Source organism: Myxocyprinus asiaticus, chromosome 15 (assembly GCF_019703515.2).
Source record: "Myxocyprinus asiaticus isolate MX2 ecotype Aquarium Trade chromosome 15, UBuf_Myxa_2, whole genome shotgun sequence".
Classification (NCBI taxonomy): Eukaryota; Metazoa; Chordata; class Actinopteri; order Cypriniformes; family Catostomidae; genus Myxocyprinus; species Myxocyprinus asiaticus.
In genome coordinates, this window is record NC_059358.1 from 17170350 (window position 1) to 17458707 (window position 288358).

General features: G+C 39.9%; 8 protein-coding genes across 15 annotated transcripts; 3 read left to right on the plus strand and 5 right to left on the minus strand.

The window, feature by feature from the left end:
• Positions 1-26760: 26760 nt before the first annotated feature.
• On the minus strand, positions 26761-38409 carry LOC127453323 (ras-related GTP-binding protein C-like). Its single transcript, XM_051719652.1, has 7 exons — positions 38049-38409; positions 34868-35071; positions 33169-33368; positions 29762-29876; positions 29272-29414; positions 28469-28617; positions 26761-28370 (listed from the first exon to the last, which is right to left on the minus strand). Exons 1-7 carry the CDS (start codon positions 38226-38228, stop codon positions 28219-28221), a joined length of 1143 nt encoding a protein of 380 aa, XP_051575612.1. The 5' UTR covers positions 38229-38409; the 3' UTR covers positions 26761-28218.
• A 1087-nt stretch (positions 38410-39496) lies between these two features.
• Positions 39497-44411, minus strand: LOC127453312 (gap junction alpha-9 protein-like). The gene is made up of 2 exons (XM_051719636.1): positions 44273-44411; positions 39497-43714 (listed from the first exon to the last, which is right to left on the minus strand). Exon 2 carries the CDS (start codon positions 43690-43692, stop codon positions 42196-42198), a length of 1497 nt encoding a protein of 498 aa, XP_051575596.1. The 5' UTR covers positions 43693-43714; positions 44273-44411; the 3' UTR covers positions 39497-42195.
• Positions 44412-48481: 4070 nt separating this feature from the next.
• LOC127453331 (rhomboid-related protein 2-like) lies at positions 48482-59206 on the minus strand. Of its 2 annotated transcripts, XM_051719662.1 has the most exons (9): positions 58677-59206; positions 58196-58242; positions 57892-58115; positions 53487-53635; positions 52798-52910; positions 51491-51591; positions 51337-51397; positions 51154-51215; positions 48482-50673 (listed from the first exon to the last, which is right to left on the minus strand). In XM_051719662.1, exons 3-9 carry the CDS (start codon positions 58105-58107, stop codon positions 50491-50493), a joined length of 885 nt encoding a protein of 294 aa, XP_051575622.1. In that variant the 5' UTR covers positions 58108-58115; positions 58196-58242; positions 58677-59206; the 3' UTR covers positions 48482-50490. The 2 variants fall into 2 exon arrangements, with proteins under 2 accessions (XP_051575622.1, XP_051575623.1); XM_051719663.1 differs by lacking the exon at positions 58196-58242.
• A 147-nt stretch (positions 59207-59353) lies between these two features.
• On the minus strand, positions 59354-75984 carry LOC127453342 (akirin-1-like). The gene is made up of 5 exons (XM_051719676.1): positions 75619-75984; positions 68900-69046; positions 68343-68477; positions 59931-60002; positions 59354-59798 (listed from the first exon to the last, which is right to left on the minus strand). Exons 1-5 carry the CDS (start codon positions 75821-75823, stop codon positions 59788-59790), a joined length of 570 nt encoding a protein of 189 aa, XP_051575636.1. The 5' UTR covers positions 75824-75984; the 3' UTR covers positions 59354-59787.
• Positions 75985-80720: 4736 nt separating this feature from the next.
• Positions 80721-84747, minus strand: LOC127453322 (cannabinoid receptor 2-like). 3 transcript variants are annotated; one of them, XM_051719651.1, is made up of 5 exons: positions 84634-84747; positions 84167-84193; positions 83127-83229; positions 82540-82922; positions 80721-82383 (listed from the first exon to the last, which is right to left on the minus strand). In XM_051719651.1, exons 3-5 carry the CDS (start codon positions 83206-83208, stop codon positions 81859-81861), a joined length of 990 nt encoding a protein of 329 aa, XP_051575611.1. In that variant the 5' UTR covers positions 83209-83229; positions 84167-84193; positions 84634-84747; the 3' UTR covers positions 80721-81858. The 3 variants fall into 3 exon arrangements, with proteins under 3 accessions (XP_051575611.1, XP_051575609.1, XP_051575610.1); XM_051719649.1 differs by having other exon boundaries at positions 80721-82922; XM_051719650.1 differs by lacking the exon at positions 84167-84193 and having other exon boundaries at positions 80721-82922; positions 84634-84734.
• A 6362-nt stretch (positions 84748-91109) lies between these two features.
• pnrc2 (proline-rich nuclear receptor coactivator 2) lies at positions 91110-94983 on the plus strand. Its single transcript, XM_051719684.1, has 3 exons — positions 91110-91274; positions 91829-92046; positions 92267-94983. The coding sequence occupies exon 3, from the start codon at positions 92288-92290 to the stop codon at positions 92750-92752; it is 465 nt and encodes a 154-aa protein (XP_051575644.1). The 5' UTR covers positions 91110-91274; positions 91829-92046; positions 92267-92287; the 3' UTR covers positions 92753-94983.
• A 2396-nt stretch (positions 94984-97379) lies between these two features.
• Positions 97380-128987, plus strand: LOC127453283 (protein dopey-1-like). Of its 3 annotated transcripts, none has more exons than XM_051719532.1 (38): positions 97380-97716; positions 98674-98866; positions 98986-99167; positions 99263-99433; positions 99514-99703; positions 99838-99936; positions 100559-100658; positions 101282-101391; positions 102363-102477; positions 102616-102736; positions 102834-102953; positions 103337-103448; positions 103911-103940; positions 105756-105989; positions 107472-108021; positions 108224-108495; positions 108586-108738; positions 108845-108945; positions 109056-109321; positions 109429-111541; positions 112117-112228; positions 112452-112634; positions 113028-113153; positions 113261-113395; positions 113518-113573; positions 113676-113780; positions 113884-113950; positions 116476-116620; positions 116733-116812; positions 121479-121588; positions 121813-121962; positions 122070-122131; positions 122287-122439; positions 126370-126506; positions 126733-126788; positions 127322-127486; positions 128050-128179; positions 128407-128987. In XM_051719532.1, exons 2-38 carry the CDS (start codon positions 98729-98731, stop codon positions 128707-128709), a joined length of 7452 nt encoding a protein of 2483 aa, XP_051575492.1. In that variant the 5' UTR covers positions 97380-97716; positions 98674-98728; the 3' UTR covers positions 128710-128987. The 3 variants fall into 3 exon arrangements, with proteins under 3 accessions (XP_051575492.1, XP_051575493.1, XP_051575494.1); XM_051719533.1 differs by having other exon boundaries at positions 101309-101391; XM_051719534.1 differs by lacking the exon at positions 103911-103940.
• Positions 128988-131129: 2142 nt separating this feature from the next.
• On the plus strand, positions 131130-220172 carry LOC127453292 (clathrin coat assembly protein AP180-like). Of its 3 annotated transcripts, XM_051719565.1 has the most exons (28): positions 131130-132018; positions 152469-152611; positions 163316-163391; positions 163735-163837; positions 164877-164970; positions 165179-165290; positions 165424-165530; positions 165825-165866; positions 176577-176638; positions 177763-177775; positions 181987-182123; positions 182224-182306; positions 183168-183182; positions 184405-184593; positions 186579-186659; positions 188890-189120; positions 191577-191657; positions 191868-191936; positions 197867-197965; positions 198640-198711; positions 200724-200906; positions 212060-212293; positions 212432-212456; positions 212746-212839; positions 212925-213011; positions 214224-214337; positions 218229-218323; positions 218416-220172. In XM_051719565.1, exons 1-27 carry the CDS (start codon positions 131889-131891, stop codon positions 218313-218315), a joined length of 2763 nt encoding a protein of 920 aa, XP_051575525.1. In that variant the 5' UTR covers positions 131130-131888; the 3' UTR covers positions 218316-218323; positions 218416-220172. The 3 variants fall into 3 exon arrangements, with proteins under 3 accessions (XP_051575525.1, XP_051575527.1, XP_051575526.1); XM_051719567.1 differs by lacking the exon at positions 191577-191657; XM_051719566.1 differs by lacking the exon at positions 186579-186659.
• The last annotated feature ends 68186 nt before the right edge of the window (positions 220173-288358 follow it).

The following is a 288358-nucleotide window of genomic DNA, read 5'->3' on the forward strand; positions in this document are numbered from 1 at the left end:
GGTGGTAATTTAGTTTGTATTCAAATGGGTCAATTCCAAACCTATCATTGTACACCAGTAAGAAAAAAAAATGTAGTCACTATCATAAAAATAAGCAAAATCATTAATTCAAGTGTAAGACTTCTGGCGGAAATACATTAATGAATCAGAAATCACCAGCACACAGAATACCAAAGCATCTCTCTCAGCCTGCCACAAGCAATTTATATTTTCCATACAAGTCGTTAAACAGTGAAGAGAAGTCATAGTGTGCTCTTCTTTCCTGGGCTGGTCCTCCCCAGGAGACAAGGCTGGTCAGAAGTCAAGATCATTTTAATTCCTCTCCATTTCCACGGCAGCACCGCAAAACAACTCAGCCTTTCTCCAGTGCCATACTGGGCAAACTTTTCCTCTCTCTAAGGGAGATACTGAACTATTTTAAAAGGCAGTTACTACAGTTTTAGGGGCCTAACTGAGGAAGAGAGTGGAAATGGTGAGAGAAAAATAGTGGACTGAAAAATAGGATAAAGTAGAAAATATGTAAATGAACTTCAGGAACTTTAGCAGAGCAGGAGTGGTGTGTGAGTGTGTGTATGGGTGATCTAATGTGCTGACCTGACCTGACCTGTGAGGTGCGTGTTTTGGTGATAAGGGCTGAAGATGAGGTGGGGGGTGCAGTGACAGTTCAGTAGTTGTAATTATTTTCAGGTTAGGTCACTCTGCCTGAGAGGGCAGAGGTAGAGGATGCAAGAGAAGGAGGGAGGGAAAGGTTAGGAGGTCACGATGTGGTTAGCAGAGCAGTTCTTACTTTCTTTCTCACCCTCACACAACAGACGAAGCCCTGTCCCAGCTACATGGAAAAAGCTACATAAATTACTCACATAACATGAGTGGTTCTTAAAATTACTCTCTTCATTTAAACAACTTAAACTTTTTGTCTCCAGGCCTGTATTGTTCTGTTATTTTTGTTTACTTTCTGTGTTAAAAAAAATGAAGCATTTTAGTTATATACTGTTTTTAAACACCCAGAAATAGATAAAAAATTTGCTACTTTATTGCAGAAGCAATGTTAAAGGAACAAGACTGCCAAGCTCTAAAGGCACATAAAAGCACCATAAGTGTTATCAATATTACTTGTGCACCATATTTAATGTCTTCTGAAACCATACGATAACATTATGTGAAGAACAGACCCAACATTAACCCTGCGTCCAAAATCGCATACTGTCAGAGGGACGTGGGTATTGACCCGGGGCCCAGCAACAACTGAAAATAATCTACTCTGGTTTTGTTAAACAAGCACCATTTAAGCACAAGAAACAACTTTCTTGATATATATAGAACTTACAGCTGAAAAGAGCCATCCGACTTGTGGTTCACAGCCATTCTTTTTAAATCCAGCATTTTTAACTTGACGTCTCCTCAGCTCCCAAGGGCTTATGGGTTAGTAAAGTGTACAGTCAGTCTGCCCTTCAGAATTTCGCCAGAAAAAATAGGTCATCCGGGTATTTCTCGCTTACCATTTTATGAATACTGAGGATTCAGACAGACTACTCCATCAGCATACTGTTTTTGGCATACAGTAGTAGGTAGTATGAATATTCGGATGGAGTGCAAGTCTTAATTAACTGAAAATCTTGTCTTTCTCTCAATTTAAATCTGGCATGCACGGGACAACTTTTAAGTTTACATAAGTGCAACGATTGCGTCTGACACCATACAGTGAGAAGGCAATGGAGAAGAAGAAATTGTGCACAAATTTCAGTAGTTTTATTAATGTATTGTCACCACAGCAAATTTGATTGAAAGTGAACGAGATTTGAGGACTTGAGAAAAAAAATATGCACACCTGTTAGCGTTTTGTGACAGCTGAAGGGTCCCCATATGATCAATCAATGAACAATGAGGAAATATACGCATTATTTTAAATTAGCTGAGCGGAACAAAAAAGACTTTTCTGTAAAAAGTGTTTTTGAAAGTATCTTAGTAATTAGCAATGTGATTATTTTTTTAATAAAATAATTGTAATTGATTACAATCAGAAATCAGATTACAATTTTAGATTAGTAATTTGTACTAAATTACTTTTTTGAGTAACTTACCCAACACTGGTTGACTGATCGTGACCACTAGTTTGAATATACGGACATGCAAATTAAACATGCAACCTATGGCAAAGGAGAAGAAATTAATAGATTAATAGCTTAAATTTAGCTCCTTTCCTCACAAAGCTATTGTACAGCTTCAGAACACTTTGGAATAGTGCACAAGTGTTATGGACTACTATTATTATTGTTGTTTGTCATTTTTCTCCACAGCGTCCATCCACGTTCAGTTGAATTGTATGGAACACAGCAGTGGGAACATGCAGCCCAACATCTCCTTTTGTGTCCTACAGAAAAGAGAGTAAGTTTGGAACAACATGAGGGTGAGTAAATGGCAACATTTCATTTTTGGGTGAACTAATCATTTAAGCAAAAGTTCTGCAATGTTTCAGCAAAGACTATTTTAGTTAGAACTTCACTGACATGTGAGCAGTTCACTTTTTAAGGATTTTCATAGACCGGTTTCAAAAAAAAATATTCCAACATCATGTCTTTTCAACACAGGACAGTTTAAGCTTGCCAAACCCTCACTGCATAGTACTCAGACAACATTTCAGCATGCAAACACACTGGGCCACAAAAAGAGGTTATTTTCAATTTAGAAGATGAGCCAGGGCCATCAGCACATGATCCCCCCCTTTCACCCACTCACAACTGTGGTCTTATTCTTCTATTTTCTCTCTTCCCAAAAACACCCTACTCTTTATCTGTGCAATTATCACACAAACAGATCCATCACAGTCCCAACTGTCCTCTTGAATCGCCTCTCTTTCACCAGGCAACCTAATTAGTCCTAAAGAGATAAAACTGCTGCTGGAATAGAAAAACAGAAAGAATGGACCTATCATGTCCTTCTATTTATGTTTGCAATTGTGATCGTGTTTATCCTTTTCTCCCTCGCTTTCTTTTTTTGTTGTCCCAATCTTTCTCTTTTTATCAGTGAAGAGAAAGCCTTCAAAGGAACGATTGTGCAGGCAGCAGGCTGAAGTGGCCTGTTGGTAGCGGCAACAGTGAAGGCGGACAACACAACATAACAAACATGGTTGTATCTAATCAGGGGCCTCGGTTAATGTAAACAATGTCATTTTTTGGCCTTAATGAGCCAATTTTCCCCTGACACGAGAGGCTAACAATTGGGGCAGTGCCTTTGATGTTCTTCATTTGAAGGTTTGTTTGTGATTGCCGGCACTTTTGTTGGAAGCCCCCGTGCCGGGTTTCTTTCATCTCACTGAAAAAGAGTCAGGTCTCACTTGGATGCAAAAAAAGGAGTGAGAGAGAGAGGGAAAGAGTGAAAGAGAGATGACATACACCCTATTTACCATAAACAATCCCTCATCAGCTGATCTTCCCCATTCCTTTCCCCAAACCCTCCTCCTCTTTTTCACCTTCCCCTTCTTCAGAAAAAACACACACAGGCACATCAAGGAATAAAACAAGCACATAGGTTTGGTGTCCATAACTATCAAATGGCAGGCTCATTAAAAGGCGCCCCGGTGAGGGTGCATGTGTGTGTCTGTTTATACGTGTGTGTGTCGTTGACGGGGCTTAATTAACATGAGCCTGACAAAAGGTGACGCAGACCAAAGAGGCAGCCGGTGAGCCAGGTGTGTGTGTGTGTGCGGTGCCTTTCAACATCATACTGTGCAGACGTCCCACGCTGACCAATATCGGCTATGTTATACAGAGCGAGAGAGAGAGAGAAATAGAGTGTCAAAGCAAAGCTCAGGATAATTAAGCATCTACTTTCCATAGATAAGACATAAACAATTTATAATGTGTAATTTCCCATGTGTTGGAAAAAAGACTTAATTCTATTTTTAGGAGCATGTAAAATTTACTCCAGAGAGTTGAAACAACAAAGAGAATGGAGTAAACTTTTTTCAACAGCCCAATATTTTATTTTTTCCCTCGAGTGTTGTACAAAGTGTCATTGAGATAAACTGCAATTTAAGGGTAAAACATAAAGTGAAACATAATTAAACTCATAAAAGTTTGCATTTCAAGAAATGTATAAGACAAAATTTAGACAAAATAACAACTATTTTGTCCAGGCTTTTATGAGTCAAGTAAACCCTTGTAGAGAGTATACACAGACACACACACAAACACATACTAGCTCTGTGAGTCAGGGGCCTTTGGGGCCTTTTCACTGCACCTGCTGGGCCCTGCGGAGGCCAGCTGTCAGCTCACATGTGCACTGGGCTCTATATGTAAGTGTGTTTGTTTGTCTAGAGGTGAGGGGTGATGATGTCCAGGGGAGAGAGGGATGGAGAGAAAAGAAAACAGACAGAAAGAGAAAATGCAAATAAGAACAAAAGTTACATGACTCGGCTGTTAAAGTCGAAGAAACAAGCAGGGCAGAGGCTGAACGTGTTCTTAAAAAATTAAATGTAGTGTTATCTCAGACAGTAACGATTTTGAAGCAAAAGTCCTCAAATATAACAGAAGCGAGTGATAGCATTCTGTCAACTCTAGCATTCCATTTTTGCTGACTAACTGGATCCATAGTTTTCAGAATTCAATATTAAATATTTAATTGGAAATTTGTTAGTAGCTTACTTTTTGCAGCAGCAGCCTGTTGTGCAAACACTTTGTTTGCCAACATAATGTCAAAGAATAGCAGAATGTACATTTTTTTTAACCTTTTTAGCATTTTACTCAGTAAATGTACTGTAAACAAACACAGTTAAGACGTCCTTGGCAAACATTGAAAAATTCTAAGTTCATTAAATCCGTAAGCTCAAGTACAATCAAATAACTGGAACTGTGGCGAGTTTAGGGGGTGGCCTGTGGTGGCCTGGGCCACCCCTGAAATCTCATTGGCCACTCTGTGGCCACCCCAGAACTGATTGGTAGTTCATCATGTTCATCAACACAAGAATGAAGAACCAATAGAAACACCTGTCAATCAAAGATGACATCTCAGGTCATTTGTTGATTTAGAGCCACACTGACCCAGGGTCAGTTTTATATTTCTGACCATTATAGTAGTGGTGGGACTGAAGCTGTGTGAGCTGATCTTTGATCAGTGGGTGGAGGGGCAGGCCGCGGGTGGCCAGGCAGGTGCCGCAGGTCGCGGGCAGCGGGCGCCAGGTTTGGAGTATAATGGTTGGTCAGAAGCACGAAGCTGACACGAGCTAGCATCTACCTCCAACTTCCATTGAGTTGACGACGTCGATTTGTGGTCAAAAAGAAAGCTGTTATTTGAGAGGTATGTTCATCTAATCTAACGTTTAATTTATCCCGAATTTCCATGTGAATGTGAAAACATTTTTTCATTGTTAACAGTAGCTAGGTTAAAGAGTAAGCTAGACCCTACACCACATTCAACATGTTATCTTTATATTGACATGAAATATGAAATGCCATGTTTTCTGATTTAATGACGGAGGTGTGTAAAGCGTTTTACAGATGTATATGTTCAATAGCTAAAGTTATATATATGGCTAACCTGTGTGTGAAATGGAAGGGTTTGTGCTGTGACTGTACTTTAAATCTTTACATGAGTTATTTATGAGCTCTTTATGTGTATTATTGGTCAGTCAGACCAATTAAATCTTCAAAGTTTTTATACCTTATTTGACATTTTAAATATGCAGAGGCAGGGCAAATTGCACTTAAATGCCGCAAATGATTTGACTAACTATTTTATTTGGTAATATTCAAAGTAATTGAAGCTATCAGAACATGTGGAAAATAAACCTGAGTAGACACTGTAAATAGAGTTTTGTTTTTTACTGTATTCAGAGCTCAATCTGCAATTTTGGGGTTTCCAGACAGACACCTATAAGACCTCGTAGCCAATTTCACACACTGATTTGTAACCAATTTAACAACATTTCTGCTGGACAGTGCAGTTATAGCTAATAAATGAATGAATAATTGATTGAATGATTGATTGAATTGCGCCTCAATCAGTTATCACCTGTACTTGTATCTTTTTATGATTATACACTATACCTGATGTTATACGCAGATTAATTCTCTACAATGAGAATAGCTCTTAAAAATGTGTAACTGACTTTTCCTAAACAATTACTGATTTAAAAATGGATGTTATGTTAATTTTCATTATGTTCATTTATTCTACATGTGTAGATGTTGAAGCAAAGCAATGCGATATTTACACATTTTGATCATGTGCCATTCATAAAGTTTCTCCCGGTATCGCCACCCCACACTAGGTCTGTGCCCCATCTTGGCCACCCCAGTAAAAATGTCCTGGATACGCCACTGAACTGGAAGAAAGGAGACTATGTCCCAAAACAAATTCTACAAAATGATTTATTAAGAGGACAAAAAGTGCTGAACACTTTTGGCTCTTCTTGGCCTCTTAATAAAAAATTGAGTAGGATGTTTTCCTTGGACATGTTTTGAGAGCTCTCCTTTTCAAATTTGAATGATCTTTGAAAAAAAAACAAAAAAAAAACAACAACATTTAAGTAAAAAATGTGGTCTGTAAGCTCATGCCACTGGAGATGGGGAAGGGGTAAATACACTCAGCTACAAGAGACAGAACTGTCTCAACACACCTCAGGTCTCCTCACCCTGAACCACTTCAGTCCATTTCAGAACACAGCAGCAGTCACTTCTGATTGAGCTCTCCCAGGGACATTCTGACAGGTGAACAGAGATTAACGTTCCTAAGGAGGATCACAAGACATCATCATCTTCACAGTGCACGTGCTCAAAGACTGTTTCAATCACTTAGGGACACACCAAAGCAATTAAAAACAACTGCATTGTTAAAGTGTATAATTTTCACATGCAAAACAAATCAGTGGGTTAACTGAATCATAATTTCCCATACATGGTGTCCTGTTGCATTCATTTTTAAAGCATATTAATCAATTCATAATGTTTGCCAATTTACTACCAATCTGAAAAACATTATAAGCCAGCCTAAGATGGTTTGCTGGTCTTAGCTGCAATCCCAGTCTGGTCAAGCTGGCTCAGTTTGCTTGTTTTAGAAGGGCTTTGGGCACAAGCCAGCTAGCTGACCAAGTACACCAGTTGAACACCAGTTTAGCCAGGTTGGGAAACATGCTAAACCAGCTTAAATCAGCTAAGACCAGCAGTCCAGCTTAGAGTGATTTAATTTTTGTTTGTTTGTTTTTTGTTTGTTTTTTAATAATAGGAGGTAATTTACTCTCTGATAATATGTAATTAATCTTCATGCTTATGTAATACCATTAGGAGAAACATTCCTTCTATGACAGTTAATGTGTAAACAACAATTCAATAAATTTTACACCACTGTGAAAAATGGTGATGATCGTACAATGGACAGGTGTTCTCTACATCTGATAGCAGAAAACAACAGATGTGTAACCTGCTGTGGAAGAGAGAGAGGAAAATAGAAAGAGAGACAACAAAGGCAGAGAGGAAAAAAAATTGCCCGTTTTGGAAAAATCAATAATGTTCACTGATATGAATCATTTCCCAGCAGGACAATCTCTGCTGTGCAATCCGGTTTTGTTCCCCTGAGGTCAAGTGTGTGTGTGTGTGTGTGTGTGTGTGTGTGTGTGTGTGTGTGGTTTACGAGGACATTTGTTAAGGTTACAAACTGGTAACTATTGGTATTATGCTATTAATGTGGTTTATGAGGACATTTCTAGTGTCCCCATAATTCAAATCGCTTAAAAACATACTAAATGTGTTTTTTGGAAAATGTAAAAATGCAGGAAGTTTTTGTAAGGGTTAGGTTTAGGGGTAGGATTAGGGTTGGGGAATAGAATCTATAGTTCACACAGTATAAAAATCATTATGTCTATGGAGAGTCCTCATAAGGATAGCCGCACCAACGTGTGTGTGTGTGTGTGTGTGTGTCTAAGCCTTAGAGACCTCTTTCCAGGCTGAAGTTGTGCTGGAATGTATTGGAGCAGACCATGTCAAAGCAGGCTAAAGTGCACTTGGCATGGGATAAATTCCACTGGGCTATTCTCACTACCCTGCTGGACTTCTGTAGAACACCCTCTTTAGAGGCCAGAGATACATATGCCCCCATTAGGCTGCAACAGGTTGGATTTTGTCTTTCTGATTTTCTATTTATTTGAATTGATGTATGTATATGAAATGCTGGACGATTATGCCAGTACAGATCCATTAAAACAAAAGGCTTCAGCTCTTCAAAATGGGTATTTATAGAGTATTAAGAGGGTATTCCCATAAGGCATTATAAGATACAACATGATATTTGCTCTATGTACATTGCTGATGATTTTAATAAAAACAAACATTTAAATCTTTTAAAGTTGTAAACCATAAATAATGAAATAGCACTGCCTGATCCACTAACAAAGCTCCTTCTAATAAAGCACATGTAAATGTTCAATAAAATGGGAACATGTCTTGATTGAAGGCACTAATGGCCAACAGTAGTAATTGTAGTTAGTTAGTTAGTTAGTTAGAGAAAAAGAAAGAAAGAAAGAAAGAAAGAAAGAAAGAAACACAATAAACAAATTATGTTGAACTGCTCAGATTTATTCTTAAAACCTTATATCTAATCATGTTCATGTTAATATGAAACAGTATTAATGCCTATGAAAACTAGTTTTACCCTCTCTTGCTTTGTACAATTACTGAGATTAGAGATAAGATAGTGGCAAAATAATTGCACAATAACAGCAATAATTAGACAGGATGAACAGCGCTCTTAGAAATAAAATCAGTCAAAAGAGGGCATACAGATTAAGACAGCTGGCTAATTTTCAATGACCATTCCGTTCTGCACAAATCTTTTTCTGTTTTCTTCCCTTCTTTCTTATCTCACTTCCTCCCCTCCCTGGAGAAAGTGTGAGTGTTTTGCATAACGGCTGTGTGTTGTGTTGTTTTGTGGGCAGGGAGGTGGGTTGAGTTGGGCTGGCACTGAGATAAGGTTTGCCTTATTCCATTCTGACCAAACCGCCCTCTCTCCTCCCAGCGCACTTCCACAAGCCTCCCAAACCTTCCCTCCACTCCACCCTTCTTCATCTACATGTCACCCCTACACACTGGCTGTCCCCATCTCTCCAGGAGGCAGTTGTCAATCATCAGCGTCTCTTTGAATCCCGCTGGAGCTCATTGTGCCTGCGGTCGCCGGTGGAGGCAAGCGCTTGGAGGCAGCGGTGGGCCGCAGATGGAGAGTGCGCTGTCAATCATTGTCACTAATTATTAATTTCTGTCACTCAGCCCCATAGCAACCACGCTCTCTGGCTCCCTCTCCCTCCCCTCTTACCTCTTTTTCTCTCTTTCTCTCTCTCTCTCCCTGTGGCTTTTCTCTCCCAGGGTAAGTTGATTTGGTATGCCATCTTCGTGACGGAGAGTTCAACCTTTCATTATGTGTCACACATACACACAGTAGTCTCACCTAGGTCACTTCCCTTGACTACCTGGTTGGTTTTAATTGTATTTTACCTTCCACCCCCCACTGAACCCTTTGCACCCACTGTCCTCCATACTATACCTTAACCCCCCACCCAGACCTTCTCTGTACCATTGTCCTACCTCTATCATAGTCAAAGAAGTGTTGGTTAGAGGAGTGAGGTGGACAGTTATTTTGCGGCATCAAATAACATCTCATTCAATTAAGCCAGTGATCATTAGTTTGATTTGATGGGGAGATAGAGAAAGATTTTGACTTGCTGGGTTGCACTTTCCCCATCCTGATCTGCTCATTATCCCACACTAAGTTCTAAAAAGGAGCTTTTCGGAAGTTCATCCAGGCCATGACCAATTTCAGCTCCAATTCAGATTAATATTTGAGACTGAGATTTATACTCTGGGAAAGTGATAGAATAGCTATGTACAAAGCTCTCCCTGCACAGAGGTCACTACCAAACCAAAGCAATGCTGCGAATTTGCGTTTTAAAGTTCACTAAACTTGAACCCATCGTGAAATTCAAGATGGTACATTTCTTCATCGTTGGGAAAATTCTTTGCAATCAAGCGAAATTCTTGATTGCACGGATTCCCATTGAGATGACTGTTTTAATCTTGTGTAATTTCGCTATGCAAAGATAAATGTGACTGAGCCGTTACACCCCCTCCCCCATTCCCATTTGCATTACATCTTCTCCATCTCTGCATCTTATAATTTCTTCATGAACATGAAATGAACAGGGTGTGCAAAATTTCACTCACATATTTTTTGGAGCCCAGCTGAATGTTAATATAATAATAAAAAAAAAAAAATAACACAGCATTATTATTATTAGTAGTAGTAGTAGTAGTAGCAGTTATTATATTATATATTTATACAAAATTAATATACATATTTCCTTCACCTTCACCTGGAGCTTTTATTTTGGTGAAACAATAAAAGTGCTGTGTATAATTGTCTGTTTACACCATTTAAAATCACATATGACAATATTGGGATTTTTATGTTATTTTAATCAATTGTGCAGCCCTGAATGATCGTGAAAATAGTCTAATGGTGTGCTCTTAAGGAAATGTAGTGGCCAAATATAAAGCGCATTAAAATTATTGCAATATTCATGATATTTTGTAATTTTACATCAGCAGCAAAATCATCATGATAATATTGTAAATATTAAATACATCGCCTGGCCCTACTTCGTATCTCCATAACTTCCTTCTCCCCGCTGGTTCTCTTCCTATCCTACACTCAATACCCCCATCGCCCACCCTCTTCCTTCCTCATTCCCTATGTGTCTCTGTCCATTCGCTCAGTTCTACATCTTTTTTCATGATGCATTGCATCACTTTACATCCCTTTACACATTTCTCTCTCTCTCTCTCCTTGTGTTTTCAGCCCTGCAGAAAGAAGGTGTTTAAAACTGAGATGAGGCACTTATCAGAACCCTTCAGCACATCCTCAGATCATTCTTTATGTCTGAGAGTTACGAAAAGAGGATCCTTTCTGACATCAAGCACTCGCAGCCTCTGGATCCGGCAGCTCCAAACAAGACTCTCAGTGCGTCAGTGGGCAAATTAGACATCACTGCAAACTAAGTGACTTGATATTCCTCAAAAACAGCTGTGAGCTGCACAGAGAACAGCAAACACCATTTAACTGTCTGACTTCATAGATGAACTCTTTATAAAGCCTACACTGAGTTATACAAGCCATGACAAGATGGCTGCTGCTTTATATCTCTGAGATTGGGATGATTTCAATCCAATCTAATTGGTCTAATCTTAATTAGAAATACCATTTATGTTTGGACTTTTAATTAAGTGAAGTGACAGGGGGCCTGGGTAGCTCAGTGGTAAAAGACGCTGGCTACCACCCCTGGAGTTCGCTAGTTCGAATCCCAGGGTGTGCTGAGTGACTCCAGCCAGGTCTCCTAAGCAACCAAATTGGCCCGGTTGCTAGGGAGGGTAGAGTCACATTGGGTAACCTCCTCGTGGTCGCTATAATGTGGTTCGTTCTCAGTGGGGCACGTGGTGAGTTGAGCTTGGATGCCGCGGTGGATGGCATGAAGCCTCCACATGCACTATGTCTCCGTGGCAATGCGCTCAACAAGCCACGTGATAAGATGCATGGGTTGGCGGTCTCAGAAGCGGAGGCAGCTGGGATTCGTCCTTCGCCACCCGGATTGAGGCGAATCACTACGTGACCATGAGGACTTAAAAGTGCATTGGGAAGTGGGCATTCCAAATTGGGTGAAAAAAAAATAAATAAATAAATAAATAAGTGAAGTGACTAGGCCTCTAACATACAGGCCAGCTGGGTCTGAACTCCAACTCATCTATCAGGTACGTCATGGTATGACATTATGCCTCCTAAACATATTAAAACAATACCATCTGAAGATGATTCAGTGGTTACAATGAGTGTACTCTCTCAGTTATTGGAACAGCAAAGAGAATCATTAAAATGCTTTGTCCAGCTGATATTGGATGGAACATTAACATAGCGATTCTGGATGCTTTTGTTTCCATTGATGGCAAAAAAAACAAGTCAAAGGAAGTTTCTGTTTGGCTGAGTGTATAAAAGACAAGTGAACTATGTCTGTTTTCATACACTGAAGAAATAACAGATGCAAGGTGGCAGTGCTGTTTTTAAGTGTACACATCATGTCCCAGTCTGACTTAAAAGCCAGTTACATCCAACAATAAGCATACTGTACAATGAATTTCATTTTGTGTTCCACTTTTTTGACATTGAAGACTTGAAGAGTTATGTATGTAATTGCAAGATATACTGAAATTCAAATTGCCCACCAATTACAATTAAATCATATTTTCAGATTTAAGCTACGTCTCTGAGAGGAAGAGAGTGGAATGTTCTTGTGCATGTCTTTTGAGCCTTCTATCAGGAATATTAAGCGTACTGCTTTAAATCACTGCTATATCCCTACTAAACAAAAAGAGAAATCAGACTGAGCCACAGGTGATCAAAAAGGAAGCAAAATGTCCAGAAAGCAATGGATTACATTTCCAGTGTGAAACTTCTTCCACCTGAACACTCAAATCAGCTAAACCTGTAGTAAAGTCTATGAAAAGATGGACCAATGAAGCAGAGCTGGAACTACAAGCCTGCTTTGACTACATTGATTGGAGTGTTTTTGAAGCTGCAGACACCAATCTGGATGAGCTCACAGATACTGTATATATATATATATATATATATATATATATACACACATATATATATATATATCAGTTTCTGTGAAGATATGTGCATTCCTACTAGGACTTATTTAATGTTCAACAACGATAAACCATGGTTTACAGCAAAACTCAGGTAGCTTCATCAGACCAAAGAGGATGCTTACAGAAGTGGGGATAAAATCCTGTATAATCAGGCCAAAACACACTGACAAAGGAGATTAGAGCGGCTAAAATAAGCTACTCTGAGAAGCTAAATAAGTTTTCAGCTAATGACCCTGCATCAGTGTGGAGAGGCCTGAAAGACATTACTAACTACAAGACACCATCCCCCAACACAGTAGGGAATCAACAACTGGCTGACGACCTGAATGTGTTTTACTGTAGATTTGAAAAGCCCAGTATCACACCCCACACCCACTCTGACCTTCACTTCACACAAACCCCAATACCTCCTGCAACCATCCTCCTCCCCCCTCCTGCTACTCAACCTGCACTTAAGATCTGTAAAGAGGATGTGTGCCGGTCTTCCATAAACAAAAGACAAGGAAAGCACAGGGCCCAGATGGTGTTTCACCCACTTGTCTAAAAGCCTGGGCCAACCAGCTGGCTCCCATCTTCACACAGATCTTCAACACATCACTGGAACACTGTGAAGTTCCCAGCTGCTTCAAATGCTCCAGTATCATCCCCATACCAAAGAAACCCAAAATCACAGGACTTAATCAAATCAAATCAAATCCCTTTATTGTCACTCAACCATATACACAAGTGCAACAGTGGGTGAAAGTCTTGGGTGCGGTTCCCACCCATCAGTGTGACTACAGACCCATTGCTCTGACATCTGTGGTCATGAAGTCATTTGAGAGACTGGTGTTGGCCCACCTGAAGGACATCACTGGACCCCCATCAATTTGCTTATCGAGCAAACAGTTCTGTGGATGATGCTGTCAACATGGGATTGCATCATATCCTGCAACATCTGGACAGGCCAGGGACATATGCAAGGATCCTTTTTGTGGACTTCAGTTCGTCTTTCAACACCATCATCCCAGCTATTCTCTGGACTAAATTAACCCAACTCTCTGTCCACACCTCTATCTGTCAGTGGATCACCAGCTTTCTGACGGACAGGCAGCAGCTAGTGAGACTGGGGAAATTCACGTCCAGCACCTGTACGATCAGCACTGGTGCCTCCCAGGGATGTGTGCCCTCCCCACTACTCTTCTCCCTGTACACAAATGACTGCACTGCCAAGGACCCCTCTGTCAAGCTCCTGAAGTTTGCAGATGACACTAATGTCATCGGCCTCATCCAAGATGACGATGAGTTTGCATACAGAAGAGAGGTTGAACAGCTGGCTGTCTGGTGCAGTCAAAACAACCTGGAGCTGAATATGCTCAAAACAGTAGAAATCACTGTGGACTTCAGGAGGAACACCCTAACATTGACCTCACCGCTCACCTTTCTAAACAGCACTGTAGCAGAAATGGAGTCATTCAGGTTCCTGGGCACTACCATCTCACAGGACCTGAAGTGGGAGACCCACACTGACTCCTGTGACGAGGAGGAGGGTGTGTACCCTCACGGCCCGGCCACGCCCTCCTCCTCATCACAACTCCATTGTGAAAATGGCCCAGCAGAGGTTGTACATCCTTCGCCTTTTGAGGACGTTCAACCTGCCACAGGCGCTGCTAATCCAGTTCTACTCAGCAGTCGTTGAGTCTGTCCTCTGCACTTCAATAACTGTCTGGTTTGTTTCAGCTATGAAATCGGACATCAGAAGACTACAAAGGACAGTTCGGACTGGTGAGCGGATTATTGGATGCCCCCTGCCCTCCCTTCAAGAACTGTACACTTCCAGAGTGAGGAAAAGGGCTGGAAAAATCATTCTGGACCCCACTCACTCAAACTTTTTGAACTGTTGCCTTCTGGCCGGTGCTACAGAGCACTGAGCACCAGAACCGTCAGGCACAAGAACAGTTTTTTCCCTCAGGCTATCCTCCTCATGAACAGTTAAAACCACCCCATTGAGCAATAAATATGTGCAATACACAGCTTAGTCTATTTATATTTATCTAACATATCCTACCTCTTCTGCCGTTACATTCCCTTGCACTATTTGTATATAACAGATTTGTATTTGTACATACATGTATATATATATATATATATATATATATATATATATATATATATATATATATATATATATATAGTATATATGTATATTTCTATATATACTTATATTTTCTATTTGCTATTTATTTTTATTCTATTTTTTTGTTATCTCTGTCTTGTTGTTGTATTGTTTGTGTACTGGAAACTTCTGTCACCAAGACAAATTCCTTGTATGTGTAAGCATACTTGGCAATAAAGCTCATTCTGATTCTGAATGTTGCAATGGGACCCCAGTTTACAACTCACCTCTACAGCCAGCAATATAGCATGCCAAATGACCCCAAATGTAAACACCATCCTTTTTCCATAGGAATAAATATTGTTTACTTTTAAGTAAAGTGTTACTGCGCTACTCCAGAAAAGTAACTAATTATGCAACATTGACACTTTTTATGGAAATTACCACATACTATACATAGATACTATAGATACATAGTAGATAAATACTTCCATTGCCTTTGCATTTAATTTTAAAGCCTTGTTCAGACAGGCAGCAAAATTCTAATTTAATATGACAACTTACAGTATGTAGACATGCAAGCAAAAGCGACTACAGTCTGAAAAGAAAAAAGTCTAGCCACATATAACTTGCAGTTTGAACATTTTATATCTAAATAATCAGATTTAAGAAAAAACGAATTGGATTTTCCCTGCAGTGTGAAAAAAGAATAAGATGCGGAATAGAAGCCACATCTGAAGCAGCATATATTCCATGAAATGGTGCTATTAAACAATTTTTATGTCTGGGCTGAAATATACTGAGCAGAGTGATAGGAATCTACAGCTTGCCTAGTGGTGTTCTTTACCTGAGGGGAATTACAACTTTCTAACACAAAGAACAAAATAAACTGAATATTGTACAGCTTTCAAGAAAAACATATACATTTGTAATTCTGAAATCGTACATTCTGGTTACAAAGAATGAATAGAAGTGAGATGAAAAAAGAGAGAGAGAGAGAGAGAGAGAGAGAGGCCATTGGATTAAAAGCCAATAGCCAGAGGTGGTTGTCCTGTCTGATTTGCTCTTAGTACAAAATGTTTTCACACAGTAAAACCGCCCCATCACTACAGGTGTTTGGCACAATGCTGTGATTGCCCTTGACAAGAGAAAACAGCGGAAGGGCTCCAAAACCAGGAAACTTTGAAAAGACAAGGTCACAACTTTGCTTGACATCAAAGTTGTTGTTTTTTTTTAAATTTTTTTTATTTTTTTTTTAAGTTAAATCGTAGAAATAAAAGAAAAAAACAATAAACAGGCGAGTTTCAACGTCCTTGAGACATCATCTTCACCCAAAGGGAATAACAGCTCTTTTGTTTTTCAGATTTTTCTGTTAATGTTTCTTAGACAACGGTGAAGTTTTAAATGAATTTTCCTGTGAGGGAAACTACTGGTATGGCTCCAAACATCAAAAACGAATAGGCTACAAAACACTTCACTTTGAGAAAGAAAGATCGTGACTGTGTGATTGTGGAATAAAAATAAAAATAAATGACAACAGACTGAAACGTCTGCAAAAAACATGGAGAAATGGAAAATAGTTCAATCCCCCAATAAAGCTGGGGAACCATTTAAAGGGATTTAAAGGGATAGCTCCCTCCAAAAATGAAAATTCTATCATTTATTCAACCTAATGTTGCTCCAAACCAGTTTAACTTTCTCTCTTCTGTGAAACACAAAAGGTTACGTCTTCAAGGATTTATTTGCCAATATGTAAGTAAAAAGGGACTCTGATCTGTCAAGCTTGAAAAAAAAATAAAAACATAAAATCACAGTAAAAGTAATCGAGATTAATTATGCAGTATTTTCCAAGTCTTCTGAAGACATACGTTCACTTTGTGCTCTGAACAAAGTTAAATTAAGATGCAATTAAATCGAATCATATTAATAAAGTAAAACGCTTAAATCAAATATGGCGACAATGTCAGTAACATCAAACCTTCTGAAAAGTTTTCATTGCATCTCATGACAAACGTCATGACATTTATGGTGGGTGTTTTTGTCCTTTCTTGAGAGACAGAGTCACTATGTACTTACATTATTGCAAATATACCCAGTGAAACTTTTTTTTAAATCATCTTTTGTGTTTCACAGAAGAAAGTCGTATGGATTTGGATTGACATTAGGGTGAAAAAATAATGACAGAATTAATATTTTTGTGAACTATTCCTTTAACTCTAATGCTGTCTAGCAGTAAATGTATCCTCAGTGTTTATGTCTGTGTGCCAAATGCAGTTAGCGTCCATCAGTGAAGCAGACATAATGTACACAATCTATACAGTCTTACCCTGCCTCCTGCACCTTTCTCCATCTCTGTTTCACATTCTCTCTTGCTTTCTCACTGACAGACACTCTATACATTCCCTTCAATCCTCACAGCACATCTTGTTTGTATTGCTTGTTTCTCTGAGATACATATTCGATCTGTGCAGTCAGTCTTAGCTGTAATTTTTTCCATCTTTTTGCTCTTGCTTAGTTTTCAGCTTCACTACTACATGTAAGCACATGTACAGCGCACTAAAACACTGTGCTCACAGCAGCAGTTCTCCAACTGTCACCTCTATTCCTCCACACTTTCGTTCCGTCATCCCACGAAGGCCCTAAGCCTGACAGTTGCAACAAACACCATCTTACACACAAAAATTGAGGGAGTCATCACTTTTAAATTCAGCAGAAAGAGAAACTGAAAACGGTATGTTTGCCAGAGATCTGACACTCACTTACAGAATTGGCTGCTCAATTATAAACTTTTGTCTGAAATCTAAAATTCTGCTGATGGACTAGCAGGAGTGAAAGTGTCACATGCATTACTGTAACACCAGTGTTTCTGTCATTTGAAGCTCAAAAAAAACTGTTTAGAACAGTGTTGAGGTGCAGTGGATAGTGCATTGCTTCTGAAACATTTAACTGTGGTGCTCATGTGGGTTGTAGGTTCAGGTCTGGCTGGTGCTATGTTCCAATTCCATTCCCTTCTAGAAATTATATTTTTGTACTTTATCACTACTGTAACTGTCAAATTAAAAAGAAAACGTGTTTGGTGAATATTCTTTATTCAGTCTAGAAATGTATAATGCATATGTCAGGGGTCCCCAAACATTTTGCTGCCAGGGCCAGGTCACTCTGCTCTGTTTCCAAGGGGGGCCGGAGTGAGCCTATGGTATTTTTGTCACAGAGATTATTTTTCTGCTTTTATTACTTGCATTAATTTTATATTTAAAATCCATTTACAGAACATGATTCTGACCAGGACAGTCAAAACATTTCAGAGGGCTGTATTCAGCCCGTGGGCTGTAGTTTGGGGACATCTGGCATATGCATTAGTTCTTCTCTGGATTAATACCCTTGTTTAACAGAGGCTCAGTAATTGTGAGAAATGTTTTTATTCAGACTGATTCATTTACATTACATTTATGCATTTGGTGCAAATGACAACGTGACTTACAGAGCATTCAAGTTATACATTTTATGAGTGTGTGCATGTGTTCCCTGGGAATCAAACCCACCACCTTGGCATAACTACCACCTCTACCAGTTGAGTTACAGGAAAACCTACTGTATTCACTGTGAACACTTGCCTGCTATATGTAACTGGAAGCACAGAAACTACAAATGTAACGGTGGCTAGCTGGTACGTGACTGCTGTGCAGTTTGTAAACCCCACTCTCCTGGCCTTAAGAGACACACTAGCGACCGAGGCTAGTGGCAATGGCTTTTATAGCCTCCTTGCTATCACGTCCGACTCCTATGGTGGGGTTCGTCGATTTGAATCCCGTTCTGGGCAGGTCAAGTAGGACCGCTGACACAGATGCATTACCTGGATGGGAGTGAGGTTTAGGGGGCGAGTGTACTAATGGCCAGCTGGTATATGATAGCTGTGCAGTGTGTAAACCTCACTCTCCTGGCCTTAAACAAAGCACTAGTGACCGAGGCTAGAGGCCAAGGCTTTGATAGAGTGTCCGACTCCCATGCTGGGGAACCCCGGTTCGAATCCCGCTCGGGCGGGTCAAATAGGACAGGTGACACAAGGGCATAAATGTGAGCTGGTATTACAGGATTATTTGTGGTGCTTGTTTAGACAATCATCATTTTTGTTATTGCTCATTCTTAAAGGAACTGTCCATCCAAATGTGAAAATTCTGAAATAATTTAAATCACCCTCATTTTGTACCAAACCTACATTACTTGCTTTCTTCCATGGAACACAAAAGGAGAAGTTAGGTAGTATGTTAGTCTCAGGAAAAATAGTCATGCCTATGACATCGTAGCAGCACAGGCTCGCTCGAGCAAGTACCACCTACATCCTCTTCAGAAAATGTAAAATCTAGTTTTCAATATAATATACTGAGGCTAAATATAACAAGTTAAGCACATAATGAGGGGCCAGTGTGTAACTAAAAAGTGTGATCAGGTGGAAGGGTTTAGGTTTTTAAACAGTTTCAGGTCTTCACACTACTACAGTATATGGTTGAAAGCATTTACACTGTAGTAATTGATTCTTGGTGCATCACAAGGCAAGATGTAAAATAGCACAGGAAGAGAGCAGGGACATTAGGCTGAGCCATTCAGAGGTGCTGAAGTGGGCCACATTTTTCAGGGAATCAGCTGAGTGCTCTGACAGTGACCATGCTGTTCCTGACCAGCGGAGAGGTGTTACAGTCTGAGATGTGGTTTCAGTGGGATTTATTACCACCGTGGTGTTCTGTCCTCAACTTTCACACTGCAGCAAAATGTGATCTGCACTGTCCTCCACTATACACCCTAAGACTGTCTCAACCAATTTTAGTGGCCCATCTATCATAGTTATAAAATAATGTGAGAACTTTACAGTCTTTTTTTCAATTTGTGTGTCCATGAATTGTCACTGGTCTGTCGCTATGGATTCCAAACTCACTGGTGCAGGTGCTATGCCAGCAATGTGCAGTTGAGACACTGAAAGGAGAACAGGAAACAGGTGAAGGACTGGAAGAAGAGACTTTGATTAGTCCAGCAATGTCAGAGTAAACCTACAAAATGCCCTGTGGACCGAAAGACAAGAAAAGACAGGAGAGAGAAGGGAGACAGGCCCACCAAACAAGAGAAAGTTAGTTGGAGTGACAGGCAGAAAGAAACAGAGGACTCTGAGAAGAACACAATGGTCACTTCATCTGCCACTACTATAGAAGGTTTGGAAATAGTGGAAGAGAAAGAGCTAGAGGATCTGTGAGACATTTTAAATGTCCCCCATCTTTCTCATCCCCTCTCTGGATAGTCATGGCAACTTAACGTCTGACTTGAGACTCTAACAAATGACTTGAGAGGTGCCAACCCACTGTCAACAGCCATTGCCACGGTGCATGTCACTGTCCCACATCACTGCACCAAACTGAGCAAGGATCACATTTGTTATAACCCCAAAAACTATTGCCTAATTACTCCCTCTCTTAGCCAGAGCCCTCTATGCACACTTGCACACTCTGCCCGACTGCTGTCCACCCAATAGCCCAGCAATGCGAAAAGAGCATGTTTTAAACCCAAATCTGATGAGGATGGAAGGCCAGCAGTATGTTTTTCATGATGCCTGTGAATAGGCAATGAGTTGAGCAACGTGTCAGTGAAGAGCGCACGTATGTGTGTGTTCATGCATTCCAACAGCCTCGGACAGACAAGCAGAATAGGCTATCCTATAGTCAGTGAATACTCAATCCATCGTGTTCCATTAAGTTTAAACAAGCGTGGGGGCTGCTCTCACACACAACTTCTGCGCTGGGCTGTGCCATCCAGGACATTGTATCTACATAGTAGATAATGGCATCTGTCACTGTTCCTTTAGTCACAGTCGACCCAACGCTGCCCATTAGCCGGCTGCTGGCTGACTGCCCCAGCTCGACACGCTCTGATGGCCCAACACAAAAAATACAGGATCCGACCAGCGCTCTTGTCTCGCTCCTTACTTCCCTTTTCTCTCTCCCTCCCCCTCCCTGTCTCTCGTCTTCCTACTGTCATGACTAGAGGCTGTCTGGTGTTGGATATTGTTGGCAAAGCAGCGCTTTAATAAAAGAGGGCCCTGACAGTGCTGAGGTATGAGTATTGCTTCCCTCTGATCCATACCAGAGTAGGACAGGCCTGAGGATCAGCTTCCTAATTCACAATCAGAGTCCTGTTCCTGTAAGGCAGATCTCTCCTCACAGGACAGCTTGCTGTAAAAATGGACCGTGGACCTGCCAGACTGTGCTGTCTTGATGTAAAAAAAATAACTAGGATAAGACAGCTGGCAAAATGGCAAATGGAGTGGTTTCTTTGTTTAGAAAAAACAAGCTTTGTTTCATCTACCATAATGCTTCTGGGTTTTTATGAATGCACACCTACAGTGACAAAAGATAAAAGTGAATAGTCTCTGACAAATGTCTATCAACACTGCATGATTCAATCTTCAGTGTGTTCAAGGCACTTTCTAAATTGGCGACATCATAGCACCCTCTTAGCAGTCACAAAAGTTGAAACACTTTAGTATTAGGAAAGTAAAAAAAAATCACATGTCAGCAACGTGGGCAGAGGAGTGAAGCAGTAAGTGTTCCCAATTATTAGCCAAGTTTGGTTATTAATGTCTGCGAACGGAGGGGGCTGTGCATCACTTTTGATAAAGCAAAGCATTTTCAGCGGCTGCTATTCAGCCAAATTACAGTTGTACATCATGCTGGTTTTTCCCTTATTGCACAAGTGCATGATGTTAACATTTCATTAGCCTGTTGGTCGCCACTGGAATGTTGAGGGAGAAATACAAGACAAACAATAACTTGATATAGAGAAAGAGAGGAGTTATTCTGGTTTAATTGATTAACATTGGCGCCATCTAGTGGATTCATTACAGCAGAGCAATGCTTTGTCTTTGTGAAACAGTTATGCAGGATTTGTATGTTGTCCTAGAAGGCAAATATGGAACTGTTTCAACCAACCATTTAATAAATAAATTTTACGCAAAAAGTTGTAGTGCTTAGTTAAATGTCACCAGCTGAAATTAAGCTCAACCGACAGTGTTTCTGGCATACTGTTGATATCCTCCAAAATAATTTTGACTCAGAAAGTCAAAAATCGTGGTTAGAGTGGGGCACATACAATGGAAGTAAATGGGACCAGTACAAAAACATTAAAATACACATTATTTCAAAAGTTGGTGCTAACCAATGTCTAAACATTATACATGTTGACATGATTTTAGTGTGATAAAATTGCTTACTAACCTTCTCTGTATAAAGTTATTATAAAATATTAGAACTTCGTTGTCATGATAACGCCAATAAACCCTGTAATCAGGTAAATGCTATAGCGCTGGTAAATCCCTGATTTTATCACATTAAAATAACACGTTTAATGTTTTCAGTCAGAAGTCAGAAGTTTACATACACCTTAGCCAAATACATTTAAACTCAGTTTTTCACAATTCCTGACATTTAATTGTAGAAAACATTCTCTGACTTGGGTCAGTTAGGATCACTACTTTATTTTAAGAATGCGAAATGTCAGAATAATAGTAGAGAGAGTTATTTATTTCAGCTTTTATTTCTTTCATCACATTCCCAGTGGGTCAGATATTTACATACACTTTGTTAGTATTTGGTAGCATTGCCTTTAAATTGTTTAACTTGGGTCAAACATTTAGGGTGGCCTTCCACAAGCTTCTCACAATAATTTGCTGGAATTTTGGTCCATTCCTCCAGACAGAACTGGTGTAACTGAGTCAGGTTTGTAGGCCTCCTTGCTCGCACACGCTTTTTCAGTTCTGCCCACAAATTTTCTATCATACTGAGGTCAGGGCTTTGTGATGGCCACTCCAATACCTTGACTTTGTTGTCCAAAACCAAAAAGTAAGATCTTTGTCCCTATGTGCACTTGCAAACTGTAGTCTGGCTTTTTTATGGCGGTTTTGGAGCAGTGGCTTCTTCCTTGCTGAGCAGCCTTTCAGGTTATGTTGATATAGGACTTGTTTTACTGTGGATATAGATACTTGTCTACCTGTTTCCTCCAGCATCTTCACAAAGTCCTTTGCTGTTATTCTGGGTGTTACACCGGCAGCGCCTGCTATCTCTCCTGAACGTCACCAGAGGTCGCCACCTGCAGATTACTAACCCTTCCTTCGTGAACTACATTTCCCATAACTCTTCGCTCAGAGTGATTACTCACCCACCTGTTTCACATTTTCTCTGTCTATTTAAGTTCCCTGTTTACATGCATTCAGTGTGGTCTTGTTCTGCTAGTCTGCAATTCTGAGCGTTATTTACCATTATGGTTTTCCCTGTGTTTTGACTCCTGCCTGTTCATCATATTTCCCAGCCTGCTTGTGTGTTTTTGGACCTATTGCCTGTTTACTGGAGTACCCTCTGTCTCTCGGATTTAGTTGGTTTGCCTTTCTTGGACTGTCTTCCTGTGTACCGAACCCTTGCCTGCTTTTTTGTTTAACTTTTGATTTGCTACTTTGCTGTACTGTTTATACTTTTATTAAACTGCATATGGATCTTAACATTACTGCCCCGGCGTCTTCGCTACACTGGGATTGATTCTCACTTTTCGCACCAAACTATATTCATCTCTAGGAGACAGAATGCATCTCCTTCCTGAGCGGTATGATGGCTGCGTGGTCCCATGGTGTTTATACTTGTATACTATTGTTTTTACAGTTGAACGTGGTACCTTATGGCATTTGGAAATTGCTCCTAAGGATGAACCAGATTTGTGGAGGTCCACAATTGTTCTTGGCTGATTTCTTTTGATTTTCTCATGATGTCAAGCAAAGAGGTACTGAGTTTGAAGGTAGGCCTTTAAAAATACATCCACAGGTACACCTCCAATTGACTGACTCCAATTAGCCTATCAGAAGCTAAATTAGGCTCGACATCATTTCCTGGAATTTTACAAGCTGCTTAAAGGCACAGTTAACTTAGTGTATGTAAACTTCTGACCCACTGGAATTGTGATAGTCAATTAAAAGTGAAACAATCTGTCTGTAATCAATTGTTGGAAAAATTACTCATGTCATGCACAAAGTAGATGTCCTAAATGACTTGCCAAAACTACAGTTTGCTAATATTAAATTTGTGGAGTGGTTAAAAAAAATGTTTTAACTACTTCAACCTAAGTGTATGTAAACTTCTGACTTCAACTGTATATCTTGTACTATACTTTTGGAAAACTGTGTATTTTAACGTTTATGGACTGGCCCAATTGACTTACATTCTAAGGGCCTACTGTAAAGATCCTCTTTATTTTATAAACGAGGGATGAGGTGAAATTATGGCAATTATTCCACAGATGCAGTCGATTAATCTGAACTTCTATTGAACCTGGAACATTCCTTTTACATCAGCTACTTGATTATTAGTGGCTTTTCAAAGATTTAAAATCTTTAATTTTATGATAGAACAGTAATAACTAGATAAAGTTTGTCAAGACAAACTTTGATGTCTTGACAAAGCCTTGTCTGAAAGTTTAAAATAGTTTTAAAAGTTTGATGGCTATACAGACATTACAGTAACAAAACAGCTAACTAGAAAGTCAGACAGACAGAAGACTCCATCTATGCAAATTTATGGGATTTGTTTTTTTTTTTTTTTTTTGAAGATTTGATCATCCACCATGTTTTTAGTTTGGAATTTGATGTGATATTGCAGACACATTAACATTTTTATTTTTATTTTTTATCCCCTTTTCTCCCAATTTGGAATGCCCAATCCCCACTACTTAGTAGGTCCTCGTGGTAGCGCGGTTACTCGCCACAATCGTGGCGGAGGACAAGTCCCAGTTGCCTCTGCTTCTGAGACCGTCAATCCGCACATCTTATCACGTTGCTCGTTGTGCATGACACCACAGAGACTCTGCATGTGGACCCTTATGCTACCCTCCATGATCCACGCACAATTTACCACGCACCCCATTGAGAGCCAGAACCACTAATCCCGACTATGAGGAGGTTACCCCATGTGACTCTACCCTCCCTAGCAACCATTTGGTTGCTTAGGAGACCTGGCTGGAGTCACTCAGCACACCCTGGATTCGAATCTCGCGACTACAGTAGTGGTAGTCAGTGTCAATACTCGCTGAGCTACCCAGGCCCCACATTGTTTTTTTTATGAATGCCCAAATGATTCTATGACTCTAAATCCCTACTCTTAATTGACCAGAATTGTTTGTTTAATTACAATATTAAAGCACAAGTCAGAAGATAGAGTTGCTTGTTTTGGCACAATTTTCAACAGCATGGCAAGCCACACAATTTTCAAACACACTGGCAACTTACTATCAACCGACAGCCTGAATGTCAATACAGTACAATACAACCTACTGTACATTCTATATATACTTTTTTTATTGTATAATGTGTATCTATATTGTGTATTGTATACTGTACATTGTATGTTGTTATTTGTATATTGTGTTGTGTGTAATTGTGTATATTAGATTTTAAATTGTGTTGTAAATCTGATGTTTATTGTAAATTGGTATATGTCTCCTCACTGTCACGACCACTATGTTGCTCGGAACTGCCCCAAGAATTTCACACACTATTGCACTTGTGTATATGGTTATGTGACAATAAACGTGATGTGATTTGAAGCCAGTAGCCATTTCAAGGATTAATGCAACATCATCTACAAGAAAAAGCTTAATGAATTTGATGCTGTCAGTGTTTTATAGCCTGTAAATTGTGATGATGTGGGGGTCTCTTAATGATTCATGACAGTAGCTGTGAGGCGTTTTTTTTTAAATTATTATTATTATTGTCATCTAGCGATATAACCGTGTTATTCAAGCTCTTATTTAACAAGACAACCGAGTAATGGGTGCTACAGCCAATAGCAATTCATAAAACTGTTTTGGCCTTCGCCACAAAAACATTTACAGACCCCCGCCCCTTTAGCCAGGGTATATTATTTAATGACCATTTTTTTCCACCAAATATTCCATAAGGATTTAAAATCAAGAATTTTAATCAGAGGTAAAATGGTTTCAAATGCTTTGGGCATCCTCCTAGAAAGGGACTTACCTCAGCACCATGAGCAAGTACTTTGTTGAGAACATTTGCAGTTAAGGGTTGTTTAGAATTTTACAGTACTTTGGCACCCACAACCGTCAAATGAATCGTTTAAAAATATGGTCAGTTTAGATATTAGAACGTAGTGACCATGTCAACCAAAGCTGTCCCCTTTTTGTCCCTTCCCCTGATTTGTTGCTAATTAAATTACACAACACATATTTAATAGTCTCTAGGTGATTGGGGTTCTTAATCTGTATGGACTTAAGAATGTTGATTTGTGGATATTTTGAATATTTTCTTGCCCCTAGGTAGCCTAAATAGAAAGGTTTTAAAAAACTGTCCCAATTTAGGCTTATTAATTACAACTTTAATAATAACCTTAAAGGCAAAGTTTACCCAAAAATGTAAACTTTCATTATTTACTCAACCTCATGCCATCCCAGATGTGTATGACTGACTGACTTCTGATGAATGGGTAGCAATATTTTTAAGATCTAAAATGCACATACAGGCAGCATAAAATTAAAACATAAGACTGCAGTGGTTAAATCTATATCTCCATAAGCAATGATAGGTGTGGGAGAGAAAAATATCAATAAGTCCTTTTTTACTATACATTCTCCTCCCTGGCCAGTAGGTGGCATATCATATTGCTTCTGAAGATTTGAATTAACCACTGGAATCGAATTGATTACTTATATTCTGCTCTCTGTGTCAATTTTGGAACCCTTTCACTTGCATTGTGAGGACCAAGAGCGCTGAAATTCTTCTTTTGTGTTCCACAGAAGTCATACACATCTAGGATGGCATGAGGGTGAGAAATGAAGTTTTCATTTTTGGGTAAACTGTCCCTTTAAACAGAGGTACAAGATATCAATTTTACAATCTCTCTATCTGGGCTGCACGGACAAGCCAATGACCACACATGAACACTGTTTCCGGTGTGTGTATATGTTTATTTCTTGTGAAGGGTGACACCTTTGGCAAAAACTCAAGACATACATACTTTTTGTACTATATGTAGTCACAAGCAAGCTTGAAGATCAAGCAAGCAACAAAGATGTCTTCCGATAATCATTAAATGGCACATACGTTTGTGTTCTATCCCACTTGCCATCTCATTTAGGTAGTGCTTTTATCCACCATCCACAAAATTAGAAAGGTTCAGCTGTTTGCAGACAATATAAAGCATCTCTATAGACATGCTTGGAATGGATTTAACGGATTCAATGTCCCGTCACATCAGCTATCCTTTATTTTACAGCACATTTTCTTAAATTCAAAACAACAAGCTGATTCGTGATTTGAGGAGTAAAAGCAAAGATTAGAGTTTTAATCAGAGCAAAACTGTACTGGCACCACAGAACCGGAATGTAAGTAATTGAACTTCACCCTACAAAGTCCTCAGATTGCATGAGCTACATGCCAAATATGCCATATAACTGAACTGGAAAGCAACAGTACTGACCAGCATAGCAGTTTAAATTTCATTAGTTAGTATCCCTGACATCCTCTGAGGTAAGTGCAATCACAGTGTCCCAGAGGTCGAATGGAACGGTACAACTCTTTCTTTATCTTCAGAGTCATTAGCACTTTCTTCATGTGACATAACACCATCTAGGCCCCATTCATGAACCTGTGCATGCAAGTACAGCCACACTCACCCATTCTCTCCAATGCATATACATTTACATGCATGCACACACACAGAGTCTCCACTACCACAACCAAAAGACATACTCAAAACCACATTTCAATCCCTTTTCAATCACTTTAGTTAACTTTTCAAACACAATACAGGCGCAGTTTGGTGACTGAGTGTGCGTGTGGAGTAGGGGTTTGCATCAGGCAGGCCTCCACTGCATAAGGCTTCAGAAGTGTTGGTGTACGTTCAACCAAAGTTGTCTTCAAATTGGTGCACCACAAATTATTCCACATTCACTTGAGTAAACCACATATGCATTTTAAAGTTGGCTACTGTTAAAGTGACCAGCAGTATATCATACAGCATTCATCCAGATTCTGCCAGGCAGTTCTAGCCAGATGGGTTGAGAGGTTTCTTGCTGCGCTTTTTTTTTTTTTTTTTTTTCTCTCAGTGACTTGCACTTTGTTGCTTGTTTGCTGTCTTTTATTTTCATATTGAGGAACAGTTTGTTAATGACTTTAAGTCACAAAAAACTGTTCCATCATCTTTTGTGCCTTTTCCCTTCTGCAGCTTTGCAAGCTTACCCACATTACATTTGAGCATCAGCCTCCGCCCACTGCAGCAAGTTTACTTCAGTGACTTTCAAGTCTTTTGCTTATAAAGATTTTCGGAGCAGAAATGATGGTTGGTATACTCAGAAATCCTCTCATCCTCGACTCAATTCTTCATTTTCTTTGTCTCTATCGTTCTACACAGTGCTCCTTGGGGTGCCATTTAAGGCAACAGTCTTCATAAGAGGGGTGCCAGTTGGCCGGTTGCTTGTCCTTGGGGTGGACATGCCCACCTCAAACACCTCATGAATGGCTTTCCGGAAACAGTGGAAATTGTAGTCTATTAGTCCTGTGGCACAACGAGAGGAAAAGAGCATTAAAGAGAACCATTGCTACAAGAATTTAAAGCTCTCATTTGGAGCACATAACAGAATCATTGTGGTTTACCTTTGCGCTCAAAGCTCTCTTCTCTCAGGATGCAGACCAGGGCGAGGAACTTGGTGACCTCTTTCAGGTAGAGCACTGTGGTGTTGTTGAGTTTGATGATAGCCATAGACTCCTTATCATACGCACTGTTACTGCCATCCTCCTTTAATCTGCAGAATACAGACTCACAAATGTTACATTGACAAAACTCATGCCAAAAACCGAACATGTCAACTCGTATCTATAAAACTTAAATAGTTTTTAAGCTATTTGTTCTAATTGCTTGTAACTTGTTTCTTTGTTCTTTAATTTAAGGAGAGAGCAGGGATCAAGAGCTGAGAGCCAATCATAACAGTGGGCTGTCAAGTCTTAAAGGAGAAACAGCGACAAAACTGTATTTTATGTTTTTTGTGCAAAAAAACTGTACTAAAATTATAAGTGAACCTCAAACAACATATTAAAAATAATAAATAAAAAAAGGCATGTAATGACCCCTTTAACGTTTGCAGTGGTATTGAAATTGGTATTGAAAATCATGAAATTTTACTGATTTTGGTACAGACCATAGACATTTTTGTATCATGACCCCAGTAAATACAACATCTTCTACAAACGTATGTCCTGTTATGACCTTTTTTTACTTATTAACAGTGCAAATGAAAAGTAAAAACTTTTTCACATTGTTATAGATATAATGTACATTATTAACATAATAGAATTCACAGTTCCAACACTGGAAGACACAAAGTACAGACAGCACAGATAATACCAATATCCAAATACATGTACTCCAATACAAGTACCTATAATATACAAAGTCTCACCCATAAATACAGGAGACGTCGATGACCACATCGATCATGTCACAGCAGAGCTCGTAGGACTGCATGTCCACCGGTGAGCTGTCGGTGGCGATGTAAATCTTACTGACAACATCAAACAGGAAGGCCTTCTCGATCCCTGAATTCTATCAGCAGAGAAACGCACATACACAAATTACATAATGCCCTACAGGCTTTGATATGGGACCTTACAGCAGTGAGAACATAATAAAACATGCATGAGCATGACTGCATTTACAGAAAGCAAAAAGCCATTTCCCCCCACACAATGGAACTATTTTCTTACCATCTGTCAAAAAACACTGCATATTCTTCATAATGGCAGTCTACATAGTTTAGAAAATGCATCAGAATAATGTACCAATTGAATGACATATGAAAATATATACCAAACATAAATGTATGACCATCATTAAGGTAGCCTAGCCCACTTGGAACCAGAATAATTGAGTCTTGAGGTCAAGTCACTTACAGATATAAAAATGTTGAGAAGGTTCTCCAGCGTGGGAAGCTGAGGGATGAGCTTCTGCACCACTTTACTGAAGGCCTCGAAGATGGAGTGATCATAGATACTAGTCAAATAGAAACTGTGGAGGACATAAGAGAAACTAAATACATTAGATCAAACAGAATGTTCAAGGTGTGAAACCGCAGTTCTACACAAACATCAAATGATAGAACTATTGCTACCTAAATGGCAGTTAATGATTTATCTTAGCTTTGCACTTACAAATAGTACTGGACTGTACCACCCATCTGTTTCTATGGCCGTCAACCAATTCTGATTTATTTCAACAAAATCGTTCACAGATCGAATTTTGTTGTGTTTGTGTAAACAGCAAAAATATATATGAGATATATCCTCCCATCCGATTTGGACCTCTTTAAATGTGATTCTAAATCTGATACCATCTGATCTACACTTAAACACTTGTATCCAATTCTCCTCTCAATTCAGATTTTTTTTACCACTGTTACATGACAGATAGGTCTGTTCTGAATTAATCAGAAATGGGACACATGTCAAAATATAACATCGGATCTGTGTATTATGCCTTGCAGTGGAAATGCAGCCCATTTGTGATCAAGTTTATGCAGACAATTCTGTTGCCAAATAAACAGTCATCAAGACAAAGGACAGCAGAATCTTGCAGAACAGAAATAGCAGAAATAGCTCTGCAGTGTTTGATAGCGGCCTCTGCTTTAATAAAACATCCACATCATCCTTTGCTCAAAAAAGCTCTCTACAAACTGAATATTTCACTAACAATTGAGATTACGAATGAGAACTATAAAATAAGGTGTTCGAAATAGATGTCAATTATTACAAATACAAAATAATTAAACATTTTAGGACACCATGAAAAGAGGCAAAAAGAGCTAAATGGCTGCTCAAAAAAGGAAGTCTAATTTCTATATTTACTGGAGCCTTACATAATAAACGTTAATTCTCAATTAACAAGACAATGTTCACAAAGCAATCTTCTGCACTTAAACAATTCCCATTACCAGGCAAATGTCATGGAAGAATCTGATACTGTCACAGTATGCAGAACATCCTAGAAGAATGCTTGCAATTCACCCTTGCTTGTTATTCACGAGACATTGAAATACTTCTTCAACTGCACTAGTTTCACAAAACAGAGCTGCAGAAAAAAAGCTTCTTCTTCCCTGTTTTGGCTTCAGTATGTAATTAATACTTAAGAATTCCTGGGCAGGGCTGAAGATTCTAATCCCTGGCCTCATTGGTTCCTATTAACTATCCATCACTCCATCTTCAACCGCTTATGAGGGTTGGAACACAGACCACCTGGTAAATTGAGAACTTTGCATTCAGGCTCAGCTCCTTCACCACCACAGTCCAATACAGCAACCGCATTACTACAGCCACAGCACCGATCCACCTGTTGATCTCATGCTCCAATATTCCCCTCACTCGTGAACAAGACCAGAGATATTGAAATCCTCTGCTTGGGGAAGCTGCTTGTTCCCTACCTAACGAGGACAATCCACCCTTTTCCGGCAGAGAACCATGGCCTCAGATTTGAGGGTGCTGACCCTCATCCAAACCGATTCACACTCGGCCGCAAACCACCACATTGCACGCTGGAGGTCACAGAGTGACAATGCCATCAGGACCAAATCGTCTGCAAATCGCAGGAATGCAATCTCTAAGGCCCCGAAACTAGACACACTCGCCACCTCGGCTGCGCCTTGAGATCCTGTCCATGAATATCACGAACAGGATCAGTGACAAAGGACAGCCCTGTTGGAGTCAAATGTCTACAGGGAACAAGCTTGACTTAATGCTAAGGATGCGGACACAGCTCTCACAATGGTTATACAGGGACCGAATTGCATGCACTAGCGGCCTCGGTACCCCATACTCCCGCAGTGTCCCCCACAGGATACACCAGGGGACACAGTTTTATGCCTTCTCCAAGACCACAAAACACATGTAAACTGGATGGGCAAACTCCCACGCCCCCTCTTGAACCCACGCCAAAGTGAAAGGCTGATCCACTGTTCCACGATCGGGACGGAATCCGCATTGTTTCTCCTCAATCCGAGGTTTAACAAATCAACCGGATTCTCCTTTCCAGGACCCTGGCATAAGCTTTCCCAGATAGGCTGAGAAGTGCGATCCCTCGATAGTTGGAACACACCTTCCGATCCCCTTTTTAAAAATGGGAACCACCACACCTGTCTGCCAATCCTCAGGTACTGCCCCCAGCCTCCAAGCAGTGCTGAAAAGAAAGTGTCAGCCACGACAGCACAATAACATTCAAGGCCTTCAGCATCTAAGGGTGAATCTCATTCACCCCTGGTGGCTTGCCACTTCGGAGCTCTTTGACCACCTCGGTGACCTCTGCCACGGAAGTGGGCGTTGACACCCCCTCCCCCCAAAAACAAAAGAACACATCCAAACACTACTCTAATAGCACTTGATACAACTGTATCTGTACTGCATTATTGCTGGCACGTCATGCATTTGTCTTAATACTAGATTTCAATTTCTTGAAAAACAACCGTTTTAGCATTGAGAAATTTGGTTCCTTATCCAAAAAAAAAAAAAAACCTGGATTTTCTTGTTAAACGCTTTAGTAAAACATGCCTGCAAAGACAACAATGTAAATGAAAAAAATCCTCTGAAAATGCTGTAAACATACATTTATCAGACTCTTATTCAGAATAACTTACAAATGTGTTTTAGCTACAGATTCAGTGGAGTACCATGAGATACTCTCGCTTAAGTGAAGATGGCAGTAAGACCATGTAATCTTGATCTGATCCAGCCATAAGAGGCACTCTTTAAGCCCTTTTAAATTTTAATAAGCCAATTAATATTGCAAATGTCTATAATCACTGAGATTTAACTTGGCTCATGAAATACTAACATGGTGGTTTCCTTAGAGAACAATTTTTCGACACAAAGTCCATTATACCCATCATAATGTCAACACTAGAGTGGCTCTGACTAAAAATGATTTCTCCGCTTTCAGTGACACAAAATAAACCAGTTTAAAGGAAAAGCCTTGTTGGATATAGATAACCGTGGAAGAGAGTTTTCCATGTAACATTTTCAAGCATAAATCAAATTTTTAAAACCAAATAAACAGTTTTCAGTTCAGAAACATCTTTTAAGACAGTAACTAGATGTTCAGCTAAATGAAACCATTGAGAATGTCACATTTTAAAATATAATAATAAAAAATAAATTCATTATTCATCTATACACCAGTGTTAGCTTTCTGTACTTGTTTTTCAGATCCCAAAAATAGTGGGCCATATATAGAGTGGATCTTTTAATATCCATTAACTCCATGTAAGTCAATAAACAGTATCAGAGATAAAGATGCAAATATAACACATGTTTACCTGAGATGTAGTTTCTCTAAACTGGCATCGGCCAGGTCATCATTAGCCCTCTGGTGTATGTCCCTTTGGGTCTCAATCTTGTGGTCGTCAGACAGACCGTCCACTTTATGGATGTACACTTCGAAATTAATCTCAGGGTTGACCCTGTAGGCCCGTGACACTGTTAAGTGGAGTCGACTGAGGGCCTCTACATAGTCATCCTGTGACACAAAGGAAATATGCAGCATGCCGTGAGTTGCCATAGGTCTGTGACTCACAAATTCAGATCTGTGCAATTTTGACTCCTGTAGTAAACAGTATAGTTATAACCAACATACATGACAGTGGTTGGCCAGGTTAAACAAATTGTACATTTAAAGTTACATTTAATACATATTTTTTTTATAAAAAGCAACACCGAATTACAAATACAATTGATGTTAGAAAATACCTTTGCTTTCCCAAACTGAAGTCAAGAACCTAAACTGCTCTTCTTGATATAAAAACATAACTTCATACAAATTCCTATATCACAGACTGCTACAATTCCACAAATACTGCAGCAGTTCTACAGAAACTGTGGTCTAATCAAACACATCCTTTTTTTTTTCTCCTTCTCCCCAATTTGGAATGCCCAATTCCCAATGCGCTCTAAGTCCTCGTGGTGGCGTAGTGACTCGCCTCAATCCGGGTGGCGGAGGATGAATCTCAGTTGCCTCAGCGTCTGAGACCATCAATCCACGCATCTTATCACTCAGCTTGTTGAGCGCGTTATCACGGAGACACAGCGTGTGTAGAGGCTTCACGCTATTCTCTGCAGCATCCACGTACAACTCACCACGTGTCCCACCGAGAGCGAGAACCACATTATAGCGACCACGAGGAGGTTACCCCATGTGACTCTACCCTTCCTAGCAACCGGGCCAATTTGGCTGCTTAGGAAACCTGGCTGGAGTCACTCAGCATGCCCTGGATTCAAACTCGCGACTCCAGGGGTGGTAGTCAGCGTCTTTACTCGCAGAGCTACCCAGGCCTCCACAACCACATCCTTTATAATACACTTTCAGCTAAAAGTGATGCTGAACAGCTGACAAAAAAATTCTGATATATTCCATTTATGCAGTAAACATTGCCTCCGTTTCAGCAATTGGGTGTCTAGCAATCTTGTACCTGTTGTTACCTAAAGCCAATAAGAGACAGTAAGCTAAGCCTCAATACCAAACAATACTTAATTAAAACCAGAAAGTCTGGACTCTATGCCAAGACCAAAACAAGCTAACCATTTATAACAATTAAGCCATTCAAATTAACAGAAAACATCTTATAAAAAAAAAAAAAAAAAAAACTGCTTCTCTATAGGCTCAATGAAGAGGAATTCTACAGAAAAAAGCTTAAAACATTTTCTTTGACATTATGATGATAGAAACCAAAGATGACAACTGAATGTTTTGTATCAAATCAACTTTCATTTTGAAACAAACATTTTATTGTCACCAGAATTTTCATTTTACATGAAAAAATTTTTCCCCTACAAATATGAAATAAACAAAACCAACCAAAAAAAAAACAAATAAAAAAAAAAATACATTACATCAAAGCTGATCAGTACTTGCAATTTCACTCTTTCATGAAAAGGATTACTCAAATTATTGACCAAACTACTATGTCATTTGGGTGCAAACGGCAATTAGAGTCAAGGGTTTGAATTTCCCCGTTTCACCTGTGCATCGATGACAAATATCAAGGCCCCGGTTCCTCTAAAAATCATCTCATAGTCAAAGGTGGGATCGAAAAAGTCCACTTGTCCAGGGAAGTCCCAGATCTGGAAGTTGACAAAGGAGCTGCTGGAGATGTCATCTTTATAGATCTTGTTGGTGCTCTCTAGAAAGAGGGTCTCATTGGGGGACATCTTATGAAACACCACCTAATCAAAGATATTGCATTCCAAACATTAAATAATTTTAAAAGTGGCTCATTTCAACTCCAGTGCATGGGAGCATAATAAAGTCAAACAGTAGTGAAACATAACTATAAGCCCAGTCACATGCTTCACAGCCTATGAAGAGCTTGCAAGGTTTAATTCTAAGAGGGCTCAAATGACTGCTGTATTGCCAGATTCTTAAACCAAACAGTCACGAAATCTGTGAAGAAAATGTCTTGGGCAAATTAATAAAAAAAAAAAAAAAAAAAATATATATATATATATATATATATATATATATATATATATATATATATATATATATATATATGAAATTAGGACCATTAGGATATTTTGCATTGTAACATTATTTTCAGGACACTTAATTACATTTTACCCCCAACTCTCATTACCATAAACAGCAAAATGTCCAGATATTTTTACTTTAAAAGATTATTCCAGGCATTTGTGACAATGTATGGAATCTGTTATCTCTGATCCAGTTCATTTGCTGGCTTCCATGGTTGCAGCACGCAGTGTTGTTTGCCTGCAAACTTGTTCATATCTGGCAACCTGGCGGTGTCGAAATACTATTGGTGAGTGGGCAGTGGGCAGGATCACACAGGCCAAAACATAACACAAATTCAGCCCGGAATGGAAACTTAAAAGTAGAATATACTGGCTGTAGCATTGTTATCGGAGAAGCCAGTATTTCAACAGCATGTTTCCTAACTCTCTAATGACATACTATGTTCATTTTATGATTTAGTACAGTAAACATATTACATATAGCACCTTTAAAGGCAAAAATGTGAAGCTTATAAATTTATTAAAGCACTTACATTAATTCTTCTTTTAAAACTGGGGTATTATTTGAGCTGTTAAGTTGTTTAATAGTTTTTACAGTTGTTTTAGGGTTACGACGTAACATTGTGGTGGCAACTAAATTGTAAAACTGGATTAACTTAACACAGAAAAGCTTAGTAAGCGATTTTATCACACTAAAATTGTGTTAATGTGTATATTGTTTACGTATTGTGGCTATACCTTTGAAACTGTTTTTAACGTTTTTTGGCCCAATTGTAATTTGTACAGTTGTAAGTGCCTCACTGTGACCTCGATTTTTGCTTTTTTTTTTTTAAAAGAAAAGGAGGGGCAAGTCAAAATGTATTTTTGTGGTATGAAATGAAAGGCAGTACCAAGGGAGAACTACTATGGTCTAAATAAATGTACAATTAAAATAATAATAATAATAATAATAATAATTCACACTGCGGTAATGAGAATATTATAATGGCCATCTTTTTTTTAGCATTGCTGTAATAATTGGAGGTAAAATGTGCCTAACTGTCATTCATATAAAATTTTGTCAATGTGAAAAAAATAAATCTTAATGGCCCTCAAAGTTTTAATTGATACATTGAAGAGATAGGAGGGAATATCTGGGGAGGCTTTAGATTGGTTTGTTTCCTACTTGTTGAACAGGAAATTTGTAGTGAGATGTCCTCCTCTTCAACAATAAATTGTGGTGTTTCACGGGGATCCCTGTTAGGGCCCACTTTGTTTTCTCTATATATACACACGTGTTACCGCTTGGTTCTCTGATTCAAAAATACAACATACATTTTCATTGCTATGCAGATGACCTACAGTTGTATTTGTCATTGAGTCCCAATGATCAGACTAATTTAAATGTTCTTCAAGCTTGTATAGCAGCAGATTTAAAAAAAAAACTGGATGGCATGTAATTTTCTTCATTTAAATACTGATAAAAAAAATAAAAAAAGAGGTTGTTGTAAAGTCAGATTGAGTCAGCACTTAATCAGGTGGTTTCAAATATTCAGCAGGTTGTGAATAATTTGGGCGCCTATTTTGATACAAATGTAAATTTTGAATATCATGTCAGAAAGTTCGTTTAGTTCTGTTTTTTATAAGTTAAGGAACATTTCCAAGGTGAGACATGTTTTGAGTTTTATGGGTACAGAAAAGCTTATATATGCTTTTATTTTGTCCTAGATTATTGTAATGCCCTGTTTTTAACTGCAAAAATGCTGCAGCTAGACTTTTGACAAGAATTAGGTCTTCTAATCATATTACTCCTGTTTTAGCTTCCTTGCATTGGCTACCAATTCATTTTATTTATTATTATTTTTATTTTAAGATTTTATTAATTACATATAAAGCATTACATGGTTTGGCGCCAAAATAGCATTTTTTATATTTATTTTTTTTACCTCACAAAATAGTTAGACCTCGTAGATCTTGTCAAGATCCAGATCCACAAAACTAAAGGTGATATAACTTTTGTAGTGAAGGCCCCGCGATTATCAAACAGCCTGCCCTGGGATACTAGATCTGCTGAATCTGTCTGTTTTTAAGTCTCGTTTAAAAACTCATTTGTATAGACTTGCTTTTACTACTTTGTGAATTTTTTATTTTTTCACCTTGTGTTATGGTTTTATGTTTTGAGAATCACTGTGTTAAATTGCAAAAAAAAAAGAAAAGGTGCTTATAAAAAATAAAGTTATTATTATTATTTTAAAAGAAGGCTTTATTTTCTTGACAAATTTCGTGAGAACCAACCGTGAACACGCATTTCAGGATTTGATATGAAGAGATCACGTGCCACATCAATGCCGGTTATCACATGAATAGGCTATATGTATGGGATGTACATACATTATGTACTTCTAAACCAAAAGATGTATGTAAAGCCTGTATTTTGTCCAAGTCTCATTTTTATTTAAACGTATCCCTGGATAAGAATTGGGTAGCTAGCTATTATGGTTGCTGTTTTAGTGGCTATCTTGTCCATGGCCAGTGAGAGGCTGGCAACCTGGGAAGGCTCTGACCGCCTGAATAGCCTGATGGTGTCCCGTTGTACATAAAGCCACTGCGTGATTCTGTGCCGGTTTTAACTTGCTCAGCTAAGTAAGTCAGCAGAGAGAGGCGAGTCTAGTACACCATCTTTTCCTCCTACCTTCTGGATAGACGACTTTCCGCTCCTCCGCAAACCCATGAGCAGCATTCTCGGTTTGCTATCGGAGGGTGTAGGGCTGTCCTCGATGTCGCCATCCTCTTCTCCATAGCCGAAATCTTTGGGAAACGAGTCCGCCACCCCGTAGCTGTCCGCCAGCGTTGTCTCGTACTGGATCGACATGTTAAAAAAACAAAACTCCCCAACTACTTTAAACCTGGCCGATTTTAGCGCACATCTGTCGCGCTATAATCAGCACGAAATAACTTTTCAGTGAACACATATAAAATCCCTTTATAATATTAATGGAGAAGAACAAACTTGTTTTAGGTTCTATGGGTTTCGGTGTCTTGCGTTTCTCTTCTCGATGAAACGCCCACTAATTATCGACACTCAATTATGACTGGGCGGCCGTCAGGTGACTCGTATGCTGATTGGCTAAAAAAAGTGTCGCTCAAGTGGGCTAATTAAAAAAAAAAAAAAAAAATATGGGCGGATCGTTCCAAGTCATGTGCTTTAGTGGTCACCTGACTTGCGTGAACTGGTTGTGTCTTGTTGCAATCTTTCACCTGAAACTGCGTATATTATCTGGAGATGCTGACTAAGATTATTGGTAAACGTAAATTTTGTTTAAGACAAAGGTTACAGTTCTAACAAAACTACTTTTTAACACTGTTGTTCACATGAAAATTATGGCACACACAGGTCCTATGTGTGTCATATTTTCAAGTGAACAACAGGCTGTGTACAAGTTGGGCTTTTAGACAATAACATCACTGACAGACCATTGTGTCACAAGATAGACCAGAGCCAACGTTGTGCCGTTTCATTAATCTATAAGCCTAGTCCTTGTTGTTTTAGCAATTTCAGCAACATAGAGGGTTGTCTGAAATGTAATTTATAATGTATTTGAATTTAGTTATATATGTAATATTGATATTAAACTGTTTGGGGGGGGGGGGGGGGGGGTAGACATGTTGGTGGTTAGAACCAAAGATGAGATCTGATCTTAAGAGATCTTGAAATAGTAAAAGTTTACCGTTTTCGAGTAAAATGGGAATTAAAAATTGTCTGACAAAGCAGGTTCCGCTCAGCAACCCTCCTCTCAGTTTGTAGTTCAGAGGACATTTGATGTGTTCTGTTGTTCACACAAATCTTCATCTTTAAAACAGTGAGACAAATAGATCCAGTTCTTAAAACTCAAATTTTTTTTTTTTTAAACTCAAATTTGAGCACTTTAAGTAGCTAATATCTTATGTCATACATATTTTCAGTGTGAGGATTCCAAATATATCCTACAGTCCAGTAGATGGTGCTATGAGAACTTCAAATAGAAATTGTTTGAGCTCCCAAAACTAGAGCAGAACTGTTGTTAAAATTGAGAGAAACATGAGACTGGTAAATAATAAGAATTTACGAAGTAACATTTATTTTTTTCATCAAAATTGTTCTACAAATTTATGAAAAATAGTTTAAAGCCATAGTGTGACATGTAACAAGAGATGACAACATTTTAAAGCTGACATTAATGGCATCAGACTTAGATGTACAGACAAAAAAACAGTAATACACAAGTAGTATGCATATTTGGATTTAGTGATGTAATAGAAAGTTCCGTTCAGGCCTAAACTTTCTATTAGCCGTCTTCCACTGTAGGATCTGGAACATTTCACAAACGTATAAATTGGACTAGCAGTGGTAGTTACTAAGCCAACTTCATCCTGCTGGTAAAAAGTGCATGATCATTAAAGATTGCCCAGTTGCCCATTCATATCTTGCTAGCAAAAAGCAAAAATGTTTTCTACTTTTTTATATCTTTCTGAGACTTTACATATTCCCACTGTTGAAACCTTGTTTAGACATGATGATTGTCCTTAAATGGGTTCCTATAGCTCATGTAGAGCATGGCGCTTACAAAAACAAGATTATCGGTTTGATTCCCAGGGAACATACAAACTGATCAAATGTATACATTGAATGCACAGTAAGTTGCTTTGGATTTTCAGAGAAGTATCTAAAATTTGGCATGACTGCACTGTAATTGTTGTGACCAGTTTATGTACCTGTAACAAATACAGGACAAATCACTTTTGAAAGTGTTTGTTCAAATTTAGTAAATAATCAAACTGACGATCCATTGAACAGGTTGTTCTCTATTTTAGTCACTACTCTTTATTGAAATATATTGCTAATCATTCTTAAATTGATATGTAAAGAAAACAACTACAATATATTTAAATATTTATATTAAGTGTAAACACTTTAACACATTAAAAGAGTCAACTGGTGTAATATGGAAAATACAGCTCATGCACTTTTGAATTTTCTGTCTTTCTGTCCTGATTTATAAACTGGGAAAACTTTAATGTCTGAGCTTTTTAGACATTAACAACCAGTGGCAGGCCGTACATTTAAAGTCTAGGCCTTCAGTGTAATTCATGCCATTAAGAAAACACAGCTTCACAATGAATAAGACATCCTATGCCTTTGGGCATCACACATTATGTCGCAGCTAACTAATAATACCAACTGACATTTTAAAAACACGTCCACTCACGAAAGCCAGAACTTGAAACAACACTTAATGCTCAAGCAAGCCTAATTTTAACTGCAGCATGACTGTTTTGTGAAATTAACGTCTCCCGAACAGACATTCAAAAATCATAATTTTTCATATGAATCTACCAAAGAGGTCTATAATACCTGGGAAAATCTATCTAATAATATTTGAGATTTAAATGTTGCTTGCAATAAATTTCGTTTCATCAGGGTACATGGTTATGCTGCATTCCATTCAAGTTGGATTTGGGATATTCCTACTTGATATCTCTGACCATAAATGCATTCCAATCCCCCGATATTTGGAAGATGACATTTAAGGGAACAAAACTGCAATGTTCCCGTTAGCTTAGCAGAGGTTTGACTCTCATTAGAGATGTCTCCTAGCAACCCAACCGATAAACAATGCTGCAGGCTAGCAATTGTGCTTCAGGTGTACGATTATCAAAAGAGATTATAAAGTTTTATACACCTGTTTCTGCAGGCGCTTGTTAAACAAGCTTTAATATCATGTAATGTGGAAACGAACTAATTTATCGATATTACTTAAAGTGAATGTTTATCACTTCTCCCTGAGTGTCCACATGTTTGTGTGACATCATGCCCCTGCATCTCGGCGAAATCAGAGTTGAGAATTTCTGCAGGAGCCTACAGGTTGTAATTCTGACTTCAAGATGCATTCCATTGCACTTTTCCAAGTAGGAAGTTGTAAAATCCGACTTTCCGAGTTGAATGGAATGCAGCACTACTTTTCAAAACTTGATCCGACACTGAATGCTCAAGCAGCCTAATTTACACTTAGAAAACTCCTGATGTTGCTATAACAATGCAAAAAGCACTTACCAATTTACTTGAAGTGAAAATCAGTCCTCCTTTCCTGTTTAATAAATTAAGCAATCACACGGTCATGCAGAACATCTCGTGTTTTTAAATCCATAAGGATCTCTTTCTCAGTGGTGATGTGGAAGTGACAGCCAACTTGTCAGCTAGATCTCCTGCTTTTCGCTCTTGAATTACGTAACTTAAAGCGTGACTGCGTCTCTCAAGGCCAGCTAGAAGGCCGCGAACGGGACATATCCTAAAGATCACACCCACCAGGAACAAATAAATAAATCTGATTGGCTGATGAATCTGACAATCTGACTTTAGTTGCCCATTCATTTGCACTGTTGAGGGATTTCTGTAGAAATTCTGAAGGCTTGAGGGGTGGAGCTCAAACTCACGCGCTGCTTCGAGCATTCGATTTGCTTGTAAGCAACAAGGAATAAATTCTGACTGGATACACTTTTCGATTTTCTCTGTTTGTAGATTAATTGAGAGTGGAAAGCAATTAAAAATACATAGGCAAGAAGGTGATTGAGAATGAAAGGATGAAAAATATTGATTTATTTGGCATGTTAGGCCAGCAGAGTAGGCTTTGCTGGCCCTGAGAATTCGCCACTGTAAATAACAACATTATTAAAAATATGAATTATTTAAAGGAAATGTCCAGAAATATATAAAAAACTTGCCAAAAATGTAATGTGAATATCCTGAAATGTAGGTAATTTAATAACTAATCTTTAATAGTGAATAGACTTAAAAGTTGTTGTCATATCTGTAAGTCTGTGGGAGCTGCCCGTCTGCTACTGGCACTGCTGGCCAATGAGGTGCGACGACTTGGGGACAATCGTTGTGGACTATGCCGGGACTCTGAGCTGGATTCTTCGATTGAATCAGGAGTGGTGGGCCTACTTCTTTTGGGGTCAGACCTGGATGAAGTACGTGCCCGCACAGTGGCATACGGACAGCTGGCTTTTGCGCCTTCCAAAGAATCAGAGTCTGAGACGTTACCTTCAACAACTGTCGAGCAATTCCAGGGTGCACTGACTTTCCATGGCTTCTTTCCCACACCAGATGATGTGTGAGAAGAATCCCTGGGGTGGCTTGAGGAGTTTGAAGTCTTGGACTCCAGCTCTTTATTATGTGGAGGTATGTGGGCAGAATCGTCACCCTCCTCTTGCTTTGGTGGTGTAATGGAGTCACAAGGTGGCGAGCGTGTGTCACTGCTAGTATTGTTAGAATTGCTGTTGTGCTCAGTGGGACTGTGCTGTGAGTACTTTGGGGCATCAGAGCAATTTTTAGTTGGCATATCACCCTGAACAGGCAAGAAACTGGAGGATGGGTTAATCAAAGGAGGGTAGGCAGATCCATCAGTTGGTTTCTCCAGCAATAGGTTGTAGCCACTGGGTGCTGATGCAATCGTGGCTTTGCGGCCAGTGGAGGTCCCGATGCATGTCTGATGCACCACAGAATCTTTCTTCAATTTGTTGGGATAGTAGCTGTCATCGATATCGTCCCTCAACTGTGGGTAAAAGTTTAAGATGGCCTTCTTCAGCTTCTTGTAGCCAAGGTGCATGATCTCCAAAATATTGAGAAACAATGAGATGGCAGCTATGCATTGCATAAACACCATGAAGACACTCTTCTCAGTGGGTCGAGACACAAAGCAATCCACCGCATTTGGACAGGGCTCCCGCTCACATTTGTATAGCGGATTTAGTTGGAAGCCATAGAGAAGATATTGTCCAGTCATGAATCCCACCTCTACTGCGGAGCGGGTGACTATGTGAGCCACATAGGTGCGCAACAGGGACCCTCGCAGTGGAGCTTTGTTTAGCTTCCCCTGGTCAATCTGCCGAAGCTCACGTTCAATCTTGCGCCGTACCTCTGCCATCTCCAAGTCCACTGCCTCAAGTTCACGTCTCAATGCCATTTTTTTGCGCTGACGTTCTTTCTCGAGGGCTCTGAGGCGGTAGAGGGCATGGCCCATGTACACCAGTGAGGGTGAAGACACAAAAATTACCTGCAGCACCCAGTAGCGGATAAGGGAAATGGGAAATGCTTTGTCATAGCACACGTTGCGGCAACCAGGCTGCTCTGTATTGCAGATAAAATCAGCCTGTTCATCATTCCATACATCCTCCGCCGCCACTCCTAGCACTAGCATGCGGAAGATGAAGAGGATGGTCAGCCATATCTTCCCCACCATGGTGGAGTGGATATGCACCTCCTCCAAAATCCCACCGAGAAAGTTCCAGTCCCCCATCTTCACTCTTGCATCTTTGTGTCTGTTCAGAGGAGATAAACACAATGACTCATGAAAATTAAATGCGCAATTCCATTAATGAAAGAAATTAAATACTGACATGTATTGAAGTAAAACATGGTGAAATTAAGTACCAATAAAGCACCAAACAATAAGATTGTACAGCATGTCCCTTTCATGATTATTTACAATTCTTTCGCTTATTAATTTTCAGTTGACATTTTCCAAGAGAAACTTAAAGTAACCCAGTAGATTTATATAAATGCACAAACCAAAAAAATGGGTTGAATAGCATGCATTGTTTTAATCAAATATATGAATAAGGTGTAATAGACACAAAATGATTATGCCATACTGAAGCGTGATCACAAAGTCTCCATCTCAAGTGTAAAAGCATCTCAGTCATATCGGGTGTAATTACAGAAGGCTTTTAACTAACATCACTGAACAACTAACTAAATCGTAAACAGCAAAACTACTTGTGCAGTTCTGCAAAATATTATCAAAATGCATCGCTATTTCTAGCATCTTTTTGGTGAGACTAAATATAGATAAGTATAATTGTGAAACACAAACATACCTTTACCAAACAAGCAGAAAATGAAGTAAATAAGAATCTTCATTGTAAATCAAAACCTACTCCAACACCCTCACATTGTTAAAGTACAGAAAGCTGATAAAGTGAATCTAAACTCATGTCATCCTGGTCATTGTTAAAGGTCTTGACTAAACACAAAACATGCAGGTCTTCTTGGTTCCAACTTATAGTCATGCAGGAGAAATCAATGTGCCAGCCGATGCCATTTACCTTACAGCAGAATGGACAGACTGCCGGTGATTTAAACCCCCGCGGGTCATGCAGGCACGACGAGGCCACCAAAATATTTAAAAATCGTTGGTGCACTGCACATCTGACGCAAAACATCACCTAAACTTTTGTGACCCCCACTTTCCTCTCTGCTGGCAGTGAACAAAGGTTTCCGAATGTGCCGGGGTCTGCTGGCAAGCACACTGCTTCTGTATGTCAGCAGCATACAGTGCGTCAATAACCAGTACTCCTCTATAAACATGAAAGTAACACTGAATTGATTCAGCATGCCAACGCTGCCAATGCTTAAATAAAAGATTGCGGAATGATAAAGTCCCCTTCCCTATGAATTTGATGCTCGGCTACACTTATGTACACTTCATGCTCCTGTGCTCTTCATCACAGAAGACGCTATTCATGTGTGTTTGATTGCTAATTGACACCCGTTATGGAATGATGTTTCAGCAGAATTGCAAAAATAACTCAAGCTATATGCACCCTCAAATCCATGCCAACTGGAGCCAAACTCGCACATAACCTCAACTCGTGCACATTTTTATACAGAGAAATTAAGGCCTGTTGTCTTTTTTAAAAACAGAAATAATGGGTGACATTATTAGTGAAATATGGAAGAATATAGCAAAAAAGCTGAGGGGGAATGTGTTTATTGTTATCCATGACAGTGATCACTGCTACAACACCACTCTTTCTAATGGCACTCATCCACATAGCCTACATTGGCACTACTTTTATTAAGTCAATACTTAGCAACACAATCAATCGGTCATGTCCGATTTCATACTCTGCTTGGTCCAGCCCAATGTAATTAAGTTGTCTCTGCTAGTTGTGGTGATATTTTATTCCATTTAAAAAAAAATCAATGGTGCAGCCCCATTAGACTCACTAACTATGCTGTTGGTTGGTTTTATCAGAGGTATCTATTTAAGGGCATGTCAGGCAAGTCCTATTTAACATAGTCTCTTCATTACACAATCTGATTCAGACTAGGCATATTTTTAATGAAGAGCTGAACTATGACAGTGTTCCACAAATTTGGTATCTTAAGCTTATATGAGTATGTTGAATGCATATTTGATGTTATGTCCTTATATTCAAGATGCATGTCCATATTAATTCATAAATATGATCTTATTTATACCTCATCCTGTTCCTCATAACACAAGTTGAGAATTCTCTGTGGCTGAGCCATCAAGGTGCATTAACAATAAAAATAATTGGTTTTACGTTACATAATTATCAATAATGTACAAGCATTACATGAGTAACTTAATCAAGCTTCATACAGTTTCCCTAATGGGGGAGTTCACAGCTCACTTTAATGTTTAAACTACTTTACATTACTTTAGGGTACAGTAGATGTGACAGACAATGACTAAAATCCCACATCTAACAATATATGTTGATTTGCACAAGTATCTGGTTGTAGGTAGCAGGGGGTAGCAGGGAAATGCCCCTGGAGGAGGCCAGTTGATCATTCTGTATGCAAGTCAGGGCCAAATAATTGAACTTTTGATAAACATTTAGTTGAAAACACTGTCCCAGACATAATCAGTTATTTTCTAAGAATAGCCTAGAATTAGATTAATACACATTATTCTTGGAGTGAGTTACCCAAATATTTTAATTAATTCTAGAATTCTGGTGTCTACTGGTATGAAGGTTTCACTAGTCATAAAGTTACCTAATTTGTCTGGTTGGTCATCATAGTGGGAAATGGCTGATTCAAGACATTTGGCCTCTTAACAAAAACCCATTTCTCATTCTCAAAGGTTAAACCAGGTATGGGCAATTTCTGTAAATTTAGAAACATGCATTGAATGCTCAATGGCAGTAGAAAATCTATAACAGCTATTCAGACCTTTGTTAGTACAAGGGTCAGGGCTTTATGGACATAATCACTTAATGAAAACATGCTTAAACAACCAGTGAACAATTACAGTGCATCCGGAAAGTATTCACAGCGCTTCACTTTTTCCACATTTTGTTATGTTACAGCCTTATTCCAAAATGGACTAAATTCATTATTTTCCTCAATTCTACAAACAATACCCCATAATGACAACGTGAAAGAAGTTTGTTTGAAATCTTTGCAAATTTATAAAAAAATAAATAAAAATAAATCACATGTACATAAGTATTCACAGCCTTTACTCAATACTTCGTTGAAGCACCTTTGGCACCAATTACAGCCTCAAGTCTTTTTGAGTATGATGCTACAAGCTTGGCACACCTATTTTTGGGCAGTTTCTCCCATTCTTCTTTGCAGGACCTCTCAAGCTCCATCAGGTTGGATGGGGAGCGTCAGTGCACAGCCATTTTCAGATCTCTCCAGAGATGTTAAATCGGGTTCAAGTCGGGGCTCTGGCTGGGCCACTCAAGGACATTCACAGAGTTGTCCCGGAGCCACTCCTTTGTTATCTTGGCTGTGTGCTTAGGGTCGTTGTCCTGTTGGAAGATGAACCTTCGCCCCAGTCTGAGGTCCAGAGCGCTCTGGAGCAGGTTTTCATCAAGGATGTCTCTGTACATTGCTGCATTCATCTTTCCCTCGATCCTGACTAGTCTCCCAGTTCCTGCTGCTGAAGAACATCCCCACAGCATGATGCTGCCACCACCATGCTTCACTGTAGGGATGGTATTGGCCAGGTGATGAGTGGTGCCTGGTTTCCTCCAGACATGACGCTTGCCATTCAGGCCAAAGAGTTCAATCTTTGTTTCTCATGGTCTGAGAGTCCTTCAGGTGCCTTTTGGCAAACTCCAGGTGGGCTGTCATGTGCCTTTTACTGAGGAGTGGCTTCCGTCTGGCCACTCTACCATACAGGCCTGATTGGTGGAGTGCTGTAGAGATGGTTGTTCTTCTGGAAGGTTCTCCTCTCTCCACAGAGAAATGCTGGAGTTCTGTCAGAGTGACCATTGGGTTCTTGGTCACCTCCCTGACTAAGGCCCTTCTCCCCCGATCGCTCAGTTTGGCCAGGCAGCCAGCTCTAGGAAGAGTCCTGGTGGTTCCAAACTTCTTCCATTTACAGATGATGGAGGCCACTGTGCTCATTGGGACCTTCAATGCTGCAGAAATTTTTCTGTTCCCTTCCCCAGATCTGTGCCTCGATACAATCCTGTCTCAGAGGTCTACAGACAATTCCTTGGACTTCATGGCTTGGTTTGTGCTCTGACATGCACTGTTAACTGTGGGACCTTATATAGACAGGTGTGTGCCTTTCCAAATCATGTCCAATCAACTGAATTTACCACAGGTGGACTCCAATCAAGTTGTAGAAATATCTCAAGGATGATCAGTGGAAACAGGATGCACCTTTTGAGTGTCATGGCAAAGGCTGTGAAAACTTATGTACATGTGATTTTTTTCAAAGTTTGCAAAGATTTCAAACAAACTTCTTTCACGTTGTCATTATGGTGTATTGTTTGTAGAATTGAGGAAAATAATGAATTTAATCCATTTTGGAATAAGGCTGTAACATAACAAAATGTGGAAAAAGTGAAGCACTGTGAATACTTTCCGGATGCACTGTATGTGCCGTGTGACTGGATTTTGTTTTTCATTTAATTTTAAAAATGTTTCAGTAATTTTAAGAAGCTTTCCATGCAGAAAACACAAGTAATAATACTAAGCATTCTGAAAAACCTCAACAAATGCTAATATGCCATTAATAATATCACACAAGTGTAAATTAAATCTGTCAAAATTGATTTTCTTTGACTAAAAAAAAACATGGAATGTTCTATTTAGACTGGCAAGAACACTGTATCCATATTGGCCAGCAATCAATTATGTTTTTTTGGAGAACCCCCATCAGCTAATTAGAATTGATGGAACAGAGGGACTCAGAATAGCATTTGTTGTGGGAAACCTTCCAATGTAAACTCACTTCACCTTCAACCACTCATCTGCCTGAGCATTTACCTCAACAAATTCATCAACCAAGACACAAAAAGCTCTAAAACAAGTGAATATAAAATATTTATTAAATAGGCCAGTATGGACAAATTGGTCTTTAAAATGTATAATACATTAAATATTTTTTTTTCTGTAGAACTGTCCAAACAATTCTCCTAAAACAACCTACAAATATCTTACAATTCCAACCTTAAACCCATCTTTAAAACAGAATGACATGGTAACAGGGATTTTTTTAATTGTATTTTTTTAAAGGTAATTCTAGATGCGTGTCATTAGCACTGATTTGACATAATTTCATATTGATCACAGATCAATAGTTTATGCAATACCACATTTGAACTACATTGGTGTGACCTCAGTTTGAGGTCTGCCAACATGTTGATCAGCGATGCCCTCTACTGGAATTCTAAGATGAGAATCTAAGTCCAGTGAGAACTACATGACATTACGTTGTTTTTTTCTAGACTAGGGGTGGGTAAGTTGTAACCGTGAAGGTACTTTTTGGCTCCTTGCATAGATGACAGTCTAAAACCCATCCTGAAACCACAAATTGGAGAAAGGTGGTCTATTTATTAGCCGAGTTTCAGGCCTATAACGGTAGGGTTAGAAATGGGTTTAAAATTAGGGGCTCGTCACCCTGTCAGACAATAATCAAGGAACCTTTCTCCGGTGGGCACTGATACTGACCATTTCCTGCCTACAAACATGCCAATCACATTCTGAAACAAATTTTTTCCTCCACCCAATTTGGAATGCCCAATTCCCACTACTTAGTAGGTCCTTGTGGTGGCACGGTTATTCACCTCAATCCGGGTGGCGGAGGACAAGTCTCAGTTGCCTCCGCTTCTGAGACCGTCAATCCGCACATATTATCGCATGGCTTGTTGTGCATGACACCGCGGAGACTCCCAGCATGTGGAGGCTCATGCTACCCTCCGTGATCCATGCACAACTTACCATGCACCCCACTGAGAGCGAGAACCACTAATCGCGACCACGAGGAGGTTACTCCATGTGACTCTACCCTCCCAAGCAATCGGGCCAATTTGGTTGCTTAGGTGGCTGGAGTCACTCAGCACACTCTGGATTCGAACTCGCGACTGCAGGGGTGGTAGTCAGCGTCAATACTCGCCGAGTTACCCAGGCCCCCCTAAAACAATTAAGTAAAAATGAAATCTTTGCATTTTATCAATAATCTTGTTAATAAAATGACAAAGAATTTCAAATAACCATTAATATTCTGGGTTCAATCCAATTTAAGCAATTTTTGGAGGGTTTAAAAGGCAGAAATGTAAAGCTTATAATTTTATAAAAGCACTTTTACATTAATTACCCTGTTAAACCACGAATTATTCAAGCTGTAAATTTGTTTAAATTGTCATTTTAGGGTTTCGGGGTTTGTTGACATGTCATGGCAACAAAGCTATAAAATTGGCTATAACTTTACACAGAAATGGTTAGTAAATGATTTTATCACAGTAAAACCATGTGTACACACATATTGTTCCATTGTAAGTGCCTCACTCGGGAAATGTAACCCAGATTTTTGCTTTTTTTTTAAAGAGAAAGAGAGGTAAGTCAAAATAATTTTTTGTGGTAATCAACATTATGCCAGAAATGCTGTCTATTGAGCTCAACTTGTACTGAACCCAGAATTTTCCTTTAAACTCCTCACCAAGTGCTCAATAATCCTGTTAATAAAAAATAAATGGTCCTGTAGAAACAAACCCATCAAAATACAAATATTAAACTTATCTTTTTTCCTGAGGATTTAAATATATGAGGAGGTATGCATAGGTGAATATTTGGATATCAATTACAGCATTTCACAATCCAATTCAATCCAATCTATAAATTAAATTGTATTTACTTTAGAAATCTATGTAGTGTATTAGCATCCAACCTTGAATCTGTTAACACAATGATTAATAGAATTGTCTTAGAGTTTTATTGACCTGAGAAAGGCTTCTTTAAAATAAAATAAAAAACAACAACAATTGTCCATTGTGAACACGGGCATTGTGAACAGGGCTTAAACCATTACAGATATGCACCCTCACACGGGTGCTGGGGACAAGAAGATGTTGAAAATGACAGCAAACAAGAAGAAGGCAATGTATCCCACAATGCACATCCAGAAGCGAGGGTCCTTCAGGAGCTCTTTATTGTAGTTGGTGAAAAACACATAACCAATAGTCATGCCGGCTATACCACCGCCAATGTGAGCCACAAAAGACACCTGACAAAGAAAGATATGGGACATTCTCAATGAAAATGTAATGATAATAAAAGAATACATCACCTTGATTAAAAGAGATTCCAGATATGTGTTGTATGAAAACTAAATTCAGAGGGAATTCTTGTAAGATGTTTGAAGAATCTATCAATTAGGCCTGTAGCCTAAAGCATTCTAATCAAGCATGAACAAAACCAGATACACCGGTTTAAATGTCAGATTCCCTTTTAGAAGTAACCAACAAGGCAACAAGATACACCCTAACTTCAATGAAAGAAAATATTTCATCCTTCAGTTAATTTGTCTGGTAAAAAGTGTCAAAAACATAAAATAAAAGAGGTAAATTAAACGGAACATTTTACCTAAATTAACTTTAGGATTTAAAATGGTTTAACTGTATAGCTACAGCAACAGGCAGACAAAAAATGTATGGTTTATGATCCGCTACTGCTTAAATTCAGTGAAAAGGCAAAAGAGTGTCACCTTCATGGCAGTCTCATGGACAATAAATCTTCTGTAAATTGCAAAGCCAACATCTGTCCCAACTGGATAAAAAAAAAAAAAAAGATTAATTAAATATCAGGCAATAGGTCAGAAGTCAGGACTCAATGCTTAGTTTTTTCAGATGTCAATAGTACAGTAGAAAGTAGAAATACAAAGACGCACCAATAAGAACAATAACTAGGATCCGAAACACTCCCAGAATCGGAAACATCTCCCTGAAATTCTGTAGGAAAACGAAACTTTACAGTTTGGATGTTTGAATATAAAATTTGAATCAGAAAAAAATCCCATCAAATTATATAACTGTAAATCTCACCACCACAGCATTCATGAAGTAACCACCCATGAGGGCATAGACACCACCTGAGGCCCCCACAAGTGCACTGAGAGGATCAAAAATGGAGCTGGCGAGGGAACCTGAAAAAGGAGTTATATAAATATTATACTTTTTAGTATTTCATGAGAATATGCAGGGGGGCCAGAGAAGAAGACTAATGTCTAATATAATATATATAGAGTACTATGCTAAAGTTTTAGGCACTTGTGAAAAATGTTGCTTAGAGAGGATGTCTTTAAAAATAATGCCATAAATAGTTTTCATTCATCAATTAACATCATACAAAGTCCAGTAAACAAAAAACAGCTAAATCAATACATGATGTGACAACCTTCGCCTTCAAAACAGCACCAATTCTCCTAGGTACACCTGGACACAGTTGTTCTTGGTTGTTGTCAGATAGGATGTTCCAAGCTTCTTGCAGAACTTGCCACAGTTCTTCTATCTATTTAGGCTGTCACAATTGCTTTTACTCATCAAGTAATCCCAGACAGACTCAGTGATGTTGAGATCCGGGCTCTGTGGGGGCAATACCATCTGTTGTAGGGCTCCTTGATCTTCTTCTATTCAATTCTATTTGCAAAGGGAATGCTGAAATCTAAAATTATATTTCCTTCTGATACAATAAAAGCAGAATATATGGAATAACTGTTTTAAGACCAATGTTTTTGTGAAAAACTATAATGTGCCTTAGACTTTTGCACAGTTCAGTATATAGTTCATAAATATCAAATATATACTAAAGCAAAAAGTTCAACAAAGTAAATTCATATCAAGCAATTTCTAAAGTTTCTTTCCAATTGGCACAACACAGAGTCTGGAAATGTTTTTAATTTCAAAGGACATTTTAAGACTTGAAGCTTGTTCTGAATGGAATACTCATGCACAGCCTACTGAGTACAACACATTGTGCAGAGTCTAACAAACATTTTAAACTGTTGTGCACTATATTGCTGTCACAACTATCATGTTGAAACTAACTTTTGGTAATCTAATCAAACAATATTAGTCAAAAAGTAAATAATAATATTGCAATGAAAATAATTTCAGGTTCATTCATCACTCGAAACAGAAGGCCAAGTCAAGGCATTGCAATGTGAGATACAGTTTCCCATGCAGTGTGCTCTCGTTGTATACTCCATTTGCCAAAATATGCAGTAGGTCATCTAGGTATAACATGTAAACAGAAAATTTGCAAACTGTGCACAGAATGGTACCCATAGTATCCCAATAACAAAACAAATAAAGCATAAAAAAACAGACTGATTATACTTGCAAAAGCCCACCTGCAAGGACCCCAGCCATATAGACCATGCCCACTTCAAAACCTTTATGCACCAGCTCCAGGGGTATGCCCAGCAGCAGTTGCATCAACAGGTTGCCCATGATGTGCTCCACCCTAAACAAAGAAAGTACATATAATACATATATCAAACACCAATAAAGCACTAAAGTTGATGTCTGCTACAGATTTCAACCAGATCTGACATTCTACAGTTGAACAGGAGTTACATATGGTCACAGAAAGAAATTGATTATTTGGATTATTTTCTTCATTCGTGGATATTAAATGGATAGTTCACCCAAAAATAAAGATCCTGTCATCATATACTCACCATTATGTTGTTCTGAACCTGTATGACTTTCTTATGTGGAACACAAAAGTAGATGTTAGGCAGAATGACAGCCTCAGCCACCATTCATTTTAATTGTATGGAAAGAAAGATGCAATAGAAGTAAATGGTGACAGCCTAATATTCTGTCTAACATCTTTTGTTCCATGGAAGTCATTCAGATTTGGAACAACATGAGAGTGAGTAAATGAATATTCATTTTGGATTAACTATCCCTTTAAGTTCTTTGTCCTCCTCTTGAATAGGCTAAACAAATGTTTTTCAGTGAGTAAACAAATTGTCTCACAATAGAAAGTCATACTTAAAGTGCGGCGAGTAGAGAAAGGAAGCAAGTCCCTTACCCGGCATGCACAAACATGTAGGAGACAAACCGCCATGCCTCTTCACGTTGTTCAGGTTTATAGGTAAGGGGACTCTCCCAGATTCCCGTACCTAAGGTTATCCACTGCTTCTGGGGCTTCCATACTGCATAGTAGATAAATACTGCCAACTGAAACAGGTTAAAAAAAAAAAAAAAAAAAGAGGTTGACCTAAGGAAATTGCGTACACAATTTTAAACACCACTGAAGCCACAGTGTACTTTATATTGTTCTGCTTTTGTTGAAGCCTTGCATTATGGAGTATAAAAGGCTCCTTTTAAAAAACAATTTGACTTTGACTTAATATTGAAAATTTCAATTCAGTTCAGTTTTCACCCATAAAAGCTAAGGGTAATTTTTTTTTTTTTTTTTAACTGACTGTTGTTCTTTATTTTTTTATGTAATTTTGTTTCACGAATGAAGCAAGGGATGTAACACCAATAACACCACGTTAGGCCTTTCACTAATGTTTGACCTGAGAAAACAAAATGAGTAAAAATATATATAAACATAAATAACTATGTAATTGTCATAGAATTAGTGTATCAGATGAAGGAGACAAGGGGGTTTTTACAGGCAACTGACAAATTCAAAATATATTTAAAAAAAAAAAAATTGTAAAACAATATAGAATCAAACCATTTCCTATTATTTCATAGGGATAGTTCACCCAAAAATGAGAATTCTCTTATCATTAACTCACCCTCATACCATCCCAGATATGAATGAATGACTTCAGCAGAACACAACAATTTTTAGAAGAATATTTCAGCTCTGTAGGTCAATACAATGCAAGTGAATGGTGATCAGACCTTTGTAGCTCCAAAAATCACAAAGGAAACATAAAAGTAATCCATAAGACTCAGGTGGTTTAATCCATATCTTCAAAAGCAATATAATAGGTGTGGGTGAGAAACAGAAAAATATTTAAGTACTTTTTTTTTTTTTTACTCTAATCGAAACGAAGTGAAACGAAACAGTCACCACGTGACTTTCAGATGTAAAAGTGAAAGTGGAGATTTAGAGTTTTAAAAAAAAAGGATACATTTTGATCCGTTTCTCAGCCACACCTATTATATCACTTCTTAAGATATGGATTTAACCACTGGAGTCTTAACAGATTCCTTCTATGTTTTCTTTATGTGATTTTTGGAGCTACAAAGGTCTGATCACCATTCACTTGCATTGTATGGACTATAGAGTGGAGATATTCTTCTAAAAATCTTTGTTTGTGTTCTGCAGAAGGAAGAAAGTCATGCACATCTGGGATGGCATGAGAGTGAGTAAATGATGAGAGAATGTTAATTTTTGGGTGAACTATCCCTTTAAAGGTGCAGTATGTAAGTTTCAGAAACCCACACTCCATAGGGACGAGAGTAAGAGAGCATCGGCCAAAACAATGACGTAACGTACAAAGAGACTGAACATGATAAGAGAAGGACTAACGGCCATGTACACGCTGCAAAATTTCGGGAATTACATCCGCATATAAATGTGGGATTCACTCTTGAAATAGCAATGATTGACATATTGATAACCATAGCATTGTTTGTTCCTGAATAAAGCAGCCTTTTTGACTGAAATGGTTGAATAGTCTGCTGACTGACTCACTCATAACAGTCCCTTGCCGTCACCTACTGACGTAACAATGTAACTGCACTGAAATCGTTGAAAAATCCCCACCAACACTAACACACAGGCTGACAGCCTGTCTTGTCACAATTTATATTTTTAATATCTAATATACTAGTTTCATGCATTTAAACAAGTCTTTTGGAACAAACATTATCATCCCAAAGTGTCACATAAATCATCCAGTTGTTTTTAGGGTAGTAAATACTACATTGGTAAATAATGCTAGAATTATTCTGTTGGATGTACACTACTGTTCAAAAGTCTCTTCTGCTCACAAAGCCTGCATTGATTTGATCCAAAATACAGTAAAAACAGTAATATTGTGAAATATTATTACAATTTAAAATAATAATAATAATAATACAATAGTAAAATGTAATTTATTCCTGTGATCAAAGCTGAATTTTCAGCATCATTACTCCAGTCTTCAGTGTCACATGATCCTTCAGACATCATTCTAATATGCTGATTTGATGCTCAAGAAACATTTCTGATTATTATCAATGTTGAAAACAGTTGTGTACAAAAATAAATTTCAGGATTCTTTGATGAATAGAAAGTTCAAAAGAACAACATTTATCTGAAATAGAAATCTTTTGTAACATTATACACTACCGTTCAAAAGTTTGGGGTTAGTAAGAATTGAGTAAGAACTCTATAGTATCAATTCAGCCTGATAGTATTTTGCCATCCTTTTACTGCTGTTTAAGAAATAAAAAAGGTCCTTAAACAGGTCCTTTTGAAGTTACTGATTGCTGCTTTATCACTGCTTTCTGAGATATTATGAAATAATTATTCCTGTGCCACTGCTGAATCTGAAAGTGATACCATCCAGTGAGTCTGGAAGCCATCTGATTATTTTCTACTGTTTTTGAGACATTTCAATGTATTTTGAAGTCACATGCTTTTACGGGTCTTCAAGTGCCTTATATGTAGTCCCCTGGTATATTTGCCATAGTTGCCCTTTTGGGTCTGCTGCTTTGTCACCCTCTAAATCCAGTATTACTTGGAGTAAGCCATTTAAAAGAAGAATAGTAGCTTATCTCTCTTTGTTATATAACACTGGAATGAAAATGTATATATATTTTTTATTCTTTATCAACACAAAAGCCTGTTCTTTTATGTAAGCCCTTTTTTTTAATAAATAGTATATAGTTATGCATATTATGATCAAATAAATATATTGTATATTTTGTATAAATTGTATATTGCGACTAACTTATGGTGGGGACCCCCCCATAAGACTTGATTCAATACGAGCTCTGCATACTACCGAACTATACCAGACAGTTTACTGTTGCACTGCACTGTTATGTTGCATTATTGTATGTTTTGTATGTCATGTTGTACTACGATCAAGAAACCAGCGTATTTGCATACATTTATCCTGTATACCTGACTTTTAGTATAAAGAGAAGATTGTTGAAATTATTTGAAAGTTACGAAGCAAGGTATCTTGCAATTCGTCAGCATTAGCAGGCAAGATCAAGTTAGCTAAAATTACACAGATCAATCTTTATGGCACTGTATTTCACTTGCTTTGCAGTAATGTAAGCTTACCTGTCAAATAAGAAGAACGCCAAGTCAGTGTCGGTTTTGATCCCCAAAAACCGAACGAATGTCCCTCCAGGAATCAAATGCCCTGCCGATGTTCACTCTAGTTTTCGCTTGACCACGATCACGTTCCTGCTTAGCCAGACGGGATTTAGTAGAAGGCTCTCGGGAGCGCGCATAAACGTCACATCCTTTGGATTTTCCCGGCAAAACCGACCCTCTCCCTTTGCATGAAAATCAGTCTACAGGCTTTAATATGCAACCTAGGAAGTCCGGGAAGGGCTAATTTTTTTAAGTTGCGTTACAAGCCGTTCACACATTGGCAAAAAAAAAATTATTACATACTGCACATTTAAAGGTTGGGTTAAGATGATGCCATCTAAATGGGGTTTCTTGACTTTTTAAATCTTTTTCATGACTAAAAATTCAAGAGACATGTTTGTCACCATATTTTGATAATGACACAAAACAGATAATACAGAAGAGCAGAAAAAATTACTCCCTGAGACGCAAGGCAACTAGGCGGAAGAAGAAAACAAGGACATTTTAACAAAGGTTTAAGCAATATGCGTGAGCTCACTATGCCAGTTCAGTTGTCAAAAGGCAGTGTCCAAAATGATGACCAAGCAGTATTAAACACATGTTAAGGCTCATGCCAATAAAAATGAATAAATACAATTTGTGTAAGTAGCAGATATAAACTCTAGTTAATGCAGGAATTACTCTTTTTCCAGTGGGAGCTTTTGCCAGTTTAATAACTTGATATTCAAAACACTGATTTTGAGTGACTAGTGGCCTATTTTGAGACATGCCCATGGAAACAAGGATGAATCTGATTTTCAAACACTGTGGCTAAGATTTGTCATACAGGAATAGGAAAGTGGAAAGCTAAGCTCAAAAGACTCCCAGTTCTTTCACAGTGCCACATCCCAACCTAAACATTCTAAAATGAATGGAAATCTACTGGTTACTGTGAACAGTTCTTGCAATGGCTTAGCATTAAAACTTTATAAGTTAAAATAATAATTACTAAAATAATAATAAAGGCAACAGGCCTGTGGCACAAACTTTGGAGTGTTTGGTATAGTCTGACATACACTTTTGGTGACAGTAGAAACAGTTTTCTTTATCATATCACAAGAAAGATAAATGTCTAGTGATACAAAGGTTACTGTTTTGAGTCAAACATTGACAGTACCTCTGCTAAACTGATGAGGATGATGAAAATAGGTGGCGGACAGCAGTTGGCTCGCTCCAAGTACGTCTCTTGTAGCTCTTCTGGAAGCATCCATCTAGAGACTTTCTTCTGAAGCTTCTCTACCCTCCGACCCCTTCTACTCTGTTCTGCTCGGTTCTCACCTTCTTCATCCCTCTGCACTGGAAAAGTATCTTGCTCTTCAATGTCATTGTCCATTTCTCTGACTTGAAAAGAGAAACGCACATCAGAGGGTTGTTTTGGCTGCATGGAAAAGAGTTCAATTTATACCCATGACTGTCAGTACCTCAGTCAGTCTTGGGAATTACAGTCTATGACGATAAGTTGGCGTTTCTGTATAAAAAAAACAAAAACAAGCATAAAAGACGACGACATTTCGACAGGCACCGTGTACAGAAGTTTAGTTTCATCCTCACACAATTTTTTTTCTTATTTATTTTTGTCCCTGTTATTTACTCTCTTCCGGAGTTATTAGCTCTTCCAGCATAAACAAACTCATCCTGCCTGGAATTTATTTTCGAGGTCAGGTCACTACACTTTTTTTTATAGCATGGTATTTCAAAAGTAATTTTCTGTCCTCTTGTGTGACAATGATTCATATTCATTTAAACACGCACAAAGCTTGACGCGGAATAACAATGTGGTCAACCGAGCGCGTGTTCAGTGATAGTTGCATTTGTAAGGCTGCAAAATAAAAATAAAAAATTGGTACTCAAACCTATATTAAATCTATATACATGTATAGTACTCGAATCGATTCAACTTACCCCCTTCTGCTCGTGCACCTCACACGAGCCAAGCAAATTTGTCCAGGAGTCCACGCAGTCCAGTGAACAGTAATGTTATTTGAAATAAAAATCAGATCAAAACAGAAGCTATTTTTTAAAAGATATCAATGCGAACATTTCAAGATAGTTTTGTGACCACAACAAACCAAAGGACGTTCTCCCTGAACGATAATTACAGACTTCATACAGCTTTTCCGGTTCCAGTCTTCCTTTCTCTTGTTACAAACCGCAGGGTCTGCAGGATAGTTTTGCGTTTACTTTAGTTGAACAAAAACCAACCTCTGATCCGTCAAAGTTGGGAAGACGCCCTCTTTACCTGCGTTTCCTCAAAAACAAAAAAACAAACACCTGAAGTCACGTGACTCATAATAATTTCCTTTAAACAGTTCGTCAGAACGATGCATAACAATGCTGAAACAGTAGATTCTAAAAAACTTAAAAGACAGTATCGGTAAAAACAAAGTTCAACTAAACTGACTAAACCCATTCAAAGAGAAAAATATGGCATCGATACTTTAAAAACCACTAGAGGGAGACACATCCTTGAACAGTGAGCTGTGATACTGTCAGTACAATGGACATTGATACTCAACACAAATCTATACAACTTTATTATTTACAAAGTAATTGTAAGAAAGAAAATCAGTCAGATGGTTGACTTACAGGTCTTTTATTTTTCAAAAAAAGAAAAAAATGTTTATGGAGAGTTAAAAGTTAGACTTAAGGAAAGAGGGAGAGTCTGGAATATCTGCTGCAGGTCAGTCACATTACATTATACAGAGATGATCACATCAGCCAAGCTTTTACAGCGATAGTTTGACATCTTTTCCCAAAAATTTTCGAAGAGCTTAAACTTTCTTAGAATGCATCTAGATGTGCATGTTTGGTGTTGTGCCATCAGTAACAGTTCAGCAATAGAAATGAGTTAAATGTGGATATACCATGGCACCAAAGCATTATTATAATTTTTTTTTTTTTTAAGAAAAAAAAAAAAGATTCAAAAGTAAAAGAAGGAAAATTCAAGTGAAATGAAGGGGGCTGGTTCTATAGCAACCAGTTGCTGAGGGGTGGCTAGTACCATATATAATGTTCAAGACACATCTGCAAATGCAAAAAGACAAATTATCAGCAGGCATTTGGACAAAGATGGTGTATTGGTAAAATTATTTTTTACACTGGATCAAATAAATCTTTAATGAGAGAACTGCTGACAGGGAAAGTTAAGATACTTACAGCTTGCGGGCCTGGCGCCATATCTTCGCATAATCTGGTCCTGTGTGAATTTCACAAAGGACTCGTATTGTTCTTAGAAAGAAAAGAAAAACAGTGCATTATAAACAGTCCAAATTTTCAGCTGTATAAATGACAGGACATATGTGACAGTAAACCATTAGTAAACCTGAGATCAGAATGTGAAAAAAACCTGTTACACTATTTATAGAAGCATCAAACTACAATATTATCATAAACTATCCAATGGGTTGCACATCCCTGACTGAATGCAACATATAAAAAAAGAAAATAAATAAATAATAATAAAAAAAAAAATCAAGAATGGGATACTACAGGAATAACCTGGGTTATGTACAAATTCAGCTCAATCTGCAGCATTTGTGGAATAATCTTGAATATCAAAACAGTTAATTAAATAATAATACAATTGACTCGTTCCTCCTGTTCTTTTTAAAAAACAAAAGTAAAAATATTGGTTAAAGTGAGGCCTGCAACAGCTGGCTGCTCAGATCACAGACACGGAACAACAATACCCAGACTCGGTTATTATTATTCTTGGGGATTTTAAAGCAAACCTCACACGTGAACTGCCCAAATACAAACAGCACATTACAGGCCCAACCAGAGACAGAAATATACTGGATCATTGCTACACAACAATAAAAGATGCATATTGCTCTGTCTCTAGAGCAGCTTTGGGACTCTCTGATCACTGTCTGGTTCATCTTCTTCCAAACTACAGACAGAAACTAAAATCAGCTAAGCCTGTAGTAAAGACTGTAAAGAGATGGACCAGTGAAGCAGAGTTGGAACTACAAGCCTGTTTTGACTGCACAAGTGTTTTTGAGGCTACAGCCACCGACCTGGATGAGCTCACAGATACTGTGACATCATATATCAGTTTCTGTGAAGATATATGCATTCCTACTAGGACTTATTTAACGTTCAACAACGTTAGCAGAACTCAGGCAACTTCGTCAGGCCAAAGAGGATGCTTACAGAGGTGGGTATAAAGTGTTGTACAATCGGGCCAAGAACACACTGAATAAGGAAATCAGAGTGGCTAAAAGAAGATACTCTGAGAAGCTGAAAAACAAGTTTTTAGCTAATGACCCTGCAACAGTGTGGAGTGGCATGAAACAACTTACGAATTACAGGACTCCTGCCCCCAACCCTGTGGTGGACCAACAACTGACTGACGACCTGAATGTGTTCTACTGTAGATTTGAAAGCCCCAATCTCACACCCCACACCCGCTCTGACCTTCACTTCACACAAACACATCCTGCAACCCCCTCCTCCCCCCTCCTGCTACTCAACCTGCACTTAAGATCTGTGAAGAGGAGGTGTGCCATGTCTTCCGAAAACAAAAGACAAGGAAAGCACAGGGCCCAGAGAGCGTTTCACCCACGTGTCTTAGATCCTGTGCTAACCAGCTGGCCCCCATCTTCACACTGATTTTCAATAGATCACTGGAGCAGTGTGAAGTGCCATGCTGCTTCAAATGCTCAATCATCATTCCTGTCCCAAAGAAACCAAAAATCACAGGAATTAATGACTACAGACCTGTTGCCCTAATGTCTATAGTCATGAAATAATTTGAGAGACTGGTGTTGACCCACCTGAAGGACATCACTGGACCCTTTCTAGATCCCCTTCGATTTGATAAGAGCAAACATGTCTGTGGAAGATGCAGTCAACATGGGATTGCATCATATCCTGCAACATCTGAACAGACCAGGGACATATGCAAGGATCCTTTTTGTGGACTTCAGTTCGGGTTTCAACACCATCATCCCAGCTATACTCCAGACTAAACTACACCAGCACTCTGTTCCCACGTCTATCTGTCAGTGGATTACCAGCTTTCTGACGGAGAGGCAGCAGCTTGTGAGACAGGGGAAATTCACTTCCAGCACCTGTACAATCAGCACTGGTGCCCCCCAGGGATGTGTGCTCTCTCCACTACTCTTCTCCCTCTACACCAATGACTGCATCGCCTAGGACCCCTGTCAAGCTCCTGAGGTTTGCAGACGACACCACAGTCATCGGCCTCATCCGAGATGACGATGAGTCTGCATACAGAAGGGAGGTTAAACAGCTGGCTGTCTGATGCAGTCAAAACAACTTGGAGCTGAACACGCTCAAAAAGGTGGAGATGATTGTGGACTTTAGGAGGAACACCCCAACACTGACCCCCCTCACCATTCTAAACAGCACTGTGGCAGCAGTGGAGTCATTCAGGTTCCTGGGCACTACCATCTCACAGGACCTGAAGTGGGAGACCCACATTGACTCCATTGTGAAAAAGGCCCAGCAGAGGTTGTACTTCCTTCGCCAGTTGAGGAAGTTCAACTTGCCACAGGTGCTGCTGATACAGTTCTACTCAGCAGTCATTGAGTTTGTCCTCTGCACTTCAGTAACGGTCTGGTTTAGTTCAGCTATGAAATCGGATATCAGAAGACTACAAAGAACAGTTCGGACTGCTGAGAGGATTATTGGTTGCCCCCTGCCCTCCCTTCAAGAACTATACACTTCCAGAGTAAGGACAAAGGCTGGAAAAATCACTCTGGACCCCACTCACCCTGCCCACTACATTTTTTAACTGTTGCCTTCTGGCCAACGCTTCAGAGCTCCGAGCACCAGAACCGTCAGTCACACGAAGTTTTTTCCCCACAGGATATATTCCCTCAGCAATAATTATGTGCAATTCACAGCCTAGTCTTTATATTTATCCAACACATCCAACCTCTTCTGCCATTACATTCCCTTGCACTGTATATAACAAATTTGTATTTATTTTTGCACTACGTATGTGTATGTATGTATATATGTATGTATATTATACATAATGTCTTATTGTGTATTCTATATATACACTTTACTTTCTATTCAACTTTTATTTTATTTTTTTTATTCAATTTACTTTATTATTATCATCTATGTCTTGTTGCTGTTTTGTATTGTTGTGCACTGGAAGCTCCGCTAACCAAGACAAATTCCTAGTATGTGTAAGCATACTTGGCAATAAAGCTGATTCTGATTCTCTATTTAATTCAAGCTTTTATTTTGGCGTTTCTGTGTGTTTTGGCGGTAGTGTCTCACCTCCGGATAGGCTGTTTGCTTCATGGCCCACTGTGATTATTAACCCCAAAAAGCTGTGATTTCATTGAATAAATATATAGTCTGTATGTGCCGTGTGCTTCAGAGTGCTCAGCGTCATCTAACACACACACACACACACACACACTTCATGATGCTTGTTTTCAGTGTATGAACACCTGGCTTCACACATTCATTTTGAAGTGTGCAGCATATGCAGATTGTATTTATTTAAATCGCACTATTTAATAATCACACTAGGACATATTGTGATTTTAATTTGATTAATTGTGATTCAAACAATAATTTATCCAAATATGCAAAATTCCATGACATTACACATTTTATAGCTAATGCAATTTATATGACTGTATTCTATTTTTTTCCGCATCGAGGAAATCATAGGGCCCTACATGTGGTGACTGTAGTATAAGCGGTCTCTGATCGTTGACTTGCAGAAAATAATTAACATCCAGAGGTGTAAAGGCCATATCACCACAATACCACCTCGGGGTGTGAACTCATTTTCAAAAACATCTGCGGGCCGGCAGTCTTCATTGTCTAAACTCAAATGTTTTCGACACTACAACAATGTTGGAACGAAAAGAAAAAAAACATTTTGCACCAATGCATCAGTACTTTAACTATTCCGTCGGAACAAAGAAGAGATGACAGCAGACACCTTGTCAGCAACACAATCAAGCAGTTTTATAATACTAAAATATTTTCCTGGACAAATACAGTTGAAGTCAGAAGTTTACATACACCTTAACCAAATACATTTAAACTCAGTTTTACACAATTCCTGACATTTAATCGTAGAAAACATTCCCTGTATTAGGTCAGTTAGGATCATTATTTTAAGAATGTGAAATGTCAGAATAATAGTATAGAGAATGATTTATTTCAGCTTTTATTTCTTTCATCACATTCCCAGTGGGTCAGAAGTTTACATACAATTTGTTAGTATTTGGTAGCATTGCCTTTAAATTGTTTAACTTGAGTCAAACATTTTGGGTAGCCTTCCACAAGCTTCTCACAATAAGTTGCTGGAATTTTGGCCCATTCCTCCAGACAGAACTGGTGTAACAGTCAGGTTTGTAGGCCTCTTTGCTCGCACATGCTTTTTCAGTTCTGACCACAAATTTTCTATCAGATTGAGGCCAGGGCTTTGTGTTGGCCACTCCAATACTTTGACTTTGTTGTCCTTAAGCCATTTTGCCACAGCTTTGGAGGTATGCATGGGGTCATTGTCCATTTGGAAGACCCATTTGCGACCGAGCTTTAACTTCCTGGCTGATGTCTTGAGATGTTGCTTCAGTATATCCACATAATTTAATTCCTCATGATGCCATCTATTTTGTGAAGTGCACCAGTCCCTCCTGCAGCAAAGCACACCCACAACATGATGCTGTCATACCCATGCTTCACGGTTGGGATCGTGTTCTTCGACTTGCAAGCCTCGCCCTTTTTCCTCCAAACAAAACGATGGTCATTATGGCCAAAAAGTTCAATTTTTGTTTCATCAGACCAGAGGACATTTCTCCAAAAAAAAAAAAAAGATCTTTGTCCCCATGTGCACGTGCAAACTGCAGTCTGGCTTTTTTATGGAGGTTTTGGAGCACTGGCTTCTTCCTTGCTGAGCAGCCTTTCAGGTTATGTCGATATAGGACTCGTTTTACTGTGGAGATAGATACCTGTCTACCTTCTGACCCACTGGAATTGTGATATAGTCAATTAAAAGTGAAACAATCTGTCTGTAAACAATTGTTGGAAAAATGTCTTGTCTCATGCACAAAGCAGATGTCCTAAACCAGTGTTTCTCAACTGGTGGGTCGCAGGTCTATTCGGACTGGGTCGTGGACAGCAGGGAAAGAACAATGCCATGGTTCTCCCATTGAAGATTTTTTGGCGGCCGCCCAAGTGATAGAGATTATTTAATGATAATATAATGTTTAATGAAGAGATTTAATGATAATCTCACATTCAGTTAAAGGCTTCTCATCTGCACTGCAATATTTTTGCAGTGCGATTAAAGCTTTCGCGCGAGTGTAACGGTACGAGCTCGAGCTAATGATATGCTCTGCTCTCCGACGCGCATGTGCAACAAGGCTTCCCTCAATATTGCGACGTGCAGACCTCAAAACTGATGTGACCCATTTGAATTCTAGTGAGACTTTTCTAGTTTAAAGCGTTATGGAGAAAGTCAAGGCAAAGCCATCAAAGAGGCAGCCCTGACATGCCAAACAGCACTGAAGAGGAAAAGAGCAACACTTTGCTATACGCAAAAAAAATAAATGCAAAAAACTTTTTTACACATCACCTTTACAAAGTTTCACGATTTTACATGAGTAAAAGTTCTATTTTGAAAAAAATGTTATAGATTGTTTCATAAGAAACTATAGGTATATCTATAGGACCTTATTTTTATATCAACATTTGCAGTTGTAGTTAAAGTTTCAAAATGTGTTTCGGCTTATATATTTTTTTCATTAATACTATATTATTATTATTACTATTATTTCAGACTAGCTACATTGACCTAACCATGGTAATGAGGAGCCTTTCCTCCTGTGTAATACAGTGGTGGCCAAAAATATTGGGACCCTTGGTAAATATGAGAAAAGAAGGCTGTGAAAAATAAATCCTTATTGTTTAACCTTTTGGTTTTTCATTCAAAATATTCACAAAAATCTATCCTCAAATAGATATCAAACAATTCCAAACACAACACAAACTTATATTTTTGTCAAATATACATGTGGCACAATTATTGGCACCCTTTTATTCAATACTTTGTGCAACCTCCCTTTGCCAAGATAACAGCTCTGAGTCTTCTCCTATAATGCCTAATGAGGTTGGAGAGCACATGGCAAGTGATCCGAGACCATTCCTCCATACAGAATCTCTCCAGATCCTTCAAATTCAGAGGTCCAGGCTGGTGGACTATCCACTTCAGTTCACCACACAGGTTTTCTATGGGATTAGGTCAAGGGACTGGGATGGCCATGGCAGATATTTTGATGTGTGTTTTGGATTATTGTGCTGCTGGAATATCCAACCACAGCCCATTTTAAGCTTTCTGACAGAGGCAATCAGGTTTTAATATTTTATCTGCTGGTATTTGATAGAATCCATGATGCCATGTATCCGAACAAGATGTCCAGGACCTCTGGCATAAACACAGCCCCACAACATTGAAGATCCACCACCATATTTAACCGTGGGCATGAGGTACGTTTCCATATGGCTACCTCTCTGTGTGCACCAAACTCATCTCTGGTGTTTAATACCAAAAAACTATATTTTTGTTTCGTCTGACCATAAAACACGGTCCCATTTGAAGTTCTAGTAGTGTCTGGCAAACTGAAGACGCTTGAGTTTGTTGTTGGATGAGAGCAGAGGCTTCTTCCTTCAAACCCTCCCAAACAACTTGTTGTGAAGTAGGTGATGTCTGAATATAGTTTGAGACTTTCTGACCCCAAGACCCAACTAATTCCTGCAATTCTCCAGCTGTGATCCTTGGAGAATTTTTGGTCACTCGAACCATCCTCCTCACCATGCGTGGAAACAATATAGACACATGTCCTCTTTCAGGCCGATTCGTAACATCTCCAGTTGATTAGCACTTCTTAATTATTGCCATGATAGTGGAAATTGGTATTTTCAATAATTTAGCTATTTTCTTATAGCCACTTCCAATTTTGTGAAGCTCAACAACCTTTTGCTGCATCATAACTTTATTCTTTGGTCTTATTCTTTGATCTTACCCATTGTGATAGATGACTAAGGGAATTTTGCTTGTGTGTTACCTCATATTTATACCCCTGTGAAACAGGAAGTCATGGCTGAACAATTTCATGTTCCTTGTCACCCAGGTGTACTAAAATTGTAAAATATGAATGGCAATATACTTCAGATATATTTTACTCATAAGAATTTCTAGGGGTGCCAATAATTGTGGCAAACGTGTATTGGAGAACAATATTTAAGAGATTTTTCCCCCCTTTCAATTAGTTTACTTCAATTAAAGGTTAGATTTTTGTGAATATTTTGAACGAAAAATCAAAAGGATAAACAATAAAGACATTTTTCACAGACTTCTTTGCTCATATTTACCAAGGGTGCCAAAATTTTTGGCCACAACTGTATGTATGTTCTGTTCGAATGTTATTTAAAATTAGGAAACAAACGGGATAATAATGGGCTCATAGCCTATAAGTAAATATGCTCTTAAATTTTTAAAAGGGGGAGAGAAAAATTCCTGTAGCTTTTGTTGTTTACATCAACAACAAAAATAACACCACTTGATGCATGCCCTTATACTTGAAAACCATGATCAAAACTATGCCAGATAAAAGGAAATGCGAGCCAGGATACATTAAATACAGGTTTACATTTTTACTAAAGTGAGTCGCCACTTGACTTCCAATGTAAAATCTGGGTCCCGAAGCAAAATCAGTTAATAACCACTGTCCTAAATGACTTGCCAAAACTATAGTTTGCTAATATTAAATCTGTGGAGTGGTTAACAATTTTTTTTTTAAATGACTTCAACCTAAGTGTATGTAAACTTCTGACTTCAACTGTAATTACTTTCCAGAATATTTAGGTACTTTTCTAACATGACTGGAAAACGGCATTGCAAAATTCAAGGATGTCCAAGACGCGTCGGATCCGTTACAGTGGAAGTGAACAGGGACAATTTTTGGAGGGTTTAAAAGGCAGAGATGTGAAATGTATAATTTTATAAAAGCACTTCCATTAATTCTTCTGTTAAAACGTGTATCATTTGAGCTGTAAAGTGTTTTAAATTGTCGTTTACGAGAATTATAGGGAATACAGCTTTACGTCGTCACAGCAACAAAGTTGTAAAATTTAATACAACTTTACACAGAAAAGATTAGCAAGTGATTTTATCACACTAAAATCATGTTAACATGCATGTTGTTTACGTCTTGTGGCTTTACTTGAGTATTTTAATGTTTATGGATTGGCCCCATTAACTTCCATTGTAAGTGCCTCACTGTAACCCAGATTTGTGCTTTTTTTTTTTTTTTTTTTTTACCTCTTAACTGGCAGACCCACCTGAGGGACAAAGTGGAGTCCCTCAGATGGGTCTGCCAGTTGAGGGTAAAGAAAAAGTTGGGCAAGTCAATATTAATTTTTGTGGTAATCAACATTATGCCACAAATGCTGTCGAATGAGATTAACTTGTATTGAACCCAGAATATTCTGGGTTTTTATTGAAAATTAGAAATGAACTGGGCAGCAGTCTTTGAATTGTGTGGAACATGCCTTGTGTTGTACCTGCAAGCTTTGTGTTCAAAATCTGTTCGTACTCTTCACGGATCTTCTCCTCATGATCTTTGATAAGACGTTCACACAAATAGCCAACCTGCCTCAGTGTGAACAATGGCTGATCCTTCTTCAATGATGAGGCACCTACAAACATCGACACACAACTCTGAAATACCCATTCTTGATCATGTTACTTTGGTGTGCATCCTAACGGATCAGTAAATGATTAATGTTAGCAATAAGCCACAATTAAAATATGTGCTCACAACTGTAGTAAGTGCTGAACAGGCATGAAGAGTGGCTTCTTCTCATTGTCACATATCACTTATTCTATTCACTGTCATTGGGTGCATTTCAATCCCATGATAAATCACTTCTATTGAGAAACAACCTTTTTAAGACTGTGATTGCACTTTTAATTTCACACTCTCTGACATAACTGCCCAATTCTGCATATTTTCACACTTTTTGGGTTGAACTGAACACCACAACAGTTAATAAAGAATGGCTGAGCAATAGTTTGAGCACACCAGTGCAGTGGGCATTAGTTTTTTGAGTGGACTGACCTGTGGGGGAGCTGGGAGAGGTGAGGGCAGGGCTGGAGCTCTGGACATCATTGGAGCTGCAAGGCTCAGTCTGGTTGATGGCCCCTTCTAATTGCCGTCGCCTCTGATAGCGGCTGTACTCCTGCCGAATATTCTGGAAGATCTGCTCTGTGGGGCCAAATGATTACAACTGATAAAGATAGGGAAATGTTTTTTTTTGGGGGGGGGGGACACCATCTTTGCCAATAAACAGCTCAATATTTTATCATCTTTTCTAAATAACACTGAGGTGGAGAAAATAACTTGACTTGCCCACAATAATCACTGGCATTAGTTCAGCAATACACAATGCACAGGTTCCACAGAGGATATCCTGCTTTCAGCACCAGTCCCATGACAATTGAGTAAAGAGGGTGTAGAAATAAGTTTCACTTCAGTTTTATTGCCACAATACTTCACTGACAATGTCACTCACGAGTCAATACAGCCAACTCCAACACTAATAAACCTTAAATCACAGCAGCACCACATTTGAGATTTTTATTTTATTTTTATTTTTTAATGGGAATGAAAACAAGACTCTGAGGGATAGGCTTACAATCTCTTCAAAGAAATGTGCAGTAAAGCGTTAAAAGCAGGGTCAGAAAACATTCAAAGGAATGAAAAAATTTTTTTGCAGAACATAACTGAAAATGTGAACAAAGTCACTTTCAATTGTTCCGGTGTCAAAGGCATAAATGTTGGTAACCGGTTAATAACAGGTTTATTTTGTTCCGATAATTGTTTCATGAAACCAAATTCTAAATGGTTTATCACAGTACATTTTCTGAATTACACCACTTCCTGTTGCCCAAAAAGAACATAAGCATTTGCTTTATGAAGGAAACTGCTGCACACATTTCTTTGCCTTAATGAACGTTGTGGATGTAGCCTTCTGTGACATGCTGTTACGACCTCGTTTAGAGTGAGGCCATAACATAAACTTGGGAAACCACAAAAAAAAGAAAAGTTTATGCCTTTTATTTACAAAATCCACAGGGTAGGAATAACTTCAGGGGTGAGAAAAGGCCAAAATAACAAACAAAACACCAACCTAACTCCCAACAGACACTAAATTGCCTAACAAAAGAAAAGAGAAGTAAAATACAATTAATAACCTAACTCCCTAACTAGCAAAAAAATAAAAGCTCCCACCCCCTACAGCTTCCCAAGTCGCTAAGCTACAGATATTTACAATTACTTACAAAATGTATTAAAGTTACAGTATCACTAACAATGAACAAGGGAGCCCAGAGCAAACAAACAATCAAGCAGACACGCTAGGAATCAGGCAAAAACCACAGCAAGCACTCCAGTCTAACAGGTATCAAATGGTTTAACAGGAAGTCCCAAAAATCGAGCAGTGTTACTCCTGTAGAGGGGGCTGACTCATTTATACTTCTGGTCTCTTGGGCCAAACCAATCACAGGTAGGGAGTTATCAAGGTTGGTCCAATCCTGTGAAAGGGAGATACCCGAGAGGCAGAAAAACAACAGGAGAAAAGCAAAAGGGAAACAATAGGAACAAAACAGAGCAGTATGTGTGTGTATGTATGTATATATCTCAATGCATAACACATGCTGAAGACCTTTTAGACAGCTATATTACTACATATACATGCACAGTTAATCCAGATACGTGATACAAACATTTAATAAATAATTATCCAAATCCATTATTTTGAGCTTGTTTTTCCAGACCAGGGGTCTGATGTATAAACATTGTGTATGCAGTTTATATATTTTCTGTTCTATTACAATCATGTACTGAGACAGCATTTGAATAAAAATTATCTGTAATATGATACGCACTTGACTCTGACTGACATGATATGGCTCGGTAAAACGGACAGTAGCTATAAGACAGGCACTGCTGGACACATTCAGTAGTCGAATGGACCATTGGAGAGACATGTCATCAGAAACAGTATTGTACAGCTGGAAACAGGTACAACAATGCACATAAAATGCACATCAAATGTGCTGCCTGCTCCACTTCATCCTGACCCTCATCGCAATTAAACCCCCTTTCTAGGATAATAAAAACATTATGAAAAGTACATTTGCCATTCAGCTGTTTTTTGAATATAAAATACCAGTCAAATATAAAATCTTAGTAATCTGATGATATCAGACAATGCTGCACAAAGAATTTTAATAATTTTCATTTTGTTCCAGTACTAAATATTTAACTTCTCAATAAAAACACCCTTAAAACAATTTAAAAGGTTTTCTGAGTAGCAAAATTGCTTAGGTTAGATTTATGTCTGCAAAGATAAAAACATTTTGCCAAGGGATATTCAAGATATATTATTTGAAAACAAGGTAATATCTTAATAAATCATGTTTCTTCATGGTGTAGCATCTAACCTTCGGGAACATGTTACATTTACAGTCTTATCTCTTATAATGCAGTTTCTTGTACCGTTAAACGCAGTAATCACGTGTCTGGATTGTGAAATGCATGCTAATTGTATGCAGATGAGGATATGCATAGTAAAAAACAGGTGTTGTACATTCCATATATGGTTATTGTGGGGAGGGACAGGGTGGGGAATGAATCACGTGCATGTATGCACAATCTTCCACTAGCTGGGATTTATTAAGGGAACTATGCGCAGGTTCTAGCGTACGTACGGTTTTACAAATCTGAATTTTTTTTTGTGCATACGCAAAATCTGACATTTGTGCTTATGCACACTTTTAGGAAGAAATCTAAGCAGAGTTTTATACATGAGACCCCAGGTCTCTTTTTTTCCTTGAAAGACCTGGTAAAACAAACTGGTATATCACCCACCCGTAGCACAGAGTACTGTCATAAAAAAAAAATAAAAAAAAATGCTACTAACCGTTCTTTAATTTCATTCCAACCAGTTACCAACTGCAGCAGAATGCCGGAACAGGAACAAAAAATTTAAAACATTTGGTTTTTAGTTCTTGGTTTAAAGCTCCAACATCACATCTAATTTTCCACAACTTACGTTTTCTTTAGTTTTTGTCTACTGAAATTTTTAGGAATATATATATGACACACACATGGCCAAAAGTTTGGAATAATGTACAGATTTGGTCTTATGGAAAGAAATTTATACTTTTATTCACCAAAGTGGCATTCAACTGATCACAGTGTATAATCAGGACATTAATAACATGAAAAATTACCATTACAATTTGAAAAAAATGTCAGAACTCTCATCAAAAAATCCTCCACGTGCAGCAATGACACCTTTGCAGATCCTTGGCATTCTAGCTGTCAGTTTGTCCAGATGCTCAGGTGACATTTCACCCCACGCTTCCTGTAGCACTTGCCATAGCTGTGGCTGTCTTGTTGGGCACTTCTCACGCACCTTACAGTCTAGCTGAGCCCACAAAAGCTCAATGGGATTAAGATCCATAACACTCTTTTCCAATTATCTGTTGTCCAAAGTCTGTTTCTTTGCCCACTCAAACATTTTCTTTTTGTTGTTTCAAAAATGTCTTTTTCTTTGCAATTCTTCCCATAAGGCCTGCACCCCTGAGTCTTCTCTTTACTGTTGTACATGAAACTGGTGTTGAGCGGGTAGAATTCAATGAAGCTGATGTACTTATCCTCTTGTTTAGTTGTACATCTGGCCTTCCACATCTCTTTCTGTCCTTGTTAGAGCCAGTTATCCTTTGTCTTTGAAGACTGTAGTGTACACCTTTGTATGAAATCTTCAGTTTTTTTGGCAATTTAAAGCATTGTATAGCCTTCATTCCTCAAAACAATGATTGACTGATGAGTTTCTAGAGAAAGCTGTTTCTTTTTTGCCATTTTTGACCTAATATTGACCTTAAGACATCCAAGTCTATTGCATACTGTGGCAACTCAAAAACAAACACAAAGACAATGTTAAGCTTCATTTAATGAACCAAATAGCTTTCAGCAGTGTTTGATATAATGGCAAGTGATTTTCTAGTACCAAATTAGCGATTTAGCATGATTACTGAAGGATAAGGTGTTGGAGTGATGGCTGCTGGAAATGGGGCCTGTCTAGATTTGATCAAAAATGACTTTTTTCCAAATAGTGATGGTGCGGTTTTTTACATCAGTAATGTCCTGACTATACTTTGTGATCAGCTGAATGCCACTTTGGTGAATTAAAGTACCAATTTCCTTCCGAAACAGCAAAATCTGTACATTATTCCAAACTTTTGGCCGCCAGTGTGTGTATGTGTATATATATTATATGTTTTTTTTTTTTTTTCCAACATTGTCAGTGGAATGTTCCAAAACATTTTAAACAACAGTACAACTCATTGACTCATAGATCAGTACAACATATTCCTCACAGCCTCTTTTTTTTTTTCTTTCTTTTTTTCATAAAAAATTCAAGATGCTGTTACTATGAATAAGGTCCATGGAGCAGGGGAATATAGATGCAGGTTCATTTCTTTTGGCCTTGTGGTGGGCAGGCTTATTTCTGGTAACTGAATCTGGGTGACAGGACTGCAATGCAGAGGGGAGCAATGCAACCAGGAACCTCTTGAGCCTCTTCTTCTTGAAAAACTGGGTTGGGTTTAGTCCCCAGTCCTAATCTTCAACACCAGCAGCCAGAGTATTTTGAACCAGTATTGTGGCTTCCGTGAACTATAAGGTTAAACTCTTTAAAATTATCTCCTTTGGTCATTTAAATCTATTAGACAGCAAAGTATTTGAAGTAGTGACTAGTGTCATGAAACTCTGAAAAGTAGCTCATTTAAAGCTTCAAGGGTGGAGAGAAAAACTTTGGTCCCACCATGCAAACTAGATGATAGCTCTTATCTATCTGAGTGAGGCTGGATCACTTATCTCTTGCGGAGATCTCTGGGTTTTCCCTCTATTATCATCTGCCTTCAACTAGAGGAAGAAAAAGGGGGAAAATTCAAGGGGTGCCAGCTTTCGATCCTGATGCTAATGCATTCCAGCAAAGCTGGCTGTGTGGCTACAAACCTAACAGAGGGCCTCACTGCTGAAGAGATGTCCTGTGTTTACAATGCAGCTCTTGTTTGATTGGTTTTTATTTATTTAAACACAGCAAGGCTTTTTGTGTCCAGTAAAGAGGTGTTGTGGGGGCTCAAGCATAACCATACACCAGTGTTCGCTCTAGATATGACTTAAATCACTCGCTAAGAAATTTTAAGCAGTCTTGTCATAAGGGTCTGGATCACACTAAAGGAACTCCATGGAGACAGCAGATCCTGATTCTGATCCAGACAGGCACTAATCAAACTAAAAAACATGACAGAACGGTTTTGACAGTATACGAGCAACACCAGCCACCTTGAATGACAGGTGAATGCGAAGGAAGCCAAATGCTGAGACTGGGTCCAACAGGTTACTTAGCAACTGTAACCTTATATGGAAAAACCAAGCAATCAATCACAGTGGCTTCCTGAGAGAAAATGGGGAGTGATTCATGGCCCAAAACCACAAAACAGGGAGGGATAATACTACACTACAATGGAGGTGTGAGATGAATTGCGGGGGGGGTGCAAGAGGGTGTAGAGATTAGGTGTCTAATTCACTTCCCCATTGATGCTTTGAGGAGGGAATTTAAAAATCCCAAACCACCAGGAAGTGCCCCCAAGCAAGGGGCTCAGGTCTATGGTATATTCCGAATACTACAGGGAGCTTATTTTGTTTGGGATCAGTAAAAATACAGAATTGAAAGGCTAGTTAGATATTCTCCTCCATGCTCAGTCAATCTCCACTTTAACTTTCTTCTTCTTCTTGTGTTTTTGGTGATTCACATTCTTTGTGCATATCGACGCCTACTGGGCAGGGAGAAGCATTTCTAGCAAAAAAATGACATTTATTTATCTGTTTCTCACCCACACCCATCATATCACTTATGAAGATATGGATTAAAAAACTGGAGTCATATGGATTACTTTTGTGCTGCCTTTATATGCTTTTTGGAGCATCAACATTTTGGCACCCATTCATTTGAATTGTATGGACCAACAGAGCTGAAATATTCTTCTAAAAATCATAATTTGTGTTCTGCAGAATTCAGTCAGTCATACACATCTGGAATAACATGAGGGTAAGTAAATCAGAGAATCTTCATTTTTGGGTGAACTATCCCTTAACTGACTACAGCCTAAATGGGGATGTTAATGAGGGTTGTCCTTTAAAAACAATAGGGGCATTTGGTTTCACAAAGGCACGACTATACCAAATTTGGCATTTGCAGTCTCTGCACATACCCACCTTTCCTCTTTGTTTGGACATACTGGTTCAATTCTGCTGATAAACTAACTCGCTCAATGCTGAGACAAATGTTAACCACCCAGGCTAGAGCCAGGCGTTTGGAGAGAAAATACATTGTCATGTGTATTGTTTTCGGCAGTAATGGTCGATGACTGTGTTCACACTAAGCCATGGGAGTTCAATGAAGCTCTACGTCAGGCAGCTAGTCTGTGTTATCGGCCGCTTTCAACCTAGATAGCCGGGCTCAAAATAGCTATTCATCCAAACTGCATAATTAACTACTGCCCAACCACTACCATGCCCTCTATTAAGAACTAACTTTACACATTAGGAATAATTATTCAAGGCAGCTTGACGGATAACTTAATTAACGGACTGCTGAAATTCAAATGTCCACTAGCTGGTTAGCAGAGACTAAACAACCCCCCATCCCCTCCTCCATGTCAAAATACCAACGTTAAACGAGGAGTATCAAGCCTTTTTCTCACCTGGGGTTAACCGGTGTTCTCCGCCCATGGACTGGGGCGACATCGAGTGTCCTGGGTTCTCTGTTGGCGGGTGAAGGCTGCACCTCTGTGGGGAAGGAGTAGTCGGAGTCCCCGGTAGAGGATTGCACCTCCTCCGCTTGGGGGACTGCGGGCTGAGAAGGGCCTCAAACTCCATAGATCGCTTCAACGTCGCACCACAAGCCATGGTCGCTGGTTTAATAAGACAAGAAACAAACCAGAGGGTAAAATAACACGCTTTCGATCATAAAATGCCGTCAAATCGCCTCACTTTTTCGCTTTTATTCGTTTTGTTGATGAGGTTTGTACGGTATCGGTGACTCCCCCTGTGTTCGCACACCGGTTTACTCGTCAAGTGCCAGATTTGTAGCAAAAATGCTAAAAAGCCACAGTCGAGGACTGTACCATTCTTGGAGAGGGGCGCATGTTACAAACAAGTTTGTTTACCATTAATAAAACAAATTAATAATTTCATTTGTAACCAAGCATGTGCACGCTGCAGAAAGTATAGTGCAATAATGTAACCCATATAGTTAAGAAAAGATACTTTATTATTAAAGCTGCTACAATAGTAAGCGTTTCTACCTCCAGCCAGTAATTGTACGTTTGTGTTTAGTGATGTTGAATTCGCAAATCGTTATTCAGTTCATTTTCATTTACTCGCTCCAAATGATTCGCAGTGTAGCTATCATGATTCGACCGATTGTTTAGGATTAAAATAGTGAGAAGCGATATTGTTAATTGTATTTATATGAATTAATAATGAACTTTCACTGCTGGGAACACTACAATTATCTTCTCAATTGTCATGTAGTCTTATGTTGGAACAATAAACATTTGATGTAGCCCAATATATATATATATATATATATATATATATATATATATATATATATATATATATATATATATATATATATATAATTATTTATTATTATTATTATTATTATTATGCAGCATTTTTACTACAAAAATGAAATACAAAATACTGCGCGGAAACTTGGTTTTGTGTGTGTGTGTGTGTTTTAAGCGGTTTATTAAAACGAACCGTCGGTTGCTCAAAGAATCGGACTTCCCAACGTTATTTGTGTTGATGTCCTGGCCTATGGTTACAAATCGCAATGATTAATAATTGTTGAAATTGACTGTTATACTAACTTGGATTAGTTATACTATACTATACTTGCCAATGTTTAGCTTATCCTGCACATGGCTTCTTGCGCCAAATTGTATCTAGAGGCTATATGCTTATAGAAAAGACAACTTTTACAACGTTTTAACAAAAACTCAAAATATTTTACATGCCATTTAAGATCTTTATACTTATGCACATTATCTGAGGTATGGCTATTAAAGAGGTAAATGTAATATATTATGAATAATAAATTCAGTCACCATGCACTTTCATTGCATTTATTTTAAAGGGATAGGTCACCCAAAAATGAAAATTATCTCATGATTTACTCACCCTCATGTCATCCCAGATGTATATGACTTTCTTTATTCTGCAAAACACAATTTAAGATATTTTGAAGAATATTTCTGCTCTGTAGGTCCTCACAATGCAAGTGAATGTGCCAAAATTGTGAACTCCGAAATCCACTTAAAGTGAGCATAAAAGCAATCCATACAAGTCCAGTGGTTAAATCCATGTGCTCAGACACGATATGATAGGTGTGGGTTAGAAACAGATTAACATTTAAGTAATTTTTTTTTTATCATAAATTCTCCTCCCTGCCCAGTAGGGGACAATATGCATGAAGACTGTGAATCACCAAAAACAGAAGAAGGAGAACGAGAAAGTGAAAGTGGAAAAAGCAGGGAGAAGAATTTATAGTAAAAAGTTTTTTAAATATTGATCTGTTTCTCACCCACACCTATCATATCACTTCTGAATATATGGATTTAACCACCAGAGTCATCTGGAGTACTTTTATTTCACCCTTATGTGGATTTTGGAGCTTCAAAATCTTGGCACCCATTCACTTACATTGTATGGACCTAAAGAGCTGAGAAATACTTCGATTCAATCTTCGATTGTGCTCAGCAGAAGAAAGAAAGTTATACACATCTGGGATGGCATGAAGGTGAGTAAATAATGAGAGAATTTTCATTTTTGGGTGAACTAACCCTTTAAGTATATGGTGACTAAGGCTTACATTCTGCATAACATCTCCTTTTGTGTTCCATTTAAAGAAGAAAGTCATATGGGTTCAGAACAACACAATGGTGAGTAAATGATGACAGAATTTTAATTGAGTGAACTAACCTTTTAGATGTATAGAATAAATTTATATCAGTTACACTCCAATTTGCTTTCTTCGCAGATAGACTTGTTGTTAACAAAGCAATGTACAAGAATAAAGGCCTACTTATAGTGTATCATCATAACAATTACTTTTCATAATCTAGTAAGAAATACAAACCAAGAACTGTGATAAATCCAGAAACTAGCAACAAGAATGTAGTGCCTCAAAGCATAAGGTACAATCTATCAAAAGGGAAAGTAAAGTTTTGTTAGTAGTCATCATTAATGCTGTGGGGGTATTTTGTTTCACAGTGTAATCTACTTATATTCTGGCAAAGGAGTCTTTTACGCTTGGGTCTAAACTCAGCTGTTCTGCATTTGTTTAGGTCATTCCAACCCAGAAAGTTTATCTAGAGAGATAGCTTTCTACACAGAGAGCAAGTGAACTTTTTACAGCTGATCACATGGCCAGGTTACGGTTTTTATTAAGCACTTTGAATAATTGTATTGTATGAAATACTGATTAAAATGTGTTCTGTTTACAAATATAATCTCTAGATGATAATGAAACAATGAAGCTAGTGTACTACAGAGTTTTATCAAGTCTTCCCAACACATTCTACTCTTAAACATAAATAAAATTCATAACAAGTAAACTTCAAGGCATCTATACTATAGCAATATATATTGTATTTCATATTGTTAAATTTATCATTTATATCCTGCATTAACAGCAGAATATTTTTACAATGCTAATGTTGTGTGTACTGTGGAACTGTGATGTTGCTGCTGTGCTGGCAATGAAGATGATAATGATGGTGTAAAGAACCCAAGTACAATTTTATTTATAAATGTGAAAATCCTAACTATAAACATGAAACATAAACATGAACTTGACTTAACAAACTTGGCATAGCATGAAACGACATGACATGAACAACGTACCAAACTCATAATACCTAACAAGGTACAATGGAAAACATGAGGGCTTAAATACTAGACATGGGAGAACACATGACAAAGATGACCAATGAACAAGTTAATCAAACAATGAACCAATGAAAACAAGACACATGAACATGGAGGGAAAACAGGACATCACGTGACTAGGGAACTCATGACATGAAACAGGAACTAGAATACAAAATAAGACATGATATACATGAACACACACATTAAACATTATATAGTTCCAAAGTTCTGTAGGGAGCTGGGGTGGGGGGGGGGGTGGGTCTTGAGGCGTGGGGCATGGCCTGGTGAGACAGGGCATGGGGCATGGGACCAGGGCAGAGTCAATGGAAGGTTGGACCCTGAGAGGCTCGAGGGGTGGAGCTGTGGAAAGCGGAGCCGTGAGAGACTTGAAGGGTGACACCATGGAACTTGGTACCCAGAGAGTAGCCGAAGACTCAAAGGGCCAGGGTGGAGCCGATGGCAGGGAGGACCAAGGCAGCGCTGGAGGCTCGGAGGAGCAAGGTGGAGCTGGGGGATTGGAAGACTGAGGCGGAGCCGGTGGGACTGAGGACCAAGGCGGAGCCGTAGGGAAGGAGGTCCCTGGTGGAGCTGACATATCAGAGGGATGAGGTGCAGCCAGAGGATCGGAGAGCCAAGGCCGAGCCAGGTGACCAACAGACCAAGGAGGAGCTGGAGGGACAAGGGACCCCAGCAAAGCCGACAAGCTGAAGGACCGCAGTGGAGCCGAGGGAACGCAGAGCCGAGGCGATGTCGAGGGACTGACAGGCCAAAGAGGAGTCCAGGCCTCGGAGGGTCCAGGAGGGGTCGGAGGGTTGAAAGTTACCCTTGCCTGCTCAGGACAACTAAGGGTGGAGTGGTGGTGTGATGAGTGGGCTAAAGCACATAACTGGTAATAAGAAGGTTGCTGGTTCAATCACCACAGCCACCACCATTGTGTCCTTGAGCAAGGCACTTAACTCAGGTTGCTCCGGGGGGATTATCCCTGTAATAAGTGCAATGTAGGTCGCTTTGGATAAAAGCATCTGCCAAATGCATAAATGTAAATGTCAATGTAAACACAAGGTCCACAAACACCATCTCCAGGTTCAACTGCTCAGATGTGGCCATGACATGGTGAGGAACATTCTCAGGCATGGCTGTGACGTGTCATGGAGCAGGCTCAGTCGTGACTGTGATGTGGCAAAGAGCAGGCTCAGGCGTGGCTGTGACGTGGCATGGTGCAGGCTCAGACGTTGCTGTGACATGGCATGAAGCAGGCTAGAGGATCTGGGGCAAAAGATGGCGCTAGCTCAGCGACCATGACAAGGAACTCTGGCTCGGTGGCCATGATGTGGAACTCTGGCTCGGTGTCTTGTCTTGCTGTGACATGGCATGGAGCAGGCTGAGGCGTTGCGGTGACATGGCATGGAGTAGGCTGAGGATCCAAGGTAAAACTTGGCTCTTGCTCAGCGACCATGTCATGGAACTCCGGCTCGGCGGCTGCGTCATGGAACTCCGCCTCGGCGGCCGCGTCGTGGAACTCCAGCTCGGCAGCTGTGTCGTGGAACTCCGGCTCGGGGGCCGCGCCCCCCACAGTGAATGTAGAACCAGTAATCTGCAGGGCAAGGTCGATATACTGAGCCAGACTGAGGGAACTGCGACCGCCAGCCATCAGGAAGGAAACTGGCTCACTCACAAATGTCCTTGAGGGCTACCTCATTATAGTTCACCCGGTAGGCCAGAGCGCAGAAGTCCTCCACATAGTCCTCCAGGGGACGATTCCCCTGACATAGGCGGAGGAGCTGAATTGCTGGGTTCATTGTAGTTTAGGTATTTCTGTAACGTTGCTGCTGTGCTGGCAATGATGAAGACGATAACGATGGTGTAAAGAACTCAAGTGCAATTTTATTTATAAACGTGAAACATAAACCTAACATAAACATGAACCTGACTTAACATAAACTTGGCATAGCATGAAACAACATGACATGAACAATGTACCAAACACATAATACCTAACAACGGACAATGGAAAACATGAGGGCTTAAATACTAGACATGGGGGAACACATGACAAAGATGACCAATGAACAAACAGAACTCTAAACAAGTTAATCAAACAATGAACCAAGGAAAAAAAGACACATGAACATGGAGGGAAAACAGGACATCACATGACTAGGGAACACATGACATGAAACAGGAACTAGAATACAAAATAAAAGACAAGATATACATGAACACACACATTAAACATTACAGAAATATTTTACAGATTGTTAAGCACACTGTATGGCTTTCAGGTACATCTAGCTAAAGAACTTGCCCCATTAGTCTATATCAGCTTTGTGTTGTGACTATTGCCAGGGCCCAGTGAGCAGCTTTCATAATTCTTTACATTATGGTGTTATGACTGGGTGAGTGCATAAATATTTAACTCAATTTACACAGCTTAATTTAGAACAACGTCCTGTAGGAGATGAGTATAACCTTCTTCTGACATTTAAAGTGATGCAAAAGAACCTCTCTTCCCGAAGTTAATTCTCACTGGACCCAACTCTTCTGGCTGGTTCTTTATATATAAATATAGATGAACCTTGAGCAAAGCCCTTGGATGGAAAGCCTTCATAAAATTGAGTTGATTGATTTATCATTGTAGAAATTTTCTGCAAATTAGGTAATGGAAAACATTGTGGACTCATAAACTTATAAACCTGTTAAGCAGCTTGTGTTGAGTTGCTTATGTTTTTGTTCTTATTAGAATGCCATTATTATTTGATGTCCTACAAATTATTACAGCAAAACAACAGAACTGCAATGTGGAAGCTTACCATCAGAAGCAAAGCATTATCGTTAACAACATAGTCATGATATCACACTATGCATGATAACATTATCCTGAAGACCTACATTTTTTGGGCTTTCCTGCATCCTCAGCAAAGATGAATAAAAGAGTTGACAAATTATTAATATGAAAATGATTAACAAAACACTTCACTTTATGATATTTATACGCTGTTTTGCTACATGTCTATACTCTCAGAAATAGTTTCTTGATTACTCTCACTGAGCGTATGATCCTTATTATTTCTTGTAAACTCACAACCATTTTTATCTTGCTGAATAACATTAGTATTTCCCAAATTACATTCCCTCAATGCTTTGAAACATCCCAGCAATGTTAAAAGTTCTCCCCTCAGCTCTCGGCAACGCAGGGCGTACAGAAGCGGGTTCACACATGAGTTCACCAGGCAGAGTGTACTACAGAAAGCAAACATTCGCTGTTGTTCATTTGTAAGGATCACTGAGACATCTATTATCATGAAGGAAAGGACGGGCAGCCAGCACACTGCAAGGATCAGGAGGATCAAACTGAAGGTGCGTGCAAGCTGGATGTCCATGCGCATTCGAGCTTGTCCTCGAAGACTCAGCCTCCCCAGCTGCGGTCCACCCATTACTGCTTCATGCCGATGTGCCTTCCACAGAATGAGGGCATAGGCCAAAATGATGAGGGAGAGCACCACGAGTTGCAGGCCTGACCAGCAGACCTGGTAGTGATGATCCACATAGGGGAAAAGACGGGAGCAAGGGCGATCCAACCAAGTTGTGCACCTCCAACCCATCAGAGGGAGAAAGGAGATGAAAATTGTTATACACCATAATAAAATTATAGCCAGCTTGGCTCTAGTGCGTGTTAGTAGCACCTTGTAATTGGAAGCCTGGTAGATGCAGAGATAGCGGTCTAGCGCTGTCAGCAGCAGGCTTCCCACAGAGCCTGTGAACGCCATTGTGACACCACCCAGCTTGAAGAGATATGTATTAGGGCTATCATTATTACTATAAAGATGGAAGTCTAGAAAACTGATGGTGAAGAAACAGCTGGCAAAGGTGTCTGCCAGTGCCAGGCTGCTGATGAACAGGTATGATGGGCGACTGCGCAGGGTGGCAGAGCTCGCTATGACCCCTAGCACTAGAATGTTCTCCAGGAAAGTCACAGGGCCAGCAAGGAAGCAGATTGAGCCAATAGCTTTCTTCTCTTGTTGAGTCAGGACCATGTAGCACTTAAGGCTATTGCACAAGCTTTCTCCTGCAACAGTTAAGGATCAAGATTAACAGATAAGGAGCAGAATAAATCTGGAATTGCATTAAAGTGTTATTTGTACATTAGTCATAACTTAAATATTGAGCTTTCACAAAGATTTAAAAAAGTATATTTAAAAATGTCACAACAAAACTTTATTGCAGATCAGAGAAGGAAAAATATCGAAATGAGAAACAAATATTACTGTACCTGCAGTTGAAACATTTTGTCTACTTTCATTTAAATAAAGCACAGTGGTTGCTTCTGGATCATGTTCGGTTTGGTTCTCCATTTTCCACAAGACAAAAATTATCTGTTTAAAATAAATGATCTATTAATAAAATGTTAAAAGTGGATCAAATGAATCATATACTTCAAGGGACACTTGGTTTTAAATTTGTTTATTTTCAGTCATATGTGTTGGCACATTGAAATTCTTTTAAATTTGTCAACTGTTTGAGTGTGTTTTCAGCTTTTAAACGTAATAATCAATGATAAAATTATACATATTACAGATAACACTAAATATTTAAGAGAGAAAGCTACAAAAAGAAAGTGTTAAGAGTAAAGCATGAAGAATTCAGAATTCCAACATAAAATATTTGAATTTGATCAAGTTCTGAAATTGACATGATAAAGAAGGATAACACACACACACACACACACACACACACACACACTTATTTAGCTCTCTTAACGTGAGAAGTCCATAACATAGACATATAACATAGACTTATAGACAACATCTACAGAACATATAACATAGACTTCTATTGCTTTTATATAAAGCTAATTATAATAACTTTAGACTAAACTTAACCCACACCCTAAACCTTACCTTAACAGAAAACTTTGTGCATTTTTATATACACTATATATATATATATATATATATATATGTATATATATGAGGATGGACCAAAATGTTCCCAAAGGGACGTTTTGTCCGATTAAACTTGTTTCTGGGTACAAATTTGTCCCCAAATTATAGTAACTCTGCACACACACACTCAAAATTCATATAAAGTGAAATATGTCTCCAAGCAAAATTTTTATTAGGCTAATGCATTCTATAAATACAACCGCGCATTATTCAGGCTGCATGGCTTTAATTGGGAAGAGAGGTGATATTATCCTGAATGAGAAATAACCAGCCTGGCCCATTGGTCTACATTCTAGTCATTTTGTTTAAGACTTAAAAGAAAGTCTAAATTAATATAAAACGATAACAGTAAGAACTGGAGATTTACCTCTGCTGGACAAAACACCACACAGTTCTATAACAAGATAAGGAAGGTTAAAAAGGCAATTGAGGCAAAACTATGTGGTATTGTTGTGTTCTCTCACGTTATTACATCATAACAATATTGTCTTCTTAGCCTTAAATGCTAAATAAACAAATACCATTCAACAAAACACCACAAAAAGTAGCAAAAGTAATTCAAAGATGTACTCTGAGCTGTTATCTGAAAAGTTCAATAGAAAATTAACTGCATTTATTTATGTGAGGATCAAACGCACATTATCTTGTTAAGCTGTTTCACGCTCTCACAAGTAAAATGTACCGTTCATAAATGTGACTTGTCATCACAATGCACATTTCTTACAAATAAATTAAACTTCTTATTAAAACAAGATAAAGCTGCTGTTCCTTATCTTTTCCCATAGGAGAAGTTTGGCATAGTCTATACATTGATCAAATAAAATGGTTGCTTACCTTTTGTTTTGCCGTTGGTAGTGTATTTTCAGAGGAAACCAGATATTTTTTTCTCTGTCTTTCTCATATCCGATCTTTCTGCAGTTGCCTCTGATTACAACACAATAACATATACCACACCCCCAATGACAGAGAGAAAGAATGAGAGAGAACCTCAATAAATACTCAATTTCACTGTAATTTCCTTCCAGACGGCTGTTATCATATTAACTGTGATGTATTCATTTTTATATGAGTAGAGATGCAGGTGACTGAGATTACAGTGACCAGGAAAACTGTTTCTGAGCAAAGAAAAGCAAAAGATGGACAGTACCAAACACCTTAATCTCTGAGCTGAAACATCATATGGTATCCAAAGAGGAACCTTGGAGTCCCATTGCCACAAAACAACATTCGAGTGATAAATGCTGAAACTCTTTCTTTACCACAGCTTCCCATCTATGTTGTGCCGACCTATTTCACCAGTTTTCTAAATCAAAGAGAGCAGATGGTGGAGGAAAATATTGGTTAACTCTCACTGCAGCTGCCCCAATTTTGATACATTTCCATCTATCAATTGCTTATTCTATCTATCTATCTATCTATCTATCTATCTATCTATCTATCTAACTATCAGCAAGCTAAAAGTACAGTATGTGTATATTTTTCTGGGAGCATGTTTACATCTATATGTTTCTCCCACAACATAGTCAAATTTGGCCATTTGACCTCTTCTCAAATCATGTGTGACCAACAAGAGCCTCCCACCCAACCTACTTTCCAAACTTAGATTACAAACTTGGGCCAAGCCCTGGATAGCTGGAACCCAAGGTTACAAGCAGTGGGCGTGCACTTCCATCTCCAAATACGGATTTTGATTAAACAGGCAGACAAGTGCCGTGTTATGCAACAGGTTTGCTGCTTGTGGGATAAGTATTTCATACACAACTGAAGGCATTCAAACAGTCACAAAGATCAGCTATCAACAACACTGGTCCAGACCTGAATATAATCTCTGTGGACTGGATTAAAGCACTGAGTTCTGAACATGACAAAATGTGTCATTTGAAAACTTTCAAATGTTTACCACCACAACCAAAACTGAATTACTAACAATTGTATATAGCCAAGATACCTTTATTCCACCCAGAGATCAGATCATGTCAGCACTGTTTTATTAATGTCAAGTTTTGAATTCTACATACTAACAATAATTTATTTGAATTCCAACAATATGCAGGAAGAATGGCATACATACGTAACTCATCCATTGCACACTGAGAAAAGTTTGTCTGTTAACATTAATGTAAATGTTATAGTAAAGTATGTCAAACAGCAATGATTTACCAAAAGTCAAATATATTTTCTGAATATAGTCTATTTTATATTCAGATAAATGTAGGGTGTTTATTTAGATTAAAAGAATAGTTCACCCAAAAATGAAAATTATCTCAATATTTACTCACCCTCATGCCATCCCAGATGTGTATGACTTTCTTTCTTCTGCAGAACACAATCGATGATTTTTTGGAAGAATATCTCAGCTCTATAAGTCCAATAAATTCAAGTGAATGGTGGCCAGAACTTTGAAGCCCCAAAAACCACATAAAGTCAGCATAAATGTAATCGAGTGGTTAAATCCATGTCTTCAGGAGGGATATAATAGATGTGGGTGAGAAACAGATCATTTTAAAATTCCCTTTTCAAAGATTTGGTCACCATTCACTTGCATTGCATGGACCTACAGAGCAGAGATATTCTTCTAAAAATCTTAATTTGTGTTCTGCAGAACAAAAAAAGTCACACATCTGGGATGGCATGAGGGTGAGTAAATGGTGAGAGAATGTTCATTTTTGGGTGAACTATTCCTTTAAACATTGACAGTAGCTTCCTTGGGGACAAAGTCAGAAATAGGACAACATGTCAAGAAGATTTAAATATGGCCTAAATGAAATGTTTATCTAACTTTTAACAGCTGTTGAACTTAAAATGTTCTCAGAGTTCCCTTACGACTCAGTACACTTGACATTCCGTTTATTAACGCATATGGTGAGTGCCTTCTTACACGACCTAGTTGAAACCTCTCTACAATAACACTAATATTCTAACATTGGCTATGATGTTTGAGCCCTGCCTGTTTTGGCGTGAAGCTGTCCGCTATAAAAACAGGTGCACAAACACCATTTCCTCAGAATTTCTTCCTTCAAGACAGTGATCATTTCTTGTCAAGAAGCCCTCACAGCAACGAGAAGACTCTCCGCTCCCCTGCAGTGCTCCGGCGAACATCACTCTGCCTTGCTGCTTGCCGCTTCGCTGGTGAACGGGCCTCAGCATCCTGATTCCCCGCAGCGCTTTGGCAGGTGTTGTGTATCCTTTCAAAGCAATTGCATATTGTGTATTGTATATTGTGTGAAATATAAATATATATTTATTTATATATATCTAAAAGAGTCACTTACGTGTTCGCATCTGTTCCGTAAGTGTTCCTTGTGCGAGAGGCACATCCCACCGTCAGATAAGCATCAGAGCTGCATTCACTGTCTGGGCCTTGCCCATGCAGAGTCAGCTCTCATGGAGACAGACTGTCCTCACTGCGAGGGCATGAGTTTCAAGACTCTTGGCTCACACATTGCCCAGATTCTGAGGGACGATTCAGCCTCACGTGCCCTTGAGTGGTCTCCCCCAGAGGAACCTGAACAGTCTCGCCTGGATGAATGGTTCCTGCAGTCTGGATTCCATCGAGCGGCCTCGTTCCGCAAATCTGCCCCATTTGTCCCGAAGTTCATAACGAACTGTCTAAGTCCTGGCATGCGCCCTTCTCAGGATGCTGTCCTCCCTGTGGAGGAGGTGGTAGCAGCACACCTCTGCCCAGCGAGTAACAGGGCGTGGAAATCACAGCCCATACAGCCTTCCGTGTTGACAAACATCCGCACTGGTTGGAAAAGCTTACTCAGGGGCAGGACAAGCTGCATCAGCACTTCACACAATGGCGGTGCTCCAGGTATTTCAAGCCAAGCTCCTCAAGCAAATGGATGAGCAAGGCTTCGATCCAGAGACATTCAAAGAGCTCCGCACCACTACAGACTTAGTGCTGCATGCAACGAAAGTCGCTGCCATTGGCAAGTCCATGGGCAACCTGGTAGTTCTGGATCGACATGTATGGCTGACCCTCACAGAAATGAGTGATAGGGAAAAAGCCACTCTGTTGGATGCTCCAGTGTCTCCAGCTGGCCTATTTGGTGGCTCTGTAAATAAGTTTGCTGAGCATTACTTCACGACTCAGCAGCAATCACAGGCTATGAAACACTTTATGCTAAAATGGAGTACATCACAGCCGGTTTGCCCTCACTCTGTTTCGAGCCGGCGCTGATATGGAAGCAGCCGTATCAGCGCCGGCTTCGCACCAGCGGAACAAACCCCCCTGCACAGCAAAAGTGCTCCTGATGGGCGCAGCCCTTCGAAGCGGAAAGCAGAGCCCGCGGGTCCCTCCGGGTCTGCTCCAAAGAAGGCTCGATTGGAGACACAAAACACTGTTCCCCATCTCCCCACTGCTGTTTATCGAGTAATAAAAAATTAGCACTCATTGCAAATGCACGAGATGCTCACACATTCTCAATAAAGAGATACCATCGATGCGGTTCTCGCCCCTCTGAAACTGAGCGACGTGCTCATCTTGAACTACCTCGATGATTGGCTGTTACTGGCACAATCAGAAGTTCTGTTATGCCAGCACAGAGACTTAATGCTTCAACAACTAAACAGCTTGGGCCTCAGTGTGAACTGGGCGAAGAGCACGCTCTCCCCCAGCCAACAAATCTCCTTTTTGGGAGTCTGCCTCAACTCCACGAGCAGGCGCGTGCACCTCATGAGTGAGTGCATTCAGGCCATTCTACATTGTCTGTATCAGTTCAAACTGGGGAGAACACTTCCACTGAAGCTGTTTCACAAAGCATTGGGGTTTATGGCAGTGGCATCTGCTGTCATTCCATTAGGTCTCTTATACATGAGACCTCTTCAGTGCTGGCTCAAGTGCCATGTGCCACAACATGCTTGGCACCATGGGCGCATGCACATCACTATATCCCACTGCTGTATAGCTGCTTTAGCACCTTGGACAGCTCCTGCCTTTTACCAGCAAGGTGTCGCGCTGGGGCAGATTGTCAGGTGGAAAGTGGTGACTACAGATGCTTCCAACACAGGTTGGGGGGCGGTGTGCAATGGTACCTGGACAGGTGCAAAGAAAGCGTGGCACATCAACCGCCTAGAGCTATCAGCTGTAGTCCTAGCCTTAAAGGCTTTCAGTCAGAAATAGTGAACTGTCATGTTCTGGTTCGCTCAGACAACGTGACAGTTGTGGCATATATAAACCGCCAAGGTGGAATTTATTCACCGCCACTGTTGAGACTGATGCGTCACCTCCTCCTATGGAGCGAGCATCATCTCCTCTTCCTGAGAGCGACATATGTCCCAGGCTGCCTGAATTACTGCACGGACCTATTGCCACGCCAAGGGGTTATACCGGGCAAATGGAGACTTCATCGTCAAACTGTATTGAGGATTTGGGAAACATTTGGCAAAGCAGAAAGTGATCTATTTGCCTCAGTGGGGAATACCCAAGCCCTGCTGGGAGCAGACGCAATGGCCCACAAATGGCCGGTGAAATGCAAATATGCGTTTCCCCTTGTGTGCCTGATTCACTCTGTCATATGCAAAGTCCGAGAGGACAAGGAAACGATTCTATTGGTTGCGCCAAAATGGCCCAGTCAGCTATGGTTTCCGGAAAAGTGAGAGATGCTGTACAGCTCGCCATGGGAAATACCGCTGAGGAGGGATCTCCTCTCTTAGGCGCAAGGCACAATCTGGCATCCCCAGCCCAATCTGTGGAACCTGCATGTATGGCCCCTGAACGGAGTGCGCTAAATGTGTCAGAACCGATGCATTCAGTCATAAACACCATTTTACAGTCCAAAGCGACATCCACCAGATGCCTCTACGTGCTAAAATGGAAGGTGTTCACTGATTGGTGTCTCTCACATGGCAAACACCCAGTAAACTGCCCAATACATGAAATTCTCATATTTCTTCAAGAGCGATTAGACGCAGGACTCACTCCGTCAATGCTCAAAGTGTATGTGGAGACTATATCTGCGTATCACGCACATGAAGCCGGCGCCACTATAGAGACTAAAGACTTTCTCACTGGATTGTCAATGCAATTGCCCTGGCTTATGAGTCGTAGGGTAAGACTTGCCCAATTGGTGTTAAAGCACACTCAACTAGAGGCATGGTCTCCTCATGGGCATGGACGAATGGTGTGTCCTTACAAGACATATGTTTTGCAGCAGGATGGTCTTCTCAAAACACATTTGCAATGTTTTCTGCATATCGCTGCCCCCTTCCACATATCGCAGCGCCATTTTATGGCGCATTCTGCATAACGTGGCGTCCCATGCGGCCCCATTTCGGGTTCTCCCAATGGCCAGTCCACGCCTGGGCAGGGCTCAAACACCATAACCAATATAAAAATATTGGTATTATTGTAGAGAGGTTTCAACTAGGTCGTGTAAGAAGGCACTCCCCATATGCGTTAATAAACGCAATGTCTCGTTCCCTTCATCTCAGGGAACTGAGGTTACGTACGAGATGTTATAGCACCATAAACAATCCATGAGAACATTATCGAACACCAAATGGCTTATATGCCACCCCTGAGCGCTACACTTATTTACACCTCCCCAAAATAACACCTTTGTTGGTTACTTTGTTGTTGAGGAGCACCATCACCCTTTCCTCCTATTGTCTTTACTACAACTCAGCCTAGACACTACTTCACAGGTTTTAATCTACCTGTTGTCACTCATGCAACACCTCTGAAGAGATGTGTCATGGTAGTAGTTTCTTCTCGGTTTCAAAAGAGGGTATTTCCTCTATCCCAGTCACACCCATCTAACAATTATGGTAATGTCTACAGGCTCTTTCAATAGGGAAGGCTAATTTATCACATCTTCTAAAAAAACCTTTACCAAATCTAAATCATGTTCTTTTCATCCCATACGATCATTTCCACAACACCTGTGTATCTTTTCTGAAGCTTGTACACAAATATTACGCGCGAGGTTCAACATTCTTTTTCATCATAAACACTGATTCTTTTTGGAATCATTTTTTTTTCTTTTTTTGTATTTTTAAACCCTTTAAAAAACAACACTGGTTCATTGTTCAACTGAATTTTACAGTGCGCTATGTACAAGTGTGCGGTACATCCTTGAAATTTGCAATGTTTGTATTAGGAGATTAAACCAACCGGAAATTATCATGTGACCATTTCTATGCTTTCAAGTAACGCGGAAAAAACAAAATTCCCCACGAACACGTAAAAAGCTTGATGACGCAGGAACGATGGCAACAGGCGAGTTCACCGCTCCCATTGGCCAGACGATGGCAGTGACGGTCCCTGATTGGTCAGGACTGCACACGACTGAACTATTTATGCTTTGTTGAGGATCCATTTTGTTGGTAGACGGAGACAAACAGGAGAGAGAGAGAGAGTCGTTATTTTGCTGTAGCCTCGGATTTCACATATCGGGAAAGTTTTTTTTTCTCCATTAACATCTACAGACTAGACCAAGAGGAGCTTGTTGCATCAAAGCCCGAGGAAGTCGGTAAGTTTGTTTGTACGGAGTTAAAAACTATGGGAGTTGTCGACGCCATGTTGCGTCCAGAGTCTTTTGTTTTGGTTAGGAGCAAGAAAACATGACCTAATTTCTTTATTTTTCATCTAAAACATAACGTTGTTATTCTGTTTTGCACGGTAACCTTAGTGGTTTATTTGAAATGTCAAAGCAAATTTAAAATGTAATTTTCTTCGATAACTGCCTTTTGAGAGGAACGTCGTTGGGCAGACTGGAGGAAGATCAGATGTTGTTTATGTAATACCAAACCAAAGAAAATTTGCTTTTTTTTTTTTTTTTTTTCTTTAAATAAGGTCTTACTATAACTTGTACGTTTTCATTAACAATTGCTGAAACGATTTTATTAAGCTCGACCAATTGTTGTCTAGTTTTATTATTTATTATTATTATTTTCTTTTGACGCATAATCCGTTTGTTTGGCATTGGATATTGGTGGAACGTCGATGCATTCGAATGTAGTTAATATCTAGCAACACCAGGGAAACACTGTACTGAATGTGACACTCTTAATTTGTTTATGATAGATTCACGGCTTCAAGAGCACCGTGCGCCGAGGTGAATTCATGTTCAGCTCGGTTTCACGACAAAACAACTCCCATTGGCACATGAAAACCTCAGCTCTTGCTGGACATAGATGTGCAGCGAGAAGTAGATCAACTACTTCGAGGACCTGGAGCCCGATCGGCGAGGAAAAATTAAAAAGTAAAGAACCCCACGCACTCAACTTTTTTACCACAGAGAGGTAAGTAGAGGAAGCGAGTGGGGGATGGGCGGAGAAGCGAAGGCTGACTCGCTCTGCATGTAGTCCTTTGTTATGAGACTGCGACGCGGAAACTACTAGATTTTTATTTTAAGCATTTTTTTTTTTTTTTAAACAAAGATTTGCTTGCTTTAACGTTGCATCAAATGTCGCAAAATGACTTTTTACTGATTAATCTGGGTTTCATTTTCCCCTCTGATAGGTGACATCTAATTAAAGCAGTATGGGAGGTGGTGAGAGATACAACATTCCAGATCGCCCAGCACCCAAAAAGAGCCACCAGATTGGCAGGGGCAAGCAGAGAAGTCGAGACCAGAATGGAGTGGTGCATTCTGCCTCAGGAGCCTTAGGGGTGCCTCATCACCACAGCTACCGCAGGAGTGAGAAGGGCACCAACTATTATTGGTCTCCTGAGGCGCGGCAGGCCGCATCTGTAGACAAAAAGAATGCCTCGGTTCGTTTTGCCACAACATATGATCAGAATTGGGAGGGTACCATGTCCCATCTGAACAAACTTTTGTCAGCTCAGTGTGGTCAGAACTATGCTGGAGCCAAGTTTAGTGAGCCCCCGTCCCCAAGTGTGCTACCCAAGCCCCCAAGCCACTGGGTGTCTCTTCCCATGGGCCCATGTGATCACCGTGAGGTGATGACCTTTCAGTTGAAGAGCCTCCTGAAGGTTCAGGCCTGAGACGGTCTCTCACTGCTGCTCTCTATTAGCCAATATTTGAATGAAGGCTCCGCTTTGGACTCTTGCCCTACCCTAGAATGCTTCAGCGGTGTAATATATTTTTACAGCTATTTTTAGATTTGTGTCTTAAGGTGATGACCATTTGTTTCTGCTAATGTCCTTCACCTAACTTTTTGTTTTAAAGAAAAACTAGTTATTACGCCGTTGTGGCCTTAAAGGGTGGTTGAGAATTCTTAGCGGAGTTATATGCCATGACATATGAACTGGATGTCCTCCTTAAATACTCATTGCTCTGTTATGCTCCCGTTTTGTTTTGTTATTTTTTTTTGATGGCTGTTTGTGGCAGTCAGTGTGTTTTTCTTCTCAACCAGGCCTAGGTATACAAGTCCAAAAATTCACACCCATTTTCTTTTCCAATATCTTATGTTCACTTTTTCGCTCGCTGAGGTTTAATGCACACCCTTGGCTTGAGTTTTAATCATGTAAGGAGTGGCAGAAACCTTTTGGTGCTAAGCACAGCAGCATTTGTAGCGCAATAGTGCATACTGCATTTCCAGGTTGTTGTTTTTTTTTATTTTGCTTTTTGGGAAGTAAAAGCCACTTGACTTCGTTCTGCAGGGAGAACTAAGCGAATAGAAAATGGAGGGGAACAAGCTTAAGTGAACATTAGTCATATGACTAACCTCATACCTGATGAGGTAGCACAATGGACCTTGTGCTTCCAACACCTGTATTTTTTTTTTTCTTCCTTTTTTTAAATGGCGCTGTGCGCATTGCACTATAGGTGTTGAAAGTCACTAAGGTTCCCAAGATCTATTGCAGCATTTTGCATCCTTTGTTATAGCTTAGAATATTCAATGTGATTTTAATGTTTACCAAAGCTATGTAATCGGCTACTTTTGGTTGGGATCCCTTCTTGCTTACCAGATATGGTTACAAGTGCCATAAATCATTGAGCAAGGCGTTAGTGTAAATCAAAGTTTTGATTCATTTGACATCACTTTTGGAATTCATTATTTTTATTTATTTTTTAACATTTGCTGTACTTTTTAGTACGATCGCACTGCAATAATGCGGAGGAGGTTTGTGTCTGTGACCACAGGAAGGGATTTCTCAGGTCTCGTTTCATGGACTTGTTTGCTCTGCGATGCGTTTTTATGTTGTGAGCATTATATTATGAAATGTGTGTGTATCATGACATTGGGGACTTGACATAGAGTGGAAGTCCAGTGTGGACATGTTTACATTGTTTAAAAGAAGGCAGTCTGACAGCATTTTACACACACACTGCCCTTTTTCACTTGTTATTTTTCATTCACTGCTGTTAATTTGAGTTCCAAACTTTTAGACAATGTTGCGCTTTCAACTGTGGATATGTGACGAAGCAACCCCTTCCCACTTAGTTACGAGTGTGGTGATAACTACCTCTGGCAGAACGTGTTGTTAATAGCCATCGTAAAGATGACAAAACAAAGCTGATAAATTTTATTTGTGTAATAGAGCCATGTAAATAATGAAATATATAACGTGTTGTAGCATATTGTACATTTGTGCAGGAATATTTGAAAACCTGCCGATAAAGTATTTTTTAGTAATAACACTGAATGTGTAAGTCATGCTAAGGACGTGGCTTGTTTTCAAATGCTGAAGAATATTTTGTTAAGAAAAAAGAGAAAATTTGCCTGTCGTGCATCAAAACCCCTGCACTGTGTGATTGTTGCCAGTGACCGTGCACATAATTTTTTATTTTGTATAATGCACTGTGTAGGGGCAACGTGAGCTTTAAATGCAAAAAAAAAAAAAAAAAAAAAAAAATGAAATTGAAAGGGACTTTATACAATTTTTTTTGTTTTTGTGTTGTTGTAATTGATTTTAATTTTTAATAGATTTTAACGGGCATTATTTTTTCCCGTTTTCAGAGTTGATAAAACAGCATACATTTGCACCAAGACATTGGTCTTTCCTCCGCAGGCCACTGTTTTAAACCAATGATGCTGCAGTTTACATCCAGAAATATCACATTACATTTTAAATTAAGTAAATTATTTTAATGGTATGTATAAAAGTCCTTTTCCTAAATTTGACTATCCCAGCTAATTGGCTATGAATTTGTCCCAAACTTTAAATTGTCACTGAAAAGAAAACAAAAAGCCCATGTGGTAAGTGAGTACATATTAAAAAATTGTAATTTGGTTGTCTAAAAGAAAAAATAAAATCCTCCCCCCCCCCAATATTTCTTGTGTTTTTTCTGTCTAGATTATAGAAAGCTTTAACGTAAACATTTTAACACTAATAATGGACGATTATCTAAGATGTTTATATGGGCCAAAGCAACCATCCATTTAGTCAGGGCTAAATTTGGAGTATGCATTTGTTCTCATAGACATCGGCACCTACTGGAAACATTTTACAATAATAAATTGCATTTTACATTTTCCTGTTTCAGGATATGAATATTAGCCTAATTTACACATGAGACAATAAAACTGATTTATGAAAAGTTAAATAGTATAATTAAACTTATGTAGTTTCTACAGTAATTTAATAGGGTAATGTCAGCTAAAGTGGGCCACCAGGCAAAATGGGCCGGATAAGGTTGGAGCTTCGTAGTTCTCTTTAAGATTCAATATCCAAGCGCCACAAACTATTTTAAACAATAGCTGACAATAGTCCTTGACATGTTTCAACTGTTTTCATTGGTCTGAGTTTAAGGTAGGCAGGGAAAATAATTTTACGGGGGCTGAATGGGAAACACGTAAGATTAGTTCCCTGGCATGCTAAATGCACCATTACAATTATAATTGTTATATATTCAGAAGCAACTATTGCGTATCTAAATGTAAGGTATCATGAACTGTGTCAATCTTCAAGGGAAAAAATACTAGATTGCAAAACAACTTGTATTAAATATTTGATGAGAAAAAAAATATAGTTGCTGGCCCATATTGGTTAACCCTCATCAGTTTTCATTTTATTACAGCTGTTATGAGTGAAGTACACATTCATACATAAAATTTCAGTTGAAAAGAAATTACAGTTAGTTTATTACACGTGTCGAGACTGCTTATCACTTAGCCTTGCTGATATTATATAAAGTCTTTACAGAACAATATACTATTCTGTCTCAAGTCAAGACACACACATTTGTGACTAGGAGCTTCACACAGAATGGTAACCAGTTAATGTCAAAGTTTAGAAAGGGAGGTTGCATTTTAAAGTTAATAAAAGTCTTGTTAATATCATATGTTGTTCTTATTATCACACGGTCAACACCTACAAATCTACCCCTCCATCTTTCACAACTCAACCTCCTCAACTATACACATTTCCTTGTAATGCCATAATACATTAATGCAATGTTATTGATTAAATGAGACATAGTTGTAGATAAATTAAGAGAGCACATTTGTCTGTGGTGATGGTTTTGCTATACGGATTCACTGGTCCATTTTAGCTAAACACAGCAGTGATGACAAGGATGAGCTTAAACAATTATTATTTTGTTTTGTATTTTCAACATGAAAGGTAAGAAGAGGCCTAAATGAACAAAGAGCAGTCTGTGCATACACATTTTAAAGGAGTATTCCAGGCAAGTTAAGCTCAACTGACAGCATTTGTGGCATAATATTGATTACCACAAAAATTTATTTTGACTTGGAAAAAGCGAGACCAGAAAAAAGCGAAATTATGGGTTACAGTGAGGCACTTACAATGGAAGTGAATTGGGCCAATCGGTAAAAGTTAAAATACTCACTGTTTCAAAATTATAGCCACGAGATGTAAACAATATGCATGTAAACATGATTTTAGTGTGATAAAATCACTTACTAACGTTCATTGTGTAAAGTTATAGACAATTTTACAACTTTGTTGCCATGATGATGTAATGCCAACAAACCCTAAAATGACTATAAAAATTACAATTTGAACAACTTTACTGCTCAAATATGACATGCGTTTAACAGAAGAATGAATGTATATCAAATTATAAGCTTCACGTTTCTGCCTTTAAACCCTCCGAAATTGGCCACATTCACTTCCATTGTAAGTGCCCAACTGATTTTTGTAGAAAAGGAGGAACGAGCCGAAACTAATTTCTGTGGTAATCAACATAATGCCACAAATGCTGTCTATTAAGCTTAACTTGTATTGAACCCGGAATGTTACTTCAATGCTGATCTAGACGATTTACCAAAAAGTGGCCTACTTTAGCTGACATCACCCTACATCTCCAACTACAGTTAGGACAAATGTAATCAAATTCAAATACACTAATGTGTGAACTAACATCTTTACTTATAACGCATTTCAATAACAGCATAAACCTGACAATTACACGCACTTGAACTAGAAATACGTGACGCTGGATTTAATGGATTCTGTTTTGAATTCGCACATCGCCATCAGCTGGCAAAATACACACATTTCTCGTTTCTTTCAGTTGATCAACCAAATGTAAATGATTATTAAACAAACTACAACCTTTACGTTATTTGAATTACAATAAAACCACTTAGTACAGCTAGAATACTGAGCATTATTTTGTGCTGTAACATGTATGTTACAAATTATTTGAAATTTAAAGGCACGGAACTTTTATTATGAAATGATTGACTAGGAACTGCTCGCGCACGCGCAGTATTCAGCATATCGCCTGTCAACGACTTTCATAAAAAATGGGTCTATCTGCAGAGTGTCAACGCGGCCTGGACTGATGTCAACATAATACTGGTGTATAACAGATGGATTTGATGACAGCAGATATGTAATTTCGCCAGCGGTGTCCGGGAAAGCGTTTATTGCTGTCAGTGTACCCATCGTCGTCGCATCTGACCGTATATCGCTCACAACCTGTCCATTCATCCATAGATCCATTCATCTATCTATCCATCCGTCCACCAACAACACAAATAAAAACAGCCAGCCCCTCAACACTCATCATAAACGCCGCCCGACTGACAACGGTAAGCAACAGCTCATCACAGAGGATCAGTAGCTTAGCCGGTTAGCGTGTTTTGATGACGTTTGGATGTGGAGGTTATTTACACCGGGGTTGTTATCCGTCGTTCCACAAGAAGAGGTTTAGAGATGTGTTGATTATGAAGCACTTATTCATAATTTTCATACTGGCTAACTGCTATTGAAGACCTCAGAGGGGCCTTCTCATCATCACATAATGGTCCCTTGTTCTACTATCAACAGATCATGGGAAATCCCAATCAGCCTGCCAAAAGCAAGGAGCTGACAAATGCACATCCACTGCATGCTGTTAAAGTCAGTGGGGAGTTTAAAATTTAATTCCGCCCATTAGAATTCTGAGGCAGATTTCAAAGGGCCTAAGCTAAACCTGTTTACTTTGTCTCAGGATTTGTTTTGCGTTGTTTTGTTTTTGGTTAAAGCAGTTATATATATATCCTGTGATATTAAAGGGCATCAACTAACCCTTTTCACTTTGTCTTGGTTTGTTTTGCTTTGTTTTGTTTTTGGGTAGAGTAAAAACAGTTTATTTTGTTAAAATACACAGTGATAATGAAGGGCACCAACCAAACCTCTTTACTTTGTTTTGTTTTGCTTTGCTTTGTTTTTGATTTTGAAACTGTTGTTGTTGTTTTTGTTCAAATACCCTTTGACTTTGAAAGGTTCTTTTTGGCAAGAATGTCATACTCCCATTAATATGGGGAATAACGTAACTATTGATAAATAAATTTTCCTGCACTAAAATTTGGCAGTCCCCCCAAGTCAGGTGTTTTATAGCTGTTATTCTTTGCCCTTTATAAGGTGCCTCACCTACACTGAGTCATAAAATTTAATAATTTATTTCATCATCAAGCATGTGATTTACACTAACATAACTCTTTGTGTGAACTCACTTTGTCAGTGTTTAACCTTTGTGCAATTCTCGCTCTTCCTCTGAAATGAAGGTGTGATGTTCGTATGTGACCTCAGATACGGCTTTTAGTCACATCGTGTAGGACGATGAACGCAGAGGAGTTGGAACTCCTTGGTGACTCGAAGTACAGGAATTATGTGGCAGCAGTGGATAAGGCCCTAAAAAACTTTGAGTACTCCAGTGAATGGGCCGATCTGATCTCAGCGCTCGGAAAGCTCAATAAGGTCCTTAAAATATTGTAACCATCACTTTTAAAGAAAGAGAAGCCGGTTCAAAATGCTTTCACTTGGTTTACTGATGTTTATCTACATTTATAAAAAAGAATTCTGCATTTTGTTGACAGGTATTGCAAAACAATGGCAAGTACCAAGTTGTGCCCAAGAAACTGACAATCGGGAAGCGTCTGGCCCAATGCCTTCACCCGGCGCTGCCCAGCGGGGTTCACCGCAAGGCCCTGGAGACTTACGAGATCATCTTCAAGATCATTGGACCAAAGCGCCTGGCGAAGGATCTTTTCCTTTATAGGTAGAAGCTGTGCACAATTTATATTTCATTTCAATTATCAGCTACAGCTATGGCACTAAGTGGCTAATGTATACCTTTTTTTCTCTCCTCCTTAGTTCGGGACTCTTCCCTTTATTATCCAATGCAGCTATGTCTGTGAAGCCAGTATTACTTGGGTTGTATGAGACCTACTACCTGCCCTTAGGAAAGACTCTCAAACCAGGCCTGCAAGGGCTCCTGACTGGAGTACTGCCTGGTCTGGAGGAGGGCTCGGAGTACTATGACAGGTAAACTGAAACAGTAACACACAATTAATAGTGAAAACCTGTTAATAGATGATAAATTACATTTTATCTGTTGGGCGAAGGACCAATACCCTGCTGGAAAAAGTGGCCGCAGCTGTGGAGCAGCCAGCCTTTTACGGTGCCCTGTGGGGCAGTATTCTAACCAGCCCTGCTGTGCGTTTGCCTGGAGTCACCTTTGTTCTTCTGCACCTTAATCGTAAATTATCCATGGAGGACCAGTTGTACATCATCGGCAGTGACATCGAACTGATGGTACACAGATTATTGACAGAGATGAAAAAGAATCGTCCAAATTGCTGATACATTATACAGAATTTGTGTTTTGGTTTTTTATAACATCATGTACAGGAAAGTGAGATTGTTTATCATGTAATTGTTTTTATCAGGTGGAGGCTGTCAGCACATCGGTTCAGGACTCCAGTGTGCTAGTGCAGAGGAGCACCCTGGACCTCATTCTGTTCTGCTTCCCCTTCCACATGAGTCAGGTAACAGAACTCATTTTCTTGATTTAAAACCTCTGTTAACTATCTTTTTAACATACTGTATGAGTTTCACTTGTGGTCCAGGTCTCAAACAATCTCCCACCTAACATCCCAGGAGGCAGAGTTTCCTGTTCTGTTATTTGTATTAGTTTTTGGCCGATATTGTTTTTTCAGTGGCCGATGCCATTCTAATGCAGATATAGGCTAACACATATTAATTATAACAAATGAGATGTACACATACACTGAAAATAAACTCAATATTTACTAGAAATTCACTAAAAATATTTGAAAACTAATGATGCATTATCCATTGATAAGGCTGCTGGTAGATTTTGGAACAGGCAAAAGGGGCGCATCTGTTAATTGGCCAAACGGGCATGTTTATCTGCAGATAGTCTCAAAATTACCTAATATTGGCCAGTTTATTGGCCTAGCTGATATATCGTTCTATCACTAATTTGTGTGAGTTAAGTCTCTATTTGCAAAGGTAATATGGCTCATTTTAAAGTGTTTTACATAGAAAATAAATGAGTATTGTAGGATACTAAGATACATAATACATATACAATAAATATAAGCATGTAGACATTATTTGCTTATCTAACTGTTTGGTTTGTTTCAGGCTACACGTCCAGACATGATCCGGATTCTGTCTGCAGCACTTCATGTTGTTCTAAGGAGAGATATGTCTCTGAACCGGAGACTTTATGCTTGGCTGCTGGGTGAGACATCCACATTTCACACACAAACTGCATTCAATCCTTCATTTTTTTTTTTTTTTTTTTTCATTTAATATTTCTCAACCTGCTTTGAATGTAAGAAAATATCCATATATTTTCTTTCCCCAAAATCATTTTATTAAAACACCACAAATATCATTGGAGAGCAAAGTAGCACTAATAAAGACATCAAATAATTAAACGTTTGCTCTTTCATGCCATCAATTGAAATCAGTTACTTTGATTTAAATTGGATGATTTCATAAGTCTGAATAAAATATGAAATAATTTTTCTAGTGACTAATTGGAGATCTGGATCTTCGCAGAATGTTGCACAGAATATACGTACATCATTCTCATATGATGACTGTACACCCACCATTTCTGTGAAGTGTTTATTGTTGATGTTATTTTTTTTCATACTTGCCATCTCTATCCTGGGAACGAACACTGTGGTAAGTTTGTATTCCATGAATACTGTTATGGTGGTACTATAAGTATAATCTTTCTTTTTTTATTTCCTTGTATCTCTGTTCACCTTTAAGTTATTAAAGGGTTTAGGAATGAATGTCTAATTGTCTAGTCACACATATCTATGTGCTATTGTGTGTGTGGTGATGTTTCAGGTTTTGATAACAATGGTGTACGAGCAGGCCCTCGCAGTACCCGTCTCAGCAATCCAGAAGAGCACGCCACACTCTACTTCAACACTTACTCCAAGGACATGCTCGTTCAGGTATGGTGAATGGAGTAAGCTTAAACAAGAACATGCAGTCCAAACAGTGATAGTTTTGCACCAGTGTTTCACCCAAATTTTACTTGATGCAGTGAGAGGGGTCGATCTGAAGTGTTCATAAAAAATAAAAAAAACATTGATGGGGCATCAGAAATCTACATAAATGTTTCCATACACAGAGATTTCCATTAAAGCAGCATAGAAACTTCAAACGTTCTTTCTTTTTTAAGTTTGAGTTTGCTTTTGCTGTAAGATCAAACCTTTTTGTTCTGTCTGCAGTGACACATATGGATGCACGCATCTTTTCAATAAGTCACTCTTTGAGTCTACACTTCTCTCCATGTGGTCTGTATGCATGGCTTGGCTTGCAATGAGACACTGGTCCCTACAGACTGAGCATTTTAGGTCCATGCGTTTGACATCCTGGTACTCCTAGGGTAGAGTTTGGGGCCTTAAAGAGGGGGAGTTTTGTTTTTGGCCTTTTCCTCTTGTTTTATTTGATGGGGATCTGTTTGATTTTGTGCCATCTGGTTTGGGCCAATTGTTGGATCACGCTTGTTTGGGAAGTAGGTTACTGCAGGGACCGCCTGTTCCTCTGCCTGTGCAGCCGTGCATTAATCCAAGTATGAAATCCCCGAAGAGCTAAAAACAAACACACTTTCATGATATGATGGAGAGGCAACCTTTTTATCTAAAGGATAATGAAGAAGGAAAAACCGTCTTGAGTACTTGAGTAAACCTAGTCCTTACCTTCCGCTATATGTCTTCAGTCACACCACCATGTTATTTTGATAGCGTAAGAGTTTGTAATCAAGCTGATGCTAAAGGTCTTGAAGTTCTTAAGTCAGGATGAGAAAACTCTGTCATTATTTATTTACCCTCTTGTCGTTCCAAACCCAAATGACCATCTTTTGAATTGTCCCTTTAAGTAGATTGATATAGTGTCTCTGAATGTGACTGTGTTTTTCTAGGCCATGGTGGGGATCCTGCAGGGCAAGGCCAGAGGAGGGGAGGAGGAAAGCATCCTGATGCATGACTTGAAGCCCTTCCGTATCCTCATCAGCCTTCTCGACAAGCCTGAGCTGGGTACAGCCGTTACTACATGCATCTACAACATGCATCTACAAGATTGCTCTCATGCTCTGTGGTGTTTATGCTCAAACCTGCATCAAAGAGCTCGTGGGTTCTCTTTCACATTTAAATCTTCTTCTCCACTTTAATTAGGTCCAGCAATCTTGGAGGATGTTCTAATCGAAGTGTTCCGCACCTTGCACACTCAGTGCCGCGCTGAGCTGGACCTTCAGAATCAAAACCCTTTCAGCAAAGACCAAACTCAGCTTAGCAGGTCTGCAAAGCATTGCATCCACTTACTCTTTTGGCAACAATTACATATTGTTTTCTTAAAATGTATTAAAAATTAATCTTTTTCCTTGTTCTTTCAGCAAACTCAGAGAAAACAAGAAGACGGCAGAGCTCATTAAAACAGCAAACCTCTTGTTTAACTCCTTTGAGCCCTACTACATGTGGGATTATATTGCACTATGGTTTGAGGAGTGCTGCAGGTGTGTTTATGTATGTGTTAAAGGGATTGTTTATCTAAAAATGAAAATTCTGTCATCATTTACTCACCTTCATGTTGTTTCCAAACCCATATGACTTTCTATCTTTGTGGAATGGTGACTGTTAGTCTCAGTCACCATTCACTTTCATTGTATGGAGAAAAGATAAAAAAAAAAGTAAATGGTGACTGAGGCTAATATTCTGCCTAATGTTTTAACAATAACAAAGAAAGTAATACGGGTTTGGAACAACATGAGCATGAGTGACTGATGGCAAAATTTTCATTTTTGGGTTAACTACAGTATACCTTTAATGATTGAACAAAATATGAGTTTTTGAAAACCAGTCTGTTCCGTTCTTGTTTAACATTCCTGTTGCATTTTAGATGGACTCAGAGCAGTCATGTCCCAGGGCAGACTATGAACTCTGAGACATCAGCACGATCATTGGTTGAGTTCTGTGAGCTGGTGGACTTCCTGTTGGATATTGTGTCTTTGGTTGGTAACTTTTGCCTTCACACTCAGCTATAGCTTTTAAAATACCCCTATTTTTATTCAAATCCCCTCATATTATCCATTTTCTGCTTTGAGAAAGTGATCTTGTGACAGCAGGAAAAAGAAATTAAAGTAAATATGAAAAGGTTTAAAGTGTCAAACTTCTGTTTAGTGCAGTCTCAGTTGATATTATGCCCTGTTTGTTACTGTTTAGTTAGAAATCCAACTGAGAGACTCAGCCCTTTTTTGTCTGAACCTCATAGTTTAGACGTTTTCTGCATGTGCACAACTTTGTGTGTTTGTTGATGTCCTTGAAGGAAAGCTTGCGAGAGTTTCAGAGATTGTTAATGAACCAATCTGGGTTTCTGAAGTGTGTTTTCTGGCTTCTACTCTGCTTGCTTCTTCTGTTGAAAATCTATGCTTTCTCTCTCTCTCTCTCTCTCTCTCTCTCTCTCTTCCTCAAAGCCTACTAGAAGCATGAGGGTTATCTGCCAGGTACAGTAATGCTCTTTCTTGCCTCTTCACCTCACCTGGCTTCACTCTGCTTTAATCGGATTTGGCTATCTTTCCAGAAACATCCATATTAATTTCTAGAAAGTTGTACTTTTCTCACTGATTCTTGAGAGAAGGAACAAAACATGTTTTTTACCTTGGTTTTCATTTTTTCGTACTAAATTAAGCTAAATTTTAAATGGATATATTTGTAGACAAAGGTTTCAGCCAACAAACCATGTAAGGGAACAGGTTTTTATCAAATGCTTTTTTCTGAAAATTGACATTTATTCACTTCATAACTTACATCTTACTGTAATTTGTCAACTTCGTCAGACACACTTAAAAGCATGCTATTTTAATTTGATCCATCCATCAAAAGTGTAAAGTCTTTAACTGTCTAATAATGGTGTTCAGTAAATGAGTTGTGATAAAATACATTCTTTACATTTTTTTTTTCTGTTTTCACACAATTCTGAAAATTCTGACGGAATTGACAAAATTGAATATTTTTCCATCTTAACCATGTGTTGTTCACTGGAGCCATTTAGTTTTTTTCCTCCGTTTAAGCTGCCTCTTTAACATAAACTAAAATGGCAAAATGATTCCACAATTCTTAACAGAAATTAACACAATGGGATGATGGTGTTGACATGTTGAAGCTGTGATAGCAGAGACTTAAACATTGTTTGTATAAAATATAAATATAAAAACATTACCAGACCGTGTGTTCTACTGTTGCATCCACCATGAGTAGGAAGTGGGAAAGGGGTACTTGGAGTTATAGCCAACCATGACATTGTCTGATTTATTCAGGATTATTAAACAATCTGACAGAGTTGATGCAAAGTTTTCCAGTTATTATGGAAAATATAATTTAAAGTTTACTTTATATATTGTTTGATATCTTACAGATCCCTACCTTTCATTTGATATTAATATTTATGAATTTGTTGCATTTTTAAACACTTTGTTTGGAAGTTTAACATTGTGACCTCTTGCTGAGGATAAATAGAAATTTGAAATAGCTTCCAAAAATAGAGCATGCTATTTAAAATTTTTCTAGTGAAATTATTTAAAAATATAAGTAATAAATGCCCTGAGTATACACATTTCCTTTAGATTTATCATTTTCAGTATTTTTATTATTATTAATTTGTTGATTTTGTAACTTATATAGGACTTTTGTATGTAGGACATGTTTTGTCCCTTATCTCAAGAATCAGTGTTCTACTCTGTTATATAGCACATCATATATAATTGTACTTTATGTACTGTATTTGATGTATCACTTTATAATTGTTGTAAGAATTTGTGATAAAATTGTCAATAATATTATGCTAAAAAATGCAAACAGCTATGTTATTTGAACAAACCACTCATCATGTCTATCTATGGATGTTTTGGAAGGTAGAACCATCATTTTGCATGTGATGTACATTTGCCAAACTGCTCACTGGTTATTAAAGGTCCTTAAGCTTGTACCACTTACATGCCCTTTTTATTCCACACATAAAAGCCTAAATGGTTTAATATTTTCAGTTTTGCTTTTCAGGATTTTAACCTTTACTTTTAAGGGTATAGGTCACCTGAAAATGAACATTCTGTCATTATTTACTCACCCTCATGTTGTTGCTTCAAAAATTTACCTTTTGTGTTCCATTGTAGAAAGAAACTGGTTTGGAACAACATAATGATGAGTAAATAATGACAGAATTGGGATGCAGGGATCGACCTCCTGATAACTCAATATAAGCCAGCATCTGAGCCCTTCTCTCCTTGATATTTTTCTTTCTCTGTCTCTCTTTGTCTCTTTAGGAGACATACATAGAGATCCAGACAGAGCACCTACCTCAGTTGCTTCTGCGGATGGTTTCTGCTCTTACCAAACACCTGCAGGCCCTGGGCCTCAGAGAGCTCACCCACTGTCTGCGTCTCTGCTCAAAGATCCTCAGCAAGGTCCAGCCCCCACTGGTGTCACCCTTGGCACTGCCCTCCGGCCCATCCTCTGGTGCCACTACCCCTTCAACCAGAGACAAAGAGGAGAAAAGGGTTAGAGTTGACAATCAAGTGGTTAAAACTCTTTAAATAAATTTTCCTCAAAGCAAATCTTTATTAGTGCTTTAAAAGCTTAAACTGAAGCATAATACATGCAGGGTTCCCATAGTCCTGTATAACCTGGAAAATTTGGGGAATTTAAAATGGCGATTTCTGGGCCTGGAAAAGTTTTTTTTTTTGTAATATTTTTTTCTTGTTACAGTCAGCTCTAAAATATTTCAACAGCTAGAAATTTCTCTTGGAGTGCAATTTCTGATTTTTTTTTACAAATCCTTATAGAGTCATGGCAATTGGTCGAAATGTGTGGGAACTCTGTACATGTTAATAACAGCAGACAGATGCACATTGCTGCTTTATATTTGTAAGGTTATATTCCTATGTTACAACCAAATTAATAGGAATTGCGAGTTTCCAGTGAGCTTTTAATTTATAAAGACCTTGAATATTCTATATTTTTTATATCTTTTTACTGTATATGTAAAATGTAAATCACATATGCTTCCTGTGATAACTACTAAAACATTTAAATCAAATAAGGTTCAAAGAATCTCATTTTAATTTTAGTGGCTTTTAAAAGCTTTGAAACAAGCCTAACAAGGAAAACCCGTTGGCACTAGTTCACAGGCATTATGTGGTGCCACATAGCTGTTTTTCACTCTCTCATCTCTGCCCTTTTACAGTTTGTTTAGGCATTTCACATGGGGAATATGTAGTTACTTTCTGATTGGGCATGCCAATTCCATGTGCTCTTGGCCACATAAGTGTGTCTAGGCAGATATAAATTTGGTCTGACATTTTTCTGCACTTGAAGTGGCTCTTACAAACTACAAACAGGGGGTGGCTAAAATTTCTAAAATTTACTTGACTATTGTGCTATAGTAGGCATTAGCTGTTACTGTATGTGCCGCATTTTATTTGTTGTCATGGGCTCTCAAAGTTCTGTATGTTGACGTAGTACTGTTTGGGAGGAGTAAAGTTTCTATATGTGGCCTGAACAACCAAATGTGTTTACACTTGGCTGAGTCACATCTTCAGGGTTTGAAATGAACTTTTTGGCTCACTGGCCACTGTGGCTAGTAGTTTTCCAAGGTCACTTGCCACTCAGCATTTTCACTAGCCAAAATCCCCCACCTCACAAAAAGTGATCAAGATAACTGGAGACTGTAATTGCATGCATTTGTTTAGATATTTTATTTAAACAAGAATGAAATGAGTTCAGCAGGACACAGGCCTAATGGTTTAAGGAACCTATAAAATATCCAAAGGCAAACGGCCACAGCCACCTCTTGCCCCCCCTCTGGAACTTTTATGTTTACATGTTCATTTATGCACAGTGATGTCAGGATACACTATGTTGTTCCTTCTCATGCCATGCAGGAGAGAGATGACAATAACTCTTGAGAGAAATAACAATAACTTAGACTTTAACTTTGATATTGACAGTCTTTTTCTGCTTTAATGCCCCATCTTGCTCAGACACTACCAGTCACCCAAGAAATCCCTGGCAGCACTGATGTATTTGAGGAAGGCGAGAACCCTTCTAGCAGCAGGTTGTCAGAGAGTGGATTCACTGACTTCATCCAGTACCAGGCAGAACATGGGGTGCAACCTGACAACACGCAGCACCCCGAGGCTGATTCATCCAGCCCTGAGAATGGGCCCATCCAACCCAAATCTAAACCCAAACCTGGGCTGAGTAGTTCAGCAAACAGCAAGCCCCAGGACAAGCCAGTGATACAGTGCTGCCTTGAGCATTTCCAACAGTTCCTTTCTTGCCTGGTAAGGCTTTACATCACCCCAGGTGGACAGGCAGAGGCAGGGAGGAGCAGCAGTGCTGAGATGGATACCCTGACAGTGTTGGTTGACAAAAGAAGTCAAAATGAATTTGAGAAGCAGGTGCCTTCTAAGCAGGAGTGTCTGGCTGCTTTCACAGCTGCCTGTCAGCTCTTCCTGGAGTGCTCCAGTTTTCCAGTGTACATTGCTGAGGGCAACCTGAAGTCCTCACCCACCAAACAGGAGCAGGCAGGTAAAAAATTACCAATGCTGCTATTTCTCCCTTTGTACCATGTACCTTGTATGTATTATCACAAGAAGCTTGAATTTAATGAAAAGGGAATTCAGGGTATTTAATGCACATCCTTTTTCAGAAATGCAGGATATATTTTTAACTCTAGTGGCAAAATCCCTCTGTGTTGCATATTTGCAATGTGCCTATGCTTTGCCAACAGGTGAGAGTGTTCAGCCAGCGGTGTGGCTTCAGACTCTGATGGATGCATGCTGTTTAGCTGCTGATTTCAGTATCCAGGCAGTGGCTATCTCTCTTGTCATGGACCTTGTTGGTCTCACACAGTCAGTAGCTATGGTGACAGCCGAGTGTGTGGGCAGTCCAGACTCGGGCCAGCCAATGAGTCCTAGCCATGGTCGTGTTGCAGTGGTGATTCGTCCACCACTCACACAGGGTATCTTGAAGTACATTGCAGAGAAGACAGATTTCTTTAAGGTTTGGATTATTTCCTTTCTCAATTTCTTTTTTTTTTTCTCATTTAGTCTCTCCTTCTGTTTTGATCAGTGTCTCATTTGTCTCTTGTAGAGTGTAGCCCTGATCTTGTGGGATCAGTTGGGAGAGGAGACCCCCCAGCACCACAAGCGCAGTGTGGAGCTCTTTTACCAGCTTCACAACCTGGCTCCCTCTCCCAGCATTTGTGAAGATGTCATCAGCCAGCAGCTCATGCATCGGGACAAGGTTGGTCATACATGTGCACACACCTCACATTCAAGGGGTTTGGATGAGCACATATATATGTTCACAGATATAGTTTCACATGTTTCATTTCTAAATTCTCTTTTAGAGAATACGGTTGGAGGCCCATGTAAAATTCTCTGTTCTCTGGCACCTGACCAGAGACCTGAACATCACCAAGTCCTCCCCTTTCAATCGCACCTTTGACAGGTAACAGCAGTTTTACTTTGCAATATTACTTTGTCGTGAGGTGATTTTCACCATTTGTCCATTGGTCTTTCAAGCTCCATACCATCCTTTACCTGCACTGTCTCTTGTAGGTCTCTTTTTATTATGTTAGACTGTCTCAGTTATTGGGATGGCTCGGCGAGTGCTGTTGGGCGGGCCTGGCTAAACCAGGTTTTGCAGAGACATGACATTGCTCGTGTTCTCGAGCCTCTTTTGCTGTTACTTCTGCACCCTAAAACCCACCGGGTGTCCATCCAGCGTGTTCAAGCACAGTGTCACTGGGCCCAGGCCTTCCCTAACCCAGCAGAACAAGAGTCCTCTGACCCCATTTACATGAGGGATATGAGCTATGCTGAAAGTAAGAAGGTTTTATCTTAGTGTTTTTAAATAGATTTAACATCTTTTGCATTTTTACCATAAAAAATATATAGCATGTTAATGAAAATAAATTTGTCATCTCTGCAGATTATAGCGAGATATCAGTGGATGGCCACAGGGGTTTCCAAGAATGTGGCAGAGGGATCCCATTGGATGATATGGAACCTTTTAGCCTGACGGTTAATCCTTTGAGTGACAGTCTTTCACTCTTGAGCCTTAGCAGTGAGAACCTGCAACTCTGTGGTGAATATCAACCTCCTGATCAGCAGGGGGAGCCCCAGAGCTCTGATTCCAGTGGCTCTCAGTCATCCACTGTGGACAATGGCAGTTTTGATGAACCAGAAGGAGGTGGTAGCACTGTTAACATATCTGACCCTGTGCTTTGTCAATCCTCTTCGGTGGAGGAAGAGTACTTACATGAGGCAGTTTCTGCTGTGCTCACTGAGCTAGTGGACAAGGTGGTGCAAATGGTGGAGAAAGAGTCAAGTGAGACGGCTTCATCCCCTGAGGCCTGGCCTCAGACAGACTCTGACAGCACCAACTCTTCCACAGATATGTCCACTGGGACATGTGTCCCGCTGGCCCCCTTTTCAAACACACAACCTAGAACACTCCCAGAACTGGTTGCAGGGGGAACCTTGGAGTTCCTGACTGTGGCCACAATTGATGCTTCAGGGGAGGAAGAGCATCGGGAAGGCATCGCCCGCCATAGCTCCTCCCCTTCGATCGTCATGCTTCCGGACAGTGGTGGCAATGCCTCCACTGAACAGAGCCTCCAGGTCAATGACCCGCACTGCAAGCGCAGCCACAGCAGCACGCAGCTAAGCCTAAAGGGCAAGATAATGGAGCGCCTGGTGGACAAATCCCCAGGGGCCAAGCCCAAAACCAAGAAGGTGAAAAGAAAAGAGGATGAGAGACGCAAGACCAACCAGACGGAGAAGAGCCGGCCACCCAGCATCTTCTTCAGGGACAGTCTGGACTTAGAGAACTGGTACAGCTGTGGGGAGGGTGAGGTTTCTGAAATTGAGAGTGACATAGGCTCGCCTAGTGGTGGGGCTGCCAGTGGATTTGGAGGATCTCGCGCATCTGGGTCACCTCCTCGGTTTAACATCCATCCCCTATACCAGCATGTGCTGCTTTACCTTCAGCTCTACGACTCCTCTCGCACTCTGCATGCACTCTCAGCCATTGCAGCCATGCTGCGTACTTCACCAGCAGGATTTGTGAGCGCCATCTCCACTACCAGCATAAATAACACGTACACACCGCAGCTCTCTCTCCTGCAAAACCTGTTATCACGTCATCGTGTCTCTGTCATGGGCAAGGATTTTTACTGTCCCATCCCACAAGACTCGCACTCCCACTCCTTCCGAAGTGCCATGTTCTTGGAGGTCATCATCTCCCTTTGCCTCTATTTTCTGCGCAGCTATTACTCGGCCCATGTGCTGGCCACATCACAGGACCTGGCAGGCAACCATGCCATGCAGCTGACCAGCGTGGAGGTGTTGACGCTGCTCTTCAGTGAGCTTACCAAGATCACTGGGGGCTCAGCCAAGGGCTTTGCGAGCTTTATTTGTGATGTGCTGTCCAAATGCAAGGTGCAGAAGGTAGTGCTACACTGTTTGCTTTCCACCATCTTCAGTGTGCAAAAGTGGCATGAACATCATGTCCTTGGTACCAATGTGGCTGCTGTCGAAGAGGGCCTTTCAGAGGACAGCATCATCAATCTGTCTGAGGACCAGCTGGATAACTGCAGCGCCATACAGTCGCAGCTTCTGCGGCTTCTCCAGAGCCTGGTGGTTTTGGAGCATCGCGTGCTGATCCCAGTGGAGGAGGGTGGGGAAGGGGGTCCAGGGTCGGCAGGTTCTGGTGGAGGAGCTAGTGGGCCCGGGTCTGGGTTTGAACTAATCGGAGGGGAGGTAGAGCACGTCAACCCGCAGCAACCCATGGCTTCCCTGCAGTATCTGCATGGGCAGCCCATCACAGCGCAGGGCATGTTTCTGTGTGCAGTGATCCGGGCGCTACATCAGCACCACGCCTGCATGATGCACCCACAGTGGATCGGCCTCGTCACAGCCACTCTGCCTTACATGGGCAAAGTGCTTCGGCGAGTAGTTGCCTCTGTTACGCTTCAGCTGTGCAAAAACCTTGATAACCTTATCCAGCAATATCGTTATGAGACGGGTCTCACGGATACCAGGTACTAGTCCACTTCTGCTGTGTAGCAGAGGAACAGGGTAATTTACATTTTAAAGGAATAGTTCACCCAAAAATGGAAATTCTGTCATCATTTATTCAGTCTCATGTTGTTCCAAACTTATCTGACTTCCGTGAAACACAAAAGGAGATGTCAAGCAGAATGACTGCCTCAATGTATGGGAAAAAGATGCAATTAAAGTGGATGGAGAATGAGGCTGTCATTCTGCCTAACATCTCCTTTTGTGTTCCATGGAAAAGAAAAAAGAAAAGCTGTGTCACAAATGGCGCACTCTGCATTATGCACTTACACAAAATGCACCTTAAGTCATAAAAGTTTAGAACAACAAATGTAAATTACAAGAGTAAATGATGACAGAAGATTCATGTTTGGGTGAACTATCCCTTTAAGGTCAAATGGCAGTATAGACTTATTTACATCGACAAGAGGGCACTGTTCGATATCAGCAATACCTAATTTATTGAGTGTTATTGAGTATTATGCACTTTTGAAGAAATGTTTTGTTTATGAAAAGAGAACCAATTTGTGCGTGTTTACTCTGTGTATCATATCCTCAGGCCCCAGTGGATGGCACTGTGTATTCCTCCTGACCTGATTCTGACTGTACTAGAAGGAATGACAGCCATAATCCATTATTGTCTGCTAGACCCAACATCACAATATCACCAGGTGAGGGAGCTAGTCATCCATCCCTGTTTTGCAGCCCATGGCAATGTAATCCACAGTGGCTTTTTGTCAGCCCAATATTTTACCTATAATTGGTTTGCTTATTAAATCTGTTCTCTAATTTTGAAAATGATTAAACTAATGGACATCAAAAAATATAATTTTGTGTTTAGCACGAACAAATCGTATGAGTATGTAATTGTTCTTACGTGCATTTATTCTTCAGCTCCAGGTGAATGTAGATCAGAAGCACCTTGCAGAGGCCCGGGCGGGGATTCTCTCCATCTTGCACACCATCATGTCCTCTGTAACCCTGCTGTGGGGTGTCCTTTATCTGGCTGACAGCTCTGACAGGCCGCCTGCAGCCTCTGCCTGCTCCACCTCGAACATCAACCTAGGATCCACAAAGGTACCATGAGGAGACTGTACAGTGTTTAGGACTTAAAGGAATAGTTTCCCCAAAAATGAAAATGCTGTCATCATTTACTCCCCCTCATGTTGTTCCTGAACCTGTTTGACTTTCTTTTCTCCATGGCGCATAAAAGGAGATTTTTGCCAGAATAACAACCTCAGTAATCATTTACTTTCATTGTATAGAAAAAAAGATGCAATGATAGTGAATGGTAACTGAGGCTCATCAAAAGAGTCAGTCCTACAGGTTTGGAAAACATGTAAGTGATGACAGAAGTTTAATCTTTGGGTGAACTATCCCTTTAAGCTGGACAGTTAAGGCCTACACTATGATCTTGCCTGTGGTCAGTGTGCTGTGCTAACTAGAAATGATTTCACTGGTTGTTCACAGAATCTCAGGCAGCAAATCCTAGAGCTACTGGGCCCAATCTCAATGAATCATGGAGCTCACTTCATGGCCGCTATTGCTTATGTGTGGAATGAAAGGAAGCAGGCTAAAATTCCATCCAGGAACAAGGTATGAACAACACCAAGAGTCATCTGTTTCCCTTATGGTCTCAGAAAGCCTGACACTTCCTGAGACATGATTTTGCTCATTTTTGTGTGTATTTATATGTATTTTAGGTCATTCCCACAGCGAGTGAGGAACAGCTTCTCCTTGTTGAACTTGTTCGTTCTGTAAGTGCCATGCGAACTGAGACAGTGATACAGACAGTGAAGGAAGTCCTTAAGCAACCCCCAGCCATCGCCAAAGAGAAGGTGTAGTGTCCAACATACCCTTATAGCATTTGTGTCTTCTTTAGTAGTCTGATTGTTTTGATACTGTTGTTGATTTTGTAGATGGTTTTGTAGACTCAACTTAGTATTTCTTTATTTCACAGAAGCATCTTTCCTTGGAGGTCTGCATGCTTCAGTTTTTCTATGCCTATGTGCAGAGGTGAGTTAATTGACTAAAATAATATCAGTTTGTGCCAAGCGAACTGAGTGAATTGTAGTATTTACACTGCCAATCTCACAGCTCTTGTCTTGTCTCCTTCAGGATTCCAGTGTCTAGTCTGGTTGACAGCTGGCCATCACTTTTAGCATTGCTGAAGGACTCTGTGCAGCTCAGTCTGCCCGCTCCGGGACAGTTCCTCATTCTTGGGTGTGTGCCATCTCACAGATCCTAGCATAGTTATTCTTTAATTTGTTCTTCTAAAATTGCAGTCTGTATTAGATTTCCAAAATTAATTTGATGTTTTCTTTAGTGTATTGAATGAGTTTATCCTGAAGAATCCCACCCTAGAGAGCAAGAAGGACCAGCGAGAGCTACAGGTGAGCAGAACCTCTCACTCACCAGTTTTTTTGCATCTTCACTTCCAAAAGCATTACCATGATTTTCGACATGTACAGTACAATGTTATATAAATATGATAATCATACTTTATTATGGTATATTGTGTTGGATTTTATATGTAAATAATTAGTTTATGAATCTTGGCCGCGTTCAACCGCCATTATATGTAGGGAATTAGTGACTTTGTGATAGGGTATATTTACAACTGCCAGCATTCATCACCAATTATATGTAGGGAATTTGCATAATGGTTAGCTTATTGCTTTAAGCTTATGCCTGCATCATTTTCCAACCACTAATGCAAAGAATTTAGCTCAATGGGAATCTTGATTCGGGGAATAATATAAGAATTAATCTTTACGTAAGATCAAAGTCTTCGGCCAGCGATGAGTTGATATGAGCGTAATGTTAATTCATACAGTAATACTACTTTCAATGTGATTGAAAATAATATCACAAATAGGTTTAAACAATTTTTATGAGCATGTGGCTTTAGGATCGACAGATTTCTAGGGACCAATATGATTTGATGAAATACACAGTCAAATTCTCTTTGAATACAAAGAAGACTATTGCTAATTTACAACATAAAACTAAACTAACACATAGATAAACATAAAACAGGTTGGTGAGTGAGCTATAACAGAAGGTGAATGGAAATTATCTGTAACATGATCTGTGTTTATAGACCATGCCCTGAGAACCACCGATACTTAATTTGCAATCAGATTACCCGAAGTATGTAAATAAAACACCAGCACTTTCTAGCAAAAGTCTGGAGGTGTACTTGCGTTTCGTTGCTTTTGGTTCTTTGACAGTGTCCGTAGAAAGTTCTGGTTGTGCTCCGTTGATGTTTTGAACCTCTGTATAAGATCATGGATGCCGGATAGTTCGGTGCTGGAATGATCAGGCGGGACTTTGAAGCGATGACTATGACATCTTTGGAGAAGTCGGACAGGATGGAGTTTGAAAACTCCCGCAAAGCTCTTAATGAGAATTCATTTAGTACACTGTGATTTGAGGTCGAGTTTCTCAAATGATATTAAAGAAAGCACCAGATTTCAGCGAGAGTCTGGAGGTCTGTACTTGCGTTGCGTTCAGTTCCAGGAGGTCTTTGTTCGGTTTGATGGATGGGTGATGGAATGACCAGGTAGAGCCTCGGAAGCGAGGCCTCCCACAAGGAGGACTCAGGACTTCCTGGGACAGAGGTCAAAGTGTGTGTATGCCATATAGCAGAGAAGAGAGGCTATAAGAGGGGTTGTCCAGGCTGGTCTTTTAACCATTTCTGTTTGGCCACCCCGAAGAGGCTCTAAGCCAATCAGAGGTGGCTTTTCTGAGGGCCTGTGGTCAAAGTGTCCTCCCCTCAAGGTAATTAACTTATGACTCTTTGTACTAATTTTCCACAGCTTTCCCGCTCAGAAAAAGAGCATACTTTTGTCCTGACTTTTATATAATGAAATCGGTGCAAGAGACATGACATTTGTTAACATCAACATTCTCTATGTAAACAGACAATCATTTACATATGAAACATGACATACTTTCTCTTTGTGGTTACTTCTCTACACATTAAAATTATATATGCATTCTATGATTCTAACCACATTTAGGCATCATGTGATGCATGTTTGCATATAAAACTTGGTTATGTGCATTGTGAAGTGTAAAGTCAGATTTGAGTGAGTCCAGCAATTGTGTCAAAGATGTTTGCAGAATAACAATCAGAGAGGATATGTCATGATTCCTTTAATCTTAAGCATAGAAACTGGTTATGAAACAGAACAAAGAAGTTGTAGTGTTGGAATTATGTGTTGTCCGTTGCAATTAAGGGGGTTTCATGAGGGAGTCTGCTTTAGCTCTGTGTCTTGGTAATGAGTTTTAGCACACGATGATTATAATGACCATCACCTCTACCCTTTAGAGGTGAGGGTCTCCTTGCTGAGATGGCCGAGATGGCCATATCAGTCATGTGATGACCATTAATGTTTAGGGCATTTCTGATTTACAACATGGACGAGGAGGTCTTGGTGCGTCCACAGATCTACCTTTGTCCTCAAGATGGTTAAGGTTTGGCAGATGTGCATTTCGTCTAATTTCCACATGGTTGATTCAGACTTTAGGGCGCTGTCCTGGCAGAGTCTTTAAATGTATGAGGAATTCCAGTGTGGACTGCGGGCCTCTGTGTCTTAGTTTTTATAACTTGGAAGAAAATATCAGTGTAAATCTTCTACCCATAAGCCCTACAATTGAACAATTGCATTACCATCTAATACCATCACTACATCATGTTCGCAACAGTATTTTTTTGTAAGGGTTGCATGCATCACATTATATCTATTTAGAAATAAACTTTCCTAATGAGAATCTAACAATACCATAAATTCAAAAAAGCCACTAAATTCTTTTAAGATCTTTTACTTTCTATTGGACAGTGTTTCAGTATCGACTGTTTCTTATGTTTCTTTACATGTTTACATTAAATCATAAAATCACGATTCCCCAGGATGTGACCCATAAGATTGTAGAGGCCATTGGTACGATCGCTGGCTCCTCCTTAGAACAGACCACATGGCTGAGAAGAAACTTGGAGGTCAAACCATCCCCTCAGATCATGGTGGATGGGGCCAGTCTGGAGGCTGATGTCGAAGGTCAGTGATTATGTGTGTCTATCTGATATAGTCTGTGCAGTTCACCTCCTGTAAGCACATACATCTGCATGAGTGTCTGGTGAGTCTCTCACTAACAGTTTGTGCATTTCAGATCTAATGCTCACAGTGATGGAGGCCTCCAGCTTTACTCCATCTGTATACAGCGTTCACGCCCTCACATTGCTGGCTGAGGTAAACACAGAATGTCACGTCTACACCTTATTCATCTTTAAATACACAAGTCCAAACCCAGCACCATAACCAAGTGAACCTATAACTTAGAGGCCTAAAAAGATAGTCAGTTCATGAAAAGTAGTTGAGGTATTGGATAAAATTGGAATGTTGCATTGGTATCTAAGAACATTCATAGGTCAGCTGAGCTTCAGCCACTTTTTTTCACAAGGGATTGTGCTCCCTCGGACCTACTTTGTCTTTGTTATTGTTATTGTTACGTCCCCTAGGGGTAGGACACAACAAGGCAATGACTCTCGCACAACCGTCATACCAAACACAAGAGAACAACGGAGTATAAATTAAACAATAGTTTTTATTGTTGTAAACAATTAATATTTTATTAAAATTTTGTATTGATTCCAGTCACATTAAATAAACATGACAGAAAATACGGAATCAAATTATATGAACTTAAAACCCTTCCCTCCGAACATTTCCACCCCCACCCAACACAAACACGCACCTCAGTGGTCTAATAATAAATTAATAATGACACACAAATAAATAAATAAATCAACAGAAAGTATTTAGAAAAAAACAAACAAAAAGTATACTTAAACAAAACAATAAGAATGCACACACACATTTAACATTGTCTATCTCCCTCCACTGCTTCCCCCCGAGAGCCCTCCAAAAAGTCAAAATAACTGCCCCATTTTTTTTTTTTTAAATAAACCCATGTTGCCCAGCCTTCTATATGTCATCCCCACAAATGCCGCCACCCTGCCCATCTCTGTGCACCACTCTCGAAACGAGGGTGCTCCAGCCAACTTCCATCCCCTAAGGATGACCTGTTTTCTGATCATAATACCAGTCAGGACCCAATTCTTTATGTACCCATCCTCTATATTAATGACCGTCCCATCACCTAGAATACAGAGTCTGGGGCAAAATGAAATCAAGTGCCCAAAACATCACACATAAAACTCTGAACCCTCAACCAAAATTCTAGGGGAACAGGGTGAAAGAGAGGAGAAGGGGGGGGGAGCAGAGAAGGGAGAGAGAGGAGAGAGAAACGGGCTCGCCGGCCCCGGACACGCCATCGATTGGCCCTCAGTTCGCTGTCGTGCTTCCGTCTGCGACATCGGGCGATGGCACTGGACCCCTCAGCCGTCCCTTCCGGTTGATGCAGTGCTCCAGCACCACCTGATCGAGCACTCCCTCGGTGTTGCGATACTCAGTCAGCGGCGAGGACTCCTTGATGGCGCATCCTTCCTCCTTCCCGGGTTTCGGCACCAGTTTAACAATTATGTAGGTAAGGAGGAAGCTGGGACCGGCTTGACAAACACACAGACATTTAATGACACTTTTCAGTGTACAAAGAAACAAAACCACGCACTGCTTTTCAGCCAACTGCGTCAAATCATAAAAACATTCAGACACACGGACGAGCTTCGTACACCTCTCTCTCGTCTGCCGCTGTCTCGTTTCCTTAAATACTCCCGCCTCCCCTCGCTGGAACGTGAGGCTGGTGTGGCGCACAGGTGGAAGTCATTCGCCACTTATATTCCCGGCCTAGCTCTGCCCAGATGCCGCTCGCCTCAGCCCTGCTCACCACAGATACATTAAAGCTCCAACTATATGATTTCTTTTTCTCCATATGTGGCAACACCTCTAAACTCACAAGGGCGTGATCAAAGACTAAAATGTTTCCAATAGAGCAATCAACAACAGATGAAATGAGGGACTTAGATATATATAAAAATCTATTCTAGAATAAAGCTTATGGATTGATGAAAAAAATGTATAGTCCCTTCCAGATGGGTTCAATAGTCTCCAAATATCTTTAAGACCAAGATTTTTACACATCCTGTGAAGCGTCAGTATGATCAAGGAAGCGTCATTATGATCAAGGACTGAGTCCATCAATAGATTAAAGTCTCCTCCCAATAATATATCATGAGGGGTGTCAGCGGCTTGCAACATCCCTTCAAGATCTTAAAAAAAAGCCCTGATCATCAGCGTTAGGTGCGTAAATATTAGCCCAAATCAAACTTTGCCCCTGAATTTCTGCTAAAACGATAATGACTCTTCCTAATTTATCTTTAATCTGTAGAGACATTTGATTTGTAGATGCTTACTTAACAGTGTAATGACTCCCCTGCTCTTACTTGAGCCAGCACTAAAGAAAACATTTCCACCCCATATCTTCCCAAATTTTTCAGCTTCCTGTGGGGAAAGATGCGTTTCTTGAAGAAACACTATATCATATTTCTTACATTTAAGAGGAGAAATAACCTTCCTTCTATTTATGGGGTGCCCCAACCCATTCACATTCCATGTGGAGAGAGACAATCCACTCATATTAACATTTGACATTTTGACATATTAGAAAAAAATAGATTGTGTGTCAAAATTAAAATTATAAAGACCACATTCCAACACTGATGCGACCATCAAAACCCGAACTTCCCCCAGAACAAAACAAACAGAAAAAAGAAAAACGTGTGCATTAACCCTGCACATGACAGCACCAACTGCCGTCCATCCCTCTAAACTCAAACAGTCCATGTACGCCTATGAGAGTCCCCGCGACAACTTTGCCGTCAGATTGCTCAAGTCCGGTGTTCCTATAAAAATTCTGTGAGACAGAATTACACAACAGAAGATAATCTATAAAACAAACTCCAGCCAATAGGTGGAATAAACACAAAGAATGTATAGACTCAATCACATAACTGTCCCGAAAGTGTGTTCCTCCACAAAAAAAACTCCAGCTGCTAGCAGAACCAGCAAAAAAAAAAAAAGCCGTTCAGATTCCTCGGACAGTCAAACGAATGTTCAGTGAGCCGGCCCATTCGACTGCTACATAAGTGCAACAAATGACCCAATCACTCCAATGTCCTGCAAGAAATACTCCACAAACCAAACTCCAACCAATAGGAGGCATAAGCACAAAGAATGTGCAGATTCATCCCCAACACTGTCCCGAAGGAGTGCTACTACACAAAACAAACTCCAGGCGGAACCAGCACAAAAAGGAACACAAAAGATGCCTCGGACGGTCAAGTGAATGTTCAGTGAGTCGGTCCACTTGGCTGCAACATGAGTACCACAAAATAACTTACTCAGTCCATTAACTTTATGAAGGACATCGCTTGCTGGGGACATGTAAATATCTTATGGCCATCCTTAGCATCTTTTCTCAATTTGGCCGGGAACATCAGTGCAAAAGCAAACTTCCGTTGATGTAAGAGTTTCTTGCATTCCTTGAATCGATCGCGTTTCTCTCGTCAAATTCGCAAAGTGTGGGAACAAGAAAATGCTGTGGTTCATCCAAGAAAGCCTTCCTTTCTTACTCCTCGCGTAACACAAGATCTTTATCGGATGATCTCCTAGCCGGAATCCAATTTCCAGCTTATGGCCTGTTATGTCGAGCAGACTTGGAAAGAGCCCGTCCAGGAATTTCACCATATCCTGACCTTCTTTGTCCTCAGGAATTCCAACAATTCGTACATTATTCCGCCGGTTGCAGTTTTCCAAGTCCTCCATCTTCTCCCAGATATGCTCCAAATCCACCTTGGTTGCTAGCGGATTAGCAGCTAATTCCATCTCCGATGACTCCAGATAATCGATCTGTTTCTCGACATCCCTCACTTTTGTAACCACCTCAGTGAATTTTGTCTCCATGGCAGTGATCGATCGACGTATTACAGCACAATCCTCCAAATCAGCAACAACCTTCGTCAGCATTGCCGACAAGTTCAACAATTCTCACTGAATTTCCCACACCTCTCAGGCCAAATCGGCTCCCTGGCTTGCGGCCTGCTCGGGGGCATCAGTTTGAGCACGTAAGTGTCTTTTAATGTCTCTAGAACCCGAGGATTTTGAATTCTTTGACATATTGTCTTCCTAGAACAGTTAAAGATCAGAGTGTATCGAATCTCACTGGTTTATGACATAAAAAGTATTAAAATTAGCAAAGTGCGCAGAGCTCACCGTTCATATGTCCGAACCTCGCATAGCGTCATGTGACTCCGTAAACAATTAATATTAAAGAAAAGCAGCGGGAAAGAGACTTCAGAGTGACCCCTTAAAATAAAATAAATAACCTAAATGTATGAAAAATAAAAATATAAAAAAGAAGATTTACCTATACTAACAAAAACAGGGACAAGCAATATTCAAACAAAAAGGGCAGGCCACCCCTACACATGTGTGCTTTAAAGACAGAAACTAATTGTGGTTTCAAGTTTAAATTGCATTTAAACAACACTTGCACAAAACACACAAAGTCTGGTCTGGCAGGTGGCAAAGAGTCGGGAGCAGCACGACCAGCTCAAAGTTATGACAGCTCCCATCTGAATGTCTGCACAGAGAATTTATCCAGAGCACAATCAGGGACAGTTAATTACCATTGCACAGGTGGAGCAAACAATTAGCAAATCGGCTGCACTTGAAAGACACACAGAGATCAAACACATACACACACATACAGACAGACAGACAGAAAGAGAGAACAAGCAGAGCAAACAAGCAAAATGCACAAAACAACACGGGACGTAACATTATTTTGCTGATATGGTTGCTTTGGTGTGTTGCATAGAGTAGCATGACTGTCTTTGGTTTAATTAATTGTTCTCCTGTTTGCATGGATGGTTTAAATGAGTCTCTTTTCCTGCAGGTGCTGGCCCACCTGTTAGATATGGTCTTCTACAGTGATGAAAAAGAGAGGGTGATCCCTCTACTGGTCAACCTTATGCATTATGTGGTGCCCTACCTGCGCAACCATAGGTACTTGCCCTTCAACACCCAACACTTGTAGACAAGGAAATCACTATTAATCAGACCCAAATAGACCCAAATGCCACTTCATTTGGCTTGGATTTTGTCATTGGAAGTATATTGTTTTCAAAGACTCTAAACTTGGAGTTGCATATTTAAAGAATTTTGGGATCAAGGTTTTAAGAACTGCTTCTCAATGCCCCATCATGTTGCTCGGTCTTACTTTCCTCCAGTGCTCATAATGCCCCCAGTTACCGTGCATGTATACAGCTATTGAGCAGCCTCAGTGGATATCAGTACACCCGGAGGGCCTGGAAGAAAGAAGCCTTTGACCTCTTTATGGACCATACATTTTTCCAGATGGACTCCACATGTGTCAGCCAGTGAGTGATAGCCAGCAAAACATCTCCTTTCTCCTGGTTGGAACACAGTGTAATGCCACTTATGGCTTACTGTGACCCATAATTGACCACATCTTTCTTTCTTTCAGCTGGAGAGCAATCATAGACCACCTGATGACTCATGACAAAACCACATTCAGAGACCTTATGAGTGAGTCTTCCCTTTCTACTAAATGGAGCTTCCAGCTGTGTCTATCTTTTTGCTCTATCATCATCATTGTGATGTTTTTGTGTGGTAGGTGTATATTTGAATGTTGTAGAAGCCTAATGTGTGTCTTAATATTGCTAATGTTTGTACATATGCAGCACGAGTTGCCGTGGCCCAGAGCAGCTCTTTGAGTCTTTTCACCAATCGAGATGCAGAGCTTGAGCAGAGGGCCATGCTACTCAAAAGACTGGCCTTCACTATCTACAGCAGTGAGGTGGACCAGTACCAGAAGTACTTGCCAGATATCCAAGGTACACACAGACACACTAACAGACATGCCACCCAAGAGTGGCTATACATTGTAGTTTCCGCTGTATCAGAGAGTGATGCCAATGAGCATTATGCAATGCAAGGACGTAAAGGAAAAATTAAAAAGTGAAAACAAGTAAAGGAAACTGATGCTCTGCCATGCCACCAAAAGTTTTGCTGCAGTGCTCTCTGACGTAGGGATCTGTTTAACAGTGAGACTGGTGGGAACAGTTGCACATTTGTGAAAACCAATTTTCTGTATTCCCACTTTATTTCAAACTGACCCTTAAAAACGGACAAACTGTCCACCCCCTTAAAATAGATCTTATGCATTCCAATCTATCAAACGCTCCGTCAGACCTTATTCTAGTGTTTAAACACACTAAGTAGGTATAGGACGATATGGTTATCTCACGATTTGATTCGATATACGATGAGATTCACAATTCGATATTATCTCGATTCAATATGATAACTCTTAAATGACAAAGTATGGCAGAATTATTATTATTTTTTTTTAAATGCTTGAACAAAATGCACATTATAATTTCTCATCAAAATAAAGTTCTTTATTACACAATTTACTGTAAATGCTAAAAGTTTAAATAATAGAGTTTGTCATATACCTGTCACTATAAGAAACAATCTCAAACAAATAAGCCTTCAAAAATAGTGGTCTACATTCAGGCTGATCAGGTGCAGAACATGCAACAGAACTGAACAGAATGTATATGAAAAAAAAATCTACATTCAGTTAATATTATGTCTTAATATCATTCAAGAGAATGATTACATCTAAATCAAGAGAATGATTTAGATATAATCATTCTCTTGAAATTGTTAATATAATAATATGAGCTGTCAATGTTTGAAATAATGTGTACAATTTACAAGTAATAACATTAAGTTTACGTTTATTTGTATAACAAGCGCTATAATTGTGCTGTCCTTTTAAGAGTTTAATGTGCATCTCAAAGACTCGTACAGATGTTGCAGTTCATTTATTAATGAGAAGTCTTATTTTTTTAGCGCATCCATGCTATTTGTTGTTAAAATTTATATTTCTTGGGGTCACGTGACGGTATGCGAGGAGCAGACGTGTGAGCGACGAGCTCTGTGCACTTTGCTAGTTTCTTTATTATATTCATGTTATAATCCAGTGAGATTCGATACACCCAGTTACATATTTGTTCTTTGAGGTAAACATGGCAAAGAAGTCAAAATCCTCGGGCTCTGGAGACATTAAAAGACACTTACGTGCTCAAGATGAAACCTCTGATGGGCCTGCTGACCGGGGACTCGATTTGGATGGCGCGGCGGGAGAAGAAATCCAGTGTCAACTGTCCAACATGTCTGTGATGCTGACGAATGTTGTTGCTGACTTGGAGGATCTCGCTGTAATACGTGGATCGATTACAGCAATGGAAACAAAATTTGTTGGTTAAAAGAGTGGCAGATGTTGAGAAATGGATCGATTATCTGGAGTCATCGGAAAGGGAATTAACCGCTAATCCGCTCGCGACCAAAATAGATGTGGAATATTTTTTGGAAAAACTGGAAGATCTTGAAAATAGGAGCCGAAGAAATAACATACGGATTGTTTGAATTCCTGAGAATGAAGAAGGCAGAGATATGGTGAAATTCCTAGATGAGCTCTTCCCAAGTCTGCTTGACATAACAGGCCTTAAGATGGAAATCGAGTGATCTTGCAGATCGGCTGAGGGAAACAGGCCCCGATCAATTCTGGCCAAAATTTTTTAGATCATCTGATAAAGATCTTGTGTTGCTCAAGGCGAGGAGCAAAGGGAAGCTTTCTTGGAAGAATCACAATATTTTCTTGTTCCCGGATTTTGCAAATTCGACGAGAGAAACGCGATCGATTCAAGGAGTGTAAGAAACTCATCGCTTTTGCACTGATGTTTCCGGCCAAACTGAGAATAGATACGAAGGATGGCGCAAAGTATTTACGTGTCCCAAAAAAGCACTGTCCTTTATAAATACATTGGAGTGAGTAAGCCATTTGTTGTTTATCATGTGAGTGGGTTGACTCGCTGAACATACACTTGACTGTCTGAAGAAGCTGGCGCCACTTTTTGTTTCTGTTTGTGTTGGTTCCGCCTAGCGGCTGGAGTTTGTTTTGTGTAATAACACTTCTCCTTCAAGAAACTTTTGCATTGACTGAGGATCGCTTTTGCATTGGACTTCCCAGCCAGATTGAGAGTGGATGCTGGGGATGGCCGCAAAATATTTACATGTCCACAAAAAGGATGTCGTTTATAAAGTTGACGGACTGAGTAAGTCGTGGTGTATATTTTTTATGCGGCCTCCGAGTGAATTTTACTCTTGACCATCCAAGGAACCGGGACACCTGTTTTGTTTCTTTTTGTGCTGGTTCTGCCTAGCAGCTGGAGTTTATTTTGTGGAATAACACTGCTTCGGGACAGTTGTGGATGAATCTGTTCATTCCTTGTGCTTATGCCTCCTGTTGGCTGGAGTTTGTTTTGTGGAGTACTTTTGCGGGACATTAGAATGATTACGTAATCTGCTGCACTCATAAACAGCCGGCTCACTGAACACTTGTTTGTCGGTCCGAGGAAACTGAACAGCTTTATATTGGCTGGAGTTTATTTTGTGGAGGAACACACCTTCGAGATAGTTCTGTGAATGAATCTACACATTTATTGTGTTTATTCTGCCTATTGGCTGGGGTTTGTTTTACAAAGTATTTTCTGTTATGTAATTTTGCCTTACAAAATTTGTGCAGAAGCACCGGACTTGAGCAATCTGATGGCAAAGTTGTCGCGGGGGCTCTCGTAGGTGTACATGGACCTTTTGAGTTTAGAGGGATTGATGCCAGTTGGCGCTGTCATGCGTGGGGTTAACGCGCACGTTTTTCTTTTTTCTGTTTGTTTGGTTCGGGGGGGGAGTTCGGGGTTTGATTGTTGCAATAATGTTGGAATGTGGTCTGTATAATCTTGTTTTTGACACAATTTATTTTGTCTATTATATCAAAATGTTAATATGAGTGGGTTATCTTTCTCCACATGAAATGTGAATGGGTTGGGGCACCCCAAAAAAAGAAGGAAGGTTATTTATTTTCTTAAGCGTAAGAAATGTGATATAGTGTTTCTTCAAGAAACACATCTTTCCTCGCAGGAAGCTGAAAAATTTGGGAAGATATGGGGTGGGCATATTTTCTTTAGTGCTGGCTCAAGTAAGAGCAGGGGAGTCATTACATTGATAAGTAAGCAACTACAATTCAAATCTCTCAAACAGATTAAATATAATGTGAATAATTGATTCCATTTTTTATGTTGTGTTTGTATGTTTTATCTTTGGAATCAATAAAATTATATTTCTTTTTACTTTTTTATCTGGCTGTAAGAACAGAAAGGAAATTAAAAGACATTGTTCATTGAAATTGGAGTGTGGGATTTCATCTTTAATGGATACATATTACACTGAAGAAATGGTCCGTTTTAATCTCAAGCACTTTTCAACAAAAAGAGGTGATATTCCAGGTATTCCAGTACTTAAATTTCTAAAAGCTAAATTCAGGCAATTTAAGCTTTTCAATGACTGTAGAACTCTGTAAATTGTGTAGAAAAAAGTGCAGTAAGGGTAAAATCAAGCGATTTAGAGTCAGAGTGATTATGATGTTTGACTGGTCATTTTATTTATGATCACATGGACAGAAAACAATGTTTCAAATTTCGAAATATCAAGTTCTGCCTTAGGGTTCGTCACTTTTTTTGGTTTGTGTTATATCGAAATTCGATGTATTGTCCCATCCCTAACCCTAAGATATTTTGGGTGCATGCAACACACAAGCATGCTCACAAACATGCCAACTTTTTTATAATAAAGTAATGGCTAACCGAAGATTTCACCAGTCCAGTCTCAAAATCAAACATGCACTGATGTAATTTCAGAACGTCTTGTGGAGAGCCTACGACTCCCTCAAGTGCCCATTCTCCATGCTCAGGTCTTCCTCTTCTTCAGAGTGCTGCTACTGCGCATGTCCCCCCAGCACCTGACCTCACTTTGGCCCACTATGATCACTGAGCTGGTGAGAACACAACACATACCTCTCTCTCACACACACGCACACGCGCACACACACACACACACACACACACACAGAAGTGTCACCCTCACAGCTCATGTCTTTGATGGTGGAATAATGAAATTTTAGAGGACAATCTGGAGTGGATGTTATTATTTAGTGAAGAATCAGAATAGAGCCATGTTCACTGGGTTAAAAGGATCCCTTGTTTATGTTTTTCCTCTCTTAGGTTCAGGTGTTCTTGCTCATGGAACAGGAACTCACTGCAGATGAGGACATCACCAGGTAATCATTAATCAGATCTGTTGCAGTACTTGATATTTCAGATATTTACAACAGTTTTATCTTTCAGGGTTCTCATTGTCATGGAAAACCATGAAATATAAGAGACTGTTTAAATTGTGATTTCCAGGCCTGCAAATTTATGAAAATGGATCTTAAAAAAATATGAAAAAATACTGACAATACATTTGACTACTTGAGCTCTGCTTTAAAATATTTCATCAACTAGACATTGGTCTTGTGTACAGTGAAACTTCCCCACAAGCCACAATGTTGTTCGATTTGTGAGCGAATCCTTCTTTTTGTGTAGGGTTATTTTAATACATTTGTCAAACTGTTTCAGAAATGGCAAACCAGTCTGAATCAAAACTATTTTTAAACTTATACAGGAATCACAAATCAATGGAAAAGGTCATGGAAATTCATTGGTCATTGATCTTTAGCTGTTCATTGGGATGCAAAATCTGGCTCTACTCAAATTCTGGGTGGCTGTAAATGTTAATTACTAATGGATGTTGTCTCTGGCCTCCCTTTAGGACCTCATGCCCCTCAGTAGCAGGGCTTGAGACAACATACTCGGGGGGAAACGGCTTCTCTACCTCCTACAACAGCCAGCGCTGGCTCAACCTCTACCTATCTGCCTGCAAGCTGCTGGATCTGGCCCTCGCTCTGCCCTCTGAGGGTCTGCCTCAGTTCCAGATGTGGGTGCTCACATTACTGCATTTAAACCTTCACAGATGACTTGATGAACTTTAAAAATGTATATATATATATTGAATTACCTTGTGCATTTACGGCATAGTTCAAGAATATACACTGTCTTTTCACTTGATACAGCCACTAAGTTCAGGTATTCTAAATTTTCATTGGGATTCAGTGCAAACTAGTGCAGGTTTGAATCTGTCCAGTATTCACCCCCATGGTAAACATTAAATTGAAATGTTTCAAATGCATTTTAGGTGGAGAGGAGGCAACTCATTTTGTTTAATTAACAATATTTCTTGTTGAAAGGTTATCAACAAGTCACCCTGAGACATAGAGTACACTGAAACTATTTTAAAAGTAATGGCAGGGCTAATCCTTTTGTCCTAAAAACCTTTCATATCAGTTTAGACTGTCCTGCATCCTGTATTAAGATGTGTGAAAATTATTCATCATTTTTAGTCAGCAACAAATGTCAAAATCTTTTTTTATAGATAAAAATTCCTTATAAATACTAAGCATATTTAATTTGAAGGAAATAATAAGAAACACTACGCCACAGGTATCGCTGGGCTTTCGTGCCTGAAGCCTCGGATGACTCTGGTTTGGAAGTCCGCAGACAAGGGACCCATCAGAGAGATTTCAAGCCCTATGTTGTCAGATTGGCCAAGCTGCTGAGAAAAAGAGCAAAGGTAACCCAGCTACAAACCGTAGACTTAAGAGACAAACAGTACACTTTTATAGTAATTCTATTCTATCCTTTTGTTGTCTTGGCCTTAATAGTTCAGTTAAATAAGGTACTGTACATTCAAAAGCATAGGTGTAAAACCACTAACATTGATGGATGATTCATTTGGTAATGCTCTTCTTGGTCTAGCATATTTAATGGCCCCCATGGGACTGTCTCCATTCCTTTTAGAAAAATCCAGAGGAGGACTGCTCCACTCGCACTCTGTCTTGGGAGCCCGGCCAGCTCCTGCTTACCCTTTACGTTATCCGCAGCATGGAGCAGCTCCTGCCCTTCTTCAACCTTCTCAGCCAGGTCTTCAGCAGTAAAGGGAACAGCCGCTCAGGACCATACCACAGCCCAACTCTCAGCGACGGCACGTTCCCTGGCAAGGACGGCAAGCTGGAGAGCCAGAAAGTCTTCTGGAGCCGGGCCAGACAGAGCATTGAGGAGATGGTTGAGAAGGACTTCCTTGAGGGACTCATCAAAACATGACCTGTCATGAACAAAAATTGAAACTGTTGCGCTATGGCAAAACACTAACACCTCACCTTTTAAAACAAACACAAAAAAAGAAGTTTGTACATTTTGTTTTTTGCTTTTCTAATTAATGTATTTTTTTTCTTCCAAAAGCTATATTATTTAATTTATAATCTTTTACTTGTAAATATGACCAGCTGTAATTTCTTCCATTTGTTTGAGCCCATAGGATAGTATGAAGATACTGTGCCATTCCATATTGTGGTTACTTGCCTAATAAAAAAAAACATATATGAAATTAAATTTATTTTTCAAATTAATTTTATTTTCTTTTTAATTCCCACGTTCATAGACAGGCTTGTAGCAGATCTTGTGTTCATATTAACGGACCAAACTTGCACTGTGCAATGTGCATTTCCTTTTGGATTAGATTTCAAGGGTGTCTAAAAATATCTGTTCGTATAAGAAAAAAAAAAGAATTATATATATATATATATATATATATATATATATATATACACACACACACACACAGTTGTGCTCAAAAGTTTGCATACCCTGGCAGAAATTGTGAAATTTTGGCATTGATTTTGAAAATATGACTGATCATGCAAAAAAACTGTCTTTTATTTAAGGACTCCTTTTTAAATCATAATAACAGAAATCACCCAAATGGCCCTGGTCAAAAGTTTACATACCCTTAAATGTTTGGCCTTGTTACAGACACACAAGGTGACACACACAGGTTTAAATGGCAATTAAAGGTTAATTTCCCACACCTGTGGCTTTTTAAATTGCAATTAGTGCCCGTGTATAAATAGTCAATGAGTTTGTTAGCTCTCATGTGGATGCACTGAGCAGGCTAGATACTGAGCCATGGGGAAAGAACTGTGCTCCTTGAAACAACCACACCGTCTTTTTCCAGAGCAGCCTGTATTTCTCCTGAGGTTACCTGTGGGTTTTTCTTTGTATCCCGAACAATTCTTCTGGCAGCTGTGGCTGAAATCTTTCTTGGTCTACTTGACCTTGGCTTGGTATCAAGAGATCCCTGAATTTTCCACTTCTTAATAAGTGATTGAACAGTACTGACTGGCATTTTCAAGGCTTTGGATATCTTTTTATATCCTTTTCCATCTTTATAAAGTTCCATTACCTTGTTACGCAGAACTTTTGATCAGGGCCATTTGGGTGATTAATGTTATTATGATTTAAAAAGGAGTCCTTAAATAAAAGGCAGTTTTTTTGTATGATCAGTCATATTTTCAAAATCAATGCCAAAATTTCACAATTTCTGCCAGGGTATGCAAACTTTTGAGCACAACTGTACATGAACAGCTCTAACTTATGTGATGTTGCTTTGAAAATAATAAGAGCCATAATAATAAAAAATCTAGTGTTGCATAACAAAGGAAGTGGGAGACTTGGAATAAATCAGAAATGTTTCATGTGTGCAACAGCAGTTTTTCCTTTATTAAATACTGATCTACTTAGGTACCGTAGTAGCCTACATCAAAATATTGTCTGGAGAGTCAAGGCCCATTTTTAAAAGTTAACATTCTTTTTTTTTTTTTTTTTCACATTCTTATTGTTTTTCAATACATTTAATTAACAATAGCTGAAACAGACTCATAACACAATTATCCCAACAACAAAAAAACAAAAGGAAAAAAGAAGTTAATATATAACTAAATTAATAAAAAATAATAAGAAATGGTTCTGTGCGTAAATGTTGGTAAAACAACCACTGATGTCTATACACATCAATACATATATACTGTACATATATAATAATTTTACCCCAAATGACCTATACCTGTGTTTTTCCCCTACTTTCATATAATCCTTGTTTTAAATAGGTTTGTGTAGGCCTACATAGTTTATGCAATCTTTTGTTTACAATTTAGCTATAATATACGTAATTCAGTACATACACTTATATATATATATATATATACACTTAAATATAAATGCAGATATACACATAGATATACACGTATTTTATGTTACATTTCTAATTTCTTAATTTAAGGAAATATAATTCCAAATAACTCATAACCTTGGATTAGACCGTTTATATTTCTTTCCATACCATATTTGTATCCAACTATATTCTTGGTTTCTTGTAACCTGGCTAAAACGTTCTTTATTAATCTGACAGGGCGTCTAAAAAACGCAAAGCTCCTGCACGAAACGCTGAAAAAAACAAAAAACAAACAAACAAACAAACAGCTGGACGCGTCGCAACGATCAAATGAGCCCGTCTGGTTGAAACGCAAAAAAAGACGTTCGGTGTGAACGGCCCCTTAATAACGCTCTGAATGGGCGCAGATAGTAAAACGCAATCTGGGTTTTTAACGACGTGTGACCTGAATCATGCGCGGGGGCGGAGTGATACCACAGATAAATAAATAAATAAATAAATATTGAGTCTGGGACCACGGCTTCCCGTTATCGCAGCGTTTCATCCTCCTTGATGAGCAATTATCCGGTACTGGACACAGCCACAGGGTGAATGAAAAGGAAGGCTAACGTTTCTTTAGAGATGAGGAGAACAACGCAAGCCGTTTGAAGGTTTGGGAGACTAACCCAGCGGGGTTTGTCGGGAAGATTAATCCTTGATCTGGAGGAGAGAAGGACGACTGCTCGAGCCGAGCATCATCTGAAGCGAGCCACCATCATCGTAACAGCCTCCTCAAAGACAACGCGCGAAAAACAAGGAATATATTTGAAGAATTTAGATAAATAGCTTTTTATAACCGCGAAGCTTACGGTTAACTCTTTTGAAATAATTATTTGAGGTTGAAATAATCGTTACGCATCACTTACGTGATCCCCACGAGGCGAATAGACAGCGCTGTGATAACGCAGGCGTTTACTTGCTATTTTTATTATAGTAATACTGAGGTCTGACGATACCTTAATGTGTTTTAGTATTATTTTAGATTTGTCCGTTTAATATTTTGACTATAAATGAAACTGAACAGTAACCTTGCTCATCATTGATGGTAAAGACTACATCTCAGCTTGGCCTTAATAAAAATAAGACCATATTATTATCTTACATTGAGGTTGAGAATCCATTTTAAGGGCCTCATCTTTAAGGAGTTTAGGTGGACGCTTTGGAACAAGTCGACGCGTCTCTTTATACGGAATAAGGGCGTTTGATTCTTTAAGTTCACCGCGACAGAAGAAAAATGTCCGGCCAGACTTTGACGGACCGCATCGCCGCGGCACAGTACAGCCTCACGGGATCCGAGGTGGCCCGTGCCGTGTGTAAAGCGACTACTCATGAGGTGATGGCTCCCAAAAAGAAACATCTCGAATGTAAGTGGGTTCAGGCTCAGATTACACCTCTGAGGTTTGTCATGCTTTGCTCTGTCTTGGTCTTGTAGTTTTATTTAATTTTTATTTAATATTGAATAATAATTTATAAAATCATTACTGTGACTTGTCTATCACACACCTACCCACAATGGTTTCCCAGTTTGTCAATCATGTTCATGCAATGGCTCCTCAAAGGTCATCAAATGCCACTGGATGTGTTGTGGTGCCAGTATTGAAAGAAGGAGAGATGCAATAGCTCTGTGACTAATGGGCCCTCATTTCACAATGTGTCTGTCACTAAGCAGAGAGATACAAGAATGAGTGCATAACATGGCTACCTTCCACTGTGCTTGGAATCACAGACTATTTATCACACTGTTCCAAGTTGTGCATTTGTAAATTGCATTTTCATATAAATATCCTCCAAATATTAAAGGAATATTCTGGGTGCAATACAAGTTGAGCTCAATCGACAGTATTTGTGGCATAATGTTATTTACCACAAAAAATATTTTCGACTTGTTCATCTTATTTCTTAAAAATAAAAAATAAAATCACACAACTGGGAGACACTTAAAATGGAAGTGAATGGGGCTAGTTCATAAATGTTAAAATACCCACTGTTTCAAAAGTGTAACCATAAGATGTAAACACTATGCATGTTAACATGATTTTAGTGTCATAAAATTGCTTACTAACCTTCTATGTGTAAAACTGTATCCAATTTGATAATTTAATTGCCATGATGATGTAATGCATTAAACCATACAACCCTTAAATGACTGTAAAAAAATTATGATTTAAACAACTTTACAGCTCAAATAATACACAAGTTTTAACAGAAGAATGCTTTTATAAAATTATAAGCTTCACATTTATGACTTTAAACCCTCCAAAAACTGTCCATCTTCACTGTCATCATAAGGGCCTCAGTGTAACCTCGATTTTTTCTTCTTTTTTTTCTTCTTTTTTTTAAGAAAATGGGGGACAAGTTGAAATTATTTTGTATGGTTATTTACATTATATGCTACAAATGATCTCAATTGAGCTTAAATTGTATTGCACCTGGAATATTCCTTTGATAATTTATGAATGTATTCATAATACTCTTTCAACACAAGATTTGTAATGACTGTAACACTCCTATGTTCCAAATGTAATTTAATTGTACTATAATTGTTTCCCCCAATCCATAACACAGCAGTATGTTAATTAGTTCATGCATATGCAATACTGGCAGAAATGCATATGCTTGATGGCAAGGCATTCACAGTATATACTGTAGAACATTTAGTCTGGCCTTGTTGTTCACTGCACACTCAAGTAAGTAACTGTAAGTTCACTGCAAGTGCACTCAATGTTGATAGCAAGGCAGGAAGTGCACTCGAAGGTTGAAGTAATCAACCCCCAGATGAGGTTGAGCAGCAAGTGGCCTGGAATTGTTCTGTGCTTTCTCTGCCTCTCAGATTCACCCCTATTGAATTATACATTCCTTATTCATAGGTCAAAGTTGAGAAAGTCACCATGAGTATTAAAGGGATAGTTCATCCAAAAATAAAAAGTCTCTAAATTATATACTCACCCTGATGTCATCCCAGAAGTGTGAAACTTTCTTCTACTGCTGAACACAAACACAGATTTTTAGAAGAATTTCTTAGCTCTGTAGGTCCATACAATGTAAGTGAATGGTGGCCAGAACCTTGAAGGTCCAAAAAGCATATAAAGGCAGCATAAAATTAATCCATATGATTCCAGTGGTTAATACCTAATGTCTTCAGAAGTTATATGATAAGTGGGGATGAGAAACAGATCAGTCCTTTTTTTTCTATAAATCTCCACTTTCACTTTCACATACTACTTCTTTTGTTTTTGGCAACTCACATTCTTTGTACATATCGCCACCTACTGGGCAGGGAGGAGAATTTATAGTGATATGGAGTCGTATGGATTACTTTTATGCTGCCTTTATGTCCTTTTTAAAGCTTCAAAGTTCTGGCCAACATTCACTTGCATTAAATGGAACAACAGAGCTGAGATATTCTTATAAAAATCTTAATTTGTGTTCAGCAGAAGAAAGAAAGTCATGCACATCTGGGATGGCATGAGGGTGAGTAAATGATGAGAGAATCTTCATTTTTGGGCGAACTATCCCTTTAAGTGGAACATTTGTGGGTTATGAGGCTGATATAATTTGTGTGTGCTATGTAGAATTTAAAATTGCACTACCTAACCTATATAGATTAAAAAATATACATATTGTTTACCCAGACCTCTAGTAGTGATAGATGTATAGATCTTGGACTGCACAAAACAGACTAACCATCTGTCAAATTTAAATGATCTAAAAGAACTACTGAGCACTTTAAATCTGATGTATTGCAAGTGATCATATTATTGAAAAAATAAAGGCTTTTTAATTAGGCCATTGTTGAAATTTGAGCACTGTTTCTTTGAAATCTGGCACATTGTGCTTCTGTTGATGGGCCCTTAAATCAGTGGCTTTCAAACAGTTCTGATCAACATCACAAAAAGCTTCCATTTGTGGCAGGTGTCCCAGGCTCCTAAGCATTGTGACACACCCACATTTGTCTCAGAGGAGCACTGGTCATCAGAACACGTAAATTAAACCAGAGATAAGCAGTTAAACTGCATGGCTCAGGACAACATCACATTCTTTACATAGTCTGTGATTTTCCAAGCAAAATATTTATTTAGTGTATTTGTAGTGTTTTAAACTGATCAGTATTATTTTGTGCACCTCATTTGGCACACTCATATTGCTGTTTTCAGTCATTTCACCCACCTGGAAAGAGCATATTTTCTAGCAATTGCTTTAAAGTCCCTGAATGTGCTGACTCATTAGTTCCCCTCCCATATATACACATAAATTTCAGTTTTATAATGTAAGTTATGCCCAGTTTCAAAGTTTCTCTGACATTCAGATGTCTTTTGTCTCATCTTTTCTGGACTCAATAGATACATTTTGCCCATTTTGCTGTCTTTACATAGTATATTGAGAATTTAAAAAAAAGAGTATGAGAGTGCGAGAGTATGCACATAAGGGTGCAATCAATGTATTTTGCATTTTACTACATGGACCTACCAAAAAGATTAACCAAAAACAGTAGGCTAATGTTCTCAGAAACATTAACAAGTCTCAGAGAGGCTTGAAGGTGGCAAGCCCTAATGGGAGTCTGGGAAGATTGTGTTGCTGAAGTAGTGCATGAAGAAGAGCCTATTTGTTTCATCTCACTTCTGAGGATTCCAAACCCTTACCGGGCTGTATAAACATTGCATCAATTTTATAACCTCAAGAAAAACAGAACAGATGTTAATATGTATGTTAAGGTGTTCTTGGAGATAGAACAAGGTTCCTAATGGCATATTTTGGGCATTCTAAATGTTTCATTGAATCAGGCCTCTATTTGTTAACTGGCTGCCTCATTAAGCGAGTCCAGAAGAATCAGTAGATCCACAGTGGCCCCAAAGTGTATTTGGACACTTTAGTGACACTTTATAATGGATGAATGTCATTAGATAAAAAAAAAAAAAAAAAAATCAAGTGGCATACTGTATGTTAAAGGGATAGTTCCCCCAAAAATGAAAATTCTTGCATCGTTTACTCACCCTTATGCCATCCCAGATGTGTATGAATTTCTTTCATCTGCTGAACACAAATTAAGATTTTTTTAAAAGAATTTCTCAGCTCTTTTGGTCCATACAATGCAAGTGAATGGGTGCCAGAATTTTGAAGCTCCAAAAATCACATAAGTCAGTATAAAAGTAATCCATAAGACTCCAGTGGTTAAATCAATATCTTCAGAAGCAATATGATAGGTGTGGGTGAGAAACAGATAACTTTCACATTCTTCTTCTTGTGTTTTTGGTGATACACATTTTACAGGCATATCGCCCCCCCCACTGGGCAGGGAGAAGAATTTCAAGCAAAAAAAAAAAGTACTTATATATTGATCTTTTCACACCCACACCCTTCTGAAGATATGGATTAAAACACTGGAGTCGTATGGATTACTTTTATGCTGCCTTTATGTGCTTTTTGGAGCATCATAATTTTGGCACCCATTCACTTGCATCGTATGGACCTACAGAGCTAAATTATTCTTCTGAAAAATCATAATTTGTGTTCTGCAGAAGAAAGAAACTCATACACATCTGAAATGGCATGAGGGTGAGTAAATGATGAGAGAATTTTTATTTTTTGGTGAACTATCCCTTTAACAAATGATGTTAGACTTTTCTTAGAAGTAACTTTACTTTTCTATGCCATTTTTTAAATTACTTTTAAAGGAACAGTTCACCCAAAATGAAAATTCTCTGATCATTTACTCACCCTCAATGCCATCCCAGATGGGTATGATATTTTTTCTTTTGCAGAACACAAATGAAGATTTTTAGAAGAATACTGTATTACAGCTCTAGGGGCACCACAGTGGCCCAGTGATTAGCACTGTCGACTAACAGAAAGAAGATCCCGGGTTCGAGTTCTGGCTCAACTGGGCCTTTCTGTGTGGAGTTTGCATATTCTCCCCATGTTCGTGTGGGTTTCGTCTGGGTGCGCCGTTTTCCCCCACAAGTCCAAAAACATGCAGGTTAAGTGAATTGGAGATTCTAAATTGCCCTGTAGGTGTGAGTGAGAATCCCCCAGCCACTGGGGGTTGCGTCAGGATGGGCATCTGGCATAAAACCTGTGCCAAGTCAAATATGCAGATCACAGATGGTCCGCTGTGGTGACCCCTAACAGGAACAGCCGGAAGAAGACGACGTATTTCAGCTCTGTTGGTCCTCACAATGCAAGTGCACAATTCACTTGCATTGAATGGTGGCCAGAAATCTGAAGGTCCAAATATCACATAAAGGCAGCATAAAAGTAATCCATACGACTTCAGTGGTTTAATCAATGTCTTCTGAAGCAATCCAATCGGTTTTGGGTGAGAACAGACCAAAATGTAACTCCTTTTTCACTATAGATCTTGCCATTGCAGTCTCTAGGCATGATCATGATTTCAAGCTCGATTACACTTCCTAGTGCTGGACGCATGCACAGAGATCATTCATCTGAGTCTCTCAAGACAAATGAGGAGGCTGAAGGGAACAAGGGTAGGGTAGCATTTCAACTAGTGCTGATTAAGGGAGTTTCTCTTACAGCTTAACCCATTTAAGCCTGGGGGCAAGTTGCCGTAAGACTTTACCACTCTTTTTCTATCTTTGAATATTTTTTGAGTGACTGTAGATGTTTTAAAAACAACTGCCATACAAGTAGAGAACTTTAGGAAGAGCTTGTGGTGGTGTTTTATTCATGCTTACAATTCTGGGTGATTGGTAAGAAATACACCTGGCAACTGTCGGGTAAACAAAGCCCTTATTATCTCACTCTTTGAAAAAGTTTCTATAGGAGTTTCTATATAGGGGTATGTGCCCACCAATTATTAATATTGCTGTATATTAAAGGGGTAGTTCACCACAAAAATAATTTACTCACCCACATATTGATGCCTCATCCCATTGAATTTATTTTGAATGGGAAAGAGCAGCATCAACAGTCTTTAAATTTATCTTCTTTTGTTTCACTAAAAAAGAAAGTAATATGGGTTTGAAACAACATGAGGGTGAGTAAATGATAACATAATTTTCATTTTTGAAATGAAATCACTCTGTCTCCCCTCACTCTCTTTCTTTATCTTTATCTCTTTATGTCTGTCTGTCACTAGCTCGATCGTTCCATCCATCTCTTTCACATGACGCAACGTTAGCGATACTCTGCAGCGTGTGAAAGTAGGAGAGTGAAAGCTTGTGCTGCACTGATGTTTCTTAGCAGTGCTCTGATGTCACAATATCAAAATACGGCTTTCAGCCAATCACGATGCATTGGTATTTAGAACAGTGGGCGGCTGAGTGCTTTCAGAACCTTGGACAGGGACACCACCTACAGCAACTGAACTAACACCTCCTCTCTATTCTTACTGCCAATTCCTGTTTTCCAACACCCCTCCCCGACACAAGGTCACTGTGTCCTTGGAGTCTTAATCATTGTGCATTGTCATTGTGTATGCTGAGTTAAAACTTGGAAAATGAGTCGTTTACGATGCTCTATTTTGTAGCAAACTGCTTGAACACAAGCACACACTCATATTTACACTCAAGTGTAGCAAGAGATGTTCGTCGGTCCATTAATTGCACAGATGTTCGTAGTGCTTATTAATCAGCGATGAAAGTTCTAAATTCGTCATCCAGTTAATCAGGAAACTTGCAGGCATGCACATGGCAGCAGTGGGTGCTATTAGTACACTGCTGTACCATGAATAATGCAGGCAGAGGTGTGTTACCTGTGAAATTTGCCTACCACACTTCTGGGCCCCTAGGAGCCCTGATCTCAGGAGGGAGAGCAGAGTGCATTTCATGGACATGCACAGGGTCTGCCGTTTCAGATTAGGCCACACTGGATGATACTGATTCTCACACTGGAGGAGTAATCAAACAGATTGAGATAATACATGTCATGCAAGAGCAGGAGATTTCTAAAGGGGGAAGGGTGTGTGTTGGACTACAGATTAGTTTGGAGAGGTAAAATAGAACACTAAGATTATAATATAACAATCACATTAATCTGATGTAGATACTGTATGTCTGTGTAAACGCTTTTGTATTTGTGAACATAAGCAACATTTAAAGCCCTGCAATAAACAGTTGGGACTGGAGAGCTAACCGGCTCAATGGCCATTAAAGGAAATAAAAAAGAGGAAGTCTGAGGAAGAGGTTCATTATGGGACTGTTTTTCTTCAAAATGATCATTCAATTGTCTTGTAATGGGAGTCATGACCGGTTGTTAAGGATGATATTTAGCCTGAACTTGTATTACATTTTAGCTAAATTAAATATTTATGAAATAGGCACATATTTATTTTAAGGTCAATCAAATTGGTAATCAAATTGACAGCTCTTCTAAATTATTGTGTCAATTGTGGTTGTTGGTCACTTAATGGCTGTATAGCACACAAAGAAAGATCTTCTATTTATGACCTTGTGCCTCATGTACAGGCTGGTTTATGCTGGTTTCTTCTTGGATGCTACGTCGCCACACTGCTTGCCAGTGAGGGCACATGGGCAATCTCTCCATTTTTTTGCTTGAGGGAGAGAACTATAAATACAGAGAGCTTTTCATGCTCCATTCATGTGCAGCTGAATATGGCTATTTTTGCTTATAACACACATATTCTGCAGGGTTAAGACACAGTTGTTGGGTGGCTTACCAATATATTAAATTTCTTCTAATACATAAAAAAAGTAAGCTGGACCAATGTGGTGGTGTAGTATAACCTTCTGCACCAGTGTCGCTCTTCTTACATCTCAACATCCTTTAACCCGAGGTATTGTCTGTGTGACAGACCTTTATACCTGATCTCATTGGGATCTCCTGAGAAGATCCCAGCAAATGGGATCTCACATAAACCACTTGAAGGTAACCCAGGCAATAGATGGGTTTGATGAATCTTTCTCATCTTTACAAACACAAATGCAGTGGGTTTGCATCTGAGGCTCAGTCCTATTGTAAAATGCATCTGAATAGAGAAAATTAAAAATAAACATAAATCTTAAAACTGTAGCAACACTATAAAACACTACAGCCTACCTGAAAAGCATTATTCATAACAGTACATTAATCAGTTTGTATAGCTCTATCAAATTGCCGTGAAAAAAAAAATGCCCAGTAGTTTAGAAGCTAAATTACATAGTATACTGAAAATATAGTGAAACAGAGATATACAGTAGATATTCAAAGGTTTGTCTAAAACAGCAAGATCTTCACAAAATGTTAGTGTTGACATATTGGGATACATCCACTTTTCCTATTAATGGCAGATTGTACTGTGTAATGAAATTTAGCATAAAATTTCAAGCTGGATGCACACTCATCACTGTACAGGCTTGCATTGAGGCTCAAAGCAGCTGTTGACGTTACATGATACTTCACTGATGGTATCACTTACACTTTACCATGAAGAACTGAAGAGTGTTTGTAATTTGAAGTATCGCTTTGTTGTTTGTAGTATCAATAATTGCCCTCCACTTGCAGCAATATCATATTATGTCTTTCACTATTAGAAAATGAAATAAAATTGCACTTTTCTGAGCTGTGATTACATGGTCAGTTTTTGTGCCATATGGTATGACACTGGTCACACAAAATTGCATTGATGATGTAACAGTGGGCATGCTCCAAGGATGCTAATTTATGAACAAAACGTAATATGGTGTGACATTGACGTATATGGTGAGACAGTATTTTGCATGACATACAATATCTTGCAGTATATAGCCTAGCTTCTAATTAAGATAAATAACTACACAGTAAAAAATATTTCTGCTAGTTTAGTAAACAGAGCTGATATAAGACATAAAATACTGCAAAGCAGTATAGTTCACTTGAAAATTGTGAAATGAGGTTTTCTATTTGTTTATATAAATGTTTATAAAATATATATATATATATATATATAACAGGTTTACTATTAAAAGTTATAGTCTTATATACAACCCAATTCCAAAAAAATTTGGGACAGCATGGAAAATGCAAATAAAAACAAAAAGGAGTGATTTGTAAATTCTATTCACCCTATTCTATATTGAAACAACATATTATTTGATGTTTTACCTTGTGAATTTAATTGTGAATTCATTTAAAATGAGATGATTATAACACACTCCAAAAAGTTGGGACAGTCTAGTTTACCACTGTGTAACATCACAATTTCCTCTAATAACACTGATTAAGCGTTTGGGCACTGAAGACACAAGTTTGTTAAGTTTAGCAAGTGGAATTTTCCCCCATTCATCCATTATGCAGGTCTTTAGCTGCACAATTGAGACAGGTCAGGACTGCAGGCAGGCCAATCTAGCACCTGCACTCTCGGGCAGTATGTGGTTTGAAGTTCCTTTTTATGTTTCAAGGAAGAAGGAAAGTCATAAAGGTTTGTATTGACATGAGAGTGAGTTGGCTACATGATAGAATTGTAATTTTTTGGGAACTATCCCTTTAAGGGTACTCTGAATACTGTGGCAAAACCATGTAAATGTTGATAATGTGATGGTAATTTTGTTCCCCTGTCATGATTAAATGTCAACCACTCATTTGACAGTTTGCCCTTAAAACTTAAGTGTCCTTAATTAAGTTAAAGTGCATTTGTGCATAATGTTGTGTTTAGAGTCATAAGTGGCTGCTTGAAGCTGTCTTTGCACACATGCTATCTAGCGCCCGACCGATATGGGATTTTTGAGACCGATACCGATTTTAGAGGGGGAAATTCACTGATTACCGATATGGGGGCCGATATAGTTAATTTTTGAGCTGGAATGAAAACAGACCTTTTCTATGTAGATTGTTCACCGATTTTGCACTGATATGACTATGCAGAGGTACTCAGAAGGCTGCTTTCTTAAACAAATATTTTTATCAAAGAATATTTGACTATTATTATACACTGTCAACAAATTCTAGAAATGAACACTGAGAAAATAAAGAATAAAAATACAATAAATAGCTTAATAAACATCAGTACTGTATGTTCAGTATCAGTCAGTTGCTGACCATTTAAATAAAGAATAAATAAAAATAAAATAAATAGCTAAATAAACATCAGTACTGTTTAGTATCAGTCAAATGCTGACCATTAAAATAAAGAATAAATAAAAATAAAATAAATAGCTAAATAAATATCAGTACTGTTTAGTATCAGTCAGATGCTGACCATTAAAATAAAGAATAAATAAAAATAAAATAAATAGCTATATAAACATCAGTACTGTATGTTTAGTATCAGTCAAATGCTGACCATTAAAATAAAGAATAAATACAAATAAAATAAATAGCTAAATAAACATCAGTATTACTCTTTAGTATCAGTCAAATGCTGACTATTTTAATACTGCCAGTCTATTATTGGCAGGCTGTAAAACAAGAAGCATTTACACCTGCCGTGTCAAGAGATAAACAGCGGCAGCATTGTTACACCATATTCTGCTATACAAGTTCAGGGGAAATGTTCAATGGTGGAAAACCAGACTTCTAAATATTACATTTTATAAATGCAACGACTGGAATTATTTGGTTGAAGGGGGTACCAAACTGTGAATCCTGGGCAAAACAGTTTGGCGAATACACGTTTACACATTAGCTTCTACTCAGCTGACAAGTAGTGAAAGTAGGTATGTGATTAGCTAGTTAGCTATAAGCTCGTTGTCACGGAGAGTAAAAGATGGACCAGAATTGCGTCTCACCAACTAGGTAACAGTGTAGCTGTTGAAACTCAACAGACACAATCCACCACCATTTTCTGATGAGCTGCAAAAAGATGCTCTGATATTTACCTTTAAGTATGCTACATTACTGACAGCACTGACAAACTATAACCAGCTAACAGCAAACAGACATTAGTGACATGGTTTTCAGGGACAGGGTTAACGTTATATTAGTTATATTGAAAAAGGAAAATTATGGGGTCATTTTTTATTAACATTCCAGTATGTATTTCACAAACTAGTTAGCAACTTACCGCAAAGACACCGCTCAACTTCGCACCACTTAACTCCGCCCTGTCTGTAGTGCCACTGTCAGTTCAGAGTCAGCTCTGTAAACAAAGGGGTCGGAGCGTGCTCTGCTGGACAAACTATGGAATGACACCAATTCTAAAGCATTGTTTTCTGCATTATATGTTCTGAAAATGTTTTTCATATCTGCGCATATCGGTAAACATATATACTGATACCAATATATCGGAGAAAGGCTAATAATATCGGCCGACCGATATATCGGTCGGGCACTAATGCTATCAGATGAAGTGGATGTGGTGGAAAACTATCTCTTACAATAAATAGTTCACAGCTATTAGAAGGGCACTCACTATTAACAGGCTTTTAACTGGCATCTTGTTTCACTCTATGGCTGCGTAGATTGATGAATTTAATGTTGCCATGTCTTAATATTCAACAAAGGAAACCTGGTTCCCAGACTTAAAAAGTGCTGTGGTTGCCAGGGAAACAAGCTTTTTCAGCATGTCTGTCTCCCCTCCTACTCATGTAAAGTGAAAATTACTGGCTCAGCAACCGACTGTTCTGTGCTTTTTAACACATGGCATAATACATAATGTTGGTGTTTTAGTTTGTAAAAGAGCTCTCCACATGCATAAATGCATGATGTAATTAATCTACAACAGCTTTTACTGTCTGGATAAAAATGCTTTTGTAATGACACCACAAAAAGGTTAATTGAATGTCTAAAGTGTGTGGATTTTACCCGTGGCTCCTTAACAGCCTGTTCTAGGGCTTTCTTTGCCTCTAATGACTGCCTTTTGTGCCACTTATTACCCTTAAATGTCTTATTTTAGTCAGACTAAAACAATAATTCATATATTTAAAATCAGGTAAATGCTTAGTCTGACTGAAATAGTATCAGTACTATTTTTGCAAAGTTGGACTAACAGACCTAGATAATATGATTGTAACTTGGCTTCAGCATATTAACCTGTGTCAGTGATGTCACTTTTTCATTGCAGCTGCCATATTTGTAACCGTCAGTTAGAGGAAACAATGTTGGTGAATTTAAAAACACCTGTGAAACGATATCAAGAAAAACATCAAAAATTGCTTTTGATCCATGCCAATTCCTAGGAAAAGTTCCCACAGGTCTGAAGACAGCACAAATGTAGCCAAATTGGACTTTCAATGACATTAAAGTGTATTTTATCCACAAATCATCTCTGTACGCCGGAAAGTCTGATGTGTGACCGATGAGTACACACATCCATCAGAACATCACTGGAAACATCTCTCATTCGGAAGTTACAAATGTTTTTCTGTTGTTTTCAGATCTAAATTTGGCCACAATACTTGAAAACGTCAGTGATGATCCCATCTGTATGAGTGTAAGAGCTTCTTTTAACTCCTGAAGAAGGATTTTGTCACATCCCTCAGTGCAGCACATTGAAGGTATATGGAATTTTGGTCACAAACATGGCGACGCGGTCATACAATGACCTCACATGAAACGGGTCAATATACAAGTTAATAAGACTACAACTGGCCTCGGCGTTATGTACATATTCCCAAATGCAGTTGTGATGTGTAATGTGTCTTTAACACTTCCTCAGCTGACGTTCTTCTGTCAAATGTTTGATGACACATTGTGTCATGTGTACTTGGACAGACATATGAGGACTGGAGCTCAACTACACAAAAACCTACTGTAGCTTGATTATAACTGATTATAGCTAGTAAACATAATGTCTGATGGTGGTCAGTGCATTTATATGGCATAAACTGTAAATATGTAAGTCAGCTTTTATGTACAGTATTTGTGATTTTATTTGTTTAAACTGCTAAATCAGCAGTTTGAAATGTGAAAAAAAAAAAAAAAGAATCGCAATGAAAGGTGTAATTTATGAAAATAGTATGTTCATCTGTGTAGGTCAAGTCTTATTGTGGGTATCAGTCAACGAAGTCCCCTCAAGAAAAATTACTTTGCAGAAAGGTTTGTGTGAGGGTTAGGTTTAGGGGCAGTGTTAGGGGATAGGAAATATCTAGCTCAGTATAAAAACAATAGAATTCAATGAAAAGTGCCCACCATGCTAGAATGCCAATGCCATAGTGAGGCCCATGGATCAGCCACAAGGCTGTCACTGATATTGTATTCAGTTTCTGATATTGAACACAGAAAGTGGCCTGTGGGCCAAGCTTACAGTCGATAATAGTTTGGGATCACAGAGGCTGTGAGTCTGAAGGGATATTTTTTTGGACTGCAATATGAGATGGCAGTGCAGCTGCTCCTTACAAACTCAGCCAGGATGCTTCTACAAGCCCTGCAATTATGGCCAGTTTGACTGCTGCCCTTTATTTCTGTGTGTGTGTGTGTTTGCTGAAGTTTTGCTGATATGCAAGGTACTCATTTGTTGTTGTTTATAGTGGTGCACTGATCAGGAAATTTGAGGCTGATATGATCACTGTTTTCTTAACACTAAGATCAGCCGATACCGATTTAAAAAAAAGAGATAGCTCACCCAAAAATGAAAAATCTCTCATCATTTACTCACCCTCATGCTATCCCAGATGTGTATGAGTTTCTTTCTTCTGCAGAACACAAACAAAGATTTTTAGAAGAAAATCTCAGCTCTGTAGGTCCATACAGAGCAAGTGAATGGTGGCCAGACCTTTCAAGCTCCAAAAATCAAGTCTGCATAAAAGTAATCCATACGACTCCAGTGGTTAAATCCATGTGTTCAGAAGTGATATGATAAGTTTGGGTGAGAAACAGATCAATATTTAAGTCCTTTTTTTTTTTTTTTTTACCATAAATCTCCATTTCAGAAAGTGAAAGATTTATAGAGATTTATGATGCCTTTATGTGATTTTTGGAGCTTGAAATATCTGGCCACCATTCACTTGCATTGTATGGACCTACAAAGCTGAAATACAGTCTTCTTCTTCCAGATGTTCCTGTTAGGGGTCACCACAGCGGACCATCTGTGATCCACATATTTGACTTGGCACAGGTTTTATGCCAGATGCCCTTCCTGATGCAACCCCCAGTGGCTGGGGGACTCTCACTCACACCTACAGGGCAGTTTAAGATCTATCCATTACAAGCTCCAAAACTGCTCCAGTGAGAATTATTAGTATCAATAATTTGATTACAATCATTGGAGTTTTGTTGTAACACAATTATACACAGGGAATACCTCTTTGAAGAGCTTGGTTGATATTGGATCTAACACATGTTGTGGCTTTTTATGTTTTGATAAGTTTTGTTAGCTCTTCATGACCCATGACAGCGAAGGATTGAAGTAACTTGTGAGGAAAATTATGAGACACTGTTTTCTGAGGTGCTGTGACAGACGATTGCATTATTCCAATTTTATTTCTGATGATTTCAATTTTATCAGCAAAGAAATTCATGAAGTCATTACTATTGTGCTGCGATGGAATATCTGGTTCAGTCGAGGCTTTATTTCTAACCAATTTAGCCACAGTACTGAATAAACACCTAGGATTGTTGTGGTTATTTTCTATGAGATACTTCTAATTTTGTATTCTTCCACTTGCACTCCATTTTCTGAGCTGCTCTCTTGAGAGCATGAGTGTGATCACTGTACCATGGTGTGGGGCTTTTTACTTAAATTTTCTTTAATCAAAGGGGGTCAACACTCTCAAGAGTGCTAGAGAAGACTGTATTTATATTTTCTGTTATTTCATCAAGTTCTTCTAGACTTTTTGGCTTACTGAGTATTTGAGAAAAATCTGGAAGATTATTAGTGAAGCTATCTTTAGTGGTCAAAAGAATAGTTCAACCTGAACGATAGCGTGGTGTAGATTGAGTGACATTAGCTGATCGCAGCATACAAGAGACGAGGTAATGATCTGTGATGTCATCGCTCTGCGGCAGAATTTCAATAGTATCAACATCAACTCCCTATGACATAATTAAATCTAGCATATGATTATGGCGATGAGTTGGTCCTGTCACATTTTGTCTGACTCCAAGAGAGTTGAGAATATTGATAAATGCTAATCCCAATTCCAATGTCTTTTTCATATGTGAATGTTGAAGTCACCAACAGTTAAAGCTCTACCATAGTAAATACTAGATCTGATAGAAAATTTGCTAATTCACCAAGGAAATCAGAATACGGCCTGGGTGATTTATATACTGTAGCAACGACAAAAGACAACAGAGAATTTTTATTTATATCTGATGGTGTCACATTAAGCATTATTAGTTCAAAAGACTTAAACTTATATCCTGTCCTCTGAGTAACACCAAAAACTTCACTGTAAATTGTAGCAACACCTCCTCCTCGACCCTTCAGGCGAGGCTCATGTTTATAACAAAAACCTGAGGGAGTAGATTAATTTAAACTAATATGATCATCTGGTTTATGCCAGGTTTCAGTCAAACAGAGCGCATCCAAACTATGATCTGTAATAATTTCATTTACAGTTAGTGCTTTGGTTGAAAGAGTTCTAATGTTTAGTAGCCCTAGCTTTATTTGATGTTTATCTTCAATTTTTTTTTTTTACCTTTGACCTTAATCAACATTTTCTAAATGATTTAGTGAGGGGTTTATATTTGGTAGTTCAGGGAACAGACACAGTCTCTATGTGATATGTAGGTGATACAGTCTCTGTGTGTTGTAGTTTATGTGACCTGTGTGACGTCTCGAGTCATCTTGCAGACGGATGGTTAAGCCATTCTGTCTGCTCCCTGACCTGGGCCCCAGTTAGTAAAATACTATCACTATTAAGACTGCGAGCCAAATTACTAGAGAGGAGAGCGGCACCTTCCCTGGATGGAGTCTGTTTCTTTCTTTAGCAGGTCAGACCTGTTTCCTGTATATAAAATAAGAGAACTTTAAAAATTCTTGATTGCTTAGGAGCATTTTGCAAAAGGTTCTGCATAGATAGGCTAACAATCCCAATAGATCTTAATTCTTCTTTTAGCTGATTTCTTTCTCTCTCATATGCTTTGTATCTTAATAGCACATGCTGTATAGTCTCTGAAAGACCACATTTTGAACAATTTCCAGATTCTTGGTTCCCTATTTGAAAAAAGACTGGTTTAGTGAAGTATGCCCAGTACAAAGTTGAGATATGATATTGTCATCCCTTCGATTTCCATAGGTTGTTCTCTCTATAACAACTTGTTTTTGAATATTGTATAGATATCGCCAGGGGTTGCGTTAACTGAAACTTCTGTCATTTACAGATTTTTTTAAAGATTGACAGAAAATTTCAAATGTTGTCCGTCATTTTGACAGATAAAAATTAAGATTTCTTTTCACCTAATGCATCAGTTTTGACTTCACTGTCTCTCTAACACACACTCCCGTTTTGTGTGTGTGTGTGTGCCCTGTTTATTGCCTAGTATTAAGATGCATACTAGTTGCCATCACCATTAACACCTGGTAGTATGCGTCTCTTTTGACCAACTGTGTTCGGATTTCGAGGAGAAGTCTGAAATATTGACTGCACATACAGTTGAAGTCAGAAGTTTACATATATCTTAGCCAAAAACATTTAAACTCAGTTTTTCACAATTCCTGACATTTAATCGTAGAAAGCATTCCCTTTCTTAGGTCAGTTAGGATCACTACTTTATTTTAAGAATGTGAATGCGCAAGTAGCGCAGCAAGTAAAGATGCTGACTACCACACCTGGAGTCACAAGTTCGAATCCAGGGCGTGCTGAGTGACTCCAGTCAGGCTTCCTAAGCAATCAATTGGCCCATTTGCTAGGGTGGGTAGAGTCACGTTGGGTTAACTTCCTCGTGGTCGCTATAATGTGGTTCTCACTCTTGGTGGGGCGCGTGGTGAGTTGTGCATGGCTCTCCGCGTTAATGCACTCAACAAGTCACGTGATAAGATACATGGATAGACGGTCTCAGACGCAGAGGCAACTGAGATTCTTCCTCTGCCACCCAGATTGAGGCAAGTCACTATGCCCCCACGAGGACCTAGACACACTGGAAATTGGGCATGCCAAATTGGTGAGAAAAGGGGAGAATGATTTATTTCAGCTTTTATTTCTTTGATCACATTCCCAGTGGGTCAGAAGTTTACATACACTTTGTTAGTATTTGGTAGCATTGCCTTTAAATTGTTTAACTTGGGTCAAACGTTTTGGGAAGCCTTCCACAAGCTTCTCACAATAAGTTGCTGGAATTTTGACCAATTAGCAGGCTGCTGCATCATTATCCCCTTTGAGACAGATGCTGAGAGAAATCTCTTTGTGTGTGCGTGTGCATGCTTCCTCCTGTAATCAATAGTCGCTTTCACACATACAGCCTTTTCCAGAAAATTACATGTAATTTTCAGTTTAGGGGTAATGTGTGAACATGTGCTGTTCAAAAATATTGGTACATTTTGCACTGGCTATTTCCCTGAATGAGAAGTTGCAACATTACCTGAAAAGTTCAGTTTTGATGCTATGTGTGAACATAGTCGTAAGATTAATGGTTTGCTTTCGTACAAGGTCAGGACGCGCTGACGTAAGACAGAGATGATTCAGTTACTCTAGAGCCCAAAAAATTACATTAAATTGGACAGATAGTGAAATTATTCCATTTAATCAAAGGATTTAAAAATATTTTATATTTTAGAGCAGACTATAGAGGAAATTTCGTAGTGTATGATGCTCCACGACTCAAATCTGAAGACATATGTTGAGCAGCCGATGGAAATTGACTCCACAACACTGGACCACAAAGAAATGGAGATGGCAACAAGCGCTCAAAGTGGAGAAAACATTTAACGGCACTCACTTTCATCTCGCATCGCAGTTTCCTCTCTCCACACAAGACCGCACACAATGTATTCTGACCATTTCTTTTGAGACTTGGAGCAGCAACATCAACGGCAGCACTCCCGTACTTCCATGTTTGTTTATGTCTGTCATGCATCTCAAAGAATGGGGGCATGTGTTTGCACGTGAGTTTGTGATCGGATCAACTTGACAGCTGGACATCGTTTAGTGTGTGATGGCCAATTTTTGTCTGTACTCATTTACATAATCAGTAAATGTATGATACCTAGTATTTTTTGATTATTTTCAGATTTTATAAGTGGTGTAGTGTAATCCAGCCTAAAACCGCAAAGAAATGTATTGACAGATAAAATGACTAACTACATCTCAGCGTTTAATGCCATTTTTGTTGCAGTGTGAATGGTTGCAAAACGGAAAAAAGAAACTGTTGCTTGTGTGAATAGCAGGTGTGGTACATTTACCAGTAAATGCAATCCAACAATTTTACTGCAATTTATCAGGTAGCATGTGTGAAAAGGGCTAATGTGTGAAAAAAGAGAAAGAGAGGGACAGTGAGAGCAGAGAAAGAACAATTCATCCATATCCATCCATCCATCATGTCTGTCTGTTTGTCTGTCTTACTATCTGTCATGTCTGTCTAGCTATTTATTCTTCTTCACTGTCTCTTTCTACCTCTCTCATTTGTCTATGCCTTGCTCTCCTTTACCATATTTTGCCACATTTTCAGATGTCATACTGAATGACAAGTCAAACGAAGAAGACTCTTTGTCATGTGCTGATGCACCAGAGTTCCCATCATGCAGCATTCTTCAGTATAATAACAGCACTGTAATATTAATATCACCTGCTTTGTTCCTTTCATAATTTCCTTGCATCATTAAAACTAAACCTCTCTTTATGCAGAGTTTGGGTCTGTTTCAAAACCTAGTGAGCTGCCTTGCTATGTGCTGCCTATAAAGCTGCCTTCTAAGGTGTCCTAATAGACATGGAACCTCAGAAGAGTGCAATGTTCTTTATAGGCAGCAAATAACACACAAATAGCGCCCCGTACTGAAGACTTGACTGACTCACAACTAATTTCAATAGAGTATGGCATTAACATGTTGCTGTAAGCTAATGATCAGCCTGTCAGACTCAACTAAAATACATAGCACACTCAAAATATTGTTAAAAATAGTTTCATTAGATTTAATTATTTTCTTCTATACATTTTGGTATTCGATATATACAGTACATACACTATATTGCCAAAAGTATTCGCTCACCCATCCAGATAATTGAATTCAGGTGTTCCAATCACTTTCATGGCCACAGGTGTATAAAATGAAGCACCTAGGCATGCAGACTGCTTCTACAAACATTTGTGAAAGAATGGGCCGCTCTCAGGAGCTCAGTGAATTCCAGCGTGGTACTGTGATAGGATGCCACCTGTGCAACAAGTCCAGTCGTGAAATCTCCTCGCTACTAAATATTCCACAGTCAGCTGTCACTGGTATTACAACAAAGTGGAAGCAATTGGGAATGACAGCAACTCAGCCACGAAGTGGTAAGCCACGTAAAATGACAGAGCGGGGTCAGCGGATGCTGAGGCGCATAGTGCGCAGAGGTCGCCAACTTTCTGCAGAGTCAATCGCTACAGACCTCCAAAGTTCATGTGGCCTTCAGATTAGCTCAAGAACAGTGCGTAGAGAGCTTCATGGAATGGGTTTCCATGGCCGAGCAGCTGCATCCAAGCCATACATCACCAAGTGCAATGCAAAGCATCGGATGCAGTGGTGTAAAGCACGCCACCACTGGACTCTAGAGCAGTGGAGACACGTTCTCTGGAGTGACGAATCACGCTTCTCCATCTGGGAATCTGATGGACAAGTCTGGGTTTGGCGGTTGCCAGGAGAACGGTACTTGTCTGACTGCATTGTGCCAACTGTGAAGTTCGGTGGAGGGGGGGATTATGGTGTGGGGTTGTTTTTCAGGAGCTGGGCTTGGCCCCTTAGTTCCAGTGAAAGGAACTCTGAATGCTTCAGCATACCAAGATATTTTGGACAATTCCATGCTCCCAACTTTTTGGGAACAGTTTGGGGATGGCCCCTTCCTGTTCCAACATGACTGCGCACCAGTGCACAAAGCAAGGTCCATAAAGACATGGATGAGCGAGTTTGGTGTGGAAGAACTTGACTGGCCTGCACAGAGTCCTGACCTCAACCCGATAGAGCACCTTTGGGATGAATTAGAGCGAAGACTGCGAGCCAGGCCTTCTCGTCAAACATCAGTGTCTGACTTCACAAATGCGCTTCTGGAAGAATGGTCAAAAATTCCCATAAACACACTCCTAAACCTTGTGGAAAGCCTTCCCAGAAGAGTTGAAGCTGTTATAGCTGCAAAGGGTGGGCCGACGTCATATTAAACTCTATGGATTAAAAATGGGATGTCACTTAAATTCATATGCGTCTAAAGGCAGATGAGCGAATACTTTTGGCAATATAGTGTATATTAGAAAGTTATTATATTATACTATTATATTTTCTTAGTATAATAATAATATACTTATTAGTAAAAATATATTATACGTGTATTTATTGTCAATATTTCACTTGCCTCATCTACCCTCTTGGTTTTACTTCTTTAAATGAGTTTAAATGTCACAGTACGTTCTGTGATTACCAAGGGACACATGCAATGCAATTGTTTCCTTAGAATTTGGCTCAAACGAGACATCTTAGGAGGCAGCATATTTATGTTGCCAACTTTTGGAACACCTTTGCGTCAGGAGCGTGCCTATACCTTAATATTCTGCCTTCATAAGCAACTCACTAAGTTTTGGAACAGATCTGTTGAATGCAGTACAACACTACATAGCATCAGCCAGTGTTTGTTACTCTTACCCTGAGGTCCTGGTTTGAACAGGTTTTGAACAGGTTGTGTTTGAAAGCTTAAAATTAAGCTAATGTTCCTAAATGATGAGTGTTTTAGATTTTGTGCTTATTATAAATCACACCTACAAGCAGTCTGGCAGTAGTACCGAACTCTGCAGCTGGGTGAAAGAATTATTGATCAGAGATGTTAGTAGATTGAAGGTCTTTAGAGAAATTCTTAATTTTTCAATACAAATTTATATTCCCTCACAGACTTGATCCAGGCAACCCAGGAGTCCAATGTCAATATTCCTCAGATGGCAGATACCCTCTTTGAGAGAGCGGGAAATGCCAGCTGGATTGTTGTCTTCAAGGCTTTGATCACCACTCACCACCTGATGGTCAATGGCAATGAGGTGAGGTGCAGTTCCTTGTTTGCTCTGGAGAAGCAAGCAGTTGATTACTGCAATGTTATTTACATGATATTTCTAAGATAATGTGGTTTTAAGCCAAAGTCATAACGTTTTGAATTGAACTGATTATTTTGACTCAGTTGCTGGGTTCAGTTACGAGTGGCGGCCTGTGGTGCCAATATTGTGCTGAAGTATAATACCATCTTTACAGTTTCTCCCACCTCTTCCTCTTAGTTTCAGCTATTATAGGAATAGTTTGGCCTGTAAATAAATTAAACCAAATCCTATTAGCAGATATGGTAATATTAACAACATGAAGTTTAAACACATGTTTAAAACAGTGGACAATCTTTCTATTGTATCCAAAACTGAGGGAAAGTTTTACCTTACTTCACAGACTTCATTCAGACACAGAATATATTAAATGGCTTAATAGCACAACTTAAAAAGTGGTTTAAAATTGCCCTAATTGATTCTGGCTTGGGATGCAGGTGTTTGCAGTTTTGAAAGACAGTAATGCAAGGTCTGCATAATATTAAACTTACTATACATCAGCAGCGTTGTTTAAATATAAGACTAAAACAAATGTTTCTGGAAGCTTCCCTTGAATTTTAATGGTTTTCTGAGGAGCTATCTAGAGAGCTGGCCACCTATTGCATTCAAAGCGTCACTCACTTCTGCTTATTTCTGTTATCACACCCATCAGGTTTTACAATAGGAGCAGAGACAGACAGGCAGGCAGATGTTCCGATCTCCTCTTAGAAAACACAATTTACTCTTTCAGTCAAGGCTGGTGCTCTATGGAGACAGGGACATTGGAGAGTAAAAAAGGCAGATGGCACAGAAAGGCAGATTAAGATAATGTGAGAAAAGAATGGAGGAGAAAGTGAAGAACATGATATTGATGAACAGATAGTGATGGAGAAATGCAGAAATGGAGAAGCTTAATTGAAAATGTAATTAAAATTGCTTGGTTGAAGTGTGTGTGCAAATTTATTATAAATGACATCCAGTAACAAATACTGTATGCTGACTGAATTCGTGTCAAGGTCCTGCTGTCGATTTTTATTTTGTGATAATGACTGACTGGCGGTATATTATCTGACTTATTAGACAGCTACTTATCAAATAAATAAATATATAGACATGACATTTTGATTTCAGTTGAAATGATTTTATTATCTTACTTGTAGATTAGCTTAAAGCTTCCACTAAGAAAAATAGTCCATTGCAATGTAGAAAACAATAGGTCCAGCAACAAGATGAACACTGTTACAGAAATACAATATTGATTTAGATATTATTATAAATCTGAAATCCAAGTTTTTATGTACCAATTTGGCACATATTCCTTCATTGTAAAATGCCTTCCTCTATTTTAAGTTCTCTCTTATCCAGCTGTTTCTGTCTCTTGGTTCCTTGTTCTTCCGAGCAATGTTGTTGTTTTCTTATTTTAACTAGGGACTCCTGAACTTCTAGCAATCAATCAATGGTTTTCTGCTCACCATATATATTAAAAAGAATATAGAAGTCCTTCAAGGCATATTTTTTTTTATACAGTCATAGCTAACTGATCATTTTCAGTTGCAAAATGGTGCTATTAGCTATCTAACTTGTATTGCTATGAAAAGAGAGAGACTGCAGAACAATATGAGGGACATGAAAGTAGCACTGGTATGTTGCCATGGACAACAGTCAAATATACAATTTAAAGTCATTATATAAAAATATTTGACCTCTGAATGCAGTGATTAACCAGTCAAAATCAAGTATTCCAAACAGTCAAACAGAGTTGATTACTATTAAAATCCCTTTTATTCTGCTGAATGCCACATATGCGTTCAGAGAAAATATGCTATAACTTATAATATATAGTTGATGAGCTCACTGCCCAATATTCTAATTGAAGTGTGCTGTTAAATTATGAATGTGACCTGCCAGTACCTGCCAGACTGCTTTGTCTGAAGGGACAGATGTGCTGCTTTGCGATTTCCCTCCTAATGTCTGATTTGTTATTGTGGAAGAGAAATAAATGAGAAACAAATGTGCAGCTGCTACTCAGGCATGAAGTGATGAGACATTTATACTAACACTCTGACGATAAAGAGCATGGCCTTTATATTTCAGTTTCATGGATGTTTGCTCTTTAACTGAGGTGGATAACATCAGGACATGTGGTTTCACATGAGGGGAATATTTACCCATCATGCCCATTACACACTGAGAGGGCATGTGCTTCAATTCTGCCGTGCAAAGGCAAAAGGCCGTAACTTCATTTTTGGTCGAAAATGAGTTATTGATATTTTTGAGACTTTCAAGACCTCCTTTATCATGTGGATAAGTATCTTGAGTCAATTCCGTTGTTTTTTCGAGAAAATAATGGGTTGTCTTAACAGTAACTTCCAAAAGCCCAAGAGAAACCAAGGCAGAACTCCGTAACTCCAATTACCGCTCTTTGACTTTGTTTTGGAATGCTCAAATTGAGTTAGGGTACACTGCCTTTGTTTAGCCGTGCGTCAAAATGAAGTTACTGTGCCAGCATGGAGTTACTGTACTCTGCCTTTGTTTTTACATTAAAGTTTACCACGTTTAAATTACGGTGTAGCCTGTGTACTGTCATACATCTGTCATTGAAGCAATCTGACACACACGATACCTGAATAAAAGTGTAGTAAACAAATATTGTTGAGTGTTTTTCTATAGCGTTTAAGGGAAAATGATGGTTGAGATGGCTTTGAAATGCCGACATAAAGGTCAAGGTAAGAAAGTGTGTAACACAAAAGATGCATTAGACAAACTAATTAGATAGATAGATAGATTGCAATCTACTTCATTTAGCTAGCTAGCAGCCTGTAGCATAAATAGGCTACTCGGCTATCCAATGAATAGGCTACCAAACTGCTCCATTTAACAAAGCACTGTAAACAAGCAAAGACTGGATAACTTGCCAGCAATAAGTAATCGTAAATATTCTCAAAGTTTTTTTTTTTTTTTTTTTTTCATAATGCAGATTATTCAGTCAGTGCCAGCCTATCAGTAACTGCTGTCAACATCAGTGTCAGTGAGTCTGGGGCTGCCCACTAGTTGCACGAGTGTGGACTCGAATGCCATGACAGCGTAGCATGATCACACATAAAATCAGTAGTAACAGTTCGCAATTAAATCTGTCCTACCTTTTCTAGTAACCCGATAAAATCCATGGCAATGAACGTCATCGCAGATGTTTAATCCACAACAATCCACAAGCATTCTGATTTCTGAGCATTATTCCTACTTGCTGGCGTTCACATCAATCCACAAGTTGATCTTTTAGGCTACTTTCATTCAATTCAATGTAAAAGCACTTAGGCTAACTTATGTCTTGTATCCTTTTATGTTAGTGAACACTGCAATAAATAAATTGGTTTCAAAACGGTATCCCACCACATGTATAACTTTTTGTCTGGATGTCAGTTACGGTCAGATTCAGAAAAACAATAAATATAGTCACATACTCTATATTATAGCCTTTGAGATTGGCCAGCCCAGTCCACCAGTCAGAGAGCTGTGCATTGGAGCATGGTAGCTAAATTTAACGTCATGGTTACTGGTGTAACCTCCGTTCCCTGATGGAGGGAACGAGACATTGGTGTCGATGTAGTGACACTAGGGGTCACTCTTGGGAGCCCGAGACACCTCTGGTCTTTGATAAAAGGCCAATGAAAATTGGCGAGTGGTATTTACATGCCACTCCCCCGGACATACGGGTATAAAAGGAGCTGGTATGCAACCGCTCATTCAGGTTTTACGCTGAGGAGCCGATATAAGGTCCGGCCATCTCAGCGGGTAGTTCAGTGTTGTGGCAGGAGGGACCAACGTCTCGTTCCCTCCATCAGGGAACGGAGGTTACACCAGTAACCATGACGTTCCCTATCTGTCACTCACTCGACGTTGGTGTCGATGTAGTGACACTAAGGGTCCCTATACAAAACGCCACAAGGCTGAACTGTGTTACGTGAACTGGCGGTGTGTGGTGGGCAGACTTGCTGTGTGCCTCATAGCCAGCACACCAGGTCGACACGTAACCTCCCCCGACACAGTTATGAGTGTCGAACGGCCCTTTTTGGGGACAAGTCGACTACCCAAAGATAGAGACAGGCTTAACCCAGTCGTGGCCTCTTTTCCCCTTCTCTTTTTCCACTCCCTAAAAAAGAAGGGGGATTATCCGACTGGGCCGCCAGGTCTAGTCGGGGGGTGTCCCTCCCAAGGGGAAGACACCGCGGAGACCACACCTCGCCTAAAGAGAGGGGGGGATATTTAAGTGGAAAAATACGTCACATGGTCTTTCCAACCATGTGGAGAGCCTTCAAGGTAGATCCTGCCCAATGGGGGAGGAGTTACTACAAACATGGAGACTGGGGCAGAGGGGCTCTGCCCAAGGAAGACGCAGTTTGCCAGCAGGGAAACAAACTAGCGGAGGATATAGATCACATGGGGTTTAGCCTTACAGGGAACCACCACATGCGGAGCACCTACCCCAGGACAGGGCTCTTAGTTAGCACGTGTACTGGGCCAGCAGTGAGTCTCTTCCTCTCTGAGGAAATCAACCAGGGAACAAATTTTGTGAACACTACTGGGAATCAATGGCGTATGTCTTCAGCTCAAAAGGATGTGGAAGGCGCTATGTGCAAGCATTACACCCAGCCGGCTATCCCGGGCTTATCCACTTGTATTGCGTGCCACTACCTGGGATGAAACCGGTTCCACCCGGAGGTTGTAGAACCTTGCAAAGGTGTTGGGTGTTGCCCAGCCCACTGCTCTGCAAATGTCTGTTAGAGAGGCACCTCTGGCCAGGGGCCAAGAAGCCGCAACACCACGGGTAGAATGGGCTCGTAGCCCTACCGGGGCGGCATATTTTGGGCGAGATATGCCATAGTTATGGCGTCAATGTCGCCCGTCTCAAGGGCGCTTTGAAGCCTTTCACAGGTTCTGGGTGGCCACGAGACGGGTGGCGTCTGCTTCCTGCGGTGGGCTCCACGCCGGGGCCGGGCCAAAGGGGTGGGCTGCGGCGGAGCCAGTGCAGTCACCGCAGGGGGACGCCTTTGGTGATGAGTAGACGGGTTGCGGGATCTTGAGCCGCGCCTGAGCAGGATATGCCGGCTAGCATCCATCTACTGCTCTACCATCGAAAACTGCTGGGCAAAGTCCTCGGTGTCGATGAATAGGTCATCGACCTATTCATCGGTCACCTGGGAAACCTGGGAAATGGGGGCAGCAAGGAATCGTGTCTTGTCGGCCTCACCCATCTCGACCAGGTTGAGCCAAAGGTGGCGCTCCTGGACCACTAGTGTGGCCATCGTCCGCCCGAGAGACCGCGCCGTGACCTCCGTCGCTCGGAGAGCGAGGTTGGTCACCGAACGCAGTTCCTGCATCAATCCCGGGGCAGAACTACCCTCGTGCAGTTCCTTTAGCGCCTTGGCGGACTTGCAGGAGAGCCATGGTGTGCAGGGCGCAGGCAGATTGTCCAGCGGCACTGTAGGCCTTGGCCGTCAGAGACGATGTAAACCTACAGGCCTTGGACGGGGGCTTTGGGCACCTGCGCCAGGTGGCGGCGCTCTGCGGGCATAGGTGCACCGCGAGTGCCTTTATCCACCAGGGGATTGCCGAATAGCCCTTGGCCGCCCCACCATCGAGGGTAGTGAGGGCGTGGAAGGTGAAAAGATCGGGACCTTGCAGTAAAAAGTGCCTCCCGCGACCTTGTCAGCTCTTCATGCACTTCTGGGAAGAAAGGAACAGGGGCGGGGCGTGGCTTTGAGTGGCGCCGCGAGCCCAGGAACCAATCACCGAGCCGCGAGGGTTCAGGGAAGAGCAGTGAAATCCACTCTAACCGACGCTCGCGGCTGCCCGGGAAAGCATGTCTTCATCTCCGCGTCAGCCTGTGACTGGGCAATCGACCCCGAAGGGAGGAGCCCAGCTGAGGCTTCTGACTGGACGAGCCCGCTCTCCGATGCTGCACTCGAGAGCTCATCACTTTCGCGGGCTCCGAATAAGAGATCGAACTCGCCGTGAGACGAGCCGGCGGACTCACCTGAAAGCCCGATCGGGGCAGACGAGCGTGCTGGGGAATGGGAGGTCCGCGGGGGATACCCGGCAGAGGCGGTCCCATTGGGGTCCCCAAATCGCCCCCAGTGCTAGCCGCGCTGGCCTCATACCCATGGGTAAAAGGACCGAGGCGGGAGCCTCTGGGGTGGCTCTCTTTCTTACGAAGGCGAGCCGCGACCACAACGTTGCCATGGACATATTCTCGCAATGAGAACATGACCATCCACGAACGCCGTCTCCACGTGAGCAGTGCCCAGACACGAAAGACAGTGATCGTGACTGTCAGAAGGCGAGAGATTACGAGTGCAACCAGGAATAACACACAATCAGAAAAGCATCTTTAAAAAGACGCATCTTTAAAAAGACGTTCCGTGTGTGCACTCTTTTAGAGAAATATATACTCTTTTAGAGGGGAAAAATGCTCTTTCAGAAAATATACTCTCTAGTTTTTCTGCCGAAGCGCCCAGGGGTGTTCTCTGCAGTGCACCAGTGCAGAGGGGGGAGAAGCCGCTAAAATGCGCCGTCAGATCCAGCAGAGGTGAATGAACAGTAGTATTCAGCTCAGTGAGCATGACCGTTCGTCTCCGAAGAGAAAATCTGAATGAGTGGTTGCATACCAGCTCCTTTTATACCTGTATGTCCGGGGGAGTGGCATGCAAATACCACTCGCCAATTTTCATTGGCCTTTTATCAAAGACCAGAGGTGTCTCGGGCTCCCAAGAGTGACCCCTAGTTTCACTACATCGACACCAATGTCTCGTTCCCTCCATCAGGGAACGGAGGTTACACCAGTAACCATGACGTTAAATTTAGCTACCATGCTCCAATGCACAGCTCTCTGACTGGTGGACTGGGCTGGCTAATCTCAAAGGCTATAATATAGAGTATGTGACTATATTTATTGTTTTTCTGAATCTGACCATAACTGACATCCAAACAAAAAGTTATGAAACCAATTTATTTATTGCAGTGTTCACTAACATAAAAGGATACAAGACATAAGTTAGCCTAAGTGCTTTTACATTGAATTGAATGAAAGTAGCCTAAAAGATCAACTTGTGGATTGATGTGAACGCCAGCAAGTAGGAATAATGCTCAGAAATCAGAATGCTTGTGGATTGTTGTGGATTAAACATCTGCGATGACGTTCATTGCCATGGATTTTATCGGGTTACTAGAAAAGGTAGGACAGATTTAATTGCGAACTGTTACTACTGATTTTATGTGTGATCATGCTATGCTGTCATGGCATTCGAGTCCACACTCGTGCAACTAGTGGGCAGCCCCAGACTCACTGACACTGATGTTGACAGCAGTTACTGATAGGCTGGCACTGACTGAATAATCTGCATTATGAAAAAAAAAAAAAAAAAAAACTTTGAGAATATTTACGATTACTTATTGCTGGCAAGTTATCCAGTCTTTGCTTGTTTACAGTGCTTTGTTAAATGGAGCAGTTTGGTAGCCTATTCATTGGATAGCCGAGTAGCCTATTTATGCTACAGGCTGCTAGCTAGCTAAATGAAGTAGATTGCAATCTATCTATCTATCTAATTAGTTTGTCTAATGCATCTTTTGTGTTACACACTTTCTTACCTTGACCTTTATGTCGGCATTTCAAAGCCATCTCAACCATCATTTTCCCTTAAACGCTATAGAAAAACACTCAACAATATTTGTTTACTACACTTTTATTCAGGTATCGTGTGTGTCAGATTGCTTCAATGACAGATGTATGACAGTACACAGGCTACACCGTAATTTAAACGTGGTAAACTTTAATGTAAAAACAAAGGCAGAGTACAGTAACTCCATGCCGGCACAGTAACTTCATTTTGACGCACGGCTAAACAAAGGCAGTGTACCCTAACTCAATTTGAGCATTCCAAAACAAAGTCAAAGAGCGGTAATTGGAGTTACGGAGTTCTGCCTTGGTTTCTCTTGGGCTTTTGGAAGTTACTGTTAAGACAACCCATTATTTTCTCGAAAAAACAACGGAATTGACTCAAGATACTTATCCACATGATAAAGGAGGTCTTGAAAGTCTCAAAAATATCAATAACTCATTTTCGACCAAAAATGAAGTTACGGCCTTTTGCCTTTGCACGGCAGAATTGAAGCACATGCCCTCTCAGTGTGTAATGGGCATGATGGGTAAATATTCCCCTCATGTGAAACCACATATCCTGATGTTATCCACCTCAGTTAAAGAGCAAACATCCATGAAATTGAAATATAAAGGCCATGCTCTTTATCGTCAGAGTGTTAGTATAAATGTCTCATCACTTCATGCCTGAGTAGCAGCTGCACATTTGTTTCTCATTTATTTCTCTTCCACAATAACAAATCAGACATTAGGAGGGAAATCGCGAAGCAGCACATCTGTCCCTTCAGACAAAGCAGTCTGGCAGGTACTGGCAGGTCACATTCATAATTTAACAGCACACTTCAATTAGAATATTGGGCAGTGAGCTCATCAACTATATATTATAAGTTATAGCATATTTTCTCTGAACGCATATGTGGCATTCAGCAGAATAAAAGGGATTTTAATAGTAATCAACTCTGTTTGACTGTTTGGAATACTTGATTTTGACTGGTTAATCACTGCATTCAGAGGTCAAATATTTTTATATAATGACTTTAAATTGTATATTTGACTGTTGTCCGTGGCAACATACCAGTGCTACTTTCATGTCCCTCATATTGTTCTGCAGTCTCTCTCTTTTCATAGCAATACAAGTTAGATAGCTAATAGCACCATTTTGCAACTGAAAACGATCAGTTAGCTATGACTGTATAAAAAAAATATGCCTTGAAGGACTTCTATATTCTTTTTAATATACATCGACACCAACGTCGAGTGAGTGACAGATAGGGAACCCTTGATTAACCAGCTGTGGCACTAACTTGTAGGCCTGTGGCTGTATTTATTATCTCTTATTCCAATCCATGCATTTTAAATGTGTACATGATTTGTTATATCTTTGCATTCAATTATTAATTAAATTATTATGTTTACTCATTAGAAATATGCTTATCTTGTATTTATTCATATAATTAAGTGTCACCTATCTGCAGTCAACCTGTTAGTTTTGCTGCACACCAATTGAAGATATTCTTTACCGCTATGGAGATATGTGTCACGTCTAATGTATTAAAAAAGCCATCAGAATACAACCAATGCACAGGATGGCAATAAGTACATGGCTATAAGTAATTGTAAATCATCCAAAATAAATGCCATGATCACTAGATTGTATACAGGTGTTAATATAATGATTTTGTAAATGGTGATCAGCAACAAAATATTGATAATGTGGAAGTTACTGCCTTTTGCCTTGGCGTGAATTCTCACTTTTTGCAGACAATACAAAGGCAGAGTACAGTAACTTCAAAATAGGGGTCAAAAGTAAAGTTTGAGCTCAAGATTTTTTTATGTAGATAAATTTCATTTTTATCAAATTTCATTACTAAAACATCTAATTGCCAGATTTTCAGTGTCCTACCTATAATACATTTGGCTGGACAACTAAAAAACTTTAAAGTCATTTTTCTCAGTTCCACACTCTAGCGAGTTAAGGTCTTTTGCCTTTGTAGGGCAGAATTGTGGCCCAAATAAAACGTGCTTAAATTTGGTATAGGTTCAATAAAGTCACATCTTCCTCCAATCATCTGCCCACCCCCATGTCACCCAAAACTCATATGCCCTTTTCCCCATTGAAACAGTAAAGATGTTACTTAAAATTTTATAAAGCTCCTTTTCAACTGCAATTTAGCTTGGTTTATTAATAATTTGAACCCAGATCCCCTTCCACACTAAACAAAAATGACTAATATAAAGAGCTTGTAAGTTTTTTTTTTTTTTCCTTTTTTTTTTTTTTTATCTTTTATTTTTTTAGTCATGTCTCATCTTGCCTAGGGCACCAAGTGAGTCAGAACTGCTTCTGATGCCCCCATAAAAATAGGTGTATGACGCTTGAGCTTTTTACATGCTCAGGTTTGCTTTGTCTTTTCATTGAAATCTTAGAATTAGAGGTCGTAGCTTTGTGCACAGAGCTCAGTTTTCTGTTTAGAGATTTGTTTTAGTGAAAAAAAATATGTGATAAGTTACTTTTTGCTGCCCTTTTGTTTTTCCACTGTTCTTGTTTGCCAGTAAGTTTTTATGTTATAAATGTAATTTTAAATGAATTCTATACTTACTGTGTGCTGGTCTTTCTTGTTAAAGCCTCTGTTGTTATTTTCAGATTTGAGGCTTATTTGCAATTTCTCCCACTCACTGCTTTATTGTGGTTTATAAGTGATTACTCATGAGCTGATGATGTTGAATTTTTTTCTAATTTATTTTGTTTCTTCTCTGGACTGCAGTTATCTTATGCATTTCTCTTGAATGAGACCATCATAACACATTGTTGGTCAATTGTTGTCTAAACTTAAGTTTTATAATATGAGGACAGTATTTTAAATATTGTGTGTTTTCTGCATTAAAACAGCATTACATCTGAATTAGAATTATTCCATGTAAACTGGAAATATACTCATAAATATGTTAGAAGTGTTCAAAACAATGGGCACCTTGTGAATTTTTGATGCATTTGAAAAGGTTACATTTTTGTCTTTTTTTAGAGATTCATCCAGTTCTTGGCCTCCAGGAACACCCTTTTCAATCTTAGTAATTTTTTGGACAAAACTGGCTCCCATGGTGAGTAATTTATTTGTGCAGTGCTAGTTGACAATTAGTATTAGCATGCCCTATGAAAATGAAAATGACTAAATCATTTAATGATCAGAATGCAACAGCCAGACAAAATCTCTATGATAGAACTAAAAACACTACGGAAAGTCACTGGAGTAATAATTAATAGCTCTGAATGTCAATTTCACAGTTTTCTTTTAACAGTTTTAAATCAGTTTTGAATTCCAATGGTCTATGTTACTGTTATAGAGCACACATTTTTTTGGAATTATGTATTCATAACAATTAAACTGCACTTTGAGGTAGCAATTTTCAAAGTGTTTTAATTTATAAAGTATTTTCCTTTCAGGTTATGACATGTCAACATTTATTAGGCGATACAGCAGGTACCTGAACGAGAAGGCTTTTGCCTATAGACAGATGGCTTTCGACTTTGGCCGAGTGAAGAAAGGGTAAATCATAAAACCACCCATTCATCTGTGCTGTATGACTGAACCCTAGACTTAACAAATGTGCCCAGTCCATTGGAGCGCTACCGAGCTGTAACATATTTGAGTGGAATGCTGGGAAATCTAAACAACCTCTTGTCCTGGAAAAGAACCTTCTGGTGATTACAGAGCAGGGCTGTCGTTTTACCAGATTCCCTTCTCCCGTGGTACCTTTGTGTGTTTCTGCGTGTGTTTGCAAAACTAAACTCTTTTCATAAGTAAAGAAGGACATTACTCAGAGGCTGTCTTGTGTTGGCAACCTAGGTCTCACTGCAGATACAATGTTAGAGCTACAGTATACAGATTGGCTGATTTAGCTGTCTTATACATGCCTCACACAATGACAGCTCACTGCTTTTGCCTGGAACACATATATTCAATGACACATTCAGAGGTGATCTAGACCTCTAGATAAAAAAAAAAAAATACTCTGATGATTAGATCTCTCTGATGATTTATTAATAAATGATTAACTTATACTAATTTAATGACATCAAACAATATTATTTGAATAAATTTAGTTACATTTAGTTAATGCGAAGGGATTTATGTTGATGCTACTTAAAAGTAACCCAAAATTGAAAATGATGTCATCATTTACTCACTCTAATGTTGTTCCAAACCTTAGGCAGAATGGCAATCACTCATTTTCATTGTATGGAAAAAAAGATTAAAAAAGTGAACAGTGACCGAGACTAACATACTGTCATACTGCCTATAACAAGTTGTACAAGTCTGGATAAAACAACGTGAGGAGAAAGTTTGAGAGTGAGTCTGGCCAAGTTCTCAGATTAACTTAAAAGCAATGCTCATGTTCTCGTTGGTCATATTTCGCTTAAGCTATTATACATTTATTTGTGCTGTTATATATAATATATTTGCACTTATATATTCTTAACAGTTGCATTTGTTAGAAACCCAAGGATTGTTATTATATGACTTCTTTGGATTATGTTCAATTATATATAAAATGTTCTTTTATGTGAATGTGTGTGTTTCTTAGTGCTGATGGTGTGATGAGAACAATGTCTACAGACAAGCTGTTGAAAGGCATGCCCACACTGCAGAGTCAGATCGATGCTCTGCTGGAGTTTGATGTGAGTCTGCCTACTGTCATCATCATAGGCTTTATTAACAATCAATGCTGTTACACAATACAGAAACTTGGTCACGCTGGCGTTTTAATGATATTTTCACAATTTGAAACATAATAGAGTCTGTATTTAATGTTCAGTACAGCTTTTTTGTCTGTCAAATAACTGGAAACTGGTGACAGGAGTTTCTAGTCTTTCTTTGTTCTTTCAGGTTCATCCAAAAGATCTTGTCAACGGAGTAATCAACTCTGCCTTCCTGTTGCTCTTCAAAGATCTGATCAAGTTGTATGCCTGCTACAATGACGGGATCATTAATCTCTTAGGCAAGACTGTTTTTATCCAATGAAATTGTGAAATTGAGTTAGGGATGTTGTTTTCAGACTGCAAAGACTTTGCAAGGTACAGTATGGCACAACAACAATGTGACTTGTGTATTATTTCCTTGTTAATTTTTAGAGAAATTTTTCCAGATGAAAAAAGGGCAATGCAAAGACGCATTGGAAATTTACAAAAGATTCTTGACAAGAATGACCAGGGTCTCAGAGTTCCTTAAAATTGCTGAGGTAAAGCATATATTTAATATCTTTGCTCTGATAATAAAATGTTCCAGTATTCAGTCAAGATTTCATTAGTGGTTCCCCAACTAACAATCAGTTCCTAGAACGTCCTAGGAATGTTAGTTTGTGGTTTTAAAAAATAAAAACCTAAAAAGAACATTCCTTGAATGTTAGGAATTGGTCACCAAGCTATTATTATTTTTTTAAATCAAATAGGAACCATACTGTAATGTTCGTGGGAACGCTATATTTATTTGGTCTGAAGTTAGTTCAAATAACCTCACCTTTTTCTCCCAACAGCAAGTTGGAATCGACAAAAATGATATACCCGAACTTACCCAGGTAAGGCTATATTTAGATCGCGTTTTCCATCTTTTCGTTTCATTCTTCCTGATGTCGACACACTCTCTGTTCACGTCAGTACTAACAATGCATGTCAGTGTTATGGTGTTGTTTTAACATGTTGTTGCATGTGTTGTATACTTAGCCTACATATTCCCTAAATCCCGGCATTTTAGCCAGTTGAGGTGTTGTTACCCTTTCCAGGCTGTTGGGCCAGACACAGACATCCATGCGCTACATATAACAACAGGTCATTCTTGTCTCATAGTGGGGCATTTCTCAGAAGGGGGCGTGTTCCAGGGATCCATTCTGTCCCATGTGCAGCCTGACAGAATTGACAGATTCTGTATCCTGTCTTCTTATTTCAGTGGTGCAGAAAGATCACACAGGCTGAGAGTGTGAGTAGTGTGTGGTGCATTCCACAGGAGTCAGTAATTCAATCCTCATGAGCAAATTGCACAAGAAATCTCGTTTTAGAGTCAACTTGGATGTGACTGAAGGAAATAATACATAAGCGGAGTAGCAGCAATGCTTGTGGTCTGAGACCAAGGACTAAAGCTGCAGCCGCATTTGCATCTTAGTAAAGATGAGGAACTGTACAGAATAGAGTTTCCACAATCATTAGGGTCCCTTTAATACATAGAACAAAATGCATTGCCTGTTGGCAATTGTATATATTTAAAAATACATTAATGTTTTTTTTTTTTTTCACAAAATTACTCACTAATAGACCATATTCTGTGTTGACGTTTGTAATACTTCTCAGTGGAAGGAGGCGAGAAGCAGATTTCCTGGTTCAGGTAAGTGTTTTTATTTTCCTCTTTACGGCAGATACACACTCTCAGGGCTTTTCCGTTGTTCAATAAGTCAGTCTAAAAATACACAAACTACTTCACAAAACAAACTCTCAACTTTGCAATAAACTCTTCGCTCCACAATCGGGTCTCTGGTGCCCAGGCTCTCTCTCTCGTCTACCTGCGGTGTGGCTCTATTTATGCCACTCTCCCCGTGCTCACTGAAATTAGAGACAGGTGTTAGACATAATTTAACTCAGGTGTAAGCGCCCTTACCGTTTTCTCTCTCTCCGGAGAGATGCTTGACCACGCCCCCGCTGCCACATATCCCCACCGCCCGACTCATGCCGGGGCGGCATCCGGCCTGCCTACCACTCCCCCCCATTCCTGGAAAGGAAGTCGGCGACAGCCATCTGTGCCCCCGGTCTGTGGACCACCTTGAACTTAAACGGCTGAAGAGCCAGGTACCAACGGGTGATCCTGGCACTGGTATCTTTCATGCGGTGGAGGCACTGGAGTGGGGTGTGATCGGAACAGAGGGTGAAAGCCCGCCCCAACAGGTAGTATCAGAGAGTGAGGACCGCCCACTTGATGGCGAGACACTCCTTTTCTACGGTGCTGTACTTAGTTTCCCTCAAGGAGAGCTTACGGCTAATGTACAGCACCGGACGCTCCCCCCCCCCCCCACCACCTGCAAGAGTACGGCCCCCAGCCCCCTGTCTGAAGCATCTGTCTGTAAAAGAAAAGGGAGAAAGAAGTCAGGTGAATGTAAAAGCGGCCCCCCGCAAAGTGCAGCTTTAACTTGCGTGAACGCCCGCTGACTCTGCTCTGTCCACTGGACCGGGTCTGGAGCTCCCTTTTTAGTGAGATCAGTCAGCGGGCTGGTGACGTCTGAATAATTAGGCACAAACCTTCTATAATAGCCAGCCAGCCCCAGGAACTGTCTCACCCCCTTTTTGGTCTTGGGTCTTGGGCAGGTCGCAATCGCCGCTGTCTTGTCAATTTGGGGACGCACCTGCCCGTGGCCCAAGTGGAACCCCAGATACCGTACCTCCACTCGTCCAATCGCGCACTTCTTTGGGTTCGCTGTGAGTCCCGCTCGGCGCAGCGATCTCAGAACCGCCCTCAGATGTTGCATGTGCCGCTGCCAATCATTGCTATAAATGATGATGTCATCTAAATAGGCAGCGGCGTAAGCTGAATGCGGTTTGAGGATTCGGTCCATGAGACGCTGAAACGTAGCCGGGACTCCAAACAAACCGAACGGAAGTGTCACAAATTGGTGTAATCCAAACGGTGTGGAGAAGGTGGTTTTTTCACGGGAAATTGGTGTCAAGGGGATCTGCCAATAACCCTTCGTCAAATCCAATGTCGAATAAAATCGAGCAGTGCCCAACCGATCGAGCAACTCATCAACGCGAGGCATTGGATACACATCAAATTTAGACACCGCGTTGACTTTCCTATAATCCACACAGAATCGTACAGACCCATCGCTCTTAGGCACTAGAACAACTGGGCTGGACCAATCGCTGTGGGATTCTTCTATTACCCCCATATCGAGCATCGCATCCAGTTCTTCCCGAACGATTTTCTTCTTGTGTTCGGGTAATCGATAGGGGCAGCTATGTACCACGCCCCCTGGCTCGGTCTCGATGTGGTGATGGATGAGGTTTGTACGTCCCGGTAGAGGGGAGAACACATCTGCAAATTCCTGTTGCAACCTAGAAACCTCCGCGAGTTGACTCGGTGAGAGGTGGTCTCCGCAAATGACCGGGGTGAACTGTTTATGTTTTGAACTCACCTCCGGTCCGAGCTCCACCTTCTCGGGAACTACCATAGCCAACGTCACGGGAACTGCCTCCCTCCACAATTTCAGGAGATTGAGGTGGTATATTTGACGTGCGCCCCCTCTATCGGTTCGCTTCACCTCATAATCGAGATCTCCCACTCGTCGTGTGACCTCAAAGGGTCCTTGCCACTTGGCGAGTAATTTAGAGCTCGATGTGGGAAGCAATACAAGCACTTTATCTCCCGGTGCAAATTCCCTTAGCTGAGCTCCCCTGTCATACAGTTGGCGCTGTCGTTCTTGAGCTTGGAGCAAATTCTCCTGTGTTAGCTGCCCCTAAGTGTGTAGTTTTGCTCTAAGATCAAGAACGTATTGAATTTCATTTTTACTGTTTGAAGGTCCCTCCTCCCAGGCTTCTCGCAATACATCAAGCACACCGTGTGGGCGTCGCCCATACAGCAGCTCGAATGGGGAGAAGCCAGTGGAAGCTTGCGGGACCTCTCGTACTGCAAATAACAGGGGGTCGAGCCATTTATCCCAATTTCTAGCATCGTCGTGCACGAACTTACGAATCATGTTTTTGAGGGTTTTATTAAATCGTTCCACCAGGCCATCCGTTTGAGGATGATACACGCTGGTGCGAATCGATTTAATACTCAACAACTCGTACAGCTCGCGTAGTGTCCATGACATAAACGTTGTGCCCTGATCGGTGAGGATTTCTTTCAGAATCCCCACCCGGGAGATTATTTTGAAGAGTGCCTCTGCAACACTGCGTGCTGAGATGTTGCGAAGAGGCACTGCTTCCAGATATCGCATTGCATAGTCCACTAGGACCAATACAAAGCGATGCCCGCGTGCTGACCGTTCTAATGGCCCGACGAGGTCCATTCCAATTCTCTCAAAGGGGACCTCGATCAAAGGAAGAGGGCACAATGGCGCTTTTGGGGTGGCTGGTGGGTTAACCAGCTGGCATTCGCGGCACGCCGCACACCACCTGCGGACATCGCCGCCAATGCCCGGCCAATAGAAGCAGGCTATTAGACAGTTCACTGTTTTCCTTTCTCCTAAGTGACCCGCCATGGGATTATAATGAGCCGCCTGGAATACCATTTCCCGTCGGCTCCGTGGAATCAAAAGTTGGGTTGTATCCTCTTTAGTCTGAGCGTCCTGCATCATTCTATGCAAACGCTCCTTTATAATCGCAAAATAGGGGTATGAAAGGGCGATGTCTGGCTGGAGTCGTTGACCATCGATGACTCTCACTTGGTCGAAGGCGTGTTTGAGGGTTTCGTCTCGCGACTGCTCCAAAGGGAAATCCCCCTCAGGGAATTCCCTGAGAAGGGGAGGGGCTGCAGCCTCTCCCCCTCTCTCGTCATTATGACGTGGTGCTGTCGAGGACGGCCCTGGCTCCGTCTCCCCTGCCAGAGCATCGCACATTTCACATCTCCCTAACTTCATACAGGACCCATCCACGCAAATTCCCTTTAATAGAACTCTAAAATCAGGCCAATCAGTCCCCAAATGTGGTCATGTGGTCCTCCGCAAGCCGGACGGCTTCTTCCAGCGACACCGGGTGGTGGCACTGGACCCACTCCGCCGTCCCTTTTGGCAGACGATGTATTAACTGTTCTAGTACCACCTGGTCGATAATCCCGTCGATGTCGCGGTCCCCCGCTAGCAACCATCTTCGGCAGGCGTCATGGAGCCGCTGGGCGAAGACAAACAGGCGGTCGGAGCTCTCCAACTTCAAGCTCCGGAAGAGTTGACGACTTTCCTCCGGAGTCCGACCAACCCTTTGCAGGATGGCTCTCTTTAAATCTCCGTAGGCCAGGAGACTTGTCGCTGGCAGTTGTTGAGCCGCGAGCTGGGCTTCCCCAACAGTGGGATAAGTCGGGCCGCCCATTGGCCGAGCGGCCAGCCCCAGATCTCGGCGGTTTGCTCAAACAAATCCAGGAAGGCTGTCCGCTGTCCCCATTTTCTGTAATGTGGGCGGGGGTAACGGCGTGTGAGTGTCCGGGGTTGCTGCTGGGGACGCCTCCTGGCTGAGGAGGCTCCGGATCGCCTGCCGGTCCTCGGCTTGAGCGCGTAGGAGCTCGACAGACCGGCGATCTTGATCTTGTCGGAGCTCAAGCAGTGTTTGCTGGTGGCTCCGATGTAGGCCAGCAAGGGCTTGGAAGATCTCCGCCAACTGGGAGGACTCTACGGGGCGACTTCCATCCATCTTCAACCAAACTTAATCCCGGGTTTCGGCACCAGTGTAACACTTCTCAGTGGAAGGAGGAGACAAGAAGCAGATTTCCTGGTTCAGGTAAGTGTTTTTATTTTCCTCTTTGCGGCAGATACACACTCTCAGGGCTTTTTCATTGTTCAATAAGTCAGTCTAAAAATACACAAACTACTTCACAAAACAAACTCTCAACTTTGCAATAAACTCTTCGCTCCACAATCGGGTCTCTGGTGCCCAGGCTCTCTCTCTCGTCTACCTGCGGTGTGGCTCTATTTATGCCGCTCTCCCCGTGCTCACTGAAATTAGAGACAGGTGTTAGACATAATTTAACTCAGGTGTAAGCGCCCTTACCGCTTTCTCTCTCTCCGGAGAGATGCTTGACCACGCCCCCGCTGCCACAACATTATTTAATTTGACACAAATGAAAATGAGGCTGTGAGGAATAGATGTACTGTCTGTTAAAAAGGTTTTTTACTGTATAAAGGTCACATCTATTTTTTTATCCACTTTTTATTCATTTTTTTTTTAATCCTAGGTCACATGTATTTTTTTATCCACTGGAAATATTTTGCAAATACATATTTAGAATGATCAACACCAAAGTACACAACAGTACAACTTATTGAACACTACATCTACACCCCACAGCCTCGTTTTCACATTAAATATGGAGGTCCATAGAGAGTCAGAATGACATTTTGCCTGTTTTGGATGAACAAAACTGGAAAACAACATCTTTTGAAACACATCACCAAGCAGAGTAACAAGCTCAATAACCCAATTTTCAGTCAAAATAAAAAAGCTACTTTACCAAGCCTTTAACAAACTTGTAAACTCTATAGAACAGTAGACTCTTATGGTTTTGAAGTTGTGGAAGCTCTGTTGAAGTTAGGAGTGTTTTTCAAGCTGGCAAAAAGGGGGGAGATGGTGGGACAATGGCTTGCTATGAAAGCATGCTCTGTGTAATGCCAGGACAGGATTGGTTGGCTTTTTGGATTAGAGACGGAGTGCAGGCCATGCTGGAGGGAGACGTGCATGACTGCCTGGGTGGTAGTATTTGGGCTTTGGCCTGGGATGCACAGCTGTGTAGTAAATTAAGAAATTCATTTTTACATTGTGTACTAAGATTCTTTTCTCTAATTATTTCCAAGATTCTCCCTTACACCCTATTTACAGTAAAAGGCTTAGGATCACTGGAATTAATTTATAGCTTCATTGGCTGTTAAACTGGTTGCATATTTGATGACTCATCGATACCGTAGTGTTCAAGTGTGCACGTCATCACCATCAAAACAGAATTGTTTACTTAGGGACCATTTGTTTTTGCTTCTATGGCTGATGAAATATGAGACTGGGCTTTAATTTACAAAGGCTTGGTCCCATTCATTAAGTTCTATATCAAAGCAGCCCCTTCCACTCTATGGAGGACGAAACCTGCAAAAATAATAAATGAATACACAGATAAGTAAATAAATAAATACAAATATTTATGCATAAATAAATATATAAATAATGTGTCAGAAGGTATACAAATAATTAAAGAAATACATAAATATATAAATGCACCCATCAATGCAAAAATAATACAATATTGAACAAATAATAAAGAAATTGAAAGTTGATTTTTAATTCTTTCTTTAATAATTCATTTATTTCTGTATGTAGTTCAGTATTTATTATTCCTTCACACACCTCGCCAGTGAGAGGATGTCAACAGCCGTTCAAACTATCACAGTCAAACTATCAATGGTCCATGTCAGATGTCACTGTTAACTGCCCCAAATCATCTATGCATGCATCCACTCTGAAGAGTATAATCAGCAGATAACGTAGTTATTAATTTAACCATGTCGGAGAGCAGCAATTTTACGATGATCAGGCAATGGTGTGATAAATTATGCCTACTGATGTTAAATTAACATCCTCTCATTAGCATATTGCGCGAAGGAATAATAAATATGGAACTACATACATAAATCAGTGAATGATTAAAGAAATGTAGAAATATAGAATTAAAAATCAACTTTCAATTTTGCATTTCCTTTTACATTTTTGGATTTTCCCAACCATTTACATATGTTTTATATTGTATTATTTTTGCAGTGATGGGTGCATTTATTTATCTATTTATTTGTATATCTCATTGCACATTTAATTATTTATATATGTATTTATGCACGAATATGTGGATTTATTTAATTATTTATTAATTTTTTTGTGAATTTATCTATTATTTTTGCAGGTTTCGTCCTCCATATCACTCACACTGCAATACAGACCGATCCTTTATTCCATTAAATGGATGCTCACGTTTTAGCCAGAATCAAAATAGTTGTTTTCAACACAAATGTTGTTTTCAGTTAGGTTTTTGTTCTACGATGTATAAACGATCTAACATGTCACAATGCTAGAGTGCTCTTTTCAGGGTCATAACAGTACACACTGTTGAAAGATCACTGTTATCAGAATGGTTTTGAGCACATGGTAATTAAAGGATTAATTGTATGCAAATTAATCTCCATTATACCTTTGTGTGTGACAGTGTGTGTTACTGTGTTTGTGTGTGTATAAGAGAGAGAGGGAGTGAGCGAGAAAGAAATAAACAGAAAGGGAGGTGAGAGATGCAGAACGCCTCAGGTTGGCGTATATCAAGTAGCTCTGGCCAACACTTCAGCCCATTTCCCCAGTTCTCAGAGGCAGAGCTCAAGCGACCAATCTGTCTGCTAGGATCTCAGTGTAATTGTGTATGAGAGTGCTGGCGTGAAGGCCTGGTTTAGCTGCCACTGCTGCCATTGTCATTGCCATTATTGTATGAATTATCAAACAGTGTTTCTTTGATGAACAGTCATACATTATATACATATATATGAATACCTATTAATATATATACGCTACCGGTCAAAAGTTTTGAAACACTTACTCATTCTTTATTATTATTATTATTTTTTTTCACATTTTAGAATAATAGTAAAGTCATCAAAACTATGGAATAACATAAATGGAACTATGGGAATTATGTTGTGACTAAACAAAATCCAAAATAAATCAAACCTGTGTTATATTTTAGCATCTTCAAAGTAGTCACCCTTTGCCTAGAATTTGCAGACATGTACTCTTGACATTTTCTCAACCAACTTCTTGAGGTGTCACACTGGGATGCTTTTTAAACAGTATTGAAGGAGCTCCCATATATGTTGGGCACTTATTGGCTGCTTTTCTTTATTATTTGGTCCAAGTAATCAATTTCCAAAACTTTTTTTTTTTATTATAAAATTTTAGTTTTATAATGAAATAAATTTATATGGTGGCACAAATATATTTTTGTCTACAAAACTAATTTCAAACATTTAAGCATACGCCTTTTGACCAAAAGATTTTTAAGATCATGAGAAATATTTCAGTCAAGTGTTTCAAAAGTTTTGACCGGTAGTGTATATACCGGTAATCATACAGACAAAAACTCTTGTCTTCTGTTCTCACAGACAGATAAATAATGGTGACATCACACAAAACAACTACTTGCAACAAAACAACATAAATATTACTACAAAAGAACTAAAACCTCTATGAATTTGTAACAGGGTGGTTGAAATGGCAAAGGAGGAGGCAGGAACCGGCTGAACAGTCAAAGTAATATTTAATGTAAAATGAAAACATAAAGACACAAAACACAAATGCACACACGGCAGCTGCATGTGGCTCTCTCCCTCTCGAACTGCCACATCTGGTTGCCTTAATCCCTTTCCTTGGCTAATTAGCCCGATTGGCGCCGGTTCCCAGACACGCCGTCGCCTGGTCCTCGACCACTCCTCCACCTTCTGGTGGAAGACAGCCGCTCCTCCCTGGGTGGACAGCAGTGAGTCCTCCGACCCCTGGCGGATGGAATGCCCCTGGAAGCGGCTCTACCGCTCCAGGCAGCCGGAAGCGAGCCCCTCCTCCCCTCGTGGACGGCGGCCATTCCTCTGCGTTCAGGCGGCCGGCAGCGACGCCTCCGTCCCCCGGCAGATGGCCGCGGCTGCTCCTTTGGGTGGACAGCAGTGGTGAGGACTCCATGACAGCGCATCCCTCCTCCTTCCTGGGTTTCGGCACCAATGTAACATGGGGGTTAAAATGGCAAAGGAGGAAGCGGGAACCGACTGAATAGTCAAAGTAATATTTAATGTAAAATTAAAACATAAAGACACAAAACACAAATGCACACACAGCAGCTGCATGTGACTCTCTCTCTCGAGAACTGCTGCAACCAGCTGCCTTTATCCCTCTCCTCGGATGATTAGCCTGATTGGGGGCCGGGCGTGCGTAGTCACGGCCCGGCCCCGCCCTCCTCCTCATCACAGAATTCTTAATAACAACTATTTAAATGTCCCCAAAATTTTCCTTTGACCAAGGAAACATAATTAAATAATTAAATTCAAGGGATTATGGGTATTTCCCATAGCTTCAATTTTGTTGAGTTATTAACACTTAAAATCTTAAGTCTATAGATTTTTAAAATACAGTAAATAAGTTCAAGGAACATATATATTTGAGTTATGAGCCCAAAACATGACATTTCAAGTAATTTTTAATTAAGACAGCTTGATTTTTACAGTAATGACAACATTAGGGTTTACAGTGCAGAATCGCAATGCGAAGTTTCCATGTAGCTGGAATAGTATAGAAGCTAGTACAAAAGAAAGAGACAGACAAGAAAAGTTTTTTTTTTTTAAATCATTATTATTAAATAATTAAATAGTTAGTGCAATTAGTGTGGACTGCTTGAGCTTGTGGAAGAGATGTTTTCAGTTGGTTCTTAAATGCTGATATAGTGTCACCAGATCGGGTGGAGGTTGGAAGCTCATTCCACCACACAGGAACAGAGAAAGTGGCAAGGACAGTGGAAATAAAGGCTTTTTATTTTTATAGCTCTTATTCATGAAATAACCACAAAAATAAGTAGATTTTTTTTTTATTTTTTTTTATTGTCTGATTTGTTTGGCCTATAAAGCTGTAACTGCATGCCATTTTTACCCGTGAGATACACCCACCTGCGTTTATGTGGTATGTCTGGCCAATAATGTGCTCTGAAATCTCTCTGCTGTGCCTGAATACATGAGTAAGCATGCAGCAGTGCATTGTGGGCCCCACTGGTACAGTGAACTAAAACATTGTGTTCTGCTTTCAAACCAGTGTGGGGTATGTCTGTAAACCCAAATTAAAGAAATAGTTCTCCCAAAAATGAAAATTCAAACTTATTATTTACTCACCCTTGTGTCTTTCAAAACCACATGATGTGTGTTTTTTGTTTGTTTGTTTTTTTACAAAAAATTTGAAAATTGAAGCCATATAATAACTTTGTGTGACAAACACATTTGTGTTGAATTTTAATCTGTTAAATCCTCTGAGAACTATTCCTTTAATTAGGCCTACTATTAAAGGTATAGTTCACCCAAAAATGAAAATTCTCTCATCATTTACTCACCCTCATGCCATCCCAGATGTGTATGACTTTCTTTCTTTTGCAGAACAGAAATGGAGATTTAAGAAGAGTATTTCAGCTCTGTAGGTCCATACAATGCAAGTGAATGGTGGCCACTTGCATTGAAAGGAGTGGAGATATTTTTCTAAAAATCTCAGTTCATGTTCAGCAGATGAAAGTCAGTCATGCACATCTGAGATGGCCTGAGTGTGAGTAAATGATGAGAGAAGTTTCATTTTTGGGTGAACTATCCTTTAACATGAAATGTCTTGCATATTAACTTTGTTGTCTTTTTTTAGCTCAGTTATAGTAGTTGCCCTCTACTTCCCTAATCTTAATTTAGTATAAGCAGCTTGACTCTGTCTTTTTGTGTTTATGCTCTGAAACATTGTCCTTAGTGGTAGGCCACTTTAACAAAACATTGTTTTGTGGTTTGCAGGCCCCTGAGAGTCTGCTGGAATCTCTGGAGACACATCTCAACACACTAGAGGGGAGAAAAGTGTAAGTGCTTAAGGCCTTTTGAGGAACATGAAAGCAATTTCTCTAAGTGGGTTGCAAATATGTTGGACAACATTAAAGGATTAGTTTACCCAAAAATTGAAATTCTACCATTATTTACTAACTCTTATGTCTTTTCCAAATCTGTATGACTTTCTTCTGTGGAACACAAAATGAGGTGTTAGGCAGAAAAGCTCAGTCACCATTCACTTTGATTGTACTTTTGTGTTCAACGAAAGAAAGTCATGCAGGTTAGGAACCACATGAGGGTGAATAAATGATGACAGGTTTTTATTTTGGGACAAACTATCCCTTTAATTGAAGTCTCTTTGCTCCGTGTTCATAAGTAAATCTTTTCTTCATATAATAATAATAATAATAATAATAATAATAATAAAATAAATAAATAAATAAATAAATAAAAACATTTATACAAAAAGTAATATTGTCCCTTCTTTGCTTTGTGTTAACAGTGATGAGTAAGTATTTCTGTATTGTATGCTAGAATTAATTTTTATGTCAAACAGGATTATATTTTCATACTGTAATTGTTATGTTGTTGTCATTGTGGGGTTCACTATTCTATGGAAAAGAAGGTTGAATTTCAGTTTTAATGTTACATTTAAAAATGCTGAAGTTCCCACTGTCTATAGAATGAACATGAATGTTAAGTTCACTCTGCAAATGCTGAAATAGAATGAACCACATGCTTACAGAACATAAACAGATTTGGTCAATTGGTCAGTGTGAATTTGATGTATTGAGTTCCTGATAGTGTCGTGATACATGTGTATTGTAACTGAATCCCCATATTTCCCCAATGCACATTGTTGATACTGTATTTTACATTGATTTTAAAGAGATGCTGTATATTTTGATACTGGATAATTTAGGATTATATCTGTATGCCTGGTAAAACAAGTTAATTTTTTATTAAGCCAATACAAACATTTTATTTTATTTTTTTACTGATGCATGATGCCTTGTCCACCTGCATGCTGTTTAAAATTAATTTCTCATGTCATGAATTAAGGATTCCATTATTTTTCCCATCATCACTTTTGAGCATGATGTTTATCAAAGTTATTTCAAAAGCTTTTCTCATATCTTATATTTTCTCCCACTAGGTCACCGACTAAGGTGAGCAATGTGAAATTTCTTTTTTATTATTAGTGAAAGGTGCACTCGGGGGGGGGGCTACATTTTAAACAAAGAAATAAACAGTAGTATGGAAACTTTTGTAACCTCCGTTCCCTGATGGAGGGAACGAGACGTTGTGTCGATGTAGTGACACTAGAGGTCACTCTTGGGAGCCCCAAACACCTCTGCTTTTTTGAAAAAAGGCCAATGAGAATTGGCGAGTGGAATTTGCATGCCACTCCTCCGGACATACGAGTATAAAAGGAGCTGGTATGCAACCACTCATTCAGGTTTTGTGCTGAAGAGCCGAGACCAGGTCCCGGCCATTTCAGCGGGTTGTTCAGCATTGTGGCAAGAGGGACACAACGTCTCGTTCCCTCCATCAGGGAACGGAGGTTACGAAAGTAACCAGGATGTTCCCTATCTGTCACTCACTCAACGTTGTCAATGTAGTGACACTAGGGGTCCCTATACAAAACGCCACAACTAGCTGAACTGTGTTGCGTGAACTGGCGGTGTGTGATGGGCAGACTGCTGTGTGCCATGTAGCCAGCACACCAGGCCATCACGTAACCTCCCCCAACGCTCTTATGAGTGTCAAATGGTCCATCAGGAACAAGTCGACTGCCCAAATATAGGGACAGGCTAGCCCAGCCGAGGCCTCTTTTCCCTCTCTTTTCTCCCCAAAAAGAGTGGAATTTGTTAACTGACTGGGAGCCATAAGTGTCTGCGTCGGGGGGTGTCCCTCCCAAAGGGAAGACACCGCGGAGACCACACCTCGCCCAAAAAGGGGGGGGGGGTATTTTGAGTGGAATACGTCACATGGTCTTACCGAGTCTTGTCGGAAGTATGTCATGTGGAGAGGTCCCATGGAAGGTCCTACCCAAAGGGGGAGGAGTTTCTACAGAGCATGGCGACCGGGGCAGAGGGGCCTCTGCCCAAGGAAGATGCAATTTGCGTCAGGGAAACAATTTTGCGGAAGATATCACATGGGGTCGCCTTCGGGGAACCAGCACATGTGGAGAACCTACCTCAGTACAGGGGCTGATAAAGTAAAAGTACAGTACTGTAAAGCCTGATATGCCATCGTTATGGCGTCAATGACCCAGTGGGCGATCCTCTGTTTGGAGACGGCGCTTCCTTTCTGCTGTCCACCAAAGCAAACAAAGAGCTGCTCGGAGCTTCTAAGGCTCAGCGTGCAATCCAAATAGATGCGTAAAGCTCGCACCGGACATAGCAATGCCAAGGCTGGGTCTGCCACCTCCTGGGGCAGTGCTTGCAGGTTCACCACCTGATCCCTAAAAGGAGTCGTGGGAACCTTGGGCACATAGCCTGGTCGGGGTCTCAGGATGATGTGAGAGTAACCCGGACCAAACTCCAGGCACGATTCGCTGACAGAGAACGCCTGCAGGTCCCCTACCCTCGCCTGCAGGGCAAGCAGTACTGCCAACAACTCTAGGCAGTTGATATGCCAACGCAGCTGTGGGCCAGTCCAGGAGCCAGCAGCTGTGTGCCCGTTGCATACAGCGCCCCAGCCCGTCTTGGAGGCATCTGTTGTAACCACGGCATGCCTGGAGGCCTGCTCTAGGGGAACCCCTGCCTGTAGAAATGCAAGGTCGGTCCAAGGGCTGAAGAGGCGGCCATAAGACCATAAGATTGGCCGAGGAGGGGGGAGGAGGAGTCTCATCCCCGTAGTCCACCGGACCCAATCCCGTGTGGGCATGTTTGTGCCACAGCTGGGCACACAGGGGCGGGGGGACCGCCGCTGGGGCACCATACCTGCAAAGATGGGACGGTGGACGGTGGTCGTGATGACGGTGGTGCACACTGAACATGTGACCCAGGGAACAAGAAAACTGCTCTTTTGTTGAATTTTTGGGTACCGCAGCTCTTGGACATATGGCGAAATTAAATGAAAATGAAACAAAAGATTCTCCTCCCAGTCCTCCACCAGGATATGGAGTTGTCTGCTCACCAGCTCCGGGGAAGCGGGTCTCCTTGCCCCTGGGTCGCCCATCTCAAGGGCGCTTCGAAGCCTTCCTCGGGTTCTTGGCGGCCGGCCGTGAGACGGGTGGCATCTGCTTCCTGCAGTGGGCTCCACGCCGGGACCGGGCCACGGGGGTGGGCTGCGGCGGAGCCGGTGTTGTAGTTGCAGGAGGACGCCCTTGGCGACGAGCAGACGGGGTGCGGGGTCTTGAGCCGCGCCGGGGCAGGATGTGCTGTATGGCCTCCGTCTGCTGCTTCACCACTGAGAACTGCTGGGTAATGTCCTCGAAGGTGTCGCCGAATAGGCCAACCTGGGAGATGGGGGCGTCAAGGAACCGTGCCTTGTCAGCCTCGCGCATCTCAACCAAGTTGAGCCAAAGGTGGCGCTCCTGGACAACCAGGGTGGACATCACCTGCCCGAGAGACCGCGCCATGACCTTCGTCGCCCGGAGAGCGAGGTCGGTCGCCGAGTGCAGTTCCTGCATCAATCCCGGGTCAGAACTACCCTCGTACAGTTCTTTTAGCGCCTTGGCTTGGTGTACTTGCAGGAGAGCCATGGCGTGCAGGGCGGAGGCGGCTTGTCCAGCGGCACCATAGGCTCTAGCCGTCAGGGACGACGTAAACCTACAGGCCCTGGACGGGAGTTTCAGGCGCCCACGCCAGGTGGTGACGCTCTGCGGACACAGGTGCACCACGAGCGCCTTATCCACCTGGGGGATCACCAAATACCCCCTGGCCACTTTGCCATCGAAGGTAGCGAGAGCGGGGGAGCTGAAAGACCGGGACCGGGCAGTAAAAGTGCCTCCCACGATCTTGTCAGCTCCTCATGCACTTCCAGGAAGAAAGGAACAGGGGCCCAGGAACCAATCATCAAGCCACGAGGGTTCAGGGGAGAGTGGAGGGTTCCACTCTAGCCCAACGCTCGCGGCTGCCCAGGAAAGCATGTCCATCATTTCTGCGTTGGCCTGGGACTGGGCGACCACTCCCGAAGGAGGAAGCCCAGTCGAAGCCTCTGCGTCCGACTGGACGAGCCCGCTCTCCGTTGCTGCGCTCAATAACTCGTCTTCTTCCCGGGCTCTGAACGAGATGTCGAACTCGCCCTGAGATGAGCCGGCGATCTCGTCCGAGCGCCCGACCGGAGGTCCGCCAGGTATCCCCCCACGGACCTCCCATTCCCCAGGAGGTCCGTGGGGGGATACCCGGCGGAGGTGGTCCCATTGAGGTCCCCAAATCGCCCCCAGTGCTAACTGGCACGGCCTCATACCCGTAGGTAGAAGGACCGAGGTGGGGATCCGCTGGGGTGGCTTGCATTCTTACAAATGCAACCCGCGACCGCAACGTTGCCATGGTCATGTTCTCGCAGTGAGGACAAGACCCATCCACAAACAATGTCTCTGCATGGGCAGCGCCTAGACACGAAAGACAGCGATTGTGGCTGTCAGAAGTGGAGAGATATCGACCGCAATCAGGAATAACACACAGACGGTAAGGCATCTTTAAAAAGAAAGAAAATATACTCTTTTTTTTAGAATGTACTCTTTTAGTTGTTTCTGCCGAAGCGCCATGGGGCGTTCTCTGCACTCCACGGTGCAGAGGGGGAAAAGCCGCTGAAATGCGCCGTAGAATCCAGCAGATGAGGTGAATGAACTTCGCGGATGAATTCAGCTTCAATGAATAGAACCGCTCGGCTCCGAAGAGAAAATCTGAATGAGTGGTTGCATACCAGCTCCTTTGCATTCCAGCTCCAAACACCTCCAAAGCAGAGGTGTTTGGGCTCCCAAGAGTGCCCCTAGTGTCACTACATCAACACAACGTTGAGTGAGTGACAGATAGGGAACTCATCTATCTACAGTATATCAGTCATAGAGAAAAATCTGCTTTATTCTACACGGTGCAGGACACATATTCATGAGCGGCACTAAGTTGAGATCACTTGACCAGCCGAATTTTACTTACTTTATCTCAGAAATCCCCTGTAACTAGACGCTTTCACTTGTGTAATACATTTATCTTGGCTGACTGAGTCTGGTGCATTTCTATAGTCACATCAGTAACTAAAATACATTTGTTCTTTGCATTATACTGCATCTAAAATGCTAGTTGTCAGCAAACATAAACAGAAAAATTACTGAGTGGACCATTAACTATGGCATTTTATCATATTTATCATTCATATTACTTTGTATTACATCAAATCAATGGTAAATCCAATATGATTTATATAGAAGGGATCTCCAACAAATAATGGAACACCTGGTGGTACACCTGCAAAAATCGCAGAACCCACCGCTGAAGCAGCTGCAGTTACTGAGACCACCGCAGCTGAGCCTGCTAAAGCTGCACCGACTACAACCACCACCAAGTGAGTTACAAATATCTTGTTATATATAAGACAAAGCCATTCTTGATTACTTGTCCTTATTGTAGATGCATCACTCTCTTGTCACTTTCTCTCTCTGCAGTAGTGGCTTCAGTAATCTTGTAGATTTCGATCTGTTGGCACCAAGTGCAGGGGCTTCAGCGGCTCCCACAGCATCATGGGGAGGTAAGCTGGTGCTAATTCTTTTTTGCTGTTAAGCTGTTGTCATTGGCAAGCCCTCCTCACCAGTGTGCTGAATAGTGCTGTGCAATTGATCATCTTTCAGGTCAACTGGTCACATTTCAGGTCTTTGTATTTCTGAAAATGTGACAACTTAAAGGAATAGATCACCAAAAAATTTAAATGTTATCATCACTTACTCAGTTTCATTAATCACTGTTGTTTCAAACTGTTCTTTTCCTAAAAATGAATGTGAATGGGACCAAGGGCTGTCAAGCTCCAAAAACAAAAAAGCACCATAAAAGGAATCCATGTGACTCATGCGCTGTAGCCACACCATAGCTTTGTGTGAGAACCAGACCCAACTTTAAGTCATCATTCACTGAAAATCATGCTTTCTAAATTGCTTGACAGTTGGGGTCACCATTCACTTTTATTAGAAGAGCCTGAACATCCTGCTAAAATCTCCTTTTGGAATGACATAAGAGTGAGTAAATGATGACAGAATTTTTGGGTGAACTATGCATTTAATGCAGTGTTTATTGCTACAGAGAAAGTTAAAATTTAAAGTTTTAAATATGTGTATTAATAATTCATATTGCTACTATATACTAGATAGTCCATTGGGCCACACTGCAAGGGCCATTTTTTTTTAAAATGGGAAATATCCCTTCCTGTCTCTTTTTCTGCTTAAACTTTTCAAGCCCCATTTGTAAGCTGCAGTTTCTTTAAAAATTATCCAATTGGGATCTGTTCATCCAGGGACAGATCATGCCTCTGTATTTAACTAACACACTCTCTCATTCTTCTTCTCATTCCTCTCCCTTCATCTTTCTTTTCCTGGCTATTTCTCTGCTTTGGGTTCAGATCTACTTGGTGAGGGTGAGTAGAGATGTTTTTTTAGGTATCACATTCTTGAGAGTGGTCCATTCAGACCCAAATTAATCATATGTCATAGATTAAAAGGTACCCTGATCTAGGTTCTAAGCCCTTATAACAATGGTTCTCAAACTGTGGTCCGTGGACTACTAGAGGCCTGTAAATGATTCCAAGTAACCCACAAGCTAATTGGTTGATTTAATAAAAATCTGCAAAAAATAAATGATTATAATCGATAAAAAAGTACCAACATTGAATTAATCGACCAATTAATTAAGCAATAACAAGGAATTAACTGATTGTTTAACAATAATGACATTAATATAGCGTCTCATGATAGTAAAGTTCTTTTGTCTTCAATAGTGTAACTCACAGTTGTGTTAGTCAGTGCATTTGCATGCACTTTAAAAGTTTGATTTTAGTTGGACTAATTCTTTTTTAAATGTCACGTAAACGCTTCAGTCCAACTAAAGATGTACCAGTCCGATTTTTGCAAAGTCGGACTAACAGACCTAGATAATGCGGTTGTAGCTTGGTTTCGTCCAGTATGTACACACATTAATTGGTTCGACGTTGTACACATGCCACGAAAGGCAGAGGTGCAATGTGTATTCAACTCTTCCTCAGCAGACAGCCTTCCTTGAAATATTTGATTATGCATTGTGTCATGTATTTATGGACGAACAGATGAAGACCGTAGCTTGACTATGCAAAAACCCACTGTAGTGTGATGTAGCTTTATAACTGTGCAAGTAAATGTACTGAATGTACGTGAGGCTCATTAAAGTTTATTAGTTACAAGTAGTCTGGTTAATTTCAAATGTATAAGAAAAGAACAGCAGTCTAGGAAAAATATGGATCGGTGGCTCAAGACAGGATCAGCGAAAAAGATGTCAAATGAGACTCCAGAACGAGATTTGGGGTGTTAGGTGGTCCACAATTTTTGTTTTACTGTTAAAGTTGTCCACCATCTACAAAAGTTTGAGAACCACTGCCTTACAAGGAACTCTCTGAACAAATGTTGCTTTATCTAAATATTCATTCCTTTCTCTTTATCCTGCTCTAGCTTTATGATGTCATTATGCAAAATCTCTCCACAAAAGATCTTCTCTGAGCTTTCTTTCATCCTATCTACATACTTGCCTCTCTTTGCTTTCTCTCCTCCTTCTCCTCTTCTTTTTTTTTTTTTGACTGAATGTTTGGTTTGGCTGTGGCGGGGTTCCAGACTCACTGGCTGCTCCTGCCGCTAGCTCTGAAGCACCCCTCTCTGAGGCTGACTCTGCATCCGCAGTTCCCCCAGCCTCTGCTGCCGCAGCTACCGAACCAGCAGCTGATGCCAACCCTGCTCCAGCCGCTACCTCGCTGCCAGTGCCTGCCCCTACTTCCACTGTCTCAGACATGGACCTGTTTGGAGGTCAGTTAGGTAGTCTTCAGGTTCAACCATAAGTGGAGAATGGGTGTGGTTTCATGCTAAGTGCCACTTGCGTTGCTTCTTTGTGAATCACTGCTTGGTACATGGTTGGTTAGGATACATGGACTGGTACTATTTAATGTTATACAAGTTGTAGTTGTGTTACTGTTGTAAAAGTAGTTACTGATTAGTTCAAAGTACTGTACAAAATTTAGTGAGCTGCCTCTCTGACTCCTGCCTACATAGGCAGCTGTCTTCTATAGCAGCATCCTTACTGAAATGATGCCTCATAAGAGAGCTATTTGGAATGATCTACATAGGCAGCAGCTCCGTGCATCTGATTTCATTACAGGTGGTGCAAGAGAAATTACTCAGTCTTCTAATGAGCATAAATATGCACAGCACACACACATTTTGGGTAAAGTAGCTGGTTTTGCATCATATTAAACTGTTATTTATCGATACTTTTCAGTATTAAATTGATTATAAGTATATTTATAATCTAAATTTCTCTTGCTGCATCCGCCATCTTTAATTTAATGTTCCGCCGAGTTCATCGTGGTGAATTCTGGGATCGCCTTTATGTATGAAGGATACATACAATGCTACCTTAAAATTGGGCCAAAATGAGATATCTTAAAAGGCAGAATAATTAAAATACCTACCTTTTGGAACAGACTTCGTGTTGGGAGCATGCCTAAGATGTCTTAAAATGCAGCCTCTGTAGGACGCTCACTAAGTTTTGAAACAGACCTACAGAACAGTGTTTCAATAACTAATAACCCATTTTTTACTGGCACATTTGGATCTAAATAACCCAAATCTCCTCATATTGCCCTGCACTGCATTTGAGATTTGTTGTCTGATACTCTATGTGATCAGTGGCATAAAATTATACATGGCCAGGACCAAGTAAAAAGCGCCAGATCACCTTGGATGGCTCAAATTTGATGCAGTAGAAACTTTTCATAGCAAGGCCAGCTGAAATGTAACTCAATATTTGCCAGCGGAAATGTGTTTTTAATTATTATTATTATTATTATTATTATTATTATTTTACGTTTTCAGACCCAATCAATCCAACAATGAATTTGGAATTAAAATATAAAATTAGTTTACTTGTGATCAAAGTAACCAAAAATCAGCGTATTCAAAAAGTCTGACACGCAAGAAAATACTTCACACAGTATGAGACCTGAAATCATATGTTAATTCTTTGCTTTTGATGTTAACAGACATGTGCACAACTTAATGCGCACATTGGATAACTACGGTAAAGGTGTTTGAATGCAGAGTGAAATTGGTGTATGGGCAAAAATCAATTTGTGCTGCTGATTGCTTAAACTGTTTTGATGACCTAACCCAAATAAACGAATGCCGTTTACATAAATGTACACATTATCGGCTTATCAGTCATATGTGTAAGAACATGCATGTAAACGTGCTCACTGACCCTCCCAAATCTGTAGTTCTCATTATTTTCAAGGAGACTCTGTGCATACAGTACACCTTGTTTCTCGCAAAGCTCTGAAGTCAGTTGATTTAATTTTCTCCATTTAAATCAACGTGCAGTTAAACAACTCCAAGCCATTTTTCTCTCAGCTAGTAAATAAAATCATTCTTACCTGGCTTTATGATGGAGTCATGCAAGGGGTTTGAAATACCAAACGCCACAATGTTTATCTCTACCTCAGCTTTAGCTAAACAGAAGCCATGCTGTCAAAGCCAAGCACTTTGTTTCTTCTACTCAACTGTAGGTCCTGATGGCATTGACAGGATGTGTCATGCAGCCATACTCATTTCCCTCAGTGTGTGCATAGACACACTGAATTACACTGTGTACAGCCTAGACTGGTCTATATATCACCATTTGGGCTGTATAGAGTGTTTTTGCTCACTATAGTCACTGACATTAAAATCTCTCTCTATTGCCTCTTCATCCCCATTTCTTTTTCTTTATTGGGTTTTGTTGGTCTGGTTTGGCCCAGACGCATTTGCCCCCTTCCCAGGCGATGGTCTGAGCGAGGGTATGGCCCCAGCAGCTGCTGCCGATGCATGTGCCGGATCTGGTGGGTGTTTATCTGTATACAAGATCTTTTAGCACCATGCTCTTTATGTGTGTGTGTGTCTGTGTGTGTTTTATGGGGCCCATGCAGTCCAGCTATAGTTGACTGTGTGTGTGTGTGCACGTAAATATTTTTTTTTTTTTGCATTGCTTCAGTTATTAAAGGGATAGTTCACCCTCATTTACTCACCTTCATGCCATCTCAGATGTCTGACTTTATTTCTTCTGCAGAACACAAAAAAGATTTTTTTTAGAAGGATATCTCAGCTCTGTATTTCAATAAAATTCAAGTGAATGGTGACTAGAATTCAAAAGGTCCATAAAGGACATAAAGGCAGCATATAAAAAATCCATAAGACTCCAGTTGTTAAATTTGTGTCTTCAGAAGTAATATGATAGGTCAAGGTGAGGAAGCAAATCAATATTTAAGTCCTTTTTTAGTACTAATCTCCACCTTTGACCAGCCCAACCAGTAGGTGGCTGAAAGTGAAAGTGTAGATTTACAGTAAGAAAGGACTTAAATATTGATCAGTTTTTCACCCACACCTATCTTATTGCTTCAGAAGATAACGATTTAACCACTGGAATTTTATGGATTACTTTTAAGCATTTACTTTGTGCATTTTGGACCTTCTGAGTTATGATCACCATTAACTTGCATTGCATGGATCTACAGAGCTGAAATATTCTCCTAAAAATCTTAATTTGTGTTCTTCAGAAGAAAGAAAATCATACACATCTGGGATGGCATGGTGAATAAAATGAAATAATTTAAATTTTTGGGTGAACTATTCCTTTAAAGGAATAATTAAGCCAACAAAAGAAAATTGTGTCATCACTTACTCACCCTCATGTGCCTAACCGTGTGATTTTCTTTCTTCTGTGGAACACAAAAGGAGATGTACTGTATTGAAAAAAGATGCAATGAAAGTGAAAAATGGTTGAGACTGAACGTTTTGCCTAAAATCTCCTATTGTGTAGTACAGAAGAAAAAACTCATATGGGTTAGGTACAACATGAGGGTTAGTAAATGATGACAGAATTTTCATTTTGGGGTGAACTATCAGTTTACACCCTGCTTTTGCCCACACATACAGAAGTGCTTCTGTAATATCATTCTGTCCATGACCTGCCCGAGAGGTGTGCTGTCCCAGCACATATACTACATTATTCTGTGTGACCACAGTTGATAATTTCTTTCCTTGGCCTTTTCTTTCTGCTTTGTTAACCTTCCTAATCATTCAGCTGAACACAGTTGAATTACCCCCTTATTTTCATTCCCTACCAACTTATATTTTCAGTATCAGAGATCCTTTCTAACAACCTAAACTTTTTTTTTCATGAGGTTTGAAACTATGATTTACAAAGAGCTGTCCTATAACAACAGAAGCTTAGTGGTTGTGTTGACTGTACATAATGCTTCTTTGAACTTGTGTAGATACCATGTCATAGAACATGAACAGAGTTACCCTTACCTTATTTATATGTGCTTTTATTGGAACATTAACTTAGTTCTGCATCCACATTACTGCTAGGGTCTTACAAATCTCACACTTTTGCATTTAATCTGTGAATTATCGGCTACAACTATATTTAATCTACATTTAAACTACATCCAGTTATAGAATTTAGTCTTGTTTAGTCTAATAGTAGTCGGCATGTTTAATTTGACACAAATATAGACAGGGCTTTGAGGGATGGAAATGTAGTCTGTTTAAAGTCGTACCTTTGTGTACCTGAGTGTGACGAAACATTGAAAATGCATCTCTCCAGAAAACTGAGTGGGCAAAAAATTCTGTATTTTCAGTGTTTGGTTGACTGATTGATCAATGACCAATTATACATCAGAAAACAGCCTTGTTTCCATTAGCTTCAAATTAAATATTCTGCCTCTGACTTAAGTCTATAACCATAAATTGCATTCTTGTACCTTATGAATAGTTTTTGCCTACCTAACAGAAAGAGGCATCATTGTTTTCTGTAGGATATTTATTTAGTTTTTACTGAGTAGGAGAATATTGAACTGCTTTTTAATCAGTCCGGTGGCTGCAGTACTAAGGATAATGGTGCCTTAAAGATGTGCTTTTCAAGGTAAAATCCATCTCTTCTCTCTCCCTGACTTCAGCACTCCTGAAGTTGTGAGCTTTCAGTGTGTTTCTTTTTTGGTTTACAGTGTTTATTATTTAACAAACCTTCCCCATTCCATTCTCACCCCCTACCCCTCCTTAATAAAGACCCCTGGGCCCCATCAGAGGGGAGTTCGAGCATTGCTCCAGAGCTGGACCTCTTTGCCATGAAGCCGGTAGAGAGTGTCACTGCTGCAGTGTCCCCTACCAGCGCTGAGCCGAGCATCTCACCAACAGCAGCTCCTGCTGCCCCCTCTCCTCCCTCCTCCACCACTACCACCACTACCACATCCTCTACAATTGAGCCTGCAGCCCCGCCAACACTAGACCTGTTTAGTGGTAATATATCTATGCTGTAATTCTGTCTCTGTCTTGCTTTTCTCTGCATTATGACAATAATAAATTGCTAAGCTCATTTCCTAACATTCTTGCTAAGATTTCCATTTTTTTTTTTTTATTCCTCTCATTTAGATTTATATTTTATGTTTTTGAAAAATCTGGTTTTTGGATCATAGTGAATCATGACCTTAACCACCTTATCAAAGTAGAGGAACTTGTATTTGTCATGATTAGTGTTGGGTATAGCGTGATTACAAATTAATTATGTTACAGTTACATTACTGTGGTTACACATCTCTAAAACAGTAATATTTATATAGAATTCATTTAAAACATGAATTAATAAGTCAGTTACGTTTGTATGTATATCTGTGTTTTTATGAAATCTGAAGGGCGCATGCCCACTAATGAGTCATTGTACGGGAGAAATGCATTGTGCTGACAGTGTATGACATTACTTTAAACTTGTTGATCAGAAACACAACAAATTTTCTGTGAAAAGTGTTTGTAGGGGTTATAGAAAGTAACTTAAAATGTATGTTAATTAGTAATGTGATAACTTTCTCCACAAAGTAATGAGTGTGGTAATCTGATCCCAATTTTAGGGCTGTAATAAGTAATCTGTTATGGATTACTGTATTTGAGCAATTTACCCAACACTGGTAATAATACTATAAAAATGACTACACAAGATTGACCTTTGCACAAAACAAATAAAAAAAATAAAAGAATTATATATATATATATATATATATATATATATATATATATATATATATATATATATATATATATACACTATATTGCCAAAAGTATTCGCTCATCTGCCTTTAGATGCATATGAACTTAAGTGACATCCCATTCTTAATCCATAGGGTTTAATATGACGTCGGCCCACCCTTTGCAGCTATAACAGCTTCAACTCTTCTGGGAAGGCTTTCCACAAGGTTTAGAAGTGTGTTTATGGGAATTTTTGACCATTCTTCCAGAAGCGGATTTGTGAGGTCAGACACTGATGTTGGACGAGAAGGCCTGGCTCGCAGTCTTCGCTCTAATTCATCCCAAAGGTGCTCTATCGGGTTGAGGTCAGGACTCTGTGCAGGCCAGTCAAGTTCTTCCACACCAAACTCGCTCATCCATGTCTTTATGGACCTTGCTTTGTGCACTTGTGGGCAGTCATGTTGGAACAGGAAGGGGCCATCCCCAAACTGTTCCCACAAGTTTGGAGCATGGAATTGTCCAAAATCTCTTGGTATGCTGAAGCATTCAGATTTCCTTTCACTGGAACTAAGAGGCCAAGCCCAGCTCCTGAAAAACAACCCCACACCATAATCCCCCCTCCACCAAACTTCACAGTTGGCACAATGCAGTCAGACAAGTACCGTTCTCCTGGCAACCGCCAAACCCAGACTCGTCCATCAGATTGCCAGATGGAGAAGCGTGATTCGTCACTCCAGAGAACGCGTCTCCACTGCTCTAGAGTCCAGTGGCGGCGTGCTTTACACCACTGCATCCGATGCTTTGCATTGCACTTGGTGATGTATGGCTTGGATGCAGCTGCTCGGCCATGGAAACCCATTCCATGAAGCTCTCTACGCACTGTTCTTCAGCTAATCTGAAGGCCACATGAACTTTGGAGGTCTGTAGCGATTGACTCTGCAGAAAGTTGGCGACCTCTGCGCACTATGCGCCTCAGCATCCGCTGACCCCGCTCTGTCATTTTACGTGGCCTACCACTTCGTGGCTGAGTTGCTGTCATTCCCAATCGCTTCCACTTTGTTATAGTACCACTGACAGTTGACTGTGGAATATTTAGTAGCGAGGAAATTTCACGACTGGACTTGTTGCACTGGTGGCATCCTATCACAGTACCACGCTGGAATTCACTGAGCTCCTGAGAGCGGCCCATTCTTTCACAAATGTTTGTAGAAGTAGTCTGCATGCCTAGGTGCTTCATTTTATACACCTGTGGCCATGGAAGTGATTAGAACACCTGAATTCAATTATCTGGATGGGTGAGTGAATACTTTTGGCAATATAGTGTATATATATATATATAAATATAAAAATTGTTATGTGTTTTAAATTGTGACAGATTAAGAAGGGTGGTCAATGTTCCTGATTCACAATTGACCTCTAATATTGCACTGCAATGAGTCAAAATCCAGGATTTGCAGTGACCACATGTCCTGCAATCATTCTCTGGCTTTTTTGACCAGGATCTGAATGCTACAGTATCTTTGAAGTGTTGCATTCTTGATTACTGCTCTTGGTTAAGCATTTGCACATCTTTCATGTTGATTTCTCTCCTCCTCAAAGTGATAATGGAAAGTAGTACACAAAACAAATGTTTTCTCTGCTAAATAATGCCACCCCCCCCCCCCCCCCCCCCAGATGTACCCATCATGTAATACACTGACTGGAACCATAATGCATATGTATGTCCTTATTTGTAGATATGTTTGATTCTATGCCTGAGCAAAGCTCCTCCACAGAGCCCAAAGCAACCACTCCTAGCGTAGACCTTTTTGGTGCAGGTACAGGAGTTGATTCCCTTAGTTTTGTTGAATGTCTCGTCTCTTCAAGTTTTCATCTGTTTTTTTGCCCTACTCCGTCTTGGTTTGTCCTCATAGTGGAACGTGGACTTGTGCATGTCTGTGCCCTCAAAAGCACGACTCTGTGTCCTTTCTGTGCTTATACAGCCTATTAATTTATCTTCCTTTTCCTTCTTTGAAATGGTCATGAAGATCTTCCTGCTGTCTCTTGTGGACCCTCACCTTTTCCCGAGGCCAGTGTGACTGGTGACCTCTTGTCTGGTGAGTGTCGGATCCAAGCATTATTTTTTAAGTCTTTTTGTCAAGCTTCGTTTTCTGAAATGTGCTTATAGTCATTTTTTTTTTTTTTCAAGTCAAGACATTTTTATTTGTATAGCACCTTTCACAACACACATCGTTTCAAAGCAGCTTTACAGAAAATCATACATTAACAGAAAATGAAACTGTAATATCTATAATATCTTAGAGTCATCATTGTGTAGTTTGATAAAATACGATTGTGAATTAATAAGTAATTAAATAATAATTGTATTTAGAAACTCAGTGAGCAGGCCGAAGGCAACTGTGGCAAGGAACACAAAGCTCCATAAGATGTTGGTTAATGGAGAAAAATAACCTAGGGAGAAACCAGGCTCTTTGTGGGGCCAGTTCCCCTCTGGCTAACATCATGAATATAATGCCAATATTACTTAATTATGTATAGTGCAAGTCATGGTTTAAAATTATTAAACTAAGTAAGTGTTAAGGGTCAGTGTTTAAACAAAGATTTTTTAAGAACTGTAAGATTAATGACTAATGTTTTCGAAGTTCATCCTGGATTAACTGCAAAAGTTCATATAGATGCATTGTCCTTTGTTTGTTGGCTGATGAAGGGTTTTGTTGGCAATTAATTGATATTCTATATATAAGAGTGTAGTCCATCATTAGATTGAGGTGATGCAGGCAGAGATCAGTGAGGTGCATCGCAGTTAAACCAGCCAGTAATTTCGGTGAGGTCTATCCTAAGTCCAAGGTTCAGGCAATGGCATATGATGTACCCCTTGTCTTATGGATGGAGTTGGCATCAGTTCATCCTCTGAAGTCCATCGTAATAGACTGAAGTGATGTTTGGCTGGCACCGGCTGCATTTAGTCTTCATCACTCAGAGACATGTAGCAGTGGAGTCCAACACGAAGCAGGAATGGAGCTGGATCTGGCCGGTTCTGGTGACCTCAGGATAGGAGTCCCGAGGTTGAGAGAGGGATACAAATAGAATAATATTAGCATAGATGCCATTCAATCTGTTGCAGAGTTATAGATCATAATCAATGTTTCTGGTTCTGGCAGACCTAACTAAAGCAGCCTAATTGTGAGTTGAAGGATAAATTAGGTGTATGCCTGGCTAAATAGATAAGTCTTTAGTCTTTCTACTTTGAGTGAGTGTGTCTGCATCTTGAAAAGTTGTTAGGGAGACTGTTCCATAGTTTAGGAGCCAAATATGAAAAGGATCTACCTCCTTTTGTGGATTTTGATATTCTATGAACTATTAACAGGCCAGAATTTTGCGATCATAATGAACGTGATGGAATATAGCGTGGTAGAAGGTCACTTAAGTACTGCAGAGCTAGACCATTCAAAGCTTTGTACGTAGTTAACAGAATTTTTAAATTAATACGAAATTTAACAGGTAGCCAATGTAACGACGATAAAATGGGGCTAATATGATCATATTTCTTGGTTCTAGTCAGCACTCTGGCTGCTGCATTTTGAACCAGTTGAAGTTTATTTATTGATCTTGCTGGACATCCTCGCAGTAATGCATTACAATAATCTAGTCTTGAGGTCACGAACGCATGAATTCGTTTTTCGGCATTAGCAACAGAGAGCATGTGTCATAATTTAGCAATATTTCTTAGGTGGAAGAATGCTGTCCTACAAACATTGGTAATTTGATTTTCAAAGGACAGATTGGTATCAATTAGAACACCTATGTTCTTCGCTGTTGAAGACGATGTAACAGTACATCCATCGAGAATCAATTTATATTTTAGCGGCTTAATTTTAGAGGTTTTTGGTCCAATAATTAGTACCTCTATTTTGTCGGAATTGAGTAGAAAGAAATTTCTGGCCATCCAATCTTTGATTTCATTGATACACTCTGATAATGTAGAGAATTGTGAAATTGCATCAGGTTTTGAAGAAATATAAAGTTGGGTATCTTCGGCATAACAGTGGAAACGATTCCTGATAATAACTCCTATGGGAAGCATATGCAAGGAGAAAAGCAAGTTTTAAAACTGATCCCTGTGGCACTCCATACTTAACTTTTGTTTGGTTTGACAATTCCACATTTACATAGACAAAGTGGTAACGGTCTGCTAAATAGGACCTAAACCATGCTAATGCAAGTCCACAAATGCCAACATAATTCTCTAGCCTATTCAAGAGAATGTCATGATCTATCGTGTCGAAGGCAGCACTAAGATCTAAAAGCACTAGAAGTGAAATGCAGCCGTGATCAGATGATAAGAGCAAGTCTCTGATAAGTGCAGTCTCTGTATTGTGATGGGACCTAAATCCTGACTGAAATTGTTCATATATACTATTTCTCTGTAGAAATTAAGATAGTTAGGAGGATGCTGCCTTTTCTAGTATTTTTGACATAAACGGGAGATTTGAAATCGGTCTATAACTAGCCAGTTCTCCAGGATCAAGTTGTATCAGGATCGGTTTGATAACTGCCATTTTAAAGTTTCTTGGGACATGTCCTAAGGATAGTGAGGAGTTAATAATATTAAGAAGAGGTTCTGAGATTACAGGGAATACCTCTTTTCAGAGCTTAGTTTTTATTGGATCTACATACATGTTGTGGCTTTTGATGTTTCGATAATTTTTATTAGCTCTTCATGACCTATGACAGCAGTGGATTGAAGTTGCACATGATGAAAATTATGAGACACTGTTTTCTGAGGTACTGTGACAGATGATTGCATAATTCCAATTTTATTTCAATTTTATCAGTAAAGAAATTCATGAAGTCATTACTATTGTGCTGCAACGGAATATCTTGTTCAGTTGAGGCTTTATTTCTAACCAATTTAGCCACAGTACTAATTAAACACCTAGGATTGTTGTGGTTATTTTCTATGAGTTTGCTAAAATATGCTGACCTGGCAGCTTTTAGTGCCTGTCTGTAGCTACAGACACTGTCCTTCCATGCATTTTCCATTTTCCGAGCTGCTCTCTTGAGAGCATGAGTGTGATCATTGTACCATGGTGCGGGGCTTTTTCTGTAATTTTCTTTAATCGAAGGGGGCGACACTATCAAGAGTGCTAGAGAAGACTGTATTTATATTTTCTGTTATTTCATCAAGTTCTTCTAGACTTTGGGGCTTATTGAGTGTATGAGATAGATCTGGAAGATTATTAGTGAAGCTGTCTTTAGTGGTTGAAAAAATTGTTCTACCTGAACGATAGCATGGTGTAGATTGAGTAACATTAGCTGATAGCAGCATACAAGAGACGAGGTAATAATCTGAGATGTCATCGCTCTGCGGAAGAATTTCTATAGTATCAACTTCAACTCCATATGACAGAATTAAATCTAGCGTATGATTATGGCGATGAGTTGGTCCTGTCGCATTTTTTCTGACTCCAAGAGAGTTGAGAATATCAATAAATGCTAATCCCAATGTGTTATTTTCATTATCTATGTGAATGTTGAAGTCACCAACAATTAAAGCTTTATCTACAGTAACTACAAGATCTGATAAAAAATTTTAGCAAATTCACCAAGGAAATCAGAATAAGGTGATCTATATACTAAAGCAAGGGCAAAAGACGACAGAGTTTTTTTTATTTAAATCTGACGGTGTCACATTAAGAATTATTAGTTCAAAAGACTTAAACTTATACCCTGTCCTCTGAGTAACACCAGAAACGTCACTGTAAATTGTAGCAACTCCTCCTCTTCGACCCTTCAGACGAGGTTATGTTTATAACAATAACCTGGGGGAGTAGATTCATTTAAACTAATATATTCATAATAAGCCAGGTTTCGGTCAAAAAGAGTGCATCCAAACTATGATCTGTAATAATTTCATTTACAGTTAGTGCTTTGGTAGAAAGAGACCTAATGTTTAGTAGCCCTACCTTCATATGATGTTTATCTTAAAAAAAAAAACAAGTTTGACCTTAATAAAAAAATTTCTAAATGATTTAGTGAGAGTTTTGTGTTTGGTAGTTCGGGGAACAGACACAGTCTCTATGAGATATCTAGGTGATACAGTCTCTATGTGTTGTAGTTTATGTGACCTGTGTGACGTCTCAAGGCAGCTAGCAGACGTTCAGATTAACCAGTTTGTCTGCTTCCTGACCTGGGTCCCAGTTAGTCAGATACTATCATTATTAAGAATATGAGCCAAATTACTAGAGAGGAGAGCGGCACCTTTCCTGGAGGGATGGAGTCCGTCTCTCTTTAATAGGTCAGGTCTACCCCAAAAACTCTTCCAATTGTCTATAAATCCTATGCTATTCTCTGGACACCACTCAGACATCCAGCCATTCAGTGACACTAATCTACTATAAACCTTGTCACCACGATGAGCAGGGAGGGGGCCAGAGCATATTACAGCCTCTGACATCGTTTTTGCAAGTTCACACACCTCTTTAAAATTATCTCTAGTGATCTCATCATTAGTGCCGACATGAATAACAATTTTAGAAAATCTACGTTTAGCATTAGCCAGCACTTGTAAATTTGATCTGATATCAGACAGTCGAGCCCCGGAAATGCATTTAACAATAGTGGCTGTAGTCTCTATTTCCACGTTCCTTACAATAGAATCACCAATTATTAGGGCTCTTTCAACATGATTCTCAGTGGGTGCATCACTGATTGGGGAGAATCGATTGGAAACCCTAACAGGAATGGGAGAGTGGTGTCGATTTGCTGAGCGAGTTTGCCGCCAAGACGCCACCCAAACGCTCTGCTGCGTGGGCTCTAGAGCCGGAACCAAAGTGTGTGTGTTGCTTGTTGTACTACCCGCATCCGAAACGGTATCTACCGGCTTCTCTTTCTCACTGACCTACACTAGCATTCGGATGCTTGTCTCTAACTCATTAACCTTCTCCATCAGCCTGACTAATTCCTTAAATTTATCACATGTGAATCCCTCACTGCTGATGGAAGAAGCTATAGTAAACATGTGACATGCAATGCAAGAAGAAATAACGTGCGGATGCCATGACTTACCGCAATTGTTTGTTGTTGTTGTTGGTTGTGCCTGAGCGGTGAGGGTTTGAGATCGATGTGAATCCCTCACGCAATTGTTTGTTTTTATGGTTGTTCTTGATAAGCGGTGCTTTGAGATCGATGCAATAATCCGTGTAACACAGAGGAGAAAAACGGGCGCGCACTGTAAAATGCACGCAGTTTAATCACAATAAGAGAATGCAGGGGGGAACCTGATGCACGCTGAAAAATTGCAGATGTTAAGGATTAAAAACTGAAAACAGATAGATAAGCGATTCTAAAAAAGCTAGCAGGCTACAAACACAGACTCGAGCTAGGCGCCAGCAGCAACAGGTAAAATACACATAGATGAAACTGTAGAAAAGCGGAAAAACCCGAAACAAGAGGTAAAATGACAAAGGATAAAATGATGAACATTTGAGAATAAGAATAAGCAATGTTAAGCAGGCTAGCAGGCTACAAACACTCGTGCAGCATACCGTCAGCAACAGGAATAGTGTGCTTGTGCTGTCTATGTTTAAAATAAATGAGATAATTAATTAGATAATTGTGTAGATTTAGCTTTGTTTAACCTAAAAATACAAAACAAAACTGTCTTAAAATAAAAATAATAGGGATTTGGAACTAACTAATAACTAATTCTTGTAAAGAAGCTGTGCAACTCCACTCTTGTCAATATGCATTCAACCAAAACAGAATGCTGAACTGCCAGTATTCTTAAAGAGACAGTACTGTTTACAATGCAAATACTTGTACACATCTTTGGTTTTATGTCAGTGAAGATGTAACTGAGCCTTACTGATGGTGATGATTTTATTTTATTTTTATTTTTCTCCACTGCACTGCTACTTCTACTGTACTTTACAGTTACTTACCAAACTACTAGTATTAGGCACATTATATTTAGAAAACCATGGCAAGAAAATAGTGTCAAAATCTCTCTGTTCCTCTTTCTCAGATGCATTTGTGGCTCCAGCTATTGCTCCAGTGGCTGCTACACCTGCTGCTCCTGTCTCCCCTCCTAAACCCGAACCTGGACTTGTGCTAGATCTTCTTGGTGTGTCCCTTAAACTCCCTCATACAATAGCACCCAACCAGAAGACCAGAGGATGTTTAATGCAGAATGCTTAATCCAGTCCAATACGATGAACTATGATTTGCAAAAGGGCTTGCTTTTTGCTTCTGATGGAATAACATTTCTTATAACATTTGAAAATGAGCTTTTTCCAATTGATTTTCTTCGTTTAGACATTTAAGTTTAAGAATGTTAATTGTAAGTATGCAGCAGCTAAGATTCATAATGCCCAGTGACTCATAATTCAACTACTTGACAGCCTTTTAGTTATAGAGCATAGTTTCTGGAAATTGAACCTTTGTTGGTGTCTGTTAATTAATTTGTAACTGTTAAATGAGCCGATGATTAAGTTGTAAAGACAGATATTTGTTAGATGTACAGTATGTTTTTGACTTTGGTGTTTTTGTATGCTGTGCTGTCGTGTGTACATGACTGTGTGTGTGGGAGTACACACAGAATGTGTGTTTGCATGTCTATGTGTCAGTGTTTATTATGGTTTGAATCAGTGTGTGTGTTTGTTTGAGTGGCAGTGTGATGCCTGGTGGATCATCTCTCCATCTGCCCCTCTCTCAGTGTGTGTGTGCAGCTTTAAGGCTTAACTAATGCTTCTCCTCCTCCATGCTGCACTATGGGACGGCTGTCTCTGTCTTGGGCAGACACATTTGGGGACACCACTGGGGATACCCAGTCCGCTGCTCCTGGAGCACCATCGTGTGACCTACTTGGGGGTATGTGTCATAAATCCTGATTAGGAAAACTCTCATTTTGTGCTGATCAGGAAAAAGAAAAGTTTAAATATATGTTTAATAAAATGGCAACACTTTTAACAAGGTTGTATTTGTTAGCATTAATACATGCATTAGGTATCATGAACTAACAATGAACAATGATTTTTTTAGCAGCATTAATTCATCTTGGTTAATATTAATTTCTTAAAATAGTATTGTTAATTGTTTGTTCATGCTAGTTCATGATGTAATGTAATGTTAACATAAAACATTTAAAATTTGTGATGTAAAAAATGTATTAGTATATATAGACACATGAACCAGGATTAATAAATGCTATTAAAGTATCGTGCATTGTTACTGTGTTAACTAATGTTAACGAATACAACCTTATTGTAAAGTGTTACAAAAAGCTTAAGTGTCGCAGAACAGACGTGTTCTTGTGATTGCCACGGGTGTCATGCAGTTTTGTGTCTCCCAATGAAATTCTGTTCCCTTTGGGTGGTTTTTTGTAATGCCTGTTCAGAAGTGTCTGTTACTAATTATTGTTGTAGCTGATCATGTAATTACAGTCATTAAATACAGTGTTACCATATCTATTCACTATATAGCATGTAATTCAAGATTTTGATATAATAACGTGAAGTATTTGCGCCGAATATGTAAGCTTAGAAGGATAATGTATTGGCTTGCTAACCATAGGGAATGCATGAATGATAGCTAAGCACACAGGCTAATCAGTTGCATGCACACTGAAAACACAAAAGCTGTGTCCCAAATGATGCACACTATGCTCTTACAATATACACTATGCACGCATCCAATATGTTGGCGCTAGCTTATCGAGTTAGACAACCTCAGTTTAACACTTATCTCAACACTTCCCTGAAAACCCTAACCCTATCACCCAGATTTCTATTTAATGTGTGTGTTTACATCTGGAAAACATATTTTTTATGTTGTTTGCTCATCTGCAATACATCTATAAGACATATGTCCATAAGTTTGTCCTGGATATCAATAAGACATTCAGCAGATGTCTTTGAGACGTTTATGATTTAAAATGCTTGTAAATCTGATCTCTTTAAAATGTTTAGCAGATGTTAATTAGACTGTGATGCTTTCCAGATGAAAAGACCTAAAACAAACATCTTGGAGATGTACAGTACTTGTGTAATATGGCTTATCACGTATCTCAAACAAGCTACATATTCACACCGTGGGGTGATGGTAAATCAATCAACTTTCATTTGTATGGTGCTGTCTTCACTGAAGTTTTGCTAGTGGCCACATTCTCCGTTATTTACAACTGTTTTGTCAGACCAGCAACACAGCCAGGTAATTCTGCCCCTTCCACTATGTATGGCAAGCTGTGAGTACTAAGTACATGAAGTATTAAACATTCCACACTCTGTTTTGAAGGTTGAAGAAGTGCATCATCCGGGTACTCTTAGTACACTTCTTTTTGTTGCATTTTTAGTGTCAACATACTGCTCGCACTACTTACACTTTAAAATGGCTGTAGAATAGTGTAGAAGTGTGCGGTTTGGGACACACCTTAAAAGATATGTTAATTTGTCCATTGGTTATATCATGTGTATATGTCATATATAGCTTACATGACATTAAAGGTGCTGTAAGCGATTTTAACGTTCTGGAATGTTCACGAGACTTTCCCCTCTTTCCAAAACCCCACCCTCCAAAAATAACATTGAGACCGAAACCGAGTAGAAACCGAGTATTTGATAGCCATTGTGTTCCCATGGCTATCAAATACAACAGTAGCACAATAGCACCCTCAACTGACAAATATTATGAATCAGAAAATGACATGAAGCCTCAATGATCCGCTTCAACTGCAACCCTATGAGAATGCACAAAATGATTGACAGGCAGAAAGCATCAGAGATCGCGGCCCGCGGACACAATTTTAAATTTAATTACATTTAATTTAATTGTTACAGCTTCATGATGGTGTATTGAGATTTTTCTGCATATCTTCACGTTTGCAGGGTTGATTTCACCAGTTGCCCCCACGGTTACACCAACTCCAGCACCAGTGCCAGCTTCAGCCCCTGCTGACCTGCTGGATTCAGATTTTGATGCCTTCGGCTCTACACTGGTATCTGCAACACCAGCAGCATCAGACAGTGCCCCTGCCACTGCGGCACCCTCTGGTGGCTTTGATGCTTCAGGTGAGATGAGCATTGATGTACATTTACATTGCCCAAATGTTTTATACTGTACTGTCAAATGTTAAACATGAAAACTGTTTATAGTTTTGCTGAGGAAGTGAGTAAAGCTAATATCCACTGTTGAACACAGCGTGGCATCTTTCAAGCTTGCCTGCTTCTCAGCACACTATTCGTCTACTGCATGAGCTCTTCTGTATTTGCTGATCAACTTATATAATACAGAGAGGATGTGGTGTTACTGAAGGCATCTTATAAAATGCATTCCCCCTATCCTCTTTTTTTCTGTTAATTTTGTGTTCTGTCCATCCTTGCTCTGAATTACTGCTGTGACAGCATTACTGTTGATCTCATACTGTAATGCTTATTTGGCTTTTTTTTCAACTTTATCACCTGTTCTGTTCTTCTGTCCTGTCTTTCCTGGTATTTCGCTATCTCTGTGCTTCCCTTCTGATATCTCTCTCCTTGCACACTGCTCTGGCTCATTGCTTGCTTCCGCTGTGCGAATGGTGAGTTGGCGAGAGAACTCAAGGCAGGGCTTTGCGGCATGTATTATTTTACCTAATTACGCCACAGGGTTTGGGAAGTGTGGATGTTTCCTTCTTTGCCCTCTACCCTCTTTGCTCTCTGTCCTGCTTGCACACATTAAAGATCTTGTGCATTAATACATTAAAATAATTTGCCTGCCTCAGTATTTGTTGGTATCGGCTGAAGTAGGTTTTTTTAAATTTCTTTTTTTAATGCTTGTATTTATGAAGTATTAAATATTCATTAGTTCTTGCCTCCATGTGGACTTTGCTGTTGAACTTGAGAAATTAGGAATTAGAAGTTTGTTTGGGAACAAACCAGCAGTGTAGTCTAGGGCATACACAGGCATACGCCGTATGCCCACCTATCTTTCTTAAGATTTTACGTATGCCCACCTAAAATAAGTGGTGACAAGTATGGCCGCCAGAACAACGAGTAGGCTTTTGACCCGGAACTTTTTCAATGTACTAACACGATGCCGCAGCACCGTTGAGTGAATTTATTTATTTAATTTTTTTAATTGTACAAAGATTCTCTCTAAATGCGCACAGAGCTGCGGGAGGCGGGAGCGTAACTAGTGGCAGGGACAAAACAGACAGTCCGACTAAGCTGATCCACCAATCAGAACGTTCATTTGAGACGCAATTTGATATTTGCTAACCAATCAAATTTTCCATTTCAGTAAGGGGCGGGACATTTGCATGCTGATGCACAAGCATCCCTGGAGTAACCATAATTTGTGCTGTAAATTTATTTCCCTGCTAAACGTAAATACATACACTACCATTCAACAGTTTGTGGTCACTTGCCTGAAATGTTTCTCATGATCTTAAAAACCTTTTGATCTGAAGGCGTATGCTTAAATGTTTGAAATTTGTTTTGTAGACAAAAATATAATTGTGCCACCATATTAATTTATTTAATTACAAAACTAAAATTTTATTTAAAAAAAACATTTTTTAAATGGATGACTTGGACCGAATAATTAAGAAAAGCAGCCACTAAGTGCCCAGCATATAGATGGGAACTCCTTTAATACTGTTTAAAAAGCATCCCAGGGTGATACCTCAAGAAGTTGGTTGAGAAAATGCCAAGAGTACATTTCTGCAAAATCTAGGCAAAGTGTGGCCACTTTGAAGATGCTAAAATATAACATAGTTTTGATTTATTTTGGATTTTTTTAGTCACAACATAATTACCATATTTCCGTTTCTATTATTCCATAGTTGTGATGACTTTACTATTATTCTAAAATGTGAAATAAAGAATGAGGAAGTGACCCTAAACTTTTGAACGGTAGTATATATATATATATATATATATATATATATATATATATATATATATATATATATAATTTAACTTATGCATTTAAACTTTGTGAAAATACTGCATGTATTGCAGTCATGCTAGTTTATGATGCTCTTCGCTGATGCTGGACAACTGTGTCCCATAATTATAAATGTCTTTTTTCATTTCAATTTATATTTCTAAGTAGGAAAAAAAATTCACTATACACAGAAAAACACATTATAGTACACAAATAAAACAAATAACCATTAATTCTTATGAAGGCTATATATAGTAATACAAGATAACTTGTTCATTACTACATTCATATAGCAATACAATGCTTAATAGTTTATTGCATATTAAGATAGGCTATGTAGGCTATTAGTTTATGAATTAGAGTACTTCCAAAGTATTAACAAGTTTCATAGTAGCATAATGAAAGGAACATTAATGACACCTATTATTTAATACATATTTAACATCATGGTTCTTAGTAGTGTACTGTACACCATGCCAGCAAGAAACTTACCCTGATACATTTAATAAGTTCATGTGGGACTATAATTTCAACAGACTTTTTTTTTTGTTTTTTTTTGGAAAAAATATATTTCTTACACATTTTACAAATGTAATATATATAAATGTATATATATTCATTTTAGAGACCGGGTGCATGTGGGGTCCTACATAAATTTACAGTATGACCACCTCTTCAGACACTACTACACCACTGGAAAAAACCTATCCAGCATAGTTTTTCATAACAATGTTCAAAAACCATAAACCAGGGGCATCCATTTATTATGTTGGCATTAAATAATATTCATAATAGTCTAATTTTAGCCAAACTATTTAATTTGTTGTTGCATGATATAGTTCCCAACTTATTATCTTCTTATCAGTGTTGCTTGATTAATATTCTCTAATTAACAATTACTGTATGTATATGTACAGTTGAAGTCAGAAGTTTACATACACCTTAGCCAAATACATTTAAACTCAGTTTTCGACAAGTCCTGACATTTAATTGTAGAAAACATTGCCTATTCTAGGTCAGTTAGGATCACTAGTTTATTTTAAGAATGTGAAATATCAGGAAAATAGTAGAGAGAACTATTTATTTCAGCTTTTATTTCTTTCATCACATTCCCAGTGGTTAAGAAGTTTACATTCACTTTGTTAGTATTTGGTAGCATTGCCATTAAATTGTTTAACTTGGGTCAAATGTTTTGGGTATTGTTCCACAATAAGTTGCTGGAATTTTGGCCCATTCCTCCAGACAGAACTGGTGTAACTGAGTCAGGTTTTTAGGCCTCCTTGCTCGCACACGCTTTTTCAGTTCTGCCCTCGAATTTTCTGTCGGATTGAGGTCAGGGCTTTGTGATGGCCCTCCAATACCTTGACTTTGTTCTCCTTAAGCCATTTTGCCACAACTTTGGAGGTATGCTTGGGGTCACTGTCCATTTGGAAGACCTATTTGCAACTGAGCTTTAACTTCCTGGCTGATGTCTTGAGATGTTGCTTCAATATATCCACATCATTTTCCTTTCTCATGATGCCATCTATTTTGTGAAGTGCACCAGTCCCTCCTGCAGCAAAGCACCCCCACAACATGATGCTGCCACCCCCATGCTTCACGGTTGGGATGGTGTTCTTTGGCTTGCAAGCCTCACCATTTTTCCTCCAAACATAACAATGGTCATTATGGCCAAACAGTTCAATTTTTGTTTCATAAGACCAGAGGACATTTCTCCAAAAAGTAAGATCTTTGTCACCATGTGCACTTGCAAACTGTAGTCTGGCTTTGTTATGGCGGTTTTGGAGCAGTGGCTTCTTCCTGGCTGAGCAGCCTTTCAGGTTATGTTGATATAGGACTCGTTTTACTGTGGATATAGATACTTGTCTACCTGTTTCCTAGCATCTTCACTAGGTCCTTTGCTGTTGTTTTGGGATTGATTCTCTAGGAGACAGAATGTGTCTCCTTACTGAGCGGTATGATAGCTGCGTGGTCCCATGGTGTTTATACTCGCGTACTATTGTTTGTACAGATGAATGTGATACCTTCAGGTGTATGAAAATTGCTCCCAAGGATGATCCAGACTTGTGGAGGTCCACAGTTTCTTTTTTCTGAGGTCTTGGCTGATTTATTTTGATTTTCCCATGATGTCAAGCAAAGAGACACTGAGTTTGAAGGTAGGCCTTAAAATACATCCACAGGTACACCTCCAATTGACTCCAATTAGCCTGTCAGAAGCTAATTGGCTAATTGCCTAAAGGCTTGACATCATTTTCTGGTATTTTCCAAGCTGCATAAAGGCACAATTAACTTAGTGTATGTAAAGTTCTGACCCAGTAGAATTGTGATATAGTCAATTAAAAGTGAAACAATCTGTCTGTCAACAATTGTTGGAAAAATTACTCATGTCATGCACGAAGTAGATACACTATATTGCCAAAAGTATTCGCTCATCTGCCTTTAGACGCATATGAACTTAAGTGACATCCCATTCGTAATCCATAGGGTTTAATATGACGTCGGCCCACCCTTTGCAGCTATAACAGCTTCAACTCTTCTGGGAAGGCTTTCCACAAGGTTTAGGAGTGTGTTTATGGGAATTTTTGACCATTCTTCCAGAAGCGCATTTGTGAGGTCAGACACTGATGTTGGATGAGAAGGCCTGGCTCGCAGTCTTCGCTCTAATTCATCGCAAAGGTGCTCTATCGGGTTGAGGTCAGGTCTCTGTGCAGGCCAGTCAAGTTCTTCCACACCAAACTCGCTCATCCATGTCTTTATGGACCTTGCTTTGTGCACTGGTGCACAGTCATGTTGGAACAGGAAGGGGCCATTCCCAAACTGTTCCCACAAAGTTGGGAGCATGGAATTGTCCAAAATCTCTTGGTATGCTGAAGCATTCAGAGTTCCTTTCACTGGAACTAAGGGGCCAAGCCCAGCTCCTGAAAAACAACTCCACACCATAATCCTCCCTCCACCAAACTTCACAGTTGGCACAATGCAGTCAGACAAGTACCGTTCTCCTGGCAACCGCCAAACCCAGACTCGTCCATCAGATAGCCAGATGGAGAAGCGTGATTCGTCACTCCAGAGAACGCGTCTCCACTGCTCTAGAGTCCAGTGGCGGCGTGCTTTACACAACTGCATCCGACGCTTTGCATTGCACTTGGTGATGTATGGCTTGGATGCAGCTGCTCGGCCATGGAAACCCATTCCATGAAGCTCTCTACGCACTGTTCTTGAGCTAATCTGAAGGCTACATGAACTTTGGAGGTCTGTAGCGATTGACTCTGCAGAAAGTTGGCGACCTCTGCGCACTATGCGCCTCAGCATCCGCTGACCCCGCTCTGTCATTTTACGAGTTGCTGTCATTCCCAATCGCTTCCACTTTGTTATTATACCACTGACAGTTGACTGTGGAATATTTAGTAGCGAGGAAATTTCACGACTGGACTTGTTGCACAGGTGGCATCCTATCACAGTACCACGCTGGAATTCACTGAGCTCCTGAGAGCGGCCCATTCTTTCACAAATGTTTGTAGAAGCAGTCTGCATGCCTAGGTGCTTCATTTTATACACCTGTGGCCATGGAAGTGATTGGAACACCTGAATTCAATTATTTGGATGGGTGAGCGAATACTTTTGGCAATATAGTGTAGTTTGCTAATATGAAATCTGTGAAGTGGTTCAAAACTGAGTTTTAATGACTTACATTTACATTTTACATTTATTAATTTGGCAGACGCTTTTATCCAAAGCGACTTACAAAAGAGGAAAACATAAGTGAATCATCTTAAGGAGACAGTGGTATGAAAAGTGCCGTATTACAAAGTTTCACTAGCATCAGAATAGTATTCAAAACAGAATAAAGTGCAACAGGAATTTTTTTTTTTTTTTAAATGACTGGTTAAGTGCTCGTGGAAAAGATGTGTTTTTAGTCGTTTTTTGAAGAAAGAGAGTGAGTCAGCTTCACGGATGGAGTTGGGAAGGTCGTTCCACCGACGTGGTATGATGAAGCTGAAAGTCCGGGAAAGTGTTTTGGTGCCTCTTTGTGTTGGTACAATAAGGCGACGTTCCTTAGCCGACCGCAGGCTTCTAGTGGGTGCGTAGCTCTGCATAAATTATTTTAGGTAGGCTGGAGCAGACCCAGTGACTGTTCTGTATGCCAGCATCAGAGCCTTGAATTTGATACGTGCATCAATCGGCAGCCAGTGGAGAGAGACAAGGAGTGGTGTAACATGCACTCTCTTTGGTTCATTAAAGACCAGACGTGCTGCTGCATTCTGGATCATTTGCAGGGGTCTAATTGCACATGCAGGGAGGCCTGCAATGAGAGCATTACAGTAGTCCAGTCTAGTTATGATAAGTGACTGGACAAGCAGTTGTGTGGCATGCTCAGAGAGGAAGGGTCTTATCTTCCTGATATTGTAGAGTGTAAATCTACATGATCTTGCGGTCTTTGAGATGTGGTCTGTGAAATTTAGTCTGTTGTAGATGGTTACCGCTAGATTTCTGACCGATTTGGAAGGCGTTGCTGTAGTTGCACCCAGCTGCACGGTGATGTTGTGTTCAACAGCAGGGTTGGCTGGAAAGACAAGGAGTTCAGTCTTGGCTGGGTTGAGTTGCAGGTGGTGCTCCTTCATCCAGGCTGAGATGTCTGCCAGGCAGGCAGAAATTCGAGCAGTCACTGTGGTGTCGTTGGGCTGGAAAGACAAGTAGAGTTGCGTGTTATCAGCGTAGCAGTGGTAAGAGAAAGAGACTTCAACCTAAGTGTATGTAAACTTCTGACTTCATCTGTACTCTAGAGGCCACTGGTCAATTAAATTAGTAAATGTCATGTTCTACCTTTTGTTTTACCCCAATACTAGTTATTAAAGCAGCATGAAAGTTGTTTCTAGAGTTTAAAATCTCCAAATGAGTTTGTGTTGTGCATGCGCTATGCATGGGTATACCATAATTTAAAGAGTCAGTTCACCCAAAAATGATAATTCTCTCATCATTTACTCATCCTCATGCCATCCCAGGTGTGTATGACTTCTTTCTTCTGCTGAACACATTTGAAGAAAAATAGAAAAAATATTTCTGCTCAAAATGCACTTAAAATGCAAGTGGATGGTGATCCGACTTTTGAAGCTCCAAAAAGAACAGGCAGTCAGCATAAACATCACCCATACGACTCCAGCTGTTAAATTAATATCTTATAAAGTGAAATGATTGCTTTTGGTGCGAAAAAAATAAAATAAAATTAAAGTACTGTACTTTTTAACTATTACGCATTGCTTCTGGGTTAGCAGCAGTATGCACGTCTGATGTAATTGTGTTGGCATGAACTGACGTATGTGTGACACACCCTGAAGAGCAGCACTGTTTACTGTGGACTGAGGAGGAGGAGTGCTGTACAGAAGCTTAGTTGATTTTGGTTTAGATGTGCATTTGTATGTTTCTTATCTCACAATAGTGCATTTGTGTGCTTATCCTGGATGTCTCAACCGAGAGAAGAATGTGAGATTACGTCCATAATATGCCAATACAAATTCGTCACACAATAGACCGTGTGAACTCAGCGAATTTGTGAACTTATTGTGAACTTAAACAGGCCCCGTTTAAACCTGGTGTTAAGATGCATTTTGCGCTTTCCGTTTTAAACAGGACAATACTAAAGACAGGTGTAAATGGGATCCAAATTGTTTTGAGATTTGTCCACTTCAGCTATATTCTGAGGTGGTTGAATATGGTCAAAAACGCTTGTGACCACATTGGGCTCATAGTGTAAATGCTTATTCAGAATGCGTTCGAACAGCATCGAAGCACTGCTTACTCACTTGTCAATCAATCGCTGCGCTAAAACAAGAGTTTTAAACTTTTGCTGGTTACAGTATGTGCGGCTTTAAAAAGGAAATGAGCGTCTGATCGGGGAATTTGAAAGCACATACATACACATGCACAAGAACTTTACAGAACTTCTACAGTGTGTCTGATATTAACAGGCAGGGACACAGATGTGAGGCACACACACCAGAAGATCAGTTAATAAAGGTATTCCTTTAAAATAACAAAATCAGGCATGTGATCGGCCAAGCATCCATCATCAGTTATCAACATTGGTTAACATGAACTAACAATTAAAACCACTTCTACAGCATTTATTAATGTTTGTTGATGTTAATTTCAACCAGTGGCGATTTCTCAGGGCCAGCAAAGCCTTCTCTGCTGGCGTAACATGCCTAATAAATAAATATTTTTTCATCCTTTCATTCTCATTGACCTTTTTGCCTATTGTATTTTATTGTATTGTATTTTGTATTATATTTTCAGTTGCTTTCCATTCCTAATTAATCTACAAATGATTAGCAAAAAACAAAAAAATGTATACAATTAGAATTTATTCATTGATGCTTACAAGCAAAGTTTCACAAATTGCATGTCCGAAGCCATGCTCCTTAGCCGAAGCAGCGCGTGAGTCTGAGCTCCACCCCGTCAGGCCTTCAGAATTTCCACAGAATCCTTCAACACTGCAGTAAATAGGCATCTAAAGTCAGATTGTCAGATTCATCAGCCAATCAGATTGATTTATTTGTTCTTGTGGGTGTGGTCTTTAGGATATGTCCCAGTCCAGGCCTTCTAGCTGGCCTTGAGTGACGCAATCACGCTTTGAGTGATGTATGTAATTTGAAAGTGAAGAGCGCAAGATCTTGCTGTTGAGTCAGCTGTCATCACTGCTGGTATTGCCATTGAGAAAGAGATCCTTATGGATTTAAAAACCTAAGATGTTCTGCATGATCATGTGATTTATTAATTAAACAGGAAAGGAGGGCTGATTTTCACTTCAAGCAAATTGGTAAGTGCTTTTTGCATTGTCATAGCAACTTTGGGAGTTTTCTAATTGTAAATTAGGCTGCTTGAGCATTCAGTGTCAGATCAAGTTTTGAAAAGTAACCATTTACCCTGACGAAACAAAATTTATTGCAAGCAAAATTTAAATCGCAAATATTATTAGAGAGCTTTTTCTTGGTATTAGACCTCTTTGGTTCTGGCTTTCGTGTGTGGATGTGTTTTCAAAATGTCAACTGGTATTATTAGTTGACTGCCACGTAATGTATGATAAGCACACAGTGTCTTATTCATTGTGAAACTGTGTTTTCATAATGGCATGAATCGCACTGAAGGCCTAGACTTAAAATGCACGGGCCGTGGCTGATTTCAACATATTATTATTATTTTTTTAAATCAAATGTTGTATATGTTAAAGGAGCAATATGTTATATATTTACTGTACTAAAGCATAAAATTATCATAATATGTTATCAGAGATTTAGGAAACATGCTAATTGAAATTCACTGAAAATGACAGCAAAATGCTGCACCTTCAGATTAGGACATACATTGATGCAGCATTTTGTGTGTTCAAAAAATGCAGAGATTTGTGTGTTTGCTGGGATGCAAGGAAATCTGCTTGCCAGTTTACAGTATTAGTTTTACATATTAAATTGAGCAGGTGTGTGCAGTTATTTTGGTACAGGGGCCACATCAGCCATTAAGTAGAACATGGAAGAGAGACGATAAAAAGTTCTTCATAGTTGTATCTTTTAAATCCAGAAGTATGAATGTTGCACAATTTTCTGAAGTGTATACTGATGGGACCATTCTGTGATTGCTTGAAGTTTTGCTGCTACTTTTCTATCATGTGTTAGTAAAACTGAATAAAGGCTGAATAAAATTATTAATTGTTTATTTTACCATACCTCAATGCTGTGGTAATTTAGTATTAAATGTAACACTCTACATCAGGAGTCTGGTTTAATAGTAAAATAAAATATTCTGAAATAATAGATTCTAAAAGCTTATTTTAAAGTTGGCTGCAAAGTGGACCCGTTTATTTATTTTATTCTGAAAGCATTATCAACCCGTTTACACACTCATTGGTCATGATGTGGGTCTTGTCAATGGTTTGTTTGGCATCCCATTCAGCACACAACTGAATAAAACAGGCTGCATGACACTGATAAATGATTACTGCCAGAGTAACATTCGCATACAGGTGTGAGGGATTTCAGCATTTTACAAATAACACAAAGAATAAATATATTCCTCTCTCACTTGGTTTTGCTTGCGTGTCCCCTCTGTGTGTGAATGTGGAATGTGAAAATCTATTGGGATTTTCCTAAAGTTCATCACTGAAAAAGGTTTGCTCACAGACTTGGCACTAAACAGCACACAAAGCCTCACGAATGGACACAGAGTAGCTGCATCACACTTTTCTTTGAGTATAATATTGCACTATTGAGGACTAAGTATTTTATAATTTTTTTCAAAGAGAAGAGAGAGCGTACACTTGCATGCATGGTTGCCAGATTGCATAAATTAAGTATGACATAAGGTGAAATATTTCCTATTTGTGCATTTATAAATCTCTGATTGGGGTGTTGCATCTATTATCTGGCAACCCTGAGCATATTAAAAGCTTGTGGATGCACGATAGGTCCCAAAGCCAGATAAATGAAAGCTCTAATAAAAAAACCTTCAAGATAAATCGACCCGCGGTCAGTAGTTTGCCCTGGTCTGCAATTGATGGTGCTCTAAGGTTCGTTTGAGGGTGCTTAGCGATTTCAATTTTAATTCACTCCATAATGCTGCGGATTTCATATCATATACCAATGTCTCAGAGGTCAACGTTTGCAAAATTTAAAGAGATTAACCTCAACATGTACTGTTCCTGTGCTGCTTTTACAAATGTCATGCTGATTTTTCCACATTAATGTAAAGCAGAATTCTGCTCTAAATGTCATGTTTGTGCTAACATAAAAGGGAAAGTTCACACAAAAATTAAAAATTATGTCATTATTTAGTCACCCTCATACTATCCCAGATGTATATGACTTAAATATTGATCTGTTTCTCACCCACATCTATCATATGGCTTCTGAATATATGGATAACCACTGGAGTCATATGGATTACTTTTATGCTGACTTTAGAGAATGTTAATGTTTGGGTGAACTATCCCTTTAATTGCAAGTATAACTCTTTTTCTTCTTTTACTTTTTTGCACTTTTTTATCGTACAGCAATTCACTGACATAGTGATTGATGTTTGTCATCATGAAATCAAACACCATCCCCTTGAAATTTGAATACAAGTGGCCAAAAGAGATGCATATTACTGTATGACCAGGTCTTAATGGTGATGTTTCTTGGATAGCCCAAAATGCATCTTAATACCAGATGGAAATGGGGCCAAAGATGCTCAGTGCTTTGGGAACTACACTTACAAATGATACTGAAAAAATACTTTATTCATGTTTGATCTCCTCTGCCCAATCTAGTGTTTGATGGATTAGGAGACCTTCTAATGCCATCCATAACGCCTCAGAGTACAGGCGGGACCCCTATGGCTCCAACGACACCAGTGGCATCTGGAATTGTGCCTGCTGCTGGGCCATCCATGGCACCAGCAATGGTACCAGCGATGGCACCAACAATGGCACCAGCAGGAGCTGCCCAACCAGCCAAACCTATTGGAGGAGACTTAGACTCTTCACTCGCTGATCTGGTTGGAAGTATGTATGGAAATATGAAGGACTGAGGATGTAGGGCTCATTGAATGCCAGAGACTGAGCTTGGCATGTGTAGCACCATGGTGTTGTACTCTTAGTTCCAGCTCAAACTTATCTCTCATGTTTTTTCCTCTCTTGTAGATTTGGGGATGGGAAGCCAAAAGAAGTAAGTTCAGTCTCTGAGTGTGCCCTTTTGTTCTGTGTCTGTGTATTTTCTAGATGCCTATTAATCTTGTCTCTTTTTCATAATGCCAGTTTGCAGTATTGACCAGTATTGACAATACATTATGACTGTTATGGCAGCTTGATTGATTCACTCTGCCTTGTAGGACAATTTAATCGTGTTCACTTTGTGTGGCACTGGAGTGCCTGTTTTAAGTGGTCTGCACTCCATTTATGAATCAAGAAGAATGATTTGTGGATATTAAGTTGATTGACAGCTGTTTTTTATACAGGGAAAACCAGTGGAATGAGAAGAAGCTGACAGGAGGTGCTAACTGGACCCCTCAGGTAGCTCCCACTAGCTGGGGCACACCCGGTGCTCAGATGGTAGGAGCTGCTCCTTTTTTTAACATATAAATCAACTTTCACTCTTACTGTATATACAGTATCTTATGTTCTGGTTATATTATAGCCTGGCTCCGCCCCTGGAACCTCAGGAGCTGCCGCCCCACCAGGAGCCATGGCACCAGCAATGGGAGCACAGCCAGGCTTTGGCATGGTGAGAAATCACTGTATTTAACCTTCAGTGGTATGATGTTGCCATTTAGCAACACATTATTTTCCAAGACTTTCGCTTTACTTTCATTGTTGCATTGCTGAAATTAATAGGGCAGTCTTTAAAGTAACCAATAACATGTTGTTTTTAAGTCACATGACATTTTATTTGCTCTCCAAGACTGTGTTACCTTTACAAGACAAACACGTGATAAAGTGCTTCTCAAACTGCACTATTATTTTTTCTTTGATAAGATAAGATAATAAACAAAAACTCCTATGAAATTAAAAGCTGCGGATTTTGATAATAAATGTTAAGTGCTCCGATTTCACTTTAAAGTTCAATTAATAGCAAATGTTCTTGGTCTTTGCGGGTACATGCGCACAGTGTTTATGACACACAGTGGCAGAGGAGGAGATGCCCGCTTACTCTATTTCAGTGGAGATGATAGAATAAAGATGTTAAATACACACAGAATCTCAAAGGTTGTGAGTTTTAATCAGAGAGCCAAACAATAAGGTGTGAAAGTGAAGAAGGACAATATAATACAATCTAATCTAATGTAATATTCACGTAATATTCCATTTAAAAAAAGTCGAGCAAAAGAGAGAGATATTTTAAGTATTTGGAAATATTTTTATATTTAAAATATTAAAATGTTGTCATTCTACTCATGTACAATAGGGGTTAAAAGCATTAAAGGAAATCATATTTCCTTATTTTATTATATGATTCCAAATTAAATTTTAAGTTACTTAATACACATACTGCACATCCTAAGAAGTATGACAATTTGTTTGAAAATTAATCTTCATTATCGTGACAAGCCCTAGAAATGGCAATTACATGGCAATTAATCATCAGCCAAATTTTATAATCTTGACAGTCTTATTTTCATGTATAAGTATCACATTTATAGTTTGTTATAATTTATGTAACCGTGAAGAAGATTAATGCTTGTAAGAGCAATACCACGGGATAAATGATTATTATTCACTCAAATTGGATTTTTGGAGTTCCAGGTGTAACCATTTTCCACTTTGGTACAGAGTTGCCACAAGGCTATGTTTACCTTCTTTTTTTTTTTTTTTACTTTTTTATGTAAACAAACTTTGTTTACATGGTTTTATGCATGCCATGGAAGGTTAAACTGTTCTGGAACAAGGTCTCTGTATTGTTCTGTATCCTTACTTTTCTGGGCCATTTTTCACTCAGCCCCCAGCAGCAGGTGTTGGAGCTCCCATGATGCCCCAGCCTATGCTGATGGGTCAACCCATGATGAGACCCCCATTTACAGGGCCAGCAGCATCAGGAACTCCTGGAGTACCAGTAAACAAGTTTTCACCTAACATACACAAAAACACAGTGGTGGAAAGAGTACTGATTTTTTTTTTACTTAAGTAAAAGTACTGCTACTGAAAAAGTAATTCACTTGAGTACAAGTAGAAGTACTGAGAAATATCGTGGCTCAAGTAAGAGTAAATAAGTAGTTTGCTGAAAAACTACTGAAGTAATTACGTTACAAGTTACTTTATGAAAATTATATTATATATAGTATATAGCTTCCATTTTTAGAACACAAAGAAATTTTTGTTCTTGAAAGAAATTGATGCTTTTCACCAAGGATGCATTAAATTGATCAAAAATACTGCCAAAATCATTCATTGCAAATGATTATTCCGGTTTGAAATAACTGTTTTAAGTCGTATTTGTTAAATTTTTCTTTATCCATGATGGCAAACATATACTATGTCACCTATTCATTACAAAAGCATTCTACAGTGCTAATTTGGTACTCAAAAAAATGTTCTTATTATTAGATCAATTGAAAATAATTGTGCTACCATGTGGAAATCACAGTGCAGTGGGTTTTTTTCCCCATTTGCTGAGGTATTGAGTTCTTACAAGTTGCTTTAAACTTGCAAGTCAAATTAAAAATAGGCAAAAAGAAACACATTTCTCCTGAAATTCTATTTTCTTTTAAAGTCTATTGTTTTAGAGAGATGAAGGCTATTCCATGCATTACTGTTTTGAAAAAAGAATCTCTAACCAGGATAGAGAGGAAAGTGGATGGCCCAGATGCACAACAAAAAGACAAGTAACTCACTGTCTCTAGTTTGAGAAACAGACTCCTCACTTGTCTGAAACTAGCAGCTTCAAAATGCCAAAGACCTGCATTACTGCAAGAGGATTCTTGGATACAGACATTTTTAAGAATACAACATTTATTTAAATATAGAAATAGCCATTTGTAACATTCTAAATGTCTCTAAGTTATCTCTAAACTACATAATGTGCATTGTGACTAAAACACATTCCTATTTCAGGTTTATTCTCATTCAAGTATGTCCAAGTATTTTGGCTATTTAGTTAACATACTGTACAAAACTAATGTAATGCAATATCATAGAGGAGGGAATTTATCATCTATGATATTGCAGCAATTATCCAGATATGGAATGAGTTTATTAAGTAAACTGTTATCAACTCCTACATGCTAACTGAATAAAGTAAGGCAAAAATAAACATTTCACACTGTGTTTAGTGAGAGATATGATTGATTCAAACACTAAAAGTGGTTGTTCTGTATATGTATTATTGTATTACAGTTGTAATAATAAAGTCTTAATTAACATTATGGTTATTTAACATGTTGAGATTATTAAGTAAATTGTAGAACGGTTCTGGAATTTAACGCGGGAGTACATTACCGAACTGACGCGGATTGATAGAAGTGGACAGCCCGTCTGTGCGCACGATGGTGCGAGGAACCGGACAGCAGGAAAAAAAATAATGTTTAGTGAAAAGTCAAAAGAAGATTGCAATGTATGTAATTGTAACTATATCAGATATTATTAATCAAACATGGGAACTCGTTGCGTGGGCATTTTTTGCCCCCGTATTTTGAATTTCGGGGATATTTTTGTCAGATTCGGTGGCATTTTTGCCCCTAGTCCTCATTAATTTTTGACACTATTGGCATTGTATCTTTCAAAGGTATTTAAAAAGATTGTTTTAGACATATAATAGCAAGTAAACTAGATATCCCCACATACAGTGGTGTGAAAAAGTGTTTGCCCACTTCCTGATTTCTTATTTTTTTGCATGTTTGTCACACTTAAATGTTTCAGATCATCAAACAAGTTTAAATATTAGTCAAAGATAACACAAGTAAACACAAAATGGAGTTTTTAAATGAAGGTTGTTATTATTAAGGGAAAACAAAATCCAAACCTACATGGCCCTGTGTGAAAAAGCGATTGCCCCCTAAACCTAATAACTGGTTGGGCCACCCTTAGCAGCAACAACTGCAATCAAGCGTTTGCGATAACTTGCAACGAGTCTTTTACAGCGCTGTGGAGGAATTTTGGCCCACTCATCTTTGCAGAATTGTTGTAATTCAGCCACATTGGAGGGTTTTCGAGCATGAACTGCCTTTTTAAGGTCATGCCAAAGCATCTCAATAGGATTCAGGTCAGGACTTTGACTAGGCCACTCCAAAGTCTTCATTTTGTTTTTCTTCAGCCATTCAGAGGTGGACTTGCTGGTGTGTTTTGGATCATTGTCCTGCTGCAGAACCCAAGTTCGCTTCAGCTTGAGGTCACGAACAGATGGCCGGACATTCTTCTTCAGGATTTTTTGGTAGACAGCAGAATTCATGGTTCCATTTGTCACAGCAAGTCTTCCAGGTCCTGAAGCAGCAAAACAGCCCCAGACCATCACACTACCACCACCATATTTTACTGTTGGTATGATGTTCTTGTTCTGAAATGCGGTATTACTTTTATGCCAGATGTAATGGGACACACACCTTCCAAAAAGTTAAACTTTTGTCTCGTCAGTCCACAGAGTATTTTTCCAAAAGTCTTGGAACTCTGCCATGCAGGCCATTTTTGCCCAGTCTCTTTCTTATGGTGGAGTCATGAACACTGACCTTAACTGAGGCAAGTGAGGCCTGCAGTTCTTTGGATGTTGTTGTGGGGTCTTTTGTGACCTCTTGGATGAGTCATCGCTGCGCTCTTGGGGTAATTTTGGTCGGCCGGCCACTCCTGGGAAGGTTCACCACTGTTCCATGTTTTCGCCATTTGTGGATAATGGCTCTCACTGTGGTTCTCTGGAGTCCCAAAGCTTTAGAAATGGCTTTATAACCTTTTCCAGACTGATAGATCTCAATTACTTTCTTTCTCATTTGTTCCTGAATTTCTTTGGATCTCGGCATGATGTCTAGCTTTTGAAGATCTTTTGGTCTACTTCACTTTGTCAGGCAGGTCCTATTTAAGTGATTTCTTGATTGAGAACAGGTGTGGCAGTAATCAGGCCTGGGTGTGGCTAGAGAAATTGAACTCAGGTGTGATAAACCACAGTTAAGTTATGTTTTAACAGGTGGGGCAAACACTTTTTCACACAGGGCCATGTAGGTTTGGATTTTGTTTTCCCTTAATAATAACAACCTTCATTTAAAAACTGCATTTTGTGTTTACTTGTGTTATCTTTGACTAATATTTAAACATGTTTGATGATCTGAAACATTTAAGTGTGACAAACATGCAAAAAAATAAGAAATCAGGAAGGGGCAAACACTTTTTCACACCACTGTATATGTCAAACTACATTGTGAAAATGTTCGACACAGTTAAAACATTGCCTACCTTAAAAACAAGTGAAGCTTGTTCAGTGGTTAAACACGTTCAGACAGTTCCCTCGTACCTGAATGAATGGCTAATTTCCAGAATAAAATGAAATATGCAGAAAATCACAGTATTACAGTTCTTGTATAGTGACAGGGCAGAAAGTCTTGGAGAAGGAAGTGAAGAGAGGACACCGGCGGCCATTTATGCAAGCTGCTGTGCTCATGATGCTGTGCCCTACGGGCTTCCGTTGTGCCGCGTTTTAGTTTATAAACAGATTTAGCACTTATAACTTGCTGATTTCTTCTTCCCAAAACACTTCCCAAAAATTCAGAAATATTATTATTTATTTTTTTTTACTTTGTAATTATGGTTAAAAATAACTGTAGCAAAGTTGAATACTTAATCAACTCAAGTAAAAGTACTATTTATTTGTACTCAATTACTGTAACGAGAGTAGTTGTAATTCGTTACTTTCCACCTCTGCAAAAACAAAAAACAAAAACACATAAAGACACACACACAGTTAGGTACTATTCTTGATCCTATATTACTGCAATAATTTTAAATTGGTTTTCATATGACTTCTCAGTTGTCTCCAGGGCCAGCTGTTCAGAGCCCCAAAAAGCCTCCCTCCAAGGACCCCCTTGCAGATTTCAACATCAAGGACTTCTTATAATCTCCCTGGTATGATTATTTTTCAATTGGCTCTCTTAATTGAGACACTAAATTACACTTTTTAGAACACTTTAATGTGACATTTTCTGTACTCTTTGCAGTATTCTTTTCTCAGAGATTGAGCTCCACTGAGAGAGGTCTGCTGTCTGTTTACACCCCCAGATGCCTGAGGAACCCACAGCTAGATCCACTGACCCTGCCCCAAACATGAATCCCACCCACTCTGCCCCACCCGCCTTCCTGTGTCATGTTGTAGCAAAAAACTGTGAAGTTAATCATCAAAAAAAAGAAAGAAAAAAAAAACAAGCCAAGAAATTAAGATGTGCTTATTTCGATGTCATACTTTGTTTAACGAAACAGAACAAAACTATTTAAAAAAAACTAAATGAAAATGAAAGATTAAAAAAGATTGTGTATGAATGTAACATTTTTCCAGTGTTTAAGTCTGATATGAATGATGACAGTATGTGTGTTGATCTCCTCAAAATCACTTCTGGTACCTCTGGGACTGCCCTCTCGGGGTCAGAGGTGTGGCAACCTGCCCTGAACACGGTTGTTCCAGCGCTTTCTGTTTTATGTTAGTTTTGGAACAGTGTGCAGTGTATATTATCCTCATTGATGAAGCAAAGATCTCCCCTCTTCTCTGATCTTTATGTGTGGACAGCTTATTGATGTGAACCTAGTAATGAAATTATAAGAAGACATGATGTTGTCATCTCCAATCATAGGCTGACATGTTTGTTTACAAATATAAATAAATGAAATATATATATTGAATATATATATGGAACAGATTAACAAATATGTTTAAATTAATAACATATCCAATCTCCTCTTTCCTAGATAAACCTCCTGATGATTACATGCCATTTTTGTATTTTGATTGATTTGGTTTGTCATATATATATATATATATATATATATATATATATATATATATATATATATATATATATATATATATATTTTTTTTTTTTTTTTACTTTAGTTTAATTCTTCCTATGTATTTTCAGTTCCCAGTTTACATTCTCTTGCATCTCTTTGGATTTCCCCAAGCAAATAACCTCTTTATTTTTACTTTAAATCCAGATAAACACTTAATCTCAACACTACTCTTCTCAGATTAAGTAATCTCTGAGAAAGGCCTTTTTCAGTCATTTAATGATGTAACCAATATGTACAGCAACTTGTTAAACTGGTTATCTGGATGTTTCCGAAAACCTCAAGATCTCACAGTTGTAGTCAGTGGAATGCTGTTGATGTTTGAGTCTCTTATTTACTTGTGCTTGTATGAATTCCAATTTGAAGCTGGTACATGTAGTGTTATTTTGTATAACTGTACAAGAACCATTCACAAGTTTGGTTTTCAGTCTTACCCTAAGAACCCCTACTACTCCTAGTTTGTTACACGTAACTGTAAAATAATGCTCTCTCTGTTGGTGAGTGGTGGTACTGTAGTTTGTACAGCAGAATGGAGCGTGGAAGAGATATCTTGTATGTATGGAGTGTTGGGTTTCATTCTGGATAATATAGGGGCATAGGTGCACATGCTGGGTATTAGCAGTGATAGACTATCAGATCTTTGTAATAGTTTTCAGAGGAGGTCACTGTTAAACAGTGTTACAGAAAGGTTTGATTGACAGCTCTGTAGAACCTCTACAATCTGTAACTCACTATCCCAGATAGATCTCTGTATTCTGTTGTCATTGAAATGACAAAGGCAGATCTTTGGATCACTCTTTTTGCAATTCTCTTAAAATAAATTTATTTTGATTTATGGATTCATATTTGACACCCCTACATAGTGCATGTAAGCCCTTTGAGATGCAATAAACACACTGATGGGATGAATTGCCAACCCGAGTTCTTCTGTGTCTGTTTTCACCAGGATGTCTCTTAATTAAGAAAAAAAAAAAATGTATGGACAAACAATATCTACAAATGAAGTGATTTTCATTAGATTAGAACTAGATGTGTTAAATGATGTGAGTCAGCAGTTTTGTTGATGGAAAAAGAAAACATTATTATTATTATTATTATTTATTTTTTTGGTCCACAGACCAATACATATAAATCTCAGTTTATTTGGTCCTTTAAAACAAACATTTGAAAACTCAATGCAACATTATATTAATTTTTTATTTTATTTACATTTCCTGTCTAGCTACATTGCATTGCTCTATAACACAATCACAAAAAACAAACAATATTTACCATTTACTGTATCTAACTTTAAATAACTCTGTGTATTTTATTAAGAAGGACATTGTCTTACGTAACTCATAATCGTTCATAATAGTTCTACAGTAGGCTGTTACTCTGACAGGTCCTCAGATATTTTATATTTAACATTAAATTAGCACCAAAGATCAACAAGGGCAACATTTCTGACTCTGCCTGCATTACGAAACAAAAGGCAGAAACAACATAATTGCAATTTGAAGCCCATGAAGACAGTTTACATGTTAAGCTTTTAAAGACAAACAATCAAAACATTTATTATAATGAGAACAGTAACAAAGAGTTTTCAAAGAACACCAGCACACTGATTAAAGGATAATCCGATATGTTCTTTAAAAAGAAAAACAAGATCCACAAATAAGGACCAAAGCTGCTTCTCTCAGAAAAAATAAAATAAAAATAATAATAATAATAATAATAATAATATATATATATATATATATATATATATATATATATATATATATATATATATATATATATATGTATATAATTTTTTTTTTCCTGTCAACTAGTCAGATCTAAGTTTTACACATCTACATTTCAAGACATCCGTACAGACAAACAGACAAAACAAATGCCTCCCATTGCAAAACATCACTGATTAAATGTAACAGTACATTCTCTACTTCGAAATTACATTACCCCGTTTAGGATAGAATTACCTCTTATTTAAGACAACTGATTCTAGAAATACATTCGCTCTTAATGATTCATATAAAAAGGTATCTAATAAAATAAATTAATGTATCAAAAGACCCATCATACTGTGATGAATGTTGTGATGTAGTCTATACTGTGGATGAATGCAGCAGTTTGAGAAGAGTACAATGGTACTATGGTACAGTGATGGTATCAGATGGTAATACTGTACCATGCTATTCTGACATATACCATAGTTTTGAAATTCATGTATCTTGATGTTTGCATGGTACTCAAAGGTACTACCAAGAATACCATAGTAATACCAATGGAATGTTTTGGAATTTTTGTAAGAACAATGGGAGGCGTTGTAAAATGGGAAGAGTTGGTGTGTGGTAGGACAGAAGCAGTCAGATGGGTCAGTGATGGAGTCTCTCAGGTATCCCGACACTGACTGGAGTCCCCATGAACCCAGTGGCATATCTGTGCATACTTCAGGGGTGTGATGCGCACCGCCACATTGTAATCCTGCTGCACCCCGTTCACATCCACCCACTGATGACCCGAGAAAACCCCAATGATTTTCCTCCTCCACTTCTTCTTGCTGGGCTCTTTGAGGCGAATGTAGACACCAGAGCCACTGGAACCGGGCTTGGCATCACAATACTGGTACAGCAAGTCGTGGGACTCCTCAGACACGGAACAAAAGCGGTACACTAGATTGCCCGGCCGGTCATCATCGAAGCCCGAGAAGTGGATACGTCCGGCTGGCAGCTTCTTGATTGAGGGAATGACACCTAGATCCATGTACTTGGTCTTCTGTGCCCTCTTAAGCTCCAGGATGGCATAGTCATAATCAGCCACTACGTTCTCAGAGACGCCTTTGAACCAGCCCTTCGGCACCTGCATTTGTTTCACTCGCGTCCAGCGGAATGAGGGTTGCTCGGAAACAGTGCTGCGGCGACTGCGGTTCCTCCTTCCTTTGCCTTTGCCCTTACGTTCGTGCTTCTCGCTAATCCCTTCATTTTCATCAATTTCTCCTTCCTTCTCCTTATTCTTTCTCTGTCCTTTCCCTTTTCGTCCTTTTCCTTTCCTGCCTTTCCTACTGCGAGATCGCTCCTTCAACACCCCCACGCTGAGTTTCTGTACCCCATCCAGGTAGTCCGTTCCATTATGGATGCAATGTGCAGCTGTCAACACATGCTTGGGGGACACCAGCACTCCAGAACAGCCTGTAGAGATCTTCACAGAAGTGGAGAAAGGGTATTTCAAGGAATACTGCTTGTCAGCGATGGTAAAGCGCGTGTCTGTGCCGTAGACCTCTCGTCTGCGTCGCATGTGGGACAAAGAGATTCCTGTCCAGTCGTTGCTCACGTTTAGCTCTTGTACTGAGACGGTGGTTAGTGTGCGTGTTCCATTATCGTACATTGTTTCATAGGACAGTAGCTTCTCCAAATCATCTAAGCTGGGCTCAGGGAGACCCCGCTGGCACTCGATGCCACATATTCCATGGAACTTGCTCTGAGGTTTGGCTAAAAACTCTGAAGTGTCCAGAAGCACCGTTTGCTTTTCTTGTACCAGCGGTAACTTCCTCTGCAGCCAGGTGTACTCATCATCACCTGTGGCATCGTCCACTGCTGCAGCTACCAGCACAGCTAGTGCTGAGATGAACAGCAATAGACTCAAGGGTACGGGGCCCATTGCAGAGAGACCCCTGAGCCAGACAGAAAGAAAACAAAGGAAAAGAATGACAGTGAGATATTGAAGAATGAGACATTAATTATCACTTCTATTACAGTGTAGCTCCATTATGACTCTTTCAGGCTGATGTCATGAAATTTCTGTAATGGCAAAATTTTTGCCAGTATCACCATTCCCTATACGCATATAATACAGTCTACGTAGGGCACCAACTCCCTAAATGGGCACCCTATTACTCTAGGGGGGCACCAGAAACTCCACTGGCTGCCCTTCGTCGCACTTATACGTTATTCAAGGACCCGATAGTAGTTGCAGAACACAGACGATCACCTTGCAGTTTGCACAATGTCAGATTATCGTCTCGCACCCCATCTCATCAGACAATCACGGAACTCTGCGTAGGGCATCAATTTGGCGAGCACAGGTCCTGATTTTTTGCAGACATAAATTACATGCTGTATTGCATGTTTCTCTGCAGTTTGTCAGTGAATTGTCTAGCAGGGGGCAACAAAGACAAGTAAAATGTTGTAAGCAGACAAGGTTTTTAAAAGGAATTTTAGATGGAGGTTTTAATGAGGAAACATCCCTAACAGTAAACTTCCCTAACCTAAAACTTTAGCCTTAACATAACTAATAGTGTCCTAAAGGAAAAATGAGATGTGAACAAAATAAACATCCTTATCCTTAACCAATGCCTAAACCTTGCTGATAGTGTTTTTAAAAGCAAATTCAACATGAAAAGCATTTTTTTTTTCCTGAAGCAACCACGTGTCACTTTTATGTCACTTTGGTTTTACTTTCACAAACGTTTCTAGCATGTTTGGCTGGATTAGAACCGCAGTTCCATTACGACTCAGTGCACTTGACATTGCGTGCTAATGCATATAAGGGAGTTGTCATTCCACACGACCTAGTTGAAACCTCTAAACAATAAACCCAATATTCTAATATTGGCTATGGTGTTTGAGCCCCGCCCTTTTAGGCGTGAAGCTGCCCGCCATAAAAGCAGGTGCACAAACACCATTCCTCAGAATTTTCTTCCTTCAAGACAGCAAATCATCTCTCATCTAGAAGCCCTCTACTCTTCGCCGTCGACTACACAAGTCAGAGGGCTGAATCTTCACGGCAACAAGAAGTCTCTCCTCTCCCCTGCAGTGCTCCGGCGATCATCACTCCGCCTCGCTGCTTGATGCTTCGCTGGTGAACAGGCCACTTCAGCATCCTGATTCCCTGCAGTGCTTCACCAGGTGTTGTGTATCCTTACAAATAAATTGTATATTGTGTGAAATGTATATATATATATATATATATATATATATAGAGAGAGAGAGAGAGAGAGAGAGAGAGAGAGAGAGAGAGAGAGAGAGTATATATCTTATAGTATAAGAGTCGCTCACGTGTTCGAGTCTTTTTAAAGATGTTGTTCCGTAAGTGATCCTTGTGCGAGAGATACATCCCACCGTCAGACCAGCATGAGAGCTGCATTCTTTGTCTGGGCCATGCCCATGCAGAGTCAGCTCTCATTGAGACAGATTGCCCTCACTGTGAGGGCATGAATCTCAAGAGACTGTGCTCGCAAATCACCCTCGTTCTGAGGGACGATTCAACCTCCGTGCCCTCCCACCCACCTCTGCTGTGATATGCGAGGTCGAGCAGGATGAAGTTAAGGAGCACCTTGTGCCTACAGACGCCCCGCGATTCCCTCAATCTCCATACAATGCGTCTATGCTGATACATTATGTGCTTGAAGAGCTCGATATCGATTGGTCACCTCCAGAGGAACCAACACAATCTCACCTTGATGAATGGTTCCTGCAGTCCGGACGCCATCAAGCGACCTCATCTCGTAGATCTGCCCCGTTCTTCTCTGAAGTTTTAACTAACTATCAAAATCCTGGCGCATGCCCTATTCAGCTCGCCCATGCAGCGGTTACATCCAATGTGGATCACGGGGAAGAAAATGGTTATGCCCAACTACCCCCTATGGAGGAAGCGGTAGCGGCACACCTCTGCCCAGCCAGTAGCAGGGCATGAAAATCATGCCCCATTCATCCTTCCAAGCCCTGTCGACTGACGTCCGCAATGGCTGGAAGAGCATACTGAGCGGCGGGCCAAGCTGGTTCAGCACTTCACACGATGGCGGTGCGCCAGGTCTTTCAAGCCAAGCTCCTCAAGCAAATGGATGAGCAAAGCTACGATCCAGAGACATTCAAAGAACTCCGCACAGCTACGGATTTAGTGCTGTGCACTACGAAAGTCACTGCGCAGGCCATTGGCAAGTCAATGGGCAACCTGGTAGTTCTGGATCGTCACACCTTGCTGACCCTCACAGACATGCATGACAAGGAAGAAGTCGCTCTGTTGGATTCTCCAGTGTCTCCAGCCGGCCGGTGGCTCTGTGGATAAGTTTGCCCACTCTGTTTCGAGCCAGCGCCCGGCGAAACATACATTGTTATATATATTGTTCAAAATGTTGTTTCTGTGTCTCACATTTGTATGAATGCAATACAAAATGCAATAAATGCAAAAAAGAATACAGCGCTCGCTGCACATGCACGAGACGCTCACACATTCACAATAAAGAGCTCTTTTCCTCTTCAAAGCCCACACATTGTGCACAACTGCTTCCCATTGGCGAGCAGCACATTATATCATACAGTGAACAAACCAAATTGGGGCTTCGGCCAATCCTAGATCTGAGTCATTTGAATTGCGTACTTGCAAAGCTCCTGTTCAAAATTATTACTCAGAAAAGGATCTTATTGCACGTCTGCCCACACGTTTGGTTTGCGTCAATAGATCTGAAAGATGCGTACTTTCATGTCCAAATTGTACAACATCACAGGATGTTTTTGAGATTCGCATTCGAGGCAGGCCTGGTTCCAGATCAAAATCACTGAGGGTGCTTCTGAAAATAGTGGGGGTGCTCTGTATAAAGTGGAGATGTATCGTAATTACATATTTTTTAATACATTAAATCATGTTTAAATTCTACTAAAACAACGTAAAGAACAGTTTTACATGACAAAACATTTATTGCCTCTTTTTCTTTTCTCACATGATCTGTCGCTGAAAATGATAGCAAAATGCTGCACTTGCAGATTAGGACATACAGTACTGTGCAAAAGTTTTAGGCACTTGTGAGAAATGTTGCATAGTGAGGATGTCTTCAAAAATAATTACATAAATAGTTTTCATTTATCACTTAATGTCATACAAAGTCCAGTAAACATACAAAAGCTAAATTAATATTCAGTGTGACCACCTTTGCTTTTACCACAGCACCAATTCCCCTAGGTATGCCTGGACACAGTTTTTCTTGGTTGTTGGCAGACAGGATGTGCCAAGCTTCTTGGAGAATTCGCCACAGTTCTTCTATCTATTTAGGCTGTCTCAATTGCTTCTGTCTCTTTATGTAATCTCAGACTGACACGATGTTCAGTGGGGGGCTTTGTGGGGGCCATGACATCTATTTGCAGGGCTTCCTGTTCATCTATTCTAATCTTTTCTATTTGCAAAAGTAATGTTTGGGAGTATAACATTTATATTTCCTATTGACACACTAAAGCTGAAGATATAAATAACCATCTTAAGACAAATGCTTTTGTGAAACATCTTAAGTGCCTAAGACTTTTGACAGTACTGTACATTAATGCAACATTTTGTGTGTTCACAAAATGCAGAGATTTTTGTGTTTGCTGGGATTCAAGGAAATCTGCTTGCCAATTTACAGTATTAGTCTTACATATTTGATTGAGCAGGTGTGTGTGCAGTTATTTTGGTACAGGGGCCAAATCAGCCGTTAAGTAGAACATGGAAGAGAGAAGATACACATTTCTGCATAGTTGTATCTTTTAAGCCCAGAAGTATGAAAGATGCACAATTTTCTGAAGTGCATACTGATGGGACCATTCTGTGATTGCTTGAAGTTTTGCTGCTAATTTTCTATCACGTGTTAGTAAAACTGAAAAGACTGAGTATAATTATTAATTGTTTATTTTACCATACTTCAATGCAATGGTAATTTAGTATTAAATGTAACACTCTACATCAGGAGTCTGGTTTAATAGTAAAATAAAATATTCCGTAATTATAGATTCTAAAAGCTTATTTTAATGTTGGCGGCAAAGTGGACCCGTTTACTTGTTTTATTCTGAAAGCATTATCAACCTGTTTACACGCTTATGGGTCATGATGTGGATCTTGTCAATGGTTTGCTTGGCATCCCATTCAGCACACAACTGAATAAAACAGGCTGCATGACACTGATAAATGATTACTGCCAGATTAACATTCGCATACAGGTGTGAGGGACTTCAGAATTTCACAAATAACACAAAGAACAAACATATTCCTCTCTCACTTGGTTATGCTTGCGTGTCCCCTCCGTGTGCGAATGATGCAAAGATCTATTGGGATTTTACTAAAGTTCATCACTAAAAAGGTTTGCTCGCAGGCTTCGCACTAAACAACACATGCAGCCTCACGAATGGACACGGAGTGGCTGCATCACACTTTTCTTTGAGCAGAATATTGCATTATTGAGGACTAAGATTTTTTTTCGAAGAAGAGAAAGCACGCACAGATTGCATAAATTAAGTGTGATATAAGGCGAAATATTTCCTATTTGTGCATTTATAAATCTCTGCTTGGGGTGTTGCATCTATTATCTGGCAACCCTGAGCATATTATAAGCTTGTGGATGTGCTATTGGTCCCAAAGCCAAATAAATGAAAGATCTAATAGAAAACGTTCATGATAAATCGACCCGAGGGCAGTAGTTTGCCCTGGTCTACAATTGAGGTGCTCTAAGGTTCGTTTAAGGGTGCTTAGCACCCTCAAGCACCCCCATAGAACCGGGTCTGGTTCGAGGGAACAGCGTATCAATTCAAAGTCCTGCCCTTCAGGCTGTCTCTGTCTCCTCGCAAGTTCACAAATTGCATCGATGCGGTTCTCGCCCCTCTGAAACTGAGCGGCGTGCGCATTTTGAACTACCTCGACGACTGGCTGTTACTGGCCCAATCAGAGGATCTGTTATGCCAGCACAGAGACTTACTGCTTAAGTATCTAAACAGCTTGGGACTCAATGTCAACTGGGTGAAGAGCAAGCTCTCCCCCAGCCAACAAATCTCCTTTTAGGGAGCACTTCTCGAATCTGTGAGCAGGCATGCGCACCTCACGAGTGAGCACGTGAGGCGTACTCATGTCGGTCGCCATCCCACAGGACTGCGGCATCATATTTCCTCTCTGGAATGTTATGTTGTGTAGTGCGGCGTGATGGGATTCTGTTCCCCATATGCGTTAACACGCAATGTCAAGTGTACTGAGTCGTAGGGGAACGTCTCGGTTATGTACATAATCTTGGTTCCCTGAGACGAATGGAACGAGATATTGCAAATGCTGGCCGCACTACAAGACTCAGAGTTCTTCTGAGGTGCGAGCGTTGCGCTCCTTGTCCCTCAATCAGAAAATTCTGAGGAATGGTGTTTGTGCACCTGCTTTTATAGCGGACAGCTTCGCGCCTAAAAGGGTGGGGCTCAAACACCATAGCCAATATTGGAATATTGATGTTATTGTAGAGATGTTTCAACTAGGTCGTGTGGAAGGACAACTCCCCATATGCATTAGCACGCAATGTCTCGTTCCCTTTCGTCTCAGGGAACCGAGGTTACGTACGTAACCGAGACGTTTTCCAAACTGCAGCAAAACAGAAAGTGGCCATAAAAGTCAGTTTGTAAAAAATTTAGTTATAGTAACGTTCATTCTATGAGACTAGGTTGCAGCCAGCTGGACTCTTTATACTGAGGTACAGGACTTAATGCCAAAAGAAGCCCTTGATGTCTAAGCATGCGCAGTATATGAATGATCGATATCTACAATTCAATTTTCATAGTTAAAATTCTTCTTAATATAAGCAATGGAATTTCTACTAGTGAAAATGCTAATATCAGTAATTAGGTTTGCACTAGTAAAAACGTTAATTCTTCATATTAAAACTTATCAGCAATGTACTACTTGAAAAATTATTTTCAATTTTCAATATAAATGATTACATTGTTACTAAAGTGCAAATGTCTATTGCTGATATCAGCAATTGAATTACAACTTGTAAAAATGCTAATTATTGATATCATTACTGAATTAGCATTATCAAGAATTAGCATTTTCACTAGTGGTTATTCCATTGCTGATATCAAGAATTCAAGCTAACCAGTGAAAATGTAATCATTCTGCATGTAATTATGTCAAAAAGGCTTGCGATACTTGACCGGTTCACATGATCTCTTTTTTTGCTGCTCAGTGTTTCCTTGCTATCCTAAGCAGAAACTAAAGAAATCTGCATATTCTTCAGCATAAACAAAACAAGTGGGTTAGAATGAATTGTCCCTTGATATACTGCAACATTTTTAACTTTGCCTAAAAAAAACAAAAAAACATTACAGTCATTGACATTCATTTTCATTTAATTAAGATATTTTTACTTAATATGTTTTGTTTAAACTAAATAACTCCTGATAATTGTCCCATTATCATATTGCCTAGTATACAAATGTAATTGCATGTATGCATTTCATTAGCCTTCACACAGCCATGACCAGTAGGGGGAGAAAAACAACAACTTTTAGGCACCTTTCAAGACCTGTTATCTTGTATCCTATATAGCCTACAATTCCCCATCTTACCATTCCACAGATATTTAGACCTAATTGTAATTTACCTCTGAAATCAACAATAGTATTTCAAAAGATTCCAAAACACAACTTTTGAATCTCTCCTTTTAAGATGTACATTATTCCTAACACACAGCATTTCCATTACATAAGAAATAACTAAAATATCTCTTCAATGCCAAACTTCATTAGCTTATGAGCCTAAACAGATGTGTGAAATAGCAGACAAATATGTTCACATTTAAAAGCTAGACTCAATGGACATTTAGCAGTCTCTAAATAGCACCGGCTGACAGAAGAAATCTACGTTTATAGGATAATGATTCTGTCTGTGGAGACTGGAAGCATGTTGGGCTAGTGGTGGGGAGTGTAAAACTCTTGAGCTTTTTGAGTCAGTGGTTTGGAAACGTTCCCTACAGTCTGGATAAATGTCAGTAGTAAGTACATAATGGGGCTCTACTGATGGTTATGCTATTGGTACTGTTTCAAACAAACCTGAGGACAAAATTATATGATAAACACATATAGACACATGCACACACACAGACACTAATGCATATCTACAGTAGCTACACAAAACTATCAAATCAGTAGGCTACTTCTGCATTCGGCTGTGCCGATTATATGTGTAAGTTATATAGGTAAATTATCTATCTATCTATCTATCTATCTATCTATCTATCTGTCTGTCTGTCTGTCTGTCTGTCTGTCTGTCTGTCTTTCTTTCCAGACCATCAATTTGCTAAGTAATGAAGATATATTTGTCTGTCTACAGCTATAAAATGTAGGTTGCACATGGAATCACATACCAAAAATAATAATAGAAACATGTACAAAGTACATTTTGAATGGATGCAGCATAAAATTCAAAGATTATTACATAACTATCTGCTAAAAAATTCCATCTGAAGTGCTGGCCTTAGCTGGTTTAAGATGATCTAGCTAGTCTCCCAACCAGGCCAAGATGGTCTTTAGCTGGTTTAGCTGGTTGGTGAGGTCTCCCAACTTGACCGGCTTTCAAATGCCCAGCAACCCAGGAAACCAGGCAAGTTTGATCAGGCTGGGAGACCAGCTTAAACCATCCTATGCTGGTTTAAGCTGTTTTTTTTTTTTTTTTTTTTTGTTTTTTTTAATTTTTTAGCAGGGTTTGTAGATGCTTTTATCCAAAGTGACTTACAAATGAGGACAAACACCTCTAATTAACAACAATAGCAATGGCACAAAGCAACATTTCAAAAGAAATCCAGAATAGAACACAAAGAACAAAAACTAAAGCAGAGGTACAGTTAAATGTATTATGGCAAAAATTATTACCACACACACACACACACACACACACACACACACACATACCAAAGGGGCCTGGCAAAGCTGTCAGCAAAACACAAAGCTTAGCATTTCAAAGTCACCCTGTGTCAGCACCCTTTGCTAGACTTCTGAGCACTTCCGGAGAAAAACAGATTACAGCAACATTTTCTCATCAGGAGCCGATTTGGAGGCGGAGAGGGTGGGTTGGAATATATATTGCTACCACATCCTTGACTCTGTACAGTTTTCTCCCGGGAGCTCAAACCCCCCTCCTCCCCCTTCACACTTCACTCTGACATGCCTCCATTGTGGATTATCAAGATTGGCCTCACCGTCTGTGAGGATCATCTGCACAGACAAAACAGTGGGGCCTCCGTGGACAAAGTGTGAGGAAAAGTATGTGTTTGGATCTAGGCCAGTGGTTCTCAACACTTTTTGAAGAATGCCCCCCTACTTCATTCCCTTCCCTTACATAATTTGAAAGTATGACTTTGTTGTACCAAAAAAAACAAAAAACAAAAAAAAACTCAATATTTGTGTTATTTGCTTAATTTGCTCAATGCAACTTCGATGCAGTGCATAATTTTAAAGTTTTGTTAATAAATTCAGCAGGCTTACGTGTCATGAATGTGAGACCAAACCTTGCGTTTCTTGAATTCAAGCAGATGGAGGGTTATATCTGGGGCCTATAAAATGAAAATACGAAGACAGAAACTAATAATAAAAGTGATATTGTTAATATATTTTACATTTGCCTTTTTGAAAATTTAAATGTATTCATTAATTATTTATTTTTATAGTTTTAACAGTGGCATTTGTAACCAGACCATAGTAAACACATTTTTGTAATTATAAACAGTAGACCTACTCTAAACACATGTCAAAAAACAACAAATACAAAATATAAATATTTATAAGTTGTAACAAAAATTTATTATATTCCCTCACTCCCCTAATGTAGCCTATAACAAATTTAATAGAGCTAAAGTAGTGATATGATAATGTTTATTACCAATCCATTTCTGCCTAAAGTAAAGTTAGTGTTAATTCTGTGCTGAATTCAAATGGTTTTCGCTTCTCTGCCTTGCTTCTCACTGTGAGTTTAAGAGCTCGAGCTTTAACGCCGGGTTCACATATCCTCCACGAGCGTGCGGTGAGCAAGGCGCGAGCTACGCGTGAGCGGGGTGGTGGGGTTGGACATTCACATTGGCCGCGTCTCTTCCGCGAGAAACAGCAGCGCCTCTGTGCAGGAAATAAAGTTATCTATGGGGTCCTATGCCAAATTATTTCTTTAATAAGGTCGTAATAAAATGAGATTATTGCTGCTTCAAGGACAACAGCGGGCAGTCACTTGCACTTAATATTTATCAGCACACATGGTTGTGATTGGCTAATGCTTTGTCTAAACTGTATAATATAATACACAGAATGGCGAAAGGTCTGGCAGTTTATTAATTCTTTATTTATTTTATTGAGTTTACTTGCATGCAGACATATAAATTGTAGTGTACTATAGGTTTGGTTTGAATAATTTTGATTTGATTTTGTGTCTTTTCAATAATCTCCTGATTATTTTAGTGTTGTACTGCACCCAGATCCGCTGAGCTCAGCGTGAGCCACGCAGCAAAAATAGGCTCATCGCCGAAACTATCCGCTCACTGCCACATCTGGGACGCTTCACCTCGCTACTCACGCTTGCAGTATAAACGGTGTCATCTGTTAATATGGGTGCCGAAATGAAAACGCGCCGCTCACGCCTCGCTCACGGAGGATGTGTGAACCCGGCGTTAGAGCTTTGCGTTCGCGCTGCTCTGTCCATTGAGCCGTATCCATCAACAGAGCCATGCAGGTGCATTAAGCCGAGGTTGTGCCTCCGCCTGTGTATTTGATGTTGAAGATACTTCAGATGCATCGCTAGACTTCAAAATCAGATGAACCGCGATACAAATGCGTACCAACCCGTATAATTGAGAACCAACTGATATACTCCAAGTCTAGATAAACGTTTTAATGCAAAGAGGAACTTGATGATAGATTTGATTATTATGACTGATAAGCGCCCCTCATTTGCAACCTACCACCCCCTCTCTACTAATTTGCTCTCAGTGCCCCCTGGCATCCTTTTTTTTGGGGGGGGGGTCTCCTTTTTCTCCCAGTTCCCAATGTGCTGTTTTTAAGTCCTCATTGTCGCATCCTGTTTCGACTCAGTCTGGGTTGTGGACGAATCCCAGTTGCCTCTGCGTCTGAGACCGTCAACCCACACATCTTATCACGTGGCTTGTTGAGCACGTTGCCACAGAGACATAGCACGTGTGGAGGCTTCAAGCCATCCACCTCGGCAACCATGCTCAACTCACCACGTGCCCCACCGAGAACAAACCACATTATAGCAACCACGAGGAGGTTACCCCATATGACTCTACCCTCCCTAGCAAGAGACCTGGCTGGAGTCAATCAGCACGCCGAACTCCTCGAGCTAGTGAACTCCAGGGGTGGTAGCCAGCGTAATTTACCATCACCATCACCATCACCATCCTTTGAACGCCCCCGTTAAGAACCCCTGATCTAGGCAATGACAAATCAAATGTATTCCTAATGGATTGGGATATGAGAAGTGCAGGACTTCCAGAGGTCTAAGCAAATTCAAAAACTGATGGGCAAAACGTGCAGACAGATCAAGCCTTAAAAAGATGGCAAAAAGACAGACTCTAAACTCAGTCTGACAGGTGGTCTGATCATTCTATCGAAGGGGTTCTCTTGCGCATGGTAAAATCATTTTGACATTTTCATTGACTTGTCATTATGGCTGTATCTGCCTTGCTCATGAAGATTGACAGCTGTTTAGATTCAAGTTTTTTTTAATATTTTTTTATTTATTTTTTTAATAACTGCCTTAGAAGGATGGACTCTAATTTTAGTAGGAGAGAAATAAATTAGAAGCAGCCATTTTCTCCTGCATGTCATCATCACCTCCTTATCCCAACAGAAGGCAGAAGTCTCAATCTTGCACCTTTGCAATTCAACCAACATATTGTTCAACCAAACGGTGGCGCTGATGGTCCCATTTTAAAATACATTCATATACATGCATTGGCTAATTAATTCAAAGTTGACTGGTTTTAGTTGCATGCTTTTCCCTCACTGTCAATCATCTTTTGACGAACATTTACACCAGTAATGTAGGCCTAGCATTATCTTCAGAGTAATGATCTCCCTTACAGAAATGTACTATAATAAACCATGGTTTCCAAATACTAAAATAGTAGTTACTACAGTATAAAACAGCATATACAGTAGTTCTATACAAATACTATAATACAAGTTTTTTATTTTATTTTATATTTAATGTATTGTTTTACAAATGGTATTGCAGTGCAAATTATAAATAACAAGGTACATTTTTGCAAATGCTTGTTTGGGTTTTAGGCTACTTATTAGATTTTAGATTATTCAGTTTTATATTTTTCAAATTATGGAAAAGATTTCAGTTCATTTCAACCAATCAATTATTATTATTATTATTATTATTATTATTATTATTATTATTATTATTATTATTTATGAGATCAGCTAACTTTGTATTTACTCGTTTTTTTCCTCTCAGACAACTTTTTATAACAGTTTATCCATCAGAGACTGGTAAGCTTTGCGATCCATTATTACTTGAAATACTTCAAAATGAGTAGGTTACTTCACTGGAAATAAAGCTTTGTATTGATTTTGCACAGGAAGGAAAGATGCACTAAACTTTTTTAAACTTAATTTACAATAGAAAATGGAAAAGGTTAATTTCATAACGCCACCAATAAGATGCTTGATGAAGAGGATTCTCTTTAACAAATGTTAAAACAGTTACAAATGTACTCCACATATCCGCAGGAAGAAGGCCTATAGAACTCCATTCATAACCATCACTAAAAATGAAAAGCATCATACCTGCTATCATTCGATTGATGGAGATGTTAAATCCGCAAATAGATGCTTGTTATTTTAATAAAACCCGCGTTCAGGGAGATGTAATGTTAATTCATCTCAGAGGTCTTTTTCTTGGAGGCTGATAGTCCGTTTCTTCTCACATCTGCTTCACCTTCAAGACAGGGAGAGCACAGAGACGAAGCCCTCGGTAGGAATTACACTTGACGTTTAAGGGAAAAGGGAGGAAAAAGTCCCAACAAGATTTTCACAAAGGATCTCGTATAGGGGAGGGACCATATCGCGCTCTCCAACGATGGAGTGGCGAAAGTGAACTTAAGACAGTGCAGTTTAGCACTTCATCTCAATAAATCGTGGGATTTTGAATAATTATTTATTTAAGAATTCAAAGACTCGTTTATCCCCTGGATTCAAAGGGTCTTTCATTGGATCTGGGCGATGATTCCTTCCAGTGCGCGCACAATAGCGCTGCAGCGAGCGTTTTATTGTTGTTTGGTCCCGTTCCCACATCAGTGACAGTGACTCTTGTCTCCCTGCACATGACGCTGTAAACACATGAGTAGGGGGTTTTCGAGTTAAATGTATGCAAATTTGTACATACGGGTCAATGACGTGATCTCTCTCTCTCTCTCTCTCTCTCTCTCTCTCTCTCTCTCTCTCTCTCTCTCTCTCTCTCTCTCTTTTTATTTTTTTGTCCGGATCTATTTAGTTGTCAAAAAAATTAAATTAAATTAAAATAAATAAATAATAAAAAATGTAATGCATTTTAATACAATAAATCTAATATTTTGAGAATTTTATGAAAAGGCGCATTTTGTTCAGGTCAAATGGTGTAATCAAGAAAACTTCTTGATATTTACAAATTCATGCTATTTGTAAAATAATAATAATAATCATAACAATAATAATAATAGTAGTATTAATAGTAGTTCCTTGCACGTGTATTAACACATTTTAAGCAATTAAATTAAATTAAATAATTAAATCATATATATTCTTCTCATTTCAGAAGTCACTAAAATTCTTAAGTGACTTCTGAAATGAGAAAGAGGCACAAGAAGTCACTTTTTCAAAGCCAAATTACTCTAAATTGTTTCAGATATATAGTCTTTTTCTTGTTTCAGGTTGTTTTTGCTTTCTAATTTCCTGTCCAAAATATCAAGCCTCTGTACAGTCTTGTTGATTTTTTCACAGAGACTCAGGAAAAGATCAACATTTCAAGTTCCACAATGCACACTCACATCTGCACCTTTCAGAGAACTGTGAGGTTCTCTTTCAAGTTTGAACAGAGCAAGGTGATCTCACTGCCTTAGACTGTGGCCTCCACCCTTGAACTTAGAGAATGTGCCACCACAATGATCCTCATGAGCTCTGTCTTTTGCAACAACAGGTCATTTTGGGGAATTCTTCCCATTTTAAATTATATACAATCAGAATAGAGGACGGGAAATTATGGGGAAAGAGAGAGAGAGAGAGAGAGAGAGAGAGAGAGAGAGTGGGATCGATTCATAACGTAAGGCAGAATCAAACTCTTGTCTACTGCATGAGAAACACTTTGCTATGTGTCTTGAGCATGTCCGCTGGCTGCTTATACGGCTCCAAGTTGTTACACGAAGCTCATTATTCAATGGTGTGCAAACTGTTTCTTGTTTTGGAGGAAAAGCTATTAATACAGTTGCTGACATTTGCGTTGACATTATGAAGACAGCAATTTGGGTTCTGCAGATTTGCTCCGAAAGGAATGGCAGTGGGTGATATTTCTGGTCATGGTTGTGGGATACACTGGTTGCATAGAGGGGCCTTTGTCTGGGGTGATGTCCAAACAGGGAATCATCTCTTCATGATCCAGAGTGAACCGCTAGATTTTGTATAAGGTGTTTTATAGCTCTTATCAAAAGTGAGTTTTAGAAGATTGAGTCAATAAATGTAGTTAATAGTGTTTTTAATTGCTTACCAGTGTGGTACTCCCATGGGAAAGAAAAATCACAAATGAGATCTCTTATACCTCATCGTCCCCCCCCAATGGACAGCAAAGAGATGAGATGAAAAGCCAATATAGACTTTTGCTGAAGTCTTCTGCTTTTTCAGATTTTCTTTGAGAAAAGGCCCAGTAATCTCAAGTGTGTTTTATAGTTTCAGAGGAGATCCCAGCATCAGAATGTCTAAAACTGTGCTTAGAGTTGCCAAGATGCCAAAAGTCTGCAATCACAAGTCAGAGTTTCAATGTGCACTCAAAAAACATTTCTCATCAAATTCATCCAAGACCATATAATCTGAGCTATGCTATCCACATTCATTTTAAAAGCAGGCATTATGCAGCCTATTACAAACCAGCTAATATTATCAGAGGCCTGCTTCTTTCTCTGCTGATGGTCTTCAGTAAGCAAAACACCAGCTGAGTCTCCTCTCAAAAAGCTCAACATTAATCATGATTGGATTCCAATTTACTTGACTGCCAGTGGTCAGATTTCATCCACATATTTCGCCACACACATGCTGCTAAAATTGCACTCATTTCATTTATGTGCTGAAGAAGAAATTTAGCAGACACCAAAGGCTCAAGGGAGCATGATTGGTGTGTTTAAGGGCACATCCTTAGAGAGTTGATGAAGGTAATGTAGATTAAAGAGGTAGGTTTATTCATGCTTGCCAGACTCATAAACCATCTCAGCAGGCTTTCATGACCCACCACTCCATCGCTTAATAGAGCTTCCTCCCAGACAGAGAGAGTCATTTATAAGGAGCCTTTCTCTTAACCAGCCTCCCCCTCCTTTTCTCCCTTTTGCACAAGTTGGAAGCTAACTTTGGGTCCATACTGCAAATATTTAGACATCCAAAATTGCATGCGATGTTGGGAAGTGTTTCAAATAGACAAACAATTGCAGAACCCTAAATATAAATATCAAAAATTAATCAATTTGCTTAATGGACATTCTGTACATACATGTCATATTATGTGTCCTGTCCAGTGGTTCTGATGATTAATTAGTGCAATATTTGACAGTTTTTCTGAATTGCTAAAACACATTTATTGAAACCACCCATTTTCTCACAACTTTAAACACAAAACCAAATCTTCAAACTACATTCACAAAACCCTTGACTCTTCTGGCAAAATCAAACAATCACCTCAAAACCATTTAATCTGTGCTCAAAAACAATGCTTTCATATCATACACACAAGCAGGTCAATATATAAACACTACAGAGCATTCATTAGACACTACATCAGAAAATTGAGAACACAGCATCCAGGGCATGTAGTTAGACATTTTTTTTTTGTATATATATATATATATATAATAAACACATTTTGTAATTACTGTCAAAAAAGTATAATTATCCCAATTTACAGTAATACAGTGAATATATATTGTATACTGTAAGTACTGCATGTAATACAGTATTGAATATCTGTATATTCATCAATTGCATACTGTAAAAATACTGTAGTCCAACTGAAAATTACATTACAGTACACTCACTCAAAAATGTTCTGCAACTGCAAAATCAGTCAATGAGAGATTAATTCTGCCTCAGCATCACATTTTGACATCATTAGAAACAAGTGTGAACAATTTTGAGTCATTGTGTGTAAACGATGACAACTGTTTTGTAGTTGGGTTAACTTTTGCTGCCTGTGTTTACTGTTTTGCAACACAAGTGCATCACAGTGCAGAATGTGTTTTAATGAGTGAGAATGTGTTTAGAGTTTTGCAAAAAAAGTGATTGATTTGACAAATGGGTTTAGGCCACTGAGCATTTGGTTCAGAGAATGGGGTTTAGTGTTTTAGCAATTCAGAAAAACTGTAATGGTTTCACTGAGTGTGCCTCAAGTACCACTTTTAGGTGTGTAAGCGATTGTTAAAAAAAAAAAAAACTGTATTTCAAGGCAAGTTATACACATCATAACCCTAAAATGTACTCACTCCCATGTTGTTCCAAACTCTAATGACTTTCTTTCTTCCTCTGAACACACACACACACACAAAACATTTATACAGAGTGTACACTCTCATTCCCATTCACTTTCCTTGTATGGAAAAAAATTATGCAATGAAACTAAAAGGTAATTGAGTCTCATTCAGGCTTATACGGGCATGGAACAACATGATGGTGATTAAATCATGTCAGAATTTGCATTTTTGTCTGAACTATCCCTGTAAGTTCCACAAGGATCTCTCTAAGGGATCTGTTTAAAATATGTTGTTTTAGACCATGCCCAAGTGTTTACAAGTGCAGCAATGTGCTACAAACCACATTTCCTCCTCTAGAGAAGGTTTTATTCAGAGCAGAATACCAACTGATAATTTGTATGCATGCAGGAAGTTATAAGGTTGTCCATGTCTTGATAAAAGTTGCCCACCTAGACTGCCGTTAAAGTGAGACACTTGGACAGACTTCTCTAAAAGACATGACCTCCTGTGCTCAAGGCAAAGTTGCCAATATACACAAAAAAAGAGCAGAGTACTTCAAGTATGCAATCACTAATACAAACTAAACAGTAATGGTTCCTAAGCAAACACACTGATTTGGCACAGTGAGTCATTCTACTACAATATTCACCAAGACCTGGTCTACAAGCTGACCTGGAACTTGTAGACCAGGTGACTTGATGGAAAACAGTTGGTCCTACATTTTGTAATGAACGTATAAATAGCTGCTTACTTCCCTTTTTGGTTGTATTGTTCACCTGGTCCTCTTTGATGAGCTAGGTTTAGATGTTGTTGCGTTAAAGTCTATGCAAGATTTTTATGCAAAGCATTCATAAGGAGTAAAGTATTTGCAGTTGTTAATTTTATGCATTTGATTAGGTTAAATGCCCTCAAAAGTGCATTTGAGATGAATCGCAATCACGTCAGGAGATAGTTTGAGATACACCGATCAGCCACAACATTAAAACCACCTGCCTAATATTGTGTAGCTCCTCCTCGTGCCACCAAAACAGCGCCAACCTGCATCTCAGAATAGCATACTGGTCAGGAGCTTCAGTTAATGTTCACATCAACCATCAGATTGGGGGAAAATGTGATCTCAGTGATTCGGACCGTGGCATGATTGTTGGTGCCAGATGGGCTGATTTGAGTATTTCTGTAACTGCTGATCTCCTGGGATTTTCACACACAACAGTCTCTAGAATTTATTCAGAATGGTGCCAAAAACAAAAAACATCCAGTGAGCGGTCTACAGTAACTCAGATAACCACTCTGTACAATTGTGGTGAGAAGAATATCATCTCAGAATGCTATTCTGAGATGCAGGTTGCCGCTGTTTTGGCGGCACGAGAGGGACCTACACAATATCAGGCAGGTGATTTTAATGTTGTGGCTGATCGGTATACGTACAAGATGCTAATCGGCCCAGTGAAAATGCATTTGATTATTCAGGCCACATATTGTACTTCAGCATATGAAAGTTTGATGCCCGGTATTAGCATCATCACTGAAGTGATCTATGTTATAGTTCCATTTTCATATATATGAAGATTTAAATTAATAGTAGATTGTATAGTGAATTTGGATAGTAGATAGAATTTATGTTCATTTTATGGAGATCAGACTGATCTCACTGTGAATTCGGTGACAATAGATTGAAAGTTCTACTCCTGAAATTGGTCTGTGCTTCCCGAAATTCAAACCCGTGCCCTCAGTAGCCGAAGCTGGAAGTGTTGTTGAATATATGGGCACCAGTTTCTTGGATTCAACATGTCAAGTTTCTGTGTGATTACATGATAAAATGTGCATACCCAATCCGGGAGAACAATATAATCGATCAAGATGCATGGAGTAATATAAAAGGCCCACAGTCAGACTATGGAAACTTTAGGCTTTAATATTGTCATCAAAGAACTTCAGGGTCAGAAGCAAAATTTCCTTGAGGTCAAAGAAGCTATTAAAGCTCTAAGCTTTGATACCACACTTTGCTAATACAGAAATCATTATTTCCAGACAGAGATTAGAAGTTAAGAGCTAGGATTACATTATGACATCCACACAACTGGCTAATGAACTTCTTGTCTGGCCAAAAGTCAGAAAGTCAAGTCTTTAGATATTACGGTAAATACCTCAATCATGCTGGCCTTCCTCTTTGTGCGAGATCACTTCAAAGAGCCAGACGAGTTCAAAAGCAGCACTTATTCCCCTTGTGTGACCCTGAACCTACCTCACATTTTCAAGCCTCTTCAAAAGAGCTGTGCATGCCTGGCTAGTAGGGTTTTATTGCACTCCTTCTCCTTATCTCTCAGTCTATCTCATTCTCTATTTTTATCATTATTTTTTGGATCTTTCATCCCTGTGCTGGCATGCTTGGTTACACCGTCCTCGCCAAACAAGTCAAGTCAAGTCATTTTTATTTGTATAGCACTTTTCACAACACACATAATTTCAAAGCAAAAAAATTAGATTGTAGATCTATATACAGTATGTATATGTATGTACTGTATATATATATATATATATATATATATATATATATATATATATATATATATATATATATATATATATATATATATATATACACACACACACACACACACACACAATTAACGCAGTATCCGTTTTTTTTTTAAAGCAATAGGAAAAATGTGTCCCAAGTGCTTCTCAACCTTACAGGCTCTGATAAGGGGTGGGGGCGGGACAGGGCATCTGCTGCTTGACAGGAACAAACCCAGGCACTTTTGTGCAATGGACTAAACTTCACCACTGTTTTTCCCTACTTTCTGTGGCTAACATTGGCATTTATAAATTTTCAGGAGGTACTCGCTTGACTCAACTGCACATCCTCACACAGAAACTGATTGTGTGAAGCAGTGCTTGCCTATTCATTGCGTGCAATGCATGTCCTGGAAATAATAAACACGGAAGTGCATTTACCGCACAGAGAATGAAGATTTTTCATCTGCAAGTGGGCGAGTGATCACATCATTATTTTCTTTTGAAGCAATTCAATTAAGTAGAAACAATAATATTATGTTAATTTGAAACAAAGTGCTATTAGTTGTTAAACTTCATTCGTGTTATATACCTTTTTAAGTAAATAAAATTTAATGAACTCATGCATTTGTGAATATCTAACAAAGGATTTGTAGTTATGCTGATATAAAATGATTGTAAGTTGAATTTACTTCAAAAGCGTAATACAAAAATATTACATAATATTTTAAGTAAATCCAACACATATTTTTTTATACGCAAATTCTGGGAATCTGGATGGACAGACTTTTATCAGTCTGTTTAATTCGTTTAATTAGCCACGCCCCGTCAAAACCCTGCACTCCAAAGATACCACTGACATTGACTGACGACAACAAGCAGAAGAGCAGCATTGCATGTTTCCACAGTTGTCAAAGAATAATCATTACTTTTGGATGGACAGAAATTCGATCATAAAGGCTTACACATTTTGCGCTATTTTTTTCTTTTATTGTGGTATTACCTATTTCACATAATCCCACCCCTACACCATGCATAAAACAAATCAAACTCTGGTTTGTCACTTTACGTGTCAGTCAGATGGTCTTCTCCCGTCTAAATGGACAGTTTTTGGCCAGAATAAGCTGCAAAGTGAACCAGAGTTCATGCCAATAGTCAAAAGTCTGGCTTTGTGAGACTATAAAAATGTAGCTTAATGACAGGTTTTAATCAAGAGCTCTGAATCAAGAAAGAAAAGCTCTACAGTGCACACCCAGTGTTCTTTCACTGCTTCTATGCCCCTGAGCGACAGACTTATTTCCCACTTATCAACATATAGTTCCATCTTAACTTACCTGTTCCATAAGTGCCCTGTTATCGGCTAACAGTATTCGGAAGAAAAAAGTTTTGACAGTTACTTGTCAAAATAAAATGCAAAATTAATGGGCTATGATGTCTTACTTTTTATCTCTCTCTTTTTCTTTCTGTCACAGGCATCTTGAGGGCCCACAGATCTGTGTGTGTTCTCTTTGAATTCATTGGAAACTCACCAGGAGTCTGAGGTGTATGTTATCCTGTGCTCATCCCTGCTGAGATTCTAATGGGTTACAGTGATTGGGCTTGTTAAAAACCACATGAAAATCCCTCACAGGGAACTAAAGTATTTTAATGTTTAAGAAAACTCCACAGGGATGTGGACTTCTACAATGTGTTTATGTATTTATCTGTTTCCAGCATTAGGAGACAAAGTGGAAATTGTTTTGTTCCTATGTGAACAGTAAGAGAAAATACAAAACACTGTTCCCTATCTGTCACTCACTCGATGTTGTGTTGATCTAGTGACACTAGGGGTCACTCTTGGGAGCCCGAAACACCTCTGATCTTTTGATAAAAGGCCATTGAGAATTGGCGAGTGGAATTTGCATGCCACTCCCCCGGACATACGGGTATAAAAGGAGCTGGTATGCAACCACTCATTCAGATTTTCTCTTCGGAGCTGAGTGGTTGCATTCAGTGCACTGAATACAATTCCTCTAAAAAAAAAAAAAACTCACCTCGCTAAAGACTGCTGGATTTGACGGCGCATTTCAGCGGCGGATCCCCCGCCCCTGGGCGCCCAGCTGTGGCACGAATACCCCCACGTGGGATAAGTGCCGATGGACCTTGGGGACGAGACTCCTCCTCCCCCCTCCTCGGCCAATCTCATGGTGGGTGGCAAGAGCCAGGTAAGTGCTTCGATGTCCCTCGACTCAGCACGGCCACAGGGCTCGAGTCCCCTCGATGTGGCACCTCAAGCTCCGCCCCGCCGTGAAGCCCCACCCGCCGGTGCGTCCGACACGATTATCCCCTTGGTCCCCCTCGCCCGGAGTTTGGACACGTGGCTCGTACTTTCCAACCCGTCGCGATGGCTGACCCGGACCGTCCGACTCGGCTATGCTATTCAGTTCGCCAGGCGCCCGCCCAGGTTCAGCGGCGTCCACTTCACCTCGATCAAGGGCGAGAACGCCGCTACCTTGCATGCGGAGATCCTGTCCCTCGAGCTGAGATGAGGAAAGGGTTCTACAGCCCTTACTTCATCGTACCAAAAAAAGGCAGTGGGTTGTGACCAATTTTGGACCTGCGAGTACTGAACCGGGCCTTGCACAGACTCCCGTTCAAGATGCTGATGCAAAAATGCATTCTAGCGAGCGTCCGACATCTAGGTTTGTTCGCGGCGGTAGACCTGAAGGACGCATACTTCCACATCTCGGTCCTACTTGGACACAGACCCTTCCTGCGGTTTGCCTTCCAGGGCCAGGCGTACCAGTACAAGGTCCTTCCCTTCAGCCTGACCTTGTCCCCTTGTGTCTTCACAAAGGTCGCGGAGGCAGCCCTTGCCCCGCTAAGGGAAGTGGGCATCCGCATTCTCAACTATCTCGACGACTGGCTGATCTTAGCTCACTCTCGGGAGTATCTATGTGCACACAGGGACCTCGTGCTTTGACACCTCAGCCGTCTGGGGCTTCGGGTCAACTGGGAAAAGAGCAAGCTCTCCCCGGTTCAGAGCATCTCTTTTCTCAGTCTGGAGTTGGACTCGGTCTCGATGACAGCGTGTCTCACGAATGAACATGCTCAGTCGGTGCTGAACTATCTGAAGGCGTTCAGACGGAGGACAGCAGTTCCACTGAAACTTTTTCAGAGGTTCCTAGGGCATATGGCATCCTCAGTGATGGCCACACTGCTCGGGTTGATGCATATGAGACCGCTTCAGCACTGGCTTCAGACTCGAGACTGCAGGCGCCACGGGACACATCACGTGGCCATCATGCCGATTTGTGGCCGCCTCTTCAGCCCTTGGACCGACCTCGCATTTCTATGGGCAGAGGTTCCCCTAGAGCAGGTCTCCAGATGTGTCGTGGTTACAACAGACACCTCCAAGATGGGCTGGGGTGCCGTATGCAATGGGCACACAGCCGCCGGTTCTTGGATTGGCCCACGGCTGCGTTGGCACACCAACTGCCTAGAGTTGTTGGCAGTACTGCTCGCCTTGCAGAGGTTTCGGCCATTGATCCAAGGCAAGCATGTGTTTGTCTGGATGCTTACATCAACCGCCAAGGCGGTCTATGCTCCCATTGCATGTCACAACTTGCCCGCCGTCTCCTCCTCTGGAGTCAGCAGCGCCTCAAGTCGCTACGAGCCACTCACATCCCGGGCGACCTCAACACTGCAGCAGACACACTGTCACATCAGGTTACCCTCAGGGGAGAGTGGAGACTCCACCCTTAGGTGGTCCAGCTGATTTGGAATCGATTTGGTCAAGCACAGGTAGACCTGTTTACTTCCCGGGAATCCTCCCACTGCCCGCTTTGGTACGCCCTGACCGAGGCACCTCTCGGTACAGACGCATTGGCACACAGCTGGCCCCATGGACTACGCAAGTATGCGTTTCCCCCAGTGAGCCTACTTACACAGACCCTGTGCAAGGTCAGGGAGGACGGGGAGCAAGTCATCCTAGTAGCACCCTAATGGCCCACCCAGACATGGTTCTCGGATCTCACGCTCCTCGTGACAGCCCACCCCGGCGAATTCCCCTGAGGAAGGACCTTCTTTCTCAGGGATGGGGCACCATCTGGCACCTGCGACAAGACCTCTGGAATCTCCATGTCTGGCCCTTGGAAGGGACGCGGAGGACTTAAGTGGCCTTCCGCCTGCGGTGGTAGACACGATCACTCAGGCTAGGGCTCCCTCTACGAGGCACCTGTATGCCTTGCAGTGGCGTCTGTTCGCTAAGTGGTGTTCTTCCTGACGGGAAGACCCCCAGAGATGCGCAGTCGGATTGGTGCTTTCCTTCCTGCAGGAGAGGTTGGAGGGGTGGCTGTCCCCTTCCACCTTGAAGGTGTATGTAGCCACTATTTCAGCTCATCACGATGCAGTAGATGGTAAGTACTTGGGGAAGCAAGACTTGATCATCAGGTTCCTGAGAGGCACTAGGAGGTTGAACCCCTCTAGACCATGCCTCGTTCCCCCGTGGGACCTCTCTGTAGTCCTTCAGGGTCTACGGGGAGCTCCCTTTGAGCCCTTGGAGTCAGCTGAGCTTAAGGCACTCTCTTTCAAGACTGCCCTACTGACTGCGCTCACTTCCATCAAGAGGGTAGGGGACCTGCAAGCGTTCTCTGTCAGCAAATTGTGCCTGGAGTTCAGTCCAGGTTACTCTCACATGATCCTGAGACCCCGACCGGGCTATGTGCCCAAGGTCCCACGACCCCTTTTAGGGATCAGGTGGTGAACCTGCAAGCACTGCCCCAGGAGGAGGCAGACACGGCCTTGGCGTTGCTGTATCCGGTGTGAGCTTTATGCATCTATTTGGATCGTATGCAGAGCTTTAGAAGCTCCGAGCAGCTCTTTGTCTGCTTTGGTGGACAGCAGAAAGAAAGTGCTGTCTCCAAACAGAGGATCACCCACTGGGTCATTGACGCCATCGCTATGGCATATCAAGATCAGGACATGCCACCCCCTGTGGGGTTATGAGCCCACTCTACCAGGAGTGTGGCGGCCTCGTGGGCCCTGGCCAGTGGTGCCTCTTTGGCAGACATCTGCAGAGCAGCGGGCTGGGCAACACCCAACACCTTTGCGAGGTTCTACAATCTCCGGGTTGAGTCGGTTTCGTGTAGTGGCAGGCACAAGCAGATAAGTTCCGGGACAGCTGGCCAGGTGTACCACTTGCGCATAGCACCTTTCCACTCCCTTGAGGGGAAGACGTGTGCTCTTGACTCCCAGTAGTGTTCACAGACTGTGATCCCTGGATGACTTCCTCCTTAGCCCTGTGGCAGTCGAGTTTGCGGAGAAACTCGCTGCCAGCTCAGTAAGTGCGCTGGTAAGGCCCTGTACTGAGGTAGGTGCTCCGCATGTGGTGCTTCCCCATAGGTAACCCCATGTGTTTTATCTTCTGTAAAATCGTTTCCCTCTTGGTAAACTACGTCTTCCTTGAGCAGAGGGCCTTCTGCTCTGGTCGCCATGCTTGTAGAAACTCCTCCCCCCTTGGGTAGGACCTACCATGCGACTCTCCACATGACATACTTCCAAAAAGACTCGGTAAGGCCATGTGATGTATTTCCACTTAAAGTACCCCTCCTTTCTCTGGGTGGGGTATGGTCTCGGCGGAGTCTTCCCCGTGGGAGTGACACCCCCCCACCCCCGACGTGGACACTCATGGATCCCAGTCTGTTAACAAAATTCCACTCTTTTTGTGGAGAAAATAGAGGGGAAAGAGGCCTCGGCTGGGCTAGCCTGTCCCTATTTGTTGAGCAGTTGACTTCCTGAAGGACCGTTCGACACTCATAGCAGCATTGGGGGAGGTTACGTGACAGCCTGATGCGCTGGCTATGAGGCACACAAAAGTCTGACCGTCTCACACCGCTAGTCCACGTAACACAGTTCAGCTAGTTGTGGCGTTTTGTATAGGGACCCCTAGTGTCACTACATCAACACAACGTCGAGTGAGTGACAGATAGGGAACGTCATGGTTACTTTCATAAACTCCGTTCCCTGATGTAGGGAACGAGACGTTGTGTCCCTCTTGCCACAACGCTGAACTACCCGCTGAAATGGCCGGAACCTTGTCTCGGCTCCTCAGCACAAAACCTGAATGAGTGGTTGCATACCAGCTCCTTTTATACCCATATGTCCGGGGGAGTGGCATGCAAATTCCGCCCGCCAATTCTCATTGGCCTTTTTTCAAAAGATCAGAGGTGTTTCAGGCTACCAAAAGTGACCCCTAGTGTCACTACATCGACAAAACGTCTCGTTCCCTCCATCAGAGAACGGAGGTTACGAAAGTGACCATGACATTATGGGCTTCTAGAACTTTTACAGTACATCAAGTAATGACTTTTTGTTTTATTGTTTTTAATTGTTAGTTCTGTTATCCTTTTCTTACCTTAATGTCATCCCAAACCAGTGGAATACAAAAGGAGTTTTGTATTTTGTGGAATGTTAGGGAATGGCAGCATCAGTTCCTATTCAATTTTATTATATGGAAAAAAGATGCAACGAAAGTGAAAGGGGACTGTAACAGTATAAAGAATGGGCAAGGAGGAGGCGGAAACTGGACGAAACATCAAAATAAGGTTTAATGAAAACTTTACATAACATTACACAAACATAAACACACACGGCAGCTGCGTGTGGCTCTCTCTCTCTCTCCCGAACTGCTGAATCCAGCTCATTTTTATCCCTCTCCTTGGCTGATTAGCCCGATTGGGGGCCGACCGTGCGCACTCACGGCCCGGCCCCGCCCTTCTCCTCGTCACTTTCCTCCCTCCTTTGCCTCAGGCCGGGGAACCCCCGGCATGATGTACATCCACCCTCCTTTCCGAGGGGGGGGCGTTGCCCTTCTGGCCACACCTGCCGGCAGGCTTTCCCTGCCTTTCGAGACCTGGGAGGGAGACAAGGTGAGGGAAAAGGGGAGAGGGAAAGAGCGAGGCAGAGCGACAGTGAGAGAGAGAGAGGAGAGAGAGAAAAAAAATTGCTCGCCGGTTCCCAGACATGCCGTCGCCTGGTCCGCCACCACTCCTCCACCCTCTGGCAGACGACAACTGCTCCTCCCCAGGCAGACCGGAGTCCTCCGACCCCTGGCAGATGGAATGCCCCTCCAGGTTCTGGTGGCCTGTAGCGAGCCCCTCTGCCCCGGCAGCGGCTCCACCCTCCTCCCCTCATGGACAGCGGCTGTTACTCCATATCCAGATGGCCGGCAGCGACTCCTCCATCCCCCAGCAGACGGCCACGGCGTATGGCAGTGGCAAGGACTCCACGACAGCGCATCCCTTCTCCTTCCCGGGTTTCGGCACCAATGTAACAGTATAAAGGATGGGCAAGGAGGAGGCGGGACCCGGACGAAGCATCAAAATAATGTTTAATGAAAACAACATAAATAATACTACAAAAAACTAAAACCTCTATGAATTTGTAACAGGAGGGTTACAATGGCAAAGGAGGAGGCGGGAACCAGCTGAACAGTCAAAGTAATATTTAATGTAAAATGAAATCATAAAGACACAAAACACAAACGCACACACGGCAGCTGCGTGTGGCTCTCTCTCTCCCGAACTGCTGCATCCGGCTCTGCTTTATCCCTCTCCTCAGCTAATTAGCCTGATTGGGGGCCAGCCGTGCACACTCACAGCCTGGCCCCGCCCTCCTCCTTGTCACAGGGACTAAGAATGTCAGTCCCTAACATTCTGCCTAACATTTTGTTCCACATAAGAAAGAAAATCATTTGGGTTTGGAACAACATGAAGGTAAGTCAGTAAATGACAGAATTGTCATTTATGGGTGAACTATCCCTTTGAACATTGCATGACATTTTAAAGCCTCTTTTCCATTTAACACCATCCTCTTCTGATTAAAATGACTGTAAATACCCTGCTCTCTTATCACCCCCTGAACCACAGAGACTGCTAAATCTCTTCACTTTGTTCTTAAACAGAGTATTAAGCCCTCGATATACTTCCAGAGAAGTTCATTTTCGTTCTCCGTTCAGGGGTAAAAAGTTCTAAACAGTATACTGTTTCCAAACATTTAGACACCCGCCACACCGCTGTGTGTTTAGAAGTACATTTAAATATGAGGATGCTACATGTAAAACCTTAACCAATGTGTTAAACTAAAATGTGTGATCAATGACTTTATGCCTCATTCTATGAGTATACTTAACATGAGGTTAGTAAAAGAAGCCATTTTAATCACTTGATGATGATTTAAAGTAGTATATATGCAGTAGAAAATGTTTAATTTGTCTTGTTTACATTCTGAATTCATCAGTTATGCGCTAACACACTATACGCAGCCATTATATGCACAAGTTACACTGTTATTGTGATTTATAATGACACTGATACAATTGCAAAGATACGTGTATAAAAGTGATAATGTTCTGAATAAAGACAAAAGAATCATGGGCATATCTTACTTTTGTCACGTTTAGTATTGATGAGGCGAGAGAGCAGGATCCAAAAGCAGCAATCCTTTAATTCACAATGACAAGAAGGCAAGGATACACAGAAGATGATGACTAAGGATACAAAGCAAGACAGTCGTTAGGGTTAACATAAACTATGCAACAACTAACAACGAACAAAAACTGACAATGATGGAACTAAACTAGAGGGTATTTATACACAAGGTGCTGATGAGGGAAACGAGAACAGGTGAGAATGACGGGGAATAGATGCCAGTGATGAGGGCAGTGCATTCTGCAAAACGTAGTCCAGGGAAAAACAGAAGACAGGAGACGAAAACCACTTCAAAATAAGAGTCCTTGGAAACACGGTGACTGTGACATTACCCCCCCTTACAAGGCGACTCCTGGTGCCAAAAGGCGGAGGAGAGCAGGAGGAAATAGGGGACAGGGGAGGATCCTGGAAGAAGACCATGGAGTCCAGGAGGGATTGGCGGACAATCCTGTGGCCAGGGAGGAGTCTGCGGATGATCAGGAGGCCAGGGAGGTGACCATAGGACAGGGGTAGAATCAGGAGGCTTGGGAGACGGCAACAGGGCAGGGGCTGTGGAAGACTCTGAGGGCGAAGCCGTGGAAGGCAGAGTCATGGGAGGCTAGAGGGGCAAAGCCATGGAAGGCGGAGCCGTGAAAGGCTCAAAGCCATGGTAGGCGGAGCCGTGAGGGGCTCGAGGGCGAAGCCATGGAAGGCGGAGCCATGGGCGACTCGAGGGGTGAAGCCTTGGAAGGCGGAGTTGTGAGAGGCTCGAGGGACGAGGCTGAGGATGGCTCAGAACTAAGAGCCATGGAAGGCTCAGGACTAAGAGCCATGGATGACTGGGAACTGACTCCCGTGATCGAGAGCACAGGTAGAGCCTGGGGATCGACCTCTGTGGTTGTGAGCACTGGCAGAGACTGGGGAACGACCTCTGTGGTCGTGAGCACTGGCAGAGACTGGGGAACGACCTCCATGGTCGTGAACATGGGCAGAGACTGGGGAACGACCTCCATGGTTGTGAGCATGGGCAGAGACTGGGGAATGACCTCCGTGGTCGTGAGCATGGGCAGAGACTGGGGAACGACCTCCGTGGTCGTGAGCACTGGCAGTGACTGGGGAAAAGGTGTCCTTTTCCTTCTCCTCTTTTTCCGGACAGCTGGGAGCATTGTTACAGGAACGGTCGAGGCTACAGGCATTGGCTCTGGGATGGTCGAAGCTACAGGCATGGGCTCTGGGATGGTTGAGGCTACAGGCATCGGCTCTGGGACGGTCGAGGCTACAGGCATCGGCTCTGGGACGGTCGAGGCTACAGGCATCGGCTCTGGGACGGTCGAGGCTACAGGCATCGGCGCTAGCTCGTTAACTGTGGCAGGCATGGGCATTGGCTCGTTAACCGTGGCAGGCATGAGCGCTGGTTGTGGCCTGGGGTTCCCGCCATAATTCACAGCGTACGAGGGAAATGCCACCTATGTGGTCGCTACCACTGTCTGTAGTGGGGAATCGATCACCAGAGCTTGGAGATGGTGAGCCCCCCCCGAAAATGTATTTAGGGGGAATGTATGGAGAGGAGTTACCTTGGAGACAGGAGCTGTGGAAGGCTTGGAGCAAGGAGCCATGGAAGGCTTGGAGCAGTTGTCCTCATTCTCCCTTCCCACAGTGAAGGGTGAGCCACAGAGCTGCAGAGCTACCTCCACGTAGTCGGCCAGCATCCAGTGAGGATCCGCCGGAGGCATCAGTTCCTTCAGTGCACTATTCAGACCAGCTCTGAAGAAAGCTACCAGAGAGTGGTCTTCATAGTGCACCAAATTCGTCAGATGGAGAAACTCATGGACATGATCCTCAACTGGATGGTCCCCTTGCTCGAGGAGGATAATCCTAACTGCAGGTATATCCATATTGTTTTGTGGTCAGTTATTCTGTCATGTTTAGAATTGATGAGGCGAGAGAGAAGGATCCAAGAGCAGCAATCCTTTAATTCACAATGACAAGAAAGCAAGGATACACAGAAGATGATGACTAAGGATACAAAACAAGACAGTCGTTTGGGTTAACATAAACTATGCAACAACTAACAACGAACAAGAACTGACAATGATGGAATTAAACTAGAGGGTATTTATACACAATGTGCTGATGAGGGAAATGAGAACAGGTGAGAATGATGGGGAACAGATGGCAGTGATGAGGGCAGTGCATTCTGGGAAATGCAGTCCGGGGGAAACAGAAGACAGATGACGAAAACCACTTCAAAATAAGAGTCCTTGGAAACACGGTGACTGTGACAACTTTAGACAGATGTGTGAATGGCTTTTGCTGCAGATGGTACATGAGTGAATGGGCACTTGAGAGTATTTGAGAAGATTTGATTCCTTTAATTACTAATTAAACAAAAATAAATCGCATGACATGGTCTTGGAAAATTTCTCTAAGCGAATGGTCATACAGATGTACAGTAGGTAAGTTGCACCACGTCGCTAATAACTCTACACACCAGTGTCTTCATGTTGACTCATTTTGACTCACTAAACAACATAAACAGAACTTGCTATCAGGATCAAGGTAGGTGGAGCTCTAGGTCACACCTACCGATGACGTGGACCAATAGCAGTAAGAAGGTGTTTTGCTGTCGAATAAAACTTTTCCTTGCCCTAGCCCCAGCAAGCTGTTACGAACCACCAAAATGAACACAAAAACACCTTCATTTTGGTCAGATTTTTGTCTAAATGACGTTACACCCATTCGTTCTTCAATTTCGTAGTAAGTATATTTTGGCCTTTACTCTTTAGAACATAAGCCATGTCACAGTTTCAGCCCATTCTAAATGATTCATGCAATTTCCCTTATTAGCGCTGAGGGATCCCCTTGCTCCCACTGCGGGTTCTCATTGAGAGAAATCTCCAGTGTTAGAGTTTGTATTGGCAGGTATATATCATGACACAAGGAGTACAATTTCCTCATTCCTGGAAGTCTAGGTATTTCAGTGTGCAATGACTATGTAAGAATGATTGAGCTAGTGTATGAGGGGGTGTCACCACATCACAGCTGAAGCAGCACCAGGTGTTGGTTTTCAGGGGTTATGGAGGAAGTTCAGCAATCCTCTTTAATCAAGAACACCCTTCACTGTCTCCTTTTGGTGCTTTTAGAAATTTCTTCATCACGCTGATTTGTAGTTTCCATTATATTGATTGAGATTGAAGATGTATATAGCAACTGTTAAGAGCCCAGCATGGGATTTGTAAGTGTCTTTACTGCAAATCAGAAAGCTACGCCTCAGAGGGCTTACACAGCTGGGTATGGAGAGTGCCATCGGAGGCTCCTGGAATTTCAATATGAGGTTACAACAAAACCTTTATCACTGGACTGAACACCTTTGGATGTATGATTGCACAGAAAGTATTTTCTGCTATTATGAACAATATAAAACAGAATATGGCATGTTTAACATGCTTGTTAATCAGAGCTTTGGGAACAAACATTCCTGATGTGAGTTAGCATAGTTACAGGAAAGAACAAATTGAGGCCATTATGTATATTTTGGGATGGCTCCACAAGTTTATCTTGAGCCTCCAGACAAAAGCTAATGCTGCATGTTTACCTTTCAAGTAATTGCCAAGGTTAAAGCTTTCATATAATGAGCTGTTGTCATAAAGGCAAAATCAGTTCACGCATGTGCAGCTGTTACCTAAAGATATTTCTTCTACCCGATTTGAACCTTACCATGGGTGCCTGCAGGATTTCATCTGAGGGTACGCACAGAAATCTGCCCAATACACCTTATATCTATCTTATATTTGTTTTGTTTTGTTGCAAAAACAATACCAAAGCATTCAATTCTGGTGAATTTGAGAGAAGCATTTATTTTGTGAGTATGAGTAGCGCTCATGTAACCATTGGCTTAAAGCATTTTTTCCAGTAACTGTTCAGAATAAATGCGTTTCACTCCAAAAAAAAAACAAAAAAAGCAAACATACAACAACGAATAGAACAGAACGCAGGTGTCTCGAGATGTGTTTTTATCAATTTAAGTTTTTTTTTACTTGACATGGCATCTAAAAATGCAGCGCTCCCGTGAGAGATGCTAAAAACACAGTGAAATGTCACGCAGCGAATGTTCACATGGAAAACAATTTAAATACAGCATGCGTACGCAAAAACACGTTCGGTTTGAACAGCCCCTGGTTCACATGACACAGCACTAGCTGAAGTTTCTCAAAGTTACCTCTCAAAAAGACAACCTTTGGTTTCAGTTGATTGTAAGTAAATTTCTACTGTATCCAGCGCTGTTTGTTCTCTGTATTCGTAAATATACTGATACTGTTTTACTGTCTGAGAAACTTCTCCAACTGATTCAGTGAGAGAGCACTCTGAACTAATTGTACTGAATCATAAATCAATTCAGACAGCTTTTGCAAGCCCGTTTGGCCAATTCACTGAAAAGAACACACTCAAAATAATTATTAATTCACAAATTGGGCGTTGCTAGTTCTTTTAAACAGCCAACAGAAATACGGGACACATTTCATGATTGGCGAAATATTATGTTTCTCAGGTCAGTCAGAGCACTCATGGTACACAGAGTGCGTACGGCCGTACAGCTGCAGGGGCCACTGACCCTTACAAATGACTTTCATCAGTGTAGCCCAATGTAGCCAGATTTATTCAGTAGTTTTAAATAAATAATTTGGCTTGAATAATTCCAGTTAATTTAGACATAACCAACATGAAGGGTATTTTAGGTTAACTGATAAAACATTTTCACAGTACATCAATAACTTGTGTTCTACCTAATGTCACTCCCATCAATCACAGTTAAAGAGGAGTCAAATGCATGAAAAAATATTTTTGATATTATCATTTACTGCAAAAATGTCTTGTATGGCTGTATAGACTGTTGCTAGGAACAATTCATGGTTTTAAATATAACACTTAAGCTAAAACAGTCAACTTTACTTGCAAGCCCCTATGCTCTCTAATAGGAGTACTTTACCGCTTTAATATATATCTTACACACTGCCTGTTTCATAGCATTCAACATATTTTCCAATTTTAGTGTTTATTTTATTCCTGTGTCATGGAATTACATGATTCTTCCAATGCTCTTGGCCTATTTAGGCCTGTTAGTTAAGGTTCAATATACATTAGCTATAGTCCACAGCTTTATTTTACCTTGTTGGTGTGTAAAGAACAATTGGTTGAGTTTGTCCCTATCTAAGCCATTTTGTCACAAAGTCCAGCCCAATTTATCTTTACATACCCACATATGAAGAGCAGTGTTTTTCATTTCATCACCTAATTTGTGAAGCTTGGCCTTCTCTGAAAAATCACCTTGTCACAATATTTTTAGCAGTGTAAATTAGACATATTTAGCCAGCTGGGATTATATCTAACAACATACATCTTCTCAAACCTGGCATGCAGAGTTGGTGTCTGTTTCCCATTCTTGTAAATTATTTCTATTCTAATTATGACATGTTTAGTCATCTCTAACCAGTAGCTAATACATATCTTAGAAGGGCCTATTGATACCATATCCTTCTTTTGTAAACATGTAGGGCCTATTAATACAATTTACTTCTCATATTAAAAAAAATCCAAGATAAGAAGCAGTGAGTTGATTCTACTGTAGTAATTTACCTTATAAAATAGGGCGAGTAAGAAAGAAGATACATTTTGTAAAATGGAACTGTTTCTGAACATTCAATGCAACAGGAAGGTAGATGGCTCCAAATGAGTTCTGTATTTTATTTTATTTAATGTATTTTTACATATTGTGCTGATCAGTATGGCAGTCATCTTGGACTTATGCTGACATATATTGATGTAGATGCAGTATCATGCTAAAGCAGTAGTGTTTGGTTAATAATACCATTATTACATAATTTTCACAGCCAGCCATGATTATTCCATAAGCAACATTTTCAGATAATAGAGTGGTTACTGAGAGCAGTAGCTATTTGACTGGTCATAACATCTCAACTTGACATTCCCCATGAGGTGACCCACTCCATGTCAAATAAAACAGCTCTCATTAGGCTACTGATATGGCTGGATTCTTCATTTCATGTGAGTGTACATGATTTTAAACTATTCATTTCTTCAGGGGTAACTTTTTAATGAGGATAAATTACTGAGTGCACCTTTAAAATGTAGTATACTCTAACTATGTTCCTGTTGTTAGTTTAAAGTTTATTCTTACTTGGCTATCACCCATGTTTAGCGAGTGCAGGGCCAAGATAAAATGACAAAAGCCTGGGGTTACACATAGCATATCATTGGGGTTACACAGGAATGCACAGTAACATGCTGCCCTTGAGTCACACTTCATATATTCAGGGAAGTGTCTGAAGGTCACAGAAAATGCAATAGTTTCCTCAATGAGGCACTTCCTCATTAGTGCTGCAATGCTGTCATTTTCCTCCATTTTCTCTATGTGCTATTTATTAATCTATATATTATGTCAAAGTGGTCTCTATTCTGTAAAATACCTTAAATTCCATTGTAAATTAAGATCCTAGATACTTGTCCTATCTACATATTTCTTCATATTGGAACAGTCACTAGTATGGGCAACGTTTCACAGCAATTTCAGCATTTTTTTCCCCCTGGTATGTAGTGTTGGATCAGGGCCAAATGCAAAAGCTTTGAGTAACGGTGACTTAGCAGCTCTGTAAGAGGATCCTAACTGGTTGTCTGAATATACATGCCAGCATACTGTACGCACACTTGTGATCGCACGCACGCACGCACACACACACACACACACACACACACACACACACACACACTATATACCCCCTACATATCCCCTAACACTAACCCTAACCCTACCCCTAAACCTAACCCTCACAAAAAACTTTCTGCATTTTTACATTTTCAAAAAAAAAAAAAAAAAAAAAAAAAAAGATTTTAATTATAGGGACACTAGAAATGTCCTCATAAACCACATTTACAGCATAATACCCTTGTAATTACCAGTTTGTAACCTAAAAAAATGTCTTTGTAAACCACCTAAACTCGCCCACACACACCCACGCACACACACACACATGTTGGTGCAGCTATCCTTATGAGGACTCTCCATAGACATAATGATTTTTATACTGTACGAACTATAGATTATATCCCCTAAACCTAACCCTCACAGAAAACTTTCTGAATTTTTACATTAAAAAAAAATAAAAACATTGTTCAGTATGTTTTTTAAACAATTTGAATTATGGGGACACTAGAAATTATCTCATAAACCACATTTATAGCATAATACCCTTGTAATTACCAGTTTGTAACCTAAAAAATGTCCTTGTAAACCATCCAAACCTGTACACACACACACACACACACACATGCCCATTTGTGAAACATGATCCCTCTTATCATTACAAGACAGTCCAGCTAATTCAGTGGCCTTGTGGATTGTAAGGCTAGTGAGGTAATGCTCACAGTGACACAAAGACACCCACATTTAGGGATTCAGGCACACCTACATGAAAGCACCTCCACAATCACGTATCAGCTTGCTGATAACATTTTATGAAAACATTACAACCCATATATTCTCCTCGCCATTTTTCAGCATGCCTCTGTGGCGCTTCTGTTTACCTATTCCTCCCATTGCAGTGTCTACCTAATCAATTTCACATTATTCAAAGGCTATAACCTTACACAGAGTAATTAATACAATGGAATCTGTATTGTGACATTGCTCTGCTGGTCATCACCTGACACCACACCACCATGTCTTTGAAACATATTTTTTATTTTTATTATTATTAAATGTTTTCAGAAAGTGTAAATTTTATATTAAATAATGGTAACACTTTACAATAATGCTCCATTTCTTAACATTTGTTAACAACATTAGTTAACATGAACAAACAATTACCAATATGTTTACAGCATTTATTAATGCTATAATGTTAATTTCAAAATGTACTTGTACATTTTTAAAATCAAATGTTGTAAAGTATTTGTTAACATTAGTTAATGCACAGTTAACTTGCATGAACTAAAAATGTACAATTGTATTTTTATTTACCAACGTTAACACAGATTAATAAATGCTGTAAAAATATATTGTTAATTGTTTGTTCATGATAACTAATGCGTTAACTATGATAATGAATTGAACCTTAAGTTTTACCAAAATAATTATATTATTTACATTTATAAACATAAATATTTATAGTTATCGTTATTAATTGAATCCAGGGGTGTAAAATGTACTCAGAAATTATACTTAAGTATGGATACTGAGGGAAAATTTTACTTAATTAAAAGTCCAAGTATCTAGCCAAAAACATACTTGAGTGAAATTAAAAAAGTATTCACATTAAATTGTACTTAAGTATTAAAAAAAGTAAAAAGTAATTCATTAGAATGATATAAAGAGAGGAGATTGTGTGAAAGAGGATGTTAAATTGCCTTTTTACTGTCTCTGACAACTGTCATATCCCCCCTCACAGTGGCAATAGCAACTTGGTCATAAAATATTTTTACAATAACTACGTTTTTGCTAAATTACTTTTATGTGGCCTGTTGTACGTAACATGGCAATTTCCTGGTGAAATGAACACTAGAGGTGCTAAAACAAAGACTTTTATCCACTTTCACGAGTAAAATGGCATATTACATAAACACTTTTCGCTGTGTTCCTCCCGCAATGCTATCTTATGACATATCTTAAACACTTTTACTATAGCGCATGACTAATTTTAACATTTGCATTACTAAACCAACTACATTTACAAGCTTTTTCGAGTGATCAAACTGCATGGTAGCTCAACTGAGAGTGTTGCATATGCAGAGTTGGGGAGTAACGGAATACATGTAACTGGATTACGTATTTAAAATACAAAATATAAGTAACTGTATTCCACTACAGTTACAATTTAAATAATTGGTAATTAGAATACAGCTACATTCAAGAAGTATTTTGATTACTGAGATTACTTATGTTTCATTTAATATTTAGTCATCTTTCAGATGGAAAACATTCATCCATATAAATGTGATCCAAAGTGCATTTGAACAGTGGTGAAACACTGTTACATTCATACAAGCAGACAGAAGTTTGAAGTAAGCTTGGAGCAAAATAAATAAAACTTGTGTAAATTGTCAGCTTTACACAAAGCTAAAATGCTATTTCTAGCCATTTTACATGCACGTTACCAGGCACACTCTAATTTTATCAAGAAAATTCACATTGGATCAATTTCTTTTTTCTAGTAAGACCTTTGATATTAGGGCAAAAATCTTATTTGATAATTTTTGTATTATTTTCCTGTAAAAATATCTAAATTCTTAAAACAAGATCAGTTTGACTTCTCATTTTAGAAAGACTGCATAAAATATTTAGGTTTTTCAGAGAATGTATTTTTAACGTGTATTTTGTCTTACTGTACTGAGTTTGAAATAGTCAAACTAAGTGGGGGAGAAAAAAGAAAAAAAAAAAAAACCCTACCAGTGCTGAAGTAGTAATCCAAAGTATTTAGAATACGTTACTGACCTCGAGTAATCTAACGGAACACGTTACTGTAAGGGACTTGACATGGAGGCGAAGGTAGAATCCATATGCAAGAAGTTTATTATAATCAGCAAACAAATCCAAGACACAAGGCAGAGACGTAATTGTTGAAACAGGCAAAGTAGTCGTTACACAGGTAATCAGTCCAACCAGGCAAACACAGCAAAACAGTAATCCAATATCGGTAATCCAGTGAAACAGGCACAATGGTCATAACAAGTAGGCAATAAACAGGCAATGAGAATAACTCTTAGTAAGGCAGTGAAACTGGCAATACTTCGCAAAGTCACAATGGAGAAGCATGGCTATTTATATAGTACAAACAGAAAGTCACCATAGAAGAAATGGTATAGTGCCAGTATTCGGGAGAGGGCTCCCTCTGGTGGTCAGCTGAAGGGATACCAGCCTCATTCATTACAGACCCCCCCCCCCAAATGAACAGTTCCTAGTGTTCTTCTGGGTTGTCCCCTTGGTCGTGGTGCAGGACGATTCGGTGCACTCAGTGGAAGTCATAGATCAATGATGGGTCTGGAATGTCCTTGGCGGCTACCCAAGATCTCTCCTCTGGTCCATAACCTCCCCAGTCCACCAGGTACTGCATCTGGCCCCCTCGATGACGTGAGTCTATGATCTCTCCGACCACGTAAGCAGGATCCGTGGTTCCGGGGCCAGATTTCAACAATAACACATGAAAAGGAGGGAGATGCGGTAGCTAGCAGGTAGCTCCAGTCGGTAAGTTACAGGATTCATTTGTATTACAATTCTGAACGGACCAACATACCTGGGGCTGAGTTTCCTGCAGGGTAGCCACAACTTGAGGTCTCGTGTAGATAGCCAGACACTCTGACCAGGTTGATAGTCGGGGTAGGGATGCCTCCATCGATAAGCTTTGATCTGTTGGGCCCGGGCGGCCCACTGCAATCTGACATGCGCACTGTCCCACACTTGCTCGCTCCACCTGATACAATCATCCACTGCTGGCACCATAGAGGGTTCACCTGACCAAGGGAACATAGGAGGTTGGTAGCCCAGCACACATTGGAAGGGAGCGAGTCCAGTAAAAAGTGCATGAGGGAGTTCTGGGCGTATTCATCCCATGGGAGGAAGTCGCTCCACCTCTGTTGTTCTCGACTGCAGTAAGACCTGAGGTATCTGCCAATTTCCAGGTTTAATCTCCCCACATGTCCGTTTGCCTGAGGACGATAACCAGACGTGAGGCTGACGTTGATGTTCAGCTATTTACAGAAAGCCTGCCAGACTCTGGAAGTGAACTGTGGTCCCCGGTCAGACACTGTCTTCTGGTAGACCATAGATCCTGAAAACTTGGTGGAACAGAGTGTTAGCGGTTTCCATGTCAGTGGGTAGACCTTTCATGGGGATTAGTCTGCATGACTTAGAGAAACGATCAATAACAACAAAGATGGTGGTATACCCATTGGAGTTTGGCAGATCGGTGATGAAGTCAATGAACAGTTGGGACCAGGGTCTCTGAGGAATAGGCAGTGGCTTTAGCAGGCCGGCTGGCAGTTCTCTGGGGGTTTTAGACTTTGAACAAACTTGACATGCTTTAATGTATGCAGTGATATCATTAATGATTGAAGGCCACCAAAATGAGTTACGTACCAGGCTTATAGTTTTCTGGATGCCAGGGTGTCCAGTGCTGAGGGAGGTATGGCTCCATTGGATTGTTCTTTGGCGTAGAGTGCGTGGTACATACTGTTTTGTTGGAGGGCATTCAGGTGGTGCTTGTTGGGCTCTTTGGATCTCTTCCATGATGTCCCAGCTTATGGGTGCGATGATAACAGAATGTGGGAGTATAGATTTGCTTTGAGGTATGTTGTGAAGGGGATCATGATGACAGGAGAGAGCATCAGCTTTGCAGTTCTTACTGCCAGGGCGGTAGGTGACTGTGAATTGGAACCTTGTAAAGAAGAGTGACCATCGGGCTTGTCATGGATTCAGACATTTTGCTCCCTTGATGTATTAGAGGTTCTTATGGTCGGTGACTACTTGGAATGGATGGACAGAATCTTCAACTCTTCCACACTCTTAGCGCAGCCTTCATGGAGAGTAGTTCTTTATTTCCAACATCATAGTTCCTTTCAGCTGCGTTCAGTTTGCGGGAGAAGAAAGCACAAGGATAAAGTTTTCCAGGGTTACCGTGGCTTTGAGAGAGAACCACCCCTATGCTGCAGTCCGAGGCATCCACTTCCACAATAAACGGCTGGTTAGGATCTGGGTGCTTTAGAATGGGGGCGGTCGTGAAACTTGTCTTGAGGGTGTCGAAGGCTTTTTGAGCGGAGTCACTCCATGGTAGCTTGGATGGTTTTCCTTTGAGCAAAGACGTTAAGGGGGCAGAGATGAGACTGTAGTAGCAGATAAATCTCCTGTAGAAGTTCGCAAAACCCTGTCTTGGGTGAGGAGTGGTGGTGGTGTAGTGGGCTAAAGCACATAACTGGTAATTAGAAGGTTGATGGTTCGATCCCCACTGCCACCACCATTGTGTCCTTGAGCAAGGTACTTAACTCCAGGTTGCTCCAGGGGTATTGTCCCTGTAATAAGTACACTGCAAATTGCTTTGGATAAAAGCGTCTGCCAAATGCATAAGTGTAAATGTGGGTCTTGGCCACTCTGTGACTGCCTTGATCTTGGAGTCATCCATCTCAACACCTCTATGGCTGATAATATACCCTAAGAACGTTGTATGGGTAACATGGAATTCACATTGCTCTGCTTTCACGTTGAGTTGGCATTTCAGCAGGTGGGAGAGGACCATTTTAACGTCTTTGTGTTGTGCTTTATCCTGGGAGTATACGAGTATGTCATCAATGTAGGCGATGACACATCTGTTGAGGAGGTCTCTGAAGATCTCATTTATGAATGACTGGAACACAGCTGATGCATTGGCCAGGCCATAAGGTATCACCTGGTATTCATACTGCCCCCTAGTGGTGATAAATGTGGTTTTCCACTCATCTCCCTCTCTGATACGAATCAGGTTGTATGCACTTCTCAAATCCAGTTCTGTGTAGATGCATGCTTCACAATTGTTCTAGGGCAGATGGAACAAGGAGTGGGTACCTGTACTTGATTGTTACTGTGTTCAATCCTCAGTAGTCAATGCATGGACGGAGCCCTCCATCTTTCTTCTCAACAGAGATACCTGCTGCAGCTGATGAAGTGGAAGGACAAATGAACCCTGAAGCTAAAGCCTCCTCGACGCAAGTCTCCATGGCCGTGGTTTTGGGTCTTGGGAGTGGATAGGCTTTGCTCCTAGGGGGTGCCATGTTGGGAAGTAATTCAACAGCGTAGTCCCAAGGACGATGAAGGGGTAGTTGGGATGCCTTAACTTTGCTGAATACCTCGGTGAATTCAGAATATTCCCTGGGTACCTGGATTTGAGCTTGGTTCTCAGGACTTTCGACGCTGGTAGTCAAACATGGCATGGTGACTGTGACATTAGATTGACAATAATCTGAACATTGTTTTAACTCACCCTGGTTCCAGGAGATGATGGGATCATGGATAGCCAGCCATGGATGACCCAGGATGAGAGGATACTTGGGTGAGTTGATGATATAAAGAGATGTGATCTCTGTATGAAACAATCCAATCCACAGTGTCACTGGAACTGTTTGGTGAGTGATGCCTGTGCCTATAGGTGCATTATTCACAGCAGCAATGTTAATGGTGGGTATACAAGGTACTGTAGGGATATGGAGTTCCCGTACTAGACCTTGGTGAATTAAATTCACAGCAGCCCTGGAGTCAATGAGTGCAGAAACACATTTCAGTTTATCAAAGGAGAGCTCAAAGGGAAGAGTGAAACTGTGATGTGTGGAAGATTAAATATACATGGTACTCACAATAGTTCTGGAGTCTTGATGTTTCTTGCCTTTGTGAGGGCATGTGGAGTCTCGATGATTCCTTTCAGCACAGTAATAACACAGTCACTCCTTATGACGACGACCGCATTCTTCATCAGAAACTCTGGTATAGGTGATCTGCATCGGTTCAGGAGCTTCGGGGCATGCCTGGACTTGACTTTGGACTGATGGTTGTGACTTGGAGCTAATAATTGAACGTGGTGAATTACGCAGTAAATTATCAATCCTTACTGCCAACGAAATTAATTCAGTAAGTGTTGCATCCTCACACTTACATGCGAGTTCAGTCCCTCTCTGAACAAAGTCTTGAGTGCAATCTCATTCCATCCACTTTGGGCTGCTAATGTCCTGAAGTGTATGGCAAAGTCAGCTGCAGAACGTGAACCCTGGCGTACATGAAGCAGCTGAACAGAGGCATTTTACCTCCCTCTGGGTATTCAAACGCTTCATGGATCTGGGAAGCAAAGTAATTGAAAGACATTTAAATCGGATTATCGCTCTCCCAAACAGCTGAGGCCCAGTCTAATGCTTTTCCGGTAAGTAATGTCATCATAAATGTACATTTCTTGGACTCCTGACTGAATGACTCTTGTTGGTTGGAGAAATATATTTTAATTTGACATAAAAACCCCTTACATTTCTCTGGCGAGCCATTAAATTTCAGGAAGAGCGAATCTTACCGGTGTAGCGGTGTAGATATAGTGGGTGAGGTTGTCATTTGTAGCTCTTAGGTAGTTAAGTTGTTCCTGGTAACCTTTGAGAAGTTCGCTCTGGGAAGCGAATGCAGCCTGGAGCTGAGAAACTTCCACTGGATTCATTATTGGCGAAGTATTCTGTAAGGGACTCGACATGGAGGTGAAGGTAGAATCCATATGCAAGAAGTTTACTATAATCAGCAAACAAATCCAAGACACAAGGCAGAGACGTAATCGTTGAAGCAGGCAAAGTAGTTGTTACACAGATAATCATTCTAACCAGGCAAACAAAGCAAAACAGTAATCCAATATCAGTAATCCAGTGAAACAGGCACAATGGTCATAACAAGTAAGCAATAAACAGGCAATGAAAATAACGCTTGATAAAGCAGTGAAACTGGCAATACTTCACAAAGTCACAATAGAGAAGCATGGCTATTTATATAGTACAAACAGGAAGTCACCATAGAAGAAACGGTATAGTGTCAGTATTCGGGAGATGGCTCCCACTGGTGGTCGGCTGAAGGGATACCAGCTTCATTCGTTACAGTTACAAATGACATTTTACAGCATATATTCTGTAATCTGTCGTGAAATACATTTCAAAAGTAACCCTCCCAACCCTGTGCATATGTGATGCAAAGGAACGGGGTACGAGTCCTGAAGAGCATACAAACTGCGATGGCAGAGCATCTAACCCCTTCAGACATAGAGATAGATAAAAAAATTCAAAATAAGCTTTGAAGAAAGTTAGTAATGTTGTTGGTTTTGACAATTGTTTTCTGAGGTTTGCTACCAAACCTTGCTGTTGAACAGATGGATGAATTCAATAAAATTCATAATTATTATTTACTCAGATTCCATTATTTTTATTATCATTATTATCATCCTCATTATCATGGTTTTATAGTTATTAGTATATATAATAGTTGCCTAACAACAACAACAACAATAATAATTCAGCAAATAGTGAGTAGAAATTCATAGATATGATTTCAATATGAAGGCAAGTGTTGAAATAAATGACATGTTGATTGCAAAAGCTTTTTGTTTTTATATACAGTATATATTTGCAACATGAATGATCATTTCATAACTGTCCAATCTGTAGAAGTAGCAGGCATTTAGAATAAAGTTTAGGACAAAAATTGTAAGTATTTCTCACTTCGTGCTCATAGTTTTTTTTCTCCCCTGCTTTCTCCCCAATTTGACAAGCCCAATTCCCAATGCGCTCTAGGTCCTCGTGGTGGCGTAGTGACTTGCCTTGATCTGGGTGGCGCAGGACAAATCTCAGTTGCCTCTGCCTCTGAGACTGTCAATCCACGCATCTTATCATGTGGCTTGTTGAGTGTTGAGTTACCATGGAGACCTAGCATGTGTGGAGGCTCACACTATTCTCCACTGCATCCATGCACAACTCACCATGTGCAAGAACTACATTATAGCGACCATGAGGAGGTTTACCCAACGTGACTCTACACACCTTAGCAACTGGGCCAATTGGTTGCTTAGGCAGCCTAGCTGGAAACACTCAGCACACCCTGGATTCGAACTTGCGACTCCAGGTGTGGTAGTCAGCGTCTTTACTTGCTGAGCTACCCATACCCCCCTTCGTGCTCATAGTTTTGAATGAATACATCACATTCAGTCGGGTGGTCACATACGGTCTAGTCGCACAAATATTTTAACATATCCGAAGCTCAAATCAGATCCGAAATTCTGCCTCTGCAGATGGTCGGAACTCCACACAGCCACCATTTGAAATGACTGACCTCTGGTCTGTGATCTGTCATTTATCAGATGCAGTGAAAAGGCGGGTTCAGTCCAGTAAGATGAAAGAAAATGATCTGTAAAAATGTAATGAGTACTTTTCAAGTTTAAATAAAATTGTAAGGAGTAAAAAGTACTATTTATTCTTTACTATAAATAAAAGTACAAGTTTTCTGTTTAAAATGCACTCGAGTGAAGTACAAATCCCCAAAAATAATACTTAAATATATCATAATAAATATATAAAGATGTATATATATATATATATATATATATATATATATATATATATATATATATATATATATATATATATATACACACCAGGGGTGGAAAGAGTACTGAAAAATAATTCTCAAGTAAAAATACTGTTACTTCTTAAAAAATTTTGTTTGAGTAAGAGTACCTGTCCTAAAAACTACTCAAGTAAGAGTAAAAGAGTAGCTCATTTAAAAGTACTCATGAGTAGTGAGTATTGAGTACTGAGTTGCGAAAGCTATGCCCCTTTATAATAAAAACTTGATGTTGCAATTTAAAAATGTAGCACGCATACTGTAATTTACATTCCCTTCTATGGCTGTTTGCCAGAAATAATAAACAATATAGGTATTTTATAGGTGTTTGTGATTGACAACTTTTAAAATACATCACTTACTGTATCTATGATACTGTAAACACTACATGAATCTGATTTTTAAAAAAATAAATAAAAGGGCGGCATGATTACAGAAATGAAAAGATGAAAAAGTTATTTTTAATATCTTAATGTTTGAAACAATTACATTAAAATCAGTTTATGTGTAGGGTCTAAATTTTCCTTAATGCCGACTGAGAGAGTTATTGTTGCGCATAAAACATGTTCAAAAGAATGCAAAGAATGCAAAAAAACACTAAAAAAGCAGGGTCACTTGGCGCGTCATGTCCCGCACAATAGAGGTGGTAGAGCAGTTGTTTGGTACAGGGTCCACATTTAAAGGAATAATTCACACAAAAATGAAAATTCTCTCATCATTTAGTCACCCTTATGCCATCCCGGATGTGTATGACTTTCTTCAGCAGAACACAAATTAAGATTTTTAGAAGAATATCTCAGCTCTTTTGGTCCATAGCAAGTGAATGGGTGCCAAAATTTTGAAGCACCAAAAATCACATAAGTCAGCATAAAAGTAGCCTAATCCATGTGACTCCAGTGGTTAAATCCATGTCTTCAGAAGAGATATGATAGGTTGGGTGAGAAACAGATAAATATTTAAGTACATTTTTACTATAAATTCTCCTTCCTGCTCAGTCAATCTCCACTTTAAATTTCACTTTCTTCTTCTTTTGTTTTTGGTGATTCACATTCTTCATGCATATCGCCATCTACTGGGCAGGGAGAAGAATTTCTAGCAAAAATGGAATTCTCTCAAGCCTTTAGACAAATAGACAATTAGATTCTGATAGGAGGTGTACTGAATTGGAGGTGTACCTGTGGATGTATTTTAAGGCCTACCTTCAAACTCAGTGCCTCTTTGCTTGACATCATGGGAAAATCAAAAGAAATCAGCCAAGACCTCAGAAAAACAATTGTGGACCTCCACAAGTCTGGTTCATCCTTGGAAGCAATTTCCAAATACCACAGTACCATGTTCACCTGTACAAATATTAGTACACAAGTATAAACACCATGGGACCATGCAGCCATCATACCGCTTAGGAAGGAGACGCATTCTGTCTCCTAGAAATGAACATAGTTTGGTGCGAAAAGTGCAAATCAATCCCAGAACAACAGCAATGGACCTTGTGAAGATGCTGGAGGAAACAGGTAGACAAGTATCTATATCCACAGTAAAACAAGTCCTATATCGAAATAACCTGAAAGGCTGTTCAGCAAGGAAGAAGCCACTGCTCCAAAACCACCATAAAAAAGCTAGACTACAGTTTGCAAGTGCACATGGGGACAAAGATCTTACTTTTTGGAGAAATGCCCTCTGGTCTGATGAAACAAAAATGTAACTGTTTGGCCATAATGACCATCGTTATGTTTGGAGGAAAAAGAGTGAGGCTTGCAAGACGAAGAACACCATCACAACCGTGAAGCATGGGTTCAGCATCATGTTGTGGGGGTGCTTTGCTGCAGCAGGGACTGGTGCACTTCACAAAATAGATGGCATCATGAGGAAGGAAAACTGAGTTTAAATGTGTTTGGCTAAGGTGTATGTAAACTTCTGACTTCAACTGTATGTGTATATATATATATATATATATATATATATATATATATATATATATATATATATATATATATATATATATATACACACACACACACACACACACAGTATATATGTATATATACACAGTACTAGAATATATATAGTACTGTGCAAAAGTTTTAGGCACTTGTGAAAACTGTTGCATAGTGTGGATGTCTTCAAAAAATAATGCCATAAAGAGTTTTCATATATCAATGAATATCATACAAGGTGCAGTAAATATAAAACAAGCTAAATCAATATTTGGTGTGACCACCTTTGCCTTCAAAACAGCACCAATTATCATAGGTACACCTGGACACAGTTTTTCTTGGTTGTTGGCAGATAGGATGTTCCAAGCATCTTAGAGAATTCGCCACAGTTCTTCTATCTATTTAGGCTGTCTCCATTTCTACCATCTCTTCATGTAATCCCAGACTAACACGATGTTCATTGGGGGGCTCTGTTGGGGTCATGCCATCTGTTGCAGAGTTCCCTGTTCTTCTTTTCTGTTCTATTATATTTGCAAAAGGAATGTTTGGGAATCTAAAACGTATATTTCCTATTGATACACTAAATCTGAAGATATAAATAACCATCTTAAGACAAGTATTTTTATGAAACATCTTATGTGCCTAACACTTTTGCACAGTACTATATATATATATATATATATATATATATATATATACAGGTGCATCTCAATAAATTAGAATGTCGTGGAAAAGTTCATTTATTTCAGTAATTCAACTCAAATTGTGAAACTCATGTATTAAATAAATTCAATGCACACAGACTGAAGTAGTTTAAGTCTTTGGTTCTTTTAATTGTGATGATTTTGGCTCACATTTAACAAAAACCCACCAATTCACTATCTCAAAAAATTAGAATATGGTGACATGCCAATCAGCTAATCAACTCAAAACACCTGCAAAGGTTTCCTGAGCCTTCAAAATGGTCTCTCAGTTTGGTTCACTAGGCTACACAATCATGGGGAAGACTGCTGATCTGACAGTTGTCCAGAAGACAATCATTGACACCCTTCACAAGGAGGGTAAGCCACAAACATTCATTGCCAAAGAAGCTGGCTGTTCACAGAGTGCTGTATCCAAGCATGTTAACAGAAAGTTGAGTGGAAAGAAAAAGTGTGGAAGAAAAAGATGCACAACCAACCGAGAGAACCGCAGCCTTATGATTGTCAAGCAAAATTGATTCAAGAATTTGGGTGAACTTCACAAGGAATGGACTGAGGCTGGGGTCAAGGCATCAAGAGCCACCACACACAGACATGTCAAGGAATTTGGCTACAGTTGTCGTGTTCCTCTTGTTAAGCCACTCCTGAACCACAGACAACATCAGAGGCGTCTTACCTGGGCTAAGGAGAAGAAGAACTGGACTGTTGCCCAGTGTTCCAAAGTCCTCTTTTCAGATGAGAGCAAGTTTTGTATTTCATTTGGAAACCAAGGTCCTAGAGTCTGGAGGAAGGGTGGAGAAGCTCATAGCCCAAGTTGCTTGAAGTCCAGTGTTAAGTTTCCACAGTTTGTGATGATTTGGGGTGCAATGTCATCTGCTGGTGTTGGTCCATTGTGTTTTTTGAAAACCAAAGTCACTGCACCCGTTTACCAAGAAATTTTGGAGCACTTCATGCTTCCTTCTGCTGACCAGCTTTTTAAAGATGCTGATTTCATTTTCCAGCAGGATTTGGCACCTGCCCACACTGCCAAAAGCACCAAAAGTTGGTTAAATGACCATGGTGTTGGTGTGCTTGACTGGCCAGCAAACTCACCAGACCTGAACCCCATAGAGAATCTATGGGGTATTGTCAAGAGGAAAATGAGAAACAAGAGACCAAAAAAATGCAGATGAGCTAAAGGCCACTGTCAAAGAAACCTGGGCTTCCATACCACCTCAGCAGTGCCACAAACTGATCACCTCCATGCCACGCCGAATTGAGGCAGTAATTAAAGCAAAAGGAGCCCCTACCAAGTATTGAGTACATATACAGTAAATGAACATACTTTCCAGAAGGCCAACAATTCACTAAAAATGTTTTTTTTATTGGTCTTATGATGTATTCTAATTTTTTGAGATAGTGAATTGGTGGGTTTTTGTTAAATGTGAGCCAAAATCATCACAATTAAAAGAACCAAAGACTTAAACTACTTCAGTCTGTGTTCACTGAATTTATTTAATACACGAGTTTCACAATTTGAGTTGAATTACTGAAATAAATGAACTTTTCCACGACATTCTAATTTATTGAGATGCACCTGTGTATATATATATATATATATATATATGTGTGTATATACACACACTAGCAGCCAAAAGTTTGGAATATTGTACAGATTTTGCTGTTTCGGAAAGAAATTGGTACTTTTATTCACCAAAGTGGCATTCAACTGATCACAATGTATAGTCAGGACATTAATAACATGAAAAATTACTATTACAGTTTGAGTTCTCATCAAAAAATCCTCCACGTGCAGCAATGACAGCTTTGCAGATCCTTGGCATTTTAGCTGTCAGTTTGTCCAGATACTCAGGTGACATTTCACCCCACGTTTCCTGTAGCACTCGCTATAGATGTGGCTGTCTTGTCCGGCACTTCTCATGCACCTTACAGTCTAGCTGATCCCACAAAAGCTCAATGGCATTAAGATCCATAACACTTTTTCCAATTATCTGTTGTCCAATGTCTGTTTCTTTACCCACTCTAACATTTCTTTTTGTTTTTCTGTTTCAAAAGTGGCTTTTTTGCAATTCTTCTCATAAGGCCTGCACCCCTGAGTCTTCTCTTTACTGTTGTACATGAAACTGGTGTTGAGCAGGTAGAATTCAATGAAGCTGTCAGCTGAGGACATGTGAGGCGTCTATTTCTCAAACTAGTGACTCTGATGTACTTATCCTCTTGTTTAGTTATATCTGGGCCTTCCACATCTCTTTCTGTCCTTGTTAGAGCCAGTTGTCCTTTGTCTTTGAAGACTGTAGTGTATACCTTTGTGTGACATTTTTTTTTGGCAATTTCAAGCATTGTATAGTCTTTATTCCTCAAAACAATGATTGACTGACAAGTTTCTAGAAAAATCTGTTTCTTTTTTGACATTTTTGACCTAATATTGACCTTAAGACATGCCAGTCTATTGCATACTGTGGCAACTGAAAAACAAACACAAAGACAATGTTAAGCTTCATTTAACGAACCAAATAGCTTTCAGCTGTGTTTGATATAATGGCAAGTGATTTTCTAGCACCAAATTAGCAATTTAGCATGATTACTCAAGGATAAGGTGTTGGAGTGACGGCTGCTGGAAATGGGGCCTGTCTAGATTTGATCAAAAATTACTTTTTTCAAATAGTGATGGTGCTGTTTTTTACATTAGTAATGTCCTGACTACACTTTGTGATCAGTTGAATGCCACTTTAGTGAATTAAAGTACCAATTTCCTTCCGAAACAGCAAAATCTGTACATTATTACAAACTTTTGGCCACCAGTGTATGCATGCATGTGTGTGTGTGTGTATGTATGCATGTATATATATATATATATATATATATATATATATATATATATATATATATATATAGTTAGCCTACATTTATTACAGTAACAATAAAATACAATAATAATACTTATAGTTCATCTTATATAGGCAGTATATAAAGCATCACTAAGTTCAAGATATTAATGCATCAAATTTAAAAATAAAGCGGAAGAGTCTAACAAAATATTTTGATGGTGAGGTACAAAATGCAAACTTGCACTTATAATTGTTTCAGCAAAAGTTACACATAACATATTTATTTTCCAACCATGGGAAAACGTTAAACCACACGTGACAACTATTACGTAAAGCCTTTAATATGCCACCTCAGATAAAAATGACCAAGTTAAATATCGCCTTTGTTACATTTGCAGCTAACAGTTCGGCGATAAGAACAAACACGCAACCGCTGCTCCCACTCTCGCTGCGTAACATTTTCCTATCTGTGATGCAGCACAACAAACTTGTAAAGTTCAGTGACCGGTGCGCTATTTAAAACGGAAGCAACATGGCACGCGCTGTAGTCAAACAGGAATCTGTCGACTGGGAAATGCAGAAGTCCGCAGACAAAAACAAGACCTTTGTTTACACAAAGAAGAAGGGGTGTGATGTTACACAAAATCCCCACCTGAATAAGGTTAAAAGAAAGATGTTTCTGAACATTTTATCTGTCTTGAAATGCCACATTTTGTCTTTACTGTTTGCTCGCTACTTCTACAGCAGGACAGTGGATATCAGTTTCGAGATGAACTATATTTAGATTAAAAGGGACCACACACTCGCCTTGTCCGCGGTTGCTACCTGTGTCAAAAGCAAGTCCCCTTTGTTTTGTGGTTTACAGGTGCTTTTGAAAAGACATGGACCACTCAAACAAATGTGTGCACCGTAATGTCCCACATTCAATATCAGTACACCAATATAGTGCAGATTTACCCACTCAAAGCCACGGGAACTCTCATATTAGGCCCCATGTTTTGCAATAACAACATAAACAGCAATAAAAGACCCAGAAATATATATATATATATATATATATATATATATATATATATATATATATATATATATATATATATTCATCTTTTCATAAGATCAACAACAGCCTCTGTCCAAGGTGCTGACCAACTGTTGCAACAACATCACATCAAGAATTTGCACTGGATGTGTAACCAGGATGCTGTGGATCTGAGATTGTTTGTTTACTTGTTCATTTTAGGCCGTGTAAAACATCTGTATGCATCGAATTTAGACATATTAACATTTTATTAATAACTGTGAAATAAGTTTTTCTTACGCCAGCCCTTACATATTTATGCAGTCAATTTGTCTGAATTGTACAAGGAAGGTCTTTTTATATAGCACCCTAAAGTTCATTGCTCTTGTCCAGTTATCCCATAATTATAGGTATTTGTAAGTAAAATCAAGTAGCAAGACTGGCTTTTCCACGAGCTAGCAAAGACCCAACTTATGTACAGTAAATTATTTTCCAGCATTATACACACAGGCATTACTGAACAGACTCAGTTTGACTTTTAAAATACTTTCACTCTCTTACGCTTTATTTCTTTTGCAATTATGGTTATTAGGGGTTATCTGTCACCATTTGACCCCGATTTGTAACACATTGTACTTGACCTTAGATCATTTTCTCTTTGGACTTTTTCAGTCATCTGCTGCATGTTCTGAAAGCTGATTGTGTGCACTCTTCCTTTATGTTTTCATTAAGGAGACTGTCTTCTTGTAATGAGTAATGAGCAATGAGGGGCTATAGTCTAGGCTGATCAAACGTCATGTCTCTTGGCACTCTGCCACAAGTGAGTTACCGATGACAACACAGCACACTGCCTGTCCTTAATGTTAATAACTCGTAATCTGCAAGTATGTGTGTATGACAGAGAAAATATGGTCATATTTCTGATCCAGGTGTGCACTATCAAAAAGTTCTGAAAGGTGCCTTTATGTGTACTAATACATATGGTTGGTTGAGGTATGAAGATTAATCTCAATTCATTCAAGCTATGCTGACCCCTTATAAAATAAAATAACATTTTCATAGGCCTTTAAATTAAGCACAGGGCCACCTGTAATCAAAACTTGCTATTGAAGCAAACCATTTTCATCTGTCTTCTGGCAGTGACCCACTCATTATAGAGGTCATGATGCTGTTTTACAAGAGTATTGGAAGTATGTTTTTAAATGTATGTTAATTTGAATGGGGCTCTCTGTAACAGAAATGGATATAGAGACTTTCAGTTGCACTCTGATTATGTGTTGAATATTTTTAATTGACCTCAGATATCTGAGTTCAAAAGCTCCTTTATGCAAAATAAAATAAACTAGTTGAGAGCTGACATGCAGAGTTGATTGCGTGCAAGGCCTTAATTCCTACTGATTCAAGTTAATTAACCTAATGTGCAATTTTGTTCAGCCTGCTCTTGCATGATTTTAATAAAATTTTATCAAAATAACTAGCATATGATTTAGAAATCACTGGATCGTCTTGATAGGTGTTTTAACAGATTAAGTTGTTTTGGTTTCTTGAGGTGTCATTTTATTTTTTTACCCTCCATGGTGATCTTACCTGTTCATTAAACAAAATCTTGGATTACTGTAATGGGCCTCATTAATGCAACTCCTGTGTCTGTGGTGCTGGAAGTTGTCAGACTGGTGCCACAACTTAAAGCTCATGTGGTGCTTTGGGGTCTGAGAACAATTCTAACTCTTTCATGTTTTATGGCGTGACTTTCCAGTTCAACCCACGTTCTAAAGACCTAAATTCAGAGTTATTGGCTTGTTTTGTAGTCAGAGACAAGATTGAATGAGATTAATTAAAAGAGAGGCCCAAGCTTTGCTCTGTTGCTTTGTTCACTTGAGAATCAGCCTTTGCTGTCTTAAGAGTTATAAGGTAAGAGGATTACATAAATATTTGGTGGTTAGATAGAACCTCCAGCACAAAAGGCTATGTTAGATTAATATGTCATAACTAGTACAAAAATTTGTACAAAAATAGCAATTCTTCATTATTATATGCCAGTTAAAATAATTTAAAATATAAACTGAATGGTTTTATGCAGCTTAGTGTCACTGTAATGGTTATCTTACCTTTAGAATGCATCATATATGTATCCAGATCAGAGCATTCTGTGATCTGTGAACAGTCCAAGAGTTTTTTTAGGTTTGTTTTGCTAACTTCTCAGACCACACTTGAGTCTTATCATACGCCACAGTTACACAAACCACTACTGTAAAAATATTCAGCACAACCTGCAAAAAACACTCATCTCTACTGAACATAGCTAGCACTTACAAAAAAAGTAACAAAATCTGCTTTTCCAGTACAGTATCGTGCAGAATGGTTCTGAGTACAGTGAGTAAATTAATTTCATTTATGAGCTGTTTTTTATCTACAGTGTGAAACACACAGCGTGACCGGTGTAGTCTGATTTCCAAACGTATGACTCTTATGAGCCGGTGCTTTTGAATGTACAGCGTGAAATAGCTTGACCGGTGTAGTCCGATTAATGAACGAATGACTCTTATGAGCCGGTTCATTTGAATATATGTACAGTGCAAAACATACAGCACAACCGCTGTTGTCTGATTCCTGAACAAATTACTCTAATGAGCCGGTTCTTTTGAATCTACAGTGCGAAACATACAGCGTGACATTTGACAATTCTTATGAATCGGTTTGAATGAGTCTTCACACTCTGTTCTTTTCAATGAATGAAAAACTTACTAAACCCCAAGTCATTCATTTCATCTTGTCCGACTCAAAATGAACCAAGAACTGTTACATTGTTATATGTACTTTATAGATTTAATCAGAGTAATTACCTGTTTGTTGATATGACAATGTATTGTTAAAAATACACATTAAGAGTTTTGTTGTAATAAGTGGCATGTTATAAAAAAATAAAATAATGGATTAATAAAATATCTTAATTAAAAAGTCAGTGTAAACACCTTTTGCAAGAATCTGTTCTTTTTAATATGAAATAATCTCATAATTTGGTATCAGACTGCTGAGGGCAGTAAATCCAGTAAGAATGGCCTTTCCTATTTCCAAATATTTCTTTCTTTGAAGTACTAAAATAATCGTTAATGGTACAATGGTTTGGGTTTGTATGATTCATAACATACCTCTCATTCACATGATGGGTTTTAGTTTATGATCAGATAGACATGCCTGCTCTTGCATACAGTCCCACACTGAGTGAAACATTTGCCCTTTGTGTGCAGCCTTCTGAAAATCTACTGTCAGAACTCTACATGAATCAAAACAAGGAAATGAAGGGAAAAGTTAGGAAATGACCCCTGAGAGGAGTAGTGCAAGGCTATACACTTGGTACTCTGTGGTTCTCCAGTGGCACATTGTTACCTTCCTTTGGGCCCAGGAATCACAGGGCTCGAGTGTTTTCCATTTTCCGTGCTCTGAGCTGGAGGCAAGCAGAGGACAACATGCTAATTGATGCTGTGTGACTAAAACGTAGAGGCCTCACGTCCGCAAGTTGGAGTTTACCTTCACAGCTCCTCCCCTGTATCCCCTCTGACCTCCTCCCTTCTCAACAGCCCTTCCCTGTCTCTGCCTGAGGTCCAAGCAGGATATTATCCCTGTGTTTGTGAGAAGCTTTTCACAGTAAAGAGAGGAGAGTGAAGAGAAAGAGGTCTCTGTGGAGCACAGGAGAGAAAGAGAGAGCTGCCCTGCTCGCCACAGAACTTCTCTGTGTCTCTGCTTTAGCTCTCATTAATGACCGCCTGTGTGAATCCAGGCCAACGCGTTACATCCTGGCTCCATGCCAGGGCCAAAAAAACAAAAACAAAAAAAAACTAAACAGCAACACACAAAACTGTCCTAGCATCCAAGCAGAGATCCTGTTTCACATGGATAAAAGTGCTTTTAAGAGCTCAGGTGACTAACAGATGCCCATTCAACTTGCCGTGGATTACAAGAGATCAGTTGGAAATATGTCAATTTGAAGGCTGAGCGTTGGTGAATATGAGGCCCCCTTGTGGTGGGTATGCGTGAAAAAGCATTCAGGGCGGGATTGACTCTAGAATGTAGCATTCAACTAATTAAGACCTTCTTTCCAATTGTGGAAAGAATTGACCAAACTGGACAGTTGTGTCCTATTTGAAACCTACTGCTGGTTGAGCAGTTTAACTGCTGTCTTACATCTGTTTCCCCAACAAACTTGACACTGCACACATGCATGTCCTGTTATGGCACAAATGTGGTGTATGTAATCATAAAAGGGTTGAGGTTTTCCTTAAGACTTGCAATTTTGTGTTCAAATTAAAGTAAATAAGGGTAAGGTAAATAAAATAAATGCTGTCAAGTGTAACCAAGCGCTAACCTGGTACCTTTCTCCACTATAAAGTCATGGAGGTCTCCATGCCTAGTTCAGATTGAATGCTCTGATCAAAGAAGCTTTCCCTTGAAATCACTCTAAAGTATGATTAAGTATAAAGACGGTCAGAAAACAATAAATGTACATCTGTTTCCTTAGCAGATGCTTTCTTCCCAAAGTAACTTAAAAATGCATGTAATGAGAAAATTGTGTACGAATGAAGCTTAGTACTTTAATTTAAATGCTAATGTTTTTTACATCTGACAGTGGAAGGTGTATACAGTAAATCTTAATGGAAAAAGCCCAACTTTATGCTTAAGTACCATGGGACCTCATTTTCCAGTTTTCTTCGCCAGTAACTTGCGTTTTTTTCTGACGTTAAAAGTAGCAGATGTTTGGTTGGCATCTCAGACATTTTAAATACTTTTACTTCTACCTGGGGTTTTGATTCAGATGGAGGCTGTTGAATAATTTGAGCCTATGTCATGTATTATTATGTGTTGATATACAGTACTCATGGAAATGTCTTTTTTTTATTTTAAAGGATATGTGTGGGGAATGTAAACAGTAAGGATAATGCCTATACATGCAACAGAGATGTGTATGTGTGTGTGTGTGTGTGTGTGTGTGTGTGTGTAGAGTAAGTGTGCTTATGATTGGTTGGTGGAACAGACCTAGCTGTGTTTGGACTGGAGGGCATCTAAGCTCCCTGGGTAGGTCTGGTGCTGCTGTAGGTCACCTCTTTCTAGGTGGGATTCTAGTGGGGTGTGTGTGTGTGTGTGTGTGTATGTATGGCAGCCCAGGTGTGCCCAGGTGCATGTGGAAGAGGAGTGGCCACCCACAGGGCAGTGATAAAGCATTACATCTCTAGATGCGAATGAAGTAATTAAATGAGGAAAATGCTCTACTGTTCACATACTGCAGATTAAGAACTAGTCACCCTTATCCAACTCTCCTGCACAGACACACAAAAGCACAGATCACCTGAACAGCCTGCTGATTTTAATCTCCCTGTTCATTTGGCTTTCACATTTTTCCTGTTGACAAACTGCTAGACTCCAGACAGTGTTTCAGCAGAACAGTATTTCGAACCGAGACATGATGCAAATAATTAGACAATTTGCATGAAAATGGTTAGTCTCGGAATTTAGAATAGATTTCTTTACCACAATAAAGTCATCATGGTAAGTGCAGGAGGCAATTTAAAAATGTTCCATACTCTGTGTTTGAAATGTGTTTTTGTCTAGAACACAAACATGTTTTCATGTCATGTTTGTAAATGTTTAGCTAAAGATAAAAAGACTTATCAGGAGGAGACCTGATAAAACAGAATTTATTTGGCCTTATCTGCATGCAATAGTTCCCAGATAAATTATTTTATTCATAAAGTTCACTTAAGGCAAACTAATCAGCACGATACGATTTGTGACCTTACAAGCACCCAGTAAGTGTTTCACTCAGTTTGGTCCTCCCACAAGGCGATGCATCCTGTAAATGATTATTTTTAATGAAAGATAAGACCACGCCTAGTTTACTGGAATTTAAGCCTGTTAATTTTCTGTCAGTTATTTAATTTTACAATGCAAAATATTAAAAGGATAATCTTGAAAAAAAAAAAAAAACTTTTGAAAATGGACAGTTTGAAACTGTTATCAATTTAATTTTCTGATGTTACAAAATTACGTTGTTATAAAACCAACATGATACTTAGTTCAAGAATTTTAAGTTGTCCAATCTTATTTATTCATTTTACATATTGTAATTTTCTAATCTCACTAATCTAGTACAGATTTATGAAGTCAAAGATGCTTGTGTTGTGGGCTGCTCCTCTGAGGGCACACACCTAGCATCATGGTTGTCTGTCAAATTAGATTTTATGCCTGGATTGCTAGCCTGGCTTTGTTTTATCTTGCTGCTGTCTCTCATGTTCTCATTTCCTAAACAAAGTTTGCCAAACCTAAGGCGACATGGTGATAGGCAGCAGTAATCTAGTGCATATGCTCTAAAATGTAGAGCATATGCATTATTAAACTTAGTAATAAGCATTGACAAACTAATTGTATAATTTTGAGCAGCTGACACAAAATGCATAAATAAAAATTTGCTATAAAATATGATGGGAAGGATTTAGGCTGCAATAAAACAACATAAAAGGGATAGTTCTCTAAAGAAATATTCTAAAATTCTCTCATCATTTACTCACCCTCATGCCATCCCAGATGTGTATGACTTTCTTTCTTCTGCAGAACACAAACAAAGATTTTTAAAAGAATATCTCAGCTCTGTAGGCCCATTCAATGCAAGTAAATGGTGGCCAGAATTCTGAAGGTCTAAAAAGCAAATAAAAGCAGCATAAAAGTAATCCATACAACTCCAGTGGTTAAATCTATGTCTTCAGAAGCGATATGATAGGTGTGAGTGAGAAACCGATCAATATTTTGAAAAGAAACCCTTTTTCACAATAAATCTCCACTTTCACATTCGTATTCTTCTCTTTTTGTTTTTGGCTATTCACATTCTTCGTGCATATCGCCACCTACTGGGCAGGGAGGATCATTTATAGTAACATCTATTTAAAGGGATAGTTCACCCAAATATGTTCTATGAATTTTTTTTCTGTGGAGCACAAAAGAGATGTTAAGCAGAATTTTGCCTCTGTATCCATTTATTGTCATTGCATCTTTGTCCATACAATAAAAGTGAATAATGACCAAGGCTAACCTTTTGCCTAACATCTACTTTTGTGTTCCACGGGAGAAAGAAACTCATATGGGTTTGGAACAACATGATGGTGTGTTAATAATTACAGAATTTGAATTTTTTTAATGAATCATCCCTTTAAATCAATCCTATGCTTATCAGATTTAAGAAGCTCTACATAATGTACTTGTTCATTTCACAGCGGAGGGATGTGGGACCTCCAGTGAGATGGTGCCAAGGAATCAAACCCAGTAGTTTGTGACGAGTGGTTCAGCGTAATCTCATTTTAAGGAGCTCAGGGGATGTTAAATCTTTTCAGATTATCTGCTTGCTTGGTTTTTGCTCACACACTTCCCATGGGGAATGGGGCAAAAGCTGGGAAGAGTGCTCATAGTCTTTGGTCTGTTTTTAAGCGAGGTAGAGAGTCCACCACCTTTTCATCTTTTGCTTTCTTAAAGATGTGCAGCTTTTTCACATGGCTGGCCACCATGTGGGTGGGCAAGTGGATGACTTAACTAGATGTAAGGTGGATATGAATGGTGTAAGATTAGGTTCCTGACACAAGATAGGCCCAAAGGGGCAATCCTTCAGTGGTTGCTTGGTGGGATTCAACAGTCCCTGTGTCAACAGCCAAGAGCTTTCAATGGACATACCCAGAATATACAGGATTCTTATGCAATGATCAGAGTAACTGTTGCCCCTTCCTAACTCTTTAGAGTTTCCAAATTGAAATAACCCACATCATTAGTTACCACACAACAGCATCAACGTAGACATTAAAGCTGTTGTGAAAGCATTTCCTTGGGTGTTGCTTGACACTTCCTACAAGTATATTTCATTTTCATCCAGTAGTATAGGAAAGGCAAAGTGAAGAAAACACTTTTTAAAGCTTTCAGGAAAAAAACTAAACATGATGTGATATGTCATATGCACATTTTTGTGGCTTTACAAAGACTGGAATCTGTAAAATAATTGATTCATCTCCACTGAGAAATGCCTCTGATCATATTTATGGCATTAGGACTGCTCATGCTGTGTCTGTTTATTTGCACTGTATGGTGTGTAACATTAAATTGCCATTGACTGATCATCAAGGGTAATAAGTATGGGACTGTAATGCAAATGGTCAGCCTAATGAGAGAGTTGCAACCCCCACTTCCCCTCCCCCATAACAAAAAAAGGAAATGACAGAACATTGCGAAAACATAGTGATTCAAAAATACACAATACACAAAAACTATGACTAAAGTTAAACTGAGACTACGGGGAGGGATCAGTAATCAAAGCCATGAACATGGCACAAGAACCTCAAAATATATGCTTGAACACATTAAACACCAAAAGAACAAACAAAAATACAAAGAAGCAGTTTGCTGAAGATAACAACACGAGTCGTTTCGTCACTGCTTTTCTGTGAAGATGAATCTCATGGGTTGAGCTTATCTGAGCTCATCACCTGTGATCATGATTGGGAGATACTCAGAGCTGGTGTCATTTGTTCTATTTTCATGTTGATATGTTAATTTATTTAAACCAGAAATATTACTTGCTTTGATAAAGAAAAACACTTTACATATTTTGAATGAATTAATACATTTTACACTCAAAGCACTTTTACATTGATAACAAACCACCACCACCAGTTACCAGCATATTTTAATATGCTCATTCAAGTGTTTTATCTACTATTAATGTTTGTATTGTACTACACATCAATTTAAGAGGTGAAACTTGATATGCTGATGTGAGCTCAGAGGAAGGCTTTCTTTTATACAGTCTCAGTTGATAATGCAAGTAGAACCGTAATACTAAAACATTATGTCTATGCACTGCACACAATACCACTGTAAACTAAAAGCATAAAACAAGGCTTCAGTAATGTGGATGAAATACACTTTAAACATGAAAAATACGCAGAAAAATGCAATACAAAAATTACAATGTTTAATTGATCATTTCTTCAGCAGAAAAAAAAAAAAAAAAAAAAAGTTACAATAGATAGATGGCTACACACTGAAATTAATATGTACATTACTGTGCTTTTAAACTGGTACATTTTAAACAACTTCAGATAATACATTGTAAACAGACAAATAGACAATCTTCTAAAAGGACATAGTGATAGAAATGCACATGCTGTGACTGGGGCAAAAAATTTGAGAAAACAGTGGCACACACACTCTTAGGGAACCTGGAAAATACAGCAATGTTATAAAATAATCAGAACTCAATACTGTATGACATAGTGATGTAAGGATTTGCGACATAAGCCTGCAATTACGTGCCAAATCCGACCCGACAGTCGAAAATCATTTTTGTAGGCTTACCGGAAGTGTAACATTTGACGTTAAGAAGAAAGTAACGAGAGCTGGATCTAAGTGCAGCTAAAAAGAGTTTAATGAAGTGAAGTAAAAAAAATAAAATAAATAAATAACAGGGTAAACACAGGAACAAAGGAAACATTCACGAAGGCCACTAGCCATACACAGGAGGTCAAAACACATAACAACTAACAAAGAACAAGCAAACAACAGGGCACTATATACACAAAGACTAATGAGTTAATGAAACACAGGTGAGGACAATCAAGGACAGCTGGGCAGTGATGAGGGCAAGGAATTATGGGAAATGTAGTCCGGGAGGAACAGATGACAGGGGAGAAACACAACAGTGAATCATGACAGGAAGGACATTGTTTTGAACACTGATTTTTTTATGCACTCAATCAATAATGCCATTTTGTTAATTTTAACCAAAAATAAATAAATAAATAAATAAATAAATAAATAAAATAAAAAAATCTTCCATAGTGCATCTTTAATGGCCATAAAAAGTTTGTTATAGTGGACAGACAGAGGTCGTGGCAGTGGAGGACATCGCAGACATGGTGAGTATCCTGTTGAAGAGCCTGGTGAAACTCCTGGTGCAATCCATGGCTCTGATGTTAGCAGATAAATCCATGGTTTGGATAGTGAGGAGCCTGGCTTTAGCCCTAATGATACATTTGGTGTCACTGCTTATGGAGCACCTGGGTTGTGGAGCTATACATTTCACTGGAGAAAATATTATAAATATAATGAAACTTTTGCAAATTATGTGTTGTTTGCAAAACATTTTTTGTCAGAATACACAGCTAAAAGCCCAAAATTTAAGGCTCTAAACAGCCACCTTAAAATCAGGAGAGGAACACAAACCAGTGCAATGTTTTGCATTTTTGACTCTTCCCCATGAGTCAACACTTGAGTCAGTATTCAGCCATTTTCAGGGCTATTTAACCAAGTCCATTTATACATTCCTAAGATGGCATGTCTGATTTATGGGGCTGCTTTTTGTTAAGAAATACAATGTGGTACAATCACCCTTTTCCCCTTTGTGTCAGTTTGACAGACTGAAATGCAGTTTTAGCCACAAGTCTCTCATAACTTAAAGAAGCTAAACTTGTCAAACTATTCTCTTTTGAAAAAGTAGTCAGCTAAACTACAAGCTACTAACAAAAAGTACCTAACTATATTGAAGCAATTTAAGGAAGAAAATATTTTTATCAGATGGTCTTATTTATTTAGAAGTTCTGATCAAAGGATTAAATTATATCAACTTTATAATAATAATAATAATAATAATAATAATAATAATAATAATAATAATCTTAAATATAGGTAGGTATATATTTAAAAAGATCTAAATGGTTTTTGCACCACATAAATACTATTTTGATTCAGAAAAGTATTGTGTGGCACAAAAACAATGTATAGGCTATCTAAGTGACAACATTAAATTGAACATATAGCGTTATAATATAAATGAATACAGATCAAATTAGAAATCAACCAATTTCATAAAACTGAATTTTGAAAGCTTGAGTGAATCGGTTAATCATTTATTTGAATTAGTTCATTTACATGAACCGTCCATACAAATTGATTCATTAAAATGAATTGGACTTTGCAACACTATAGAGAGTGATTTAGTGACACCGCTGCTCGTTGGAAAAAGTAGCTTGTTACAGGAAAACCTATACTTTTGTGAGAATAGCTATACTGAAAAATGAAAGCAAGTTTAATAGCGTCTCTACTTTTAGTTAGTTACTCCCTAATGGCACTTTTCCACTGCACGTTACGGTTCGACTCAACTCGACTCTGCTTGCTTTACTTTTCTGAGCTTGCTTTTCCACTGCAGTTAAGTGCAGCCTCAATGTGGGTGGGATTATAGGCTGATCGTCATAGTTGCGCCGCCTCTACTGCCGTGACATCATCTTAAACGCGACACAAACACACAACAAAGGAGCAACGGAGGATATCGAAGGAATGGTGTTCTTGATTCTCGGCGTGTGGCTGTTTTTCACAGCAAGAAGACAAACTTTGTTTCAAAAGAGGCTGACGGCAGCAAGACAAAATACCGCTAAAAAAACAGGAGAGTTTGGGAAATCATACACCAAAGCGCAGACAAGGACATCACTGTGTTAGCTCAAAGATGACGCATGAGGGTAAGCTAACCTGCCATCTAGCTTATACAATGACGCTGGTAGTGACAATTTTTTCTGACCAATCAGTGATCTGCAGGGTTTTGACGTCACATTTAGTATCGGCTCGGCTCGCTTGGAACCTCGACTGAGTTGGTACTAAAAAAAGTACCAGGTACCAGGTACTATCCACAGTGGAAACCCCCAAAAAGCGAGCAAAGTCGAGTCGAACTGTACCGTGCAGTGGAAAAGCCCCATAACACTGCTGAAGTTGAATGATAGTCACCCTGAAGTTCCAGCTTTTTGCTCTAGAATTGAAACTTGAGTTGGTGGACAGCATCACGTCACAATGAACCATATGGAAAACAGTTTATTGAGGCAGCTTCTTGTTTACTTTTCCTGTTAGAAAAGAGTCCTGGATTGTTAACATTGTCACTGCTCTGCTATGTCAATTTGCTTGGATCAGCTTTTGCTGAAATTCTAGCTGGCTTTGTTTAACAATGCCATTGGTGTCAATAACATTGAGGTCTCTTGATTGGATGCAGTTGGTGAGTTGTCCTTGTCATAACACAGCTTGTGTAGCAGGTGATACAAAAACAACAATCTCACTACCAATGTGGAATGTTTCCAAGTTGTCTTCTCATAGCTCATAATTCTCCAACTTACTACAGCTGCGTACAAATGTGTCAAGATGGCAAAAACATTTAAGATCAGCTCTGATAAACTGTCATCTAAATAAAGTGAAGAGGCAAATGCATATTATGATTCAGACTAATAGCTCTGTCTATGTGGGCAGTTTATGTGGAGGAAAGATGACAGAAAGATGGAAATCAATTCTGCTTTGAGGAAGTCATGAGCATTGACCCTGTCTTTGTCCTTATTATTTTGAGTTTTTAGAGGCACTGGTAACCAAACCTAGGTAAAAAAAAGTTTAATGCTGTGAGACTCTTGCATGACCATGTCAGTGTCTTCAACATACTGTACAAAAACTTTGTCCTGAAAACTGGGCCTTTTTGCAAGCTCTGGACTGCATACCAAATCAAAGTTATTAAGTTGTTTTCTACAATTGCAAACATCATATAAAAAACTATAAATTCTGAAAACATAGAAAAAGTTACTGCTAATTTCACAAGTTCACATGTAATGAAGTGAGTGGTGGTGGCGTAGTGGGCTAAAGCACATAACTGGTAGGTTATTCTGGTAGGTTAAACCAGAAGGTTGCTGGTTCAATTCCCACAGCCATCATCATTGTGTCCTTGAGCAAGGCACTTTACTCCAGGTTGCTCCAGGGGGATTGTCCCTGTAATAAGTGCACTGTAAGTTGCTTTGGATAAAAGCGTCTGCCAAATGCATAAATGTAAATGATAGTCACCTCTTTAATCACAGATAGATAGTATCTTTAGCACACTATTATCTTCTTTCTCTTGGTTTTTTTTCTAACAAAACAACAGGGCACCTCATGTTTACCTGTCCACAAACCACTCATTTCAGAGAGTTGTTAGACAAGAGTGAGATGTTAGGCTCAATAATATACTATCATTTTTAGAATTTCAAGTGGTCACCGTGACTGAGATGCATAGTTTATACTAGAATTACGAATAAGATGTATCATTTTCACTCAGTATTAAATGCTTTAGTGAATTTTATTCTCTGTTGTTTATCAGCATGGCTTGCATATTTAAAGTTCCCTATCTGTCACTCACTCGACATTGTGTCGATGTAGTGACACTAGGGGTCACTCTTGGGAGCCCGAGACACCTCTGGTCTTTGATAAAAGGCCAATGAAAATTGGCGAGTGGTATTTGCATGCCACTCCCCCGGACATACAGGTATAAAAGGAGCTGGTATGCAACCACTCATTCAGATTTTCTCTTCGGAGCCGAACGGTCATGCTCACTGAGCTGAATTCTCAGGACTGTTCATTCACCTCTGCTGGATCTGACGGCACATTTCAGTGGCTTCTCCCTCCTCTGCACTGGTGCACTGTAGAGAACGCCCCTGGGCGCTTTGGCAGAAAAAAGAGAGTATATTTTCCTGAAAGAGTATATTTCTCTAAAAGAGCGGCACACACGGAACGTCTTTTAAAGACATGTCTTTTAAAGATGCTTTTCCAATTGTGTGTTATTCCTGGTTGCGATCGTTACCTCTCAACTTCAGACGGTCACGATCGCTGTCTTTCGTGTCTGGGCGCGACCCACACGGAGGCAGCGTTCGTGGATGGTTCATGTTCTCATTGCGAGAACATGACCATAAGAAAGCAAGCCACCCCAGCGGCTCCCCGCCTCAGTCCTTCTACCTACGGGTTTGAGGCCAACGCGGCTAGCACTGGGGTCGATTTGGGGACCCCAATGGGATCGCCTCCGCCGGGTATCCCCCCGTGGACCTCCCATTCCCCAGCACGCTCGTCTGCCCTGATCGGGCTTCCGGATGAGTCCGCCGGCTCGTCTCATGGCGAGTTCGACTTCTTGTTCGGAGCCCGCGAAGCTGATGAGCTCACAAGCGCAGCATCGGAGAGCGGGTTTGTCCAGTCGGATGCAGAAGCCTCAGCTGGGCTTCCCCCTTCGGGGACGACTGCCCAGTCACAGGCTGATGCAGAGATGACAGACATGCTTTCACGGGCCGTGAGTATCATTCTAGAGTGGAACCCTCCACTCTCCCCTGAACCCTCCCGGCTCGATGATTGGTTCCTGGGCTCACGGCGCCGCTCAAAGCAGCCACACCCCGCTCCAGTGCCTTTCTTCCCAGAAGTACAAGGAGCTTACAAAATCGTGGGAGGCACCTTTTACTGCCCAGTCCCAATTTCTCAGTTCCCCTGCCCTCGCTACCCTTGATGGCGGGGCGGCCAGGGGCTGTACGGCGATTCCCCCGGTGTATAAGGTGCTCGCGGTGCACCTATGCCCGCAAAGCGCTGCCACCTGGCACGGACGCCCAAAGCTCCCGTCCAAGCCCTGTAGGTTCACGTTGTTCCTGACGGCCAAAGCCTACAGCACTGCTGGACAAGCCGCCTCTGCCCTGCAAGCCATGACTCTCCTGCAGGTCCACCAAGCCAAGGCGCTAAAAGAACTGCACAAGGGTAGTTCCGCCCCAGATCTGATGCAGGAACTGCGCTCGGCGACTGACCTCGCTCTCTGAGCGACAAAGGTCATGGTGCGGTCTCTCGGGCGGACGATGTCCACATTAGTAGTCCAGGAGCGCCACCTTTGACCCAACCTGTTCGAGATGGGTGAGGCCGACAAGACACGGTTCCTTGCTGCCCCCATCTCCCATGCTGGTCTTTTCGTCAACACCATCGAGGACTTTGCCCAGCAGTTCTCGATGGTGAAGCAGCAGATGGAGGCTATCCAGCATATCCTGCCCCGGCACAGTTCAAGATCCCGCACCCCGTCTGCTCGTTGCCAAGGGCATCCCCCCGCCCCTTCGGCCCGGCCCCGGCGTGGAGCCCACCGCAGGAAGCAGATGCCACCCGTCTCACGGCCGGCCATCAAGAACCCACGAAGGTTGTCAAAGCGCCCCTGAGACGGGCGACCCAGGGTCAATGAAACCCACTGCATTGGAGCTGGTAGTAAGACCACTCCATCCCCCGGTGGAGGGCCGGGTGGAGATTCTTTTGTTGCCTTTTCATTTGATTTCGCCACATGTCCAAGTGGCTGCGGTACCCAACAGTTCAGCAAAAGAGCGGTTTCCTCCTTCCCTGGGTCACATACCCGGTGTGTACGGTCGTCATCACGACCACCATCCACCTTTTTTCCCTTGCAGGATTGGCGCTCCAGCGGCGGTCTCCCCACCCCTGCGCGCCCAGCTGTGGCACACATCCGCCCCCAATGTGACAGTCTCCACGGGTTGCGATGACAGGCCTCTTCTGGTGTGAATGGTGTGGCACCTCGAGCTCCGCCCCGCAGCGAGGCCCCACCTGCCGGTACGTCCGACGACATTGTCCATTTGGTCCCCCTCGCCTGGAACTTGGATGCGTGGCTTGCGCTTTCCAATCCGTTGCGATGGCTGGTCCGGACAAAAAAAATGGGAGAGATTAAAGATTAAACACTGAAAATAGAAAGATAAGCAATTCTAAGCAGGCAAGCAGGCTACAAACACGAGCACTAGCAGCAGCAGGAAACAGGAAACAGCATCACCACAGTGCCACCAACCATTGCCTCCATGTAATAACTTTACAACTGTTTACATTTAGTGGTAGTTAAATATCGGTAAGATTGTGCATATTAACTACTTGCATATTGATTAACCTCTTGTGACTGTTTAGTTCTAAGACAAAAGACGACTTAATTTTTAGCAATTTAGGAGTACAAACAATCATATATCAAAGAAGAATTACTGTATATCTTTCTATTATAATGAGGTGAAAATGATAATCTACTCTGAAAACAGTGCTTGAGACTAGACTGAAGTTAGACTCTGGACTTAATTGACACTACTTAATTATGTCCCCCTTCGAGACTACTTATTTAGAGGAGGTTAATTAATTCAAAGTAACCAATGTTTGGTAG

Excerpts from the sequence above, each read along its gene's own strand:
- LOC127453323 (XM_051719652.1), bottom strand. The coding sequence starts at position 38,228 with ATGTCGATCCAGTACGAGACAACGCTGGCGGACAGCTACGGGGTGGCG. Across the intron at positions 33,369-34,867 it reads TATTTGTCATCGATGCACAG|GATGACTATGTAGAGGCCCT; the intron begins GTGAAACGGGGA and ends TTTGTGTCACAG. Across the intron at positions 28,371-28,468 it reads AGAGAGCTTTGAGCGCAAAG|GACTAATAGACTACAATTTC; the intron begins GTAAACCACAAT and ends GTTGTGCCACAG.
- LOC127453312 (XM_051719636.1), bottom strand. The coding sequence starts at position 43,692 with ATGGGGGACTGGAACTTTCTCGGTGGGATTTTGGAGGAGGTGCATATC.
- LOC127453331 (XM_051719663.1), bottom strand. The coding sequence starts at position 58,107 with ATGGACAATGACATTGAAGAGCAAGATACTTTTCCAGTGCAGAGGGAT. Across the intron at positions 53,636-57,891 it reads TCCTCATCAGTTTAGCAGAG|TTGGCAGTATTTATCTACTA; the intron begins GTACTGTCAATG and ends AACCTGTTTCAG. Across the intron at positions 51,398-51,490 it reads ACTTCATGAATGCTGTGGTG|AATTTCAGGGAGATGTTTCC; the intron begins GTGAGATTTACA and ends GTTTTCCTACAG.
- LOC127453342 (XM_051719676.1), bottom strand. The coding sequence starts at position 75,823 with ATGGCTTGTGGTGCGACGTTGAAGCGATCTATGGAGTTTGAGGCCCTT. Across the intron at positions 69,047-75,618 it reads AGAACACCGGTTAACCCCAG|AGCAGATCTTCCAGAATATT; the intron begins GTGAGAAAAAGG and ends TTGGCCCCACAG. Across the intron at positions 60,003-68,342 it reads TTTGAACACAAAGCTTGCAG|AACAATACGAGTCCTTTGTG; the intron begins GTACAACACAAG and ends TTTCTTTCTAAG.
- LOC127453322 (XM_051719649.1), bottom strand. The coding sequence starts at position 83,208 with ATGGAGAACCAAACCGAACATGATCCAGAAGCAACCACTGTGCTTTAT. Across the intron at positions 82,923-83,126 it reads ACAAAATGTTTCAACTGCAG|GAGAAAGCTTGTGCAATAGC; the intron begins GTACAGTAATAT and ends TAACTGTTGCAG.
- pnrc2 (XM_051719684.1), top strand. The coding sequence starts at position 92,288 with ATGGGAGGTGGTGAGAGATACAACATTCCAGATCGCCCAGCACCCAAA.
- LOC127453283 (XM_051719532.1), top strand. The coding sequence starts at position 98,729 with ATGAACGCAGAGGAGTTGGAACTCCTTGGTGACTCGAAGTACAGGAAT. Across the intron at positions 99,168-99,262 it reads AAGGATCTTTTCCTTTATAG|TTCGGGACTCTTCCCTTTAT; the intron begins GTAGAAGCTGTG and ends TCTCCTCCTTAG. Across the intron at positions 113,574-113,675 it reads TTCTATGCCTATGTGCAGAG|GATTCCAGTGTCTAGTCTGG; the intron begins GTGAGTTAATTG and ends TGTCTCCTTCAG.
- LOC127453292 (XM_051719565.1), top strand. The coding sequence starts at position 131,889 with ATGTCCGGCCAGACTTTGACGGACCGCATCGCCGCGGCACAGTACAGC. Across the intron at positions 186,660-188,889 it reads CGATGCATGTGCCGGATCTG|ACCCCTGGGCCCCATCAGAG; the intron begins GTGGGTGTTTAT and ends TCCTTAATAAAG. Across the intron at positions 212,457-212,745 it reads GGGATGGGAAGCCAAAAGAA|GGAAAACCAGTGGAATGAGA; the intron begins GTAAGTTCAGTC and ends TTTTTTATACAG.